The following is a 288,358-nucleotide window of genomic DNA, read 5'->3' on the forward strand; positions in this document are numbered from 1 at the left end:
GTTGCAGCACAGGATAACTGTCCCCTCCAAACAGACTTGATTTAGTTTACCATTATTATTTATCTGTATTACTTTACCATCTCAGAGTCCCAGCTGGACACAAAACCTACACTGCTCTCTCCATAAAAGCTTACACTTAAGGGAGCTTAGCTTGTAAACTAGGTCAGAATAAAGAAACTTTTAGATGGAGCTATGGAGGCTGCCCCTGAGTTTTCACCATCATTTTTTGGCCTCCTGTGAGCAAAATGCTGTGTTTTCCTGCATGTGAGTGCATATATGCTCCCACAGCAGGACAGGAAGTACCTGCATTTTGGTCAGACTAAGGGCATATCTGCTCATATTACAGGATGTGCTCTCCAGACAATGGGCTGTGCATGCAACTTTCATCACAGACAATTGCTCATAAATATGATGGAGAATGGTTGCACGTGGCCACACAATAGACTCAGGTCTGCTGAGGCCAGGCCCTGGGACTCCTGTCCTGTATACAGGATACAGTGTGTAGGTAACTCATGGAGAAAAAGGGTAATGTGAAACAACATTCAGGAGTATGATGGCTTCAGGTGACTATTTTGTCAAAGTTTTGGAAACTTTGTGGCAAAAGAGAATGTTAAGAAAGGATGTGATTTATGATTATTATTATTATTATTATTATTATCATTATTATTATTTTGTACTTTAGGCCTTTTTTAGTTTCTTGGAGAAAATGGATGTCTAAAGACTGACAAATCTCACACTTAAAACAGAAAAAAGTTAACGGACACTTGGTACAAGTTGTTTAAATATTTGGTAACAGGAAAGGAAATTTCAACTCATTATCTTTCAATCTGAGTTCTTGCAAAAACTCTTATACCTTTGAGGCTGTGTTATGTTGTAGGCCATTAAACAGTACTGTATTTTATGTTGATCAGTTCAGGTCATTCCTTAATTACTTTAATTCCTTTCAGCTAGTGCTTTTCCTTTATTTTTTTTCCACTACAAAAGTGTGTATACTTATTGGTCCAGTACATCACCAAGACAGATGTCCATGCAGCATGAACTTTATTTATAAAGGATGAATTAGACATAAATGTCACACTTCCTTAAAAAAAGTTTAAATTAACTAATCAACTGGTGAAAACTGAACAGTAATACTATTTACACAGGACAATGCTCACCTTCCTTCACAAAACTTAAAGTGAATTCTCACTCTGATACACAGACAATGAAATATAGAAGCACACTGATTGCTAGCAGTTTCCTTGTAGATAGCAATCCACATCTCTTACAGAATTCACAACTCACAGAACTTACATTTTCTCTGTAAATTAACCTAAATTAGCTCTTTGGCATAGTCATACCGATGCCTGCATTTCAAGGCCAGTACTGTAACAGATTCAGCCCAATGGCATTTCGTCAGTATAAAGTCAATGATCCCCATTGGTGTATCCAGCAAGAAAGGCCTGCCCAAATATGAGATTTCCTCTGACAATATCTATACTCATCCTTCCTACACCTTGACTGAGTGACGTTAACACTGATTCTACAAAGACAAAGAGGAAGCTTGCAACTTAGACAGCTTTTCCAAACACCGAGACAGACAGTGACCACTGATTTAACATGTAGAGCATACGAAATATCACAATGCCCGGTGCTGCTCTAGAACATGTTTTTAGATTTTCACCTGAATTTCTCAGCAATGTAATCTCCATTTCTCACTCCTTTGAAGCACCTTGGCAAGAAAATATCCCCAGAAAGTGTATTGGGAGTGTTTTAGAAGCATCTCATCTGCTTTCCTGAGTGCACTTGCCTCAGCTCAAAGTCTACAGCCAGTCTATAACTCAGTCACAAAACATCAATCTTCTAGAAATAAATCACTTGCAGGTCAGTCTCACCATCTGATCTCTTTAGTTATTCAAGTTAATATCAGTTTCAGGTTTAAATGTTCAGATCTCATTTTACCATCTACCTTGTTAACTCTCCTCTGTATGCTAGTAAAACCAGACATATAATTAGGCTTCTACTCCAACAGTCCTGCATGGTAAAAGTATCCAGTGTGGCAGTTGCTCCAAAAATTAAAGCTTCAACTGAGTTCCTACTATTAAAGAAATATTCTTTACAAATCATCATATAAAAAGCCTACCTGGATCAATCAGAAGCAGTATACGACAGAGCTGTACCAACTCCTGTTGCCCTATGCCAACTGTTTGATAAATAAATCTTGTAAACCAAAACCTGCGCCTAAATTTACATTTCCTGTTTCTGGAATGTGCAAGAAGTTTCCTAACCCTTTTCTTTATGAACTTGCATGTGGTCTTCTTTGTCACAGAAATGCACTCATTGACCTCTCTGCTGATATGAAATGCTTTCCATCATGTAAGCCTCTGTGTCTCTATCAGGAATTAGGGACGACGTCCATCAGAACATTAAACTAGAAAAGTCACTTCAATGTTTATAAATATGATCTGAAACTGTCTGATTAGGTATCTTTCTAATAAACAACAGAAAACAGTCCTGTTTCTGTTCAGAAGGCAGAGCCTCTCAAAAGCAATTTCACGAGATGGTGGCAATTAGTGTCTTGTGTCATTCAGGAAACGTGTCTGTTTTCAATTAAATGTGTCGCCCAGTCAGGAAGAAGAGGGGTCTGTCCTCTTTGGCATTGGCTGTCTGGAACTCGTCCCGCAGACGGAACTGCCACTCGTCCTCCAGCTCCAGCCGGACAACAGTCTGCCGCAGAGAATTGCGGTCCTGGCAAATCACACACAGGGTGGCACCTAAGCAGACAGTTCAACAGAAACTCACGTGAGTATCCCCTTTGTCCTCAGATCACCCGCCTCCCACCACCCTCTGCCACGGAGAACTCCACTCCTTTCACACCAGGAGTTACAAATGGGCTTGGGAGAAGACTAAGCCAACTAGAACTTGAGGATTTGTCAGGATCTTCTTGTGTAACTTGAGGTACCTCGTAACCATCTAGTAAACAGGACTAGCAGCACCTTCCATGATCCTTAAGGCAGGAAAGGTAAAACTGGCAGGTCTAAGGAGGTCATGATGGGCCCTGACAGCAGCCAGATAAAGCCCTACATCCATTCCTGTCGCAGCCCTTCTGATCATTACCTTTGCATGAAACCCTCCCTCAGCAAAACCCACAAGGCAATCACTGTGATGGCTGACTAAGCTCTTGTGTTTTGCTGCCCAGAAATAGTCTAAACAGGTCTTTAAAACTAATCACAAATTTTAGTGGCTCTTGGATTGGTGAACTCAAATGCTGGCAAGAAAGAATCAGGTCTGTGTGGCTACAGACACAAGCAAACCCAGAATGTCAAATCAAAAAAATCATACTTCAGTAACCAATGCCAACTGTCCTGTCTGGCATACTGATAACCACTTTAACTTGTATGCATGGGTTCCTGGCTTCTGAGAAAAGTCCTCCTTTAAGAGAATATAATTACCTCACCAGCATTCAGTAGTCTAAATGAGAGATGGTGAGGTAAGTGGTAATGCCCAGGAAAAAAAAAAAACAAAACCAAAAAAACCCGTGTGAATATAATAAAAAAGAAACAAGTCACATGGTGTTTAATTCTCATGTGACAGGTTAGAAAATCATGTAGACTGCCAGGGGAGATGGAGAAATCCCAAAGCAAACACACTCTGTGTGTGCTACATGATAAAAACCGACTGGTTTATGCAAAACAAGACTGACTGGTAGCCTCTGTTTTAGCTGCAGAAAGAATACAGCAGTTTATAACAACTCTGCCAGTTTCAAAAGGCACCAACCATGGTGCTCTTCTCCCAGTGACAGCTGTAGCTGAGCAAAACAAATCCCCAGAGCACCAAATGCCTAACTTGGCAGCAGAAGGATCCAAAAGAAGTTTGTAATGTGGCTGTCTGCAACACAAGTGGGAGTTAGTTGTCTCCACTGCTACACACCATCATAAGGTTTACAAGGAGAAACTCAGTATTAGGAATAAATTTTAAATAAGCCTGTTTCTATTTCTAAAAATAGAAAATAGATTTTGATAGGTTTGTCAATCACCCATTTTCTATCGAAATTTAGAAAAGCTCCAAGAACTCAGTAGGTAAAGGCTTTGTGCATAAATCTTCAGTAGTCAGTTTTCAAACAGAGTAAGGAGTTGTGAACATACTCTAGGCATGATGATATGGATCCAACACTCCTTCCCACTTAGAAATCTGCAGAACTTATAGCACTGCCATATACCAGTTTACTACAAGGGAGAGCCAGCATGATCAAGCATCAAAGTTGGGTGGGACATATAAAGGCAAATATGAATACATTCATATACACATATATGCACCTATATTAATATAATATATTTAAAACATAGATAAAATAGATTTTCCCCACATTCTCGGAGACCATGTCATCTAATTCTTTGCAATAAAATGATTGCAGCTCACCTTTAAGAAAATGAAACTTCTTCAAAAAGCTGGCTACAACAAAGGAGTCACAGAGGTACAGCAGGAGACCACTGAACGTCAAACCAGAGGAACTGATATTCAGAGAATGAGGCCGAGAACTCACATAGCAAACTGCAATCTGATTGGAAGAGGGTGGAAAAAAATTAACATCTTTTGAATTTCCATATGAAGCTTCCAGTATTTGCACCTGATTCAAATTCAGACTTGCTTTCCAACTCCAAATATTGTGAGATTTCAGTTCCTTCCAAAACACTGCACTACTTATTAACAACATACATAAAGCACAATTCATAACTATGTATTGTTACTACTCATTATTATTATTATTATTATGAGGCTTAGATGTGATAGAGTTTGAAAGCTGCAGTAACAATAGCTTCCCACAACCATAATGCTATGACTTGCCCAGCATATTTCATTTATATGTGAGTAAATACAGTAACTCTACAGCCAAACATGAAAAGAACCCTTAGGAATTCCGAATTTCATTTACATTACGACAGGATTACTCAAGTCAGTAGAGCTGTGCATATACATGCATTTATGAGGTTTCCTCTTGCCTGGTTTGTTTTTATGGCTAATCCTGAAATCCACTTGGAATGGGAATATTTACAACACTCTTTCAGGATTTATAAATTCCGATTTCCATAAAAGACTTTGTTTCAAAAGTGGCACTGTACTACTTAGCTGGGATACATACTCATCTGGCATGGATCAGCATGATTGAGTGGAGGAAAGCTGAACCACAGCAAATAAGACTCTGTACCAGTATGCCTATTCCATATTCCTTCAATCCTATTGTATCATAGTCCAGAATAGGCAGCAATTCCAGAATGAAATTGAAGTAATTTCAAGTGCTGAACGGGTTAGAGCTGAAAAGATGCAATGGATGAAGACAGTAACAGTACAATGCCCTCCCACAGAGCTTGTTTTTCCAAACATGGTGGAAACAAAAGCCTAAGAACTCAAAATGTTCTGAGAGCAGGATACATGGGAAGGTTACTACACACCTCTTTGGAAGACAAGTTCAGCAAACCCAGAAAGACTGAATTTCATTTAGTATTCCGTGAAGAGATAAGAACAGTCCCTCTCTCCTGAATCACACCACCCTAGTACTGTGGTGGTGTGTTTTTCTTTGTGCATATTTTTGTAAATCCCATTGAATGTTTGTTCCTGTTTTTCCCCTGATATGTATGGTTTTATCCAAAGTTTTCTCCTCCCTCTCCAAGTTGTCATTCACCCCCTAGACCCACCTGTTATCTTATCTACATAATGTCAATCCTCCCTAATCCCTACCCCTTGTTCTGGAGAATTCCCTGGCAGTCCTAAACCCCTCCCTGAATTCCCCTATTCCAGGAAGCTCTGTTGGTCCATGTGACCCTTTCCACGCCCTTTGTCTTCTCTATTGGTTGTCATATTTTGAGTCCCTCCTAAATCTCCTCCCCATTGTATCCCTGATTGGTTGAAGAATTGTGTCCGCCCCTGTTCCTCCCCTGTTTAAAAGACTGTGCAAGATGCGGGCTTTTTTGGTTTTTATGTCACTGCCCCCCTTGGGGATTAAACTGCTCTGGGAAGCACAGGAGAGCCCCCTCCCTGTTTTCGCCCCTGTCCCAGACGCTGAACCCCGGCTGCCGTGGGGAGCAGCCAGCCCTGCTCTGCTCTGCACCAGAGCCGCCACTCCTGGGGCGTGCTGGGGAGTGTGAGCCAGCTGGGTTTCCCTGGAGTTGTGTCGTGGTACCAAACTTCTGTTGACATGTTTGAGTTGAAGCACAACCTTGGCTTTAGATCCAGACTCATCAGAGAGAGCCAACAGCTCCTGAGACCTAATGTGAGCTTCTTCCATTCCGACTGGTTGTCTAGTATCTGATTCTCTGCCTCAGCTTATCAGCCTGAAGTGAACTAAAACTTCTGTATATTTGAAGTGCTTTCTAAGGGTTATCCTGTATTTGTAAAACCCTCTTGTGGAAGAAATTTTCTGTAGGAAGAGCTAAATTATAGCAGATTGAGAAAACACTTCACAGACTACATTAGTATTTAGGACAATTCTGGGATTTCTCTCCATGTACTTTAGTTGAAGCCTCTGACAATATGGGACTAAGAATTTGATTTTAACATTATAGGGATACTCCATTCTTCAATGGCTGTGTAACCATTATTAAGGAATACATCGACTAACCCATCCAAAACAGAGCCTACTCATTTCTACAGCTACTTGGAGATTTTGTTCAGTACCTGTGGTCCTAAGTTAAGGTAACAGTCCACAGATAGCACTGGATGGCTGTAGTTCTTCAGTGAGAGAGGGAAGAAGCGATGGCTGTGATACTGGAGATACTTCTCAAGGAGCAACTGAGCAGGTGCTGCCAAGAAGGTGTGCTTGCTGTCAGGAGCACAAATGTACTGAGCAGGGGAGATTGAAACTGGAGTGTCAGATACCTGTGAGGAAAAAATATTTCTCATATAGATCAATCTTAATCAAGTTGTACTTATGTAATTGTGGTTTGTATAAAATATATCTCTACCATAAAAATCTAAGTTTTAGATTTGTATAAAAATCTAATAAGAAGAAAAGTTGTTCAGTCAAAAATATCTGCTACCAAAACAGATTCAGTTTCATAAAATTTTATTTGTGTTTATAGTCTTTGAGGTTTCTTCTTTGAACTCAAAGTACTCCTACCTATGAAGTCGCATGAAGATGAGCAATTCTATAGCTGTAAATAAAATCCACATAGTGAATGGCTACTTGGATTGCAAAGAGATACTGTATATTTTTTTTTTTAAGTTTTAAAGGAAAGCTATTAAGGAAAGTTGTATTTATAACAAGAACATTGTGGATTTCAGAAATAAATAACTAAAAAAGCCTCATGTGGCAGACATACCCCATTACTGGCATTACTGACACACCCCATTAGATGATGCACCAAAAGATGTCAGTTCTCCTGGTTAAAAAAGACAAAAAAAGAAAACAGAATTTTCACAACAGTGCAACAGAGGTCTCAGTTCCCACCTTAGACTTTATGTGGAAGGATCGTTGTCCTCCTACTGCAATTTGCTTTTTCATGACATTGAAGTGGTTGAAGCGACAGATGAGAAGGCCAGCACTGTGGACACGCAAGTTGAAGTCAACATCATCACATGTAAATCTAGAAAGAAAGAAATCATAGCAGGAATGTTTGTCATCACACTCTGACAAATATAAGCACTCAGAGCCTTTGATCAGCACCACAGAAAGGACAGGTATCAAACATACTGACCCTCCAACAGTGCCTATCAGTCAGGGAAAGGGGCTTCAGCTTTCTAAGAATGAACTAGGCTAGAATCAGTTTCAGAAGACCAAAACAAGGGAGAAAAGCACTTCAGGAGGGAAAGGATCAAAAGTGTAAACTGGAAAGGCAGTAAATTGCTAATGAAAATACCCAGGAGTTAAAAAGTTTCCTTTGCATTTACTACAATAATGGAGTCATAAGAAATTGCTACATACATTACTAGCCCAAATACAGTCAAGGAAATTAATTCCTTTGACTTCCAAGGAAATGGTTATGTGATTTATCAAATGCACAGAAGTATCTGACTACTCATTTTTCCCTCAAAATATGAATATCTACTGATTTTTTAATGTTCTGCTACAGAACTAATGTAATTTTTTTTTTTTTTTTTTAGAAAATTATTTGAAGGCATGGAGTCTTTATACAAGAGAACTGCTGAGACTCAGGAAAAGATTAAGCAGAATGAGGCCAAACATCCCTGAGCTAAATTTGACCCATTTAAAAAATATAATGGAACAGAATAAAAAGTAAACTCCTAAAGCTGACTGAATCCAAATACTCAGATCTCTGGAAAATTCAGACTCAGTTCTTAATTTTGTATATATTTATTACAAAGGAAACAGGATGATGTGCAGAACCACAGAATTGACATCCAGGGCTTGAATTTAAGTGAACTGAGCAATCAGTGCAACAGTCAACATCAGTGAGAAACATGGCATTCAATTATAGGTTTTAAAAGTTTTGAATTTGATCTTAGCAATATCTACATGGTTACTTGATATCCCTGACTATCACTGTCTCTGTCTTTTAAAATGTACCTTCTCCTTGGCCAGGCTTGGAATGCTTCACACTCAGCAGTACCCACACAGCATTACCATGAGCCTCATGTGGTTCAAAGACAGAGGCAGGAAATGCGTGGTGTGATGTGGCATTCCTGACATTTTAACATTGTTGCTTGTACTCATATGATTTTGCTTTATTGTTATTGTCTCCATTTGCCTTTCATACACAATGCTTCATAAGGTAACACACTTGGGAAGCCTCGGAGCACAGTTCTCTACTAGGAGATGCACAGAGGCAAATTTGTTCTTTTAAGATGTCAGGCTGGTGACAATAAAGATCATCTGTTTATTCAGAGAGTAATGAAAGCAGAATGCTTCCCTGCAGTTATAAGTAAGCTTTGGCTTCAAAAGATACCTTCCTGAGTCAGCAGAGTTCTTCTGAAAAGCACAATGACTGATGTTCAGTTACCCAAGTGTAGCTGTGTAGAGCCATTTCAATTACCTGGGCTGTCCCACCCAGCTTACAGGAAAACTCACATTTCATGTCACACCTGCCAACCCCATATGGATGCCTTCTGTATTTTAAGGCACTGGAAGACCAGTTTTAGACAAGTGAATTCCACCTCTAGTGATATATATATACACTTCATTCTATTGTAATAAATGCATATCCCTCAGAAATGGGGGGAAAGCCACAGTTTATTTGTCACAGATCAGTGAAATTCTGTGAGATTATGAACCTAGTGAATACAGTTCTGTTAACTGTGGTAATGCTGTGTATGACAAAATTATAATCTGATATATCCTAAGTGGCACAATAAATGAAAAAGTGGGATTTCTGAGACAGCTGAATGTGAAGAACAACCACCAATGTGAACAAGACTTCTTTATTTTTTTTTCTGATTGTCCTGAGGAGCACACATGTGGTATGCTGCAGTGTTATGCTACTCAGGGTAAAAAGCCCAGATATGTATCAGAATGAGATTTGGCTATGCACCACTCATCCATACATCCCTTAAAGAATCCTTTGGAAGGGAGAGCAGTTAGGCAGACAAGAAAGGAAGTACAGTATTTACCAAAGGCCACCTGGAGTGCAGAGCACACTGCTGACTGTGTCTAGCCTGTCACTCAGTTATCACTGTTTTATTTGGAACTATATAAATTAATGCTTTTTTCAACTTCTGGCAGCTTGGGAATGATTTGAATCACCATTAACAAAACAAAATCTGTCTGAATGCCATTCAAAACCTCCCTGAAAAAACAAAAGCTTTTGTAATACTTCCTTTATAGTTCATTTCCTCTGCTGAAAGTGCTACTGATTAACTTACCTGTTCTGATTGTACTGTACATTCTGTGTCAGATCCACATTCAGCATAATGAAGTCATGCACATGGCAGCAGGAGAATGGTTCCTTAATCTCAGCACTGTTTGTCTTACTGGACCATTTCCTCATCCCAATTAAGGCATAATGAGTGACATTGGGAGTTGCTTCAATATGTTGCAGAATTTGCTTTAGGGAAACATTCCTTTCAGTCCATGTATAGTCACTACAATAATTATGAAAATGTGTTAATTTTAAAATATATAGAGAACATTCAGAATCTCTTCCAGCTAAGAGCAATTATTAACAGTTGGAAGTTGTTATGACTCTCAATTAGACAACTTCAGCATTGTCTTTCTTTACTGTATGTTTTTGTCTCTCACTCTAGTTAAAATTAAGTGGTGCTTATTTGGTGGGGACTGGTATGAAAAATCTGAAACTTAATCTAGATCTCTCAAAATATTCACTCAGATATGTAAAGTTACCTAGATAATATTCCAATGAATCTTGGAGGGTTGCTGACTTGTGCCATAACTTAAGCACAAACTGTTAAGATCCTTCTAAGCCCACCCCTAGAGTCCATAAATCTCAGTTTTCATTGAGTTTCGTTCTCTCTGAAAGTTTGCTATAAATTCTGCATAGCCTGTTCATGGCGTAGATAAAAATATCAAGCACAAACAATATTCTAAAGTAATGAAAACAAAAATACTAGTTCAGGGATTTGGGAAACTCATAAAGGAGACACACAGACTGGGACTGACAAAAGAACCAAAGGAAATCCGTTGCACGACTTGCACAGAACTGTCATTTAGCTTCCCTAGAAAGATCTGGTGAAAAATGGACATGTGAGTGTCCATGTCATCCTGTTTACAGAGTCTGAAATCTGCAGTCCAAGTAACTCTAGCTTGAACAGTGACTGCTGCAGGGCACATAAATCCTCAGGGAATAGGAATAAAAAACAGGCACTACACTACATGCTATGCAAAGACAAATGCCTAGGAAAGTACACTCCTTGGGAAAATATAATTCTCTGCTTTTACAGGGTAGAAGTTGTAGTGCAGCAAACATAATTTCAAAATTACATGCAGAAAAAGGTTAAAATAGATCAGCTGGAAAAGCATATATTACACTATACCTTTTCCTGTCTCCTGAACAGTCAACCTCTACTGCATTCCACATGACACAGGAGTCATCCAGAATGACAATGAAAGGCCAAATATCCTGGGGTTTTATCCCCAGCTCTTCCTGCCGATTCCGTTCAAGCTCCAGGTTATGATAAGACAACTCTTTTATCAGGAAGTGTGCAGCACCTGAAACCATGGGCATAAACCACCGGATTAAAAATAGGCAGAAACTGTTTGCTTTGAACTCAGAAGCCTTTTGAAGGGAATATTTCTGCAGACAAGGGTATAAATCACTCTGAAGATTTCACCACCCAGAGCCAACTTGCTTTGTCACTTGCCAATGAAACGACTTCAGGAATCACATTAGGAAGGATGAAAAATGAGGCCTGACTTCTGTGGTAAAGATTTGCTAGTATCTTAAGGATTTAGAGACTACTTCTTTTAACATGACAATATGTGTGTCTGTTAGCATATCTTAGTGCAAAGAGTTAGAGATGTTGACTGACCAGCTGAATGACACTGGAAATCGTCCCTGATGATCTATTTTGAAGGTTTGTCACTACTGCTGTACAAAAGTTGTTCCAGCAGCACAAGCAAAGGGTTGTTTCACAGATGTTATATCAGCAGAACCTACCTAAGGGATGAACCCAACCAGAGCATCACTGCCCATGCAAATAGTGCACAGCTTATTTCCACAAGGAAAGAGAGTCAGTAACTCCATCTGAGTTTTAACACCCTCAGCTTCTTTCAAAGACAATAGAAGACTTAAGGATTTCTAAGGTGTAATTCATTGAGCTTGTTTTAGGTGTCCTGGATTAAGAGAAATGCATCTTCAGCTGTGACACACTGTCTTCAGAGGGAATCCAGATCACCAAATCAGACATTCTAGCTGCCGGGTGTGTGTCTACATTTCAGTGTTGAATAACAAAACCTCAAGGACCCAAGTTGTGTGTCCACATTTTTTAGAACTTTTTATTGCACTTACCTACTCCTGCACTGTTGAAAATGCTTGGAAGAACAAGCATGATGTGGTTGGGCCAATACTTCTTATATATGGCCATTTCATACTCCTTGACAACTAAAACATGCAAATGACTGGCTCCATCCATTGCATGATATAAATTGAAAAGTCCATGTTCATGACGACCAGTGGTGGGAGTAAAAGTAGGGCTTTTTATATAATCTTCACTCTGTAGGTAAAAAGAAGTGTGAGCTTCTGTATTAATCCAGAGAGAAAAAGGAGACATAGATTCTTCAGGAAAATAAATCAGATCCACTAGCACTAGATAAACTGACACATATTAAACTTCCTTGATAGGAAAATAAACAACTTTATGAGAATTGGAAAAAAGAAACCTCTATTCTTTAGCTTATTTGACTGATGAGAGTGTGGTGGAATGGACAGGACTGCTAACCTTCACCTGCCAAGAGCAGAGGTGCCTTGAGGCCACATCTGGAAAAGGATTTAGGTCCATATGATATAGGACAGTAAGAAACTCTGTACTCCAAAACTACAGTACAGCTCTTCTGACTGCAGCAACAGAATAGAAAAAGAAGCAAAGGGAGAACAGTCCTTAAATGTCAAAGCCTCAAACCAGGTCAGTGGCAGAATCCACAAGGATCCAGTGCACAGTTCCAACCATGTAGCCAAGCACAAGTTTACTGGGTGAGGGAGGGCAGGAGATGTCATTCTTACATTGCTGTTGTGTTGCTGTCTAGGTTCTTCTGTTTAAAACTTGAACTGGAGGGTGATATTGATTTATTACTGTTTATTGGAAGCAGCTTATTTTCTCCAGGACAGAAGCACTATTGCTTTCTATACTTACTTACTTACTCCACAGATTGCTTCAATACTCGAAGCAGTGTGGCCTGAGCAAGGCACAGCTTCACCTTAGACATGAATGTCAGGAATCTCTGTAAAGGTCAACATCTCTGCACTGGTGTGGCCTCACCGTGAATATTGTGTGCAGTTTTGAGCACCACAATTTAACAAAGATATCAGACTGTCAGAGATAGTCCAAAGGAGGGCAGCAAAGATGGTGAAGGGCCTTGAGGGGAAGCTGTGTGAGGAGTGACTGAGGTCACTTGGTCTGTTCAGCCTGGAGGAGACTGAGGGGAGACTTCACTGCAGTCACAGCTTCTTGTGAGGGGAAGAGGAGGGGCAGGCACTGATCTCTGCTCTGTGGTGACAGTGACAGGACCCGAGGGAATGGCCTGAAGTTGTGTCAGGGGAGGTTTAGGTTGGATATTAGGAAAAGGTTCTTCACCCAGAGGGTGTTTGGGCACTGGAACAGCTCCCCAGGGCAGTCACAACACCAGCCTGACAAAGCTCAAGAAGTGTTTGGACAGTGCTCTAGGCATAGGGTGTGACTCCTGGGGATGGTGCTGTGCAGGGCCAGCAGTGGGGCTTGGTGATCCTTACGGTCTCTTCCAACTCAGCTTATACTGTGATTCTGTGGTGAGTTTGCAGAGCCTGTCAAATAGATGACTTCACAAAGCTTCTTCTACAAGCCTTACGTGATTCTTTATACAGTCTAGAAGTTGTGACTAAGATTCTTTGAAAATCTTATTTTTATATGCAAGTAAGTGAGCATTTATGCAGAATAAAACAGGATGTTCCACTACTTTTCTCTACAGAAAAAAATGCTTCCTCTTACTAATGGTATGATAAATGAAATCATATCTTTGAGTTTCTTTGCAGAAATTATTCTCAATTTAACATCTTAAACCCATAACCAAAGACCTTTTGTCACAGATAAGACTATTTATACCAAAGGATCAACCTTGACTATGAGCAAAAGAGCTTATTGGTGTCTTGACAATTTGTTTCATATATCCCTTTCTGGAAGAAAATACAAGCGTATCATAAGGACATCTTCATTGTCTCTTGACAGTAGGAATAGTACTACAGAGAATGCTAATTCAACAAATTTTGAAATTGGTGGTGTTTCTCTCCCATATATGGCCATAAATATAAATTTAAAAATCCATCTACCTTATCTGTGACTAGTGGTAGCCTCATACTTTCCAACTGTCTTCCTGGTTGGCTAAAGACAAAATGATGCTCCTTTGATTTTGGAATTATAAAATGCAGCTGTATCTCTTCTCCCAGCATAGAATAGGAAAAGGCAAATGCATGCAGAGTGGACTCATAAATCTAAGGATGGGAAAAATATGATAGTTCCAGTTAAAGTCAAACCACAGTGTCATTTATATATATATTTACAACATTGCCAAACAGATTACAGCCACTTACTGTATGGCATTAGATTTAACTTCATTATTCCTAAGTGCTATTCCCTGGGCTAGAGCTTACACTAAAAAAAAAGTATTAAAGAGATACCTCCTTTGAAACTGTTGTTTCAGCTTTGTCTTGCAGATGGTACCAATACTTACAGGCCCCTCCTGGCTTTTAGAAATACTGTCACATAAAAATGAGTATTTGCATTGCTGACACCTTCTTCTTCACATTATAATAGGCAAGAAATGAGAGGGTTACTCTGAGTAAAAGCAAGTTGTATACCACACATAGACTACTCTGTGCTGGACTGCTCCTGTATCAGAAGTAGCATCTGCTGCACTAACTCAGGTGCAAACTTTTCCACTTAGGCAAAACCTAGTGGGAAGCTTACTGAGAAAGTCATTTTAACTGGTAGCACACATGCAGATCACAGCACTGAATAAACCTGTGTCAGTGACACCAGGGTCAGTCCTCTGGTCTCCCCAAACTGTAGCGTGGTCACTTCAATAAATAACAAAATCTGTAAATCAGCTGCATGTGTACACACGTACAGCTTTTAAGCCAATTCAAATACAGTGAATGTACACAAACTGTGTGTTTGGGTTGTGTGTGCTTCAGAGTCTGATCTGCAGAGTAACACCTAAAGATCTTTACCTGGTACCTGGGATTGAAACCCATGTACTGATGGCACTGCTCACAGTGATGGTAGGTGTTATATGCTGCATACTTGGACAACCTCATCCGAGTTGTCTGACGGCATGTGTACGTATCTTCCTGTCTCCTGCTCATTGATCTGTCTATTAAGGAAAGAAACAAATTAAACATAACATATATTCAAGGCTAGAATGCATTCTCTTGTGACAGACTGTTTCTGTCACTGAAATCAGCTTCTAGGAAAAATGGTAATAAAAACCACATATAAAACACACTATGAATTCATTCCGAGCACAGCGTGTTTTATAAATTGCTATGTACAGCAAAGAGAACTACAAGGAATTATCTACAAATTCATGATTATAATAATTCAGATCTCACATAAAGCTGACGTAAGCAATGCCTGATCATTAAAATTTTCATTGTTGCTATTATTGGTAGAATGCTTACAAAAGCAATAAATAGTAAAAAAGAGCCTTATGACATTTGCCATTCTGTGACAGACATCACAGTAGAAACGAATCTGGCAATTTAGTGATGTTGCTCCTTGGTGTATATCCATATTTTTCAAAGGATCCCCTTTGTGAGAGACTGAGGGAAGATGAGGTGTATTTTCTGCTAAAAAGGACTTTATTATTTAATCTTCCACTCAGATTTTCAGCATCAGATCAGGTTCCTCAAAGCTGCTCCTTGTCATGATAAGTTTTAAAAATCACCAAGAGTGGAGTTTTCATGATCTCTCTGGGCAATCTGCTTCACGTTTTGACCACTTTTATTCTGCAGATATTTTTCATACAATCTAATTGTAACTTCCCATATTGCAACTTGTGTCTGTTGTCACTTGTCCTTATGCTGTGTGTCTATAATAGTTTGTGTCTATAAATTCCTATTAGGAAGTTGAAGATAGCACTCAGATGCACCTGCTAAACTTCCCAAGATGAAACAAACCCAATTCACTCCAATTTTCTTCGTATCTTGGTGGCTGCTCACTGGCCTCACTTCTCTATGTCAAAGTCTTTCTCATATTGGGAAGCCAAAAACTCGACAGAATACCAAGATGCGGCCTTAGAGCTGCCATCACAGAAGAATAATCACTTCCCTTGACCTGCTGCTAGATTATTAGTAAGCCATTAACCCAGGGGAGAACTGGTGATTCATGTTCAAATTATTGTCAACAGGACCATCAAGTCACCTTGATCACAGCTGCTGTCTATAGAGCTGGCCCCAAACTTGTACAGCTGGATAAAATTTATCTATCTCAAGTGCAAGGGGCACATTTGGTGCACTGTTCAACAGGGTCCTGTTCCTGAGGTTCCACTTCCCCAGCCTGCCAAGGTCTCTCTGAGCAGCAGCATTTCCTCCCTGCCAACCAGTCCCATGGGCTTGTGTATGTCCAGCTGGCTAATTCAGAGGACTGATTCACACATCAGTACTCCAGGAATCTAGATCTGGGCATGTTCAACTCATGCTTTCCAAACCTAACATAAAACCTAAAATTTAAACCTATAGATACTTTTCAGTACAAAACTAACTTCATGCACATAAATCACTGCATTGCTACAGAGCAGGACAATACTACTTTATAAAATCATTCAAATACACAAACTTATCGAGGAATTAGAGCTTTTTAAATGAAAGACTATCCATAGACTATTCCATAAGGAATCTATAAGGGTCATACTCCAATATTTCATCTGGAAAACTTGAAATATTTTCCAACTATTACTATATCAAAAGCAATTCTGATATTTTAACTCTGCTTAAAAGTTTAACAGGATTCTCAAATTAAAAGCAAATAAATACATATACATGTACCAATCAGTATTTTAAAAATTCTGACCTTCACTGTTTATAGTCTGAAGCTTTGAACAAATCAGACTTGCATCTTCATATTTTGGATCATGGATGGTGTAGTCAAAAGGCATCTTCCTAAATGTCTCCAAATCTGGCCACATACCTCCAGGCTGATGGTAGTATTGATCAGATTCTTCTTTTATGTCTATGGTATTATTGAAAAATAAGAATTCAGAATCTTTAAAGCTCTTTGTATTGCTATAGATGCTTTTGCTGTACATATTATTCCTGCTTCATTTTTTCTTTCATTAGTCTGATGACACAATATCATGCACCAAGAGGTAAAACTTTGCACAAATGTACCTTGCACCTCAACGCTACTCTACCTTTTAAAAATTATCTTCATATCCTATCTGAGCTACAGAAATACATCTGGAAACACAGAGGAGTAATACACTGAAAATAAAGTAAGTCTGGACTAAAATTAGATATTAGAGAGCAGAAACTTCCTTCCTTCGGGTAGTATTGTTTAATGAGAAAATGACATTGCTCCTCATGGTATAAATCTGCCAAAATGTAAATGATTCCTTTTGTATGCTTTACCACAAAAGTTCATTCGAATTCTACACTGAAAACCAATGGCTTGGTATCATTTAATATGCATAAATGCTGTTGATCCCTTTCCACAAAAAAATAGAGGTATGTTCTTTGCTTACAGAGAAGATGAATAAATTCTAAATGATGAATTCAATAATAAAATATTCTAAAGTATCAGTATATTTAAATAATGTAAAGTAATTGCAAAGCTGAATAGGATAGAATTGGCCTAGAATATACAGGCATATATAGACACAGAATATAGACAACTATATTTCAATTTAGCATAACAACTTTCTATTGTCTCCAGAATATTTCTGTATCAGGAACTTACTAATGTTGATTTCTTCCTCATCATAAACATCCACTTCTGTCAGTCTTATCAGCATTCGGGACAAAATACTGAGGAACTGCAGATAGGCACCTGTTTTCCCTATCTGTAAACATATAAACCAGAAAAAAAAAAAAAGTAAACTTTTGCTTTTCACCATGTTAATTTTCCACTTATCTGGAAACTGTAGCTGTGGTGAAACTGAATATTAATACTCAGCACTTCGATATCCTTGTTATTTGTATATTCCTTGGCATAAATGAAAAATTTAACGTTCAACAGTTTTATTCTCTCTATGCAGGAGCCTATTTGGAAAACACATTTTTTATCAGAGGTCTAATTATGGGCCCACACACAAGATTTTTCTCTCCTAATGTTATAGGTTCTACACAGGCAATGAACATTTAAAAATCCATACCAGCTTGTAAAATGTACAAACTCCCCTCAAATTACAAGAAAACTAAAGAATTATCCCAACCCTTTCATTTCCATGTGATTTACAGATACACAGCCTGTACAGACTGTCTTGAAGAGTAAATGTGGCAGGGCATCCCTGGGAGAGCTTGTGCTGGTCACTTCCACTCCTGAAGGACACAGTCTGTGCAACAGTGTCCCTGTTCCACCTCTCCTGCTGAAAATATATTATTTCCCTTCCAATCTTTTAAAATTACCTTTTAAAAGTCCATTTTTAAATTATCTTAAGAAAATGACTTTCTCCTTTCCTTTTTACCTCAACACACTATAAATTTTCCCTTCACTGCATCAAGAGTATTGCTGGAAGATATAAGCCACAGCCAGTGATTTTTTCAGTGGGTTGTTCTGTCTTTCACATGGAGTTTGCTGATGATAACATCAAGTAAATAAAGCCATGTCTAAGAAGGCAGCTTTAAACCCCATGATTGTGTGTGGGGGCTGTACAGGGAAGGTTAGCACGTAGATCAGTTACAAAACATTGGACAACAACAGTCTGATTTCACAAAGTGGCATCACATTTTGGATTAGGTCTACATTACTACTGAATTAAAAACCCAGCTTAACTTCCATTACTGCTAGGACACATCAGAAGCATAGGGTGTTGGAATTCCTGACAGAATATTAAAGTTACTATTTTCCATCCATGACAAGAAAAATTTTCATTTTCTCTCAACACTTGAGGAAGGGAGGCTTTAAATCCAAAGCAAGGGATCAGACATTTTGGTCAAAGCTCATTATCTGTTGTTTTTCATATCAGACTGCAGTTTGAAGAGTTGCTTGCAAAGGGGGGATAAGGGTCTCATTACCCCTGTTGAGAATCAAATGTCAGCACACAATTCTCTGTCCTGGAATAACACAGCAAAAAAAGTGACTTTGAACAGGGGAAATTACAGCATGGACTATAGTCAGCCCAAGGACCAGATGTTTCTAACTCCAGGTTTTGCTTTTTATGTAAAATCCATTGAAACTAATGAGAACTTTTCCTTTGACCCTGGAACAAGGTTCTAAACCTGGCTGCAATGGCTACTGATTGAGGAGCTAAAACAAAACCATCTTATTTTCCCACATCTGAGGCAAACAAAGAAAATACTTTCATCAGTTTGCCTCACATCTAAGATTACCTTTTTATTCTCCTATGAACATACTCTTTTAAAGTGCCTCTGATTATCTTTTCATTAAACTCAGGGTAGCATGACAGATTAACAGTTTCTTAATTTCAAAAAAGAGATCATTTATCAAAAGTACACCTGTCTCTTTGATATTAGATATCTAGATAAAAATTAATTCTTAATCTGTTTGAAGTATATACTTAGAATTGTCAACAGAACAACTCGCTGAAAACCTTACTTTTTCTTTTTGATATGCATTTAAATTTTATTCTATTGAACTCATGTATTTTTTTTCCTTGGGGGTCCAGTCTTTGCCAATGGCTTTTCACAAAGTGTGTGGGAGTGACGAAGCTACAACTACATGGTGCTGAGATGAAAAGCATCAGTCACCAGGCTCAAGTGCACACAAAGCTGTAGGATCATGAGTAAAAACGCAGGAAACCACAGGATGACAAGTGCTACACCACTAAACTGCAATGGATGCACTTGGGCTATTGCAGGCATCAGACCTTACCCAATCTCATTATCTGTCACATTAAGTTTCCAATTCAGTACTGTGAGTTTCATGAACTGCTAGATATGAGCAATGCTGTATGTAAAAGCTGTTGGGAACTTTCAGGAATATTTCCATGTTATCAGAATATTTCCCTGCCAGGTCAGAGACTGGGCTGAGCACATGCAGCATTCATATTTGGACTCCATTCACTAGCACATTTGCCTGCATTTGCTGCTAAAGAAATGAACTGGTGAAAGAGAGAACACCTTTCTCAGGTCATTTTGAGAAGAAGGTTTTCAAAAAGAAAATGAGAAATTAATGACTTCTAATTTACAATCAGTATTTACTCCAGAAGGGAAGAATCTTGAACACGTGAACTTGTAGCATACCCAGATAGCTAAATGCACCTTTAAAGTTAATTGTACTGTTTTCTATGTGTACCATCCCTAGGAAAATGGAACAGCACAGAGTCTTTCTCTGTTTGAAAATACTGAATAGCTATCAAAAAACACAACTTCCATATTGTGAAAAATGCATATTGTGTGACTCTACGCAGATATTTACTATATGTAAAATGCTAGGTAGAAAAGTTATACTGTATTAACATTTGAATAATATAGTGAATGTAATTTTGTAATTAACATTAAGCTCTAGTAATTAAAACTGAAGTTATGTGTGTGGGATATTCTTTTTAACTCAAGAAAGAGAGCAAATGATCAAGAACTCTTTGCACAGAGATAATGGTTGCAGAGACTTTAAATTCTCTAGTGAAGAAGAATTTGTGGCCTTCTTATCAACAAAAAGGAAAACTTTCAAGGACCCACAGACTTACTGGCATCTAAAGACTTCTGTGACATGAACCAGCTGAAATTAACTGTTTTAAATAAAAAATGCATAGTCATGAGGATGATCCTCAAAAGAGAAGGATTTTTCCCTAGTTTTTTGCCTTCTCCTGACTAGCCTTTGTCTGGGACGGGGAGGGCTGCAGCCTGGGCTGCTTCTCTTTGTTTATTGTCTCATAAATTGTCCTACTCTAAATTGTTTAACTTTTATTATTGTATTTGTATTACTATTTTTTTATAACCAATTTTTTTATTTTTATTAAATTTCTAAAAATCCCAAAAGCGAGTGATTGGCATTTATTACACATATCTCTCCAAAGAGCCCCTGCCCCCTTTTTCCAAGAGTTTGTGCACTGTAAGTAGCTGCAGAGAGATCCCACAAGCAGGATATGCACACCTTTGAAGCACAAAGCCCTGCATCTGCCCATCCTCTGTCTCCTAGCTGCAACAAATGGGAGATCTGAAAAGCAATTTTTAAGTGGATACCTGATTGGTCTGCAGCTTTAGGGACAACAAACACAATGCTGTACTGATCCTAAGTAGTGACTCTGGGCTAAGCATGATACTATTGACAACAACTAGTAAGGAAGTACTCTGAGCAAGGTGTTTTTACCCATATCCTCTCTTTGCTCTAAATACCAAAGTTGCAAACAGATTAAAAGACTGAAGGAACCTAGAACTGGGCTGCCTTTTCACAGTTTCTGAAATAAAATGTATGTGAGAGGGCCCACTATGACAAACAACTCTACTTCCCAGAAAAAAGGTTCTTCAAACATGTGGCAGTGCTCAGTGCTTTGTAAGATAAGGCACCTGGGGGGTCAATATTCCCAAATAATGGAAGTACTACTCTTAATTTGTTCTGTCTACCTGACTTTAGAAGACAGAAGTCTGAAGAATCAGGCTTGGAAGAAGAAAATCCCATAGTTCTCCTGCCCAAGATGACTAAGAAGTGAAAATCTCAAATCCTGTGAAAACTGATGATAACTAAGGAATTTGGGGCCGATCAGATTTATGGGTTTTATTTCTATTTCCATCCTTTCCATCCCCATAGTGCCAGGGATGATTTGACCCATAAAATACTAAGAATATTCTTACTATGCAGCTCTTCATTCATAAAGAGTGTAGCTGTAGCAAGAGGAAGGAATATGAGTTCAAATTCTTTCCTGAAGAAAATTTGATGTATGCATGAGGGTCTAGTTTTTGTATCAAAGACATGTATTACCAAAGAGGAAGGGAAAGCTCTCTAAAGATTTTGACCACTGAACTCTGCTTGCCATAGATATCAAGGATAGGGTACAAACTAAGAATCTGAGAGAAAGCATTCCAGTCAGATAAACTGCATGTATGCCTCCATGCATTCATGGAATGACATCCAAAAGTGATGTTGTAGAAGGTGTAACAGTAATGAGCTTCCTTTTTAAGTTGTTCCAGATGCTGGACACCAGGGCCACAAGAAGTACTTTATTATTCTTACATGTGCCTGATTTCAGGCCTCTTATTTGGAGAAATATGGCAAATATTATGGAATTATTTCATAAGGCTTTTCTGTTCTAATTTCCAGGTAAGACAGTTCTTCACATACCATAACAGTGGTTTTCAAACTGTGGCCTGTGAATCAATGATGATTTGCAGAAAACATGCTGATGATCCACAGACAGTTGGTCAAATGTTGATGGCTCTTCTCCATGTTTCCACATGCTACATTCCTCTAAAACACAGCTAATAATAGATATAGTAAATATTTCCCTAATATTTTTCTTACATAAGCTGAATGCTATATACACCCATTGTAATGAGATTTTAGTAAAAGTAGAGTAATAATACAGGCAGCAGTTTTCTTCTTCAGGAATTGCCTTAAGACATGATTGCTTCATTCCCTGGACGTGGTGCCACAGGACTGAGCTGCGCTCACCAGCAGCTTCAGGAAAACGCTAGAAATCCAGTTAAAGAACCAAACATACAAAACCTTGATTTGCAGTTTGGGGAACTTGAAGATGAATGTTCTGAAGAAAAAATATTTGAGGGAATTTAAATTCCATATAGGCATTTGCACGGGTGCACCAGGGAACCAACATCGAGCCGGAGATGTGACACGTATTGCTCATGGTGATGCATATTAAATTATACTCACTAACCAATGGCTTCCCTTTGATCATGTGAGCCAATTTATAGATAAATTATCCCATACTTATCCAGATTTTGCTGCATTTCCTAAAGCCTATTGTAGAACAAGGCATTATTGCCTTCTAACATACATAACTGTCTTTGTAAAAATGCAACAAGTCTTACAGCAAAATATTTTGACCCGTACATAAGGTAAAAAATCTCCATGAGAGAAGGTTGAGCATATTTTGTTACTAATTTCCCTGAGAGTGAGATATGTAATTTTGATTCTTTAATGGCCTAGTTTTCTTGCTCTGTTGATATAGTATTTTTCATTTTAACCAGAAAATTGCTTCGTGATTTAAATATTAGTAAAGGAATTGCTGCCTGATAAAGAAAACAAGTAATTACTCATTTTTGGGAAGATACCACTCTGGCAGTCTAATACTTTGACTGAGATGTTACCAACATTCAGGTATGAGCTGTCTAATAATTGTTTTCATTTCTGCCTATATCTCTTGATGCGGTAAGTATTAAGTCCCTGTGAAATGTTAATATTATCAAAAATAATGAATAAAACCTACTTCAGGAAGGAAAATTATTTCTTGTCAAAAGAGAAGGGTAATTCTAATTTCTGCATATTTATTGCTAGTCTTCCCTTCAAGAAACACTGTATTGTTATACCTTATATTAATCCACATACTTTTAAAGCTGTTTGTTTAGTTTACAGGAGTTTTTAGGACCTTGGGAGGTTAAAATAGTAAAGGTAGAAAAGTTGCTGGGTTGTTCCATGAACAGAGAAATAAATTAAGAGATTTCCAGGGAATAATAAAGGGAAAATTCAATACATATACATGTACCTATACATACACATACACGTATACATATACATACACAACCCTACATCTACATTTTTTATACTTGGGAAGAAAATATGATACACCTAATTTGACATGCATGAATTTGTTCCGTGTGAAATAGGTATGTACTTCAGAAAAAACTGTGGAATATAAAATGAATTAACATATAAAAAGCATCCTTTAGGAACTAATCCAACTGTAGGACCCAATGCAACACTAGAAAATAACCTGCATTGTGAAGACAGCTGAAGAAGAGATGGAGTTTCAACTAAAAGGATTGTTACCAAGGCTGAAATTCACTTCTGTACAGAGGGTCAACAGGAGTCCTATCCCATACTTGGGAAAAAACCAGAGATTTGATAGTGAAAAGTGGTCTGACAAATAAACAAGCTGCCTATTTGATCATAGTTAGTTAAATTGCAAATATCAAGTGTGTGAAGCATCAAAACCTTCTCACCATGTGTATCATGCTCTCAGAAGCCTCTGAATGACTCTTCTGAGAACCACAATTTACATTTGGCACCCAAAAGCAATTGAATACCTAAGAAATAATTTCTTATTGGCTAGTCTGAATGTTTAGGATGGCTTTCAGAATTATATCTTTATGGAGTTTGATGTGAATGTAATATAAAATTCTAACAGAAGTTGGAGCCTGTCATTTTGTTACAGCCTGTCACTGGGGGAGGGGTGGGTTGGGATGAAAATGAACATCTCTCTCCAGATTGTGTTCATTTCTATGCTGCAGCTGAGTATGAAATTCAGTTTCTTGATCAGGTAACACAATATTTGGCAAATACAAACTATCTAAATCAAAGGAATGGACAGGGAAAGACTGATCATCAGAGTATTTTCTGGAATTCTTTATGAATCAGAGTAACATCTCTGGGAACTCCCAGTATGAGAAGCTCATTTATGCTCTTTCTACTCTTCTCTACCATATACTTAGGTTTACAATGGAAAGCAATAATTTAACAAATAGCAATATACCATTGCTTTTTTGCCTTGAATGGGCATGGAAGAGTGGATCATGTGGCAAGCTAATTCAGCAACCATCTGGATTAATTCTCTGGGTTGATATAACAGTAACTGGAAACATCATTCTCTTGGTTTGCATTTATCCTGTTTGACTTCTGAGGTTCACAGGAAAGGCACAGTGCCTCTTCTTGTTGCTTCATACTTCAGTAAAACATGAGGCACAATACTACTTTAGCCTGTAACGTGCACTTAACTGGGAGATACCTTGCTCAGAGGTAAGTGCTAAACATTCCTACAGAATTTACATGAGGATTAACTTCTTAGAACTAGACCCATCTCCATATATATTTTCAAAGTATTGTAAAAACTCCTGGGTCAGCTACCCAGGAGTTTAAATATGCTCTGCTACTTTGAACTGGCCTTCTTGCATGTATTATTTACAACAGTTTCTACTTCTGCCTGCTGTGCAAAGGAAACAAAATAAATTAATTACAAACTCACAGCTGCTTTCACATTGATCATAAGAAAGTGACTTTGTTAAGATCTTTGATCATTATTTAAAATGTAAATGCATATTCAACTTTAACAAACTGAAATTACACATGAAATCTATCTCTTGAGCAAACCATCTTAAAAACATTTTAATGGAGAGAGACTGACAGTGTGAATGTTGCTGCAGCTCTCTGTATTGGAACCCAGGCTAACAGTAAAAAGATATTTTTTATTAGAAGGGATTAGGAAATAAAATATAAGTAATTTACCCTCCATAAAAAACCCCCACTCCTTCAAGTATGAATAATAATAACTAAATATTTTTTCTGAGATTACAATGAAATTAAACGAAAGAAATCGATGATAATACCTTGTTCTTTTTACACACCTGTGGTGGCCCACTCAGCAGCAGCCTCCTTGGGTGAAAGGTGTCCATTCTGCCCTCATTTCTGTTGTTGTAGTCCATATGGATTGGCTTAGGAACCGTCCACTGGCGGTAGTACAGAGACTGCTCCGTGCACGTCATCATCTTACTCATGAGAGGACGAAAAGAACTTGCCCACATAACAGAATGGTAAGGCAAGAGGGAAGAGGATTTGGGAAGCCCACTGCTGTCTGTAGAAGTAATAATGTCATAAACAAGTTTGGGCAGGAAAACTATGGGAGGCTGTTTTGATGCTTTGGTCATGGAGCATTGAGACGTCTGTAGGATGAAGGAGTTATGAGTAGGTGCAGAAGAGGAAGAAGAGGAGGAGAAAGGTGATGAGGATGATGAGGTGATGGAGACTTGGGCACTTTTAATGTTTTGTTTCATATCTGGCTGTTCAGTTACTGGTGGCAAGTGTTTGCTGATTGTTGTTTGTGCCCCCTTGTCTACTTTCTGCTTCTGCCTCTCACAGTTGTTTGTAGTTTCCTCAGTGCTGTTGCTTAGGGCTTGGGGAGGAGATGATTCAGTGCAGAATGCTGTAACTAAAAGAAAATTTGTATTTCAACACAGTGCAGCAATCTCTGCTAGTCAATGCCACAGTTAAACAAAACACAACAAATAATCCTCTCAATACATTGTCCAGCAAACACTGCAATCTTGCTCCTCTTCTTGCTTTGACCTTCCTCTTACAGGAAGTTACAATGGGACTAGTTTGGAGTATTCATTTCCATGCAGAAAGTGGCTTTAAAGTCCTGAAATGCATGGGAAAGATGTCGGCGACTGTCCTGTCCTCTATTTCCCTCATATATTCCTTGCTTAAGGTGCTCACCGGATAATTTAATCACTGAAGACAAATACAAAATTACTGAAACCATTGTTTAAATGAACTGAAGAAAATTAGTATTTCCAGGCTACTACCCCACCACACTACAGAAATGTCTACTCATAGTGACTTCTAAAAACAGTCCTCTGTGTCAGCTCTGCTCTGACACCCCTGTCTGTGTCACTGCAGCACTTAGGCTGATCAAATAAAACCTGGCAGCCCTCAAGGCCCTGGTGCTATACAATGCATTGGTGCATTCATGCAGCTTTGGGTCAGCTCAGGGAACATACTGAACTCCTTAATGTTGGCTGGGAATATGTGATGTAGATGCACCCCACAGATAATTGCAGATTTTCTGAAAGCTGTATATTTTTTACCTTATATATTTTAACTATTAAGATTTCTTGAAAGATTTCTTAACATGTGTTAAATGGTTTAACACATCTTTAATGTTTAGTGAAAGAGGACACACAAATATTTCACAGTATTCAAAGCAGACAGAGAACTGCTTGGGGAATCAGTCTGCACAAGGTATTACAAATATCTGCCTGAGGCTGAACGTAGATTAAACCAGATTTCCTCTCATGGTGAAAACAACCATGCCAGTTCTCAAAAAAACCCCACATTTTGAACAAAAGTCAGTAGTTTCTCCTATTTCAAGAAACAGTAAGCTGTCCTCTGTCTATTAATCTAAAGTAGTCAGTAAAAGCCATTAGGAAAATGATACTTTAATCACTCAAACAAATACAAAAGTGTCACCAGCACTGTGAATGGCTGCAAGTAACACCACTGTGACATCCCTTAAAATACCAGTGTCCAGGGGCACAGAAGGGAAAAAAAGGAAAAATATTTCTTTAACCACAGATGAACTGAAGGCACAGAGCCATGGGCAGGCAACATGGAAGCACCCAGTTTGGACAGCCCATGACATGATAATTTTTCAAGCAAGAAAAGATCCTATTTCCTCAGAATTCTAATTCCTGTATTTTTTAGGGATCATCTTAAGTGATGCCATTAAAATAGGCCTTATCAAAACCTTAGTGATTAATGCCTTTTTTTATTTATCTAATAAGCTAAGGTCTCTTTTATGTCCTAAACTTCAATTAACAGAGATGATCTTCTGGTCTTACTGGAAGCTTTTGAAGAGAGAGATGAAGATGCAGAGTCATGGGAACGCGATCGTTCTCTTTTCAGAGGACTTCTCTTTTCTGAAGCAGAACCTGTTTCATGAATGATAGTAAGGGAAGACAAACTCAAAATGTAATTTAGGTAAGCCTGTAAGTCACAGCTATATTGTCAAAGTAAGGAAAAGTACACAAGGGTTTGTGTGGGGTTTGTCCTCATGCTGACACCATTTCCAGTGTGGAGGGTATCTGTTCCCACCACGGAATATTGGATCAGCCTACAGTCTGATTAACCTATGCTGAGCTGCAAAGCTTCACAAATATCAGTGCTGCAACCAGGAGCTGGTAATATCTAGGCCTGTCTCAACCATGATTTCTCTTCCAACCCCTGTGTTACATTCCCCACTAGTCCAGTGTCAGGGAAAGCAGCAGACAACAAGCTCTATTTTGTCAGTATGTTATGAAATTACCTCCTACCCCACAGCTTTATGGCCAGATTACATCTCAGCTTTTGGTGATGAAAATTCTCAGTTGGATGGCCATCTTCACTTGAGAGTCCTAGCTCAGGCTTCTAAGTTAAAATGCTTGTTTCTGTACAGTTTTAACGTGATAAACTGAGACATAAGCACTGCCATCAGAAAACATAGACTGCAAGCCTATCTAACATGTTCTGAATTGGACTCTGGATGATCATACCATACTTCATGGGCTAGGAGAGCAGCCTTAGACAACACAGAGACCATTTGACTCAGATCACATATGATCTAAGCATACTTCAACTAAATGGACAGAATTACTCATCACAAGAAGTACTCATCACATCTGAAGCAGGCATCTATTGAATACAGTTTGAGTATGACCTCAGGTATTTCATTCCTCTATGAAGAGTACATATTGGATTAAAGAAAGTATTTTTGTTTCGCTTCTTCTGCTATTTCAGCAGTGAGTTTTTCAGTAAGAAGTTCCTAGGTGAACAGTAATTGGCTTTCTTCCTCCTTATAGTAAGGAAAGGAAATGAAGGCAACTTGTTTGAGATTTAAATACTTTACAGGGATAAAAATCCTTTGTTTTCCACAGGCACAATAGACAGTAAAGTGTAAAGAACTAATAAATAACTGATAATGCCCATGAATTATAACTCAAAAAACAAAAACAAAAACGAAACAAAAAAACAAAACAAAACAAAAAAAAACCAACCAAAAGTAATTGTTCTTGAGGTAATTATTGTTGCTTTTTTACACATTTGTACATTCTCAATAGGTTTCTTAAGAAATTATGACTTCTCCAACTCTACACTGTAATTTTGAATTCATGGGCATTTTCAAGTAGAACTCAGAAGTTTCTATGTTGAGATATATTTTCTATCCATACTATTTAATGCCTGACAAACTAGGGACTACTCAGCTGTTTCCTAGGAAGGAATCTTTATCACTGACATCATTGTAAGCATAGGTTCAATAGCATCAGTCAGGAATAGTTTAGTTGGAGCTGCCACTGCCCTGAGGGTAGGGATTCGGTGACTGCTGCTGCTTCTCAGACAGCAAATCTCACCCTTCCCTGCTGGGGAGGGTCCTCTGAACAGTGAGTGTCACCTGGTGTTCCTACTCCAGTTCCACTTTGTGTCTGTCAGAACATACAGGGCAAAGGAGGAACGCAGGAAGGAGCCAGAAAACAGAGAGAGATAACAGATACAGCAGTAGGACTGCAAGAAATTAAAATGCAGCAGAAGGGTGAGAAAACAGAGGTTCAATGAAATGAAACAAAACTAAGGAGCAGAGCTCACTCAGTAACGCTAAAGTGAGAAACCCTCACCCATACATTTCTGGTTTTGCTAATAATTTTCGATCATTTTACAGCTTCTTTTATTACCAGTAATAAACAATACCTTCTGTCGCTATTTCTTCATCTTCATTGTCAGTACTACTCAGTTTCTCTGGGTCACTTTCTAACACATCGTTCACAACTGCTTTCTCTGTGTGAATTTCTGAGCTGACAAAGTATGCTGCCAAACCAAGTTCTTGCTCCAGGGTTGTCCGTACCAAAGAAGATGAATTTATTAAACGTAGGTCACAGTATCTCAGTGATCTGGAGAGACACAGGAGGAGCTAGTATGAAAACACTGTAATCTACTGCCTTTTCTCTTTGGGAAACACAAAGGGGAATTTTTTCACGATTTGCTTCAACAAGGGATGAGACAGAACAGAGTATTCTGTGCTTAGTAAGTTTACCACTGTGGTGCATACACTTTTCTTTCTCTTAGCCCAGCTACACAACTTAATTTACTGCACTGAACATTAGCACCAGCAGAAGAAAAAAAATTATTTGGATTCTAAACCTAACACACCCAGAACAGGATTCAGTTGAACATACAAAAGCATTTAGTGCCCCAGGACATCCTGTCTGGCTTCCAGCTGCCTCCAGAAGGCACTGATCTCTTCACACATCCTGGAGCACACATACCAGCATCATGCAGATTTCTCAGCTACCCTCAGAAACCTAAGCAGCTATACTTCTTTTTTTTAACATACCCATTCTCTCCTCTAAACTGGGATAACGTTCATAATATTTTTGGAGCTATTTACATCTTGCTATAAACAGAAGTTTATTACCAGTAATATGGAGTTTGTATTTATGATATAAAAACTGCCCCAAAAATGGCAAAGAAACACCTTGAAACTGAAATCTGTTTTCCTCCCACACAAGTAATCACACAGTTAATCTTCAGCTATTTGATAAGCAATGGATAAAACACTGCCACTGAGAAAAGAGTGGATCTTCTTACCGTGGCAAAGATTCCCCTTGTGGATCCATCCCACTAAATATCAATATGCAAGGCAAACCTTCCAATTCCAAATAGGTCTGTGGCCTCCAATCAACATCCTCAATTTTCTGCCAGATCTGTACAAGGTAGAGAAACCCTGTTGGACATATCTATATGTTGGACTTATCTATAACTATATAATAGTGTATATATATAGAGAGAGATATTTATATCAAACAAAAAGACTGATAAACATACTTTGCCGTCCATTATAATAATCCACTTGTACAGTGGAAGAGAAGCCACACAGCAGAGCCCAATTCAACACAGATCCCACAGTTTCTAGAGCATTGCAGGCAGCAATCTGCCTGCTGTTATTCTGAGGGCTTTGGGACAGGATGTTCCAGCCCGAAAAGCCTCCCAGCTTCCACGCTGCATAGACAGCACAGAGAGCAGGGCATATGGCAAATATGGCACAATGGAGAGTAAAGCTGAGCAGGAGTTTTGGGGGAGGAAGGGAATACAGAGGCTTCTTGAGGCAGATAATATATGGATGTCTGAGTCCAAGGAAGAAAATAAGCTAGAAGTGAGACATTTTCACCTTAGAGGAACACGAGAAAGTTGGAAGTGTTCAACACACAGAACTGTCCCTATTTACAACCCTCTGGAGTCTCCCACTCTCCCATAAAGCTATCTGTTTTCCTGGTAGCTTTATGAGAAATCTGACAAGTCCATATATTGTTTGCCTGTTCAGCATCAGGCTATATTGCTTCAGTCATCAGTCAGTCCTTTAAGCTGTGAGACTGATCTACAGATCAGGAGTGTCTGTGGTAAGATCAACAATACAACAATTTGCCTCTGACACCTGTAAATGTTCTCTTTATACATGTCAGAGAACATAATCAGCATGTGATTCAGAACTAATACTGATTTTTCAGAGTGAGTGATGCCCAATTAATAGCAGAATGAGATCAGCATTAGGATCTGGATCTCAAATGACTTTATCTAACATATATTGGATTGAACAGGGTAAACAGTATACCATATTTATGTATTACAACATTCTAGAATGGAAATACATTTTTTCTTTGGCAATCAGAAGATAGTAATTTTATGAAGAGCAAAGGAGGCTTTTTTAAAACAGATGATCCATGATTCTGGACTTAAAGGACAAAAATTAATCCATAAACCAAAACATGATTCAGAAAGCTTAAAATCCCGACCTGTGAACAACAGGGTGCTCTAGGATCCATAACTACAATCACTGATCAGTCAAATGGTTCTTCTTGCCCCCTGCTGGTGACAAGAATAATTTAACTATCAACTAGTCGCTGATTAAAATCATCTTTTTCACTGTGATTTTTTGTGAGAAAATTCAGCTAAAGCTGAACATCTTATTTAGCTTTTTAATGTATTTCTCTTCAGAATACTTTAGAAAAGTATTTCAACTGTTTCTGAGGGTTGCTACTGGAAGTCGAGTGCTAACCATATTAGTTAATACTTCACTGAGCATTTTACCACAGGCAGGACAGGAAAGGTGTCACAGACAGTATGTGTAAAAGGTAAAAGTCTTACTCCTTATGGCAGTTTTTGTTTTTACTTTAAGACTCCACACTTCAGCTCATGACTACAGCTGTCACCAGTAAAGTCTCCCCACGTGCCATCTAATGAAGCTTCCCAGGACATGCCATTCTGCAGTTTACCTTTAGTTGTTCCACGAAGTGCTTCCCGATGGTGATTCCGGAATTAGGATTTCCCAAGATGATTTCAAAGTTATCTTCAAGAGCTAGTCTTTCCCTTACATTATACAGACGTTCATATGCCACTGCAGCCAGCGGGATGCATGGAATTCTCAACACCACCATGAGGCCATGGCCACTAGGACATTGTCTTGAAGAGTTTATTAGATTTTGGGTGATTTCCAGAGTTTCAACTGAGGTGTAATTCTTCATCTGAGAAAGACCACACACTGCCATCATAGCTGCAGAGTAGTGTTGGATGAGGACAAAAGTCCTTATCACTGCACTGTGCAATCTGGGGAACCTGAAATAAATGGTGAATTAAAGAGTATTGAAGGATTAAGTGAAAAAGCTATTTTTCACAAAATACAGTAAATTCTGGATTTTCTCCTGTAAAGAATCCTTCGTATCTACTGGACAACAGGATCTCACTCATCAGTTGCAGTTGTACAGTATTTGCAAGGCATCATTTCACAATCAGAACTGATGTTGTCTCTTCATTTCTCGCCATAAAGATTTACTAAGCAAGTAGTCCAGTAAGTTCATCACTTTAGTTTATCCATACCTTACTGCTGTTACAAAATTTATCACAGAATATTATGTGAGGCAGTCAGTAATATAATCAATCAAAATTACATTCTCTTATCAATAAGAATCGTATTCTTCATTGCATGCCATTCTTAAGGGGCAGAGAGAGATTGGGTGTTTCTCTTGTTTCCTTACTGAAGCCTTAAACCAACTTACTCTTGTGTTCAAGAGGACTGAATATGTAGGCAGCAACCAGTGAGCACTCCAACTTCCCAAGGCAGCTACATCCTGTCTCAATCCCCAGATTATGGAAAGGCAATTCATGGATATCCAATAGCTTCCCATGTTCTGATTTTCACAGAAATTAAACCCAGGAGCACAGCAAAAAAGTGCTTGCTATGGCTTGCTCAGAAAAGTCACTGTGGCTTGCTCTGAAGTTTTTATTTCTGATTTATGTGTACCTACCACAAAGATGTATCTAACTTTTCTTTGTGTTCCAAGTGCAGTATACACAAAATCAAAATCAGCCAGGGTAAGCAAGTGATAATATAGGACAAAAGTAATAACACATTTAAAATTACATCATGATACAATGTTAGATTATTATAATATAGAGGTACAGCTCACAACAACAACACACTGTAAATTGGGCTAAGCAGTGTACATGCTCATAGTAAGAGACAGCCCCCACTGATGACACTGCAGAGCCAGTATATACTAAATACATAGGAGAAAATAAGAACAGGTGAAATGCCTTGCCTATGTAAATGATGTATAAGACAGCGAGAAGTAAAAAAAATATATATATAAAAAAGGGCTTCCGGCTAATAACTCGAGACCCTAAAAAGGACTTCCTAAGTTACTCATGTTAAACAAAAGAGGGCCCCATACCTCTTTCCCAAAGCCATGACCATCGCTTCAAAAGAGCTGTCATACCGAAGCAGTGGAATACTGTGTCCAGAGAGGGTGGACTCAATGAATTCTGACAGTCCAAAGTATTTCTTGTTTTCATGGTATAAATCTACACCCTAAAGCAAACGAAGCCAATAAAATATAAGAGTAAAGTCTATCAATAATTAACTTACGAGTGATTAACCATTGGTATCTTGATATACTTACAATCATATTCTCTAATAAACTTACATCTACCCACACATATTAAAACAAGAAGAGAAAGAAACAGAATTAGTTGTTTTGAGAGAATGAAAATTTGACCCAATTTTTCCCCATTTCTTTCTCTCTCCCCACATATACACAGACAAACCAGCTATATGGAATAAATATGCACACACATGAAGAAAATCCATGTATGTACATATTAGTTCTGAAGTAATGCACTGGAGACAGAACTGAAGATGATTTCCATGTATGTAGCTCAAAAATTTTTAGCAGAGCTACTAAAGGTTATGGAAAATGTAAAAGGAATAAAGGAAAAGAAAGCTAGAAAAGATAAGAAAACGAAAAATGAACTTGCCACAGACTGAGCAAGATGTCATTCAAACTTCACTCGTGTTTACAAAAATCATGGGGACTTCATGGTTTTAACAAGCATGTTAATGGAAAGTAACTTATGAGAAGCTCAGAAAAGCACCTGAGAGCATCCATCTTACATTGCTGTATGAAGAAGGCCAGTGGATCTCATTGTAAGGGCTGATGTGAGTGTGCTGTGTCTGCAGCGCATAGGGGAAGGAAGTCACATGGAGGGTCACAATATTTGGTGCCTCTTTCACCTCCCTGCAGTTCAGCAGTCTATCAACAAGTCCTGTCGACAGCTCTGTTTGAGGATAAAGACTATGCACAGCACTGCAAAAAAAGAAACCCAAAACTATCCAAAGTGATCAGCAAAATGGAATATTTGTGTCAGTGGAATAGCTTAAACCTGGGTGTGAAATCAAAGTTAAAGGAATTTAGGACTTCTTTTACCCTGAAATTGTCACACAGAAGGATGGGGAAAGAAAATGCACATTATTTCACCACAAGTAAAAATTTCTATGAGTCTGATAAGCTCTCTAGCTAGCAAATTACCAACCCCTTGCAGCTATCAGAATATGAGATACAAAGGAGGAAATGAAGCTGATGTGGCAGTTACCAATAGATACACAGTCCTGTAGTAACTTTGATCAGATTGTTAGTGCTGTCCCTAACAAAAGATAATTCTAACCTACAAAAATCAAGATAGAAAAGTACAGATGGTAAGTCAGTATGATAGAAAAAGAGAGAAAAAGCAAAGAATAATTATTCTTAGAGCAAATCACAGTATCACAGAATACTGACAGTCAAATCCTTGCTCCTGTGCAAAATTTCAGTCCAAATTCATGCTGTTTAATTTTCGGCATGTACCTGTCTATGTCTCTTTATTAGATATAAAACAGACTTAAGCAGCAACATAGGTACTTCCCCACCACTCAAGGATGTTATATGAATAAATGCTCTCAGGCTGGGACAGCTGTAAAAGTCCATGTAAGTTCCTGAGTCAGGGGAGCTGAACAGGAAACCCTCAGATGCAGTTTCATTGAAAGTTATCATTGTTAACCAGTGTAAAAGACAAGACCTCACTTCATTCACAAGCAAGATTCCACTCTTCCTGGTTTCAGAAACACTACCATGATCCCAAAGCTGGCATATGTTGGTGTTTCTGGAATTCAGAATGTTTTCCAACCTCCCCAAGGGCCTCAGAACCAGACAGCAAAAGCAGCCCCACTTCTCAGCAGGCAGGTTGTTGAGACTCTATGGAAGCAGAGCTCTGTGAGGGAAGCAATGAGTTATGCAAGTGAGCTGGTGGGGAACTTGGTAAACACTGGACAGGAACTTCTCTCTTTCCATCAGAACTCTACCTGGCATCACTACGAATCTAGAGAAGCTTTCAATCCTTACAGATCAGTGATTTTGGATAGAAAAGAACTGGAAAACTTCCAATCAGTTAAAAAGATAGGCAGTAGTGTTGGCTCACTAGTTGTCTAACCACTGGGTCAGGGTTTTGCAAATTTTACAGCCCAGAGGACAATAACAGAGGATGAGGAGCTCTCATCCCATGTACTTTCATAGGAAGCTTTCCCCTGAACAGAGGACAAACAGCCAAAAAATCAATAGCTGTGAATGAAAGTAGGTAAGAATGGGGACCAAAAAAGCTGAAATGTTCCACTGAGGCACAATATAATAAGCAGGGTAAGAATAAGTCATGAAGGACCTTAGAACACGTTTATTCGATGCATGGGGAGACAGAGTTAGCAGAAAGATGCAAACAAAGATGAAGGAAGGGATAAATCTGAAAACTAATCTTGAGAAATAATGCAGATAATAATAATTTCTCTAAAAGCAACTTACAGTTTTCTTACCTCATTAGATCCCAGTGTGCGTGGTCATGGATTAGGACAAACAGTGTGTGTGGATTCTGCATAGAGTTTTGTAAAAAGACTTTGAATTTCATTTGGGCTTCTGCATCCAGTTTCATAACATACTGTTCCACTCTCTGCTTTGTAAGATGTTCCTTTTCTAATCCAAGTTCTAATAATATACCTAAAAGAATAGAATAAATGTCAGTATTTCTGGATATGAATACATCTAAGAATGTTTTGTAAATCTAAAATTAAGCTTACTAATGAGCACCTGAGTGCCAGAGATGAAACAAAGTCTGTTGATAAGTCACTTCAGAGGGTGGAACACAAATCAAGAAATCAATTTTCTCGAAGGAACCCAAATCAAGATTCTGAGTGCTGGAATCAGCAATTGAGCAAATATGAGACAGCAATTTCTGAGCCACTGCCAGCTGGAATGGGCGAATTTGATGTCGTTCAATCTCATAACCTGGAAAAAGGCAAAATTCTGATTAGATATATGACCAAAGTCTAATCTAATGCAAAATGTTAAGAGTCTGGCAAAGAACGACTGATCTACTCTTTAAAGTATCTTGCTTATTTACAGGAGTTAATTTATGAATATCCATGTAGAATATGTAAAGAAATATTTCTGTATTTGGACTTTTGGGTCCTGTGTCTGAGACCTGAAAGTGATTTTGAATAGCATTTTGCTACCACAGAATGATGACTTAGAGCTTCAAACACTGTAATACTCAGTGGAACGAAGTGAACATCCCTCAGTGTAAATCTGAATATTCCAAGATATGAGTTGCTGATTGCCTCAGGACCTTTGCCACAGGAGCATCTAACTGTGCACCCAGAACCTGGTGTCCAGTGCCCTACTCTGTTACCTCTTTAGAACGTCCTCCTTACTTGTACACACAGCTGTTCCAGCTCCATTCACTGCTGTTGGTTTGTTCACTGAAGCAGACAGTGATGAAGAGATGTGTCCTTGGTTTTCTTGATAAAATTTCTCCAGCAAAAGATCAATGTCACCCTCTGTCAAATTGAAGGGATAGTGGAATAGACATCCATGTTAATAAGAGCTGCATTTCATATTGATTTTTGGCTTGTAGATCTTAAAAACTTTATATGTATTTGCTAGCTATCCCACCCTTGGCTTGCTGGCTATTTTATACAGGAACCCTGTTTTTACAGAGTATCACTAGAAAAATGAGAACCAAGTCAGAGAATGACAAACCATCTCTGCAGATCAGCTAGGACATACATGGAATGTGGTAGAAAACTAGCCTCAAGGCCCTGATGCAAACCACCAACAACAAAGACATGAAACTGGATTAGTTTATGTTCAGATCAGGGATCCATAGTGTTCACTAACAAGGATTACAAGAAAGTTGAGAAAAATCTGATAAACATTTCCTAAAACTCTAACATTTCTGAGAGACAGAAAGAAAAATAATTTCTAATACAGCCAAAGGAAATACATGAGTTTTGTAACTATACACAATGCTGAAGCAAGCACGCTATATTTTACTGAGGTATTGCATATATGCAAACATACCCCTTTCTATAGAGCAGGGGCCCTACTTACAGATGAAAGCTATGCAGACAGAACAGTATGCCTGACCCAGGCATTAGTATTTTCTCAGCACTTTAAAAGATGTTTGAACGTGTCTGCAGTGAGCTCAGAAAGGCAGAGCCTGTCCTGTGAAGAGCAGTCCAGTGAATATAGATGGCAACTATTTTTAGGATGCTCATTTACTTGTTCTGGTCAAACAATAGCAACAGCAGAGAACTCTATGACTCTCCGTGACTCTCTATGGTTTTCTTTGATTTTGAGAACCATACTTTGAAGATACAAAGATAAACAATACATAACTACAAGAAGATTTAAGGAAAATTAGATTCCCTTAAGCAGCCACTCAAAATATGACACATTCAGAAGGGTTCTTGTGATCTGTTTACCAACATGGCAAAGAAGACTGTGACATCCCATTAACACTGACAAGTATGCTGCATTTGCCCTAGTTGTGAGACATGGTTTACCTTCCCACATGGCTTGATCTGTCCCCAGATAATCCTGCCTGTCATAATTCTAAGTATACCCACTTAAAAATGATCCAGTGACCCTGTCTCTGTGCAATTTTCCTCTCTGTCCCAGGCATCACAATCAAGTTCAAAGTATTCTAAGTTGAAGGGGCAAATCCTACCTTTCATAAAATAGCTCTGATCTATCTGGTCCAAATGCTCACGGCAAAAGAATTTATACATTCATATGCATATGGACTTAAATAATATAAGGATGGATTTGCACAGATAATAATATGCTCAGTTATTTGCTGGCCTATTTTTATGAAACCAATGGATTTTAGAAACTGACAGTTTTAGGAGGAATTTCGATTAAACTGTACTTCCACAACTATGTCCTGCATTTCCCATGTATTTCTAACAGTGTCTTGCTTCTGGTAAGGAAATGAGAAAAGGTATTTTCTTAGATTAAAAGTTTCAGGGATCTGGAAACATGCCTCTTTACAACTTGTCAGGTACCTGGGCAGAGTGTGCTAAAGAAGGACCCCAGAGTTTCCACCTTCCCTGTGACCAGCTGATAGTTGACTTCTTTTTGGTAGTCTAAAGGACTGAGCATGCTCTCAGACAGAACTCTTGCTTGATACTTTCCTAAAAGACAAAAAAAAAAAAAAGGAATTTTGAAAACACCTCAAACTAAAGTTAAAAATGTTCTAAGTCATAATAAAAATACTCTAGAACGAAAAGAGTATCACACATACAAAAATGGCAGAGAAGAGTCTTTTATGTCTCCAACATATATATTTGCCAGACACATGTAAAATAGATTGATGTTTTACAATTCTTTGTATTTCCTTCCCAGTTTGGAAAGTATTTGATACAGGGTATAAAAAGACCATGTAATATTGAAAGGAATTACCCATTATCTTACAATCAAAATGAATCTTTGAATGGCCTTTCAAATTTATTTAATCATGAGGTTGTTGAAGAGAATGATATTGAGAGATCATCTTTTAGAAGCTAAGGAAAGGTTCTCTGCAGTAATATCCCAGCTGCACAGAGCAGGAGAGCTTTATGCACTGTGTGTGCTGTAACTCACAATTTTTTGTTTGTAGCCTTGACTGAGATGCTTTGGTGAGAAAATGAGCAACACCACTGGAGGTGGTTTGCTAGGGAAAGACTCAACTGTGCAGTGTCAGCTTGGGTTCATCAAAGACCATTACTGATTGGTCAAAGCTCTGCTTTGTGAGGCAAATTCTGGAACTCCAACCCAACCCCTCACAGCACTGAATTACTCTGGTTTGCAAGGAGATATCCTTGGGATATTACCTGTTATCACAATGCAGGAATCAATGGCTCGGTTTCTACTGGCACAGATGATCACCACGTAGTTTGTCTTTACTAATTTTCCTTCAATGAGGAGCTTGAACATTTCCGACAGCCCTTCTGCCAGGGAGTAGCTGCACTCAATGATGTGGACACTGTCGTTACAGGAGCTGGCTGCCAGCCCTGCCAGCCAGGGCAGCTGGGCTGAGGTCACCGGGGTGATGTGGCTGGGCACCTGGGGGAAGGCCTGGGGCACGGCCTGCTGGTACTGCCGGATCTCAGACAGGTGCGACTCCCGCCACGACCGCATCAGGATTTGCTCCAAGTCCTCAATCAAAGGCACCTGGTCTGCAGCTAAAAAAAAAGAAGAGGGAAATATTATGAAACAAATAAACAAAACTGTTGAGTTAAAAACATTTTTTTAAACCATGCTTCAGATTTCTGCATGCATTACTATGTTGCCTTTACTAGATGTGAAGCGGTCTTTTCAGTTTGAAATGCTTTTGCGGTACTCAGATAAAGCTGCCCTAATTTGAACCTGAGTACCATAGAAATATTTAAGAGGTTGAATGCTGCCTGTCTCAGCATAATAGTACTGCTAAACCACTGCAAGAACAGTGAATTACAGCTCTTTTCCTTTAAATTTCATTGCTGAGGTCCCAGATGATAGCAGAAACTAAACTTTGTATGTTTATAATTCAATCTGTGGGCTTCAAGACATAGTTACTTCATTTTGTTCCATAACCGTGAATTAAATAGTTTAATATCACATTATCAAAGATTCATATTTAGTACTGTCCTAATATTCCCCTTCTCGTTTGTCTGCCTGTAGTATATTCAATGTAGACTATCTGGATGTAGAACAATCTTACCTAGTTGAACAAGGTAGTAGACAGTCAGTAACAGCTGCATTTCCTCAGAAATAGGCTGTATTGTGGATGCACCATACTGTTCATATGCTCTAGATAAAGACTGTGAATTTCTGTAACAGGTGTACAACAAAGGACTCACTATCACATCATTAATGTTCCCACAAAGATACGGGAAGTTTCCATGACCTACAAAATAAAGTATGTACACAGCACATTAATTTCATAGTTTTCCATATGTGCACAAAACAGTTCTATTGGTCAGCCTCTTAAAATGGACCATCTGAGCATTGTTTAGGGGTGGGATATATCTTTACATCTCTTGCAAAAAAAAAGCAGCCTTGTTGTGGGGTTGGGGGGCTTACCTTTAAAAATAACTGGTCTTGCTTTACAGATTTTCAGCAAGTTGTCAGGAACTGAGACTGGTTCTCCTGAGCCCACCATTGGAGAGGAGGCTGGTCCCACCAAAGCAGAATGTGGTAAACATGACAGGCTTCCTCCATCTAAGATTTTAGACATATTATTACTGGAGTTAGGTCTGGTAATGATTTCCTCAAAGAGAAGTTATCCAGCATCAGCTCATACCCACATTTGCTACCAGTATTAATCACTTTTTATGGCTCTCTCAAACAGCTCATGACCTGTTACTACAACCCACACTATTATGCTGTCTTTGAGGACTAATGATGTCACTGCAACACTGGACATCCCCCATGCATCTAAAGATTTTGAAATGTTTATAAACAAACAGTTCCAGGTATGAATGCATAAATAGAGAGACTTATGTGATATTGTGTAGTTGTGATTACATATGTGGTTATGATTAGTTGAGTTCTGTGTAACATATTTAGTTTCACTCATTCTAAGCAGTTTTTATTGCTACAAGAAGAAAGAAAAAAATAAGATTCAATGTTGCTCAGGCATAACTTCTTTATGGTAATTTTTATGTAAAAATAGTACATTAAAAGAAAACATTTTGGGGAAACTGGCTTTATTTCACTGCATGTCACTCTGGTCTGTATCTACACTATAAAATCAAGTGCCAAGAATATTATGAAAAATAATTGAAACAATGGACAGTACTGTTATTATGGACTTGAGTTATGATACTAATTTTAATATTCCAAAGGTGTTTTGGTGTCTAAAAATGTGTCTAAAAGGCATCTGTAGGAATTTGTTAATGACTCAGTGACTGGAACCTAAGGTGAGTTCAGCTCAGGGCCTCAAAAACAAATCAATGGAAATAAAGCATCTAGGTGAGCACAGAGAAATCTCTCCTAAGAATCTGCATGTGTCTTTAAAATAATTCCTCTTTCTCCCCATTATTTTCTGAATACTGGAACAAAATCATTACTTTGGGTATAGCTTACCATTTTTTATTCTGTTTGGAGCCTGTGGGTTGGGCTGCAAGTTCCAAGTTTCAGTGGACGATGGAGATTCTGGTGACCAACCTTTATGGCGCTTTTTTGGAGGCCCTGTATTTGTTAATGTGCCTGAATGTTTCAGAGAAATGTTAGAATAAAATGTATACAAGTTTGTGCATGGTAATTCAATATGCTTTGATAGATTCAATGTATTCAATGAGTATGGTAGTAGAAAAGCTCAAGCTTATGAATATAATAATTTTGTGTGGTTTATTTTACTTTGTTGTGTCCTGTTTAAATTTTTTGGAAATTTTTGGTGCCAAGAACTCTTAATTATCCAGATTTTCCTTATCTTATGTCAATGCTTTCTGTCTACTAAGAAAAATACAGTATACAGTAAGAGACATACTATGAATCCTTAAAAGTATTAATATTTTGAAGTCAAGACTGTGGGCATTTTGGTCCTTTTATTTCTGAACACATGACGCAGTGTTACATGTAACTTATTGAAAAATAATATTCTCAAGAGTTCAGAGTAATAGTAATAAACCTCTGAGTTCTTTTTAACAATTTCCCCATTTACAGGATTTTTGCCACTTCTTGCTGATTCCATCTTTGGATTTATGTTATTCCAAATTAACTCCTATCAAACTGCTTCTACACCCTCCTGCCGATGTACAGCTTCAATTTGTTTTTCAATAAAAACAACTTTATCACAGTTTCTCTAGGAGATCCTGATGAGTAATTTATTTCCTTTCGTCATTTTCATGAGTCTCCTTGTGCACCCCTGCAAACTGCTAAAAAGATGAGCTTCCACTAACATCAAGAATTTCTAACTATTGTGAGTCAGTGGTCCTCCGGGAATTGCTCAGAAGTTGCAAGATTGAGCTGTTTCTGTTGGTGGCCATGACTGCACAGAGGTTGTAACACAGCTTCACCCTGCCAAGGCTGCGTCTCCTGGCAGAATAGTTACTCCCACATCAAATGTGAGGCAACATAAGAATTTCATATAAAAAAATGGGTTTAATTTTGAAAATTTTATTAAAGATAAACTCGAGGTCTTCAGATCTAGAAGATGATTGTCCTCTTGCAGATCCTCACACAGAGGTTTCCAATGACTTTGTCCTTACACTTCTACCACGCGAGGGCAGCCTTTGGCCATTTGTGCTGCTCATCCTTTCTCTTGGTTCCCTGGCATAGCGGTGGGACAAAGTCACTCGACACTTAGAACAACAAAGGATTTTTTATTTGACAGTGCTGTGCTCTTTCCTGCAGATATGTTGATATGTGAACTTAATCCTTTGGAAGTGAATTAGCAATAATGTGCTGCTGCATGGAAAAAAGAGATTAAGAGCCTGAATGGGCAGAGAAGAAGAATTTGTCTGTGATGCCAGCAGGGGAACTTGGGAAGACTTATCCTAAAATAAAGCTACAGTTTGTTTCTAGCCTTAGTGAAAACTAATTTTCTTTCTTAAACAAGCCAGTGACAAAAAGCAATTACCAAAAAACACGATAATAATACTTGAGTGAGGACAGTTTCTTAATTCAGAGCCAGTTGCCAAAGTCTAGCTCTCCATCTCAAGGTGAACTGCAACAGCTCAACAGGAACTGCAATAGGAGTCATCCTATGAGTGATAACTTATAAATATTTCTTAATTCCCTTCACAAAATCTGTTGGTAAAATCTATGCAAACTGACACATTCTTTAAGAACCTGGATTCAGAATCTGGTCTGTGTCTCTATTAAATGAATGAACTATAAATATGAGGAAAAAATCCAGTTAATATGATGAACTGTAAACAAAACTGTGGCTGAAAACATACAAAGATTTTTTTTCCAGGAAATTAATCCAGAAAAGAGTATTGTGGTCAGAAAGGACTCGGAAGGGAATGGTAATTTCTAGTCATTCAGGAAATTAGAGTCATGATAGAATTTGTTCAATGCTTGTGAACGTAACACATAGAGTTTAGGGTTATTAAACAACAAATCCATACAAATACCTAATACTGAAGGTCTTGTCAGAGCAGACAGGTTATTTTTTGTCAACTGCTGTTTAGGTGATTCCTTGCCATTATAAACTGCTGAGCTGAACGCAGCTGTTGAAGGGATGTGATCTATGGCTGCAGCTGACAAGAAAAAAAAAAAAACAAAGTATTTACATTAAACATTTCTAGGTCAAGATCCTCAGTTAATAAAACAAACCAATCATTTCACCATCTACTTTAATAGAGCCATCGGGACCTGCTCAAGAGTGAATACAATGCTGAATGAAACAATTCACTTCTGACCTCCTACTCCCAATTAAATGCCTGGGCAAAATCTGATTCTTCAATTAAGTGCATATGTCAGAAGCTGTAGCTTCTTTGCATGACCCTGGCTCTTACATAAAGGCTACCAAGAACCAAGCAAAAGACAGATGTTTAAAATTTACTAAGCCTCCATCCCAATCTTTCTCTAAGATTTTTTTTAACTATGCTGCATTTTAAAAAGTAGGTATTCTCAAGCCTAATATGCTTGTAATTAATGCAGCTTTTTTGTAACATCTGAGGGGAAAAAAAAGGCAATCTGTTATCATAAAGAGATTGATGATTTGTTCTAGAAGGGCACCAGTATTCCTGATCACGACTATTTAGCAGGCTTCCATCTCACACAGAGAATAGAATATACCCACCACAGATGTGCTTCAGCTCCCCTGTGTAAAAACCCAGGAAAAACCTCTAATAGTCACAAGACACTAAAGAGCTGTGTTCATTATGAAGAAGCTCAGAGAGAGCACTCTAGCCTCTATCATCTATCACCTTTCATTTATGTCAAGTTAATGGAAAAGCAAAGGTCTCTGAAAGAATTTTTAATACAAAGTTACACATATGGACCACTAGTTTGTTCTTTCATATAAAAGTCACTTTTCTCAGCAGAAGAAAAAATTCACATCTTTTAAGCCAATGCCCATATAATGTCTGTTTTGAAAAGGATTCTATTCTGGTCATAGCATAAAATAGACTGGATCAGAAAAAAACCCTAAATTACTCTGGATCCTGTAACAGTTGTCATCTGTGACCAGAAAAGTGACTGCTGGAAAAACACTTCAGAAATAAGGGCTTCTTAAAACATTTTGGTTTGGTTCAACTGTGAGCAAGCTGGAGAATACCTATTTACTATCTGCTAGCCTTTTATACATAAACCCGACATGAGAAAATGGACAGCAAGAAGCCTTCAAAGTATAATTGCCTTCTTTGTTTGTAATAGATCTCTAATTCTATTCAACTGGTTTTATTAGGCAATGTGCTTGTTTATTTGCCTTTGCATTCACACAAGTACACCCAAATACACAAGCACACAAGAGTTAAGTGGAAGTGGAACCCCAGAGTGTTTTCCTTCTAGGGGGTACCTGTTTGCTGAGTCCCAGCTGGAGCACTGGGATTTGCGGGTGGGAGAGGCTCGCTGGAGGTGCTTCCTGAGAGGCCTGAACTTTCTGGCAATTGGAACAAGGTGCTCGAGCAGGTACTGGTTGAAGACTGCCGGCCTCTGAACTCTTAACAACAAAAAAAGAACCCTCTTTACCTTTCTGATAATTTCACACACGAATTGCTTAGAGGCTACAGCACATGGAATGAAGGAACCAATGTCTTCAGACATGCCAGGCTCATACTGTGTCAGACAATGGCTTTTACAGCTGCTCCAGCAGTCACCTGGCTTTAAAGAGTCTTTCAAATGATCTCTCTTAGCTTTACACAGACACCAGTCCCCATGATAGCTGAGCTTGGATGATGAAAACCAGAGCTTGAGGAAGACAGCTTCATTATCTTACCTGCCCCTTTCCAGCAGATTACAGATCCTTTGGTCAGAGCTCCCTGTGCATTCCTGACCAGATAATACTTTAAGTGTTTCTGTTTCTTGGGCTGAGTAGTCAGTTTAAGATTAATGTGATTTGAGAATTCTGTAAAGTAGCAGAAACCCTTCTTGCCACAGCCAACACAATTGCCAGAGAAGCCTGATAAAATAAACAATACACATAATCCAATGAGATAGGTGGGTCACTATTAATAACATTCAAACATGACTCTTTCCAGAGAAAGGCTGTATTTATGTTTTGGGTTTTTGGTTGGTTTCTTTCACAGAGTGAATTTTTTAGTAATGTTTTCCTCAAAAAAAGTATTTGCACTTTGTATAGAAAGTGTATTGCAATTTGAATAACAGACTGCAAAAACACAGCCCCACATTTAAAAAACAAATAAAATGGGCCATATCTTTCATTTTCTCCCATAGAAAAAGGTCACAATTCCTATTTATTACCTACCTGTGAAAAGTTTCTGACTGAAGAGCACTGAGTTAATTGCTTAACCCCAGCCCTGTTCAGCACCACAGCACGTACAGGCTTCGCTTCTCTTTCAGTTTTCATTGACATATCAATCAATTTCACTGAATTTTACTTCACTCAATTCAATGAAACATGCAATTAAGTCTCAAGAAATTAAGTGTATTTAACCCACTATATTTAAATAGATTTAAACATATTCAAATACCAAGTTCCTACTACAGGTGCTATTTTAGAGAGGAGAAAATACTAAAGCATTCCTGGGCTATTAAACTAAAATAGCTTTGTCAAATTATGGCTGGACTGTGTCAGCACTTCACAGCAGTTGAAACTATTTATGATTACAGGAACAAAGTGTCTGCAACTTTTATAGACACAACAGAGACACAGTCCTTCCCCGTAAAGCTTTTTGTGCTCAGGCTTGATGGGGCATTTGCAGTGATACTGCCATTTCCTCTCACTCTGAGACACACAGCTTGAGCCTCAACAAGGGGCTCATGGTGCTGATATCATTAGCATCGTAAATAAGGGCACTGCTCACATAGCTGCCTTAACAGTCTTCTTTTTTTTGTCCATTTAACAAAGTATTTCTTAGGACATTTTCATCTTCCATAAGATTACTGCAGCTATCTGAAAATACTTTTATTAATTATTATTATTATCATCATCATCATCCTCCTCCTATATGGAGAAATTAAAAGATAATCTTGCCCATGGAAATTTTCTCTCTGTTCCCTACACATGGCCTGAAGTGTATCTTTTCTTTCATTTTAATCCTATGTAATGCACATTTTTATGTGTAATGACAGGAATTGAAAAGGATCTATTCAGTGAATTCAAACATGGTAAAAATAAAAGAAATATATTACACATAAGGCCTACCTATTGTCTAGGAAAAAATGGAATAAAGGATCAATAATATGGTAAATGAAATTAAAAGCCATTTATGAAATTTATTATTTCAATCACGTATCTCAAACAAATTAAATTTATAAACTAATGGTCAATACTTTTTTCTTTCTGTAAAGTACAAGCACTAAAACATAATGTTCTGTAAACACCTGTTGCTTGGTTTTCAACCTGAGTACTTTCATTAGTTTTCAAAAGGTTCAGAAGAATTTATTAAAAACTAAAGTTGATGTGGAGATTGGTGTGGTATCCATGGGAACAAGTGGCTAACAGCCATTGAAAGCTGCCTATTATCTCTGATCCTAGTCAGTGGGATGGTAAAAGTCATTGTGACTCATAAAATCAGGACAAGTCATGACTCTGCAGAATCCTCTGTGTTATATCAGTCAGCACAAAAGCATCTGTCTAACATCACAGAGCCTTGAGTAGCTGCAATAAAAGCTACAACAAAAGGAAACAAAATTAGAACGGATGTGGCAAAAGCTGTAGTGTTTGCATGCATTTTATGCCGATTAAGAAATCATCAAAAATGCTTTCGCTAGTAAATGAAAACTTCCCATGTATTTGGCAGCACACAGAGCATCACAGCAGCAGCACTGCAATTTTTGCTTGGTTGCCACTTACTTACAAGACCACACATGTTTTCAAATTTACTCGGTTTTTTTCCAAAAGTACACTTTTCAGGTTTTATCATTTTGCTGGGATTGTCTTAACAAACCCAAATGCTGAAGTATTTGTTCAATCCACGTTGGATAGTAGACACAAAATCTTGTCATTTGGACTTCAGATTTGCAGATCAGTTTTGTAAATTACATCTGTCCAAAACAGATTTAGTAATAACTTCTTCCTTTTGCCCTAAAAAAAACCCTTTTGCCCTAATCACCTATTCTTAACTCTGCAGCATCTACTGGAAAATTAGTTTACATCCTATATAGCATACAGGTGAGACCTAATAAGGATGAAACAGATCTAAATTTGCCACTTGTTTTGAAAAGCCCTTGGAGGACATTTTATAAATTTATTTTTTAATTTTTCTTTAAGTCAAATGATCATCTTTCACCTCAAGTTTCTCCAGCCCCTCTGAGTGAGACTGAGTCCTTTCCTGCAAGCTCCTGCCAACACCCTTTTCCATCCCATTCCCTGTGTGACACTCTTCAGTGACAGCCACTGCTTCATTAATGCAGCTCAGCCCTGACACCACAGATACAACACAGCATGCTCTTACAGTTCCAATGCAATAAAATGCTGTTCAGTCATTTCTCATTGCAGGGCTCTGCCACCCCTGCTCAGAGCATTTTATGTGGCAGATTGAGTAACACTGAGAACCCAAACATTTCATCATCCTCTGAATGCCCTGTTCATACCATCGCCCAAGGCAGCAGCTGATAGAGGGGACAGCTTGTTTCATAAACAAGCTGCATTAAATATTCTTCCATACATTATAGAGAGGACAAAGGTCAGGGGAGTTGGGGCAGCCATAAGGTGACTCAATATATCTATGTCATGGGATTGATTTCACAAGAGAATTAGAAATCAATGCCTGGAGTTTAGGGGCTAAAAGCCTTTCACCTTTCGGTCATTGGTTCATACTGAGCTCAGTTCAGTTGTGACTAAAGGCTGCTCCCCTCTGAAGTTTGTTTAATCAGAAGGTATTTGATTGTATCTGTGATTTATCATATGCATTTGCTTGAATTTGCTCACATCACAATGATCAGTTGTCCATAATTTAAAAAGCTCTTCCACAGCAGGGACCTTGTGCTCTGAAGAAAGACCTTGGACCAAAGGTTATGAAACCTGACCTACCTTCTTACTGAGAAAATGAACCATTTTCATGAACCATAAATGAAAGGGATCTACAGTGAGCTTCAGAAGGGAAGGACAGCCACTCAATATTGCATAATCAAATCTTTCATAAAGTGCAGAAAATTTTCTTCTTGTTTCTCTTTTAAATGAGTAATAGGCTTTTAATTAACATGAAAATATTTTGGTGGAAAGTTTGCAGGTTGCTTTAACAAAGAATGATTATATTTTCAACCTTTCACCACAAGTATTTTTTCTTTTCAGTTCTACTCACAGAAAAAGGCACACAAACACTGACAATGCTCCGTGGTTTTTCCACCTACACAGTACTACTCCGTTTGAGGACTGAAATCCCATGTTTAAAAAATGAATAAAATCAATATGGTCAAGCAGGAGAGCTCCATTGTATGGAACCTCAGTACTGTTACAAAAGCTCAACAGATCATTGCATATTTATAAGAAGCAGTCACAGTACTTTATGCCACAATGTTTTCATCTTACATACAGCTTACAATGCAAGCAAACTAATCTTTTCCTCTGCCATTCTGACCTCAGGGACCCACTGGAAAAAAAGGGATTTCTTGTTGCCTGCTAGGAAAATAGGCAGCTGTTTGGTCTTTTGGAAAATGATGGGTGAATAGCTGCTTTGTTTATCATGAGAGACTCCCCTGAAGAGCGAGAACCAGAAAAAAAAAACAAAACAAGAAGAGAAAAAAACCCTTTTGGAGTGATATATGCTTGCTGCTTTAATTAGGAAACAATAAATATCTCACTATCACAGATCACTTCCTCCATCTAAGCATTCCTTTAGACTGCATAAAAATCCAAGAAACAGCTTCCTAAAGGTAAAAACCCAAAACTGTTTTGCAAAGCAGTTAAACCAGTGATCTAACACGATTAATAGAATCATATGAGGAACATGCCTACAGACAGAAAACATTTTCATCGTCAAAAATACAGTCTTTTACAGAAACTGTTGAGGTTTTCTTCCTATGGAATAACACATCAATTGTAAAAATTAAAAAACAAACAACCTCCAACAGAAATGACTTTCAAATCACAAGCACATCTGCCTTGATGGTGGAATAACTTAGTAGCATTATCAGTAAAATGGCACATGCCACAGAGAAATATCAACAGCCCCAAATGAGAACAAGATCATAAGACAAAATCTGGCCCTGAAACTACTGATATATTTCCTGCTTTCTTCTGGTCTTTTTGTACAATCCACAGGCAGCTTCACAAACATATGCAGCAGACCATAAGAATCAGGAAACTATTGGGTGACTCATTGGTGCCTTCTCTCTTTAAATAAACTCTTTTGAAAACAGTACTGAGTAATAGTTGCCTTACAAAAATACAGTATATTAAGAGGAAAAAGCATAAAATAAGGCAAAAAAACCCCAAAACAACAACAACAACAACAAAAAACCCTAGTGAGGTTGAAGGGTTACAAATCCTTTTTCTGCATTACCAACAAGCCTTACTAAAAGTGTGGGATATACTCTCATGACAGTTAATTTCAATTCAAAATGAATCCAATTCAATTTCCCTCTAAGCTTACAACGACTTGAAGGGACCACTTTCCATGCTGTTTCAAAAGGCCAACATATTTGACGGAGTACTGCCTAAAGTCAGAATACCAAAAATAAAGCTTCCGTGCTGTCTGGAAAAGCAAGACACTAAACAGTTTCCTTTCTTTATATGACGTGTTTTCAATTTAAATCTACTGCCAGACAGAGATCACTGTGCTACATTAATAGATTATTTAGAGCAATGATGGTTCTGGTTTTTATCCCACTGAGTGTCCGAAACCATGAGGCTACTCATGTCTGATTCTAATTTTACTTCTCGTGACTTGACTTGCACTGACATATGAAAACCTGAATCAAACAATCATTTCTATCCACAGTATGCTCTATTGTACAAATAGTATACATCCTTATGTCAGTATGATATTGTTTTTTTGGATCTTAAAGTATGCAAGTTCTTTTATATTTGAGCTTGTTGTAGAATACATAAAAGTCATATTACAGAGTTACTAGAATTCTCTGCAAAACAAAGTGATTCACTGGGGTTTAAGTGTATAACAGCAGTCTAAAATAAGCATTTAAATGGTTTCAGGAAACTAAAATGTATTAAATAAGCAAACTGAGGATGAAAGTAGCATAAAACCCTCCCAATTACGTTCCTGTTGCCTTTTTCTGTTCTTGTTTAGCACGCAATTAACAAATACACTACTTCCTCTCTGCTAACAGCCTAAGGAGCTTAAGCTGTTAATAGTGCTAGCACTGAATGACTTGAGTGGTACAACATTCCTGTCTTTATCTTTAAAATGACAACACGTGGGTGATTTACAGCCCTCCTAATTCTTTTACAATCACTGGTCAAATGCACTGTGACCAATCCAATTCTACAAGATCACATAGGAAAAGAAATTACTGTACATAGAATCACATTATGCACCTTCACACTCCACTGTCAACCCAAATGCCTTGAAGAGCTGCTCAAACTGAGATAACAATTGAGTTCACGTCATATCCCTCAGTGTTTGTGAAAGAAATCTCTTCAAATTCTTGGAAAATGTGTTGCTTTTGTTATTCAAAGCTCAGACTGGTGCACAAATACATGATGCATCATTTTTTTGGTTAATTATGAAAACAATATATATGAACCCAAGAGTGTCTGGTTACAAAATGAGTTCCCTCTCCAGTTATGCACCACCTTTCCCAATATAAAAAATATTGCATTCTAATAATATTAATTTCATTAATTCACATAATTGCAGATCTTCCTTATTTGGCTTGATTTGGATGAAGTTAATGACAATCAGAAAGACTGTAATAAAAACAGATAGAAGGACCTATTTTTATGTCAGAAGTTAAACTTTTAATTAGATTAAACACAATAAATTGAAGCATCCTCCTAAGAGTATTTTTCAAACCCACAATATTAACTGATCACACATATAGAAAAAATTTCAACTTCTAATCACTCACATTTATTTATATTGTGATGATTGTAAAAAGTCATAGGTTAGGATCCAGAACCCAGGCTATTGTTCAAACACAGTGGAGGATGTTATCCCTATCTCCATTGAAATCAATTTGAAATGGTTATTATTTTTTGTCATCTAAACTATCATTAAACTGTTTACATGTATATAAGAGCCTGAAATTTCCACTTGACCAGCCTCCACTCTGTACACATCTGTATTTGGAAAGCTAAAACAGACACAGGCAGCAGTTCAACCAGTCCAGTCACCAGATGTGGAGTTCCAGCAGGTAGGATATGCACCACTCAAATAATGACTTTAGCCATGGGCTAATGGACAGAAGATGATGAAACACCTCTAATGAAGTGGCTCACTCTGTATCTTTCCAAAGCAAACAGCCAGCTCTGACTTGATAGCTTCTTGTGCATGACCTGTGAGCATTACTGGAGATGTGGAATAGAAATAAGATCTGCTGAACTCAAAAAACAATTAGCTATTAAGTGAAGCACAGAAGAATCCAGTTACTGCAGTCAGACACTTACCCAACAGGGCATTGCGCCCGTTGTCATCTGGCAGGAATCTTTTATCCACAGCACACACTAACAGGTGATCAGGTAAATTTGGTGACTTTGCACCAACAAGTAAAAATCCAGATGGCACCTCAATATGTTCATTAGAAATTGAAACCAGTCTCAAATCTTTACCGGCCTGGCAGAAACCTAGAAAAAATCAATTCCACTTATTTTAAGTTGACAAGATGTTTTTGTTCCCAGCTCACAATTGTCTTCATTAAAGGACTTCTTATATTTTTAATGAAAAACAAAGTCTTACACTAAGATCAAGGGCATACTAATGATAATTTTCTTCCCTGCATTTTGGTCAGCCATAAACAAACAAAAATTTGAAACCATACAATGAAGTTTCTCTTGGTGGTAGATTGTAACCTTCATATTTATGAGACTCATCACTATCATCATAACTTAATTCAGACATTCAAAAAGGGAGAAAACACTTCTCAAAATCTGGTGAATTTCACCAGCTTTTCCTGTGTTTTCAAGTATTTTTTTATGGCTTCATAGAATAAGACACACTTTAAATAGAGTGATGATAAGGCAATAAGAATTATCACACTCATTTTAGCAAATTCCATGCCTTCAGACTCCACATTTTAAAGCCTATGTTGCCTCAAAGAAGAGAAGTTCTGTCCTTTTGCCAGGCATTCCAACACAAATGCTTATCTGACACCGAACAAAGGCCCTGTCAAACAGAAGAGCAACTGAGTGCAATCCAGCTTTATCTGGCAGGTAATGAACACTGACATTTTTTGGATTTCTATATTGTAGAGATTATCTCATTCTGACAAATTATAGCGGAAACAGCCCAAATTCAACCCTTTTCAGTAGGGCAAATGCTTCTGACAGCACAGTTTGTATTCCTACCATCAGTAGTGCAACATCCTTCTGGGGGAGGCTTCATCTGGTAAGAAACAGGAGGACTATTTGATTCTGAGCCTTCTTCTTCCTCCTCTTCTTCTTCTTCTTCCTCATTATCTGCTCTGCTGCCTGCTGTAAATTACCATAGCATAAATTACTTGGACAACAGAAAATGCTGGCAACAAACCAGTGAGTGAACATGGTGACCCAGTTACAGAAAGTATTAGAGCAAACTGGATTCTCTACTCTTGACAATGACTTTACTGTTGCCAACTCTTGCTAGTTGTTGTTTCTTAAAGCTCCAACTTCCAGTCATGCTTATGATAGAATGCCTTTAACCAAGAAAATAAAGATGTTAGTTTCTGTGCAAAAGAACTTCAAAACCATGACTCAACTGCACCTGAGAAAGTAAAACACTTTAAAGGACAAATAAAAAGAACCCTTACTAATTTTTAAAACCTTACTCTTTTAAGATGAGTGCACAATTTTTAGGGGATGAGCTTCTAATGTTTGGACTCTTGCTGATCAAAACAGTGTAACTGTATCCTTTGTTTATAATATTAACAGCCAATAAAACCCACAGTCATTGGCTTTTTGACACTTTAGAATGTCCTGGCTACAGTCCAAGTACAGAGTTCATTAATTAGGTATTGACCATGTCCTTGGTTTTGTACAGGACACTGAAAAAACAGTTCCTGCTTGAAACTAGTTTCACCACAGGTGATGCCACGACAAGAACACCTAATTCTCAGCCCGTCTGTCTCCTACCAGAACTCAGAGCTCCAAGTAATGCACTGACACTCCCTGTACAGTGTCAAGGAAACCAGATGTTCAGGAAGATGATCCACACCAGCCTGTGCTTGGACCGTGCTAGTCCAGGAGGCACTATGGAGGCAGTACTGAATGCTGAAGAGGAACACATGATGTAAGCAGCAATTTTTAGAACGTGTTAGGTGTGTTTAGAGGTGTGTTTATTGCTGTGTGTTTCACCCCTTCAACTAGCAGTTGCCTCTTTCCTTCTCTCCACCCAAAGGACAATGGTTTTTTCATGCATGATGCAACAGCTCCAGAAAAACACACTGACCAATGGCTCCATCCCCTTATGGCTCAGATACACTCATGGCAAATGGGACAAATGGGGCAAACAGAGGAGAGCAAGGAACTGGTGAATGGGGAAAACACTTCTACAGACAGCACTGGGGAACATTTCACATACAGGAGAGACAGTGCGCAAGTATTAAATGAACCCAATGGGGTTTATGTCTTAGGCTTGTAGGCATCTAGGTGTCTGTAGGGAGACCTGCAGCAATCACAACAAGAGCTATCACTGGCAAAACTGGGTGGTGAAGGGCTGCAGGTACTTGAGGACCAGCAGGAAGCTGAATAGGTGCTTGTACATGGACAAGTAAAAGAGCACTTAGGCACTGACATTACTCTGTTGATCCAGATTTTAGTCTTGAAACAGAAAAACAGTGAAGTGCAATCATCCTCCAAAGCCCACGGTCTACTGGACATACTCTCTGTGCTTCAATTGCCTTCGGATCAGGTACTCAGAATCCCACAGGATATCATCTCAAGGATTTATCTTTTCTTTCCTATAACCCTCCTTAGAATATCCTTCTATTTTATTGACAACTTATTGTACAATTAGCTAGACAACTACTGTAGGATAAATGAGAACTAGGGAGGAGAAAGTAAATCTAGAGACGGAAGATTTATCCGTCAAGGTCGTTAAGATTTACAGCCCAATGTATAAGAGGATTTGAAGGATATGCCTACTTTTGAACTCTGAACGTTAAGATCCAGTCCTGGTGCACACAACTAAGAACAGAACACTAAACACCAGTGTTTTAAGGGCATAGTCCAAAGACAAAAATGCTGCAATTGAATGAAGGGAGGAGTGAAACTCTTCATCGGTGCTGTTTGAGAAAAGGGTAAGTTATGTGTTATGACATAACTTTGACTAACATCCAGATGCAATGCAAAAGGGATGAGTCTGTCTCTCCTTCCCCTTGCTCCTAGACAAGAAATTCCTTCCTTCCTTCCTTCCTTCCTTCCTTCCTTCCTTCCTTCCTTCCTTCCTTCCTTCCTTCCTTCCTTCCTTCCTTCCTTCCTTCCTTCCTTCCTTCCTTCCTTCCTTCCTTCCTTCCTTCCTTCCTTCCTTCCTTCCTTCCTTCCTTCCTTCCTTCCTTCCTTCCTTCCTTCCTTCCTTCCTTCCTTCCTTCCCTTCCCTTCCCTTCCTTTCCTTCCTTCCTTTCCCTCCCTCCTCTTTGTGCCAGCTCTAACACTTAATGGAGCCTTTGCTGAGCCATCTCAGCTTGCTAGCCAGCAAAAAATCTAATTAAGGGAAAAAAAAAATTACCAATTTCCTTTTTTCTTTTTGCTGGGTTTATGTATTATTTCAGCACAGCGGAAGATCCAAAAGATGGCAAAATTCATGAAAAGGGAGATAACTGGAATGTATGTAGAGATGAAGTGAACAGAACAGGATGTGTTTTATTTCCCCTTTGGACAGAGGTAAACTGTGAGGTTTTTCAACCATAATAGGTGATTTAAGAAAGAAATGGAAAATGGAAGTGGAGACTAAGAAATAAGAGAGCTACAGCATTTTCAGTTCAAAAGTGGAAAGAGTAAAAGAGAAAGTACTCAAGCATGACCTGCTGCCACCTATAAAGGGTTTCATTAGCATTGCACAAGCCCCCAAGGATGTCTCTGACTCAGGTGCCTCCTGGCCCTCAAGGCACAGGGATTCATGCAGCTAGAAGTGGAAGATTCAATTTCTGACAAGGCTGCAGTACATAAGAGCAGCTTGAAGACCTCTTCCACCTGAGGAACAACCTAGGAGGCATTCTATTGTAGGTGCTTTCAGAGCTCCCCTTGTCTGGAACTTTCATTAAAGGAATGCTCTCTGCCAGGCTGTTATGAGACTTTTAATTACACTTCAATTCTGTTTCCATTAACTACAATGAACACTGAATCTGGCCCTCAAGGTTTGCAAAGTTCTTTGAAAGTTTTGAAAGAAAGAAAGAAATTACAGAACTGTGAAATCGCACTTTTATTCCTGAACAATGCATCTGCTCCTGTAGCATCTTTCCCAACTGATATCCTAATCAATTTTGTGACATCACAGCTGCTGTGGAATTTTATTAAATCCTTATGGAAGGGTTTGATAGAAGGATCACTGTGCAGGGAATATGCAGCATATATATTTAAACAATTAACATATATTCATTATTTACACTATATTAGCAAAAAAAAAAAAAAAAGAAAAAAGAGGAAATTACTAATGATGTGTGAGCAGATTTTTTTCAAGAAATATTCACAGCTGTCACTATGAGGCAATAGCAAAGACTAACTTGTGCAAAATACTTTCATCTGTTACTACACCTTGGCCTGATTTTGTGTATGTGTTGTGCTTTACTGTGGACCTTTATGCATTTCTCACTGAAACTGCAGCAAAGAAAAGTGGGAAAGGAGGTGTGGACAAAAGACATGAAACTCCACCCTCTTGACAGAAATTATTAAATAATCAAATTATTAAACACAACCTTACAGAAGCATGCCAATGTTATGCACACACCAGCAGACTCACTGGAAACCTTGAGACCAGTACAAATAACAAACACCAAACAGCATCATGAGTTTGCTTATCAGATCCATACAGTTTATTTAAACTATATTACTGAGAAAGCAGGCTTCTGTAAACACACACACAAATTCAGTCAGGATCCTATGTGTTAAATACCAACTTGTGGAGGGTTTGTGAAAGTACACATCATAAATTTTTACCTCTGCAACCACAGAATAATTACCAATATTATGCCTGAAATAATTACAAACCATCTCAAAAGCTAAAAAATATTTCTGCTGTATTTATGCACAGTGAAAATCAGTCTTATCATATATGTTTTATAAATCTATTATGGGTTTTCTACCATTTACTGTGTGACTTTCAGCAGTATATAATAAATTATAGGATAACAGATTTATGTCACAAATCTCCAAAGACTTCTGCACAAATACAACAGTTCATAGGACTTCAGTTTTTGTGTATAGATGAATCTGAGAAGTGGTTTAATTCTGTCAAAATAAAAGACAGTGCAGTTTATATTTTCAATCCAATTCTAATACATATATATTTACAGGTCATAAAAAATCCAAACAAAACCTTCTGTTTATCCATATTATGATTTAAAATGTGCACGCTGAGCTGTGGCTGAGCAAATAGCAGAACTGCCTTTGACAGAAATAGAAATTCCTTTTTGTCCTACCTTCCAGTGATGATAGTTGCTGTTCAGCTTCCAAATACAATTGAGAAAAGATTGGTCTGGGAACTAAGTTGTTTGAGCGGAGAGAGGCCTCAATAGAATTATGCAACACTTCTTCAAACCGTGTTGTCTTGAGCTGACCAGCGTAAGAATTTCCCATCTTCTCAAAAAAAAAAAAAAAAAAAAAAGACAAGAGCAAAAAATAAAAAATATATTAAACATATTACAGTTTAAGCACTCAGAACTCAATCACTGCATGCTGATACCAGGCTCCACATTTCTCATGAAAGAGAAATGCCTCATTGTCCACAAAGAAAGGCAAAGAACATTGACTGCAGCAGTCCCTGAGCAGATCCTGCTGGTAAATTACAGGAAGTTATCTAAAAGTAACAGCTTTCTGCAATTCAGCCGAATTGTGTATAAGGCAGCAAGCTTTGGCACCTTCTTGAAAAAGTGACTAGAAATCTGCCTCAAGTAATTCCTTGATTTATACAGCAATTGAGGAGATGCATTTTCAATAGGCATCAATCTATTGTTAAACAGTCTTTCTGTTTTAAGCAATTTGAACAGAATAAATGATCTGGGCAATAGCACAGTTTTGTGCACTAATCTTTGCAGGGTCCATTATGGCTGGACACTGGCTAAAGCAGTTGAACATATCTTTTAGAGGTGCTGTCTCATAAATAATGTAGCATTGATGTAACCCAGAGAAGGTGAAATATAACTTTTACTTTTCACCCTAAACAGTATTTTTCTGGTAAAACTAGCATTTTTTTGTTGTTGTTAGAATGAAACAGTATCCATTCGCATGGACTGATGTTGCATTCATTTATTTATTAGCACTTTACTTTTAGTGAAACCGTGTAATTTATTCATTCTGTCATTGAGCAGACAGTCTACTCCAGCTGAATATTCCCTGGACTTAACTGACGCCTGCTTTCCACAGGGAACACAATGAACTGGTGTAACCAAAAGCCATGTCAGCTTTCTTCCCCTATTACAAAGTCACTCTTGCCCTGGGCCCCATGTCCTTTCCCTGCTCAAGTAACTGTGAATAGAAAGCATGAAATGCTTCCTGTTTGTGGCAGTAATTCCTGAACACTGAACAGCCCCTCCTCAGCACTGGCTGTGGCTTGGGAAATCAGCCTGTTGGGAAGCATCCTGCAGGAATCAGTCAAGCAAGAAACCACATACTGCTTGTCATGGAAAATGGGGATTGAAGGGAACAACATACAAACTTGTTGTTTGGATATCTTTTTATGACTTTGTAAAGCATATTTTATATATATAATAATATTTCAGTGTATTTGTTTGCATCATGTTAATACTGTACAGAGAGTATAGCTAGTACTACCTGACGTAACATTGTTATAATAGATATACACAATATTAATAGGATCATAAAAAGAACTATAAAACAATGGATTCAGTATTGAAGAAAATGGTTTAGATTAAAAGAAGGCACTACCAACAAAATACTCATGAATATAAACAAAATCAAACAGAGAAGTTGCACTGAATAGTACTGGTATACCCAGTTGGTAAAGGGTAAATGTGAAGCTGCAGAGCCTATTAGACCCTATGTTCACTGCTAAAATGGAAATCAGGCTACACCTTCTCTTCCATCACAGAAAGCAGATTACAGTTCCCATCCCACACTGATAGGAACCCTCTTTTGAGTACTGCTTCCCCCTACACCAAAGGCAGCTGCACACAATGAGGAAAGCCTGACATCAGTGTCCTTAACAAGGAAACCCCAGGTCAGCTCTGAAATTAATTATATTCAATGCTGAATGCTTGCTCAGGATTTATAGAGCCTATGAGTGGTAGAAGAGAAACCCTGTATTTAATCCTGAGGATGGCAGAAACCAGCATCTTATCAATGTGATGTTACAGATAAGAAATCAGTCAAGATTATATTATTTGTGAAACAGGTGGGTTCTGGAATCCTTTGCAACACAAGCATGTTTATTTGTCTACTAGGCAGGTAATTTAATTTTGTGAATGGGTTGGTAAAAAGAAACAAAAATATACTTTCTGGATCTGTAAGCTGTCATGTGCTTGTGTGATCTTACAATCAGTGTAAACACAATCACAAACCCAGGAACCTATTTTGGAAGATATGATAAATACTTTTTAGCTATTTTTCATCATAAAACACATACCACTGGAACCAGAAAATTGTCACTTTGGAGCTTTTTTTGCCAGCGCCAGTCTTTGCTGTTCAGAGTCCCACTGACTCTCAATTGCAGGAGAAATTACTTCTCCAAAGCAAGCAAGGGAGAAACCATTTCCCACTAACTGCATGACAGTTGTGATCCCCTCTTTTCTTTAGAGCTGCCCAGACTCTGGTATCTGAATTGCCAATTGCTAAGTCCTTGGCACAGGAAGCAAAAACTAAGTCCTGTGTCCCTGCTTCAATGAACTCAGCCCTGATTTGTGTTTCTCCTGGGTACAGCTGGGTACCACAGACTAAACTTTCAAATGCTTGTGAAAGTCCAAGCCATGCATGTACACAGTGACAGGATCTACTAAAAAAACACTGACACAGAAGGATGGCCCTCGACCCCATCTACTGATAAATCAAAGGGCACCTCCCTATCACATGGTGAGTTTCCATGGAGAGCATGCAGAGGAAAATACTTGCCAACACAAGGAGGGGAAAAAAGGCAAAGAGTTGGACCTGGAAGGGCCACCTAAGAGCATGATAAAAAGACAAAAAACACTCTGAGCAGAAAAAGAAGCTGCAGAAAAAAATTGCAGATACAAATGAACCAGGTCAGGCCAATGCCTTAGAAACCCACAGATAATGCCGGCAAAGAGAGATGCCAAGTCCAGGCATCTGAAAATGTGAGTAAAAGTTTGTTAGTCACTGAAAGGAGCATCTCAAATTCCAAATAAGGAACTGTCAGCATTTCAGTGGTAAACAGGGATTATGTGATTAAGAAAAACAGGGACCTTCTTAAGGGTGCATGTCTGTCACATATAGAGTCAACTTCAAGTTCAACTGCAGCTGAACTCAGGGTTTAAGAAAACCTGCTGTGAGCCTGCCCTCCAGAGCTGTGATTTAAGTAAGGAGCTCCCTCAGCCATGAGGGCAATCCCTACAGAGAGCCATGACAATGACTGGTGACAATAAGGATGATAGCCAGCAGCAGGAGGACATGCAGCACCCACATCAGGCAGGGAGAACAAAGACAGCAACACCCCACTCACCTGCTGCAGTGAGGAGCACCAGGGGTTTGTGGAGACTGAAGATCTAGCACAGCAGTTGTGGACAAAATTAATCTTACACCTAGGACAGACTGGGTATCCTAAGGAATGCTATGGACTTTAGAGCATGGGAAGTAATCCAGGGCTTTTAACAACTCCCATTGGAATAGACTGAGAAATAAAGCCTGCCTGCAGCAGAAATTGAGGAAACTAAAGAGTATATGCAGGCTGTGTTATGTTGACTTAAAAAAAATAATCAAGGTAATTAAGTGGGAAATGAGGAAGACCTGGTTGGTTACTAAGAAATTCAGCCTTAGATAAAACATACAAGTTATTATAGGTGGGAATGTTTATATTAAGGTGCAAGTTTTTTGCATTACACAATACAATCAACACTGCTACTTTACTACATTAATCCTTTCATTATTGCTGTATAGCAGTGAATATGTTTTCCAAGTTTGAGCAGCCAGCTTTCATTGAAACAGTTTAAGAGAGCAATTGCTAAGAGGAGAATACCAAGATGTTCTCATGCTCTCCAAAAGAAACTTGCTATCACTGTGACAAAAGTCATTTTTTTGCTTGCATAGAAAGAAAGGGTTTGTTTGCATGGACAATGGATTTAGGTATCTAAAAGTCTATCTATTAAAGTTTTTCTGTGAGGAGGGAGAAAGCATTATTTACTGCAGGTTAACAATTTGTTAACAGAATAGTACCAGAAAAAGGTGTGTGATTCTTTTGCCCTTTGAACATGTTATATTCATCCAGTAATACTCAAAATCCATCAATATTTGTAAAGCTCAGTAAAGACTCTAGTAATTCTTTAAAAACTGTATTAAAACCATCAGTCTAAGAAGAAAGAAATCTTAGGGTAGGAACTTGAATGTAAATGTAACTGTAAGAAGAAAAATAAATTTGGAGACAGCACAAAACTGATTCTCTTCATTGGCAGTGATATGTCCTCCAAGATCTTCCTCCTAGATTCAGTTCAGCCATGAAACATCACAATTTACTCTTTTATTTCCATTAAGCTATCTGTAATTACAGTGTTTTCTCTAGCTTTGGATTTGGAAGAATAAATTATTTTAAATCTCCTATATTAATGTGTGTCACATGTAGAAGTGATGCTGTGTGATTTCTATTTCCCACAGGTTACATAAAATCCATTTCCACAGGCTGCATAAAATTCTTGATTCAGGAGAACTAAAACACACTCTGATATTCAGCCCCCACGAGACCCAGTATAGTATTATAGGTTATGTCTTTACTGCTAGCCTCAAAATAAGATTAGTCCATCCAAAATGCCCTTTGAGAACACTCCCTGTCCATTGTGACTCCTGGAGTGTGTCTGGGAACCACTGAAGAGAGGGAGTACAAGCACCAGAGCTATGCCAAGACATTACAACAGAAAATTGATTTTTGGCACACAGAAATCTGTCCTTCAATTGTTTCATTTAGTAATACAGCTGTAGCCCATATGGGCAAAGACAAATTGAAAATTATTCTTCCAGAAATCAACCTAGTTGTTGATGAATCACAAAATTATCACTTGTAGAAGTAATTTACAAAGCTTTTTTTTTGTCAGTACAAAATCACCTAAAAGCATTGTAAAGAGGTGGATTATTGCCAATTTCTGAGAAAAATACTAGCTGCTGGAAGTCAAATCTATTTTCTCACTATTCTGTGAGACTGAGTTGGCAGTAAGAGAGAGAGGGGAAAAAAGGACTGATGTTTATGATATAATATTGGAGCGTGGGAAACCTCATCTCATTTGAGATTACTTCCAGACCAACATTTTGCCAAAATAATTTTCACGAAAATCTCCAAGAAGAGTTTGATTTTCTGCTGTTAGTCTTACCCAGAAAGAGAAATTTTCAAGCTTCAAAAGATGCTGAGAAATGAAATTACAATCCTCTGCTGAGCCCAACTCTACCAAAATCAACAAGAATAAAATCAGTAGTCACTTATGGATCTGTTGATTGAAATCCACTTCTTCAGGGAAGTAACTCATTCCTTGGCAGTAAAGCTGTCAGACAAATGAGAAGTTTCTAATCATTCTGTGTTTAATAATGACTAAAGTTTGGCAGTTCAGTAGACCCCATTTGGTCCATTACATTTTATATGCAACATAAAAACCCAACATAAAAACCTTTAAATAAAACCGCAGTTACCTTTGCCAGAAATTCTAGCTCATTCTCTGTTACCAGACCTTAGAACTTCTATATGTCTTGTGGACTTACATGAGAAATGTTATCTAAAGAGCAGTCCAGATTAAACTTAATGGTTTCCAAAAAATTTGGATAGTAGCTCATGATGAAACACAGAGACTCTGATTAAGGTTGATGACAGGTCACAGAGAATTTAATCCCACCACCTTTACACAGCCAGAAACAATTCTGCTGCTGTTTCCATAAAAAGAATATACTGTAACAAGACTACTCAGATCTCGCTACCACTTCTTTTTACCTTCTGTTTGCTTTTAATTTTTATCTTCCTTTGATTTTGAAAATCAGGCTGACAGGTATTCTCTCCTGCATCAACAGTGAGAGGATTTCCTCCCTCATGTTTCCAGGCAACAGGATGGTGGAACAGGAGCGCAGACTGAAAGGTGTCAAGGGTTTTTTGTTGGTTTTTTCTTTTTTTTTTTTTTTTTTTTTGGCAACTCTAGATTCCAAGCCAAATTCCTTATATTAATCACTGAAACCAGTTCCCTCATTCACTGCAGAAGTAAATAACTGGGAAATGACTTTATTCTCAGGAGATTGCTGCAGAGATTAATACAGACACTTTTGCAATGAAATTCAATACAGAAAAATTCCCCCACCTACTGAAAAATCAAGTCCATTTCCTAATTGACCACTATAAAAAAGGATGGAAACAAACTTGGACAAATCAATGTTAAACCATCACAATAAAAAACATTATTAAAAAGCTATTGCTTTCTTTTTCTTCAGGCAGGAAATAAATCAAAATTTTTAATGGATCATTCTTATTATGGATTTATTTTACATCCATTTTGGCCATAGTAAAGACAATTCAATCTAGAAAAAGGTGTTTTCTTATTTTTTGCTGAAATTTTTCAACCACAAAACCAATAAGCATTAATTCTGAATGTTCATTTTTTCAGTTAAAATACTACAATTCATGCAAGGAACAGCAGCAAAAATAGCAAATGAATATTTTCTATAGAGAAAACAAAATTAATTTCCTGATATGTGTGAAAAAAACCCAAATTCTCATACAAATTCAACTTTACATTGAACCAAAAACAAAAAAAGCCAGATGAAATCCAGAGCAATCTAAGTTGTCATAAACTCATTAAAATATGCAGCTATGCTGAGGGATGTGGATTAAGGCATGTTGGCAATTTAGTGACAAGGAATCTAAGCTGTGACAGCCTACACTGTACTCCTGGGGGAAACCAGAAAACTCCAATTGCAATCAGATTCCTTTAATTAATTAAGGATGAAAGACTGTTTTGGTTTTAAGACACAGTTTGGGCTTCCTTTATGGCTACAGAAAATGTAAGCTTCCTTCACCCAAGCAACTTTTATGCCTGCTCTCAAACCAGAGCTGATGTTTTCTGAGACATTTAAAGTACTGTTTTGTGCTAAAATGACACCATATTTTAATTTATTTTAAATAGAATTTAAAAATGCCAAAGTTCAAACTGCTCATAAGAGAAAATCCTTTGTTAAGAGCCATATATTGGATTACAATTCAAGATTTAAAAAATCATAATCATAAGCACTATTAGGACTGATGCCTGATAGAAATCTGTATTTGCAAAACAAATTCAGAAGAAATTTTTACTTGGACTTTTAAAAAGTGACTTAGCATCTATTATTAATCTATTTTAATTTTCACTGGAAATCTATTTCAGACACAATGATGACACTGGTTTTCATTTATTTGCTTCTTGTTTTAGCATGAACCATCATTTTAAAGACTTGCAATTCTTTTATATCCTGACAACTGGGCCAAGGAGCCTCTTTATAAAAATAAATGTGAGCTGGGTGATAGTCCAGTGTTGCAGTAATAGTGCAGACTGAGACTAATATATGATAGGGCAATAAATACATTTAGCCAATAGCATCTCATCCTGTAAATTCTTTCACATCCCTCTCTGCAAGAAACAATGTATTCTGATGCAGATTTCCTTGATTTTCCTACAGGATCTCATAAAATTTGCAGGTGTTACTGGAGAGAAGATCCCTTACTAGCAGCTTCCAGCATAGTGCAGCTAAATTACTTTTAAAATGCTTTACTATTTCTCCAGCACAGAACCCTGATCCTGAGGCTGGTCAGGCAGCACTGCCTTGGCTCCCATTTGGCTTTTGTGTGTTGCTTTGATCAGCTCCTGGCTTTGGATGAAAGCAATTCTGTCAGAGGCCACCTTCAAACTCTCATAAAAAAAAAAAATAATTACATACATAAACCCAATTGAGCTTGTTAAGCAGCAGGAAGAAGCCAAATAGAGGGAGGAGAAAGGGAGGGAAAGAGGTGCCACAAACCAGGGCTAGGAAGCAATGATCAAAGTGGTGACTGGAAAATTAGTAAAACATATCCCCAAGTTGTACATGTCTGGGGCATTCCTGGAAGTGCAAAGGCTCTCTCACTATTACCTCAGGAGACACAACTCTCTTTCCAAGAACTGTCTCAGGCATCTCCTCCGTACCTTTCACAACACCCATTTGAGATCTCAGAGTAGATTGGCAAATCAGGAGAGAGATGATCGTGAAATGCATGTTTTCTAAAGAAAATTCTAAGAAACCAGAACTTGGGGCATACTACTCTTTCTTCTCATTACTGGTGCTATAGAGTGTTTCCAAGAATCTTTTCCAACTCCAAAAGGGGTATACAAAGAGCAATGCTGTACTGATTGTACAGGTTAGCTCTTTGAGGCGTTCTCAAACCCAGACTTTTGTTTTTCCTTACACCAAGCCTCCAGACTCATCACTACCCCTACACCTCCAGGCTCAACCCTGGAAGCAGTGCAGCAGAGGTCCATGGGGCAGCCACACACACACACTGACCAGAATGGAAAGCTTAAGCACACTTTGGAGCTTTCTTTTCTTCACACTTTTCACACTTTTTCTTTCTTTCCTTGGAGCTGTCTGCCAGGGCAGCAGAGGCAGAGCCAGTGCCTGTGGCAGATCTCCAAGGATACACACAGAGTGCACAGGTTCAGAGGCTTCACCTCATTCACAGCACACGGCCTCGCTGCTTGAAAGACAGCTTCACAGATTCTACTAGCAGAGCACACTCCACTGTAGCTGGGTCATATTTTCCATTTAATGAACAAAGAGTAGACACAAATACAATGGGAGCTGTCTAAAATGCCTCAACATCTGTGGATAGCATAAACATGTGTAGATGAGTGTATCATGTTACTAAATAGATCTGAACCTCAGGGTTTCCTCAATCTGGAGATCCACAAGTATTATATGTTAAAATACATTAAATAAGAAACATTCACAAACAAAAACATGCAATCCAAAGCATTATTCAAATATCTTTAGCTAAAAGTATCAGTAGAATCCTCAAATTTAATTACGAAACTGAACTTAGCAGTTTTAGATCTGAGTTGTCTACTTTGAGAGCTTAAAAATTCAAGTTGTCTGAACTTTTAGTTTTTTTAAGTTTTCCTTAAGAGGAAATCCCTCGAACCAAGGACAGCAAACAAGAGATAGAAAATGCAGACAAATTAATATATTTAAAAGACTAATATTAGCTGTAAAGTGTCTCACAAATATTATATTTGAAGAGTAACCAATATAAGATGGTGTATGTTATATTAGCATTTTTGTTAAACAGTAACAGTATTTTTCAGCATGGAAATGTGCAACAAAAAGATATACTGTACCTTACTGAAAGCATGCACTCCTCAGTGGCTTCCAGTAAATGATCCAGAAGTTTCAGATCCTGATTGCAGTGCTGAACACTTTACACCTGTGGTAACTGCCAGTGATTGTCTTTGTGGAGTTTCCTTTTTTGTTTCATTTAAAAGAGCCTGCTGCTTGGCAAATTGGTGAGCACACTTAAGGCTCCTGAGTCAGCACTGCGCAACTGAACAACTCAGTCGGGTCACCATGACACGAACACTCTCCTGTCACAGCAGAGCACAAGAAGGTTTCAAAGCTATCTATTCTGCAATTGTGGCAAAAACTAAGAAATGAGACCACAATATACCCTGGCAAGCTGTTCTCTAATTTGTGTGCTGGCTATACTAAATGATAAATGGTCTGACTTTATGTCTTATTAATACAAAAGTGCTGTGCTGGGTCATGGTGCTCCCAGCCAGGCACACACGAATCCATCAATCTGAAATATTATCATCAACATTTTGCTGGAGGCTTTTGGAAGGACTGAAATGGTTTGGGGTTTTTTTTTAAGAAATAAAGATGTGCTTTTGTACTTTAAAGATATCAAAATCACTAAAGAAAGCATAAAGTGTGTACTGCAGGTATTTTGTTTTGTTAACAGAAGGAAGATTAACAGGAGAATGAAATCAGGTATGTAGCAATATTATCTTTGTGTTGGTACTATGCCCATACCTCCTGTACAAAAGGATAGGAAATCAAAACAGTATTTGAGAGAACACGTACAATGTAACACTGGAAATACCAAGAATCAGCTGTTGCATCACATTTAAACAAACACTGGATGTTGTCAAGATACAGCTACAGTACATGTACAGAGGATGTTTCTGGAAAGAATGTATTTATCAAATATTTCTTTAGCTAACAAATAACTTCGGAAATAAAAGCAGTAATTCTGATAATTGAATTTTCTTTCTCTCGTATCTCCAAGTCATGCAACATTCAGTTACATGCTTGATTTTAAACTCAGTTAAATATTACTGAAATGAGTAAAATCAAGCACTTGTCTAGGCTCCCAGTGGAATTAAGTTTCTGTATAGCCTTATATATGGCATTATAAACTTCATATGCAGAGTATCTTTGGTACAGCTCATGAAACTTCACTTTCACTCTTCCCTCTCAGGACATGGTTTCATGCCTGGCTCAAGGTACTCTAAACTCAGGTTACTGCTGAAAAACATCTCTCACTGTTGATTGTATATTCCCCCTCCGTTGTTCAGTGGCACTGATGGCAGCTGATATAACTGAAGACTAGTAATTCTTGTAGGGTCATGTTTTGCTAGATCAGAGTGTTCATCTAGCTATGCACAAAGTATATGGACATTAATATATGCAAAATAAAAGTACCAGTACATGGCTAGGGAGGGTTGTGAGAACAGTATCTTTTTCTATAAAAATGCTTTAAATAAGACTTTTAAATTTTAAAGATACACCCTCTGATTCTTCTGTAACATAAGAGGGAAAAACCTGAATTCTAAAGCCTATTGAAGAATTGTTGGGAACTTTGGTGATTTAGTGCTTTCACTGAAAACACTTTTCATATTAATTGAAAGTTTTCACTGTTTATTTGGTAATTTTTTAAAATGTATGCTCTCTATATATACTCACCATGCTTTAATTTTTGGTTGGCCCTGAACTGGTCAGGTCGTTGCACAAGATGATCCCTATGGGGTCTCTTTCAACTGACAGGCTCTACTCTAGTGTAGTCAATTTTATTCTTAGATTTTAGATTAAAGCACTCCATTTAAGAATGTGAAAAAGAAACTGTCCAGAAGTTAGTAAATAATGATTTAGGAGAGTGACTGGTATCTTTTTGTATTACTATGGAAGTGAACTAGAAGCTTTATAAATGTTCTATATTTAACACCAAATACAGGATACCTCAGCCATGCATTTTCAAGTAGGATACAAAATCATTTGGCTAAGAAATGCAGGAATGACTGACTGGTTTCCTATCAGCACTGTACAACTGTGTATCTTCAACATATTGACTTGACCAAACTGGCACCTGAAATATTATACTGACAGCCAAAGTTTAGAGAACTCCAAAAGGAAAACAAACATTGCAAGAAATAGATATGCATGTGCGTGAGAGGTGATTGTTGAAAGAGTCACTTTTAATAATTTACCAGGCCAACAAAAACAAAAGCCAGGAAATCCACCTTTTAAAGAAGTATAACTTGTCTAATGCCAGTCAAACCTATTTGCCCCAACAGTGTAGTGCATTAATGAGCAAAATTTCTCTAGGATGCACTCCCAGGATGTTTTCTGGAATGAAATCAGGATGTTGCAGTGTCTGTCTGTGACTTTGCTTTGTTGCTGGAAACACCGCATCCATGCTAAAAAATATTAGCATAGAGTAGATGCTAAAGAAGAACATGTTAACCTGATATTCAGGAATGGAATGCAGAAAGGAAAAGAAGCCTGATTGCTTTGGATATAAGCATGGAACAGAAGTTCCAGAGGAGGAGAAAGGGCAAGAGAGCACAAAGGGCCCTATTGTGTTTGATTAGTAGCCAGAGCAGGAATTCCAGGAATGGGCAATGAGCATGGAGTTTATGTATAAGAGATCTTGTATACAGAAGCAGTGAGAGTCAGTCATTATGCAGCTGCTGATACAACATCGACCAGAAAAGAGGGGCTCTGACTACTGAAACAAGCTGCTGAATCTGTGTGAAATGAGTCAGTAATGTAAGTGAAGAATTGACAGAGCAGGGGAAAGCTGATCATGTAATTATCCCAACAAAAGGTATGTAAAATACTCACCTTGTACCTTAGGCATTAAAGAAGAGAATCTTATTTTACAGGACTCTACAAGGTATGTTTTTCACAGATTAGAATAGATGGAATAGAAGTGAAACATGGCATGTAACTTGAGGTTATAAGCTCAGGGTTACCAGATTTTCAAAAGTCTAAAGCACAGGTTAAAATACGAGAACAAAAATCATAAATTGCATCAGAAACAACTTACCAGGACATGCATTTATAAGGCAGAATGAGCAAAGAGTTGGTTCTATGTGCAATCAGAAAGGAAAATTAAGATCTGTTTGTAAAGTTGGGCTTTTCTTCCCCAAGAAGATAAGAGAAGGTTATTTATGATCAAATGACTGATTTATTCAACTGGGTCCTGCCAATCAGAATGACCCTTAATTGTGAGACAACTATTTTTCTTCTCAAAATGCCTTTTAAATGGCTGTAGGCATACCTGCCTTTTGTGTTTATACAGAAATAATACTGGAGTGTATATCAAATCTTACATAAAATATCACCTATAGAAGCGAAAAACACATACTACACTTATGGTACTTATGTGGAGCCCAAATTGTCTCCTCCATGAGAAACATGCTCAGTCTTGTTCTCTGAACATGTACAAAAGGAGAAATACAGACTGCAATTCAGCTGCCTAGCCACAGGCATTGTCTAACTTTGAGGTGCTCTGGGTAATTCTGTCTGGATTCTGACTGCTGCTCCAAAGAAGCACTGTTCTGAAGCAAGTCCCCTTTCATATGTGCCAGTCCTTTATGGACACCTCAGGTAAACCAATGAACTGGGTAAACCATGAAACCAGACATCTGTATTTAGGCAACTGAATTAGATTCCAGGTATCTACTGTTTCACTAGGCAGAAATTTCCACTACAATCAATAAAACCAAGGGATATGAGAGAGATCTGAGAGATGATTCAGCTGACCAGCTGCCAATGTTTATTTAGCTCAACATGAGCTGACTCCCTCCCCTAGCTCCACTGACCACAAGGCTTCACTGACAACAAGTCACTGCAGCTGTAGCTGCACAAAGATCTCTGTATTTTGGAGTCTTCAGGCTCAATTCAGTTGCTTACACAAAGATATTTAGTGCTCTTTGATATATTCCAGGTTATCTGAGGCAGCAACACAGGTACCACAAACATCTGAAGGAGACCATGCCAGGCAGAATACGGGAAGGCATCACAAATTGCAAAGGAAGCACATGAAAAAGACCCAGAATCACATTCTCCATCTCAAAACTAAATCCTGCTCTCAAAGTCAAGAACTGGCATGTCTAGGGGTACATCTACATTGTTGAGTGCTCGTCTTCCAGTTTGCTTCCAGCTCCCCATCACCTAATCACACTGTGTACACATTGGTTTACATCCAGGCACTGTGCACGCAGCTTTAGTTCTACAAGTAGTTAAATAAGGCCCTCCTTTCTCCAGAGACTGAAAAATTAAAATAAACAGGGTCATGCTGACCTCAAGGGAAGCAACAGACTTAATTACTGCAACAGACAACGATGAATCATACCTCAGCAAACCTCACACTCCTTTTCAACAGAATGCATTATTAATCAGACACATTTACAACTGGTACAACCTACACCAGAAAAATCCTTCCTTTCTTCAGGGCACAACAGGAATATTTCAGAATGCCACATCTGTTTCTTCATCACTCTTAGCAGTCACAAGCTGTTGCTGCTTACATGTCTTATCCACATTAAATTTTTATTCACAGACTGCACAAAAGCATCCACCATATATTCCGTCGTGCTGTATCTGTGTAAAAATCTTAAATGCACTTTCACAGACTGTTTTTTTCAAAACTTGAAAGCTACAGCCTGACCGATACTTCTGTAGCTATTAAAGACTCCAACTGTTCAAAACACTTCCTCTTAAGAGTGTTCCTCCATCTGTAGTAATTGTCGTACGGGCAAAGAAGCCTCTGAACCTCCAGGATGGGTAACATCCCTTTGAGTGCTTAGAAAGACAGCTCTTAAGAACCCTCAACTTTCTGCAGTCTCTTTGTGAAAGACCTCACATGCCAAGCCATGTGATGGAGAATGCTGTACGGTACACTGGGTCAGCAGACAAGACGTGGTACCGTCTTCTACCTGGGGAGCAGGCGCATTACATTCTGCTGTGAACGTGAACTGAAACCAATTGAACAAATCCTGTGCTCAGTGTGTGGGATTGATGCGCCTGTGCTAACCCACTGCTGATCTCCAGCTACTGAGACAGCAAGGATGCTATTCCACTGCAAACTACTGAAGACACTCATACCGTCCCCACCCATTGCCATGTTTTGTACCTATTTCCCCATTTGCCATTTAGGTATATTTCCAAGCCCCACATATTCTTTGGAAGGAATCATGTCTGTGTGTAGCCATGGACAGTGTTTTTCATATTCAGGGCATCAAGAGAGGAACACGTATGTCTGTTTGCAAGCCAAACAAATGTAACACAGTACAATTACACACACAGCTGCTGTACTACAGCACATCTTTCTATTCAAACATCTTACTTTAATTACTATGACTCATTAGAGTTTTAATCTCTTTAGTTCACCTCGGATTTACATATATATTTTTCTTAAGAATTCTATCATCTGGTCACTTATAATATTAAAGAGCTTAGTGTTGTATATTGGATGCATTAATTGAGAATGCTCACAACAGTATAGTTTTCAGTCTCACCTAAAAACTGTACCACATTACTTTTGAGAGCCACCACAACCTCCAATTTCTCTTCTTTCAGATCACGGACTATGTATCACAATTCCTGGATACTTCAGTGATTACTTAATATCATCCTCAGAGAACGACAGGTATGCAAAGGTATCTTCTTCCTCCACTTTACTGACTTACATTCAGATTTACAGTCTGAAGCAAAATTAGTATACCTTCTATGAGTATCTGAATCTTAATTACAAATTAAATCCATGTAAAGTAACATTATCCAAATACTTTTAAGAGTCTGAGTCCAAAAGTTTCACTAAATGTGAAACTGTGGAAAAGCTCAGATCTGAATGCAGCTCATTAAATATTTACTATTTAGTTTAAATGTTGAAAGACATATGGAATTTAGAGAAATCAATCATTCTATATCTGCAATTCTACTTGGAAAGTCTAACTATATGGCCACATAAAAACAATCATCAAAGGAAGTTCTCCGATAAAAAATAGATATTTTTCCTTTTTTGGGTGGTGCTAGAAATTCCCTGTCATTTTTGAATAACTATAAGCTGTAGATGAGGCAAAATAAAGCATAAAGTTTTCATGTCTCCTGTTGTCTTTCTCTACTGCTCCTTAATTGAGCTGCAATAAGAGTAGAGATTAAAATCAACAGGACCCAGCCATGTGCCCTTGCAGCCCAGAGAGCCAAACTTGTCCTGGGCTGCATCAAAGGCAGCGTGGGCAGAGGTGAGGGAGGGGATTCTGCCCCTCTGCTCTGCCCTGCTGAGACCCCACCTGCAGGGCTGCATCAGCTCTGGGGTCCCAGCACAGGAAGGAGATTGCTGGAGTTCGCCCAGAGGAGGCCACAAAGATGCTCAGAGGGATGGAGCACCTCTGCCATGGAGACAGGCTGGGAGAGCTCAAGCTGTTCAGCCCAGGAGAGGAGAAGGCTCTGGGGAAACCTTAGAACACCTTCCAGTGCCTAAAGAGGCATTACAAGAAAGCTGGAAGGGGGACTTGAACATAGGGATTTTTTTAACATTAAAAAAAAAAAAAAATCAAAACAGGTCTAGTACTTGTAAATAGAATAAATAATATTAAAGACTGGGAATTCAGCTGCCTCTGTTTTCCCGTTACATAAAAACAACAGGCAGTTATTTGGAGGAGCTACAGACACTATTTTGCAAACTTCGGACCTTTTTTCTCATTTTGTTCTTGAGAATCAATTAATCTTTAAGTTTTATTATGCCTAATGCAAAAACAGCAAAGCCATTTAAACAAGTTTAGTATATCAATTCACCCCAAGCAAAAATACAAAGGGATGAATTTTTCATTGTTTTCTCATATATTAACATAAATGGACTTTTCAACTGAATACACTAGTTACCTACTGTGAACATATTACAATATGAAAATACCTTCATTAGGCTACCACCATATAAAATTTAATGCAGTTTTGAAGGCCTCAAAACTTTGCTTTAAGCAGAATACTGAGTGTCAAATTGCAAAGGCAAAGGTCCTACAATATCTACTTTAGTTTAGTATTCTGAACAACCCCAATGTGGTGCTGCAATAGCATAGTATTCATTATAAAATTACATTATTAAGTATAATGTTTGCTCTTTTATTCTCAGTATTTATCAAAAAGCCATTCTGGATGCAAGTCTTCCAGAATGATAATAAATTCTTCAACAAAATTGGGACTCAGTTTGACAGATGTGTGATTTCTGACACCATGCTGAAAGCAATGTTAAAATCTTTACCATTTTTGACACTTCATACTACAGAAAAGAAGCTGGAGGGGAAACACTGTTATTATGACATTTTTGCCTTGTTTGACATTTTGTCTTGTTCTTTTTTGAAATCATGACTGCATGATCTGCAACACATACACAAGAAGCATTAGTAGGAAAGGCAATCCAGAGCAATAGATCTGTTTTAAAAAGCAGTACAAATTGCATATAGTATTATTTTGGTTGGTTGACAAGAGTCCCACATTTTTCAAAAACGCTGGGCATTGCTCTCACATTTAAGTATGACCCATTGTACATTGTCCCTGCAGCAGAGAACAGTCTCTCATGATTGAGAGAGACTTAAAGAACAGAGCTACTGTGACTGGATGAAAGAATGGAACAGCACAGCACTAAACAGACAGCAGGAACAGAACAAAATGGTATGTCTGAAACACCACAGCTGGACAGACTGCACCAGCTGACATGTCAGGAACAAGCTTTTATGTAACAGCAAATTTCTTGCCTTTAATGAGTGGCTCTTATACAACTGCTAGCATCTATTTCTCCCTGTTATTATGCATGCAGTATATTTTTCACACACATATCATTTGTCTAATAGCAGTAATCATTTCATATAAAAGACAGACTTTATTCCAGACATTTGATAAAGGCACTTTCAGAAAAAATATTGCAATTTATGGTATAATTTGAAAGCATGAAAATGCTGCATTCAGAAATGTTAGCACAAGATCAGCAGGAAACAAATTTAAACTTCTAATAAAAACTTTGAAAGTTTCAATTGTCTTTGAGTCTGAGTAGTTCACCCACCTGAAGAATAAAGAAAAATATCCTATCAAAGTTACCCCAACACTACTTCAATGACAGCATATGTGATGAACTATAAATGAAGAGTTCTCAAGAACTTACCCTATGGATGGAAACCTGTGAGAAATTACTGAGGAATAATCATAACTGCTGCTTGTCTACAAGCTGTCTTAGACTCACCTCTTTCTAAAGAAAAGCATGAGTCAAACCCGTGGGAGGGCCCAGGTCACTTTCAGACAGAAATATTACCCTTCTTCATTGTCTCCTGTGCCAAAAAATCTGAAGAAAAGGTAGGAATAACTGGTTCACAGAAAATAACCCTAGCTCGTCTAGAATTCTGTTATCTAAGTCACTCTTCCTAACACTCTGACTGATTACTTCTTTCAGTGCTTGACATAATGGACCTGGAAATTGTACATTATTATCTTGGCCTCATCATCTCCTGCCTTCAACTACCAGTCTATCTACTACATGAATAGCATCTTCCCATTAAGGTAATATCCTTTACCAAAGCAGAGCTTTACAGAACTTTCTCTGATTGAATAGATTTTTACTTTATAAGCAGTTTTGAAGCTTTGCTTCCTTCAACTAAATTCTATGTATCACTTTGGCTTGTTCTTTTTCACACAACACTGTTCCAATATGCTATTAAGAAGCTCTTTTTAAGCAATAGCTCCATCCTAGGTATGGATAAAAATAAATCAGGTGGGTAGGAATTACCTGTGCATACATAGCTATTAATACCTGCACACACACACACAGAGTCTTTTGGGTTCTCAGACTGAGGTTCAGCTATCCATGCATAATACAACACTTGCTTTTACTGTGGTTTCCTTCATCAATTGACATTCATCACTCTACTTGCATGACCTCACAAGAAATTGGCATAAAAGACAAAATACATCCCTTATGCAGAAATACAGCTTTTAGTTATTGCTATTAGTCACTTCTCTGTGTGTGACATTCAACAGCCCTTAGGGACAGACTCCAGAGAAATGAGTTTATCAGAGGGCACATACAGATGAAGCCCTGCCATTAGCACTACTCAACAAGGCAAGCACTCCCACTCAGGTGAGGTTGCAGCTTCTCAGGAACCCCATCCATTTATCAGTCACATACAAACAGGGAATGTTGCTCCTTTGCCAGGTCTACATTTCTGCATAAAACCAGGCCAGTGGTTGTTCTGTGGCACAGTCATGCCTGCTCCCTTGAATGCATGTAGTGTCCTGTGGCCTTGTGGGCATATTGAGTGTGGTTGGTTTGAGTCAGAATTTTGATCAGTGCCAGGGCTGTGTTGCAGGTCACCACAGTGGTGCTTTCACAGCATGAACTGAATGGCTGTGAAAATGCTTTGGTGAGGAAAAGCTGCTGGGACAATATGTGAGGTCCATGTGCTCTGAGAAGAGTCCCTGGTGCATGCCCTTCTCAGCCCAGGCACTGCCTGGAAGATTATTGACTGCCATAGGCCAAAACTGTACCAGGAACCACTCTTGAGTGGAAGTTCCAGCTCAGGCTCACCACAAACTGCCTTACTTAGCTTTTCAGACTTTGCCTGCATGTCCATGTGCACTCTGCTCACAGTTTTCCCTTCTTTGTCCTACTTTCTCTGACTTCTTTTTTACACACTGTCTTTTTAAAACTTTTTACTCTCAATACCCTTCCCAAAAATGAAATACATACTTCACTTCCACCTACCTCTCCATTCCAAGAATTGAAATATTTAACAATGAAATAACTAATACTGGCACTTGGGCACCACTAGGCTTTAAAATTATCATTGTTAAAAAGATTAAGAGGTTTCATTTTGAGACTGTTGCAAACCTGTAGACAATATAAAGGTATTGCAGCTGGACATACACCCATGTAAAAAGAGACATTGTTTTCTTTACCTTTAGACTTCATAGATTAAGTAAATACAGGAGCAAGTTGAATATCTGATTCATTCTAATAGTATAGCTTCTACATCAGCTCCTGATTTTCTGTGGGTAGATTGTCCAAACTATGATTTAAGTCTTGTGTTTGCTCCCTGCCTTTGGTCACACACAACACTACTGAGGGTGATGCTACTCACGCCACTCAGCAGCAGATTTCTTTAGGCTATTCCCATTCTCCTCACAAACAGCTTCACATTTTTTATGTGTATCCTTATTGGTTTACATATTTTAAATTGTTTTTACTTCCTCTCACTTCTCTGTCCCATCATTGTGCAGTAGCAGTTAGCACTGACTGTACTCTTCATTTTCTGAGACAAGTCAGAATAGACATGAGATTCAGCACACATTACAGAGAGTAAGTAATAACCAGCCTTAATTTAAAATACGGAAATTAAAGACAGGAACCTCATCTTGTAGGGGTTATATCATTTGTTGCAGGGTTATCCAAACTTAGGCTGCAACTTCTCCAAACACAAAACATGTGTTATCCAGCAGCATTTGCTTTTCATTTTTTTTGTGTGTTACACATATTCTCGCGCACTCTCCCATGGTTTGTAACAGGTTTCCCATATAATTTTTGTGGCATGTATAAATTTGTGGCAGAATTAAAAGATATCAGTAATCAATATAATTCTCGATATCCATGATGAAAATTCTTCTGAAAGATTGTTAGATCAAAAACTTGCTAAACACCATAGGAAACCACTTCTTCAGAAATTATTGTAAAATTAAAGTTTAACTATTTAATCTAATTGTACCATATCAGAAACAAACAAAAAGCCAGAAGAGAAGCAGTTATGACAGCAAGCCATTTCTTCATTTCAGTTCTGTTGCACGATCATTCCAATGGCTATCCTGCTTCTTTCATGAGGAAAAACATAAAATTTTTTGAATCATGAAAATTCAATCATGGAATTATAGAATGTTTTGCATTAGAAGCAATCTTTAAAGTCGTCTAGTCCAACCTCCCTGCCATGAGCAGGGACATCTCCAACTTGACCAAGTCACTTACAGTACCATCCAACCTGACCTTGAATGTTTCCACCATCTCTCTGGGCAATTTATACCAGTGTTTCACCACTTCCATAAAAAAATACCTTTAATCTTAATCTAACCTCTTTTTTTAAACCAATACTCCTTGTCCTATCACAACAGACCCTACTGAAGTTTCATACATTGAACATTCCATCCATCAAATCCCTACCTCTCCAATTAATAAAGAAGGATGTTCTTCACTCATTGAAAATATTCTCTTGGGAAAAGTTAGGGACAGAGAAGTTTGCAAAATCAGGATGCAACTATGACCAGAAAAAAACACAGGTGTTGTAAGAAAAAGGTTAAAATGCTATAGGAGATGCAATACTTTGTTTTCCATGGTTTTTTTTTCATAAGTAACTATATGATCTATTATAAGATATACTAACTATGGAATACATAGTATCTTTTTTCATGTTCCATACTCTACAAGTGAAAAGCATTTGGACTCTCAGAGTAGCAAGGAAAATGAATACAACCATGTAGCCTCTCTGCAGTCACTCAAGCACACAACCAAATCTGTAGCTCTTCATCTTCTTTACTAAATGAGAGTATAGGAAGGCAGTAATGATGAGTCATCTTAGCAACCCCAAATGCCAGTTTTCAAGTGCAATATTCATCCAAATAAATAACAATTATCCCAGCACATCTGTTACTTGTTACAAACTTTAGTGTAGCAACAGTGATATTATTATCCATACTCTCCCAGTTAACTCACAGGTTTATATCAAAGTTTTCTCTTCAGTCCTAAATTCCAGTAGAATGAAGTATGGCAGAGAAACACATGCTCCTTAAACCCTTTTATTTCAGACTTTCAAAAACACATGGCACTTTTAGCTATATTTAAAGATGTCACATAACCTGAAAAATGCTGAAAAATCCCGGCTCTGATTTCCTCTATTTAAGTGTGCTGTTGATTCGACCTCAGGTTTCTATTTAATACTTACATTACCATTTGGTTTAAGTATATTCATATTGAATTCATGTAGTTTTCTTATGACAATAATGTAATTATATGTATGTATGTGGTCTAGTTTTATTAAAGATTTCAAGTACATTCTAATTAATAATATACTCTTAGCAAAATGTGCACAGCAGTGAATCCTAAAAACTGAGTTTATCAAACATTGCTAGAGACTGATCCATAGCCAGAAATTGTTCAGAGCCCTCAGTCCCGTGAAGAATGTTTTTTACTTTGTGTCTACTTAGTTCAAGAATGGCCAGCAGCATTGCATAATGACACAGGCACTACCCTTGGCTCTGAATCAGCTAAAAAACCCCAGAGTTTGGTTCACAGGAATCACCAGCACAAGCCCATTTTTAGGCTGCCTTCCTCTCTGTTAGTCCCTATGTTATGTTTAATAAGCTCTTACATGCTTCAGGACCAGATTATTACCCCAGCTGTTCACCACTAAAATTTGCAATATCGCTTTGCAAAACTGAAGGTTTAAAGAGCTCTGACCTCTAAAAAGAAATCCAAAATCACAAAAAGCAAACATTTTTTTTCTCATAACATTTTAATGCATTTAGCACAAACAGCTCACAATAGCTGTTTCTTCACCAGTATACTAAAAGGGTGGATTTGAAATATGTTATCCTGAAAATGATGGCATATCTCTTTCAGGCATCAAAGTCAATATTTCAAGCATGAATTAATTGCATGAAATATCAGCTCCTTTTTCTTTTTAAAAATACTTCAATACATATAACACATTAATAAAACCAACCGAAAAAAAAACCACCCCACAAACCAAATTTCTTTGCAAGTGTTAAAGGAAGATAGGGGGTTTGTTTTGTTTCATTTTCTCAGACCAGTTCTCCACAATATTTCCAAGGCACAGAAGGAATTCTTTGAAACTAAGGTCTCATTACATACACATTATGAAAAAAAACATTAAAATTGATTTTTGAATGTGCAGTGTCTAATTCACAGGCTTGACTAATCTGCATTTTTAGAAACTAACAGATTGTTTTACTGCTTAGTGCAAACATTATTGATCAGCTTTCTTGCTGAATTAATAGCACTATGATAGGACAACTCGCTTTCTCAGCTTTCCCAATGTTTTCCTGAAAAGAGGCCCATTACATGGCAGGGGGGCAAAGGACAGGCCTTGATAACACTGTTTAGACATTTCTTTGATGTCCACAGGCATCATCCTCGACAACTGACCACCAGAGACAAAAGAGTACTCTCAGGCTGCTGAAAATCCCAGCCATTCTTCTCACCACCTTTTGATATCCCAAGGCTTCTATTCCCTGACCTCTGCACTCTGACATCCTTATTTGAAGGATGGTCAGAAAAAATTGTTTCCAAATTTAGCCAATAAAACTAAGGATTTATTTTGCTTTCCATAATTGCTTTGTGTCCTAATGTACCTGTGGGAACACCAAGATTTTACAAAAGAGAGTAGAAGGAAAAGTGTCAACAAGAAAAAACCCCTTTGATTTTCTGATTTTGAAACTATTCTCAAACATGTGCCTTCTAAAAGCCAGCCACTCTGTCTAAAGTGCCTTGACACTGTCATCACTGATGCCTTGATTGTGTATGTGTACCCACAGTATTTCCACCTAGTCAGTGTCATACGGATTTCTATTTCTAACATGCAGATATCCCTTGCTGACATAACCTCACTCAATAAACATACACATTTTAAATGCTGTGTGTGCTGTATGTTAAGGACTGAGATCAATTTCTATACATTCATATTTTAGAAAGAAACATGATTTCAACTTTTTTTCAAACTGTTTCACTTTCTACACATCTGTGATTGATAATTAGATCAGTTTCCCCGTTTTCCAGAATATTTAGAGAATAATTTTCCACAAAACTACCAGAGATTACCATGGGTGCTTTTAGACAGTTTAATTTTTCACCTTTCTAAGGGACTGAAATTGCACAAAATGGTCAAACACAAATAATACGCATCCAGCCAAAACACTGGAAGTCAGGCAAACACCTAGAGAAACACCCTTCTCACTTTTATTATTATGGGAGGTCCTCCTGAAAACCCACTCCAAATATATAAGTGAAATCACATATTTTCAAGTAAAAATTCTTTAACAAGACCAACCTACTAATGATCCATTCGTATGCACAAATTTGGAGTTTAGCCAAACTAGTGTCTACATTCAGTCTCTTGTGCTTTGACAACAATTTTTGTAACACACCACTAAAGTATTATCCTGCCATGAAGTTCTTTAACTTGAAATGAGAACTAAGTCTGGTCCAAAATGTGATGGATTTCACAGTATACAAGCTTCTAAATTATCTTTAGTTTAAGAAACCATGCCCAAATGGTAAATTGTTTTGCATTGATTTTTTTTAAATTGGCATCAATACCCTTTTTGTCTACACTAATAATATTCCTCCTAATTTAAAAGCCAGTGATGTACCAGTGTTAATGCAACAGATATAGGATAACAGGTGAATGTCAACATTTTAAAAATCAAGCTATTCATCATTTATAATGCAAACACTGGGATTTATAATGCTTATTTTAAAGCCAGCTCTAAATCACCTAATATTATCTACTCAGCTCAGCCAATGTTTATTTATTTTAATGTCTGCCAGAAAAGAGTGAAACTGAATTCACAGAAGGAATGGTATGGAATTCAAACAGCCAAGAATCTTGACATCTTTAAAAACTCTCTTCTCCTCTATATTAGTTTCCGACCATAAAAAAATAAGGCAGACACCAGAAAAAAAATAGCAAAGAGGGAAAAAAGGAGATGTTTTTAAAAAGGTTTTAGAATTCATAAATTTCCTAGACAAAATTGTGATGATAGTCACATAAGGACGGTTCAAATTGATCTTTCTGATTTGGGTGGGTTTTGAATTAAACCAGACTTCAAGGATTTCTGTTCAGTGATAGAGCCTGATGATTTATGTTCAGTGTTTAATCTCATTATTTTTAAAACAAATTGCATGTGTTTAAACAGAACAGGAGGCATGATTCTGAATCAGTACAGAGCCCTCAGAGCAGCTCCAGCAAGAATATAAAACAGATAAAGTTAAAACAGGCGGAAAAAACCTAATTAACCCCAAGTCTATAAATATTTTCATTTAACTGAATCCTGACCATGGATAACTCAAACTCCCTGTGGACAGGCAACTATATACAAACCTAAAGTTGCAACTACGTAGCAAGAGGAAAATACTGAAAAATCAGTGACATAAATTAAATGCACACAAGGCCATCAGCAAATCTTCCAGCTCTGGCATTGCCCACTGAAAGATTACCATCTATTTTACAGAGGCTTGTTATTGCTCTGAAATGTTGGAAATTATTGCCCTGCCAGTTTTACACACATTGTTTTCCTTGTGAGCAATCTCTGAGCCTCTTCAGTAAAAAAGTTAACTCTGTTATAGTACCAGATCTTCACCAGCCCTGTTCAAGCAACTCAGTCCGTCCAAGCAGAAGGGATTAGGAGCCATCCACAGGAGCAGCTGAGCTGGCACTGTCACCTCGCTGCCAGAAGGGCAGGAAGGAGTTCTTAGGGGCAGGAACCACCTCACCAGCACAGTGCAGTCAGAAGATGATGTGTGAATACAGCCTTAGTAAAACACACTAGCTCTGCATGTGCATGCATTTATACACAGCCCTGAGTGTTGGCAAATTCTGTGGCTGCAGCTACGCTTAATTCTGATGCAGGTAGAAGACACAAGGAACAAATTATTCCTTTGCAGTCCCGCTTGTTTGTCAAATTATTCTTTCTCCATTGTAACACCATCTTTAGGAGTTTCCAGACTCTCACCATATAACGTAAAAAAAAATCCCAACTGTGAAAGAAATTTCTAATTGGATATAGCAAAAATTGCACCTTAAAAGGAAAAGTTTATTTCATCCCAGACCCACAAAAGCACACAATGAGGAAAAAATAAACAAACAACCAAACAACCCCCACACACAAAAGAAAAAAAAAAAAGAAAAAAAAAAGAAAAAAAGAAAAAAAAAAAGGGGAAAAAAAAAACCAACACCAAAAAAACCACACCTCAGAAAGCCTTCCCTGTATATTTAAGATCTCATTTGCAAAGTTTAAAGGGGTTTAAAGGGATCATTCCAACTGAGTAAGATTTAGCTTGAATTTAAGATTTAGCTTGAATTCAAGATAGCCTTTTTTCTTTAGGAAGTGAACACAGTGCCAAAGAAACTAAATCACATGCAAAAGCAATGCCACCTAGCAGTGAAAATACAGTGAAGCAGTACAGCTAATTCAAGATGGGACCAGCACCATCCATAAAGCTTTGTTTTCTTGCTGCCATCCTATATACCATTCCTTCCCACCCAGACTGACCTGTCAGCATAACCTTACACCTCTGTGTACACTGCTACAAGCATCTGGCCCAGGAAGAGATACCAAGCCTCTGTGTCCAGGGCTGGAGCATTGCCTGCGTTCACACTGCAGGACCATGCTCACATCACCTGATGCTGGGCCAATTGTCTCTGGGCCTTAGCTGGGCTTCCATGGCCCTGACACAACTATTTGTGTGTGGTCTTTCCTCCAGCCAGTTTAATTTTCTTATTATACAGGCTGTATTGAAGCTTTTATCATGCAGTTTTTTGGCATGGAACTAAAAGCATGTGATACATGAACAGGGATGTTGCATCACATTACACACAGGGTAAGAGACCTACTTCAATGGTATTAGAAAATCACGTGGGATTAGGAGAATCATAAGTAATTGTGTCATCCACTTTGCCGAGTGGGAGCAGTCTTTGAAATAAATTAGCTCCAGAACAATGCTTAAGTTTTACCTCAGAGGGAAATCATTGAGTTTCTGTTGAAGAGAACCCAAGAGAGAACACTATTCACAGAGTGAACATCATCAGTGGGCTGAAACCTGGGAATGAACTCAAGCCAAGTCACCTGCCCCCCTTGCTGCACCCTTTTTCACCACAATTAATACGGCCAAGTGGATCCCTCAGCTGCCTTTGCCTTTCCCTTGTGCATATGAAATGCTGGCTGCATAACAGAAAGAAAAATAAAAAATAGAATAAAATAAAATAAAATAAAATAAAATAAAATAAAATAAAATAAAATAAAATAAGCATCAGAATGTATTGGGAAACTTCACTGGATAAAAGAAAAGAAGATATACATGCAGGGAAAGCCATACTAAAATCTATAGAAGACTATCCACAATCACTGCCTGAGATGTACAGATGTAGGTACTTTAACTGCAAAATGTAACCTCACCTTTTGAGATTGTAGGGATCCTTAAGAGCACAGTAATAACTAAATGCTAGAAATGCATAGGTATAGTGAAGCATTTGCCTTTTTGGAGTATTAAAGTCATTATCTAGATCTTTATTAGGGACATCTATTTTATAACATATGCACTGAGAAATTCAGAAGACATGCATTATACCTGGAGAATACTACAATTTTCTAAGCTCTCTACTAATCAGCCAAACTGCAAATAAAAACATGTATGTACTCTCATATGTCCAGTACCTGGAATCATTAGCTTCCCCACATGGGAAGGCAGCCCATTGGATGGACTGAGCCTCCATACAAAAACATCCGTATGTTTAGTGATGTTATGGCTTCGTGAGCGATGGATGGGAGCACAGCATTAATTAGACGAAGCAATCTTCTAGATCATACAAAACATATGTGAATTAAGCTATAGAAATATATGGCAGGAGCATATCAGAAAAAAGGAATAATCAGTGGTGGAGCAAAGCCAGATCCATCAAGGACGAGAGGGTCCATTAAGCAAAGAAATTCGTTAACACAGCTATCTGAGCTAGTATGAGTAAGACCAGTTTTAGCACCAGCAAACCCAATATCTGCTTAATAATCCCAAGGAAAAAAGAGTATTTCCCTTTTATCCTGTCACCACAATAAATGTGCTAAGCACAACTCCCCAAAAAACAGCAATGTTACCTGATTTTCTAGTTGTTCCTCCTGTTATTTCTCTGAACAGGAGCTTTTTCTCCTTCTCTATTAAACCTCCACATGTTACAGTTGAACTGGAAGATGTAGGATTGTCAGTGTACAGATTGCTTGTAGAGCAGTACATTAAATTAACAGCTTGCCAAATCTCCCATTTCCACCTTCCCAGCCCGCTAAAAGAAAACAAGATTATGATTAGGTTTGATGGAAGAGGAAGTAAATGGCAGAGGAATTAAAGATATGTTGAGCATGAAGTTGGAAATGCAGTTTGCAAAATAGAAGTGGTTTAGTGCAAAGTAACTGAGGGTCTCCTCCTTTCTTAAGGCCTCAAAGACAAAAGCTTTTAGCTACGAGTAGCTATGATGGAGCAGCTGAAGAAGCATATGTGCACTTAGGCCAGGGTAATTTAGATTAAACACGTTTTAACTTATGTCTGTCTAGGCTGTAAACTGTTGTTTATGCACAAATTGTAGAAGAAACGGTGTATAGATCAAGTTGAGGCCACAAACATATTGGTACTACTGTTCATCAGTGGGCTATTGCAGGCAAATAGATACTCTAAAAATTGAAGTTGTTATAGTTCTGTTCATTTCATGCCTTTCTTAATTTTCTTGCTGCATTAGGCATAGAGGAAAAGGCAGGTTGTCTTTAAGCTACAATACTGCAAAATTCACAGCTGGCACTTCAAAGCTGCTCAAGACAGTTACCTAACTTCTATTTCACACAGAACAAAAGTCACTGTCATTCTGAAGACAAACTTCTCATGAAGATTCTTGTAAGATGACATCTTTTTCAAAGATGACAAGGTGAGGGCTCAAAGAGTTATAGCACAAGGGGTGTCATCAGGCTGGCAGCCAGTCACCCGTAGGGCTCAACACGGCTCAATTTTAGGGCCAGTGTTATTTAATATTTTTATAAATTATCTGGGCCCAGGAGTAAGTTTGCTGAAAAACACAGGAGAAGCTGTGGAGTCAGTTCAGGATCAAGAGGCCTATATAGAGAGACACTTGCAGAGATTAGACAGCAACACCATCACCCACCCAAGGAAACTTAACAAAAGCAAGTGCTGGATTATCCATCTAGGATGGGGCAATCCTGGTTGAACATACAAACTGGACTGGAGAGCAGCCACATGGAAAGAGGGTTTGGATTAATGGAAATATACCCAATCTGAGTGTGGTATGGCAGCCCAAAGGGCCAGTGACGTCCTATGAGGCACAGCATCACCAACACAGTAAGGCTGTTGACGGCAGTGATTGTCCCTCTGTGCACTGCATTCGTGCAGCCCCACCTCTAACGCTGTGTGCAGTTTTGGGTGCCTCAACTTTGGAAGGACATCAATCTCTCAGAGTCTGTCTAGAGGAGGGTGACAAGATGGTATCAAAGGCAAGCAAGAGTTTTGAGGAGTGGCTGAGTTTGCTTGGTTTGCTCAGCCTGCAGAAGATTGAGGGGCACCTCATGGTAGAACACAACCTCCTCGGGGTGGAGAGCAGAGGTGGAGGTGCCAATCTCCTCTCTGCTGAGCAGTGAGAGGTCAAGAGGGAATGGAATGAAGCTGAGCCAGGGGAAGATGGCATCATGTTGAACATTAGGAAAAAGTTTCTCACTGAGAGGATGGTTGGACGCTGGAACAGGGTCACAGCACCAAGCTTGACTGAGCTCAGTGAGTGTCTGGATGATGCTCTTAGTCATATGGTTTAGTTTTAGGTTGCCCTGCAAGGAGCAGGGAGTTGGACCTGATGATCTGGGTGCCTTCCACACTGAGATATCCTATGATTCTAGGTTTTTACTACATATCTTCTTTCATGTGATGTTAATAAACTTCCTACAAATATTTTTTCATTTTTATCTACTGGATAATTATATAACTATGCCATCAACATAATTATAGATTACTTTTAGTACATGAACTACTGCTGTACTGTTTAACTAGAAAAAAGGTATTTTCTTCATATGACACTCAATCAGTATTTATATCTTACAGCATTTTTCCTACAGTGTACAGTGTCTAAATGGCAATGTTCTTTTACTGTTTCTTCAGAGACACACCACTGGCAATGTTACTTCTTAGACTTCCTTTACTCCTCACATAAGTATTTAAGCATGAAAGGCAGCACATGGATAAGGGCAACTGAAGGCAAACCAAAACCAAACCAATAATCTTTGGAATCCTTAAGTGTAATTATAAAGGTGCACCTACAAATATCTATAAAATGAGCATTAGTGATACATTTGAATTTCCTTAGTAAATTACAGTATTTGTTGCCACAGTCTGCCTAAAAAAAGTTTTAAAGATTTAGTCAAATTTCCTAACTGACTGAATCATTAGCCATAGTCTGCATGGGAAAAAATATTCTGAAGAAATATGCAGCAGTTGTTCAGGAAGCAATACTTTCCCTGTGCACATGTGGAATACACAAATGTAGGCATGTTTTTGTGAAAGTGGGCATGTTTTCATGTAGATTTTGGTTGGTTGTAGTTCCACTAGCCTTTTATGCCCCTCATGTAGCTTTTATTCACATGAAATAAATCCCTGGCTGTGCCTGATCTCAGCTGAGAGTAAGTAAATGCTTTATTTTGCATGAAGGTGGAAAAAGGGAGTGAGAGATCACTTATCATTCACCTTGCAGGCTTTGTATTCATTAGAAAAACCACAATCAATAAGAACCAAAGGCAATTTTCCCCTAAAGATAACTATGCCCAGCATTACTAGAGGATCTGGGAGTCTCACAGGCTTTGATTTATCACTAAGAATCACCTTTGAAAGTTTACAACTTCCTAATCCAAATTTTGTTTTACTTAACTCTGGTGTAAAATGCCCTTCTTTTATTTTATTATACAAAACTATACTGTTTTTCTCATGGTTACTTTTATAGTGTGCAAGTTCCATAAGCTTCAAATGCAGAAAAATTGCAAATATCTGACTTTGCTGTATAAAATGTGAAAAGTGGCAATATCTTCTGGGTTTTTGGGACAGGTATTGTTTTATTAAAAGAGAAACTATAAAAGCCAGTAATTTCTTATAAAGACTACATTCTTTTGGTTTAACAAGGAATTACAGAATTCAAACCACTGTTTTTAACTTGCTATTTCACATTAGAAAACTCATTCCTTAACTTTGTGTATATTATGCATAGTTTTATTGAATAACACGAAATCTCATCTGAGAGATTCGGAGCTATTGTATCCAAAGGCAGACTACCCTGACAAGGTGTTTAAATACAGACACAGATAGACAATAGACCTGAGGCAAAATTGAGAAGAAAAACCCTATATTCCTAATACCAAGGAATACAGACACTTTTAACAGAAAATAAAAACATTGTGCCTAAGAGATATTCACAACACAAAGATGATCACAGCCTGTGTGACATTCCACCCCTAAATCATTCCTTTCTGGGCTTGTGCTTATTACATCTTCTGCCAGGAGCTAATCTCACGTGACAGGCATGACCCAAAGTCATTTGAAGTCTATGGAATGTCTCTTCCTGACTTCAGGGAGCTTTGCATCCAGCCCTTCCAAACTTCAAGAACAATACAATTCATGGAAAGTTGTTTTAAGAGAACAATAGCTAACTATTGTCTAAGTAGAAAAGAATGCTAGCTTCAAAGGAAATCTACCTGCAATGGTAGATTTGTGTTAGGCTTCTTTTATTACTGTTTCTTTATGCATCTAACACAGCTAAAACGTTCCAAAGTGAGAACATGCCATTTCTTTAACAGAAGTCACAGAAAATCAAAACTGTAGTCAAAACCAAAATGAAAATAAAAGTAAAAATAAAAATATAATTTTGTACATAGTACATTTAGGTTTTCTAAGGAAATAAAAGATCACTTTTAAGGCCTCAATTCAATATTTTCTTAAACAGCTGTACAATAAGGACACAACAGAACAAGAGGTTTCAAAAATGTATCAGTTGTTCCTGAAGTCAGCAAAAGTCAGAACAAAAAAAAACCCTGACAAAAACAACAACAACAAGAAAAACCACACACACCAAATCCAAACTAGTTGTATAAACAAGGGGGTGGCCTGACAGGAAAGCAAGTTATTTTGGTTTTTCTTTTGTAACAAAACCCCTGATTGTCTACTAATTTTCAAAGCTAGAGGTGACAACTACCGCACTAGACACGGTGAATAATGTCAAACTATTATTCATATTCTGAAAATAATAACTGAAATAAACCCAGAAACAGCAATTAAGATCATCGTAAGAACTGGTGGAAGAGAAGTCCCATTGCTGTGATATGGATTTTCTCTCATTTATAAGAAAAATGAGGCAATGTATACCAGTATAGACCCTGATGTTGATCTGATGTGCACTTGTAGCAGTAAATTTACACTGACAAAAAAGTAAATCAAATCTAGCTCTACCACCTCCAAGTTCCCAATGCACCAGAATGCTGGTTCAGATTTCTTCCCTCATACATCAAATCAACTCACTACAGCTATTTTAGTTACCTAATGTTGAGATGAAAACACAGAAACATCCAATTAAGCACAAATATTCCAGAATGTCCAGCTTTGGAGAATAAGTCTATGTTTCATAGCAAAAGAAAAAAAGAAGAAAATTAGGTCCTAAAGACTCTCATTTGTAAGACATACAAAACAGTATTAATTTTCTCTGTAGGTGGTTCTACATGTTTAACAACAAACACTGACACTATAACTTTTATTAATTAATAATTTCAGAAGGGTCTGTGAAGTATTAGATCAAATCCAATGTAGCCCATAGCTCAAAAAGTAAAGTAAATGAGACAAAGCACAAACAAAAAGCAAACACCAATTCCTGCAATGTAGAGATGCTATTGTTTCTGTCTCCTTCATTTAGGCTCCCAGTACCCACAACTAAAAATAAACATTTCACTTTATAAATACATCTAACCAAATGGCTGATTTTTTAATCTGAGTGGATAAAAACACAAAACTAGAAATTTCATTTCAGGCCAGAATAAAATGGTCGGGGTTTTTTTCCTAAATGAAATGAAACAGTATTTCTCAGGTCAAACACCACACTTTGTTTTGGTATCACAAACATTTGCTTAAAATAATTATCAGACAGCCCATTTTGTTTGACTTTAAAAACCACATTATTTGGGGAATGTTATCCTTTTTTTCTTGGTGTTGCTATTAACTGCATTTTTGATCTGAAACACATTGATCCCAAAATGCAAAGTTAAACTTCCAATTAAAAAAAAAAAAAAAAAAAAAAAAAAAAAAAAAAAAAAAAAAAAAGTCAAAACAATATGCAAACTTTAACTCTGGGGTTTTTTTGGTTTTGTTTTGTTTTCTTCATCATGCACAAAGTAATGAATTTTTTTCATAGTTTCGTTAACTCCAGAACTGTATTTTGGGTAAATAAAGGATTTCTGTCCTTTGTTAAGTTGCATTTATCCATGTATCAGCTATCTGCTACCCCATTCCGTCCCGTTCCCATGCAGGCAGCGGGGACACAGCAGCCCAGCACTGCTGTCCCGATCCCCCGGACCTGCTCTGCTCCCTTCTCACTCCGCTCCTGTTGCTGCTGCCACCAACACTGCCCTAACCTCCGGGAGCCACTTACCCCCCTGCCGCCTCGGAGCATTCCCAGGTGCTGAGAATCTTTTCTCTCTATTGTTGCTGCTGCTTCTCCCTATTTTGGCAGAAGCTACAGCTTTGCAAGTTGCACGGCTCTTACCTCTGAGACCCTCTTTGTTGCTGTGTCTGTGAGCACGCTGGCAGCAGGGAGTGATGGATATTAGGGAAGCATGAGCCTCCGCTCGCTGTTTAGCAGCGTGGTCTGCAAAGAAAGATAGAGATGCTGCTCTCTCCTCCTCCTCCCCCCTCGCTGTCCCAGCTTCCTCCCTCCTCCTCCTCGCTCCCTCCTGCCCATCCAGGAGCCGCGGCTCTCTCTGTGCTCCACACAATGCGCTACCTCTCAGCACCAGCTACCTCAGGTCAAGAATACAGCCCCTCCCTCGCCCTCCCCCGCCTCCCCTCCCCACCCCCGCTGCCCACGGAATATGGTATCTTCCCAAGCCTCAGGCGGCCCCGGCATCGAAAGCGCGCACGGTTTCAGCAGCCTCGGGGAAAAAAGAGTCACAAAACAGAAAATACACAGCGAACACCGAGATTATAACGGGAAAGTGCCAGTCTTTTAGAAAATTTGGAAAGTTTAGGGGTTTATCTGCATGTTAAAAAAAAAATCAAGTCACAGTAGCCAAAGCCTGCCATTTGGAGATTAGTTTAAGAGATCTATACAGATAAAGAAAAGTACCCTGGATAGCTAGTTATCTCCCAAATCCAGCTTACCTATTGTTTATGCTCTTTGTTTCTCAAGCTTTATTCTAAATAGCTTTTTTGTAAAGAAGCTTCCAAACTTTTCCCCTGCAGAGCCAGACTTAAATACCAGCAGACTCTGATGATGCAATGCAGAATAAAAGGGAAAAAAGTTACCAGTAACATTTTTTTAAGATTATGAGCTATAAAATAAGCCCTTTAAGATGACAGAAACACCAGCATAAAGCCTCTGACTTTTCAGCTTGAATGACAAATGTGTTCAAGGGGTCTTTTTTCACTTTGAGCAGTTATGGTGATTAGAAGCACTTTCAGACCAGTACATGGCTCCCAAAAGTCACATATAATTACAGCTAACCAGCATGTTTCTCTTAAGGACCTAATTTTAGACACATGATAAAACAGTCCTTATAAAGTGTTTATGCTTGTTACAGAGAGTGTGGAGAGAGGTAAGTGATGACTTCTAAAAGATCTGAAGATCTAAAAGTCTGAAGACTTTTGAAAGATCTTGACTGCTCAAGGTTACACACCTTATTTAGGTGGACAGGGTCTCCCTCTGGAGGCCTCAGGACGCTTCTGGATCTCACGAGTAATGTATGGTCACCAAACCATAAGATGTACTAAGTCAGAGGTTTTGTTTAAAGAACAGGTAACCCTCAAAAATAAAAAAGATTAAAACAGGGACAGAGAATCAGATTTCTATCTATTTTGGTGCTAAAATATCTCTATAAAAGCACCTAGATGCTTTTTTAGAACACTGCAGAGATGTCACATTTGTCAGTACAATTTCTGAAGGCCAGAATTTCTTTCTGATGATCAGCAAAGGAAGCTTTAGAATGGACAGATCAGTTGAAAGTAACATATCACCAGGACCAGAGGTTTCTTACTCAAAATACAAAGCTGCTGAACTACCAGCTATAAGAGTAAGATCTACATATATACCTTAAACCAACTTCAGAAGAAGAAGAGTGGTATGTAAGAGTGCATCACCAATGGCTCGCTGATGGATGAACACGGCTTTAATGAAGCGTGATACCTTGTACAGCACAGAACACTGAGGTGACAGAAAACTATTCAGGATACACAAATATAGAGAGTGAATACTTGCAGGCATATGTCATAGCACTGATTATTGAAAAGGCAGGTTCAGTTAAGTAGTAATAAATGAAAAACAACAGATGTGCAAGAAAATACCTTCCTTGTGGCACTCAGATCCTGACAGTATGGGTACTCCACAGAGATTTGGAGATCAGTGGACAAACAAAAGCAGCTGCCCAGAAGAGTCACCTATCCAAGAGCAGAAGAAGAATGGTCAGGGAACTAAAGCTGGGTCCAGCTCTGTTCAGTCTCTCCAGTGCAGGAGCATACCCAGGGACAGTGGACACGGCAGTGGCATGAAGTGCAGTCCTTTCCCTTGCAGCAGACAACCCTCTCTCTTTGAACCAACGTTTTTGCCACTGCTTCAGCCAACAGCAGCAGCCACAGAACTAGGCAATCCCACAATACTTTCTCCTTACTATCTGCTTTTGTCCAAATTCAGGGAAGTAACTTGGCACACAGAGAATGGAGGGATGCTGCTCCCACAGCCACACTTCACAATACCACCCTTTGATGCTTTTTCCCCTGCTCTGGATGCAGCTGCCATTTACATGCACAATGGTGGACTCCTACCCACTTAGTAAAGAGGGCTTTGAGCATCATAGACAGCTTTCTCAAAACAGCTCAATGCTCACCAGTTGTCGAAAAGGCACACACAATGTTTTAGGAAAAGAATAAAGAAGAAAATATCAGTTTGACGTTGCATTTACACTTCAGACTTCTTGTACCCTGACTGGAAATCTGACCATGGGATCACAGGTAGCCTCTTTGAATGGATCACTGGCTACCAATCTCACAGTCAGACAAGTCAGCTATGCAGTGAGGTTACTCAGGGCTTTATCCAGTTGTGTCTTGGAAACTTCCAAGGATGAAGACTACACAACATTTCTAGACAATCTGATCCACACCTTTATTGTTCTCATGTTGGAGAAAGAATTTCCTTTTGCCCTTTTTTTCCCCTTTCAGGTTACAGTTTTATTCCTTTCAAATGTTGTTGTGAGCCGCCTTGTGGGGGCACAATGACTCCCACCGTGTCGCAGTCAGCCACCGGTGATCAGCGCAGATAGAGACAGGACGGGTTCTTGTTCCAAAATCCGAGTATACGTTTATTACCAGAATAAAGTGTAATGTAACCCAAATACAGCCCAGGGCCAAGAACAAGAACAAGGGCAGAGTAGCAGTTTTACATGGTGGATGAAGGGCAGAGTGTAGGGTTGGGATCCAATAGCGAGAGGAGCAAGGACAAAGGGGTGGGCTGAAGGAAGGTAACTAATACGGATAACTGAGGTGAGGACATTGCAGTATAACCTTAACCAATGATAACTAAAGAGAGGGAGAACATTCTAGGTTGATACCTTATTCGTAACTTTGGGGTGGAGTGCTTTTTCTTGGGTTTACAGGGCTAGGTCCCACATCTCCGCCTCTTGGGGCGGGGGCAATCCACAAAATGTCACATTTGAAAAAGCTATGGCAGAACAGAAAAGCAGCATACAAGAGTGACTAGAGATTTGAAATAACTTCCACACAAAACAGATGACATAGGTTAGGAGTCTTCAAATTGGAAAATTGGCAACAAAGCTGATAACTATCAATTGAGATATTTAGTTAAGAATAATATGGAAAATGTGCACTGAAAAGAAATTCTTCCAGTTGCCCATAACACAGGAATTACAGAACACCAAATGACACCATTAGAGAACATATTTGAAATAAAATCACTTCATTTTTTCTAACAAGTTAAAATTATAGAACTCACTGCTGTAGAATGTTAAAACTGATCATTTTTGCTTTCTTGTAATTATATAAATTGTCATTTACAATTAATCATTGCTATTATTTATTAGAATTTGCCTTGTGATCAGAACCAACTCAAGGTGAGGAAAAGAAGGCTGAGAGGAAAACAAAGGACGAGAGAAAACAGCCTCAAGTGGCACCAGAGAAGGTTTAGATTGGATATTAGGGGAAAAGTCTTTACCAAAAGGGTTGTCAGGCTTTGGAACAGGCTGCCCAGGAAGTGGTTAAGTTGCCATTCCTGGAGGTGTTCAGAAGGTGTGCCAATGTGGCACAATGGGACATGGTTTAGTGGTGGACTTGGCAGTGCTGGGTTAATGGTTGGACTGGATGATCTTAGAGATCTTTTCCAAACTAAATGAATCCCTGATTCTAAAGTTCCTCAGTATTGTAGGCAAAAATGCATTTTGCCATTCCTCAATGGTAAAACAATGAGTAATGGTAAAACAATGGTATTACCATTCAGTGGTAGTAACTACCTTCCATTTTGCTTGTGGTGGAAATGTGAGAGGAAGGGAAGAATAAGAGAGGCAGAAAAGTCTGCTTTGCTTTAATCTTCTGGGGCTGGAGGTGATCTCATCTTGCTGGAGGCTTGGGACCTGTTCACAAGGGGTGTTACTCCCTGATGGTAAGACATAGAAACACTGGAGCTGGACTAGCAGAGCATGGAGGAATGCAGATGCCTCGAAAATGGAAACAAGTACCTGAGTTTTTCCAGTGGTTTCTGTTTTTCCAGAATCTGCCCACAGCTTTCCTCCCAGTGGCAGGTAACCCACTTTACCACAATCTCTATCTCCTACAACTTTCCTCAGTACAAACAGGTGCCCCAACATTTCTCATCCATTTCAAATTCTCACGGCTATTAGAGAGTGAGAAACTGGAGCAAAGGATGGAAGTGGCCAATGTACTTGTGTGTTAACCTTGAATGATGTTTATGCATCCTGACAATCCCACTATAATGAAAGTGCTAAATCATAAATCTCAGTGCACACAGAACAGCAAGCTACTCTAATTTCAAGTAAGTACCATATAACACATTTTCACATTATAAGATAAAATTAAATATCTTTTTTTAATAACAAAACACAAAACAAAACACGCAAACAAACAAACAGAAAACTCCACACTAACTTCAAGGATACCTTTAAACTCAGGATATAAAACCAACCACCCTATGAGGACATACTTCAAGTTTTCCACACATTTTAAGCTGTCAAACACATCAGGGAATTTTGCACCTCCTCTGGCACAGAAAAGATGCAAACAGAAAATATAATAATGACCTTTTGCAACAGGAATCTTCTTCTCTTGGTAAGTTCAACATGGATGAACATTTCATCATGGATGAAAACTTCCAGCAGACTCTGTAGAGACCTTTGCCTAGAAACCCTCAGGCTTTGTCAGACAATGGCAGATGGCTTATTGCCAAATTTCCAAACCTTCCTAGGAATACAATACCCACTGAACCTTTTCAGTAAGACACCAGTGTTCATATACAGCAAACACTTGCTATTTACACAATCCTAATGTCACCTTAAGGGTCCTTTTTCCATCTATATAATTTCTTTTCTGAAATACAGGTAGAAGAAGCAGGAGCTTCAGTTGATATCATGAACTAAATCCTATATCTCCAATATGATACCACATCCATGACTTTTAAGTGTCATTCAAGAGATAAGAAAAACGAATGCTGGTTAGCACTTTGCTGTTCCAAGTTGATTAACCGACTCAATCTTCCTCATACCCAATCAACGAAGTGAAGAAATAGGAGATCTGCCTTCTAAGATTAAAGGATGACTACTTGCCATGTATACAGGAAGAATTTATTTTCAGGCAGATTAAGCTGAGCACATCAAGAAAGATTCTATTATTGCTAGAAACAATTTAATTCATTATACTTTACAGCATAAAACTGACAGCTCTATGCCTAATGGTTATGCAGTTGTGAGGACCTTAGGGAGGCCTGAAAGCTCCTACAGACTGACATACTAATATACAAAAATATGGGTAACTCTATAGTCCCATGTAGTTCAAATAGACATTTATAGCTATTGCTGTCTTTCATGATTTTGTACTTTTGCAGGAGTGTATTTCCTCTAACTCATCTTTTCAGCAATACATGTGCACCTAATATAAGATCCAGTTACAAGATTATTGTCAGGAAAGATTGCATTTGCTACAGAATTGTAGTTTTAGAGAAGGCAGCCTTAGCTTCAACTGCAGAATGCTTCAACCACTATGTGAATAACAAAAAAGAAATCATACAAGGATATCAGGGTACCTTTTAATGGGTATATTTCCAATTTCAGGATCACATATATAGGCTAATAATTATTAATAGTATATTAGTGCAGCAAAAGAAAAAAGAATGGGAAAATAATGTGATCAAAACAAATTTTGACTATTATAATGGCAATATAAAAAACACCAAAAATATCCCATACTGCATGAAATACAAACCTTTCATCATTTCAGTGCTGCATGAAGTTCACCAGTAAAAACTTTTACAAAGCAGTCAAAATTTCAGCTGCTCCAAATTAAAGGAAAACCTACATGCCTAAGTAGTGCAGGGTAAAACATTAAATTACACAAGTAATTTATGAAGCATTTTTGAGGAACTTATGTTTTGACTTTTACACACAGTCATTTAAAACTGTTATCCCCTATTCTGACAGGTTTTGATGGTAAAAGATCAGATTTAGGAAATGAATTATTGCCCCCTGGTGGCACATAAAGAATCAATGTAATGACAAAGAAACTGATTTCAGATAAATAAGCAAATGTTTTATTTTAAGAATCATGCTTTGTACAATTAAAGGAGGTGTTAAAAGAATGCACAGTCATTTTAATATTATTAAGACAACAGTAAATGGGGTATAATTTACATTTTCCTCCACAGGATGGTTCTAATAAAGAATGTGTGATGTTTAATTATCAGCTTTGTAAAATGTAAATAATAACATAAAACTCTTTATCAGCAGAACGCCATAGCAAAAACTCCTGATAGTCAAGTGAGTTACTTCAAAATCTAATTTTCATTTAAAAGAATAATAATTGGTTTTAATTTTCATATTAATATAGAAAACTCTTCCTGAATCTGAATGTGTGGGGCACTTCTTTGCTCCATGAGACACGTCAGCAGGCAAGGACAGAGAAGCACGGGAACAGTAGGATTTGATCTTATGACTGGCTAAACAATAGCACAGTTAAATGCTGATGCAATGTTTTCCACATGGGTTAATACAGGAATTCATGTATCCTAATATTCAAATTATGAGTTGTTAGTCTCCTCCTAATATCTGACCAGCCTACAGCCACCAATTCCTGTTCAGTGACTTTAATACTGCTTGGCACATTCCTTACATCACCTTAAACTAAAATAGCCCTAAACATCTACACCAAACCATATTGCTGTTCTAGGGGGAAAAACCTTCTTTATCACAGTGGGTTTATACAATCTGTAATTGCAATGATAAAATACATCTTCCAGAATACAAAAAGGAGGGAGAAATAGTCATTCCTCGTGGAACTATGTACATCACCACAGAGGAGATAGCAATTAGGTTATGTTGCACACACAAAAATGATCGTTTTTACATTTTAGTGTAATTATGTGTCCCTTCCATGACAGGAAGACCTGCACCTGCAGCAGTCTAACCTCACCTTGCAATACTGTCAACCAGCATTTGCATAATGTCTTTAAATGCACAACTCCAAATCTCCTGTAACACAGACGTCTTGCCTTTGAGGAGCTGTAATATATTTTTCCCTCTTTTATTCTTGTTGATTCATTAGACCACGAGAACAACTCACCTTAGTTTTACACTTGTCTACAAGGTGAATTATTACCATGCAAGTAAACTTGATTGAAAATTGCTTAGTATGAAGAAAACTGCATCCTCTGTCAAGGCATCTGATGTATCATTGGTGATACCATAGGCTACTCCAAAGGAATGGCTAACTGGAAGGGCTATGAAACACATAGTAAATGAAAATTAATTCAGTATTTTTTAAAGAGAAGAGTGTTAGTTGACATGCTTTGTCTGACCACATTCGAATATGAACAAAGTTCTTCATGGCTTTGAATTCCTCATACCAGACTGACAGTTTTACACATCTGATAAAATCAGGAAAGTGACTGGATGTTTCACCTGAAGTGTGGGTGGGAGAAGCAAAATAGTTCATAATTCCTTAAGCAAAAGAACTCCGTGACAGACTTACCTGCTGTAGAAGAGACTTAATTGCCATAAAGAGCAATCCAGCAACAGATGGGCTAACAAGGAGCTGCATTTTAAAGAAATGTTTTTGTCTGACAAACAGAAGATATCTATGCAATTGGAAATTTTGAGACTACTGCTGAGGCTGGCAAATGAGTATCTGTAGAACGTTATCAGAAGCATGGAAGAAAGGGCAGGAGCAATGGAGCTGGGACTTGGGAAAGGATGATGTTGCAAAGTAAATGGACAGGATTACTTTGGACATGCTACATTTGATGGTTCCTGTCTGGCCCGAGGAGTATACCTTGCTCTTCACTCACAAACCTCTTGTAATTAACTTATTCCTGACGTGGGCATTCTATCCCCTGTGAGTGACACACACAGCTCTGAGTGCCTTGTACTAGCAAGTAATGACAAACCCAGGTAATTTGGCAAGGAATCAATACTAATTACTCTCACACCTACTTGCATGGCAATGCTCAGACAGAATGCTCTCTCCTTGCTCATGCTGTCACCTGAAGGAAAGATAAATCTCCCTCCTCGCAGTAACCAGTGAGGACTCTCTTCTTCGTGAGGGGAAGCCGTGTGAGGAGAGCCTGAGGAGACTGAGGGGAGACCTCACTGTTCAGCCTGGAGGAGACTGCAGCTACAACTTCTTTGTGAGGGGCACAGGTTGAGCAGACGCTTCTCTTTGGGGACCGGGAACATGACCGGAGGAAACAGCCTGAAGTTGTGTGAGGGCAGGTTTAGGCTGGGTACTAGAACATGGTTCTTCACCCAGAGGATGGTTGGGCACTGAACAGGCTCCCGAAGGAAGTGATCACACCAGCAGCCTAACCTCAAGAAGCATTTGGCTGACATTCTTGGGCACATGATGTGACTCTTGAGGCGTCCTGTGCAGAGCCAGGAGCTGGACTCGACGATCCATGTGGGTCCCTTCCAATTTAGCGTATTCTGTGATTCCTCCCCGTAACCCACGCTGGCCGCTGCAGTGCTCAGTGCGCTCCCGCTGTCGCAAAGGCGAGGACGAGGACTGCGACGGGAGCAGACGGCCTCCTCCCCCGGTGTGACAGGCTCCTGGGGGCAGAGGAGAGCGGCTCCTTCGGCGCATTCCCGCCGGCGGGCGGCGGGGCGGGGCCCGGCGCGGGGCGGGAGAAGCCGGGAGAAGCCCGGGCGGGCGGGAAGGCGCCGCGGGGGCCGATGGGTAACCGCGGGAGAAGCAGCGGCGCCGCGCGCGCCCCGGCGGCGGAGGGGAGGGCGCGTGCGCGGGCCCCGCTCGTTCCCGCCCCGGCCGCCGCCTCAGCGGCGCGCGGGAACGGCGGCCATGATGGGCAGCGGCGAGGGCGGGAGCGGCCCCGCGGCGCCCCGCGCCCGGCGGCGGCTCGGAGCCTCGGCGTGAGGGCGTCCGTGCGCCCCCGCTCCTCCGGCGCCGCGCCTCGGAGCGGGCCGGGGCAAGGAGGGGGGCCGGGCGGATATGGCCGGGCCCGACAGGTGGGAGCGCCTGAGGCCGCTGCAGCCGGACACGCTGCGTGTGAGTGAGGTACATGGCGGGCGGCGCGGGGCGGCGCTGCCGGTGGCTGCGGAGAGGGCGGGACGGCGCTGCAGCTGCGCCTGCCGCGGGGCTGGTGAGGAGGCGCCGAAAGCCCGTCCTACGGCTCTGGGCGGGAACGGTGCGGCGGGCCGGGCAGCGTGGTACCCGAAAGGAGCCTTGGGGTGCTTCCCTCCCTCGTGGCGTTGGGGCAGCATTCCTGGGAAAGGTGATAGGGTGCAAAGGGATGGTTTTTCTTGCCTGTGTTACTTATAGCCTCTCAATCGCGCTAAATATGTTGTAGGTAAGTATGAGAAAAGGGGACTATAATGTGTTTTCTTCTCTTAACATCTGTGAACATCTTACCTGCAGCTGTTACCATGATCTTTAGCAATGCTATGACGTAGTTAGCAAAAAAGCTTGTTTTGTAAAACTTTTTAATAAAAGGTTACATTTTTTAGTTAACCCTGATGATGCATGCTTTTAATTTTGTGAAACTTCTTTAAATATATATTTTTTTAATTAATCTTGTCAGTTGGGCAAAAGGTTATTTGGTAGTATTTTCTTAAAACCGTGAAAGAGTTCATGTAAGTTTTTAGGTGGGTAATTGAAGTGATGATTGTAAGAAGCAAATGGTGTTTGGCACAGCTTTTTTATGTAGATATTTAGATGAGTTTTCCATCGATGATACTTTCCTGAATTAGCTTCTTATAAACATGGAGGTCGAAGATGTGGTGGTCATTAACAGCCCTGCCTGTGAGAGCCATGGAATAGTGGTGTGAATCCCATCTAGGGCGGGTTGCAGGCAGCAGATGAGTGGGATCCTTAGACAAGAGGCCATGAAGTGCCCAACCCTTGGGATGACAAAGGGCAGGAAGGTGGTGGCACTGACAAGGTGAGTGGACACTGAGGGACACAGCAGAAGCCATGAACTGCCAACCCTTTGGAGAACGAAAGGGCACAGAGATGGTGGCACTGCCAAGGTGTGAAGAGAGACACATGGGGAGGCACATGGGGAGAGCAGAGGACTCCGGGGGAAAAGCAAGATTTCCCTGGGTAGATTACGAGGATATAAAACTTTGGGGTTTCTTTGTTGTGCATCCCTCTTTGGAGATACCACCTTGGGCTGTTTCTGTATTGCTGCACTGTGAATAAATTGCTTTATGGAGAGATACCTGAGATTCTGCAGTGGGAAACCTGGGGTTGTACCAGTGAGGAAACATGGCCTGATGGTATGAGTGTGGTGTGTAGTAGTCAGGTGGGCCTTCCAGTAGCTCACTGAGGCTGTCCATTGTGAAGGGACTTTGGTCCCAGCAGTGACAGCCTCTGTCACGGGGAGTGTGACTGCCAGAGAGGTTCATGAATGATCAGACTGGGAAGTTCTCTTGACAGTGGGATATTCAAGACCCTGAGCCTACTATTGAGGAAGGCTAGTAGCAAAATACAGAGCCCAGATTCCAGCTTACTCAGCTTTCAAGACTCCAGCTTATTCTGCCAAGGGGTAGTTGAGAGTTTTAGGAAGGCAGCTTTGGAAGCTGGAGTAGCTGAAGAGATGGAGATCAGTAAGGAGACCCTTTCATCATGACCCTCATGGCAAAAGGAACATATAGAGGACAGACTAAAGAACAAGGATAAGAAGTGCCTGGACATGCAGATATGATGCTTGCAAAGTTGTAGTGTTGAAACTAGCAAGGAGTGTCAAAGGTCACAATATTAAAGACATTTCCCTCTGTGACCATTGGAGAGCCACTCCCGTCAGTCACTCTCACACCAGCTGAGCTGGGACCGAGGCCCCTTTCAGCTGCACCCCACACAGAGTCAGACAAGGTCCCCTTGCCAGATGGACCCCAAGTTCCCATGGCAGAGTCTCAGACATTTGGATCCTTAAAATAGCTTAGTCTTGGTACAGCAGCTGAAGCAGGGACCCCAAACAAAGGAAACCTTGGGCTTGTGTACCCTCTATTGGGTTTTTATGGTCAGGTTTTGGTAGCAGCTGGGGGGCTGCAGCGTGGCTTCTGTGACAAGCTGCCAGAAGTTTCCCCCATGTCCTGTAGGGCTAATGCCAGGCAGCTCCAGGGTAGATAGATGTGTCACTAATTTAATCAGAGGTAGTAGTAGGACCTCTGTGATAACATTTAATAGGGAAACAAAAGTTATTATACAGTTGTAATTGCAGCCAGAGAAGAGTGGAGTGAGAATATGTGAGAGGAAGAACTCTGCAGACACCAAGGTGAGTGGAGAAAGAGGAGGAGGAGGAGGAGGAGGTGCTCCTGGTGCCAGAGCAGAGACTCCCTGCAGTCTGTCGAGCAGTCTGTGGTGCAGAACATGGTGGAGCAGCTGCAGCCCATGGAGGACTGTGGGGACGCAGAGATCCACCTACAGCCCATGGAGCAGACCCAGGCTGGAGCAGGTGGATGCCTGAGAGGAGGCTGTGAGCTTGTGGGAAGCCCTTGCTGAAGCAGGCTCCTAGCAGGGACCTGTGGACCCTTGGAGAGTGGAGCCCATGCTGGAGCAGGTTTTCTGGTAGGACCTGTGACCCTTGACCCACGCTGGAGCAGGCTGTGCCTGAAGTTCTGCACCCTGAGGAAGAGTGGTGCACGTTGAAGCAGTTGGTGAACTATTGCTGTAGGATGGACTCGTACTGGAGAAGTTCCTGGGCGGCTGTCTTCTGTGGGAGGGAACCCCACACTGATGTAGAGGAAGAACTCTCCTCCCTGAACAGCAGCAAGAATATTTGATGAACTGATGTAATCCCCATTCCCATCTCCCTGCACTGCTGGTTTGGAGGATGTAGAGCTTGGGAAGGCTGGAGGGGTGCAGGGAAGGTGTTTTCTTAAGATGTATTTTATTTCTCATTATTCTTCTCTGATTTTATTGGTAATAAATTTAATTAATATTCCCAAGTTGAGTCTGTTTTGCCCATGACAATATTCAGGGAGTGATCTCTTCTGGTCCTTAGCTCAGCTCACAAACTTCTTGTTACATCTCTCCCCTGACCACTTGTGGAGGGGAGTGATAGAGCAGCTTTGGTGGGTGCCTGGCAGGGCCTGTCCTGTTGATAGATGGATGTTGATGTGAGGATGTGAGGTTGATGTGGGCTGGAGGAGGGGGTCATCTAACACCTCATAAACCCAGGAAGTTGAAAATCAAGTGTTAAAGCTGTGCCTTTACCCTGCAGTGCTACAGACTGGAGGACCACCCTGCTGGAAGGACCTTGGGGTCCTCATGGACAGTGGGCTAAATGTGCACCTGCACTGCCCTGACATTGAGGCATAGGAGGCTGTCTTAGCAGAACAGTAAATTGAGGGCAGTGATTCTTTTTCCTTACTTGGCATGTATTAGATTGCTCTTGGAATGCTGTTGCTGATTTAGGCCCACTAGTACAAGAAGGCTGTTAATAAACTCTTGAGAGAACTTGTTAAGCCACAGCAGCCCTTCAGTAAAATCATAGCATATTCTGAGTTGGAAAGTACCCATGAGGATCATCAAGTCCAACTTCTGTCCCAGCACAGGACAATGTCAGGAGTCACACCATGTTCCAGAGAGCATTGTCCAAGAGCTTCTTGAACTCTGTCAGGCTGGTGCTGTGACCACTGCCTTGGGGAGCCTGTTCCAGTGCCCAGCCACCCTCTAGGAGAAGCATTTTCCGAATATCTAACCCAAACTTCCCCTGACAAGTTTCATTCCACACATGCAAGCAAGTTAAGAACTTTAAAAGGTGGCCAGATATTTCACAGTTTTACAGGATGAGTGACTGAAAGGAAATGGCCATGAATTGCAATAAAAGAAGCAAGAGAGGTTGCAGCTTGCCTGACCGAGTTCAGTGCTGTTTCCTATTTTTGAAAACAGAGTTGTGCTGGGATTAAGGGCTGAAAATTCTGGCAGGAAGTGAAGAGCATGTATTCCTTCTATCTAGTGACACTTCTTCACAGTAATAGCTGTTAAATTGTCAGAACTGTGATGGCTGTAACATCTTAAGTAATTTGAGTATTTCTTATGAAGAAGCTCCCCCTGTAGATGTATTTTTTTGACATACTATTTTTGATAGTTTTATGACAGTTGTTTTTTTCCCTTTTTATTTCCTCAGGCACCAATGATGAACCTGGATGTGTACAAGGACACACAGCTTGTGAGAAGTAAGTTGCTATGTGTCATGTGTGAAAATTAATCTTGCAATATGTCATGTTTTTCTGCAATGTAACTACATGCTGTAGACAAATGTATAATTCTATTTAATATCAGCAGAGTGGGAAAAATGCTGAACGCTAACAGAAATAACAGATGTGAAGCAGTACATTCTTTGTAGTTTTTCCTCTTCAGATCTATTGCAAGCATACCTTCCCATTGCTATACAGAAAACAATGCACAGGAAAAGTGAGTCAGAGAAAACTGCAACAACATACTGGCAAATGTTGGGTTTCAACTGGTGTTAATAAATGTGGAAATGAACTTGAGTGAAATTCTGAGTGTTGGGGCTTTTTATGTTTATTTTCTTACCAGGTTAGTTGTTTCACACATTTCACAGTGACACTGTCCAGAACTGAGTTGTTGAACCTGTCGCTTTGTGCTGAGGAGTGCACAAGCTGCAGCCATGGAATGGGTGTGATAGGTTATGAGTAAAAGTGGATGTCTCATTCATCTTGGGAAGAATACTGATGGCTGAAGTAGAATTTTGTCCAGGGTACTTGGTTTACACACACACCTTTTCTTGAAGCATTAGACTGGAATATTGCTCAAGGACACAGATTGATCACATGAAATACCTGCTTTGCTTTATGGGAGAAAAAACAAGTAACAGCAGAATTTGACAATCTTTTATTGACTGGCATCAAATGAGTGTGTGCATAGCATGACTATTCTGTGCCTCAAAAGTAGGTGCTTTTTTGTGCTTTTTGCTTACATAAATAACATTCACCAGTTATTGATCAGTGACTTCTGCTGTTTCTGCAGATATGTTGGTGATGGATACACGTAGCACAGGGGAGCTGTAGATCTTTTTTGCATTAGTAAATCAAACCCTGGAATGACCAGTTCTCTTGCCCTGAGACCAAATAGTGCAAACAGAGTTTGTCTACATAGTAAGTTCTTCAGTTGCAGGACAGATTGGTCATGTCCAGCTTGAAGCAGTCCTGAAGCCAAGCTGACTCCTGAACAGTGTCTAATGGTTACATGGGAGATCTGGACCAAAAAGGTGTGAAAAAATATTCTAGCGGTGTCATGGAGCAGATAGAACTGTTGTTTTTTAAGGAATACTTCATGCTTACATAGCAGCTTACCCTGAATATTTTACCAAAACTTTACAGGAGCTATGAATGGCAAAAGGCCTCGATTTGATGCATCCTTGGTGCTTTTGACACGAAGATTTATGGCTCTTCTCAAAAAAGCTCCAGACGGTGTCCTTGATTTAAATGAAGTAGCAACAACACTTGGAGTACGAAAACGAAGAGTGTATGACATCACCAATGTGTTGGATGGAATCCACTTGATCCAAAAAAGATCTAAGAATCTTATCCAGTGGATGTGAGTTGGCTTTGAAACTTCTAGTTTCTGTAACATTAAATCCCAACAGTGTTGAGTAATGTTTATAACTTTTTGAGTATCTTTAAGCATATTAAATTACTTCTCATGGATAATATTTTACTTTCAGTTTCCTTATGCTGTGTGAATTACCTAGTGTGTTAACAAGTATCAAGTGCAGAAGTACATGGAAGCATATTTCAGCAGAATAAAGGAGTTCCTTACTGTTTTCTGTTAGTATACTTGATGTTTAATAAACAGGCGTTTATTTATACAAACGTGCTGGACAACTTTCGTATTCTTCTAGAGGTAACAATCTTGACCAAGTTGTTGGAAAAGCACCACAACAGCAAAACCTTAGAGATGAACTTTCTGACTTATCAGCCATGGAAGAAGCTCTGGATGAATTGATCAAGAATTGTGCTCATCAGATATTTGAACTAATAGATGACAAAGAAAATGCAAAATATCCTTTCAGCTCTTGCATTATTTTAACACGTGGTTTTGGTTGGACATACTCGCATATCTGTGAGTAAGAAGGGTAGACTGATACCACAGGTATGCAGTACTGCTTGATAATGTGTTTTATAATAGCAAACTTCTTGATTGTTTCGTATTTGAGAATGCCAGTCGTGTGCCTTGCTTTGCAGTATCATGGACAGGCTAGCCTGTCCTCAGGGGAGTGCTGTTCGTGTGACCTTTCCGCTGCAGAAGAGTGAAGTGGGGCAGTAGTGTCAGTACCCTGACACCACCCTGTTAGTGCCCTGTCACAGGGTACTGACACTGTTCTCTCCGTTTGAGTGGTCTCAGGGGCAGGTCTTGACCTAGCAGTGAGCTCAGGCTGCTTAGCAGGGTGACAAAGAGGACTCAGAATGGAGTCCCAATGTCCTGTCACCAAGGAGATAAAATGGTATGTTGGTTGTGTCCTAATACTCTTCTCTCTTGAAAGAGATTGCCATGCAGTTCTGACTTTCAGAAGGGTTTTAACAATAGAAAAGAGACTTATTTTAATACATGGCATAAAGATTGAATTTTGGCTTTCGGTTACAGTAAAATATTATTTAGCTCCCTTGTTTGGCAGGATGTTAAGGTGTGTGCACAAATGTGCTTATTTTCTTTACACCTGACTGGTTAAGAAAATAGTTTTATAGTGTCTCAGGAAATTATTTTCATTCTATTAAAAATAGAATGTAGTTTCTTAAGAACAGTATTCCCCCTGCTTTGTAGACCTATGACATCTATGAAAACTGTTTGGGTTTTTATATACCATTGAGTATATTTTTAAAAGGTTTTTTTTCCTTCCTGGAAATACAGAAAAGTATTTTTCTACCATTAGCTGATAGTTCATTTTCCAAAGCTAATATTAACCTCTGCTGAATTATTGACCAACTTTCTGAAGTTGGTATTCTGCCTCAACATACCTTGACATGGCACTCTTTGCTTCTGCCCATTAGCAGATTACTGTACAGATTCCTTGACCAATGTATACACTAGCTTATGTGACATACCAAGATATCCGAAGCATTCAGGCATTTCAGGAACAGATTGTGATCGCAATCAAAGCTCCAGAGGAAACCAAATTGGAAATACCAGTTCCTAAAGACGTAAGTTTTATACATTTCTCCTAAAGGAACAAAAGTTCTCACATTTGATTTTCTGCAGCAGCAGTCAGTGATTGACTTCCAGTTTCTTTGTCATGCAGATAGTGGTAGTTGATTGTTCTTGTGTTCCACTAAACAGCGCTGCAGGGATAATAGAAACTAAATTCTTACAAACTTACTTGCTGTATTTTCCTTTTTGCCTAAATTATTAACCCATAAATGTATCTGAGCTTTAGTTACCTGGTTTTGCGAGGTACAGTATGGTTAGAAAAAGAAACCATTTTGTCCCTCTGGTTGATCATATCTAGAGAGATTTTTCATGGAGTGGGGCTGTGCCTCACCCCACGAGGCTGCGTCCTCATCTCACAGAGGAGACAGACCTTTGCCCCCTGCACCCAGCCTGTGCTGGGAACCCACTGTTGGGAGATTTGCCCTCTAAGAGGGCAAGTCCTGGAAGGCAGCCTAAGATAACAAACAGAACTTGCATTTGATTTTCTTTTTTTTTGCATGAGCATTTTTGATAATCTTCCCAACTGCATAGTCATCGAAGTTGCCTTGTTGTGGGGACAGAAAGGTGGGGATATCTTAGGAAAAGGAGATGAACCAAAAGATCACCGGTAATATCCCTGGTTAAAGGAGCTGTCTCTCATCCAGTGGAGATGAAAAAGATACAATTCCAAATGCCTCCTGAAGCAATAAAAAGGCAGAATTTTAAAAGTGCATTAGAACAGAATATTTCCTCCATTGTGCATTAAGATTTATTTGCTCTGTGTCTTGCAGTCTGATGTCTGCTGAAGGAAAGCAGTAGAAGCAATAGGGATTAGTTGCTTTACCATGTAATTAAAGCTATCTACTCAAGTTTGTTGTCTGATTTATGGGACTGTTTTGTCAAGTTTTTACATAACATAGAGTAAGTCTTGATCATATATCTGAAGATCAGTAGAAAGACCAAACAAATACTTAAGTGCACATTCATCAAAAATGAAAGCTTGTTAGCTTAATTCTGCATAATAAATGTATGTAATCATCATGATTTATGTGGAAGTAGTAACACAATTTTAAATATTTACATCATTTCTGTATTTGTTCTGTTCTTAATCTATTGTCTTTAAAATATGTGCAAAAATAGATAAAGAATATGTAGGATTTGTTCTTTGGATTATATGCAAGTTGCTGTTTTACAGGATCACATAGAAGTACATGTGAAGAGCACAAAAGGACCCATTAATGTGTATCTGTGTGAGGTGGAAAAAGAGAAGCCAGGAGCCAAAACTTGTGAAGATATGGATACTGTCACTAGTGAAAATGAAACTGAGATATCATTTTATCCTGATGAAGGTAACGTCCTCCTTTTACATTTTTACCCACACGCAGGTTTTTTAAGGTTGTTGTATCATTCTGATGAAGTTGTAAGCTGTACTGTTGAACAAGGCTGATTTTCACAGTTTGTGGGCCAGGATGTGTGGGAGTATGGGAAGTGCCTGGCAGAGGAGTCTGTGCTGTTGTGTTACCTCACAGCAGCAGGAGCTCAGAGTCGGGCACGTGCTCGCAGAGCAAGGCGCTCTTGTTCCCTGGCCTTTGCCTTCCTTCGCTCTTTGCTGGTTTCCTGTTGGAGCTGCTCTCCACGGATGGAGCAGCCTCTGCCAGCTCTCAGCTGCTGCACTGCAGAGTCCTGCTCAGCTGAGATTGCTGCCATGAGAGTTATGATGCTGTTTTAAAGGCTACTCTACTGCTGCTCATTCCTGCCCTGAGGGAGGGCAGAGAGAAGAGGGGACGTACTATTTTAATCTCCTAAAACAAGATTGGATTAAATAGAGACTCTGAAGAACCCTAGTGCTGCAGGATGTTGTGGCCTCAAAACAAATGTGGCAGGAATTGCAGTGGCTCAGAACACAAAGAGAGAAATTATTTTTAGAAGTGCTGCTTTGTAGGTGAAGGGAAGAGTTGACTTTTTCATCCTAGGCATTTTTTTACTTCATTTTGCTTGTGAAATAACTCAGAATTGTATTTTCTACAATTAATTGTATTCCTTTTTACTTTCCTTTTAAAGTAAGATCTCCGATGGAAGAGAAAAAACCATTTGAGATGCCAGATTAATTACAACACAAAAATCTAATACAGGATGTAAATATCGATGTGATAGGGCTTTTCCAAAGCTGCTTGGATCTGCAAACTTGGTAACCAGAAATGTTCCAAAGTGTTGTTAGACACCAGCAGTGGATTGGTTCAGTGCTTTCACAGGATTGCGTGTCTTCCCAGGTCAAAAGACAACAGTTTCTGGAGTTGCCATTTGGCAGTTTTGTTTTCTTAATCGCATGTGACCTACAGAACTTAGGGGAAACAGTATTTTTACCTTATCATTTCAATGGACAGAAAACATAGATAATCAATTACTTCCAAAAAGGAAGGTTGGAGAACTGTGTCTGGAACGGTCCACAATCTGTGTGAGAATGTACAAAATGAAGAAATGCACTTTCCAGTTCTGAGGCTGCACTACAAAGCAGGATTGTCAAACGCAAGTATAACAAAGAACTGGTGTATTGGAAGCCTTTGCTATAAAGGACAAGGTGAAATATCCTGAGAGTTATGCCTTATGGGATGTAGGTGCTGTTTGCATCCAGCTCTACTTGAACTATGGTATCAACACTGAAGTGAAACAGTTGGGCTTTGTGTACATACTTGTATCATTTCTAGGTAGTTACTGATGTACATTTATTGAGATGGTTTGCATTTCTGCCTTTGTACAGCAAAGCAATAAAATAAGCTTACAAAAATATGAAATAGTCTAATGAAACATGTGGGGTTACCTTTGCTGCAATTCACTGAGTAACCACAAATATTTTAAATCGTGAAGTTTTAAAATCTGTTTTACATGGTGATGTCAGATATAACACTTAGATCTGGATTTTGTGATGCACAGTACTGTAGCAATTTTCAGAAGAATGATCGATAACTACTTCAGTTGGTCCCTTTCAGTTTCTGGAGTTTATGCAGAGCAGAGCTTTAGCCAAATATCATGACATCTTTATGGCTCAACTTGCAAAAATACCTTAAATACTTTAGGACTATGTCTGTAATACAAAGCTATGGAATTTGGATTCTGGATTTTTTAATCTGGATTCTGGGAGTGAACAGTCACTGAACAAATGCTGTCCCTTGGGCTCACCTCATCCCAGTATCAAACTGTACACCAGAGGTTTCTGTAGGGGTGTGGTGGGTTGGCAGGTTTGGTTTTAAATGGGAAGTGCAAGTCCTTGTTTTCCTGATCTCATAGTATTGACAACTATAAATCTTCTCACAAGTGAGAGCATCAAAGCTAATTAACCCTTGAGTGTTCTACACAATTCTACAGACAGAAGCATTCTTCTATTTTAGACAGAAGCAGTTAAATTAAATGCCCTGTGTTCTACAATACAAATAAGGTGGCACAGGTGACACTGATGAGTGTAAATACACCTAAATAGAGATTGAGAGTTAATTCAGTTTTCCACAAGGTTCCCTAATTCTGCAAAATATTAGTACGCAATGTGAATTGTGGAAAAAATGCCAAGTGCAAACTTGTCTCAGAAAGCAATCTTGAATTTTTATGTATGTCCTACCAACTCCTGGCTGCAAATACAGAACTTCAGTATAGGATACTATTTTTCTGCCTATGAAATTCAAACTACAAGCTGAGCTGTGATAAATAAAAGCAAAGTGAGAGCACAATTAATACATAGAACATGGTACAAATGAGGAAGGTGCCCCTCCCGTGACGCTGGGGGTGAGGGTTAAAAGTAAGAAAGCTTTTTGTTTTTTGCAGAGGAAGGATGTTCTGTTCCTTCAGTGACTGGTATCTTCTCAGATATCAATCTCTCTATTTGATGTTTTACATGGCTGGTCTGTTTTGGTGGGTGGGGAGGTCTTTGCCAAAGAGAAGCATTGATTCTCCCTACACTAGTTCAACAGCACAGGACAATGTTTGCCATAAAACCTGTAAAAATTTCCAACACTAATTCTGAATGCTTCATGTTGGGGTGGGTTTTTGTTCCATGATCATAAAATCCTAGAATGGTTAGGCTTGGAATGGACCTTAAAGATCACATAGTTCCAAACCCCCTGCTTTGGGCAGGGATTCCTTCCCCTGCATCACAGAATTATTTAAGTTGGGAAGACCTCCCAGACCATCAACTCCAGCCTTTGACCAAACACCACTGCACCAGCTAGACCACAGCACTGGGTGTCAGATGCAATCATTCCCTGAACTCCTCCAGGGATGGTGACTGCCACCTCCCTGGGCAGCCTGCTCCAGTGCTTCACAGTTCTTTCAGTGAAGAAATTCTTCCTTGTCCAGCCTGAATCTCCCCTGGTGCAGCTCGAGGCCGTTTCCTCTCATCCTGGTTGCTTAAAGCCCTATCCAACCTGGCCTTCCAGAGAGGATAAGGCATCCACAGCTTTTCCTGGCATCCTGTTCCCGTGCCTCTCCAGCCTCATAATAAAGAATTTCTTCCTGATATTTAATCTAAACCTATGCTCTAACTCAGCCATTACCTACCTTATCTATAGAGTAAGGAAGTATATTTTTACAAAATAGCCATCTTAAAAAAGTGTAGAAGTCTGTCTTCAACAGTGGAACAATTCATTTAAATGAAACATCAAGATTTTTCATTTTCAACAAATCTGTAGTGATTGTTTTTCCTCACTCATTTGTACAGGTTTTCTAGCAGTATAATTACTTTTTTAGCAACACAATTGTCACAGTGAAATGGAAGAAGCTGTAATATAACAATTACACTATTATTATTTTATTAAATGCGTCTGTTGTTTTAATAGTGCACCTTCAGTGGAATGAATGGACTTGACAATGAAACCACTGCTTTTACTATTTGGTTATGTACGGTATTACCCATTGGTGATGCTGGAAAACAATGCACTGTATAAGCTCAGTGCACTAACTAGCTGAAAAGATACAACTTGGACTTGAAAAACTCCTGAGCGATGCTGAACTTACACACAAGTTACAAGCTCACTTGTAAATGTGACAGGACCTTACTCTGGATTTGTATAATAATGCTTGATATTTTTCTGAGAGATTATTATTTTTGTTGAGTCCGTATCTGTTCGTGTTCAGTACATTTGTATGTGTAAGAAGCTCTCTTGGCTATTTGAGGGCTCTAATAAATTAAAAATTTCTAATACTCTTTTTGTCTTCCCTTCAATAAGAATTGCTTAAGCATCTGAATACATTAATCAGCAGCAGCAATAGCCAGGATCCATAATTAGGAAATGCCTGGTTATGCTGATTCTTACTGGGAAAAGCGCTGCAGGTTGCCAGTTCAGCCCTTATTTGGTGTGGGAAGTCACAGTTTTCAGATGTGAACTACAGTTTTAAATAATGATTTTTAAAGAAGAGAGAAGATTCCTGCAAATTATTGTCTGTTGGAAAGCATTTGAGAGCCAGCAATTTTCTTTATTTTGAATGATGTTTTTGGTGTGTGTGAAGAGCCTCATTTATCAGCATAACACTGATTTCAAAAGTCACTTTAGCTTGTCAGTGGCAGAGTTCACCTGCTGGCCAGGCCCTGAGGTGCTCCCCGTGTGCTGGGGCTGGCTGCAAGCTCTGAACCCTTGTGTTCAGTGGTGCTGGTGCATGGGCTGGCCCTGCACCCTGCTGGGACCACAGGAACTGCTGCAGGGTTTATCCCAAACACAAATCTGCTGGTTTGGGTTCCACTTCTGATCCGCCTCGGTAACTTGTGAGAAGTGCATTGAGGCTAAACTCATATGAACTACACTTGGTTGTGTAGGTTATATAAATCTAGAGGAGGCTTCTCACTGTTTGTAGATGTTTACTGAAGGATACTTGTTGGTCAAAAAGCACTATCTGTGTTTCAGAGGAAATTTAGTGATGTTTGCAGAGGAAGGGCAGCCTGGTTCTGTCCATGAATGGCATCCCTGGTTCCTTCCTTCCCTGCCACCCCCTGGAGGTGACAGTGAGGGCCTGGAGCTGGCCTCTCCAGACACCCACCATGTGAATATGGGCTCACAGAAGCGTCTCACCGTGTGGTCCATGAATGAGGTGGCGTTTGCAATTGCCTTTGGATTAAGGGATGGGGTTACAGAAGATGATCCTAGAAGCTGTAACAGCAAATTCAAAGGTCCAAGCTCAGTACATCGCAACTCTTTTTTTATTGACTTCTATTAGGCCACTGTGGGAGTATGTGTCCCCCATCCTGGCCACACTGATCTCAAAAATGCTCATTAGGCCTTAGCCTTGACAAACAGCAGCTGGCTGAGCTCCTCTTGAGCTTGTCAAAACCACTCTCTTCTCCCAGAAACCTTTGCTGTCTACCAAGCCCCTGTGTTTTAATGAACAGCCTTGGAAGCTTATTTATGTTGCCTGAATAATAACCTAAGTGGAATAATATTTTTGTTATCAAACTTTCAAAGAAAGTTACTGACCTGAATTGCGGCCAGGATGGAAAATGACTGTGACTAAAGCCAACTCTGTTGTGGCCCTATAAGCACCAGTCCTAAGTGAAACCCTTTGAGCTCTCCTGGAGCGCAGTGGATAACATTTGTGTGCACAAACTGTGATCTTGACATTAAAAGTGTTAAATTCCAAATGTGAAAATAAAAGTTCAAAGTGCAGTAAAAACATTTCAGAATTCATTTGGATAACAAAGTCTTAAAGGGGATTCTACTAAATATTGCAAGTGGTAAAATTTTGGTGTGGCATCTGGAATGAGGGGAGGCATTAATGCCATTTTGAAAAGAACAAAAGTTCATTATCTCTCATGTTATTGGTAAGATTCACCCTTGCAAATGATGAGATTGTCTTCTGCCAGTCGCATTGCTAAGTTGTGCTCTGCCTCTGCTCTTGCTCTGGAGTATCCAGGAAATAAATTGGATGTAGAATGAATGAACCAACAAATGAATGAATTCACTCCTATTTTCCTGGGATGAGAATCATGAACCTTCAGACCATTTCTTCCTGACCGTACTGCAGCTACTTGAGTTTTGTGAGCAACAGCAGACACTCTGCTGCTAGCTGGGCATTCAAGGATCAAATCAAGCTTCCCAGAAGTTAGTTGTGATCTTTTCACAATCCCTAAAACACCTACAAAACCAGGACAATATCCACTCAGTGCCTCCATCCTCTACACTAAAGAAAGCTGCACAGAATTCAGTCAGGAGCTGAGAACTGTGATTTACTTGATAATGCAACTCCCCACAGATCATTAAAGAACCTTTTTTACCAAGCAATGTTCTCACCATCAATGCCAGTAATACTTTGTGTAATAAATAATTTCTCACAAAAAAATCTCCCTGGTTTGTAAACAGCTTCAACCTTCACTGCCCAGCATCATGTGCAAGCCTTCAGGCTGACAAGAAGCTATTGAAAGATATTATTTCTGTATTTATTCAGCTGAAGAGAAAACAAATACATTTGAAATCATGCAGTATTATCCTATGCTGGGAGAATATTAATGAGGAAAATATAGAGATATACGATTAATTCTTCCTGTGATTAGAGGTTAAAATAAAGCAAAGTGAAAGCAAAATACTGTGAAAACATTAGCATTGCCTTTCTTTTGAGATAAAAAAGACTTAATTGCAGATTCATCTTAAAGAACTGAACAAAGGGATAAAAACAAATTGCTAAAATTGACACATTGACTGTCAGTCTCCATGCAGAGATCAGTAGTTTTGAGTTGTGTGGAAAGTATCAAAAACATTGACAACCCTGAGCCACTGAGCAGCACAAGAGGCAAATGTGGATTAATGTGTATTTATTGATTAATTATGTGTTTCCCCAGTCTGAAATACTCTAGACTGTATTAAAAGTTTACTGCAGGTTAAGCACAGAAATCTTACTTCTTTCCAAAAGGATTTAAATTTGTGACATTAGGTGATGATTAGACTCTTTAAAACAAGTATCTCCCAATCAAGACATACTTTATTCCCAGTCTGTAAAATACCCTTCCTTTATACATGGAGAAAGCATAAACTGCTTGTAAAGAAGGGGTTGGAAGGTTGTCCAGATATTGTCTGTATTCTGTGTATGTGTCTCTGAGGATCAGTTGCCTGGAAATGAAAACAAGACAACAGCAATTGTTTACATAGATGTCGCCTAAAAACCTCTCAGGCATTTATGCTCTCTCTGCTGACTTTATGCCAATTGTCCATCTCTCAAATTGACACATGGAGCTATTTTTAGGGTGTAAGGAGGGAAGTCTGCAAAACAGCCTTTATGATTTGGAGGGAAAATGATACAGAGCTAAAGGGAAAAAATCTCCCTAATGCAACTTAAAAACTTTTTTACCACCTTTGAAATCAAAACCTGATCAGGATGGTGGTGTATGTTCATTTGATTGCTTCCAATCAGTTTAACAAAATCAGTGTTCAACTAGAAATATTCATTCAGCCATGTGCTTTATCGACAGCAAATGGTGGCTTTGAAATGGACCTGAGTTCAGCTTGAAGTATAATTTACTTAATTGTAGTATATTTTTACTTAATTGAAGTATAATTTACTTAATTGTTGCACTTTGATATTTTTGTATAGGTAATTCTTACTTAAAAGTAATAATGGATTCATAATGGTAATAGTGGTAGTACAGGTGAATTACTGAGATACAGAGCTACCATTATCAGAAGGATGAGAGCTGTAGGTTCTGTTTCCATACAGAGAAAATCCCAGTGTGGGCTGTCCTTTAAAGACAGTTTTACTTACTTATAAATCCATATTCCTTTCAACACTACATCCTGCTGCTGTCAGGCCGCTTGCTGCCTCTGGAACAAATCATTCCTCTGCTGTGCCATTTGCAAAAAGGGGGGCCTGTCTTGATCTCCCTTGCAGACTCTGCTCAGTTCTGCTCTGCAGTGACTCCTGAGTGTGCAGCTTCCCCAGGATGCCTGTCCAGCACCAGGAAGGGCAATCCCAGACTTGCTGTGCTCCATGAAGTAATCACAGTGGGTGCCCTGGGACAGCATCCTTTCTGAAGACAGTGCTGGAGACCTCTCCACTGTCTTTAAAGGTGCTATCCCAGGGCTCACATTTTTACTGCACGTCCTTTAACAAATTAAAAAGCAAAATAAATGCAATGTTCCAAACACATAAACATAATTAGCATCTTATTGACATTATCAGTTGAGAAGCCTAAGTGTACAGATGTACAAAGAAGTGTTCCTTATGTTTATTTTACATATACTTTGGGGTTTGTTTTTTTTGCCCTTTGGTATTCTATTGGTCTTGTATTAAAGAGAGAAGAAGATCTGAAACATTTAATTAATCTTCAAGTATAATTTGCCTTTTTTTCAATGATGACAAAATTGTTCTCTCTCTAGGTTAAATAAACTGACATTTTAAAAAACTTACAGACAGGATTAACCCTTCCTTCATATCACCTCCCAGTACCTGTGTTTTACAGTGGCCAGTGAAATGGGTTCAGCCTTCCAGTATCAAGGCTTGTGAGGAGCAAACACTCTAGACGTCCTGAACTGGTGCAGAGTTTCCAGGGAAACTTTGGTGAAATAGAAAAAGGGCGAAATTCTCTTCCATTTCTTCTTATCTGTGTGTGTCAGACAGCTCCTCAGCCCCACAGGGGACGCAGCTCCACAGAGGAGCACATCTGCCCCTGGTGAGCGCAGGGATGCCAGAACTGCTACCGGCGTCCTAGAGGCTGTGGGGCCACTAGAGGGATGTCTGCAACCATCCTTCCACAGCTCCTGGAGCACCGAACCACCAGCTCACATTCCTGACCAGCTGCAAATCACACACGGCACCCAACAGTCTTGAGAAATGCTGCAACAATGCATCAGAGCTGCTTGCCGTGGAGAGTATTTGGACACTACCAGTTGGAAAGATGAGGTGCAATGCTGGAATGCTACAAGGTCCAGGAGAGCTGACCAGAAATGATACAGTCATGGATTCATAGAATGGTTTAGGTTACAAAGGACCTTGATGATAATCAGGTTCCAATCCCCCTTGTTCTGAATGAATAATTTTAACACTATTTAAAACTACATCTAGTTATATCCTTTTATTCCTTCATTTCTTTCCAATAATTTAGCTTATATATAGTGGAATGGCATAATCTATTTAAACTATCAACAAGTTAGCACTAGGCTCACTGCAAAAAGTGGGGTTTTTTTATTAATTTAAATTAGTTGACTAGAAAGTCATGAAAATGCAATAGAGTTCCCTCTCCTACAGGGATCAACTGTTGAAACTGATAGGATGAAAGGGGCTGAAAAACAAAGGAAAATATGAGGAAGAAGTAAGCATTAGGTGTAAGTGCTATAAAACAGCTTGTGCACTCCACAACAGCATAAGTAAGGAGCCCTAATTTACTACCCTGGCTGGGTAGATGGGTCAGACTATTAGATTTAATTACAATTACTAATTTAGAAAAAGTTTTAATTTATGTGGAAAAGAAGCATAATGGATTTTAAAAGAGGTAATAGTTAGAGTTGGATTATTTATACATTTCTTTTAATAGGAAACCCGAAAAATGTGGTTTCAGTCATGTCAAAACTATTTGCTTCAAATTTGCTGAATAGTTTTGGCTGGAAAAAAACAAAGGGGATAAACTGTGTTGAAGGAAAGTCCCCAGTTACCCAACAGCTCAATGATCAGAGAATTTACTTGGATAGCAGAGACCCATTAACAGAGGCTCTGTTGAGGTGGACTATGCTCAGTCCTTCCTGTGACCACTTTGATTTTGTCCCAGTTGTGAGGGATGGGGACACACCTCCCAAAGGAGCAGGCTGGTTCCCAGAGTAGGAAATTGTGATTCTCATGCTCCCCCTCGCTGACCCAACAAACTTGATGCCTTTGTGCAGGTCAGCAGCTTCAATGTGAGGAAGAATTTCCCCTTTATCCTGCTTCATGGATACCGAGTCCATGGACAGCTTTCTAAGAAGTAGAATTCTGCTTCAAGTTCCCTTGGACAAAAGTAGGATTTCCTCATCCTAAGTATATCCTATATCCTATGACATTCTTTCAAGCACCCAAAACAAATATTCTACATCGGATTAAAACTTAACATTTAATGGTTCACACAAAGGAATAACCTTCAGGTTGTTTTCTTTCAGCAAGGAAAAGCAGCCAGTTTGGTTATATCCAAACTTTGCTGATTTTTATTACATTCACTGCAGTTCTTGAACAAAAATGCAACTTCCACCAAGTCTTTAACTGATCATGAAATAGTGTGATAATCTTCATCCAGACTACCCTATGCTTCTTACAAACCCTTATGTCTGCAGCCGCACAAGAGCTGAAAATGACATTGAGGGCTCCCAACTCCAAAAAAAACCCCTGAGTTATTCAAGCCACCTCACGTAAACCAGGCTGCTTTGTTCTTTATCTCTGCCAAATTCCCATTTTCAGTTCCTCTTCTCCAATCAGATGAATGGAACTATTTATGTCCCAGTGTTTTCACTTGATCTTGCCCTATCCTATCTCACTTGAGTATCTTTGTTAAATTTTACAATACCATTTATACTTTTTAATTCCACATTCTTATAAGCTAGTAAGCCTGAAGTACTTCTCCTCAGCTATTTCCAAGTGGTAAGTTCCCACATCACATCAGAATTTCTTACTAGTGCCCAAGGGCACTCCCTCTATAGATTATACCATTTAATAATGTCCTGTTTCTATCACTCCCATCATTGAGCTGATCCAGATCTTCCAAGCAATCCCAAAAGCCTCAACTCTCTATTATGTTGTCTTCTGCAAACAGCCAGCATCAGCAGCACAGTCCTGGCTTTCATGCTGGTAAACAAAAAGGTTTCAATTTCAAAAAGTTAAACATGAGGGACCAGGACTGGTCCTTGTAGTTCCTACCAATCCAAATCTTCAAGGATTCAACTAATACCTACCTCCCTATTTCACCCCATAAGGCATTGTTATCCTACATAAAGTGAGTCCTTTTTAGTTTGGGAATAGTATAATACCCTTCAGAATGTTTTATTCTCCTACAAAGGATGTACATGAAAACATCCCTTAATAATTCCCACTAACTTCAGCTTTCTCACATCAAAATCTTCCAAGATTTCTTCCAATGTGGTTTCAATTACCTCTTCTAATACCTAATTTTTCTTATCCATGTGTTTCATTTTATTATTGTCCCCCATCACCAAAGACTGGGGCAAAACTAAGATCATCTCTATGCCACCCTCTTCACACAGTCATCCCATTTACTATTTGACAGTCAAGTCTAGAAATAACAGTAGTTAAACATACTGTCCATGTTGGACAAAGGACAGATAAAAAAGTTGTATTTTTCCAAGCAGTAACAGATCTTTCTTTCTTTCACTCTTTCTCTCCCTTTCCTTCCTTCCTTCCTTCCTTCCTTCCTTCCTTCCTTCCTTCCTTCCTTCCTTCCTTCCTTCCCTTCCCTTCCCTTCCCTTCCCTTCCCTTCCCTTCCCTTCCCTTCCCTTCCCTTCCCTTCCCTTCCCTTCCCTTCCCTTCCCTTCCCTTCCCTTCCCTTCCCTTCCCTTCCCTTCCCTTCCCTTCCCTTCCCTTCCCTTCCCTTCCCTTCCCTTCCCTTCCCTTCCCTTCCCTTCCCTTCCCTTCCCTTCCCTTCCCTTCCCTTCCCTTCCCTTCCCTTCCCTTCTTTCCCTTCCCTTCCTTCCCTTCCTTCCCTTTGTTCCCTCCTCCTTGACTCTGAAGCTGATTAAATACAAAATGATCGAAGACTCTAAACCCTTACAGCAAGGCCATGTCTTCACTCATGCACTCACAGATCTTACTCATATCCGACAGCCCCTGCGAGTTCCCTGAGAGCAGGCACAGCAGCTGAAGTTGTTTACACCCCAGTATCAGCTGGACTGGCTTGGTTTCCCCACAATTAACAGTAGCTAAGTCTTGATGAAAAGCAGATCACAGGAATGACAGTGCTAATGCAGACACACATAATGTGGGCATTCAGAGACGCACACAGGACCTCTGCACTAATCGTCTTTTTTTAGCTTGTTCTAATCCAAGTCATCTTCTACTGGCATTTCCCCCTAATTGCAGGGAGCATTCAGTGCCTGGGGTTCTACTGTCATTTTCCAAGCCAATTCCTGCATACATATGGCAAAAGGCCGGATCAAAAGAAGGATTGATTAGGTGCCTACAGTGGTTCTTACACCAAAATCCAAAATAATAATTCAAAAAATACTCAAAAGCTGTCTAACTGGGAAGGTCACTAAGTCTGCTACCTACCTCTCTGCCTCCATCCTGCTGAGTGTTCCCATCGAAAGGCTACCGAGCCTTTTCTTCCCAGCATCCTGTTTCTTATTAATGCAATTTTCTGTAAAACCACACACCAGCCTGTAAGATAGTGTCTGGGAACTTTATTTGGAGGTGTATTGTGCAACATGAATTGCCATAGGATGGAAAAGGAGAACACGTACATGTTCTAAAGAATTCTGCATCAGATCAGGATGAACATGCAGGTTCAGATTATATCTCATCTAGGAAAACATGGGGCTTTGGCCACATTTCTCTTAATTTCCATTCAGTATCCAGCTGGGCCCCCTTCCTAACATGTCTGATTCTCCTCAGGTTTTCTGTAAAGAGCCTATTTCCCCAGTTCTGGATTTTGTGTTCCATTTTGAGAAGCTAATGTTGTAATGTTAAATACAGAATAAACCATCAGAAATGCTTTTGTTCTTACAGGTATGTGTTCACTGGAAGAGATTGTTACAGGCATGCAAGTGACAGGTCCAAATCAATCTCTAGTCCCCTTGTCGTATTAAAAGGAGGCAGAGACAGCTTTTTGAAGCTCTGGCCAGCAGTTCCAAAGGACCAGCAGCGTTGTACTCCTGCATATTTCCAATATTTCAACCTTTACGATGTGTCATGTAAGGAAGTGCTGGAGATAATGCTCACAGCAGAAAGAAGAAGCCCTCCACTGCTCCAAGGTACTGTGAGGTATAAACAGCATAACAGCAAGGATTTCATAAATCACAGCAGTCTCTCAGACTGCTGTGACTTACACCTATGGGCCACAGAGCCCTAAGCTTCACCTAATGCACAAAGCAGCCAAGGAAAACTCGAGGTCACTTTGTCCTTACTCTCCAAGCTACACTTGCTCCTGAGAATTACAGCAGAGAATCTGGCACATTGCCATCAGGCAAGCATTTCAATTAACCTAGATCCACAGCTTCACTTCTGTCTTCCCAATGCATCCAAGAAACCATGAAACTACCCTATTAACAAAAGCAATGTTATATAGCTGGGGAGAATTATGTAAGCAATTAAGAGCCAGGCAGAGACCAAGTCCTGCAGTATCAGACACACCCAGGTATTATGCAGCCACTTTTGATTCACACCTCCTTTCCTTGACTCTCTGGTATTTGTGCTTAAGACACTGACTTTAACACAGCAACACACAGTACCAGCTAATAGTTCTGTATCTATCAGCTATATATGCTGTCAGAAAAAATGGGAAGCATACCTGGCATACCTTCAGAGACAAAAGGAACATCCCTTCCCAAGGAGAACAGTAGATATAAGCCTTTACCTACAAAGTTTACCAGATGAAGACATTTTCTTTAACATTTGCTTGATTACTTTGGTTTGCATTTAATTATACAAATGGCTGGGTGGTTTTGCAATTTTATAGCTGCCCTGTGCTAGTAATTGATGTGGTAGTGTCAGTCTTACTGAGGCTGGTTTGGAAATGCATTTTGGGTTTGAAAAGCTGCTTGTATCTAAAGCCTCTAGTTACAGTGCAAAAGATGAATTAAAAGAAAGAAGGTTAAACACTGTTGGGTTGTTTTTTTGTGGACTTTACATAACTGTACTATTTGTCCCAAGACAACACTGGAATCAGTATATCAACCATGAAGATTGTGACTTTGCAAGTCCTTCAAAAACAACTCCTATATACACAAGGTACACAACTGTACCTTTCTTCCTGTTTTCATTAACCTAAAATGAAGAAGTTTATTTTTAACCCAGAAACAATAATTTATTAACCCTTAGGCTGATTGAACACTAGCATGTGAGAAAGTAAAATTAAACAAACAAACAAAACCCACAATAAACTTATATTCCTTTTCATCCCTATTTCGTATTTATGAATCTAAAAGTAAAGAAACCCCTGTTCTAATGACATAAATCTACATTATTTTCTGGAGGTAGAATGATGATCTTTATCTATGCCCTCCAAAGTCTCAAGACCTCATTATCTAAAAAATGACTTCTTGTCCTATTTCCATCACAACAACACTGATCCACGTCAGTGCAGTGTCCTGGGTGAGTGATGAGAGTTATGCACCTTTGCCTGTAGCAGCCTGACATGGTTTAATTTTGGCAGCTTTCAAAGACTGTATTTGCTTTGCCTATTGACAGGTGTTTTGTCCTTCTTACTCTGTTGTCACAATTTGGTTCTCATTTGGGACAGAGTTGATTCATGTCACTGGACAGAGATGGTCGATATCACTGGTAACTCACTCAGCTCTTCTATCTGTTCTCCCATATGCAAAACACAAAAATGCTCTAGATCCATGAGATGCTAAACCCAAATTTTAGAGACCCTAGCTAATAGGAGAACCAACTCCCCTGTCAGTAGTGCTCTTATGTTCTTCAAATATTTGCAGAGTGGGTGTCTGAAAAGAGGATTTGCAAAAGCCTTACTTAACCAGCAGCAAGTAAAAATCACAGTCCCTTCTCTTAAAACAGATGCACCCATGGGTAGTTTGTCTCCTTTGGCTTCTTTTGCAATAGTAGTGAAAGCATGCCTGAGTTCCAAAGCCAAATCCCTCTTCTCCCTGAACAGGCTTGAGCCCTATGGAATACCCTAAGGAACAACCTGAAACTGATGGCTTTTAACCAGTAAGCCCCATTTACCAACTTCTTACAAATCTGTTGCAATAAATGTTGCCCAGTTCTGAAAATGGTCAACAGCAAATTTCCTACTGCCTTGGGAAACCTAAAGACTTACCAGCAACATTTCAGGGAGCAAACAGAAAGATGAAGGATCCAACTGTGGACTCATAGGCTTAAAGCTACAGCAGGCATGCTGGAAGGCTTGGACTCTGCCTTACAAAACATGATAAATAACATTTGACAATTCACTGCAGGGGACTTCAAAACTAGCATACACAGAGTGAGTAGGAACAGTTCTTCCTTAGATGGGCATTGTAGGAATAGGTGATACCCTGAGAGATTTACACCACTGAAGGCAGAAAAGGTAGAACTGTAAAAAGACCACAGAAGGTGGTGTTATTTTTCTTCTAGGGCATGTTAAAAGCGTTTCTAGCAAACACTGAGAGAAGGATCTCACTTTGTGAGTACTATTTTTGTCACTTAGTCACTTATAACCAGCAATAAATCTTCTGCTGCTGATTTTTGTTGAGGATTTGTGTCGTACAAAGGAATTCTAAAATTCAGGAATTCAAAGCTGACTACCGTTGTCAATTTGTCCCTGTAACAGAGTAAAACTTGTTTAGTCAGTAAACAGATGTGTCCTGAAGGGTGGAAGAATAGATCTATTGGGCAAGAATTTCAAGAAGGTACTGTTTCTACACACTTGCCTTTGAAGTCACAATCACACTTTTTTCTACATAAAAAGGGCTGTTATGTTTATTTAAGATTTTCTTTGTTACCTTTGTTTAGATAGCACCCTGAGCAATGTCATTAAACCACATAAGCTAAAGATCAGTTTTTACAAAGCTTATAGATAAGAAAAACTGAAAAAAAGAGAAGCACCTTGCCTACAGCCAAGAGGAAACTAAGAGCTTAGATCATCACATCACCTGGTGCCCAACTCTGAGCTCCTTGAAATCACCCCCAAAATTGCTGTTCACAGTAACAGAACTTAGCACAAGGTCTTTATTGATCACTAGAGACATACTCCTCACATTTGGTCTGTTGTCTAAATGTATTTTAAATCCTTTAAAAAAGCCAAAACATTTTTGATTTGCCACTTATAAAAATGAGCCAATGAAAAGGCTGTGAAGAAATCATGTTTGTTTTAGTTAATTTAGAGTTTTGAACTGTTGTTTTGCAAGGCTGTGTAACATCATGATCCAGCTAGTACCCACATATAATCCTAGGAGAAACTCAACTCATTGTTGAGTTGTTGAACATTGTTACTTCTTTTCTCTCCTAGCAAAATAAACTGCTCAAGGAGACTATATGATTTTTTTTTTTTGGTGGTGCTTCAGTTAAGCAGATCCTAATTTGTTTTGAAGACGAAGTAGTCTTAAGATATAAGTAACCAGTGCCTCTCCCAAAGAGATTTCATCAATTCCTTCAGAAAACTCATAAATGTGAGCAATAACGCTCAATTTAACTTTTCAAAATGTTCATGTGTGTGCGTGTTTCTGTCAGGCTTGAGGATTTTGACTCATTGGAGCGTAAAAGCAGAATCCAGTTTTGGGTTTGGGTGGATATCCAGAGCAGACCCTCCCTCAAGGTGGGAGTTGTTCAGCACCAGGGCCCTGACTCAGAATATCACTGAGAGTGATCTTGTTCAAAGCCATGCAAGTGACTCACATATTTACTTCTCTGACTCTCTCTCCTCTTCCTTTAAAGTTAAAATATTGGGCTACTTTTCTGACATCAGCTCACTGCCATCCAGCTATCAGCTGAAAGTCAACACAGTAAAATGTTAACCTTTCCTCCCTGAGGTCCCTCCACCTCAGCGAATGACACTTCCCCAGTCTCTGTTGTTCTGCCCTGTAACCCCTGCCCAGCAGCCACATCTCAGGTCTGCTGGAACCTGAGTTTGGCCACAACCTCACACGCTATTCCATGGAGCAGCCAACCATCCAATTCCCCACCTCCATCCCTGCAGCCACAGCTCAGGCATCAGTGACACTGCTGTAGCCTCTCTTGCCTGGTCTGATGAACAGCATCGTGTCCCTCGAAGTGCCCACGGAGCGTGGCTGTGCCCATCTCCAGCAGGGCTCATCGTCCTCAGGGGGCACGAGGGTGGCCTGCACTCCCCCAGCACAGCCCTCACTGCCCAGTTCTCCATCCTCCCTCTCACATGTAGGATATACACACAGGAGAGGGATGGATGGAGTACCTCTCCTATGAGAGAATTTCGATTGTCCAGCCTGGAAAAGAGAAGGCTTTGGAGTGACCTTATTGTGGCCTTTCAGTACCTGAAGAGAATTTATAGAAAAGATAGGGCAAAACTATTAACAAGTGCACATAGCAACAAAACAAGGGGGAATGGTTTCAAATTCAAGGAGTGTAGGCTTAGATTAGATATGGGGAGGGGAAAATCTTTACCATGAGGATGGTGAGGCACTGGGATACGTTGCCCAGAGAAATTGTGGATGCCCCATCCCCGATGTGGTATGGCCAGGCTGGATGGAGCTCTGAGCGATCTGGCCAAGTGAAAGGTGCCACCACTGCCTATGGCAGGGGGCTTGGAAATAGGTGATATTTAAGGTCCTTTCCGACCGAAACCATTCCATGAATCTCTAATTCATGCCGTGAGCACTGCCGCTCTATCTGAAACGCTGCTCGCCCACCTTCTCGAATATTTTTCGCTTTTTTTCCTGTGTGCTTGACGCCGTGGGGGCAGGGTGAGGTCTCATGTGCCAAAGCGCAGAGAGCCCTGTCTCGGAGCGGCTGCCCCGCCGAGGCCCGGCCCGGCCCGGCCGAGCTCAGGGCTGCGCCGGGCGCTGAGCGGGCGCCGAACAATGCGCGGCGGGCAGCGGGGCCTTGTGGGTAGGGGAGGCGGCCTGCGCGGGCCGGAGCGGGAGGCCGGCCCGGGCCGGGGGTGGGCGGAACGCGGAGAGAGCGGCGGGGAAAGCGAGGCCGGCGGGGATCGCGGCTCCCGCCCCTGCAGCCGGGGAGCGCTGCGGAAAAAGCCGCACTCCGAGCCCAACCCCGCGGCAGCCGCTCCCCCTTCGCTCCCCGCCTCCCCCCGCCCTCGGAGCGATGTCCCGGCGGAGCGGGCAGTGAGGCGGCGGCCGCCGAGGGACGCTCTGAGCGGGGAGAGGCGGGGGCACGGCGGGAAGCGCTCCGTCCCTCCCTTCCAGCTCTCTCCCCTCCCTCTCCCCGCGCCCGGGCGGAGCAGCGGCCGTTTTCCCTCGCCCTTCATGCCCGGGCAGCGGCCACCGGCGGCGCTGCCCTCCGCTCCCGCCTCGCCGCCCCCGCCCTTCCCGGGCTCGCCGCCGCGCTAGGCCCGCCGGGCGGCCCCGCGCAGTGCCCTCCGCGGGCCCGGCTCTAGGCGGGCCGGAGGATGAGCCAGCAGCCGGCGGGGAAGATGTCGGCGGCTCCCCCGGCGGCCGAGGCGCTGGAGCCGGCGGCGGGGATGCTCGAGGGCCGCCAGAGGAAGCTGGAGTCCATGATCCGCGACCCGCGCTCCCCGGTCAACGTGGAGAGCCTGCTGGTGAGCGGCGGCCGCGCCCGGGGGGAACGCTCGGCGGGGGAACAAAGGGAGCGCTGCCCTCGCCTCAGGCGGGCGGGAGGGAACGGGAAGGAAGGAAAGGGCTCCCGCGTCCTGAAAGTGCTTTCCTGGGGGAGGACGAAGGCTCGTCTCCACGCCTCCGGCCGGGCCACCGGCAGCGGGGAGGTGGCGGGAGCGGCCCTCGCCCCCAGGACTGTGTTGAGCGAGGGGACGGGCACGGCGCTGCGAGAGGAGAGCGAGCGCTCCCCGATTAGCTAGATCTTATTTGGGGGAAAGTGAGAAACGCCCCTGGCGAGATCTGATCCAGGGAGAGGAAAGCGCCTTGTTTTTCCTCCTAGCATCGTTCACACCGTTGGCTTTCGCGCCTCGTAATCACGGCGTGTCCGTGCCCGAAGTACCTGCCTTTGTGTGCACTGCCGGGCACCCACCGCTCACCCCCCGGGGAACGTCCCCTGGTGAAGCTGAGGTTGCTGTGTGATGTGGAAATAATTCAGGAAAAGGGGACACGCCTAAGGGAGAAATGTAACTGAGGGGTCCAGTAGGGTCACATTTATTTTTCGTTGGGGCAAATTGATTCGTCTGTGTCGTGTTTCAAGTGGCATTTTTCCGTGTGAGTGTATTAAATACAATTTACTTTAGTGAGAAATCTATGCCCCCAGGAAGAAGTGTGAAGGGGGTTAGATTTCCCCATTTAACCATCTGAACTCTAGAAAGACAGCCAAGAGACAGATCATTATCATTATTGCTATCACTGTTGTTATCATTATTAGTATTATAATTATTAGTATTTTAACTAAACTTTAGGGTCTTCAAATCTTATATTTCCAGTCTGCCCCAATATTTCCAATGCGTCCCAGTTATGAGGAGCAGAAAAAGGGGGAATAAATCCCAGTGCTTCCAAGAGTTGCCCGAGGCACTTACACTGTGTCTTTTTTTGTGCTTTCAAATGACTCAGTTCTGTTTGGCCAAAAATACAGGAACTGACTGAACAGAATGTATGCCTGTGCTGTGTGGAGAATATAGGAATTTCCTATAACATCTGAAAAATGTTCTTCCCGAGGCTGTGGTGCTGTGTTACTCCTCAGATGTTCAGGGGCATAATGACAGCCATAGTCAATGGAGGGGAGTGGGAAGCAGGGCTACATATCTGACTGGATTCAGATAAGTTTTTGCCTAGGCCAAAGCAAAGAGAGCTGCCTCTGGGCTTCGCTCCCAGCATTTTCACTTTGGTATTTTGCTAGGAAAACTTTGACCTGTGGCCAAAAAAGAACAGTTAAAAATAGTACAGTCGTTCTGAAAAATGCATCAGGTTAATACTTAACCCCAGTAGACTTTTTCACACTCTGCTTTTATACTCAGCAGCATGATTCTTTTATTCTCTCACCTCCCATGCCTTGGACATAGTTTGAATACACTAAAATATGTTTATTTTTCTGAAGAGAAATCCTAGCTACAAAATTTAGACTGGGCTGCTTAGAGCTTGATTTTTTTGTATATTTGTTTTATATGCTAGCAGTGTAGACTGCTTCATGTTGTACATTGAGAAAGCAAACCATGAGAGAGTGTTAGCTGGATTGTAAATGCATTTTTTTATAGTAAAGGTCATCACTGTTCTCTGCACTCTGTCTTTAAGTATTGTTTAAAAACTAGCAGTAAGTAAAATATAATTGTAATCAGTCAAATTTCCTAGCTTGTGCACTCTACATATCTGTTTATGAAGTAATGAACTATTTATTATTCTTATTTAGGAAATTTGCAACAGATTTCCTGTAAAAGTGCTTTCTTTTGGTCTCTGGTATTGCTTTGTGTAGTTTGACATTTATTTTGCATTCATTGGTGTGCTGCTAAATAGTCTGAGTATAAAAACATCATATTCATATTGAAAAATTTACTTGCTTACTGAACAGCTCACTTTCAGTGTAAATTACCAAAAGTGGAAATGTGTTTTCAGTTAAAAGCAGAAATACAGCAACACGAACTGAGAGTCAGGGAAAGCATCTTAAAAAGACTAGCTGGGATGCCACTATTTCATCCTCCAAAAATAACAGAACCAAAACTAAAAATGTGGAATGGAATTCAAAATGGAATTCATTTCCTTACAGTGTAAAAAGTCACAAACAGCTGCTATTCTGTATTTTGTGTGCATGCTTTATTTTTGGGAAGCCGTAAAAAGCAAAAAAGTAGCTGTTAATCTATAACACATGGTGTAAATTTGAAAGATGTGAGAAGCTGAGGTAATAAGCTGTCTTTCTCTAGATAGCAATTCCACTGTCATCAAGAGATATTTTATTCAGTGGCTCTAAATGAAGAGACTTTCCTTGCATACCTTCCTGACCACAGGATGGCTGACCACATCCATCTGTTTCTTCAGCAGGAGAATCGATGAAGCCAAATACGTAGATTGATTATGTTCCTCCCATCCCCCTTCAGGGCTTAAGAGAGACTTAGATTTTCTGATGGGATTTTTGCTATCTTGTGTGCCTTAACAGTTGTTATTAATGCCTGTCTTGGGCATAATTATTTGTGTTTGCATATCTTCAAAAAAGACCTGTGCATTCTCAATTCAGAGGCATTAAGAGATGGAGAACTCCGCATTTAGTTTGTTCTCACAGGCGGTTATGAAGGCAAAATAGAACATCCCAGAAAATAACCAACAACTGAAATGTGTGGCATGGTTATTTACCACCTTTTTTCTGCTAAATAAAAAGAAATAATGGAGGACTGTCAACTCATTAGGATAGATCAGATGCACAGCCAGAACTTGGTGGGATTCTTCTGGTTTTGGTCTGATAAAGAGATGAAAAAGGAATGCTAGAACTGTGTACTCAGTGCCATGATAGGTGTCATCAAAGACATCCACAAAGGGAAGTGGTTATTGCAACCTCCTTGAGGCGTTGGCTGAGTGCTCCTTCTCTCATTGTATCTTTTTGAAAGCCTGTTGTTAGGTTACCTATACTAAGATAAATACTTTTGATATTGTCACGGCTTTCTGTGGTACTGTGTTACTCTTTTGGGGCATGTAACAGTGCATTAGTGGTTATGAAAACCTCTTTTCTGTATGTTTAGATCATGCAGATTACTTTATAAAGCTCCCATATTTTTTATTATTTGCTTTTCTGCCAGTTGTGTCATTCACTAATTTAATGAAGTGACATTTTTATGTGTACTTCATGTACACATGGATGATAGCACTTAATGGCATTTGACCTTTGATGATCCATAAGAAACCCTTCTATAAATACATTCCTACCAAATAGTTCCGAGTTGACAGCTAAATTTAAGGAGAGCTTAACTGTGCTCAAATACATTTAGGCATTTATGATTTTGCATATAAGCTCTATCTACAGTATGAACTGAGTTATTTTTGATAGCATTTATTACACATGTAAGGGTGCGTTGGCAAGTGTTATCTGCTCTAAAACAAGAGCAGATAGGTCACTGTAGGCTGTGTAAAACTAATCCAGACCTCTGTTTCCTTGCCATGTGTAATTGTATCACTTCAGCATATGCTGAACTCAACTTTTGAGCTGTGTGGTGGTGATGAGCAGCTCTGGTAAATGTTACCATCCTCTTCCTGCCGTGCTTCACCTGGGCTGGAGCTGCTCGAGTGCAGTTGTCCAGAGAAAGGCGCTGGTGTTTGCCCTTGGACTCACTCGTTCAGTGCAAGCCTCAGGGTTTTAGCATTAAGCTTGAAGTTTGACATTTCACTGGAGGTGTAGAATGTTGAGTATATTATGCCTGTTCTGCTATGATTGTGTCAGCTTTGGGAAGAAGGAGCTCTTAAAACTGTTAATTAAGCAGCGCAGCAGTGAAATTGTGAGCACAACGCTGGGCTATGCTGGAATGCAAGCATGGTGGACTGAGAAATGGAGAGATGATTAGCAGGAGAGTGCTCAAGTGTCTCAGAATACACATGCCCTAGAACCCGAAAAACCCAAACCCACAAACCAAAACTGAACTAATTTGCCATTTCTTTCTTTTTATTTATTTTTTTTTTTTAATAAAGCTGGCAGGTAAACTGCGTATTTACACTAGTTTGAACATGAATAGAAGTTCATCTACATGGATTGTTGCCATCAGGACCCTGGAATTTTACTCTTAATGAAAAATGGATTGGAGTTACAGCTGTGACTCTCATGCTTTCAATAGATGCATGTGTCCATAAAGATCTCATCAACTGAATAGATGCCAACCTTGTACCAAGAGTGTTAATTGAGCAGATCACTACACTGGGCTCTGTTAATTCAGGGTCTCCAGGTCATCATGGCTCATACAAACTATCATCCCTTTGCAGGACTTCAGCCTTAGGAACTTTCTAAGTATTTCATATTTAATAGGAAAGGTTTTTCACTTTCTGTATGTATTCCCACACATAATTTTGAATCAGCAAGAAAAATCTGTTGTGTTAATTTGAGCCAGCAAGTACAGGGAAGAGATGCAAATGTAGCAGTTAGCAGGATCTGATCTAAAATTCATTGCCCACTAGGTAATTGGAAGGCCAGATGATTCTCTGTTCTTGAAGAAATAACCATTTCTTGTTTGTTATATTTCCTGTGCTGTTATTTCTCTCTTAGTTTCCAACTCTTTCTATAAATATTCTATTTTTGATCTGTAATTTTAGAGCATCTACTGCTGAGTTAAAAATTATGATCCTTAAGGAAACGGAATTGTCTTTTGTTCATTGTTCCCTTCTGATGGATTTATATATAGCAGTATAGTTAGCTGAAAAAAGATAGTTCCATTTTTCTGACAGTTTTATGTGTTTTTATATTCTGTCTTATTCTACACTGGGATTAAAGTGTTTCACTTCTGGTTTGAGAAAGCAAAAGGAACTTTTTGCTCAGCTTCAGGTCTTTTTACTGCCACCTGAGATGCATGCAGATTCTGTGTGTGTGTATTCACAACAGGCATGTTCACTCCCAGTATTTCATCCCTGTTGATCAGATTGCAGAGTGTGTCAGTATCCTCTCATTGTTCAACCTGTGTAACAGTTGAAGAGAAACATAAATACTCCTATACTCCTACATCAAATTAACAGAGTTTTCTTCTGCTTTTATGTGCAGGAATAAAAATTCAGGAACTGTTCACTTTTCCAAGTATCAGTAGTCTCAGTTTCAATTGGAATGTGTGCAAATGCTCATTAGAACCTGTTTTTTAAAGTACCTTTTTAGTTCTAACTAATGGCAGAGCAGTGCCAAAGCATTTAGCTCTTTGTCTAGTCATGCAATCCATAACAAAAGCTGCCTAATTTAAAAAGAAAGAAAAGTGCTACCTCAGTAGCCAGTCTCCACAGCAATCAGTTGATGATTTCTTGGCAGTGTTTGATCTACAAAATATGACTGGAATTGTGTCATTGTCACAGAGGAGCTGACTTTGGATTTCAAAGATGAAAGTCGTTGAAATTTGGTAGTAGAGTTTTACATAATGAAATATATTAAAAATTAAATATGTGTATTTTTGTAACTCATAAGCATGGGGGGTTTTGGGGGGAAGAATGCTATATTGTGTCCAAGGTTACTTCTAAACTGTTACAGTGAAAAGCAGCGAATGTTTCTGGTAACAAATGAATTTAAAATACTTTTTTCTTGGTACATCCCGTTGGTTAAGAACAAGAATACAATGTTTATATTGGCAGACTAGGCCAGTAATAAACTTATTTTAATGAGCTGTTCACAATGTAAACACAAGGTTGACCGTAGCTCAGTTCCCCGGCCGTACCTACCGTGAGTGAAGCTCCTGCAGCAGCGCAGAGTCCGAGAGCCCCGCGCTGCCCGCAGAGCGCCGTGCCCGGCCATCACCTGCATCTGTCAGCGGCAACATTATGGTCACCGCCTGCTAGCAGAGCTTTAAGGCTGCATGCTTAAATCAGTGATTTATGTGCAGAGGGGTTGGAATATTTGGAAGATTGTGATTTTGTGAATTTTGCCCAGATTTCACTGTGTTGGATAGTCTCAGGCTGTAACAGGCGCTGTATGGACTTAGCTTTTTCTCAGTGTTTGTCTGCTACTGTTACAGCTATTGAGAGAGGGGCCTTTGTTTGTCTGTGAAGTATTATGGAGTTTTGTTGTTGGATGGACACAGATTTCTTCGTTGTCATGTGAAACATGCCTCCTGCTCAGTCTTAGCTGTATTTGTTGTAGGGTGCGGAAGGTGATAGACATGAGAAGAAAAACAATCTGCATGCCACATACAGTGGGTTTCTGATTATGCTTGTCTTCCATTAATTTTATTTCATGTAAAATACCTAAGTCGAATCTTTTGCAAAAAGTAACAATTGCTTACTTTGTGTTTTCTGTGTGCTCAGATGGAGACTAATGGGTTATGATGTTAGTGTTCAGCATTGTTACTTTAATTCCATAGTCTTTTTTTTTTTTTTTTTTTTTTTTTTTTTTTTTTTTTTTTTTTTTTTTAGGATAGTGTTCGGATGGTACAGACAATAAAAAACAATGGTATGCAGGAAAGTCTGAACCCTAATCTACTGCTATCATTTTATGGCTTCTGACAAATCTTTCTTCATTTCCAACTATGTGAAATGGAGATGATGAAGCTTTTTTTTTAGGATGTACTGGAGAATCATTTAATATTTAGAATAGACTTATGTGATTAAAAAATATGATCACAATGCCCAAGCATTTAATTCCAAACCTTGACGATCCAGGTAATCAAGTGATTACTCTATTACCTTTTGACTGTTCTAAATCATGGGTACTGATTTTGTTAGTCTGTATTTAAAGCAGAGAATTACAGGATCCTACATAAAGCAAGATAAAGTTTGGATGACTCATCCAAACACAAGAATTCTCTTGTACTTTTCTTCAGGAGGAAATGAAGAGGAGGTCACATAAAGGCATGAAAGTAAGCTTCAACAACTATGAAAGAAGAAAAGTTAAGCTTTAGCAAATATTCTTATTTTTTTAATCTCAAAACAAATAATGTTGACTGTTACTGTCACCAAATAAATAAATAACTAGAAGAAAAAATGCTTAAGTTCCACACTTTCTTCCAAATGCTATTTAAAGTTTAACTAAAATCTTGATTACTATTTAAAGGCTGTAACACATCATTGTTCTTTGTTCATGTCCCTGCTGTTACAGGTAGCCGTCCAAAGTCTATAGCTTAATTGTTGATTAAATATCAAACATAATTCTCTCAACAGCATAGATTTACCCTAGTATGGAATATATAGAGAGAAGGATCTTCAGGTGTTCTTTGGGAATTCCTTTTTATTGAATGAGCTCTGAATTTGGAAATCTGCTTGTATTTGTTGCTACTATACAACATGATTCACCCTCTTTATTTTTCTTTTGTTTGAAATAAAGAGTGCTGCATTGCTAAATTCAGTACACAGTACTGTGTATGTGCATACTTTCAAAGAGATTATGCTCTGGAAACAATAATAGCACAGGTTTTGGTTGAGAGGTATACAAACATTTGGCTTGCCTGTGCTATGAAAATGTTCTATTTCATGCAGAAAATAGTTTTAAACTGGTTTTCCTTGTGGTTTCTGAAACTGGTTTGTTCTAGTCTCTGTTTTCAGTTTAGTGTTGATTATGTTAAGTGCAAGGGAGACAAGCCTTGTCATTTGTTGCGTGTTTAGGACACAGATTTTTATTTGTAAATGACTTTTAGCACCATCTGCTATATAAGGAGGGCGATATTATGATAGGCCTGTAGAATGTCCATCTAAACTCACTGGAAACAAGCTGCAGTAAATAGATAAAAGATCTTATGGGGTTACTTAATATTGGTTGCACCCCGTCTTGCACAGTTTTATACCTATGCTTGACTTCTGAATTGGGGTATTTTTGTGGAATTTTAAACTTTTGTGATAAAATAAACATGAAGTCTTTTTATTTAGGAAGAGAATTATTCCTTCTAATAGTTTAGGAAAATGGAGAAGGGCAGGAAGCAATATCATGTTGGAAGCTGTTGGTTTAGTGAGTAATGAAAACCTTTCCAATGCTGGGGGTATGCATGCACAATCTGTTTTCTTTAGGGAACATCTCGGGACCTCCTCCTCCAACAGTAAAATTAGCCCACTTAGGCATTAAGCCATAGTTTTTATTTCTTGGCCTGTTCAATTTAATGACCTCTTTAGGGTGTATAAACCTGGATTATAAAATACCTCCCCCCCCTTTTATTTTATGATCTTTTATATGAAAAATGACTGAGAACAACTGCTTGAATTACTCATCTGGCAAGGAGGTACTGACAGTTTATTATTGTATTGCAGCTGCTGCTATTAATTTAAACATTATTCTGTTTTAATTTTTTTTGTCTGTGAGCACAAAATAATAATTCTGTTAAACTTAAGACTTGTATCCATGCTGGTATTGCAAGCACTTGAACTGAACTATAGATCTGATAGGGAAAGCTGAAAATAGCTGCACTAAAAAAAATCCCATTACTAAATTGTTAGGTTTTGTGAAACCATTTTTTAAATCACTTTCAAGTTCATTTTTCAGTATTAGTTTAATTATATGCAATGCACTTCTTTTTTATTGTATTTTTAAGTTATTTTCTTTATTCCCCACTTGTCATCTTCTCAGAACTGAAGGATTTGTCTTGACTCTGCAAATGTGGCTTTATTGCCAGTGAGGGTGGGAAGCAGCAGGACTCTGTTGTCAGAATTCTGCTGGTAAAACCTAAATGTAACAGCAAATGAGGCAGCCTGAACATTGTTTTGTATGCATGCAGTCTTCGGTGTCAGGAATATTTTAAGCTTTTATTAGAAGATAAATAATAAATACACTAGGATAAGCTACATCTCCTGAAAAAATAATATGTTGGCAATTCCTTTTAATGAGACATCTAGCTACTTCTCTGTTTTAGAAATGATTTGTGCTAGGATTATGAAGAAAAACTCTAAATATGGACACTATGATGAAGAACGGTTCATGTGCGTAGAAGCCTGAAACAGTAGCACCATGAGATGTGAATCATTTCATCTATTTTAATGGTTGGCTGCCTCTGAAGAAAGGCAATTTAAGTGTCAAAATAAACTATTTCAGTGCTCCCATTTTTTTAGAAGAAATACCAGGATTTGTTCCCACATGTGCCTTGCAGTGTTTCTCAAGTGCCAGAAGCCCCAAATGTCCCCTCTCTACCTGTGAAAACATCTTTGGCAAATTTTGACAGATGCAAATTGGAAAATGAAACTTTAAAATTTTTGTAAGATATGATGATGTTCATTACTTAAAAAGCTCCTGCCTTTATTTTATATGACTCTACTGCAGGACTTCATTGAATCAGAAAATCAGAGACAGCATTGAGCTCAACTGCAGAGCTTATGTTTTCTACATAGAATGGACTGTTTTGCTTATGCCATATTACTGAAAGAATGTTTGGTACAGGTTGGGTGAAAGTACATATGGTGATATGGTATTCATGTTTTGAAATCACACAGTCTAAATTTATGAGGGAAGGTGTGCAGTGTGTCTTACAGACAGATGGGAATTAACAAAACTGCAGTATACTTGCAGTACAAATTCTTTTTTGTTGAATCAAAACCAAGTGAATGTACACTAAAGTTATTTCTATTTATCACTGTTTTACATCAAATGGATGCTGAATGTCACAGGGGAGAGGAATGTTTTGCCTTTTTGGAGTATGCAGGAAGCATGACTGAAAAAAAGTCTTAGACACAATCTATTCCAAGGTAGAACTTTTTACTTCTATTTTGATTTCAAGCTTATTTTCTAGAGTTTATCAGAAGAGGCTGCCATGTAATTGGACTCCTTTCTTGGCACACGGGAAGGTTTGTTCTTGGGTTTATACACAGACTAAATTTCTTAATTGTGGAATTTGTATTGGTTTGACTGCCATCATGCCTTGATTTTTTTTTCTCTTGTGTGGAATCTTAGCACTGTTAGATCAGTTGTCCTCTAAAATGGAAGTGGGGGAGGAACAAATGTGCTTGAAACTGTAATATATAGGGTCACTGATGCTGAAAGTACACATGGTTTGTGAGAGAAGCATGACATTTTTATCTTCTTTATGTTTGATTGCATGTAAAACAGTGATGAAAACATCGTTACTGTAATAAAATGTGGCTGTCATCTGTAAGTTTGTATCTGATAACAGTACCTCAGGCTGTGTCAGGGTTCTCCCCTGTAGCTGGTGTGGGGTTGCCTTGTCCCTGGTGGGAAGGTCCTGGCCCAAGGTTGTCCAAAAACATCGCTGTGGTTACAGCGAGGGGCAGGAGGCCTCACACAGAAGTTCAGGTGCTGCTGTTGTTTCACAAAAGGATTCACAGAGTACCCTCTCAACTCAGAATATTCTGTGTATCCATCCTTCTGTGAATCTGTGATTTAAGTCAAAACCAGCAGAATAATCAGCAATTTAGGCTTAAAATGAACCTTGCCAGGGCTCAGAGTGAATGATGGCCACATGTGTAGTAGCAAGTGAAACAAGAGCAGCACCAGTTATCTCATGTTATTTCTCATCAGTTATCTCTGTGTTATTTCTGAAAATGCTGGTCTTTGAGTAAATGAACGTATCCCTATTCAGTAATCCATTTTTTCTATGTCTGCACTCCTTTTGACAGTGAGATGTATGTAGATAGTTGGATGCACATTTTCCATGTAGGGTGATAAGGAATGACAAGAAACTCAAATTATTCAGGGACCCAGTTTTGTCTAGAATGGCCTGAAACACCAGGGCCATGCTCTTACCTACTCAATGTGCAATAAAGCTGTTAATCTGTTTTTTGTTGATGCAAGGACTTTGTATCCCCAAATTTAAATTTTACTTTAGTAGTGATCTCTGCTTGCTGTTGGGTAGTGCCATGCTGTTGTGGCTGTCCTGTTTCTGGTAGGTCATGGTTGTGTGCTTTCCACCTGTGTATATTCATATAGGATGTGTGTAGAAATCCTTTACAGGAGACTCATGTATATTTTTTTTCTTCTCCACAATCTTAGCCAAGTGCATACACTTCTTCTGACCTTAATGGTCTTGATGCACAAGTTTTTTCTTCAAATGTAAAAAATGTGATTCCTTGAGGAAGCAGCTGATGCAGATGGCTCTTGTGGGGACTAATCTGCTCAGGTCTTAGGTCAATATTTTCTTGCCTTTCTATACAAGAATCACTTGTTGCCAAAGCTGAAGGAAAATTTAGGAAACATCAAGTTATTGTCTGTGGGAAAACTGTTCTCCACTTATAACACCATGAGGAATTTGAAATCTACTTTCTATTTTGCTTTGCTTTCTCAAGTAATTTAGGATATTCACTTAGCCCTGAATTTCTTGCCACATTTTTATTTAACAGTTGTGGGGTTTTTTCATTCTTTGTATTCCAAAGACATATTTGCTCAAAAAAAGGAAAATGATTCTAGTGGAATAAACACAGGCTAAATAAACTGAAAAATAGTAATCTGTTTTAAAATCCTCCTTTTGCTACCATAATCTCAGCTGATATTTTTAATATCAGTTTGTAAACAAATTCTGATGGAGTTACAATTTAACTGTCTCAATGAAGGCAGTCCTGTGTATCTTCTGTTAGATGACAAAGTGAAAAGGCAGGATTTCATTGCCTGCATTTAGGAAGATAATACCATTACCTTGCAGAGCTGTTATCAGTTGGAAAGAATCATTTATATCTGGTTCACATTTTGCAGTGCCCAGGAGTCTTTGCTTGTACTAACTTTACCTGGAAAAGGCTGTGAAGTAGTCCTACCATTCTGAAGATACAACGTGCTTCATTGCCAGACTGAGAGACCAAACTTCCTGAGGATGTGGGTTCCTTTGTGAAGATCTCTATCAGCCGTAGACTAAGATGCTGAATGTCCATGGGGGTTGAGGGAAGCCTAAAAATGCTGTAGGATGCTGGTTCTGAATTACTTCTAAGAAGCAGAAAGAAGTGAGATTTTGCAGGCACAAACTTAGTAAATAGGGGAGTACTGTTCTTGGGTCAGTGAACTCTGGTCTGTAATGTGGATGTAAATGCAGCATATTGTATTGTATTAAGACAAGCTTAAATATTCTCAGGTAGTCTATAATGCTCTGAAGGAAGATACAACAGAGAGCGTTTTATTTTGGAAAAGGTGGGCACAGCAGAGGACAGATATGTTCTCAGATATATGTGCAATAATTATTATTAATAGCAGCAACTTACGTTTTCTGCCATATGGACTAGGACATTTAGAAGAGGAATAGACATGGTCTATTCTTCTAGTGGTGTTGATAATTGGAATGAGGTTTTCTGGATTATTCTTTAATAGTCTAGATTTTGATTTTTTAAAGGTATGTATATATTTTTGTATTTTTTAAGAGCTTCCATCATTAAGGATAGTACCAATCAAATTTTATGTATTTAATAAAAATACATCTTTCTTGGAAGAATTTGTAAATGAACAATAAAACTGTACAGTGTTAGACAAAGATACCAAACAGCTTTTAATATTAGAATAAGAAATGTTCAGAAATCTGAAGAACAGAGAAATTTTTCAGTATGAAAAACTAAGCCTCAGTGATCTCGGAAACTTTTAAATCCCTGTCTTCCTCCTTTAGTAGTTACATGAATCCATTTAAAAACAAATGGTTAACACAAATAGTTTCACTATCAGTTAAAGCTGTAGCTCCACCTGCTTCCCTGAGGCACCACCTTGGTGCTGACACAATATCTGTGTTGTGAATTGCCTTGAGTACCTAACCTGGATTAAAACTAGCCTGAATCATTTTCTCACCTAATCCTGGCAGATTTGCAGAATGATCACCAACCATTTAAGTTTAACAAGGACAAGTGCTGGATTCTGTACCTGGGATGGGGCACCCCCAGTTGTGTGTATAGACGGGAATGAAACGCTGGAGAGCAGTGCCACAGAAAGGGACTGGGGGTCCTGGCTGATGGAAGCTGGACATGAGCCAGCAGTGCCCTGGCAGCCAGGAGGGCCAGCTCTGTCCTGGGGACATCAGGCACAGCATGGCCAGCCTAGCAAGGGAGGGGATTGTCCCCTCTGCTCTGGGCTGGGGCAGCCTCACCTCGAGTGCTGGGGGCAGTTCTGGGTGTCACAGTGTAAGAAGCACATGAAACTATTGAATGTGTCCAAAGGAGGGTAACAATGATGGTGAAGGGCCCTGAGGGGAAGCGTGGGAGGAGTGACTGAGGTCACTTGGTCTGTTCAGCCTGGAGAAGAGGAGACTGAGGGGAGACCTCACTGCAGTTACAACTTCCTTGTGAGGGGAAGAGGAAAGACAGACACTGATCTTTTCTCTCTCAAGGCCAGTGAAAGGACTAGAGGAAACAGTATGAAGCTGAGTCAGGGGAGGTTTAGGTTGGGTATCAGGAAGATGTTTTTCATCCAGAGGGTGGTTGGGTACTGGAATGGGCTCCCCAGGGAAGTGGTCACAGCACTGGCCTGGCAGAGCTCAAGGAGCATTTGAATAATCCTCTCAGGCGTATGGGGAGTTTTCTGGGGAGTCCTGTGCAGGGCCTAAAGTTGGACTCAGTGATTTTTGTGGGTTCCTTCCAACTCAGCATATTCTATGAGTCTGTGAACTATCACAATAACATAAAAAACTCCAAACAACCCACAATCCTGAACATTTCCAAAGCAAACTAAAAAATCCACAGCATATCTCCTTTATTCAAAGAGCTTGGTTCCAAGTGGATGGTGGGTTTATTGATTAAAAATATGAAACCTACTTTTTCTGAATGCAGGCCATCATCTTCATGTCTTACCACAGTGCTGATATTGAAACTTTGAAGAGAGCATGGGGCCAAGAAAGTAATTTTGTGTACTGCTCTGCAAATACTGTAGCTTCTTTCAGGTTGTAGAGAACTTCAGTTCAGCTAGAATATGCTAATATAAACTTAGGAGAAAAGAGAATGAGAATAAAAGAATGAAATAAATTCTGCTATCACAATCGGGTAATATCACTGTCTTACTAGTCTGTGTACAGAGAAAATCATAGAAACTGGAAAGGGTTTCTTTTCCAAAAAAACTAGTGAAAAGTCAATTCCAATTAATACTTGCCTGTGTTTGATTTAGGTAATTTAAATGGATTTTGTGTGCTTTAGTCTATTGCTTTAATCTGTTCTTTCAGGAAAAAGCAGGAATCTGTGAGTAAACATGCTTGTTTTAAAGATAAATACTGGCTCATATTTTCTTCTGGAAATAGTGGAATCCATCAACATAAGAATTGCCAAAATGACTAATTTCAGTTGTTAACTGCCAGTGATTAGCTAAAAGTTGTTCTTAGTGCCATGTTATTATTGCTCCATCTCCAAAATGTGGGTTCTGTTATACTGGCACAAAGCAGACTGATACCACTGCAGCCTGCTTTGATACCTGACTGAATTAAATTGTATAAATAGTAATTTGACCTTACACTTATGCAGTTTTCTGATGTTATACTCTTACATCAGAGCAACGTCATCAACTACATCAGTAGTGTTAGCATTGAGACAAGGTTGTTTAAAGAAAAAAGGTATTTCAACCAGTGTCTCAACATCCTCACTGTAAAGAATTTCTCCTTTTGTCCTTTATAAATCTACGATCTTTGAATTTTAAAATGTTACCCTTTGTCTTGTCACTACAGACGCTGCTAAAAGGTCTCAGTCTTTCCAATTAGCCCCCTTTAAGTATTAAAAGGTCGCAGTAAGGTCTCCCTGAAGCCTCTTCTCCAGGCTGAACAAAACTGATTCTCTCAGTCTTTCCTCATGGGGGGAAGTGCTCCATCCCTCTGATCATCTTGGTGCCCTCCCTCTGGACTGCTCCACCAGCTCCCTGTCCTTCCTGTGCTGGGACCCCAGAGCTGATGCAGCCCTGCAGGTGGGCTCTGACCAGGGCAGAGCAGAGGGGCAGAATCCCCTCCCTCACCTCTGCCCACGCTGCCTTTGATGCAGCCCAGGACACGTTTGGCTCTCTGGGCTGCAAGGGCACATGGCTGGTCATGTCCAGCCTGTCACCCTCCCTGCATCCCCAAGTCCTTCTGCTCTCAATTCCTTCATCCCGCAGCCTGTCTGGATTGCCCCAGCCCATGTCCCTGACTTGGCACTTGGCCTTGTTGAATTTCATGAGGTTCATATGAAGAAGCAGGCCAATAGTTTACTGCAGTAACTGGAATTGGTATTCTTGATTATTTTGCCTGAAAATGTTAAAAAACTGTGTCAAATACAATTTATGGAGAGAATAGCCCCTTGCGGTGTCACCTCAGTCAGTTTTACATTTAATTTGTTTCCCATTTGTAGCCTGACATTGAGCAATTCATAGCTCTGTTCTGGTAACAAAACAGATTGAGGGTTGTAAAAATTTTTTTTTTCACCATTAGAGTGCAGGAACCATGGCAGGATGAATTTCTGTAGTTACTGGATCTCCTGGTCAGATAAGGGAAAGGCAGCTTTCTTTCAGAGAAGTGGGGGTCCCAGGGAATAGCATTGGCCAATTATTTTCATACAGTTTGCTTTTTTGGACAACACTAATGTCAAAAATCTGTATTGTTATACTTGTTCAGATGTTGCCAGAATGTGAATATATCATCCCTTCAAAACAAAACAAAAACAGACCAAAAACAAACAACAACAACAACAAAACACAACGAATTTCTGTCATAGTGGGAAGCATCTTTGGCTGTTTGAATTCTTTCCCCCTAGATAAACAGATTAGATAGCCAGACATGGATTTTTAAAGTTATTACTTAACAAATCATGAAAGTGAAATGGATCCTAGAGAGATGGATTCCTGGAAGTCTTTTGAAGGATACTTTGGGGTAGGGGGAGTGTTTTTCAGAAATATTATTAGAGTGCAGTTTTGCAAGCCCTTACATGCATGTTTAGCTTAAAACATTTCAGTAAATACAATTAAGTGGGTAGGACTACTTACAGGGCCAGAATTAGACATAAGGTTGTTTCAGTCCACAGGGCTGCGGATTGGGTGGTTGTTGCCAGGACTGTGTAATTTTTCCTTGTCATCTCTTTGATATGTAAGATACTTGTTGTACCCACTTCATTCTAATCTGTCTTCTCATCTTAGAGCAACATGGAGCCATTTCAGCTGAGGCTAACAAACGAAGTCTATTTCCTAATAAAAATATGCTCTGTTTAAGTGGATTCCTGACATCTAAGAGCTAATGTTTGAATGTGTGTTCTGTTAGCATGTAGTGCTGTGAGCTTAGTCATTACTGCTTTGAAGCCAAACAGTTTGCTTTATGTGAAGTTTAGTAATGCATTCAGTAATACATTCGATTCATTTCTGTGGAATTCTGTCCCTTCTTTCTCAGGTATTTCATTGTGTTGTTGGATTGAGTATTGTATACTTTATGGAGGAATAATTGGAGGAAGAGGAAAGGGCAGATGTCCTGGCTCAGATGTCCCAGCTCCAGATGATTTTATTTTTGTCAGACTCCAGATGTTTTTTTCTGTTACTAGAATATCCAGGTGAAACTTAGAGCATAACTGGAATATTTGCAACTGTGCCACTGTGATGAAAATCACAGAATTAAAATTACTGATTTATCACATCTTTAAATATGATCAGGTTGATAGAACCTTTTTATTATTTTTCTAAAAGAGAGTGTCTGAAAAACATTGAATGCTTTCCATGGTGCTGTCACCATTTCTTTGAGATCATTGGTTGGAGTCTATGATGTTTTTTATTGCATATATGTGTGTGTGTGTGTGTCTGTAATTGGAAGACAGTGTTTCTTTACTGAGTTTTGGACAGGGATTTGTTTCATGTGCCTTACTCGAGTAGTTAAAGAATGTGTTACACTTCATTTCTGCTATGATTATCTAAGTGTTTATTTTCTGAGTTTTCAATCATTTTGACAAACATGAATATGTGACACTGGAAATAATAAGTATTTTTCAATATTTTTAGTGAGGAAATATATATACTACCTGTCTTTTGTTTCCTTCTTCTACACTTTTCTAGTGTTTCAGTAAGTTTAATCAGATGATATTGGCTGACAGATGTTTTCTCATGTTTATCTCATTTTGCCAAGCGTTTAGTGACATTTACTTTGATTTTGTATGCACCTTGCTCATCTTGGTACAAGCTGCACTACCTTTACTAGGCTAGTCTTTGAAAAGCAGTTTCGACCCAAACTGTCAAAAAACAACCAGCTATCATATTTTTCTCCTCTTTTTCTCCAAATGCACACACACAGATCATCTAAAAAACCCAAATATATATCCAAAGTTTGAGATTAATTGTATCTCCTAAGCACTACTTTTGGTAGTGATTGTAGTAACTGCTAACCTATTTACTGTTTGTAAGAGAAACTTTCTGCCACAAACTTCCAATGTCATTGAAAGAACACACTTCACTGTCATGAAATTTATTTAAAAAATGAGTTCGATGTAAGTGAAGAAATCTGTCTCAGACCTGCGGCACCGGCCACCCTCAGCGCTGCAAGCTCTCTTTGTGTTTACAGTTTGGGGAATTGCATTCGCTTTTCCTTAAGTTGTTATGCCATTTTCCTCAGCTGTGATATTTGAATACTTGTAGGAAAAATGTAGCATCTGACTAGGAAAGAGGCAGCTTATGCTGGAAAAGATGGTGAGCTGTTCTGTGGTCCTTCATTCTGTGGAATTTCATTGCCTAATTCTGGAGCAGTCTCTCAAAATCTAAGGCTTCCAAACAGCGATGAGAAAACTCATCTCTGTTTTACAGATCTTCTTTGCTCAAGAGGAATGTAATTATACACCACAGTCTTCAGGTGACAGATTTCACTGGTGTGGTGACACTGTAAGGGCCAGTTGATGTGTGTTCCTCAAGGAATGCTGAGATGGATTTGCAAAGTCTAAATCTACTACAGGAGCCAAAGGCGAATGTTTTGAGACTGCTGGTCTGGCAGTGGAGTAACACTGCAGTGTTTGGTACAGCAGGACGAGGCTCCAGAAATCTTCATGTCCATAAAATTGTATGGCAGCACTCCAGCAAGATCTAAGATAGTTGAATAAGTAAGGCTTATCTGCAATATGGGATAGAAAGTTGAGGAGGAAAAACATTCAGATTTTTGCAGGGTGCGTTGTTTTTTTTTAAGGGTAGGGAGGGAAGAGATTTTCAAGTTGACAGTGCGGATACATGAAACTCAGGATAAACATTCTTTCAAACTACTTGATATAAATCCAAACAACACTTTTATGAGCGAGGTCATGACCATTGTCTTAAATAGAATGAGAAAGGAAAATTACTTGAAGAGGTGAAGTGATGTTACTGTTTCTCTGTAGAGGACAGTAGTTTGCGATTAATCTTTTCCCAAAATATGTCCTTACTGATACAGCTCTGTGTGTTTACAGCTGAAGGGGACCCTTGTGCAGTATGTCAATGTGATTTTCGTAAAAATGGTCTTCCACCTTTTCACAGTCTCTAAATCTGTGGCTCTATTTCCTAAGTAAAAGAAAGTACTATTTGCATGTGTGAAGAGTTTTTTATATAGTTACATAAATATTCACTGTTTTGACACGATGACTTTCTTTTTATGTTTGGCAGGAAGTGAAAAATGAACTTACTGTATTACTCTGAAATATATAGGGAGTGTTTTGTTCTTCAGACATTTATCTGTCCATTTGGATGTGAACCATAACTTAGTGAAACAGAAAACATCTTCTGTGGATAAACTAATTGCTATTGATAGTATGCTTAGCATATTTTTCTTACATAATTATGGAAGTATTTTCTATTCTTTAGACTGATTAGTATGCCGAGAAACAGTTCTAAAGATTCAATACAGCTTTTTTTCAAATTATGTTTTATTGGTAGAATAAAAAAGCAAGCTTTTTTTTTTTACAGCTTTTTGTTGTTTAGCTTGTGGTTTTTCCCCTCTCTGTTTTTCAGGTTTGAATGAAATGCCATTTTCTCAGGAGTAATTCCCCATGCATGGGATTGATCTGCCTTGGTTGCTATGTTCTTTTTGCTGCCTTTTTACTGATTATTTTACCTCTCTGACCCTGCAGTGAGCAGGCTTAAGGAGCTAAATGGCCAAAAATGAAAACAGCAGAAGACCCGTCCAGTTTAGCTCCCTAAACTGGCTTGCTCAGGGTGAGAAAGATGTAACTGCTGAGGCAAAGGAGGGGTGGAGATTTTTGTTTAGGGGATAGGTAGACTGGTTTAGACTGTCCTGGAACTTCATCCTCAGACCTTGAATAGATCACTTTTGTATGCAAACATAGGCTGCCTGACTGGTTAATCTGCAGCTCTGAAAATTACTGTGGGTTGCTGTAATTTATTTACTCATTGTTAGGTGCCTGTAACACAGCTTTGGAAGCAAATGTTAGTGTTAACCTGCTTTCGAAGTTTGTTTTGAGAGGAGTTGGGTGGCGTAAGTTCTTGAGACATCATCCTGACTGCTGTGGTTATCACCAATAGCAAAGGCTTGAGCTCCCAATTTCTCTGTGGTTTTTATTCAACTGCTTCTTAATAGAGTCAACAATGCAATGACTGTCTTTTGCAGTCTGGGGCAAATGAAAAGAAACAAGCTTTAAAAGGTTCTTTCACACTTGTCCTTGATACAGCATGTGTATTTAAATGCTATATAATGGTAATTATTTTATGTAAAAATTACCAGTACTGGTCACTCTTAATGAAAAGTACAAGCTGTTCAGTAATTCCATCTCAAATCCCTTCCCATAGAGCTATTTTTGATGGCTTTTCTTCAGTGAATTGAAACAGCAATTACCAACATGTCTTACAGTTTCAACATTTCAACACTTGTTATTTGTGGAAGTCCTTCAGGCTTTGTTAGCAAAAGATGTAGCAAATAACTACTTCATCATGTATTCCAATGGTCATTCACTACAACTAGGCTTTCTCTCATTTCACCTTTAAGACAATTCTGTTTAAATGTTTTTGACTCTAATATGTTTAGGCATGAGTTTCAGACTTATTAACTTTATTTTTTTAAGTGTAATTAGAAAATACTTTTATACATTCTGTATAGTTAGTGTTTGCAATACCTGTGACAATTTGGTTTGTGTAAGCTAGATATTTTGAGATGTTGAGACGTGGAAGTAGGTGATGTAGGAGGCATAGAGTGCACAGAGTTTATAAATCTAGTAGGTGCATTATTGTTCCTGTCATGGAAGGAATGTGTTAATGTTCTCATTTACATAACCTTTTAAATGAAGGGCTTAGTTGTCTGAAAGTTATCTTGTTAAATAGATGATATGACATCACAGAGCTCAAACTAAAAGATTGGACAGATTTATGTGTTAAACTATAAGCTGCATTCCAAGAAATTACATAAAATAAATACTATGAATGTAAAGTTCCAACTTTGTACGGCCACCCAGGTGCTCTGTTGATGAAACTCCAGTGGTTTATGCAGTGCTGTGTGTTCCTCCTTGGGGCATGGGGCCAGGCTAGACCCTCTTCTGCTCCCCAGTCAAGTTTTTGAAGTCCTATTAAATAATATTTCTATCAAACATTTGATAATTTACTGACAGCATTTTTCAGTTGTCTACTTCTGTCAAATTCCACTATGCAGTCATGCTCACTCAAAAACTCTCTTTGCAGCATGTGGAAGTTAAATGTTTATAACAGAGTTATAACCTAAATTGTGCAGTAAATGTAATACTTTCACAGAAAATGCTGACATAGTATTGTTTCATACACAGATCTACAGAACTTCTTTCTAAATGGTTATTGATAGTAGTTATTTGGAATTTCTCTGCTTTGGTGAAGTTGGTGGAGTGCCATTGTTTAGCCATGAGGTAGAACTGGAGTATTGTTTTTTGCCATTGAGTAGACTGAAAACCAACAAACCTTCAGAGAGCAATGTAAAGAAGGCACTAAGGTCAGAGAAAAACTCCTGGTGTCCTCCCAAGGCCTGTCAGTGCATCTAGAGGAAAAATGATCAGCTGAACGGTTGTAATCTAAAGAGAAGGATTCTGAAAAGTATTATTTAAAAGCTTGACTTCACTGGAAAAGAAGTCTACAATATTGAAAAGTTTGTGATGTTTTCAATCTGAAAGCTTGAAAAAGTTTTTTACTGTGTGAGCTGATGAGAAGAACAGCAAGCATTGTTGCAGATCTCTTCACATGTAATGAAGAAAAAGATATTAATTGTATCAAAAATGACATGGCAACCTGGACTGTGTAGATAAGATGAGTTTAAAGAGCTGAAGATGTACTGGCTAAGTGAGACATTGCAACTCTGAAGAAGAGCTACAACTGAGGTCAAACATCTCGTATTGAGGACAGTTAATGACAAATCATGAAAATAATGTAAGATCAGTTTTGAGAAAATGAAATTTTTTTCTGAGAATCCAGCTGATATGGAGCTATAGCAAGGAAAGAAAACCAAAGAAGAAAAGGTCAGGAGATAAGAGGAACACAGGGGCATGACTTTGTTAAAAATCTACTTCTGACATTGTAATACTGGCTCAGTTAAAGCACCACTTTTTAAAAAGCCTTAAAATTAAAATAAGACAGTTCTGCTGACTTCAGTAGAAACAAAATGGATCTTGGCTGAAGTGCTCTATCACAGCACAAAGAAGTAAGAAGCTTTTAGCTTTCCTCCTTAATTCTGTAGCATATAGAGTTGGTGCAGCTTGGTTTGCAAGTGGAAGTTGTGAAGCCCTTACCTCATTTTCCTGCCTGCTGTGCAGAATGGCTTACGTCTGCATTTATGGGGACAGTACTTCATGTTCCTCTGAGCTGCCCAAAAAATCACAGCATAAATTTCCACTGGTCTCGGGTCTTCTGTCATGCTTTAAAATGTGCATTCAGTCCATTTCTGTACAGGGAAGGACCTAGATCTTTTAGTGAAACGTGACCTGTCAGCGGGAAGGTTGTGCAGCTGGAAGGCAGCTGTGTCATTGGGCTTTTGGAGGGGTTGGTGGAGGTCTCTGAATGCATCCTCCTTTTTGACTTGGTGAGAAAATTTAAAAGGAGAGAGTTGGTTTACTAAGATCATGACCGGTTGGAAGAATGTGCATAATTACAGCATGCCATAGTTATGCAGTCAGTCAGAAAGAGAGTTTTCATAGAGCATCATGATTTACTTTGTCACAGCTACACTGAGTGTTGCTGTAGTGTTTTCTATTGTAAATGTCATTGTTTGGATAAATTACAAGTCGTAATGTTGTTAAAAATTCATGCTTTTCACAGATACATTCACATGGTAGTTCACGCAAATGGTTCTGTGTTATGTACCACCTTAAATTTGAGGCTGATCAGGAAATTAAATAACTTCCCATCTAATCATGTACTCACTAGAGGATAGTATTTGAGCAGCTGTTCCTAGGGTGGGCAGGTGCCCTATTCTGCTTTCATTCAGCTACTTCCTGTGGTGAGTGGAAGATCTTTAAAATGAAGTAAAGTATGATGATAATTTCTTAAACATTTTAGAAGATGAAAATGTCATATTGTAAATTTTGCACATACAGTCTTTATTGAGATAACTGAGGGGGTTGAAATCAATATATAGCAAAGCATGGTCGCAAATTTATAGGTGGATTCGAAACTTGGGAACTTTTGGAAATGTCAGCTCAGAATGATTTCTACGTACTTATTGCTAATTTTCCCATAGTAGATTTTTTCCTAGTACTTTTTTAAATACAGAAAATCTAAAATTGTGCTTGTAAGAGGTTTCATATTTAAAATATTTCTGCTTGACAAAGGGAGTGAGTTAATATTTTAATTAGCATTCTTGTTAATTGAATATCACAACTGTAAATGTAAAATTGATCTGCAAAACAGTACATCCTAGCAAATAACCCTGATTTCTGGTAAACTACATTTTGGTAAAGAAGGGTAATGTTTGTACAGCTAGAATGGAATTCCATGTCTGAGATAAGGATAAGGCTGTTGCTCTGAGGGCAGCATTGGCTTTCATATGGAGCTGAAGAACAGTCTCCTAGTTTTGAAAATATCTGTGCTGCTGTCTTGAGGATGTGGATTTTTTCTTCCCTTTTATAATTTTGAGTCAAAGAGAAGTTGCCATACTGTAGCAGGGAAGAGCCAGCAAATACTGGTAGGGAAGCAGCTCTGAAGGCGAGTTGGCATGGGGGGGCAATTCTGGTTCTTATTTGTGAATGTGTAAAGGGACTTAAAGCCCCTGCTCCTGACCACAGCTGTAGGTGTGGAGGACAGGAGCAGAGTGGCTGTGTCCTGCCCTGCCACCATTGCTGCTCTGCTCTCTGCAATGCACCAAGGGCTGCACGCCCAGGCTGTGCGGGCAGGGTGCCTGGTAAAGGGATGATAAGGCAGCGTTTGTGTTAAACTGATCCTCTTTCCCAACAAAGCATGTTAGTTTCTTAGCTGAGTGTTGTGTTTGCAGAATGGATGAGAGCTGTGAGATTGGTATAGAGTGAAAATTCCTAAGCAGGAGGAGAAGGGAACTGCATCACAAATCTGGTGTCTGCATTTCCAGTTGCAATGGGCAGTGCGAGTGAGTGTTGTTGAGATCCTCCACCTTTTGGTTTGCAGGGAGTTACTCCTGAGTAAGGCTGAGCTGGACTCTGGGCATGGTCTGCACTGCTAGTATTGCTCAGAAACATCCATAGCCCTGAAATACAGCTCCATAGTATTCATGAGGCTCAGCCACTGCTTTGGGTATCTGCACAGGGAAGACTTCATTGGCTTGATTTGGAATATCTTTCTCTGGGAACTCACGGCACTTGTGATTCTGAAATCAGGGCTGTCCTCTTGGCAGAAGACTGTACTCTTTGAGTTGAGGTTTTTTCTTTCACCTGTACCCATTTTTGTTGTTGTTTGACCTGTACCCTATTCAGCCTGTGCTGTCTGCCTGAAAGGCTTCCCATTTGTCTGTGCTGGACATTGGAGGTTCTGGCATCCCCCACTCTTGCTTTGTAAGCCTACTGGATTGCTTTTCATGGAATCATTAAGACTGGAAAAGACCCTTAAGATCATCAAATCCAACCACTACCCTAACATTAAAAAAATAATAACAATAAACTTCCATTTTCAGATTACTTCCCCCCACATTATTTGCATGGATGCAATGTGGGGAATTCTGGAAACAATTTACAAATAATAAATCATATTCTGTGTTGATGTACATGTACTAGTGAATGACCTGAAAGTCATCTATTCTGCTGGCTCAACAAGAGACTTCAAGGCACATGGTTCTTTCACTTGTTGATATTGGGAAGGACTCAGATATGAGGTTGTCAAATGTGATTTAATTTTGATGCTTTATGGACGTTTTTTTTACATATGCATGTAGGAGTACCTGCAAGAAAACCCAATATGGTCCTTTTACTAAAGAAATTTATGAACAAATAATGTAAAAGTCTAGAAGTAGTTCTAGAATTTTGACACTAGTTCTAGAATTCTAACACTAGTTTGTGTTAGTAGGATTTTAGAATTTTACAGGAAAGATAATTTTTGAAATAATTTGCTTCAATTTCTCCAACATTATCAATCAATGACGTCGTTAGGGAGTTAAATTTCCATTTAATTAATTTGCTTTCTCTTTAAAATAATTTAATACCTAATTTATCATATATTTTAATTGTAATGGGAATTAAAGTCAGTGCAGAAACATTGGTTTATAATTGGAATTAAACCATTCAGATTGAAAAAGCCCTTCTTTCTTTTGCCAAGTCTAAGTGATAATATTTAAAATTGCTTTCAAAATGTATTTGGAATGATCTTTGACATTTTCCTCTGTAATCCTTTTCTATCGTTTCATCTTCTTAACTATTGACTGCCTTTCTTGTCTGCATTATGTCTGCTAAAACTCTGGCCTGTTTTTTCTGGTCATTTTAATACTAACTTGGGTTTTCAGTATCATGATTTACTGTAGAAACCTGTCTGTGGATTTCCATTCTTCCAAATCCTTTGCATGAGCAAATGTGATCTTGTTTTCATGCCAAACTTTCATCAATATTTGGTGATTAATAGTAGGCCTTAAATATGTTCTAATTCAACGACCACAGTATCTCCTAGCCCATGTAACACTTCTTGCCTATCCTTTGTAGAAGAAGTTTTATGTTGCTGCTATTAGACAAATACAGTCATATGTACTTTTCAAAGAGGTTTCCATGACAAGTTTGTTATTCAGATGTGTTGAAGAAACAGTGGGACAAACAGAATAGCAGGGATTAGCTGCACGTTAATGAATTTTCACAAATAGCTGTTGTGGTAGTAACTGTAATTCAGTGACATGGGTCATTTGAACACCTAGTGAAGTTAGGTATATGCTTTCGAAGAACTGAAATTATATTTTCAGATCAATGAGTCAGCATAAAGGATTACTGCTTCTAGGAGTTCTATTTTGGTATGTAACTAAAGTATTTCCACTGAGACTGATGGCATTCTGAGTGAAGAGATGGGTTAAATATAGAGTTGCATAGTGTGTAGTATAGGGTGATATCAAAATTTAGAAATAAGTATTAGAAGTTAAGCTGCATGGTGGGTCACTGCACCTCTAAGTGATGAAAATGAAAATGGGATCTTCTTATCTCTCAGCTGTGTACCTCCAGCTTCTTGATTTGTGTACAGGAAGTTAGGAACCAGGAACTCTCTTGAATAGTGAAAGACAATAAAGGTTGATATCGACTTCAAAATGTGGTGGGTTTGGATGAGATTTTTTTCTTGAGAGCTTGGAGATTCGTATGTCCGTCTGAAAATCACATTATTAATGGATAAAAGGACAAGTGTGCATCCATAGAACAAAACCTTTGATTTTACTTCTACATAATGAACATACATTTTACTTTACATAATGAACAGAAGAGTGAGTTTACAATAGCTCAGGAATAACCTCTTTACTGTGAAAAAGGAATATTTGCTCAAATTTCAGCATTTTACAATAGTGCTTGTGTTAGTAGAGATAAGTCTTTTTTAATTGTATTTGAAAACAATAATTTCCTAGGCTGGTGAAATTGTGCAAATAACACTGAATTCATAATTCAGATACTGAGAATTGAGATGTCTGGGAAAAAAGACACTAGAGTTTTCTTAAAGATAAATCTTATATTTAAAGTATGGCTAAAGATAAACCTTATATTTAAAGTATAGCTATAACTTGAAATTATTTTCACTCTTAGCAGTAAAAGTCTTAGGAACTTCATTATGATTTTAACTCTATTCTAAGAGGACTAGAGTTTCCTTTGCCAATTTGATGTGATTCCTTTTCACTAATGCAAACAAAAAGATTTTGTATACATAAGCACACCCAATTGTTTGATTTGCACCTACAGCTGGAACATTAGGGAGGAATGTTCTGGGAGCTCGTTATGCAAATGCCAGACCAAGTGTCCCACTTTATTTCAGAGTTACCATCCGGAGTATTACCACAACAAATGGTCTTTTTTAACGAGAATGAGGTTTAACCAGCTGTAAAATTGATAATCAGTCATGGTATTTCAGAAACTGCAGTGTGAGTGGCTTTTGCATTGTCTGTGCAGTAATAAAAGTCAAGTTCCTAGAACATTGAATGTACCTGAAAGTAGTTTTTAAGCTACCCAAGAGACATTTTAGATACTGAATTCTGTTGTTGGTTTGTTTGTTTGTTTTTTTTTCACTGAGCAAGAAGTGAAATTGCATCCAGGAAAGAGTGCACAAAGGGGGATTGCACAGCCACCCATTGCATGCTGGATTATCATGTTCGAAGGGGAAGTGAAATAAGGTTGGGCAGTCAACCTTTGTTCTATTTTATCCTCGAAGTTTTTGATATTTTTTTTCCTTCTAATATGTCTGTAAGTGTAGGCAGTTGTACTGCCACTCCCAAATGTAAAAGTTGGCTTAAAATAGATGCAGCATGACTTTACAACATTACTAAATGGTAAATAGGTTTTTTGTTATATTTCAAAGATTAGAAAAATTATTTTATTGCACAGGGCTGATACTGTTTCTGCATGCTCATAGCCTGCTTTGTAGCAGTAGCAGTTGATTTGGCTGTTGCTAGAGCTGGCATTTGAATCCAGCCTGTGTTTTCTCACATTTCACAGAATTATTTAGATTGGAAAAGACTTCCAAGATCGTCAGAGTCCAGCCTTTGACCAGTCACCACTTCATCAACAAATTACTCTTCCAGCCCCAAATTTCAAGGCTCCTCTTGCAGGTTGGGAGGACGAGGCAACATACAATGTTCTGCTGGCTTCAGGATGGTTTATCTTATTCTCTGTTGTTGAAGCTCTTCTCTTTTTCCGTATATACTGCTGAGTTTGGCATGATGTTCTCTTTTGTCCAGAGCATGTAATACTCAGGCTGAAAGAAACTTGTCTTACTTCCATGTAATTATTTACATGGAGTTAAATAATTAAAGCAGCTTGTGTGAACATGAATAGACAGTTTCCCAAAGTAATAACATGAAAGTGGATCACTAGATGGAATTAGGAGTTTTTCTAGCCTAACTGTGCTGTTCCCAGCACTAGTCAATGGCTCAGAAGTGACTGGGACAGAGTGCAGAAAGACTCTACCTGTTCAATTCCACTCTCCCAGCTTGGGGAAATGGGGCAACTCAGGGAATCTCTGAGGCAGATGTGGTGGTTTTCTGTCTTACAGCCCTTGACAGCTTTATCTCCCTTGAATCAAATAGCCTTCAGCCAGTGTAAACTCCTTGGCAGCAGAAACATCCCATGGCAGTAAGTTCTATGATGTCAATAAACTCTTCCCTTCTGTTTTGAGTGTCTTGCATGCTGGCTTCATTTGCCTTCCATCTTCCTATTAATGGGGATCCAGCTAGCCAGGAAGTCTGAGTCACCACATACGTAGGAGACCAGGTTCCAGCTGAATGCCTGTGATACTGTCTGATGTTGTCTCTGCTGATTTCAATTTGTGCTTATCCATCAGGCATCTCTTATCTTAGATTTGACTGCAATACAAAACAAAACAGTCATGATCTTCCACAGACAGGCTCCGGATCATAATCAATGACACTGTGATAATACAATTCGTGATGAAATATTGTTTCACTAAATATCCTGTCAGCTCTTCTAACAGCAGTGTCTAGCCAAATAATTTTTGGTATTTCTGGAGATGTACATGGCAGCCTGTCAGTAAGTGAGCTCTGGTTGAAACTATTTCCAGAATTGAATACAAATACCCATCATAGGATAATTCAGGATGCAAGGGACCTGTGGAGGTCTTCTGGTACAAACTGCTGATGTACTTATTATCAGCTTTAATTAGATGATGTCTGAGAATGTTGTTTGGAAAATACCTAAACATGGAGATGCCATATCCTCTCTGGCCAACCTGTTCCAACATTTGACAATGGTGGAGAAAATGTTTCCATATTGCCAGTTTTAGTTTTGTATATGGCAGAATTCCATGTGTCTGTTCCCTCTTGTCATACTCCTCTGCCACAGAACCTGTGACCAGCTTTTTGTTCACCAGGACCCTCGGACTCTTTTCCTTAAAACCCTTGTCTAGCCAGCAAGTGCTATCCTCTCCCGGTGTGTGGTGGTATCCATCCCACACATGGGAGTCTGTGTGTGTCACTGACCTGCATGAGGCCCCTCTCAGCCCATTGCCCCCAGCCTTTCTGGGTCCCTCTGAACAGCAGCTCTGCCCTCCAGTGTATCAGCCACTGCCCCGGCTGTGTTATCCACGGGGTTGCTGAAGGGACACTGTGTCCTGGCTTTTGGGCTGTTAGTAAAAACAAACAGTATTGGTCCCAGTATGGCCCATTATTAGTCCCTGGGGAAGGCCAGTGGTCACCAGGTGCCAAGCTGGACTTGATTCTGCTGATCACGATGATACTGTGAGCCTGATGGTCCAGCCAGGTTTCCTCCCAAGTGATTGTTTGTGTACCCAAGTGGCCCATACAATTACTGCAGGAATCTGTGTTGAACACCTTGCTGAAGTCTAGATGAACGACACTGCTCACTCCTTGGGCACCAAAGCAGTCATCTTGTTAAAGAAGAGAAGTTCATTATGTACAATTTACTTCTGATCAATTTATTCACTTATCTTATTCTCCATTTAATTGATAATGGTGTTCAGGGGCCTGAACTTAATTGAAATTTTGGCCTGGTTTTTTGCAGGTCCTTCTTGTTGAACACGGGCAGAAAACTTGTCCTTTTCCACTTAACAGGAGACTCCCCCAGTTGTTGTGACCTCTCAGAGGAGGTAGAGAGCAGCCTGGTAAAGGTTTTAACTGGCTCTTTCATGCCCCTCAGATGGATCCCAGGAGGATGCCTGAGGGAACAACAGCAAAAAAGGCATGAAGTGCCCATCTTCTGTCCCCAGGTCTCCTGCTCTACCAAGACTGTGTGCCCCCATTGACTTTCTTTAGTTGCTGATTTATTCGTGGAAGCTTTTGTTCTTGTCCTTCACACACTTTCAGTGTAAGAGACTGCATGTATATGTGTGTATTCTGGTTTTCAAGGGACAGAAATAATAAATGCTTCCCAGTTTAAGAGAAACAGGTTTAATCACAGACATTATGTGTCATGCTCCAAGTCATGCTCTTTTATGCATGGCACAGGATTTTTTACACTATCTGAAGTGACATAATATAGTTATTTTATTATGGTCATACATGACATTTGAATATCTCACAGACACTGATAAGGTGATGTTTTTCTTGACTGAGGCAAAACTGAGGTGCTGTGTACAAACACGTGTCTATTGCTTATATTTGTCTCTTCAAGCTGCAATAGTTTGGATTTTTTTCATGAGTGTCTTAATATTATGTAATGTTTATTTTTAAACACAGTTCCTTCTGCTATAACTTGCAATTGGCATTAAAAGCTTCTGCAAACTGATTCATAAGGCAGAGGATATAACAACACCCACTGAGTGGAATTTATGGTTAGATAAACAGATCAGAAATCAAGAGCTGTTATTTTCCTGAGTTTGTGGTCAACTGTGATAGAAATTTAAAATTTTGTGATGAATTCACATACTAGCAGCTTCTAAAGCAAGGTTCTGCAGTTCCTTCATGTCTTTTAAGCTTTACATAAAGTGCCTAAAGAAATAAAAGTTCTTCCATGACTTTTTATGACAATAATTTATTGATGAAGTAGTTGAAAAACTCCTTCAGAAGAAAATTTTCTCTTCTGTGACCTTTTGTATCACCTCCTCTTCAATGAAAGAAACCCAAAGATCTTAATAAAGGCTACTCACAGCTTTGAGGAGCAGCTGTGGTAATGGTCCTAACTAATCCTGTGGGAGAAATAGCTAATTAATATAGATTTGTGCCCAGAACAAACTTCTCACTCAGAAACTTGGAAAATAAGTAGTTATAGCAGCAGATTGCAATAGGCATTCACTTCACCAGATTTGCAGAAGTAGGTCTTTCAAAAGCTGCAGATTGCAGGTTCCTGTCAGCACTTCTTTTCTACTGCTTTACTTCATACTTTTTTACAGTAAAGAAATTCCTTATTCAAGGACTGTCTTTAACTTTGCAAGAACAAAAGTTCTTGATACAAAACCTGATTTTAATGTTGCTGACCTGCCATATGCCCAGGTCAAAAGTAATTGTAACATCACAGAATAACTCAGCTTTGAAGACCTCTGGAGGTCATCTAGGTTCAACCCCTGCTCAGAGTGGCTGCTTAATGTCTGTCCTGAGTGGGAATCCAGTGTCTTTTATACAGAACAGCCAGTTATATGGTGGGACAGGGTGTATTTTTCTCCCTGTTTTGTGGGGGGGGAGTTTTCAAAAGGTTTTAGTTGGACTTGTCAGGAGAGACAAACTCTGTTACAGTCCTAGAGGTTAAGGCTATTGACCTCTTAAATATTCTTTTGTTATTGAAGTTGATGAGGAAAACTTCAGTTTTTGATGATACCTCATCATCATGGATTTTACAAATGATGGAACTATTACTTTAGTCAGTTCCTAGAAGAACACATGTAGAGTTCCAGCAGAGAACATCCAGAAAAATTCCTGTTCTGCTTTAAAATCTAGAATGTTCCATTAGGAATCTCAACACTGGAATTGAAATTGAAGTGTAATTTCTGTTATTTTATATATTTAAACATTTTAAATATTTTATGTATTTTAACATATTTACATGTACATTTTTCCATACTGCATCCAAATTCTGTACTCCAAAGTTACATGTGATTACCTCAGTTTTATTCTTCACTTTAACTGGAAATCTGGGCTTGTGGAATTATGGTGGAGTACAGCACTTACATTTCAAGAAATATGTGGTGCAGCTGATTAGAATATGCTGCTGACATCAAATTTGAAGTTAGGCAGGAGATAACATGATGGGCAGGTCATTATTTAGTTAGTTAAAAGTGTTTTAAAGAGGGATTTTAAACAGTTACTGGTATTTTTAGTACAGGGACATTTTATAATAATTTGTTCTGAATCAGTGACTGCAAAAAAACCAAAGTCCTTTTATAACTTCTGATTAATAATGCTTTTAAGGGAGGTGTTAGGTTTTTTCTTGGTTTTTTTTTTTTTTTTTTTTTTTCCCAAGCCATGTTGTTTGCAGCTCCAGTTACTGTAATAGAAGTCGTTACAATTTTTGTTATTTACCTTAATAAGCGTCCTTTTTAGTTATTTATAAATAACTAAATATTATTATTATTATTATTATTATTATTATTATTATTATTATTATTATTATTATTATTATTATTATTATTATTATTATTATATTGGGTACTTGCATCTTATTTATCTGTGACTGTTAAACAGATCAGTAAGAATACATAATATAATACCACCATCAGCATTATATGAAGGAATATATAGGAAATACATTTATCCAAAAACAAGTTCATGGTGGAGTTGAAGGGTGAGTGATTCTGGTGGTATAACGTGTGATGGAGAGTTGCTGACAGTAGCTTCACAGACTGAACTGTCTGAGGTTACAAAAAGACAAACAGAATAGTTTTCATGATGGAGAAGGGGGACTCTTAGTTAATATGGAACAAGGATGACCTTGTGGTCAAAACATGGTTTTAAGAATGGGCTTTACATCTGTCTCCATCCTTGAGCACAGATGAGCCTCCTGACCTTTTATCTGTGTTCCTGATGTTACCTCTTAGTCCAGCAGCTGTAGCCTTTGGAAGCCCTTTTTGGGAAAAGAACAATGAATAAAAGGCTGCGTGTTGCATTTGGATTTTCTTGAAACAGCAGGTAATTCCATTTTTTCAGGATGTCAGAGAAACAATTCCAGGTATGGTTTACTTTTTGTGCATTTGTAGCTAGTCTTTTTACAGTTCTAGTACTTGGACTGTTTTGCTTGATTGCTTGGCAAACTCCATCTGAGCTGGTGCATAAATGACCGAGGGAAAGTGACAGTCAAAATTACTGTTCTTGCTCTCTTGTTAAGGAGCAAAGATTGCTAATAAAGGCCTTGGAAGTTTACAATGAATAGGAGATTATCTCTAGTGTCATTTTAACAGGTTTGTAGTTCTGGGCTTTGGAGCACATTAATGTATGAAAGCAGTGTGAATTCTAAAATCAAAAGTAGCTAAAGAATCTGGATATGTGCAGTGACTTCAGATGAGAGCAGATTATACTGAAGTACTGAATTTTCCATGGCTACAATGATAATCAGCAACACATGCAAGACTAGTTTTATTTTATTAAAACAACAGAGAAAACAGCAACAACCAGTTTGGAGGAAAAATGTGCATTTTTGTAATGATTAAGTTTTTTGGGTTTTCTAAGTGAATAATGTTAAGCTGTATCTTCAGAACTTCTGGTTTACTCCTGCTTTCAGTCCTTTTTCTTTGGCTTGATTTATTGCCTTTGTATATTTCTTACAGTAATTTGTGGAGAGATTTTAGGTAGGCTTGGAAAGAATTATAGAGATCACCGCTAAAGGATCCACAGCTGGACCTACTGAAATAAATTATAGAGATCACCGCTAAAGGATCCACAGCTGGACCTACTGAAATAAATTATAGAGATCACCGCTAAAGGATCCACAGCTGGACCTACTGAAATAAATATTTCTCTAGCTTGTGAATCCTTTGTGAAGGTGATTTCTCAACTCCCTTGAGGAGCTGCATTATGTCAGTCTATCACTATTGCTATTTAGAACTTCTTTTCCTAATCTGCAACCTAACTTTTGTGCCTAATTCAGCTAATTTTTCATGCTGTTTTTGGGGAATGTGAAGAGTTGTCTTTCATCAGCATTGCTCATAACAGCCTTTTATGTTCTGAGAGAACTTGTCCTGTCTCCTTAGACTAATCTTTTTAAAGACTAAAGTCTCTGGTCCTGACAGCCTATTTTAGCACAAATTGCTTATCATTTCCCTGCTCTTGTCAACTTCCCTTCAGTTCTTTTACAGCGTGTTGTTTGCAGTTCTCTGTATGGGGATTCACAGAACTGGACACAACATTCTAGCTTAGGCTGTACCAATATCAGTGAATGATTTCTGATCTTTATTTACAAAAGAATCTTAGTTCTCTGTGATGTCTTATCCAATACACCTCTTGTTTATGCATCTTAGACTGGACTTCTAGTCTGCACCCCACATCAGTTTCTATGGTCTTCCTGCTTGTTCATTATTTCAGTTTTTATATTCTGTGCATTGAAGTTCTTTCAAAAGCATATGTTAGTGGAGATTTTTTCCCCCTTTTTGTACTTTGGCTTTTTCTGACTGTATTTTTTTCAGGGTTTTTTTCCTTCTTTTTGAGGTAATTTTGAATGCAGTAAAAAGCCTGTGCCCAAAACGCCAAGCTTGGTATCATTTATTTATTTATTTTATTTTTAGTTCTTAAAAGATCTGTTTCTAATTCTGTTGCTTTATTGTGACAGTGAGAATATTCTGTAGAACTGAAACAGAACAAACCCAAGGGAATTTCTTTTTGACACACTTTTCCAAGTCCTGGTGATTACCAAACTCCTAATAATTATCTTTTGGACCTTTTCTCCATGATTTCCTGTATTTTTTACTTTGCTAATATGAATGGTGAGTCTTGCCTTTTATTCCTATGTTAGATGCTTTGCTTTATTAATTACTCCCTATAATCTGCCAGAAATCTCTTATATGGCACTGTTTTATCTTTGAAAGGAACACAAAAGAACTTAAACCCCAGAACTCACATGTTAATCTTTCAGGTGTTTACAAGATGATTAATGTCTTGTTCTAACTCCCCATTGCCAAATATTCTGATCTATAGTTTGGAAAACCCTATGCCTTTTAGTGGGATTTTCATTCTTGATTTGCCCTTTTCAGTCATGCTGACCTCTTGTGTTCTCCTGAGTTTTCAGTGTAAATTGATTAAGACAGTCTCCTTAAATACTGTGAATGAATTTCCGTGGATCTTGCTGTCTTCAGCACATTACTTTATGTGTATAATGATTTTCTTTAGAATTTGTTTTCATTCTTATTCCAGAAAGCATGGAAAACTTAAACCTTCTGTGCATTCTTTGTTTTTTGTAACTCCTAATTTTTTTTTTGATTGTTCTTAAAATAAAGTATTTTCTGTTATTTTCCCATCTCTTGTAAACTGCAACTCATTATACCCCTTTTGCCTTCCAGATCATCATTATTTGCATGCTTTTACTGTTTCATAGTGGTCTTCCTTGTAATGTCCATCACAATTTTGTGATTATACTTTTCTAAGTATTTAGGAGGAAGCTGCTTTGGGGCTGTTACCATCCTCTCGTTATCATTACACTTTCACACTGTGCCTTTCCAATAGCAGGGGAAAATGCTGAAAACCATTAAAATATGCACATAAGATGCGGCACATAAGATGCAGCACATGAGAGGATGTCTTGAGTATTGCTTGTATGATGAAGAAAAATTTGCCTGTATTCAATAGCAGACAACATTAAAACCATTTCAGTATTTGTTTACCTTCATGTACAGAAATCAGACTGTAAGCCTGTTGTTAAGTATTTACATACTCATTTGTGGATAGTAGCTGCTTTTAGGTTTCTAAACTGTACATATTTAATACTGTCAAAAAAGATCTGTTAATTAATGTAAAACTGTTAAAGAACTAGAATAACAAGACCTCCCAGCAGTAAATGTTGGCTGCACTATCATGGCCCAGATAAATCCTTCATATTCTGATTACTAGTGCTGAAATAAGAGAAAAGTGAATTGCAACACATCCTAGAGATCAGTGAGCAGGACAGGCTTGGGAAAAGGCTGTATTTGCCTTGCATATGACCTTTCAGTTGTTTTTCTTATTGTCTGCTGCTACTGAGCTGTTCACCTTGCATACAAATGTAGCTTCTGTGTTATGGAAAGAAGAAATTGCTCAGGAAAGACCAGAATTATTTAAGGGTTCCACTGGCATATGAAAGAACATAGTGGAGGTTTAGTCCTGGGGAAGAGTCATTACATGCTCACTTCTGTGTTAGTAGATTTGGGAAGTTCTGCCTTTCAAAGCATTTAGGCCCAATTAGAAAAATGTAATGTGACGTTACAAGACATTTCTCTCCTTACTTTTTACTGCAGCATATTATACTAAATCTTACTTGACGATCAAGAGGAGGAAAGGAATATTGTTTTGGTTTTTCTACAAATAATGGTTTAATGAAATTTTCATAGGATCTCACGGGTGTAGGTTGGAAGGGAACCTTGAAAGATAATCTATTCCAGTCCCTTGTCTGTGGGCAAGGACATCTTTCAATAGATCAGGCTTTTTATGTTTTCCAGTGATTGTAGGATTATGAATTGTTTTCTGAAGTAGCTGATAACCTTTTCTGTTCAATCATCCACTGTTTGGTCTGGTGGGGCTTTTTGTTTGGTTGGTTTTTTTCACATCATGAAAATGAGAAATAAATCAGAATAGCTAAAGCTGCTTTTGACAGCCAGTGGAGTTTACACACACATATCAATGTTAGACAGGTTCAGACAGTTACTTTAACATCAGAAACTCTCATCAGTACAGAATGGTTTAATTTGGTGAGGGCTTCTGTAGGATTGCCTGGAATTAATATTTAAGCGTATTATTGAGAAGCTACTAGTATTTTGCCCTGTTACTGACCCTTCTGTCAGAGAAGAATATAAACTTTTCTTGCCTGTTTTTCCTTTGGTTCATTCAGATTGGTAAGCAGTGCAAACTGCTGGGAAAGCCAAGCTCCATGTTGTCCACAAAGGGTGACAGAGTGTCATGTCAGAGTGACTGTGAGCTCTGCTCCTCTGGCCTCCTACCCTCCGTAGTAGGAGGCTGTTGCAAAATCTATCAAGTTTGGTCTTTCCTCTTGGAAACCATTTCAGCATGTGTGCCATCAGCAAAAGGCTTTTGATGGGGGCCTGTCTTTGCCAGGGATGCGTTTGCTTGGAAGCTGCTATTTTTGGCCTGTTAGCTCTGAGTCTTTTGCTATAGCAGAAAGCGGAAGGGAACAGTGAATTCCCTCTAATAGCGTATTTCCTGCTTGAAGTGACTTATCTGGGAGGCATAGACAGAAGAGACGTCATTTCCTGGATTACTTCTCTTCAATCCCAACTGTCTGTTTTACTGCATAATTTTTTGATCCACCTTCTTAATTGTAGCGATTTTTTCTAATAAGTGGTATAAATTAGGTCTTTCAATGAAAATGTAAAGCTCTAAGGAAACAACTTTTGGCAAAATGCTAATGTGCAAGACAGGTTTTTCATAAATTACATGTTGATGTGAACTTGAAATCTCTTACATTAAGATTTTGTTTAAAAGCTTAAAATCTTGTCTTTGAAAGAGTGTGATAATAAGATTTGTTCACAGGGCTAAAACAAATTTGACAACTTTCTGTTCCTTGTGATGATGATACTGATCACCTCTCTTTGACACCAGCTGTATCTGGCTGTGTTCTGGAGTTAGGACACTTCCAAAGAGCTAAAATAGTCAGTTTTGCTGTTCTCAGATTTCTTTTCATTAATAACTACTTGTGAAAATTTTTACCTGAAAAGGAGGCAAAAAGAGCTAATTAAAAACTAGCTGCAAATGTGGTTCTCAGTTTATATAGACCACTAAAATACCATGGAATCAGAATGACAAGGGGAAAAAGTGACATCTGAAATTGTAATATACAGTTCAGCTTAAATTGGAACTTATGATTGATTTGGACCTTGTAATCCAACTTGACTAAAATTTTTGTTGGTTATAATTACTCTTTCCCCTGATGTTTTGCATGAGATAGAAGTTGAGTACACTGTATATGGATTTCTTGATCAACCTCTAAAATTTCTTCACATCAAAAGCATTAAGACATCAGGTGACCTCATCTTTCTTCCCCTTCAGAATAGGAGGAACAAAATGCCTTGCTGATTTTTGTAAGCACAGACTGCTTTTGCATCTTCCTTAAAATGTCTACCCAGTTGTTAGTGATCATGAGAGTATTTTCCCAGTAGCAGTAAAAGAAGAATGTTGGAGCTTGTTGTAGACTGCCATCTAATTGGAATTGATACTTCACTGAGCTAGGTGAAATCCGAAAAGGTGGCTCAGCTGTTCCCATCAGGGCATTCAGCATGGTCCTTCTCTACATGTCACAGGGTGAGGTTCCCTATTTCTGCAGACACACTGTGCTGCTGAATAAGATACCCTTTTTTGAAGGTGGTGTTTGCCAAATCAAGAGCAGTATAGATTCTATCAAGCTATTTTGCTGGAAGTCATCTCAAATTAGTACTTTCTGTTGGATTTGTCCAGATTATTGGGCATTACCTGGGCAATTCATGTAGTGACTAATCCATAATCATATAACAGCTTTGTTACTTTGGTTTTATTGTATCTTCTGTAGAAGTGTCATATAAATTAGGACTAGGTAGTAAGTCTTCTCTTGCTCTGAAAGATGAGTATGATGTCCTGGTACATCACTCCTTTCTCCTTAATGTGTTTTGTGGCAACTGTTATGGTCAAGGCTGAAATAATTCCTATATTTACTGTTATTAAAGCAACTACTGTGCCTTCTTGACCGACTTTGTTTGCTTATTTACACTGTCTTATGCTTCTTTCTAGCAGGAAGTTTTAAAACTTGATGTGTAAGACTATCAGTTAAGGTTACATAGAGTCAAGAGTAAAATTGCACCTTTTTTCTGCAGTGGAAATATTATAGATGTTACAAAGTGTTTGAGGTTGGCAAGGACCTCTTGATATTGTCTAGTCCAACACCCTGGTCACTGCAGGGTCAACCAAAGTAGGTTGCCCAGGACCATGTCCTGTCAGATTTTGAATTTCTCCTCTGGTGGAGACTCCACAGCCTCTGTGGGTAATTTGCTCCAGTTCTTGACCACTCTCACAGGAAAAAAGTGTGGTGTTCAAATAGTGTGGTTTACCTTATTTCCATTGTTTCTTGTCCTGTCAATGAGCAGTGCCTTTTCTTCAGTCCTTCCCATGAAGTACTTACAGACACTGATAAGCTCCCCTGCCCTGAGTCTTCTCCTCTCAGGCTGCAGAGTCACAGCTCTTTTAGCCTCTTCTCCTTGGAGAAATGTGTTGGTGCCTTAATCTTACTAGCCCTTTGCTGGACTCACTCCAGTAGATCCCTGCCTTTGATGGTTTGGGAGACCAGGAGTGAGCACTGCACTCCAGGTGGGACCCCATCAGTGCAGAGTAGAGAGGAACCTGTTCTTCACCAGGACCCTCAGGTGCTTCTTTGCGAAGCTGCTCTCCTGCTTGTCAGGCCACAGCCTACACCTGGAACCTGGGGTTTTTCTTCTCCAGCAGCAGGACTTGGCTTTTCCCCTTGCTGACCTTTGTAAAAACCTTCTCTGTCCAGAGAAGTGCTAGGGCAGGGGTGCACTGCTGATGACTGGCTCTGACTGGACTTTGTGCCACTGATGAATCTTCTGGGCCGAGTCTTTCAACCAGCTGTTAGTCATTTGTCTAACCCATACTCCATTAGCAGGTCTGTGACACTTTCCAAGACATGTTCATTTGTCAGGAGATAAATAAGTAAATAAATAAACAAGTAGATTCTCTTCATTTTGAAAATGGTCTTAACCATTAATGTGTTTTGTGGTGTAAACTGATATTGCCCCAGATGAGGTGGTCTTGTTTTTGTGTGAGCTTATTTAGGACAAAGTGGCATTCAAAATGTATTTAATACTCTTAGGCTTTGCCTTTGAATCTCTCCATATATGTTATTAAAATGAATATAATGATTTTAGTAATATTTACCATAAATTATACCTTCCTAGATATATTAATAAAAATTATAAAATCAGCAGGTTGTTAGCTATAGCCTCAGTTATTAAGAAGACTGGAAAGCTATCTAGTTCTGTTGGCTGCCTATTAATAAACATGATGTGGTCTCTGACTTAAATCTCTATAATGCCCTGTCAAGGCTCAAAAACCTGAAAAAGCAGTCTCAGGATTTTGTTCTTAGGGCAATGAAGAAAGCTGCCAGTTCAGGCTGAACACTGGAGCTGCTGACAATGATTGGTGTCTCAGACTCCTCTTAGTATCTGAAAATAACTTTTAGTTTTATTTGTCCCTGTGTAACTGGAAAGGTGTCTGTGTTTGAAGAGTAATTTTCTAAAAGTTTTTCCAGGTTGCAAAAAGGTGGATTTGACTAGTCTTGTAACAGGCATTTAAAATACTATTTTTAGTTTCGTTTTGGTGATCTCATCCCTTGCCATTTTAAGAGTCTCAGTTGTTTTCTGCTGAGGCATTGATAATGGGTAGCAGAACGGCATGTAGAGTTCTGGCTCCTCTCCTGTTGAGTCACTTAGAAAAGGTATTCTAGTCTTGTGAGCCTGAATTACATGGTGAATTGTCTTCTTAAATTTAGGTAACCTCTTGCTTCCAAGAAAAATGCGTGGTTGGTTTTTGAATGTCCAAAATGAGAAGGTGGAGAGCTTTGATCGAAGCTATAATATGGATATACAAAGCATAAAGTCTTTGCAGGAAAAATGTAACAGAAGTAAGAAAAATGGATTGACTGAACTCAGTGTCTTAAATCAGTGCTTAATGAGTAAGATTACTTACTGATTAAGATTAAAACTACTACTCCAGTTTAAGTCCCAGTGCTACCAATCAGTGGTAATATAGCTGCACTGTTTATAGAACTTGGAGCCAGTCAGTGTGTGTTGGCTCCTCTGCTGGTTTATAAACATACTTGAGAGCTTGTTTGATTTGCCTACTAGGAATGTAATGCATGCTTGAATAATATATAATCAGTCTCAGTACAGCAATTTTAGGAAAGTTGTTAATTAAGATTTTAGAACTCACATAACTTTTTTTTTTTTCCAGGATGGCTTGAATTCTTTGGTCCTTGATCTGGATTATCCAGCGCTGAGGAAGAACAAGAACATTGATAATTTTTTAAATAGATGTAAGTTGCAAGTGGCCCTTAAACAATGACATTGTTGTGATCTCAATCATGAGAAGCTGAGTGGTCAGAAATGCATTGCCCATGGTTATTCTACTAATTTTTATAACTCCGAGTTTCAGAAAGCTTTGGAAGACCATTTATTACTGAGAGAAATTTTATTTTAGGGAGTTTGTTATATTGTGAAAATATGTTGGAAAATACCAGATTTTTATTTTCCTAAATACAGTTGGAAAAATCCTTTTATGTTATTTTCTTACCTTACATATGCATGGCTATATAACTTGCTAAGTATATCCTAGTTATTATTCTTCAGGAATTCATTACACTGAATGTCAATATTGTTTATATAGTCATATTTAATAGAGAAGCCTTCCATGTATCTTCTGTGTACCTTAAATTGTTGTACCTTAAAATCTATTGGGTAATTTTTGAATCTTTGCATAAATGTTTGTGATTCTCCCCAAATTAATTGTAGACAGGATCTTGGAATTCATTAAGCATATGATTTTACATCAGAGTAGCTGTGTTTTGTGGTTTTGAAGTGTTTTCTATTCATGTATATATGTACAATCTTTTTTCTTGTAAAAATAGCAGATTATTTGTTTTAAAATGTAATTTGCAGTGAGTAAGCCTTCTTGGAATAACTGTGCTTTGTAGTGAGCTTATTTTGAGATATACATTTTAAAAAAAACCCAAACTTTTCTATTGGATAGGTTGAGGTTGGGTTACTGCAGATGCAGTCTTATCAGCAACTCCTTTTAAATTCCTTACTGGTAAGAGCTGTATGTGTCTGCCCTCTGTTGCCCTGGGACTCCTTGGAATATCCACTCACACTCCTCACTTAAATAGTGGCTGGTGTAGTAATTTGTGGTGAGTTCTTTGGAATTCAGTGCTTCTCCATGAGGTTTAGCAGAGCCCCGTAGATGGACACACAGCTTTTACAGTTGCCAGTGTAGTCTCATTCGGAGAAATCACTTAAATGCAGTAAATAAGAAAGAGCAGATTAGGACATAGAGGCATACCTTGGGATTGTTTTCAGTTTGAGTTCAAAGGAATTCAAGCAGATATTTATGAAAGAAAGGCTCTGTAACAGCATTTTAAGTATCTTCGTTATTTGCAACTGAGTATTATTTGTGTAAAGTGAGGGGAAAGCTCTGTGAAAATTACATAAATAACATTTATCACCAACTTCTATGAGATGGTCATATTTGCTTTTACATTACTAGTTTTGCAGTAGAACAAAATTAGAAGCCTCACTCTGATCAGAAGACCAGTGTCATTTGACTAATAGAAATAGTAACTATGGGAAAACAATTTAACCTCAGGAACAGACTGGGGTTTTGTTTGTTATTTGATTGGTTGGTTTTTGTTTGTTTCCTTGTTTGTTTTTTGCCCCTGAACATTCTGGTTGTCTGTCTCCCTTTTTTTGAAGGCTGTTGCTCCTTCTCCTCCTCTAGGTTCTCTCTCATTGTTATAGTAAATATTTTTAAATATCTTATGTGACCTAGAGGCTACCAGTAATGTCAGAAACACGAAAATACACTTTTGTTCACAATTCTATTACTGCCTTTTTGTTGTTAAATCAGTTGACAGTATACAGTTGAAATAGCCAGATACTAGTTAAAAAAAATTTGAGATGTGTTACAAAAAAAAAATCACAGTAGTTCATAAAGAGTTTTCAAGGGTGCAGTTCATCCTTACCTGCTGAACATAAAAAAAGCATGCAACACCTGACTAATTTGGCCAACGTATCGTGTGACAGTGCAGCTTTCTTATAACTTCTCCCCTGTTTCTGTACTGACTGGGAGAGCATCAAAACAGTGCTGCATATCTTCTGTGATTTACACTTTGGTAAAAAAATAAATTGTGAAATGAGTACTATGTAAACATTCAAGGCTGGTAATATTTTGATGTTGCAAAAGAAAGAATCCATCCTGTCACAGTGATTCATTTCAAAGTCTTTTCCAACACAGGTGGTTCTATGGTTTGTTATATACCACACAGGGCAACTGAGCAGAATTAATGCAGAGAGTCAGGTGGTTCATTTTTTCTTTTTATTAAAACTAGTCAAGCAAAGGAAAAGCAAAGACCAGTTTCTGATATTCATTTCACCTCACTGATACTTGTGCTAGCACAAAATGAGCCATTCAAGTACTGGATAAAACAGGACAGCAACTGGGTTCTCATTGACATTGCCATTTTATGCACTTTAAAATTGCTAAACTCATATCTCAGGTCTTCTTGGAAACTGTTCTGAGGGTAGCAAGTTTCACTGGAAAGAGTGTGGCACGTAATTGCTGAAGCCTCTTGCCACCTTGGGAGTGGAAGAAAAGTTGTGAACTGTATTGAGAATTTCTGGAACTGTAAGTTGTTGCTTTCTTAGGGTAAGGAACAGTGAGTTCTTGTCTCTTGTGATTTTTCTCAGCATCTGAAGAACTGCTGCAAATGCCCAGCTGAGAACTGCTGTCAAAAGGTTCTGACAAACTCAGCTGAGCAGTCTGTGCTGGGGCTGGAGCCTGCATCCCTCCCTGAGGCTTCCTGAGGCAAGCAGGGAGAGGTGGCAGGGCCTCCTGTGAGTGACACTGGGCTGCACAGGGAGGCAGCTAAAGCAGAGGCACTGCCATTGTTTTCATCCTTATTACACAGGTCTGCAGAAATTGTAGAGAACACTAAATAATAATTGCACTTTCAGTCACTTTAATCACTTAATTCTTCCACAATAATACTTTGAGAAATGAATTATTTCTTTTCCCACCACATTCCCAGGGGTTTGCATATACCCTATTTCCAACCTACGTCAAGTCATTATTATTCAGGTTAATGTTTTATTAATAGCTTATTTTAATTTAAAAATCAAGTAGCTTGCACTTCATCTGAGACATTAATTTATGTTCACCTCAACTCATAGCTGCAAGCTGAAACTGAAATGTTTCAAATATTTCACAAAGGCAATTTACTAATTGTCTATACCATAGGAGTTTGGTGTATTCTGTTTCTGTGACCACTTTGCAGAAGCAGCCTCTTCAGTTGTTTAGTATGAAAGAAATTCTTTAATTGCCTGCTTTGCCATACTATTTTGATATCTTACCACTTTCTCTAAGGTATTGAACCAAAGTGGAGCCTGTGTTTGTTCTAAGAGGCACATTAAATATCTCACATAATACAACCATTCCTTTTCAGTCTTTTCTTTCCTTTTCTGTTACTTTATTCAACTGTTGGGGTTCTGATTTAAATTACTGTGTTTTTTAGAGTATTCATGGAACAGAAAAGCATATTGCAATATTTAATTCCCAAAACAATGAGAGGAATCTCATAGTCCTCTGAGAGCAAAAACTAATTTGCTTATTTTAGAAAAGAAAGCTGAGTTTTTCAGCATTGGCTTGGTATAACAAATCTTTCTTGGTCTTTTCCTCTTCTATCATCCAGGCAAAGACAATAGGTTGAGTAAATTCTTCCAAGTCAATTTTTCTGCTGTGCAAGATTTGCCAAGTGTTGAATCATATCTTAGTGGCTTGTGCCTTTTTTGGTGGTCTTCCATTCAGATCCAACTTATTCTTAAATAGTTAATAACAGGTTTAAGCAATAGTTGAAAACATTTAATCATTTATAATCTTGTTAACATGAATAGAAGGGCATGAAAAATGGATTTTGAGTAAGTTCAAGCAGCAGCACAGAGAGTGGTGCCATCGACAGGCCCGGTACAACCTGAATGGATCAGTGATCTTCTGTACATTATTCAGCATCACTCATGAGTTAGAAACTTGTGTTGTTAAAATGATTTGCTGATTTTATGTAGGTTGACAGACTTGTGAAGTGTAGTGACAGTGGATGTATTTACAGTAGAACAGACTTCTGTAGAGATGTGGCACCTGTACACCAGTTTTTCTAGGCTCCCTGAATAAACTCCCTAGAAAGTTCCTTTGGCCATTTTCCTCTTCAAGCAGACACTGCTTACTTGGAAGATGTATCTGTCAAGATTAACTTCTTGCAAAATTAACAGTTCTGGTCCCTTCCTTTGGATTTTGTTATGTCATTTGAAGTTGCTGAGTGCTGCCCAGCCACGTGGTTACCAACAGGAACATGTTATCCCCTGTGGTGTGATCCCCTGCCCCTTTCCAGGGCTGCAGCTCTGTGTGCTCTGGGCTCCCTGTCAGCGTCACTCATAAAATGTCAGATGCCAGCAAGAATCTTCAAAATTTAGTGCACTGTAGAACTTCCACTGAGTTAAGGAGCTAATTGCTCCTCTGGTTCTCTTGGCTTCTCTAAGGCAGCTCCCTGCCAGGTCTTTGCAGTTGCCAGGTTGGGCTCCAGTTCCATTCTTAATGATATTGTTCTGGTAGCAGTAAGGATGGGAGAGGTATCAAATAACCAACTTTCCCAAGCAGAGCGTGGAAGCCACAGTGTGTAAGACAGAATGTCTTAGATGTATAAACAAGTTATATGTCAGTGTCATTAACCACATTCCCTTTTGGGTACTTGGTAGATAGATACAAAGCAATTCAGCCTGCTATCAGGCTTATTTTTATTACATTAGGGATGTGTTCTCTATAAGCCAAAGGTTCTGCTGCTTTCTGTTTCCCTGTGTTCTGCTTTTTTCCATCTGTGCAAGAGAACATACTTCGTATATTCCCCTTTCATTTCTCTGAGGGAGGAAGCATTACCCTGTCTGGAGCTGTGCCTTCTAGTTCCTTCTGATTCTGCAAGGTCTCCAGCAGCTGCTTCTTCTTCACACACCTTTGCTCAGACACTGTGGATGCACCCCTAATTACTTCAGTCTTTCTGTTGTGCTTTCTGTTTGGTTTTGTTCAGCTGTGGGATTGCAGCACTTCCTGGCTGTATTTCAGTTTAACTTCTGGCTGGACTTCTGCCTAGACCAGCAACTTTTGACTTAATGTACTCCATAGCAGCACTCATTGACTGACTGTGTCTGATCTGTGGGGTAAAATTGCACTCCTTTGCAATTTTATTTGTCATATATACACTTCCCAGAACTGCTTGATACACATTCTTTTTTAAAAAGAAAATAGCCTGCATATGAAGTTTTCTTTTTACCCTAAAAGGTAAAAAACCCTAAAAGTTTGGAGTTTTCCTTCCTCCCTATTCCCCTTAACTCTCCTAGACAGGTATTTTTTCCATTTTCACAAGAATTTGCAACTTTCAGCCACGTTCTTGCTGCCAGCTATCAGTGACTGATTCAAACACTCTGCCCTTTCAGAAAGGGAATCTTCATTTGTTTAAAAGTTATAGTGCCGTTTTCAAAGAGTAAATCAAAAGCTGTCTCTAAAGACTCTTTGTATATAGCATTCCTGTTCCTGTGTTAAAGAAGAAAACTTAGTCATAGGTGATGGTATTCTCATGTTTTAGGACTTGCACTCAAATGTCACAATATTTCTATAAGATTCTGTTGCATCCTGCATCTGGGGGTCCATCTAATGCCTTCCTTTAAACATAACATTTTTTTCTGCTGGGCTTTGTGGTGTTGCAAATTTATGAGACATGTGCATACAGATACCAAAATTTTCGAACTCATCTGTGTGAAATCTGAAAATTCAGACCACTATAAGAAGGCTGCTGTTGGAAAGGTCACCTGCACCTTGAATTAGATCATGTTATGCGATACATGAACTAAATCTTACAATGCAGTATGTTGGAATTGTGATGTGGCTTCAGGGTTAATCTAAGCTTGCCTTCTTGCACCCCAGTTTTTTGTTTCAGGTTAGTTCCATGCATTGATTATCTGTTCCATATTGGTCAGATTTTATGCCAAAATAGACATTCCATCTATGTAACTGATAACTTCACAACACTTGCATCCCTATGTGGTATTATTATTAACTGAGATTATTAAATTTTAGTTAAAGGAATTAGGAGGAGTGACCTCATTGCTCTCTAAAGAGGGGGAAAGTGGAGAGGAGGGAGCAACTGAGCTCTTCTTCCTGGGATGCAGGGACAGGATATATGGGAATGGTCCAAAGCTGCACCAAGGGAGGTTCAGACAAGACATCATGAAGCATTTCTTTATTGTGAGGGTGGTCGACACTGGAACAGGCTTCCTTGAGGGACAATCAATGTCCGGGGCTTGTCAGTGTTTAGGAGGCGTTTAACAACATTTAACAGTTGGTCAGCCCTGAGATAGTCAGACAATGGCAGTGATGGTCACTGTGGGTCCCTTGGAAGTGAAAGGGCTATAGTCTGTTCTATTCTATGCTATCTTTTAGCAAAGCAAGTAGGATTTCTCCATTCTCAGCATTTCACAGGGATGATAAAACCAGTAACTCACTTGGTTTCACATGTCTTTGGGTTTTTCATTGCATGTTTGCATTATTTAATGCTTGAAGAGTACTACTGGAGCTGTAGTAATTTTGTTTATAGTTTCTACCTTCTACAGCAGTACTCCTTTGAGTTTCTTCTCAGAAACTGCCTAAAACTACACACTACTTTTTCAATGTGTTCAGATCCCTGACCATTTCACATATTTGGAAACATTGAAACATGTCAGAAACATTAAAAAAAACACCTCATGTCATTCCCATGTCTCATGACATGTAACATTGTATTCAAACATATAACTGCACATTCTCTGGGACCTGAAGTTTGCTGATACTCTTTCTCTACTGCTGCTTCCTGTGAATTTGTATTTATCCTCCTTGTCTAGTGCCAGGGCATGTGATCTGCAGTTAACTTCCAAAGGTAGCATTCCCTTAACAATCTGCAAAATTAATTCATATTATTAACAAAAATAATGAACTTGGTGTGAGTGAAGCACTGTTGCTTTCCTATGCTTTTGGTCTAGGATTTCATGATTCAATATAGAAACAACATCACAATTCTCTTAACTCCTCTTCCTGTTGACACACTGAATTACTTTGATCTTATTAGTACACTGAATATAGCAGATTTGTTTACTTTTGGAGATTTTAATTGCCTCTGTCCTTACAACTTTACTAGCAGACCTCATTGTAACATTAATCTCTCTCCTTCCCTGTCACATCCAATCTTTTCCTCAGAAGAAACTTACAGTTGCACTTTTGTGTTCCACAGGTTAGGAAGGATCTCTGGAGGCCACCTGGTCCAACTCTGTGCTCAAAGTCAAACAAGTTTTGGTGTTATATCAGATTGTTCAGGTTCTTGTGCAGTTGAATTTTGAGAATTTCCAAAGATGGAGTTTTTTCAACTCCACTTGACAGTGTGCACCTTTGCCCAATTCTTACTATTCTTTTCTTACAAAATAGTATTTCTGGTATTTCATCTTGTCTGGTGACTCTTGTCCTTTCACTCTGTACCCCTTAGAGGTAAAACCTCATTTCAGCTTCTGTTGAAGCCAACCATTTATCCATCCCTGACCTGAACAATTCCAGTTCTCTCAGCTTCTCTTGAGCATCATGTGAGCATCTTGGTTGTCTTCCATGAAGCTGGGGAATGTTTGGTATTTTTTGTGCACCGAGGACCCCGAAGTTAGTCGTAGTATTCCATATATGGCTTCACAAATGACAGATGGGGAGGAAATGTACTTCCCTCAACCTACTGGCTGTGCATTTACCAACACATACTTGCACATAGTCACTGCCAAGGCTGGGTGCTCATTCCTCTCTGCTTGGCTTGTCCACCAGGGCTGTCAGGTCCTCTATTCTCATGGTGATTTCTAGATGGTGAGTGCATCCTATTCTTTTGTGTGGTGCTGTTCCATCCCAGCTACTGCACTTTGCGCTTGCTGTTGTTGAACTGTGAGCTTCCTGTCAGCTCATTACTCATCCTGTCTGGGTTACTCATAGAAGCCACCCTGCCCTGCAGGATATCAGCTCTGAACTTAAAAACATTGTCTGTGACTCCAGCAACTTTTCCACTTACCTGGTAATTCATCTGTGCAATCCATGTCAGCCTGGCTTGGTTACAAAGATACTTTGAGATGCTGTGTTGGAAGTCATGCTGCAGTCAAGGAAATTTACTGCTTTCCCTTTGTCCACCAAGACAGATATCTCATCATTGAAGGAAAACAGGTTAGTCAAACACAGTTTGTCCTTTTTAGATCCATTCTGGCTGTTCTTATCCTTCCATGTGCATCATGTAGTAGATTCCTGAAGGATTTTACTCCGTGATCATCTTGGGCAGTGTGGTCAGGCTGCTGTTCCACCCTGTAGCGTCCTTGTTGCCCTTTTAAAACATGGACGTGACATTTGCGCTGTAGCAGTCATCACCTTCCCAAGTTGCCATGAGCTTTCAAAGCTGATAGAGAACAGCCTGGTAATGGTCTTGACTGGTTTTTTCAGCACACTTGCACACTTGGATGTATCCTGTATTGTCTCAAGACTTGGTATATGCCAGGTTTGCTTTACTGGTCTTTAAGTCTTAATTTTCTCTATGGTGATACTGTGCTGCCCCACGCTCTGCTGTTGGCTTCAAAGAGTTGGGACACCTCTGAGCAGGGCTTGAGAGTGAAGTGAAGCAAAAAAGGCATCAACAGCCTTGATCTTTTCCATGTCCCTGGTACTAGATCACCTCCCTCACTGAGAGCAGTGGGACAATATTTGCCTCATTATTTCTTTATGGCAAATGTATTTATAGAGTCTCTTGTTTACCTTCATAATCCTGCCTAGTTTCACTTCCAGCTGAGCTTGGCTTTCCCAGTTCCATCTTTTCTTGTTTGGGAGATTCCTGCTGGAATAACCCAGCTCAGCTTCCATGTTCCAAACCTTTTCCCCTTTTGTGCTTGAGCTGAGGCAGAGATTGCCCATTTAGGCAGACTGGCTCCTTGCCATTCCTGCTCGATTTCTAGCTAACTAGAACAGATTGTTCTTGTGCTATGAACATGTCATCTTTGAAGATCAGCCCACTCCTCTGCCCTTCACAGCAGCTTTTCATGGGATCCTGCCAGTGAGTTTTCCAAATGAGCCATGGTCTGTTCTCCTGAAGTCCAAGGTCTGCTATTTTCCTTCTTCAGGTCTGCTCGAGTCCTGAATTCCACCATCTCACAGTTTCTTCTGCCAAGTCTGCCACAGACTTTGTCTTCCTGAGCCAGTTCATTCTTGTTCGTGAGTAATAAATCAGAGTGCCTCCCTGATTTGGCTTATTGCTTGTTTGGAAGAAAAGAAGTGTTCCTGATGGTCAGGCATCTCCTGGATTGCTTATAGCCTGCCAAGCTGCTCTTCATGAATATGTAGGAATGGTTAAGCTATTTACTAGATCTTCTTATCATTAACTCCCTTAGACCATGTCATCTTTAATGTCATACTGGATTAACTGTATTTCTGATCCTTTTCTCTCCTGTATTCAGATCTGAGATCCTCTTTAATGCCTTTCTAGGGATAAAATTCCATGGTATTTGACCCTAAACAGGGATCTCACAATATAAACCTCTACCCCTCTCTGAATATAAGTATCCACAGCTTTTCATACAATTTCATGCTCTTCCCTGGTAGAGTTCTTGCTCCAGCCACCTGTTTGCTTTGTTTCGTTCTTCCTCTAAGTGTGTGTAGGGGCTTGTCATGTCTCAGATTACCTCTAGTATTATGGATTCTATTCACTGATTCCATTATCTTTTGTCTCGTAATAAGAATACATTTTAAAAATGCATTTAGCCAGGAATGCATTCATAACATGCTTTATTTACAAAAGTAGAGTCTAGGACCTTGTGTGATTTTAGAACTTGTCAGAGATCAGAATTCTACTGTTTCCCCTTTTACAGATTCCACGACTGCCAGTAAGACACATACTGACAGGCAGTGCTTATCTGCAGAACGCTGATCAGAGCGTTGTAGGCATCATTTTAAGAAGTTAGAACTACACACGTGGTGAACACCAAAAAAGCACTTTGAGATGGCCATTTGCATGGAATGGATGAGTGCATGTCTCAGGTCTTTGTGTGATGTGCAGTTGTACATGAAGGTTCCTGAGTGTCATTCCTTGCCATGGGAATGCTGTTGAACCCTCCGGGTGTGTGGGAGCAGGTTGCACCTGCAGTGCTCTTTGTGTACCACGTACTCCACCCCAGCATTGTCAGTGGAGGGTCAGTGGATCCTGGGAGTGCAGCGGGTAGCAAGGCATGATCGAAAATTCCAGATAGGCATCTCTGGCTCTCTTCATTACCAGAGTCTTCCCAGAAGCTTGTGAGTGATTATTAGAGGTGTGAAATAAGAGTGAGCAAAAGATGAAAGATATTTCAGTTGTTACAGCTAAAGGCAGAGGGTTAATAGTTTCCAAAGAATAATGAAAGGGGATATGAATAGTGACTACAGATTTCAAGAATTACCAAGAAGGCTCTAAACTATTTGAATAGTTTATATTCTAGTTTATATTATAGTTTAGCTCTATTCTATTTGAATAAAAATAGCTTATTTTTACTCGAAACAAATAGCTAAAATTCTGTATTCTGTTAATACATGCATTATCACAACTTCTGTTTGACTTGTTTTAGATGAGAAGATTGTGGAAAAAATCCGAGCTTTACAAATGAAAGCTGAAGACTATGATGTTGTTAAGGTGATTGGAAGAGGGGCTTTTGGAGAAGTGCAGCTGGTAAGAATATAAAGATGTAATGTTTAGACAGATTAACAGCTTTAGCCAAAACCTTCCGCAGTCTTTATGTTTTATATTTAAAAATTCATTCTTAAAAAGAACAAGTGTAATTTTCTTTGTATTGAGAGATTGTTTCTGTGCATAGTAAACAGTAAATCTGAGTTTAAAATATGATGGATAGGAAGGGAAGAACTCAGGAATGTTTTCTATCCTTTGATCAAAATCAAAAAGGCATTTCATGGCAATTCTAAATCTTTTTGGCCACAAGTATCATGGTATAATAGCATCTAAAACCTTCTGCAAAAGAGCAGGCGAACACTGCAACAAAAGATTGTTGTTTTGTTCTTATAATTGTGATGCTTGTATGATGCATTGTATTTTAAGTGACATGACTCACTGGATTGTTAAAAGATTCTTTTTTTAACGTTGTCCCCTCGTCATTGTATGCAATATAATATCTACAGTATGAATGGGATTACTTTTAAAATTTCTATTGCAGAGAAATTCTGTTATAAAAAAGGTAATCAAACTACAAAAAGTAACTTGGTGTATCACGCGTAGTCTGATTTTTGTTTAATTTTGATTTTTCTAGGACTTCCAAGTCCTACTGTGTGATAACTGGCACAAAAATGTGAACATATGTATAAGATGGATTGATATGTCAGTTTTGAAATAAGCATTGGATGTAAGTGCCAGATAGAATCTAGAATGCAAACATTAGAGACAAGTTATCATGAGCTAACAGATAACTGCACCAGCTGATCCATGGTGATTTTCTGTGTGGGTATTTTTAGAGGAAGACAGTTATGAAGCAAGTCAATGGAAGGGGGAGCAACTCATTTGCTGCAATTGAAGCTTGTTATCTTGTTACCATGAGGTAACAATAATCACCTTTTTGCTTCTACTTGTTGACCTGGAACTGGCATTTTACTGCTCTGTGGTAATTTTGCACTAGGAAGCTGGGAAAATCATAGTCTTGTAATGTAAAACCATTTTGGAAAATATAAAGATGTGTTGGAGTTTTGTTGAGGAATGTGTTAAGATCTAAGCTGTGAAGGTAGGTACAGAGGTGTATAATGACAATAAATTTATGATCCATTTATAAATGTCTTTGTATTTTCCATATTAGTGTGGCTGAAATTTATTAGAACTGGAAAAAACCCCTCTGACTAGCCTAATATTTGCATGACTCATGGGTAATTTTCAAATTTGGATGTGATTAGTATGGCAGATAGCAACATCTAATCAGCAGTTTTTATTAATCTGTGTCATTTTTTAAGACAACTTCATTCAAGTCCAGTAACATGAGAATGTAGCACCCTCTTCCCTATTTCTCGCAAGGTAATTTACACTTGGTTTTTGTCCAGACGAGTGAATGAAGTATGGAGTGGAGTATTTAATTTTCTAGCAAGGCTTTAAAGAATTGTTATGTATATTTATATGATTTTATATCCTTGTAGGCAAGAAATTAAAAACAAAACATTAAGCAGAATCTTACTCTGTGAAGGGGCTGTTGCAGGGTGTTTGTAAGAAAACAGTCTACTCCATGTCTTTTCAATGACAGTCACATCAAATGGTTTATTTTTAAGTCTTATATTAGACATTTGTATCTTTACATTAATCCACATGGAGGAGTGAATAGAGATGCTCCTGATGCACTGGCATGTGAAGTTAGTGAAAAATCAAGTTGTAGGGAGCAGAGTTTCTTGTCTGTTTGTTGAGGGGGCAGGAGATGAAAAAGAGCAAGTCCCAATAAGAGAAGTCATGTGCCATTTTTAGAGGTCACACTCATATATTTCCTGGAAGAACCCAAGAGAATTATATTTTTGATGTGCTTCAAGAATGAAAATACATTGTTTTCGGATGTGTGTTTCTTAAGAACAGAAGGGGATTTTTTTAAACTATTTTCTTTTTAACATTTCATTTCAAATAGAAAGTCCTGATTTGTTCTGTGAATTCTTTTTCTTAATTTGCCATGTCATACACAATTTAAATTTTTAAGAAGAGGTGATTTTTTGTAGCGTACATACTGCAGTTGGGCACTTTGAGGGATCTGAAGACAAACTTTATTTTTCATTTGTCTGACCATTAAAATGTAATGGCAAAATGCCTAGTAACCTGGGCATACAGTGATGGGGTTTGGGTTGCATTGTTGTCATGTTTGGTTTTTTTAATCTTTAATAAGCCCTTCAAAAAAGCAAGAATCCTTGGTATTGGAAAGAAACTTCTGTGTTTATATAGAGCTCTTCTGTATTTCATGTCAGTTTAAAAGAACATTTTTTCTGGAGAGTAAAAATACAAGTAGAAATCATAATGTTATGCAGTCTTAAATACAACTGCAGATCTGAACTAATATTAGCTGGTGATGTGGACATATGTACCTCAATTTTTTGCCTCACAAGGTATGGTACAAGTTTAAACTCTTGAGCTAAGCTCTATCTATTTCTACTCCATTCAAAATGTTAATACCACTGTTGCAGATGATGGATTTGCGGTAATGAAAATATTTTGCAACACTTTCTGTGATCAAAATAGAAATTTGCTTCAGTGGGGATTAAACACAGAAAGAACCATAAATAAAACATGATTAAATACATAAGTTAAATTAATGAATGTTGTGTTATCAGTATGTGTTATTGTGCATAAGAATTGTACCCCAAATATTTATTATATGTTTCTAATGATTATATTAATATGCTCATTTTTTGGCTTTTCTAATGCTTGCAGCATAAAATAGTCAGCTATGATCTCTTTTTGTTTCCCTTAGTCTTCTGCTTCAGTATAGCAGTATAGTATTTTCATGCTAAAGATGTGAAGCAATCAGTTTTCCAGATTCTGTCAAGAAAGTCAAATACATTCTCTGTGTTGTGGCTTACAGCTAGATTTTTTTTTTTAAAAGGCTTGATTTTTCCTCTTCCTCTCTGCTCCAAAAAATTTTAAAAAATAGTCCAGTTAAAGAGAGATCAGATGACTCTGGTCTCAGCATCTGACTGTGGTGGAGAAACAATTTCCTTATAAATCCAGAAGTATTAAACTCTACAGTTGTGCTTTGGCCTCTGGTTTTGCTGGGTCTGTAGTGATGGGGAAAGCTAAGAAAATGATTGCAGGCTGCCAGATCACTTCTTCTCTTACGCAGTGCCGTGAATAAAAGTGACTGGTGTCTAGGGCAGACAGAAAAATTGAATTATGGTGCTTAATATGTTACTTCTGGTTTTATGCAGAAACGGTTATTTATGAAAGCACATCCTGAGTTCCTCTTGTTTGTTTTCACTTGTGGAAAATCATCTTGATGTGAAATTTATCCTTAGTGCCTTTTCCCCGGTCTAACCATGAGGGACTGTAATGTTGCAGTGACACAGCAGACTAACCTGCTCATGTACTGGAAGAGAAAACTAAAGCAAAGTTAACACTTCCTTGTGTTTGGGTGCTACAGCATGGTCTGGGTGACAGTCTTCACTGTCTGATTTCTTAACGTTGCAAACCAGTGGTTGTCATGGCCTGCATAAACAGATGGTATATTTTCATTAAGTGCTTTGTTATTAGGTTTAATTCCCCATCCAGTGCTGATGTACAGTTCTGAAGTAAAGCAGATAAAGCAGTCATGTTTTATTACCTGAAAAATTGTCAGGATGTGAACTTTGATGCCCTATCTGTAGTCATTTCTTATGTCTTTATTAAGTATTTTAGGATACCTGTAATTACTTCAAGCCTTAGAGTTCATTTCAAAACTCCACTCTAGGATCGTAATTTTTTTTCAAAATCATAAAAGAGACAGTATCATTACCAATTCTGTGTACTAAATATGATAACTTCAGATGGATGTGTTACTTTCTTTGCCTACAGATTGTCTTCCCATGTGAATGCTGGGGAAATTATGGATGCATTTTGTTTATTGAAAGTATTAGATTGTTGAAGCAAAGTAGAGTGAAATTCTTTTTTCTTAATGCATTTTTATGAGTTAAACAAGGTCATGTTACTCAGTGCTAATGGCATGAAGGGATTTTCCTACCTATTTTGAGAGTTACTCTGGTGAGCTACAGTTTAAATTTGGCAGTTCATTTTAACAGTTGGAAGAAATTGAAACATCATGACAGTTTAATACATGAATAATCTGCTGTATGAGCCAATATCAGTATGTACAAATATAGCTCTGAGTAAAGAGCTCCAAAGGCTGTCTCCAGGGGCCATGGTGCTGATGGAAGGAGGAATGTCAGCGGTGGGTCTGCTCACCTGCAAGGTGTGCCAAGACACACTCAGCCTCTGGGTGTGCCAGTATACTTGTTATTGCTTTGGCTTTGTACAGAGAAAGAGTCTATCTTGAAATTTTCTCAAGAAATCATTTAGCCAATAACCCACTGGCACTATTTAGAGAGGTGTACAGAGTGATTTTGGGCCCCCCACCTCTCTTTACTTTGCCTCTCCATTCAGGCTGTGCTGACTTTGAAGAATTTTTTTCTCCAAGTCATGGGACACAGTTGTTTTTCTACATGCAGGCAGCTATTCTGACGGCACCTAGGGAAGAGTACACAGCAGCTTTAGGAATTGTAAACTACTAAATACATTGCAGGAGTTCAATGTGAAGTTTCACAGAAAATGCATCTTCAATTAAACAATATTTTTTGAGGCTTCTGGTCTTTATGTTTCTTCTGGTTTTGGGCAGGATTACAAAAGCTCTACTTAGGGGAGTATAGTTTGTGGTGTACCACCAAGTCTTTGTAAATAATCCCATGTGGGATTAGTAAATGGGAAGAAGTTCATTTTTAAAATACTGTTTTAACACACCTTCAGTTGCTGACTAATTACTATCCTAAAATATGCTTATAGAGTTGTTAATGCACATAAATACCATGTTTCTATTCTGGTGTTAGGTTGGGGGTTTTTTGATCTGGTTGTTTATTAGTGTTAAACTATGCAAGATACTAATAATAAAACCTTTGCAGCTGTATTTTGAATGCAAAAAGCCCCAATTTCAAGAACAGCAACTCCTCAAATAATCCTCTTTCTTTCCATGTTCTTGCTTTTTGCAAGAGCACTCTTTCCACCTGATGCTTCTATTCCTTCAGCAATATTAATTTTCACAGCTCCTCAGGAGCAGGAGACTGATGCTCTCAGATCTGTAGGTGCCTCTCTGAAGCTTTGCTCTGCAGATGTCATGGACCTGCATCTCCAGGTGTTCAGAAAAGCCCATTAAACATTCTTTGAAGTAACACACTTAAACTCAGATATTGAGCAAAACTAAGAAGTTAGGAGATGTGCTTTATTTACTAGATATGAGTGGTTTTAAATGCACCAGAAAATCATAACTTCAGTTTGTGGTGCATTTCACAATTTTCATGAATCAATTTCACAAACTAGTCCACTGAATTTTTTATTTTAACTGGAAAAAAATATGCAGAACTTAAGGTCCTGATGACTCAGACTTCTTACAGCTGAATACTTCTCATCTTGATTTCTGTAAGAAACACTCAAGAATGTAAAAAACCTGTTCCTTTAATAGTTTTTTCATAAAATAGGATGTCTCATGATTAATTAGCTGAGTAATGACTGCAGTGTGCAATTTAAGGATTTGGTTTCTTGTCTGAATTCAGACGAGGTTTTCAAAAATGTTTTCATATTTTGTAATAAAAGCTTTAATTCCAGTTTTCCAACAAGATTTATTGTACTAATTTTGCACCATTTCAAATTAATTTAAGAACTGTTTAGGAAAATAAATAGGAGCAATCATGTTTTGGTGTAAAATAAAAATTGGTAGAGGCTGAAGCAGACTGCTTGCCCAGTTTCTAACATGAATGAATTCAATGGCTAGACAGTGTTAAGAATAAGAAAATAAAAGCAGAGTTAGGCTTTATTTCTTGTTATGGTGGGGTTTTTTGAGCAGCTGTTAAACTTTTCCTTTTAGGTTTGGAAGTTCTCAAATCCTTACTGTGTAGAAAATTGGGTGTATGAAGACCTGGAGGCATCACATCCTAGAAAGGAATTTGCACATAGCAGAAACATCCTGTGCTCGTACTCAGATTTTTAACAAGGCATTTGAAAAAGGTTGATTCTCTTCTTTCTCAACCAACAGGTTCGCCATAAAATGACACAGAAGGTTTATGCAATGAAGCTACTTAGTAAATTTGAAATGATCAAGAGATCAGATTCAGCCTTTTTCTGGGAAGAAAGAGATATCATGGCCTTTGCCAACAGCCCGTGGGTGGTTCAGGTAAGGAAGAGGCGTAAAAGTAAAATAATAACAACAGCATGATGCTGATGCCATAAATACTTCCCAGTCTTGAGCTGGTTTTGAATTTACATTTAAACTCAAATCAAGGTTTAGGTTAAGATTTTTACTTTTGAAAAATTACATTTTTATAGCAATTTCACTAAGTTTTGTATTTTTGGCTGTAAAAAAAGTAGATTAATTTGCATTTTAGTCACTACAAAATGCATCATAAAACAGAATTAAATAGATTTTTGAAATGCCTACATAATTATTTGGAATAAAAGGAAGTTATCTTTCCAACTGTGAAAAATTCTGTATAGGAATGTAGAAACAAAAGTGATTGGTATTTCGAGTCTTTCCTCATGCTACAGTCAGTTGATCACAGGCAGTTGGTATTAAGAGTGCTTTAAATAGTCGCTCCTTTCAGCTGCAGTTTGATAGATGGATGAGTGTGCAGTCCTGGTCTCCTGCAAGACAAGGGGCTGTAGCAGTGCTTTCCTTGAAATCATCTTCTCAGAGTGGTCGGTTCTGAGCATCAGCATTCAGCATATCCAAGTAGTGGAGAGTTGACTTTGTCATCTGGCCTTGACCACCGTCACTTGCAGCTGTCTTGTGACATATGTCATCAAAATGCTGTCATGTGAACGATGCCTTTGGGAACAATCAGTACTGATTAGTGCATTTGGTGTAATTGGTAAATTGCATCAGTTAACAAAAGGAGTACTGCAAGCATGTGCTTGGAGAAATTGTTAGTCCTTAATTTTTTAAAATAAATAATTTAAATACTCTCATATATATATATTGCCATGCTTCTGTATATTTAATAAGACTGTTTAATGCTGTAATTCTGTATATTTAATAAGACTGGCTTTAAGCTTTCCATATATTTTCCTAACACTTTACCTTTTATACAAAGGTGTTCTGCTCTTTGAGCATGTTCTATGCTCTTGCCTATATTCAGCAGAAATACTTATATAGATGATTTTTTAATGTAGTTCTTTGTTCTAGTGACAGTAATTTTCAGGAACTATTTTTCACATGCAGTTGAAAGTAATGAGAAATTCATGACTTGGATTTTCAAAGGAAACTGTCACAAGCAGGATATAAGTGTGTGTATGCATTTGTAAATAGCAAATGAACTAAAGTGTAGTTGCAATTGTGCTTTCTATGATTAAGTGTATTAGTGTGATATATTTAGGTGATGTGGTCCAGTGGGGTAGGACATTGAGTTGGTTTGAAGAAAACGTAGGTCCTGTTCTGATCTAGAAACTGGGACAGATCACACTGCTTCTCTCTGTCTAGTTTTTAATGTGAAAAACAAATGAAACAAGAACCCTACATAGTTTTAAATTTTTTTAATTAAATCCCTTGAGGACAATAACAGAAGTGCTGTAAAAAGACATAGTGCTGTTATTTATTATTACATTAATATCTCTATGTATGACAAAATAGATTATTTTGAATCTTCATTTGGATTTTAATGACCCAATGCATTATTGTACTATATATTGCATATATTATCCATTTGTGCAAACAAATACAGTGCAACTTATATGTATTAAAATGTATATTTCTAATCTAGGTCTTCTGTCACTAGTTATACAAGTAATTTTAATCTAAAGGTTGAATCTCCATAATGACATACTTGCCTTTCATGGTTCCTCATCCTCAGTCTCCCTGATTCTGTCCTTTCCACACATCCTATTTTTCAATTGCCATTTAGGTTTATGTGTGTAATTTAAAGATGTGAATGATTTTAGTTTTTAAGGTAAGGCAGTATTCCCTTTGAAAAAAGGTGAGACTTTCAGAGACTTTTTCACAACAGTCATTGAACATTTGATAGTAATGCTTTCTGCTGGGCTGGGCTATTTTCAGATCTGATTATCACCGAGTGGAATCTCTAAAACTTCAGCAGTCTAGGTCCAAAATACATTTTAAAGAGACTGAACTTACTTTCACTATCATGGCAGTGGAAACATACACACTGCAAGTTACACCACACCAGTATTTTATTGTTAAGGACAGTTTTTTTGTACTGTGTTATAGATGTATTCAGGAACATTTTGGTTTTATTTTTTATTTCAATATGTGTTGATTTAGGCAAAGTCAGCAGTGACTTTGCAAACATGTACAGAGATAAAGAATTTATAATATGGAAAATTTGGAAACAGTCTAAGATGCTGCTCACTGTTCATCTGTTTTCAAATCAGAACATGATGCTTCCTTTTGCAGATTTGATACTTTGCATTTTGAGTCAGTGATACTTCTTAATGCAAAGAAAAATGGAGATGGACAGATAGATGGATGCATGCCTGTAGTATTAAAATAATCAGGAAATATTTTTTACTTTCTCAAAAATTATACTGAGGGAGTTCAGTAAATTTCAAGGTACTCTCATAATTAATAGAAAAATGTATATTGATAGAATTGATATTAATAGAAATGTAACAATTAATAATAATTAATATTAATGATACTAATAGAACAATGTCTATTTTAATGTATATTTTAATTTATAATGTATATTTTAATTTATATTAATGCAGATTAAAAATAATCTTGAAAATCTATTTTCAGGTTTAATGAAACTTCAAGGTAAAAGGCTTTCTTCTTTTCCCTAGCTGTCTGAAAATTAACTGCCTTTTTTCCTTTCCATTTTTTAATGTTGCAGCTATTTTGTGCCTTTCAAGATGACAAATATTTGTACATGGTGATGGAATACATGCCAGGTGGAGATCTTGTAAACCTTATGAGCAATTACGATGTGCCTGAGAAATGGGCCAAGTTCTACACAGCTGAAGTTGTTCTTGCTCTTGATGCAATTCACTCCATGGGCTTGATACACAGAGATGTGAAGCCTGACAATATGCTTCTAGATAAGCATGGGCATCTGAAGCTGGCAGATTTTGGCACTTGCATGAAAATGGATGAAGTAAGTATGCAACTGAATAATTTACCATCTATTAAATTGTAATTCTAAATTACATTCATATCTAAGGTTATTTTCTTATGAAGTATAATACCCAAAGGAATATTCATCAAATGATCCACTTGGTTAGAAAGATGTTTCTTGTTTCCTAGTTTTAAATATAAGAGTACTTTAAATAGTGTAACCTTTTCTGTTATAAACTGTTCTCTCACACGGAAGAAGGATGTAAACTTACTCTTTGCTATTTTTGATAGCATGTGCGTTTGGTACATTTCTTTTGCCAAATGTTTGAAAAGCTTGCAAGATAACTCTTAGTTTCAACATTAATAACCTCAGACCAGTTCATAAGCTGACATTTTTTTTGTAAATGAAATTATTTTATAGGCAAGACACATTCTGTGTGTTTTTTTCCTCTATCTAATTGTTCTCATAGCATCCTCTAGTGGTCATTCAAATGAGGTCACAGTACAGCAGCAGTGGTATGTGATATATTGATCAAAATCTTTTAGTTATTTGTCAGGATGCCAAGATGTCAATTTACATGACTTAATTGTCCATTAGCCATGTACAGCCAAATACAGTTTTCTACTGAGTTTTTATAAGAATATTTTTAACAGGATACTTTACATTATTAAAAGGCTTGAAAATAAAACTACCTTTTGTAGTTTGCACACTCAGAATCTTTCCTGACAGACAGTGTTCCGCTGTAATTTACAGAATATACTCTTCCTATGAAAAAGTGTAACTATTCTTCCTATGAAAAACTTTAACAGATTATAACATTTACAAAAAAAAAACCCCTGTATATGAATGTGCAGTATCCATAAGTATTGTGTCTGTTTAGGGTGGGTTTTTTCACATGATAATATATTAACTTAATGATTTTCCAACTGCAGCTCTTTATTGAAGTTCACTCTGTTCAGTTTTGTTGATGTTTTAGTTGCTCCATAATACTTACCTCCATTTTGTTGATTTACTTCCCTGTATTTTAGGGGACAGCATTTACTTTAATTAAAAAAATCAAATATAGTCTTAGTCTCTTAATTAAAAATAGACTCTTTGTTATTTTTAAGGACTGAATTTTAATTAACAAAATCGAATTTAATTAACAAAAAAGCATCAAAAAGGCTCACAATATAAATCTACCAAAAATACGGTGATCCTCTGTGCTGTTTTAGGAATCTCAGAAATGGTGGACCTACATTTGTTACTTTTTTCTTTTTTGCTGGTATTTTTAAAAGAATACTAAAATGTGGATGATGGTAATGTAAATGTGAGAAATGCATCATGTTTCTTGTAAAAAATTACAGAGCTCCACTTTAGGCTGAGGATCATCAATGGACCAGTGATCTCCTAGAGAAGTTAATTTTTTTAAAGATTACATTTTAAGTTTTTTGTGTTTCTCAGACTCTGTGGAATGGCAAAAATTTTTTCTACAGGAAGCTTTAGAAGTTGAGAGGTTCTGGATTGTCTCCAAATCTCATGCTACTTCTTACAAAACATGAACACATCCCAGCTGTGTAAATATAATATTGGTGTTGGCAGACTGATTTGTAGAAAATATATGCTTACTCAATACTTACTTAGTTTTTGGGTTTGGATCTCTTTTAGCAGTCTTGAGCATTAGCATCTTCCTTATGCTGTTGAGAGCCCAGGAAAATTTTGCTGCAATGAGCTGAGAGATTTTTCTGGCCTTTGCTGTTCAGTGTTTGCTTAAGTCACCCAGGCCAGGCCATTTTTTGTTTTTGTGGGTTTCTTTAATTAGTCATATTTTTAAAAATCTGCCACAAAGTGAGTATTTCTGTTATTGAAAAAAGAATGGAGTTAGACTCAAAAATGTAGTAGGAATCGTGGTTCCATTTTTTGGTATTTAGGTGTGATAAGGGCAGGGTTCACCAGTCTCTGTCTAATCCCAGGTGTTGTGTAAGGAACTAAAAAGCAGTGGGCTTTGGTAGCTACTGCAGGGCTGTGAGCTCCCAGTATTGCCATGCACACCACTGTCCTGTGCTGAGCTTTCAGCAGAGCACACATCCAGAGAGCATCTGTTGAAAAAGATGTGACCAAAAGAAGGGATGTTTGCCCTTGGGTTTATTGCCTCAGGCCAGGCCATTCAGCTGTTCCTCTTTTTGAAACTCAGCTTCTTTCCCACTGAAGCTTGTCCAGTGAAGAGGGCTCTGCTGGATCCTTCCTGCCTCACTGCATTGTCTGCCTGCTGTGTGCAGTCCTCGTGGTTCCACACAAACACCCTCCAGCTCTTGTTTACTGGAAGAAACTCCCTCAGGGAGTGAAAGCCTGATTGTCAGCCTTGGTTCAAGACAGCAAGTCCTTCAGGTTTGATGGAGATCCTCCTGAAGATGAAACCTGAATTGCTTTGTCTTCAGCAATATAATAATGCTGAATGATGCTGGGAAACACTACAGGGAACCTCACCTCCAAGCTGTCAGGAGTTGCAAGAATATTTCTAGACAGTAAATTTTTTGAAATTGTGCACTGTACATCTCTCACATAGCTGCAGGAGATGAGTTCCAAGGTCCACTTTGCACTTTTGAGGTGATGAGAAAAGTTTCAGGTTAAACACTGGCCTGAGACTCCCCACAGGAAGCTTTACATGGTAACTGTTATAGTAAATGTGCTACTCAAGCATAAATAGAGGCTTAGTGTCTGAAACCCAGGAGTAACATATTGTCTAAAGGAAGCAGCACCATTTAAGTCTCTTCAGAATGTAGGGACTGGGAAGGTGCTCTGTACTGGACAGAGAGCATGTCTCTGTTTACTCAGCTTTTATGCCAAGGTCACAGTCTGAATGCGGTAGTAAAGGTACCCAGTACTTAAAAATACACACAGAACAACACCCAAGTTCTTGGAAAGAAGTGTATAAATGAGCACTACAAATATCTGTGAATTTTTATATTCAGGTAATAATGAGCCAACCTCCTCAGGGACATGGTAGAATCCCCATTTTGTGATGCAGTCCCACAGAGTGCTAGATAATCTTATTATCAGCTCATTTTCCTGTGACTGGTTCAGTCAGATGATCTTTCAAGTCCCTTCCAAGCCAGGCTGTTCTGTGATCTGCAAATGCATTTCTAGGCTAGTTCCTGAGACAGAAGATAGAGAGTTTTATGGGGAATAAATACAACCAGCTCCATATGCTTAAGAGAGCTATGGTCCATTAAACCTGGTGTAAGCATGCAAGGGCTTCATTTATTGTAGATTTTATTTATTTATTTATTTATTTATTTATTTTTACTGTTCAATTCTTTGGCACCTTGTCTGAAAACTTAAAGTGTTACTGCATGGAATTCTTTAGCATCTGTAACATTGATGAAAAGACTTTCCTTGTCGCTGCATACCAGCTATCAGACTTGTGTAGGTCTGGGTTTTGGCACAGCCTTTGCTTTGTTTGTTTAGGACTTCAGGAAATATCAACATGTGTAATATATTAGAAAGTATTCTTGCTTTGGTGTATTAATTATAGAGGGAGAGGAAATAGGGTGTTATTAAGTGCTTAGGTGTCAAGGTGGAGAGGCTGTGACTAAAGCTGCAGACTTCAGAGAACTCTTTCAGAACTATTTTGGTGACTTTGTTTTTAAAGAATGTCCTTACCCAGGCAGGGATTCAGGTGGCTTCAACCACACTTGACTGAGCAAAAATTCAGACTTTCCCTTGTTGTAATTTTGGGTTTGGATAAGGAAGAGATAGACACACACCAGTGTTGGAGCCCCATTAAGTTGTCACAGTCCTACTGGATGAGCAGAACCACATAACCCTAGAGCAATTCCTCCTGTCCTCAAAGCAAAGAGAGGCTTAGGTTTCAGAGAAGACATGCAGGTTAGTGCACAGAGTGCTGTGACATGCAGGATATTCAAAAAGGTTCCTTGCCATGTGCTAGATCCATTTTCAAATGCTCTCAACTTTAGATTCCTGGAGTCTTTGAGCTTCAGTTTATTTTGCTGTGTTAAAATGTGTTTGCCTGCATTTTTCTTTGTCCAAGGAATGCAATAGGTCTTCTGGAAAGAGCTAACTTCATTTTCTTATCCCAGTATGAATAAGTTATGTGCTATCTCATCCAGTATAAAATGCAAAAGTTTACCTGCTCTTCATTCTGGTTAAAATTTCTTTAGGTTTCAATTTTAACGTGGAGTCATAAAAGGTATTTTCCAGGAGGACTCCGTAGGTCTCTACAGTATTTAGCTATCCCTTCAGTTTTTACCTACTGATTCATAACTTTCTGGATTCTGTTTTAGTACAGAAATAAAAGCTTTTCATAGTTCATATTGTGTATGAGAAAGAATATTGTAATGCAGTGTCTAAATTTTGTGCATCAGTACAATTCCCAAAATGAAATGTATCTCTTATTTTCTTTAAATATGTATTTTGAACTTTGTTGTTGCTGCTAATAATCTGTATTAATATTCAGAATTAACACATATTGCCAGTCATGCTGGTGGCAAAATGCATGAAGAACCTTTGTAAAACAATTTAGCTAAAACTTCAGATTGGAAAATAAAAGATGAGTATACTTTTGGTACTTCTGTAACTTCATTCAGGATTTTATTTCATTCATCCATCTGGTCTCTCAGGAGTGAATTCAGTGAATTTCATTAAAGAAAACAAGACTTATAACTCTGAATCAGAATGGTGACAGAGCTGATTGATGCTTCTGCGTCACTTAGTCCCTACATTTTTAGTTTCTCAGTGTGAAGCAGAGGATGAGGAATCATTTCATTGATAGGACTGTGGTAATATGTTAATTTTTTTTAATAAAGAAACCTTTGCTATTCTTTAAAAATAGCTTCTCCTTTTAGTCTTCTTCCTGTCTTTAAACAAAAACAAGGTATATCCATAAAAATTTACCTATAAGTTGATTTATTGGCTGAATTAGACAAGATGGTCTTGTATCTGCTTTGTAGGGCCTAGAACTCATAACTTGTCAAAATTATTCTAAAGTTTATCCCTGAATTCAATGAAAAAAGGAGCATTCTGATATGATGTGTACTTCATATTTAAACCAGTGGTAAAAATAATGAAATTGGTGAATTTCGAGAAGATGATGTCAAGAGAAATCAGAGTAGGAAGGGATAAGCACATTACCAAGAAATGTCCTTTCAATCCATATTTCTTCTTGAATTACAAATAGTCTGTAAAACACACTCCTCAACCCAAGTGTTTTCGGCTGTATTTTTTATGGTTTTCTGTGCTGCTAAGAGAGGCATTGGTGAAAGAGGGGCTCAGAAGCCGTGGGACTGAGCTGTTTGTGTTGTTCCTGTTGCACAGACAGGGATGGTGCGCTGCGACACGGCCGTGGGGACTCCCGACTACATCTCGCCCGAAGTGCTGAAGTCGCAGGGGGGCGATGGTTACTATGGACGGGAGTGCGACTGGTGGTCAGTAGGGGTTTTCCTGTTCGAGATGTTAGTTGGTAAGTAATGATTTCTTCTGCTAAGGAGATTATCACTGAGCCTTCCCTGTGCCTTTAGCTGCACTTTGCTGTGTGAGGGCTGCTCGTACCTCACTAACAGCGTCTGCCTTTTGGCTGGTGCTGTGGCTTCATTGCTGTTCTCTCTGCTCTCTGTCACTCTTGAGCTGCGACAGCTGTTTGCGTGCTTGCTCAGTGATTAGTTCCCTGACTTGGTTCAGCTTAAAACTAATTCTTAGAATAGTTTTAACTGGGGTCAGCTACCTCACCACATTTGTGCCACCTCAGGCAGGGTTGAGTTTGCAGGGATTCAAGAGATGAGACAAGAACATCAAAGGCAGGACCATCCTTTTTTTTTTTTTCCTCCTTTTCCACAGGACATCAATGTCTTCTGTTCAGGTCAAAGGGTGGAAGTACAGTTCGATTCTTTCTTTTGTGCTTGAGTCAGGATTTTCTTGTAAAATACAGTGGACTGCTATGGCAACGAACATAGAATATAATCTGTTAAGGAGATGAGTCATCTGCATCTTAAAATATAGTGAGGATCAGTGTGATAGTCTGGTAGCAAAATACTGATTATGGAAGGATGGAATTGAGCATACAATTATTATAAGTCCAAATCAGCATTTTCTGGGAATATTGCAGATTTGATGTTTCTGGTATCCTGAGCCAGGAAAGACACTTAAACATATGACGTGATTATTATTTCCAACGCTTTCAGAATTACAACATTTTGACTTTAAGAATGTGTGGTTTATAGTTAAGTCTCTCATGAACAATTTTAGCAATAAATAAAATTATTCAGTTCTTAAAATATTGGGGATAGCTGTCCAGAATATTTTCTCAGTGTTTCAGAGCCTTTTTTTTCTTCCTCTTGTATCTAGGAGGAAAATATTACTTAATTTCCCCATATCCCACATATTGGTGGAAGGTATCTATTTTTGTCTGTGTTTATATATCAGATTCTGGCTATGGTCTTCTAAAACTTTGCACTTCAAAGAAAGCACTGTTCTGAAAGAAAGAAACTGTTCTGTTATTCTGGCTTTGATAAAGCTGCAGAATGAATGAAAATGGTAATTTTATTATGAAAATGAAAATTTTATTGTGTGCTTAACTAAACCATAAAATGTTGGTGACAGGGTGAATCCTAATGTTAGTTCAGTGACTTAAGATAGTTTTGAGGTGTGGCCAAAATCAAAGCTGTTTCCAAGATGGAAGGAGATTTAGAAGAGGAAGATTGGGAAAGAGGGAGGCAGCAGCAAATATCAGTGATTCCCACCTGCAATGCACTGGTGCAGCAACCCGATAAATTTACTAAAAGTCTAGATGTTCAAGCTGGTGTGCACTAATTTCTTATTTTGCTATAAAATGACAGAAAGACGAAAGTTAGGATTGTTCTTTTGAAGGAGGAATGGTTGTTGTCCATTGGTCTGTTTGTACATTTTGTCATGTTTGTGGCTATTGAAATGCTCAGTTCCTTGTTGGAGGGCTGCAGCCCGCGATGCCGGATGGTTCCTGCCTGCACACAGCACCAGAACTGAGGAGAGAGCCAAGCTCACGGGACTGATTGTTCACCTTCTCTATTAAATCTGGGGATTAGTTGGGAGAAAGGATTCTTGTCAAAGTTGCAGCTTCTTGATTACAGACTCAAACCATTTGTATGTTGAGAATGTTGCCAGTTAATTTGGTTGTCAGGTGCCTTTATCACAGCCTATTCTTTTCACTTGCCCCAGTTTTACCTTTCTTAAGTCTAGTTCCATTGCAAATATCTTTAACTACAGCCTAGGCTGGAAAACTCTGGGTGAGAAAAGTCTTTTATTTTAAAAGCCACATGCCATGTTAATATGGGCACTCAAGCTGATGTAATTTATCAGTCAGCAAGATTTATTAATATGTGTTTAACAGTGTGGTAACACACTGGGAAGGCTTCTGCTCACAGCTGACATGCCTTAGGGAGGAGAGACCTGTGTGCCTCTGAAATGGTCTTCAGAGAGCTTTGGTGGATTCCTTCCAGCAAATGTGCATTAGCAAGTCTTTAATGAGTTTTGGTCCAGTTTACCCTTGGGATATTTAAAGATTTATTCATCTGGGTGTCAGCCATTATGTAAATTAGAAAATATATTGAGAGTCTTAAGGCACGACAAAAGATGTAATTCACCAGACAAAATTTTGGTAGTGATAGGATGGAAAATGGTGTAGTTTGTAACACAGACATTTTAGGGAAGGAATATTTTTAGTAGTATACATTATTTGTACACTGCCTGTCCAATTGTTTTCTTTTTCTTAACACTATACTCTTCTAGACAAACTGCTTGTAGAGTTTTCATCATCTCTTTTGTCTTATTCAACTCACATCACTTAAACATGATGTAAAATCACAGCAAATTTACTGCTTTCTTTTCAGGTGATACTCCTTTTTATGCAGACTCACTAGTAGGAACATACAGTAAAATTATGGATCATAAGAACTCATTGCATTTCCCAGATGATGTGGAAATCTCTAAGCATGCAAAGAACCTTATTTGTGCCTTTTTAACCGATAGGTAAGTGCACATATTGTTCTGGCACTGTCTTTTATTTTGGATGGTATTGACCATATTTATTTTGGACAGTACATTGCAAAAATTAATTTTTTCTCCTACTTCTCATGATCTCTGTTCAGATCTTTTCTGCCAGACCTCCTTGTTTCTAGTTTTCCTTTTGAGGTGTTTTTTCCAGGTATTGTATTTTATTTCTATGAGCAGTTCTGACAGCTCTTGTTAAGAACACAGTTTGTGCTGGACAAAGCCTTCCAGTTGCAGTAACAAACCTTTAAGGCTGAAAGTAATTTGTAACCTCCAAGGCAGAGACAAAATTGTTTTGCTTAATGTCTATGTGGGTGTTTCTTAAAAAAAGTAGACGCAAATAGTTTTCTGAAAGTAAGCATGTATTTACCGAATTTGTTTAAGGTTTCTTAGAGTGTTTGTTTTTTTTTTCATTTGCTTTGTTGCATTAATTGGTAAATATAGCTAACAAGCCTGCAAGGTTATTGTTTTGGCTACAAAAATAAAATAGTAGAATTTTCTCTTAATGGAACTAAGCCACTTATTGAAATTAAGCTGTGTAAGCTTGTTCTTGACCTGAAGACTTTTATTTTGTTTAGTTTCAGAAAGCAGAGATAATCTCCAATTTCACTGATTTAAAAGAATTACAGTATAGGTTGACAGTTAACTCTGGATCTATGTTGCCTTCTTATGCTTTCCTGTGATCACCTGCTCTTGGCTGGAGCAGGGCATTGGGCTGCTATAGGAGGAGGAATTAGGAAAACAAAATGCCTTATAATGAGTTTTGCATTCAGAGAGAGATTGTTTGCTCTACTGAGCAAGCCTGCAGTTGGTCAGGAAGGATGTGCTTTATTTAACAGCATTTTTCACCCTTAGTGAAGGGTAGAGAGAAAATATGATTAGAATCTAATAGTGTAAGTGTAGTAAGGTGGACTTCCACTACGTGTGTCCCTCTTCCTGTTTATATTTAACACAGGCCTGGAGCAATTTATTTGAAACAGATGCTGCGTGATTGCTGCTGAAGCACTTAAAGGAGGACTAAACATCGACCCAGGGATTTATTGCTTCTTTTCCATGCATTGTTTCTATGTCCTGTTCTTGTCCGTAGTTTCAAGAGAGACTCCTCTGTTCAAACCGAAAGTTTCTTGTTGTACTTAAGATTTGCTTTGCGGCAAATATCAGCAAGAGACGTGTCAGGGTTAGTTGTGAGGCAGAGGATGGAATTCTTAGGATATTTATTTTAGTCCAGCTTTGAATAACTGTTCTGTGCAGCAAGTTAGACCGACCTTCGTTTGCTTGCGTCTTATGGTCTGTCATGTGGTTTGGCAGACACCAAAGTTCTGCAGTTTTATTTCCCCCAAGGGTGTTGAGTTTTTGTTTGTTTTTTTAGTTTTTACTTAGTTTTTGCCTCAGTGCTCTCTTTCTTGCTTTACTCCCCACGTGGCAGACTCCAGATTCTGGACATTTTAGCAGTCACGGGGAGAGTGCATGCTAAGAATCAGTAAATTTTATATAACAAACTACAGATTAGTGGCTGGTGGTTTTTAAATTTTGGTTTTGTTTGACCATTAGTGCGGTTAACACAATCTTTACTGAAAGTTTCATTGCTGCTCACGAACAAGTCAGAATTTAAATTTGAAAAAAAACAGAACAGCTATTTTTCCTAATGTGACTCAGGATTAATTGCTGTTTAGGGATGTGCGACTTGGGAGAAATGGGGTAGAAGAAATAAAGCATCACCCTTTCTTCAGAAGTGATCAGTGGAACTGGGACAACATTCGAGAGAGTAAGTAAATCAGGTTAAAAGTTCTATTTTATTCAGTATTTGCAATTGTAGAAATGAAAATAATTTTCAGTTGTATAAATTAAGTACTTTCTATCTATCAAGAATCTTGCTCAAACACTCAAATTTATCACTTGTATTATAAAACCTCATATGAGGAAAGGTTAATAAAGACACGTTTTTTCCTACTGAAATTATCTCACCTTTATCATGTTTTTAATTTAGACATTTCCATTTTAAACAATGGAATTGGTTGTTTTAGAATTTTAAAAGAATGCATGTTAGGTTCTGTTTCTCTGGTGTTTTTATTCTTTGGAGGTGGGTTTTTTTTTCTTTAATTTTTGTTTTAATCTTCTGCTAGTTAAGACAGTAGTTTGACAGTGGTCTTGTTTTACTGCTTTTTATGTAAGGTATTGAGAACCTGATAGCTTTAGGTAAAAAAGCAAAGTATGTCAGTTGTCATAAGCTTGTCATAACTTCTAAAGTTATTTACTAAAAATTTTTAAGATGATGATTTTATTTAAAGTTCTATTCTCAAGTGTGATTACCTGAGCAAATATGTCTTGCATACTAGATGGTCTATGCATTAGGCAACAAGCACAAAAATAGATTGCTCTAGAAAAAACTGTTCACAGTAATATTTCCAGATCTGCTGTCTGGTTAATACATATTTAACTCCAAGTTATTTAAGGACAACTTATAATACAGTCTTTTAACACTAGAGAGATACCAGTATATCACAAGTGACTGAATCTTTGAGTGAAATGCATCTTTTTTCCCCTTTTTATAGCTGCTGCTCCTGTTGTTCCTGAGCTTAGCAGTGACATAGATAGCAGTAATTTTGATGACATTGAGGACGACAAGGGAGACGTGGAAACCTTTCCAATCCCCAAAGCCTTCGTGGGAAACCAGCTGCCTTTCATAGGATTTACCTACTATAGAGACAATTTGTATGTGATACTTTAATATGCGTTTTTTAAAACATACCTGTACATTATTGTTACATTCTTTCTTTTCTTTCCACTCTAAATACATAATTTATTACTAGCATTATATTAAGTGATGTCCAGTATGTGAAGATACAAAATGCAAAGTTTGAGTAAATAATTTGTTACTTTTTCAATTATCTCGATAACTCTGATTAAACAGTGTACTTTTATATGCACAAAATTATACAATATCTTAAAAAATCAATTAGGATTAAAACTCTGATAGATTTCTATTTTTTTCTAAAATGCCTTTTTATTATTTTAGAAGAAACCTTAACTTTAAAGCATAATAACTTTCTAGAATTCATTTTGAGTAATCAAGAAATAATTGAATTAATTAAAAAAATTACAAGCTGCTGTAGTTTTGGAAACATTCTGTTGAGGAAAGATTCAAATCAGAAAGATGAACTAACATCAAAATAAAACAAGAGAAGCATAGGACAAATTGAGACTTGAGAGAATTGATTAAAATGGCAGGGTTGCCAGAGTTGTTGAAAACTTGAGTAAGAACTGGAGGGATTTGTTTTTGTTTTTGACAGGTTGCTAAGTGACTCCTCTCAGTCTTGCAGAGAGAACGAATCTGTGCAATCTAGTAAAAATGAGGTTAGTGCCTTTTTTCTGTAGTATTAATGGGATGATTAACTAATTTTGTCAAGTCTGTTAAGAAAAGACAAAGTCTAAGATAATTATTTAAGCAGTTTTGTTGGGGGCTTTTTGTCTTTTAATGATTCTCAATAAAAATGATATTTTCTGTTTACAGGACAGCAAAGAGGTAAGTATAGTATCTGAATTATGAAAGGAATAAAAAAATTCCTACATAATTTTATGTGGATGTGAAGTATCTTAAATGTTTATTCACCAAATTGTTAGCAGTAAACCAGTTGTATTTTGAAACAGTTGTACTCAAGTGTTAAGGTGCTATAGTATAAAGATAAATGAATACAGATTTTTCTCAAATTCTCTTTGCATCCAGAATTTGTTTGAAAAGCCAATATGTGAGGCTCTGTTTCTTACAGCCAGCAGTACTCCTGTGAAGGTTCCACACTTGTATTAATGATTCATGACTGATTTATTCAGAGTCTGAAAAACTAAATTGTCACCTGCAGGGATAAAGGAATGTTTAAATCATACTCCAGTTGGAGCATATGGAGCATGTTTATCCAGCTTTTGAAGATTGACAAATGAGTTTAAATTTGCATGACAGGAAAAGCGAGGGTATTTTCATATACTTATTTCATTATGTTAATTAAACATTTGTATTATTCAAGTGTATTGTTAACGTTTCTTAAAACTTACAGTTCCTTTTCAATGTTTAAAAAATACATAAAGGAAATGCATTATGTATTGATCAGATAAATTTAAATGCAAATGTTTATTAGACTCCACTTCCTTCCTGTCATTGATGAATAGATGAATAGTTTCAGACTTCACCTTTTAAATAGAAATAGTACTGCTGTTTAAAATACATATGGTCACATTCATAATGTTTGCTTTATGTTGTTTTAGTAAATGCAGATGGTCAAATTTTGCATTTCACTTCTGACAACTTACTTTATTTTTATTTTCTCAAGCAACAAATCTCCGGTTTTGATGTCCTTTTCAGTGTCCCTGTTGTGGAAATCTCCTAATTGTAACAATTATTAAGTGTTTTGGAAAACCTCATTTTTACATTTCATGTTTGGGGAGTAGAGGAAAAGGAGGAAGGGAGGAAAATAAATGCATTTGAAAGCCTGAAGTCATGAGATTAATCCAAAATTTATTATTTATAATTTATTTAATGAATATTTGGGTACTGGACTCATAATTATTTTTAAAAAATATTTTAGTGAGCAAAGCAAAGCATTTCCAAAGTGTTCATTAGCTTCCTTAGTGTAAGACTAAGAAATTCTTCTTTATGTGAGGTCACTGAACATGTTTAGCCATATTATCTGAATATTGTCCAATTTGGTCATGTATACCCCTTTTTTATTTTTTCATTTCATTTAGAAAATGCTATGCAAAAACATCTTCTCCAGTGGAAAGTCTCTGGCTACAGAGCACAGCAAAGGGCCGGTAACAAAGTTTTTTGCCCATATAAATTTAATGACTCACAATCTGGGGCACATAATTCTGTGATGGTTCAATTCAATTCAGCATGCAGCAAATTCTGTTGCTATAAATCCATATATTTAAAATTATCAGAATTTATACTTTGTAAAGATGTAACCTTCTAGAGATGGTTTTAAAATCATATACTGGAAGACTGAATTAATTTTCCTCACTTTCCCTTATTTTTTTATTTAATTGAATTGCATTTGTTTCCTGTGAAAGCATTTTTATATGTGGGCCATGCTTTTTTGACATTTTACACAGTTTCAGAAAAAACTAAGCAAGCTAGAAGAACAGCTCAGTAATGAATTACAAGCCAAAGATGAACTAGAACAGAAATACAGGTGAGAATGTTTCAACATGTTTGGTATGTTTATAAAGATGTTTGGTTAGACCTTTTGTTTTTGAATGCTTAAAAGCATTTTTAATCCACTTTGGGGATTCCCAACCCTGCAAGCAGACCTCACTGTAATTGCTGGCCTAATTCTTGCTACTCCTGTGACTACTGGGGTCGTTTTTAGGGGGTTTGTTGAGGGGTTTTTTTTGCTTTAACTCCCTATAAGAATCTCATTGTTTAGTGATTTCACCAGTCCTTGAGGTTTCATGTCATTGCTTCAAATAGAATGTCTTGCATAAAACAAATGAGACAAAAGCACCTTACATAAAATTAGTGAAACACATCCAAGCATTCTATTTTCTGTATTATCAGCAGGGTTTAAAATTATCTTTCAAATTTGTTCAGGTCTACAAGTGTTCGTTTAGAGAAGATAGCAAAAGAGCTGGATGAAGAGGTAAGGCCATAGATTTCTTACTGGAATTGAACTGTAACATTTGTGCATGGATTTTTTTCCTTTGATAACAGAAAATTGCTTTTAAATAGCTGTGTATTTTATAGCAACTAACACCAGTTGATTTCTTGGTATTCACAAGTATGAAATTGTTGTCACTACTAAAATATTTTCATTATGATTTCTGTACTGTAACTGCACATTTCTTTCCAGAAGTAGTTTCTTACTGTATTTTTAGTTGGCAGACAGCATGACATAAATATCCCATACAGATTTTAAAAACTGAAGGTGTGAGAGTAGTGTTTCCAGACGAGGAAGGCAATGCTTTGCATTGTTTGGTGGTAGTAAAAAGACCCTAATTCTTGCTCAGCTTTGCACCTTACTGCTTCTACAAATTTGGATGTGGCTGTATACAACTTAAAGTATGGCTCATGCAGGTGCATGTCAAGACCTTACCTTTACATATTTTATTTCTCTGCTCCCAGAGTGACTGCTTAGGCAGGTCTACCAGGTTTGTCAAACCCAGATGATCAAACAGTATTTAAATTGCAGAGCTCCTGGCCATAGACATCCTGGGCTGGATTTGACCACGTGTTCTGATAGGTTGTATTTGCAGCAGGCAGATAGACTGGCTTCCTCCATTACAGCCTAAACTGAGTGCATGAGCTGTGTTTTTATCGTGTAAGAATACCACTCCTGTGTGTGTAATTAGAGGTGTATTTTGTTAACTATATCCAGATAACTTCAAGGAAGAATGTAGAGTCTGCAGTCAGGCAGTTAGAGAGAGAGAAGGCTCTTCTTCAGCATAAGAATACAGAATACCAGAGGAAAGCAGAACATGAAGCAGATAAGAAACGCAATTTGGAAAATGAGGGTATGTTGAACCATGCTTGAAGGTTCCATTTTGATGTGGGTTTTTAATGCTTAAAATAAATGAATTATAGTTCAAAATGAAGCATTTTCGTGACAGTAATTAACAATGTTGAATTGTTTTTGTTGCAGTTAACAGTTTGAAAGACCAACTTGAAGATTTAAAAAAGAGGAATCAGAACTCTCAAATATCCAATGAAAAAATCAGTCAACTACAAAGACAGGTATGCCAACTTTATATATGTATATTTTAAAATAATCACTGCTTGGAGTACAGATTTTTGTAACAGTGGAGGAATTTGAAATGTGTAATTTGGTTTTAAAAGCTGTTCTTTCCTGTTAAATTTTGGTGTTCAAAAGTAATCTTAAAATATACTCCTTACTTCCTTAATCTATAAAAACTAGTATTCTGTAGTAGAAATAGTGGGGTTTATATTTAATTGTTTCTGAAGTATGTTTTTATCAATCTTAGTTGGATGAAGCCAATTCTTTGCTGCGGTCAGAGTCTGATACTGCAGCCAGGTTAAGGAAGAACCAGACAGAAAGCACAAAGCAAATCCAGCAGCTGGAAATTAATAATAGAGAACTACAAGATAAGAACTGCCTGCTGGAGAATGCAAAACTCAAACTGGAGAAGGAGTATCTCAACCTTCAGTCAGCTCTAGAATCAGAAAGGAGAGATCGAAGTCATGGATCAGAGATTATCAGTGATTTACAAGGTATTTCTGCAAATCTTCTGAAGTTAAGATTGCTTCTTGTTTCTGGTTTGGGTGGTGTTATTTGAGTTTCAGACTGTGACTAGGTAAGTGTTCTGTTTTATAAAATGTTACATAATTGTGAACAGCATTTAAGAAAAAATGTGTGGTAACATCTATAAAATATTATTGGTAGCTTTTGGAATCACTCCAAAGGAGACAATAGTCAGAATTGTAAGCTGTTGCATTTCAAAAATGTTATCTCTAAATAGATGAAATACAGTCTTGTTTGCACACATTGACCAGCCTCATTGCTATTTTGGTAATTTTTAGGTCGAATATCTAGCCTTGAAGAAGAAGTGAAAAATGGAAAGAGTGCATTAGCCAAACTGGAAATGGAGAAAAGACAATTGCAGGAAAAGCTCACAGATTTAGAAAAGGTGACAGCACTGCTAAATGAACATTACAGTTACATTTTTACAGAATTTTTGAATTTGTACTTTTTATTACTTGAGATAGTGCAACCAAACCTATACAGAAAATAAACCTTGTTTTCAGTTTTGGGGTTTTTTTTCGATTTGAGAAGTGGGGAAAAAAAGACATTTCCCATACGATCATGATACATTTTACTTCTAAAGTACTTAAGTACCTAATGACACATTGTGGTATGTACCTTAACAGTACAGTAGCTACATTTCATTTCCTGTGTGGAGTTCTGTTAAACTCTCATTATTGCCAAAAATAAAAGAGCCTCTGCTAATGGGATTTTTTTAAACAAACTTGTTATTGAAACAAAAGGCTTGAAAAATTTCTTAAATAAACTTAATCCTTGAGCTGCTCTTACTACAGAATGTTGGTTGTTAAGGCAGTAATTCTGTAACTGTTTGCAACTGGGAATGTTGTTGTACATTTTTAGAGCACTTTGGCATTCACAAAAAAACACTTATGGAAATGAGTTCTCAGTGAGTTCCTTAGCATGAGCCCTCTCTTCTACTCCAAGCATCCTTCCAAGGAGCATGTTATTGTTGCTCAAAATTCTGCCACTAACCTTATACATTTAATGTTTTATTTCAATGTCATTTTTTCTTTAACAGGAAAAGAGCAACATGGAAATAGATATGACATATAAATTCAAAGTCATGCAGCAGAACCTTGAACAAGAAGAAGCTGAGCATAAAGCCACAAAAGCACGCTTAGCAGACAAAAATAAGATCTATGAGTCTATAGAGGAAGCAAAATCTGAAGCCATGAAAGGTATGTATTTGGCATCCCAGTTGGATTTAGATGTGAATTATACAAAGCTGATAATGTAATCTTTCACTGTGCATATTCTGGTGCATCTCATGACAACTGAAATATCTTGAAGAGAGGGATAATTACCAAAAAACTCCAGAAGATGGCTCTTACTTTTGAGTTAAATGGCTTATGTTTATTGCAGCTACTTAAAAAGTTACCTACAGATTCTGTCCTTCTAATTGCAGAGCATTCACAAAAATTTTGAGCATGCAGATCTTCAAAAGAAACAGAAATGATTCAGTAATAACAGCTGAGTCACTTGGCATATCAGGTTCCCAAAGAGCTTCAGCTCTTTGATTTTATGTTATCAGAGTCAGAGTACAGTAGATTGAAATGTTTTATTTTTAAAATTCCACCTGTTTTGTTCATCTCAGAGGTGTTGCAGATAAACTGGAAGTTATCTAGAAGCTCAAAAGTAGGAAATAGCTCTGTCAGAAATGCTTGAAAAAGCATTCCTTGGGTGTGTATCTACTGTGAAAATTTTAATTAATCACTTTTAAGTAGTTTTTCTCTTCAGTTTTAAAAGGGGAAACATGTGGCTTATTGTTAGTACAGGACAGACATCCTCTTCCCTTTGGCCTCCAAAATCTGCTGTTTCACACATCACTGATGTCTTATATCATTTACTTCACAGAAATGGAAAAGAAACTTTTGGAAGAAAGAGCTTTAAAGCAGAAAGTAGAAAATCGGCTGTTGGAAGCTGAGAAGCAGCGCTCCATGTTGGACTGTGATCTCAAACAATCACAGCAGAAAATAAATGAGCTCCTTCGCCAGAAGGATATACTAAGTGAAGATGTAAGGAACACTGACAAAGGGAGCCTTGAGTCAAACCTTGTTTTCAATGTCCTAGTATTTTTCCTGTTATAGCTGTATTTAGGAATATTTGTGAATGAAAATGGCAACAAAGTTTTCCTTCACTGCCTTTGTAACTTTAAAAAGTCTACTTCATTGAATGTGGTGTCATTTTTCTGAAATATTTCAGCATTATTCATGTTAAAAGGTTTGTCCTCTCTAGTGGTAAATGCTGTGAGATTGACATGGAAAAAATAGGCAACTTAATGTGTGCTAATGCTTTTATTCAGGAAGCAGCTTTGATTTACCAGAAGATGTAAAGGAAGTCAGTTAGAGACTGTTTAAATATTGTTTTCCTGTGTAGATCTGTAAAATTCACAGGTTTTTGCTTCTTTTTCAGGTAAAAAACTTGACATTAAAAATAGAGCAAGAAACGCAAAAGCGCTGTCTCACTCAAAATGACCTCAAGATGCAAACACAGCAGGTCAACACCTTGAAAATGTCGGAGAAGCAGTTGAAACAGGAGAATAACCACCTTCAGGAAATCAAATTAAGTCTGGAAAAACAAAATAATGAACTGCGCAAGTATGCAAGTTGTTCTATATGTTTTAATCATGTTACTAATTTGAAATATTTTTGGAACAAAAATTGGGAGCAAAATTAGTATTAAAAAATCGCTGCAAAGAATGTGCTATTCTACTGTGCAAAACTTAATTGTTCTTTAAAGTAACTTACAGTCACTCTAATTGAGACTTGCCCTAGTGATTCAGCAATGTATAGGTTTGTATTAAAAGATTTAGTATGCTGAAAAATCTTAGAAAACACAACTTAAATATGAGTCTAAAAATTTCAGAGAAACAGTCATTTAACTGAAGGTCTAGATACTTTTTTAATGATATAGGACTTTAGTGAAGAGGAAGGTTTCTGGAATTATCAGTCTAGGAGAGCTTACCAGAGTTGGAAAGGAATACTGCTATAGAGCTACAAAGCATAACCATCAGAAATATCTAGCACTACAGATCTTTGAACACATCTGTTGGCCTTCAATAGGAGTGTCAGTAGTTCTTCAAGTAGTTCTTCTACAAGTAGTATTGCACCTGATAGTAAGGAAAACAACAATCATTTTTTTACCTGAAGAACATTCCTGTGAATGAAAAGACCAGCTTACTACATGTATCAAATTAATCTCAATCCCAGCTCCTTTACAACTTTGGGTGTTTTGTCTCCCTGTGCTTTGCCTTTCTGTCAGCAAGATGCAGTTAGTCATGTAGAAGGTGCCCATAATGTGGAACACTGGCACAAGTTTTTTCTGCTACATTTCTGTTATTATGGAACTTACTGTTGCTTAAATAACAGATAAATTCAAGAAAATATGCATATCAAGGAATACAGATATTCACAGACTGTGCTCTACCAAATGAGAGACCCAAAACAATTGGTCCAATCAGTGACATTTACATAGAAATAAGGTTTTGTTGGTGGTTGTTTACTTTATCAGCAGCTCTTACTGGTTAAGTTTTGTGACACTGTTGTAGTTCGTGTGTTAGCAGTATTAAACTGACTTGTTATTAGTGCAGTATTCACAGCTGTACAAGTGAAAAAGAGAGCTGGTGCTCAGAGGAAGCTTCAGGTTTAATAGCTGATGATACTTGTTCAAGAAATTGCTGGAGATCTCGAGTGTGAATTCTGTCTTTTCTGTTTGCTGCTCTGGAATATCTTCATATTTCTAAAGCATATTCTTCCTTTCTAGGGAACGTCAAGATGCAGATGGACAAATGAAAGAGCTTCAAGACCAGCTCGAAGCTGAACAATACTTCTCAGTATGTTTTATGCTGCTTTATTTTTTATATTAATCTGTTTACTGAGTATGTTAGCTTTTCTTCTTCCCCCTCAGCCATCAGATGTTTCACATCTCTAACCCAAAGCTACTTGATTTTCTTGTGCCTGTCTGCAGTGTTGTCTGCTGCTTGGATCTTGATCACTGAGCTGCACAAAAGAGCTCATGTTGAGAAATATCCCAGCTTTGTAGGGGAGTTCAGGGGGAGGAGTCAAGCAGCTCATTTCTCCACTGTGTAAATAATTTTCTGCATGTTTCAAGCCTTTTGCATTCAGCATCTCTTGCATGCTGTATGCTAGAGAAGAGTTGTATTCTCACATGATGTGACAAAACATGTGCATCTACAGCTCAGAAGGAAATTTTGCATTACAACCAAACTTGGTAGTGATCTGTTGGGAGTTCTTCATTAATTGTAGTAAGATACACCAGAATAAATAGGTAGTATACTTAAAAATCATCAGTGGCATGTGGAGGTTAATTTTCATTAACAGTGCACAGCTAGTGGCACTGCAGGAGATGCCAAAAGGCTTGTTTCAATATTAATGGGAAATTAAGATTTCCTTGAGGATTTAGGTCATGGAGGAGGAGGCCTACCTAAAGTTTTATAGAAGAAAATGTTACACACATTAAAGGAAAGAAAGGGAGAATTGAGGTCAGTTGACTTCTGTAGATGGGCCAGAGAGAGACAATCTGTCTTGGAATCCCTGCAGTAAGTACACTAAGTCATCTGTCATATGAATGGACAGAGCAATATAATGTTTCTTTCATTTTCTTCAGAGTTCTAGATTTATATGGACTCCATGAAATGTTAAATTTCAAATTATTTTCTAATTGGTTTTTCCCTTATTCCTGTATTTCTTTTTGTTTTTTAACTGTCATGTTAGTTTCATGGATATGTATGATTAGAATCTAAATTCCATATGCATAATTATATCAGACAAAGATTTAAAATAGTAGAAAAAAAGAAATTAATTATTTTCTCTGTTTCTGATACTTCTGATTTTGTACAAAATAGGGATTTTTACATTTAGAGTATCTTTAATAGTATGTATACAAACATAGAAAATGTATATCCTACATCTAACCATTCACAAATATACAAGCTAAAAAAGGAACAACAACAAAGTAAAATAACCAAAGCATATTTGTGAATGATGATGACATTTAGATAAGTTTAGAGATGGCATTGCACAATTGTACTCCAATTAGTGTGATTAAGGAATTGCATACCATATCAACTTGTAGAAATTTTGTGGACCTTCAAGAGTATAAAAATCATATAATTTTCTTTCCAATTTAAATTCTAGACTCTCTATAAGACACAAGTTCGAGAACTTAAAGAAGAATGTGAGGAAAAGACCAAACTTTGTAAAGAAATGCAGCAAAAGATACAAGAGTTACAGGATGAGAGGTAGGTTTTGCTAGTTGGACTACTAATACATAAAAGATAAGGATGGCTTTTTGTTGTTTTCTTTCTTCCCCTCCCTAACCCCTCCCTAACTTAGCCCTAACCTAAAAGTTAACCTTTGACTTTAAAATTAGTTAAAATTTAACTAATATATCAGTATTTTAATTTGCAATATGAATAATTTGCAGAGATTCCTTGGCTGCTCAGCTGGAGATCACTTTGACAAAAGCAGATTCAGAACAACTTGCCCGTTCCATTGCTGAAGAACAGTACTCTGATTTGGAAAAAGAGAAGATTATGAAAGAGTTGGAGATTAAAGAGATGATGGCAAGGCATAAACAGGAACTTGCTGAGAAGGATGCCACCATAGCCTCGGTGAGTGACATGATCTTTAAGTCTGGTAGAGGTAGTACATGAGCTTTATTTGCAGTTTGAGTTATCCATTGCTCTTTGGCAGATTTAGAGATATACAAGTATATCTAACGTTTTAAAAGTATTTATTTCTTGTGATTGAAATCCAAGAATCTCTTTCCGCGTTTCTTCCACGCATTTCTCTGACCATTCTTTCTTCTGTGCCCCCACCCCTCTTACAGCAAGTCCTCTTACCCTTATCCTAGTCTCACTCTACAGCATTTCCTTCTGTCCTGTAATGCTTTTTCGTTTGCCAAATGAGTTTTGTTACATGGTCACATGTCCTTTTTTTTTCTCAGCTGGAGGAAGCAAATAGGACACTAACTAGTGATGTGGCTAACCTTGCTAATGAGAAAGAAGAACTAAACAATAAACTGAAGGAAGCACAAGAACGTACGTAATCTCTGAACCAAATGGGATTTAAATTGAAACTATGTTTGTTCTTTAATAGTACTATATTCATTTGTAATGAGTTTCATAGATTTTGTTTTCATTACCTTGCTACAGAAATTACAAAGCTAAAAGAAGAAGAAGCAAATGTAGGAAATATTAAAGCTCAATTTGAGAAACAGTTGTTGAATGAAAGAACGTTAAAAACCCAGGTAAGCAAATGCATTCAAATGCATATAGACACAGTGTTCATAAATCAAATAATTTTTATTAGAATACTTTCTGTTATAAACTACAAATATGTACTAGTTAGGCTTTATTTGTTTTTGCTCTGAAAGAAAATAAATGGTTTTTTTCTTCCTTCTTCTAAGTAGACTTTCAGTGTAGTGAAACTGGATCCTTATGATTCATAATAGAGGAACTTCTAATCCAGATGTATTCCACCAGCAAAAGCCTTCATTTCCATCAAATGATTTGATATTACTGGTTTCAGTCTTGATTTATATTCCTCTACAAGTTCTAGAAAGAAGTACATTTCTGATTTTAATCTAGACTGTTTTTTAGAACAAGTGGCATTTTTTAATACTGTATTTGGGTCTAGCTAGTGAAAATGGAAGGGATTATATAAATGAGTGAAAGTGCTCACATAGCTAATGCTTGCTTCAAGTAAAAATGGTGTCGTCACCTTCTTTTATATTTTGTGTAATAAGCTGAATTACAGCAAGCTTGTAGTACTGGATTGCAGAGATCTTAGTTTATAGTTAGAAGTGCCTGTTATAGATGGAGAGAAGACTTTATTTCTTCCCAGCATAACTCTGTGTATTTATTGGTGTGGTTTTTGTCACTTTTTCTTTCCTGTGGGAAGGCTGTGAATAAGTTGGCTGAAATCATGAATCGGAAGGGTCCAGTCAAACGTGGAGCTGACACCGACGTACGGCGGAAGGAGAAGGAAAATAGGAAGCTGCATATGGAACTGAAGTCTGAACGAGAAAAGTTAACCCAGATGATGATCAAATATCAGAAGGAAATAAATGAAATGCAGGCAGTAAGATCCTTTTGTAAATATAAGCATTGCAGTATTTTCTGTAAAATCATACTATTGATACAGACTTTATAGTAGTGTGTGCAGTCTCTATCTCTGAATTTTCCCAGCCAAAAGAAATACACAGAATGTATGTTGAGATTGGCTACAAATTCTGCATAATTTTCTCTGAGTAACCAAATATTGTAATAATAGGAGATCTTGCAATTTACCTCTGCAGCAAATAGCAGAAGAGAGTCAGATCCGGATTGAACTGCAGATGACTCTGGACAGCAAAGACAGTGACATTGAGCAGCTTCGTTCCCAGCTGCAGTCACTGCACATTGGGCTGGACAACAGTAGCATAGGCAGTGGACCTGGAGAGGCTGAGGCAGATGATGGATTCCCTGGTATGTTAATTTTATTAATATTTCTGCAGTGTTTTTCCATAGAAACTGGAGTATTAAATTGAGGGTCTGATGATTCTGTGATTTTCATCTTTATCTATTTCTACCATCTTATTGTTCTGTTGATAGTGATCACTTGTTCACCTGCTAACTAAATGTTTGTTGTAATACTTCACCTTACATTTATTTCAAGATTTTTTTTAAATTTTATTGTGCTCTGTTAGAACTAAATACTGTTTTCACTTTATTTTGGTGGTTATTTTGCAATTACTGTGTGTATGTGATGAAATGTAAAACTAATACTCTCTTAGAGTATTTTGACTTCTTTTCTACTTTTCCTCCTTTATGCTTTATGTTTAGTCCATATCACTCAATCCCACACTATGGAATCCATGTCCTTTACCTATCAGCACTCTTCTACCTCTGTCAGTATTGCCACTAAGCCCTCCAGTTCTCGCATGCTTCTTGATTCCGAGTCTGACTCAGAGGAAGAACCTTTGTCTTGTTCCCACAGCCCTTCAGAAGTTGATAGCACAGGTGACATACCTGAGAACCGTTTGGTTTTGTTCTTATTGTGTCATTTTCTGTTTCAGAACTAACACTATTAATACATAATTAAAGAGGCATAAACCAAATCTGGCAGATAACATGCTGCAGCAGCAGTAAACACTGCCATCAAAGACATGAGAACGTTTGCATGAACAAATAACTGGCCCGTTTTCCCTAAATGTTTGCAAATGCTTGCTGACAGTTGTAAACCCACCATTTTTATTAAGACATTGAATAAATGAGCCTTATGGCTTCTTTTCAAGATAGCCTCTACACAGTATCTGCAGCTCTCTGTATGACCCTAAGGTACTGGATATTAAAAGTCAAATCTTTGTGTTTCAGTGAAGTGTGAAAACATCTAACTCCTCACATCTAAACATACATGATTTTCTTGTAGAAATTCATTGTCCTCAGTATTACATTGTTTTGCCTTAAAAGTATATAATGAATGATAAGGCCCTATTTTACTAATTCTGTATTCATTTTATATGACTACACATATACCCACTAAACAAAGCTTAAGTGTTAATGTTAGAGATGGGTTTTCTATTGCATTCAAATTTCTGTATTTCACATGAGGTTCCTTTAAAGTGTGAATACCTTTCCACTGAAGGTAGAACCTCTTTTGGTATTTTGACATTACTTCGTAAAACTAGAGTGAAGAATAATGCATTTCCTCTATTTTCCTCATTCTTTGGTTTTTGCTTTGAAGCTTCTAATGAAAGAAAACCTACATACATATTTTTTACTTAGTAATTGCTGTTGTGGTATGTGCATGGATTTGCTTTGTTCTAAAGTAAAAATCGTAGCGAAGCTGGGATTTTTTGCTGACATAATTACAAAAGATTTGAGGTAGGATAGTGTCTTCTGTTGTTTCTCCCCTTCTAGTGTTTATAAGCATGTATTGTGAGACGTTTGGAATATTCTGCCCTTTTTCTTATCTGTTGGTATTGAATGGACACCAGAAGTGGAAAAAGTATAATCAGAAGCTCTCATTTTGTCCAATTTAATCTGTATTGCAGGTGACAGAGAAAAATAGGAAAATCATATTTTAGGAAATAGGAGAAACATGCATATTTTTTTGCCCTACATGTGTTTCCTGGATATGGCATAGACTATTTTTTTGCATGAACATTATGCTTTCTACACTTTCTATGAGATGTAGTTGAAAGGAGCAATATAAGGTGGCAGGTATGAGGCAAAACATGTTACAGAACTGTTTCATATAGTTGATATGTGTATTAAAATAGGTCACCAACAGCATTGCTGGTAGGGCAATAAACATTGAAGACAGTGTGTATCTGTGTATCTTGCTTTAAGTCTCTAAACACAAAAAGAATTCTTTGTATATCTAGTAATTATTTGTTACACTGTGTTAAAAAGTGGGCAGGAACCTGCAAATGCCCTCTGATGAGAAGGAAAATAATTTTTGTAATTTTGGAGTATGTTTCTGCTTGTTCCATGGTTTTGTGTTTTGTGCTTAACATTTCACTATTTTTGACTTGGAGGTTCCTCAGTAGCAGTAGAGGTCATCTGCTAGGGTATGAAGCTCATTAGAAAAGTATTATTGCAATTAAGTAGTTCCCCTTAATAAAACATAGGGGGAAGAAAGAGTCATGTTAAATGCAGCTACAAAAATGGGGTCAAAGGGTGTGTGATCCTATGTATGACCAAGCACTGGGAAAGTGTGATCCTGTTGAGCTTCTGGTGACTACTGAAATGTGTGTGTCAAACAGCTGAGCTCTCAATACTCTTGATAAATCAAATCTGACAAATGTGCCAGTGTAATATAAAATACTGCAAGTGAGTGAAAGGGCAGCTGAATTCAGGCAAGGCCTGAGGGTTTGCCAAAAATTACTTATTTTGGATTAGAAAGCCTAGAACATACAGGCAGAATCAGAGAAAAGAAAAATTTACAGACCAAAAAGTATGAATTAGAATACTAAACTGACATTTTCCCCAGCATATAGGGTATACAGGTTATTTGTGGCAGTAATTTGCCTTTTTTTTTTGGTCTTGGATTGGATGTTGTGTGGTCTGTACTAATATCTTTAGGTGCTATTCTAAAAGGTAAAGGTCAATAGACATAAGGCTTTTAAGAGCTGAAAAAATTACTAAAGGGAATGTGTGTGCTATAATTGCAAGTTTGTTCTTCCCCTTCCTCCTCGTGTTTACTACTTCTTTGTGATTGCATTGCTGGTTATTGGCTGTGTTCAGGGGTACATTATTTAATGTATTCCTGAACATTTACCATGGCAGACTTCACAAGACACTGTGAAATAGTTCATCTTCTCATGTTTGCTCTCTTGCTTTATTATTGATATTCAATAACTTTTAAAATGCACATCAGTCTGAAAAATAATGTTTTGTCTGTTCTTTAATACATATCTCTTTTTCAGAATCAAGATTGGAAGGCTGGCTATCAATGCCTGTTAGAAATAACACTAAAAAATTTGGATGGGTTAAAAAGGTAAGAAAACCAGATTTATGATTTTATTTCATGCATAGGTTCAACTTTAAACTTACTGTAGGTTTTCAACACTTCGTTTTTCTTTGATATGTGTTCTCTCATTACTTAAATCTATAAAGTATGTTAGCTGGCATAGCTACATCTGAGAGGGGCAACTAAGGCAATTGCAATAGTTTAAGACACTTCTTTGTGTAGCCAGAGGTGAGAATAGTCATTCATGATCTTCAAATATTTATACATGCCATAAGGATTCCCAGCAGTATTACATAGCTGGAATTAGGCAGAGTCTGGAAACAGGCTCTTCTTGCTCTTGACAATTTCTTTATTTAGGGTATGAGACTAAAACCTACTCCTCCTGCCTTGTGCAGCCTTCGTTTACTGCTTCTCAGTAACCTCTTTGATGAGTCTTTGTCCAAAATGTAGCACACACATTTTCATACAAATTTCCTTACTGCTGTCATACTAGGCACAATTCTGGAAGTAGGACATCTTCTAGGTAATTAGCTTTTTAGTGAACACTGATAGGTATTTTGGTAACAGTGATCTTTTTAAGTATGATCCCTATTACTTGGGACCTGCACACATGAAATAGGCAGAGGATGACAGTTACTCTCTCTACTAATCCAAGTGAAAATTAAATCAAAAAAATAGAAAGGAAAAGCTTATATCCTACTTTCTTCCTGACTTTCATTTTTGTTTCTTCATAGATATTAAATATGTTTAAAAATCAGTTAAATTGATCATATAACTTGATTTATCAGGTAATCAGAATTTTGTTTGTTATGCAATGAATTTCTTGGCACGGACTTAGTATACAGTACTACCATTGTCTACTTAGGTACCATATAATCAAATTGTAGAAAAATATTGCTACAACATATGTGATAGATAAATGTTGTAACATATTTGACATCTGTGATGAGGTAGATTAAAACTTGTTTTATCCTTTTATCTCCTAACAGTATGTAATTGTGAGCAGCAAGAAGATCCTGTTCTATGACAGTGAACAAGATAAAGAACAGTCTAATCCCCATATGGTATTGGATATAGAGTAAGTATTACCACGTGTGATTCATTCTTCTGATTTGCAGGTGAACTCTGTTGGAAAGACCTGTGACCAAAGGGCCTTTTGAGGCCCAGTCTGCGAGCACATCACATGGGACATGGCTTGTGAGGCACACAGGAATGGGGTGGGGGTTCTTCCATCGTTGAGGGCAGGGCATGGCACAGTTCGCAGGTGTGGCAGGGCAAGCAGGCAGGGTTGCATGTTTTCTTGCCAGTAAGGTTTGCTGTGTGTTGTTTGCAGTGTTTCTGTTGGTTGGTTGGTTTGGGGGTTTCTGTTAGTAATGGTTTTTATGCAATCCAAAACTGTAGTTAGTACAGGTGCGTGTAACCAAATGGAACTCTCCAAAAAGGATGTGTCTGTACAGACCTGTTCCTATGCAGAGTGTTTGAGCTTATCAGTGGTTTCAAGGCGCACTGTGGGGAAACCTGCCTGGGTGTGAACAGGTGAACGACCTCCTTTTGCTGGTGGCTGAGCTTAGGGAGGAAGTTGAAAGACTAAGGAGTGTCAGGGAAAGTGAAAGGGAAATAGATTGGCAGAGTTCAGCCCTTCCATTCTTGAGGGAAGCCCTCCAAGAGTCAGAGGACTCCTGTGCCTCCCACTTTCAGGCAGTAGAAGGACACCTGGTGATGAAGGGGAGTGGAAATGGGTCCCTGCTTGGGAAGGTAATAATAAAAATTCCTCCCGAACCCCATCCCCTAGCCAGGTGTCACTTCAGAATAGGTATGAGCCCCTGGATCTAGAGAGTCAGCCAGATGATTAGGAAGAAAATTATCTGCCCAATGGGCCTCCCAATTATGCTTCATCTGTAAGACAGATCACTACCTTTAACGTCAAAAACAAAAGAAGGGTAGTGGTAGTGGGTGACTCCTTTCTGAGGGGAACAGAGGATCCCATATGCCAACCAGACCCATCCCACAGAGGTCTGCTGCCTCCCTGGGGCCTGGGTACAGGATATCACTAAGAGACTTCCTGGGCTGATTCAGCCCTCTGATTAGTACTCCAGTGATGATACTCCAGTGATGAGCTGGCAGTGATGAGATTGGAAAGAGGAGTGTCAGGACAATTGAAAGGGACTTTAGGCCACTCAGTCAAGTGGTAGATAGGACAGGGGTACAGGTCGTCTTTTCCTCAGTCCCTTTGGTGGCTGAGAAAAATGGTGAAAGGAATAGGAGAGCTCAACAAGTGGCTCAAGGATTGGTGTCATCGACAGAATTTTGTGTTCTTTGATCATTGGGGCAACTTTTTCAGCACCTGGCCTGCTGGAACCAGATGGGCTGCATCTCTGTGTTAAGGCCAGAAGGTTTTTAGCACATGAGCTGGCAGAACTCATTGAGTTCTAAATTAGGTTTGAAGGGGGAAGGAGTGCAGCTGGGCTGCCTGGAAGCAGGCCCAAGGGTGGTATGCCTGAGCTAGGGGGAAATCCGTAGCCCAGCTGAGGTGCAGGCAGCATGGGTAACAAACAAGAGCTGGAGGCCATGGTACAACAGCAAAGCCATGATATAGTCACCATCACAGAAACATGGTGGGATGACTCATGCAGCTGGAGGACTGCACTGGATGGCTACAAGCTCTTCAGGAGAGACAAGAAAAGGAGAAGAGGTGGAGGGGTGGCCTTTACATTAGGGAGGCTTTTGATGCCATAAGTACTGAAACTAATGATGATCAAGTTGAATGCCCATGGGTAAAAATTAAGGGGAAGGCCGTAACAAGACTGGCATCCCTCTGGGAGTGTTATTGTCCACCCAACCAGGAAGAAGAGGTGGACAACTTATTCTATAAGCAGCTGGAGATTGTTTCAGGATCAGCCCTTGTTTTTGTAGGTGACTTCAACCTGCCAGAAATCTGCTGGGAACTTCATACAGCAGAAAAAAGGCAGTCCAGGAAATTTGTAGAGTGTATGGAGGACAACTTTTTGTCACATCTGGTGGGTGAGCCCACCAGGGGAGGGACTATGTCAGATCTGTTGTTTGCAAATAGAGATGGGCTGCTAGGAGGTGTGGTGGTTGGAGGCCACTTGAGACACAGTGATCATGAAATTATAGAGTTCTCTATATTTGGTAAAATCAGGAGGAACATCAATAAGACTTTTACATAGGTCAGGCTGACTGGTCTGTAATTACTAGGATCCTCCTTCCCACCCTTTTTGTGAATGGGTGTCAGCTAGACCTTCCCACACACTTGGGAGCAAAGCATGTAAAGAAAACTGTAGCAGAGCAGATATCATTTTCAGTGTTCATGTATTTTCTCTTACAATGTGGCCTTACAGGTGCGTTATGTAATTAATTTATTTTCTTTACAAGTGCAGAACGTGGCTGTTCAGAGCATGGGGACAGGATTGTGTTAGAAAGGTGCCAGCAGCCATTTAAGTCATATGATGATGGTTTCCCAGTGCTTCCGCCAGTATAGCTGGATGCTTGTGACTTCATTTTATTTACAGTTTTTGGGAGTTCATGTGCAGGTTTGAAAGACAAGGCTTTACCGAGTGATTAGAAATCTGTACAAATTTGACAAATCTTTAATGGCTGTAAGTCTTAATGTGTGTGTTGTATCCTAACTTAATCTGTCACATTTATCATTGTGGTAACATTAATTTTTGTCCTTATTGAAACAATTTCTTGTAGCAAACTCTTCCATGTCCGACCAGTCACTCAGACTGATGTGTACAGGGCAGATTCCAAGGAAATTCCTAGGATATTCCAGGTACTCATTAATAAATTAATGTTTCTAGTGTAACAGACATGGCATTTCAGATATTGTCAAAAATATTATCTAATGAAATATTTACTAAAAAATCATTGAAAAACTGTTCCTAGTGTACTTCTTCAATCTTTGTACTTAATAATGACTCTGAATTTATATTTGTCATCCAGGAATACTGAAATTATTTTGCTTTCATTCTAGATCCTATATGCTAATGAAGGAGAGAGCAAAAAGGAACAGGAATTTCCTGTGGAGCCCATGGGAGAGAAGTCAAATTACATTTGTCACAAAGGACATGAGTTTATACCTACTCTTTACCACTTCCCAACCAATTGTGAAGCTTGTATGAAGCCACTGTGGCACATGTTTAAACCTCCTCCTGCTCTGGAATGTCGCCGCTGCCATATCAAATGCCACAAAGATCACATGGATAAAAAAGAAGAGATTATAGCGCCTTGCAAAGGTAAATAGCAAGTATTTGAATATGCAGATAGTCCTGGAGTCACAAGGTATTCTAATAGATCAGAGGATTCTAGTAATGGTCTGACACCAACCAAACATAAAGGTTGGTTTGTCTTTAGCACGTGGCCCTCAGCCCCTTTCTGAGGGTGTCTCCATGAGGGTCGCTCTGCCTTGAGTTCATGGCATGTGGCTGTGGTGTGCACATACCTGTTGTGTTGTCATCCTCATGCAGCAGAGTGTGGTGGTTGTAAAGTGCTCACATTGTGTGTTGTGCTCTGCTGTGGGAAACAACAGTGCTGTGGAAGGGGTTACATTTGGCGAAGGTTGCTCCTTGTGACTCAATGTTATATAATTTCTTAGTCTCAGTCACACCTCCTTGTGTTACCCCTGGTTCCTTCCACATGAATGTGTATCTTCCACAGTACCAAGCTGTTACTCTCTAAATATGAGGAGGTGGCACTGTCAGCAGCCAGCAAACCTACAGGTTCATTTTGCTTTTGACCTCTCTGCTGATTTCTCTGTGTCGAGTATGAGAATATGCTAATCTGACAGCTAATTTTTGATGCGGGGCCATGTTTAGAATAATAACAGTATTCATTTTTATTTTTTAAATCTTATTACAGTGTACTATGATATTTCTACGGCAAAGAATCTACTACTGTTAGCTAATTCTACAGAAGAACAGCAAAAATGGGTGAGCCGACTGGTGAAGAAAATACCCAAGAAGCCTCCAGCACCAGACCCCTTTGCTCGATCTTCTCCCAGAACTTCCATGAAGGTACAGCCAAACCAGTCCATCAGACGACCAAGTCGACAGCTTCCTCCAAACAAACCAAGGTGACACAAGAGCTGCTGTCTAATTTATTTTCTAAATGCTTTACTACAATTGGTTTCAATTCCTTATTCAGGGTAGAAGGACTCATGCTAATGTCTCACGATTCCTAAAAGAATAGTCTTAGCAGATTCTTCTGGTTTGATAAACATCGTCCATACAAAAATCATTGATTTACTACTAGAACACTTCTAAGGAGCAGAATCCTATGTGCTGTGCTGTGGAAGCTGACAGCATTCTGCAGGTAGCATTTATATAATTGCACAATGCAGAATTTCTGGGGTTTTTCCAGTTTGCTTTTTTCATCACCTGCACTAGTAGCTTATATTTGCTTCTGTCAATTCCCAGTGCTGGCAGGCTGTGAAAAGATTGGAATATTGCAGTATTCCAGTTTAGCAAAGGCTTAACATTTTTCCCCAGAGAGGTAATTGGGCAGTGCCTAGATAGGATTACTGTCCTTTTTTCTGACCAGACTGACACCAGTATCTCAGCTGGGTGGGTGAGTGGCCAGAGTTACAGTGGGGAATGCAGGGAAAACACACTCTTGCTGTGATACCACAAAACATCCTTATGCTATGGAGAGTTAGATCTTAAACAGATACTGGTGTTTTAATGGGTGGAAATGCATAGTGGAAGGACTTTCTAATTTCACTTCCCTCCCAACCTTCACACAGTCTATTTTTGGTGATTTAATTTACATATTTGAAAGAGAATCAGACCTCATAATTTGGATTTTAAATTAATAGATTTATTATAATCATGAAGGAAAAAAGCTTTAAAATCACTTTTAGGAACCAATTACTGAAGAGTTTCTTTGTGCAAAAATAACCAAAATACCAGTGATAGGACTGAAAGCATGAGTCAAGAAAACATTCATGACAATTTGGGGGACAAGTAGATTACTTTTCTTCGGCATACTGTTTAGTCTAACTTAGTGGTGTTACTCTGTTTCTTGCTGTTAATATATAAAGGTATATTATATTTCTGATTTTTTTTCAATAGGTATTCTACAAACAATTCTTCTCCTTCCAGTACCCTTTTTTCAATCTTGAACTTTTGTACAAAATGCTTTCATAGCACAGTGTTCACTGTTCTATACTGGTGGGAAAAGGAGGAGGATGAGTATTTTTGTGTGTAAAGCATGTAATTCTTCAGTTTAAGTTTCCAAGTTAGCCACCTTTAATTAGAAACCACATACTCATAAATAACTGTAATTGCTATGGCAAGTTTATATATCTCACTGTTGCTTCTGTGAGGCTTTTGTGCAAGAGCTTACCATATGAAATAATTGTTTCCTTTATGAACTTCATTAAAAATGAAGAGCAGTTGCCAGTTCAGTCTAGGGACTGAGCAGTGGGCCCTGGCAGCCAGGTCGGCTCTGGGGCTGCACCAAGAGGAGCACAGCAGGATGACTGAGGGAAGAGGTTACACCCCTCTGTTCACTCCAGAGTCTGCAGCACAGCACTGCCTCAGCCTCTGAGCCCCCAAATTCCAGGCAGACATCGACACACTGGGAAGGACCAAGCAGAGGCCACCAGGGTGGTCAGAGCATACCCCTGAGGGAGCTGGGCTTGTTGGGATGATGGACATGGACAGGGGCTCCCACAGCAGCCTGCCCCAAGGGAGGAAGGGCAGCCAAGAGCCAGGCTCACCAGTGCTGCTTGTTGGCAGCGTGAGGAACAAGGGGCTCCCTTGGAGCAGGAGCCACTCCAGCTGGTAGAGGGAAAAGCCAGTGCAGAGAGGGAGGCCAGTGAGGCTGGACAGGCTCCAGCCCTGGAGGCTCTCAACGTCCGACAGGACGAGGCCTCGAGCATCCTGGGCTGGCTTTGCATCTGACCCTGCTCTGAGCAGGTGGTTGGGCTAGAAACCTCCTGAGGTCCCTTGCCTGGTCCTAAAAATGCTGTCCCCACTAGGAATTTCACACAATGATGGTTTCTTCAAGGTTTTCATGGCTGTTTTTCTTCATGAGTATTCAAGAAAGGGCAAACCAGTCTTTGATACAGACCATATAATTTCTGCTTAGCCATTTGTTTGGATTGTGCCAAATGGATAATTCCAAATTTTAAAAATGCCAACTTTAATGTATTTTATTTCCTAATAAATTAAGTGTAATAGCCATATTCAAACAAATGAATATTGAGCCTCTTCATATTTTTCACATTTAAAGGTTGAAATAGTTAAAGCCTGAAAATCCAAATTCCCCTGAAACACATTTTGTTTAAAACATGTGATTAACTGAATTAAACTACATAACATGTTTATGTTGATGCTCTCTTAGGGTAAGAGATGCATGCCTGCATCCTATGTTTGGCATACAACCCTAATTAGGATCCTTCCAGCTCACTGGAGAGATGACTAGGCTGGGTTTCCTTTGTAGCTATAGCAGTTGAAAAGTTAGTACTTAGGATATTACAACAGAAAGAGATGAGTGCTTCTAGACAATGATTCACCCCATCCCAAAATAAATGCCTCAGATAAGTAAAATGACTCATTTGCTGACAGGGTTTGCCTTGCTTGCCTTCTTTGTTCTGCAGTGACCATACAAGGAGCACAGTGAGGGAGACCTAGACAACAAGTTGATATATCCTCTTTTTTTGGCACTGCTTAACTTTAAATAATGAGCTACAGAATAGCTGTATAGTGCAATCACCCTGTATTTGGGATGCAGTAAAATCCTGCTATATTCATTTGTACATTTACATGAAGCTATCTTATTCAGTGTTCTTTTCAGCACTCAGAATCACTTGATTTTATTGGAAAAAATGTTAGGTTTGCATTATTGTCTGGAAGGGCATAGCAGGAGAGCATAAACCCACCTCAGTCAGCAAGAACAGCAACAAAACAGAAAGCAGATAATTTTATAAAAGGTACATGTTCTTTGCTACTGAAATTCTAGGGGAAAAATCAATATGGTAAGTGTTCTATATTGAATGGAATGATTTTTGAGATCAATTTGCAATGGATGCAATATTCTTAACTTAGATGAACACTAACTGAATCTTCATTTTCAGGCAAAGGAACAAACTGAGCTACCTTAAACAGTGTTTCAGTTAAAAAGATTTAGTGATAGCAAAAGGAATTTTCAAGTCTTTTATAAAAGTGTGACACTCATTAAACATCAAACCCTCCTGTTGCAGATTATTTGATCTGGCATTTAAGGACTGGGATTGGTCCTTTGATGATGTTGATGATATTGATGGTGATGATGATGATGACGATGTTTTTGATTTCTGAAGAAGTATAAGGGGTAAATCTAAATAGAGAGGAATGGATTTGTTTGCCTTTGAATACAGCATGCTATATTGGATTTGTTTCTCAAAGCAGAGAAAATACAAGATCTCATTTTAATATTTTAAACAGTAAAATGAGATTGTGTTCATCATATTGAACTTTTAGAGAAGTTGTTTTGATTAAAACAAACTTGTTGCCTTTGTCAGTGTTTTTATTTTTCTAATTTTAGATTTTTTTTTTCAAAATTCATGTCTGCCTGCCTGAAAAAAAAAACCAACCCAAGACTGTTGTTTTCAGGGTCATTGCTCCTCTCTGATGCTAATACTGCTAACCTCAGCAGGGAATATTTGAAGGATAGAAGGGAGATGGTAGCAGTTGGATGTTTAGCTGAAATAGACTTGGTATTTACAAACACTTTTCATTTTTGAGCTTTGAATGTAAACTGGTCTATGGCTAGCAGACATGAAATCACTGGAGTTCTGCATTTTGCTTTTCTAGCTCTTTTCTGAAGTGAATTTGATTTGGCTTTCCTTTGCAGTGCTGTGCTTTCTGGGTACCTAACCACGCTTTTGAAAACTGTGTAAACAAGCAGGTTTGCAGTTTCTGTGATGTGTTTTCCTTGACTGCTTTAGAAAAACCTGGTCATTGCAGTGATCTGATTTGTCCCATGGCTTAATTCTGGATGTCCTGCAAATAGCTTTACCTATCTTATAGATCTCAGTATCTGATCATTTCACATGTTGATGCAATCTTGTATTTACACAGAAAAAAACCCTAAATGTTAAATGCCTAAGAATTGTTTTAAACAGTATGTGAGATGTGCCTCAGTGCTCAGGGAACTGAGGAACCAGCTCCTGCAGAACTTAACTGGCTTAGTGTTCACAGTAATGAGCATTACGTTAATTAAATATACTGCATCTTCTTGTATTAAAAGCTTACTGATCACTAATCCTTCAGAAGTAACTATTACTCTGTGTGTATTGTACTTTACCCTCATGTATTGCAAGGGGGTTTAATTGATTTGGGATTACAATGTGTAAGGATGTGCTATACTGGAGTAATGTTGCTGTTGGATGCAGAGGAAAGGTGCTTCTCACAAGTACGGTGAGGAACCCATCTTAAATGAAGACTTTGAAGAAGTATATTTTTTGTCAGATTTACATTTCTGTTGCATTTACTGACCAAACTTTCTGCTTCTTTTTCAGCTAACTGCTTTCCATGAATGCAGACACAGTCAAGGTGAAAATTTACTCCCCATTACAGCAAGACTGAAACATATCCCAAAATATATTAAAAATATATTTTTTCCTGAGAGATTGTGCTATATATATCAGAGGTTTACATTTTTGCTGCAATATAAATTACTAATCTCTGAGGGTTGTCCTGTATTCTCCCGAGTGACTGATCAGTTGAGGAATGGTTGGTAAATAGTCAAAGGATATGTTAGGTAACCTTTTAAACTCTGTTCCACAAGAGCTTTCTTGGCAAGACACATACACTACATTTCATAAAAGGAATGGAGAGGAATGAGTATTGAAATGGAAGGAACTGACTTTTCAGCTTTCATAAAGATGCCACCAGCACGTCTGCAAGCAGAACCGGAGGAAGATCCACCATAGTGATATAGACTGCATCTGTAAGAAGTGACCATTATACTGTGTATATATATTGTACTGTAATACTGCAAGAGGGTTTTAAAAATCTTTCCACTTTATTTTTTTATGCTTATTAATCAGATACCGTTACTTATTGCAGTTGCAACTATGCACTTGTATAAAGCCATAATGTTGAAGTTTATATCATTCATACACATCTATCAGAAGCTGCATGTCAGTGTTCAGCAGCTAGTATAGGTTTGAAGTATATACTAGTTTCAGCTATGTCATCATGGGCAGTCCACTTTTACCTGTCTAATTGCCTTAATTTAAATTTTTTTCAAGTTTTTTTTTTGCGCATTCTTTCTATTTAAGGAAAAAGAAAGTTTACCAGTTCTTAGGATGCAGTTTTGCTTTGTGGCAGAAAAAATAGTGCACTATTTTTACACCTAGTAAGTATATCAGTGTCAACCTATTTTGAATGTATAGCAACTGGTTTTAAGGGTGCAGAAGGGTTGGTTACAATGTCTGAGAGCATGGGCTTTACCAGACCATTTGCTTGTACATGTAACTGCTCATCCAGCCCTTTTTACAAACCTCAATACTAGTTATTGACTTATATTAACCCTCATTAAGTGCTTTGAAACTTCATTTTGCCTTGTTTTTGCATACTCTCCTAGATGTGGGATTTTTTTTTCTTTTTTCATTTCTGGAAAATAAAAGAATCTGTGACTATTTTTACATTTCACAACGCAGTATCTGAGGACTGTCACAAACTTTAAGAAAAATAAAACATACTGTAGATGTATTTTAAAGTTTTAATCTGGTTCTCTAGCACATAGCTGTAGGCATAGATAAATATTTCAGTAGTGTGTTTTGAGAACTGATAGCTGAGAAGAAAGAGCCTCAGAGGCACTTAATCTGACTTTTTTTTAACTTGGAGTTGTACAAAAAATATAATTTATGTGGGCTCATTCATGATGTGTTCATAATTATCCCAGAAAGTGCATGTTTTATACAACTACAGTATGTGATGTTAAACATATTGACAGTAAAAAATGTAGTCTCCTATTTGGTCTCTTTATATATATATAAATATATATATATATTTAGAATATATATATATATAAAATATTGTGTGGGAGTGCAGTAATTTAAAATATGATCTAACACTTCAATGAAGGAGGACATTTCACTTTAAAATTTTGTTTGTTTGTTTTTGTTTTTTAAAGAGTGTTGAAATGTTTGGAAGGATAGGACCATGTTTTATTTAACACTATCATGAAAGGTGGACGTGGAAACACTGAAATACTGAAAATTAATAAATATATTTACATTTTGTAACCTCTGCTACAGTTCAGCTTAACAAAGCAAGAATGTATACAGCCTTCTATTTATGCACTCACAAAGCAAAATGTTGTTTGTGAGTTCTTAAATTCAAAACTAAAACTTTCATATCATTTTTATTAGGTATTATAACCCAGAGCACAGCTACAGTGGTTTTTCCCTGCTTGTTTTGATTTACAGAAGTACGATATATTTTTAGATGATGCAGATTTGCATAGAGTACAGCATTAAAAATGTATACAGTAAAACTGTTTCCATTCACTGAATGCATAAATATTTTATATATATATATAAAAAAATGTTACATTGTGGGAAGTTCTATCCTTTTCTGGATTGGAGAATATTATATATATATATATATTTTTAAATAAACTATTTGAGTAAGGTAAAATAGTTCCTGAACTTGAGAAGCTGGTAATTAATTGAAATATTTAAATATAAAGCTAACTACTGCAGCAGATATGGGAAAGGCAAGAGCTGCTCCAAGGCAGCCCAGCAGAGCCTGTGTGCGCAGGAAGCGCAGACTCCAGGGGAGCTGTTTGGCAGCTCCTCCCTGCTGGGGCTGTGTCCTTTGCACTTTCTCTCCCTGGCTTGCCCTCACTCGCTGTGAATCCCCAGGGCCCTGCTAAGCCTGACGTTTTAGGGAATGTACTATAGTATAGTATTTGCTAGCCCCAGTGTTCAGTTCTGTGCTTGTACAGATGGTCAGTAGCTGCACATCCGGCAGGCTGTGCTCAGATGGTGTCGTGGAGCAGCGTGGGCTGAGCAGCAGTGCTGGGAGTCCTGTGCTCTCAGCTCTGCCTCAGAGCAGAGCTGACTCGGCACAGGGTCCTCAGGGCCAGGGGTCTGAGGTGCACGAACCTCACTTTGTACCCAGGACACAAAAGGCAGAGCTGCTCTTCTGTTCTTCTCCCTTATCCTGCTGTGAAATGCAAACACCTCTTTAATGCTAGTTCCTGGAGATTGTTCCCTTCTTGTCTAGTGATGACCTTTTAATATTTTTGAGAGAAGAGCATATTCATGAACTAAGGAGTATTTGTCTTGAAAGTCACTGATTTAACACTTTTTGTTATAGGCTTGTCCTAAGCAAACAGGACAATTTTATGGTCTGAATGACTTACCTATAGAAAATTCTCTCCTTGCCTCACAAGAGTAAACAAGTGGCATAGCCAAGCTACAGATTAATCTGGAAAAACAAGGGGTCAAACTCAGAGCTAGAAGGTCAAGGCACTTGTAGGGAAGTTGCTCCTTAGTTCCCAATCCAAGAGCTCACCAGCACAGAAGGACAGGCAGACCCCATCAGAATTACCTTCTCAGGTGTCAGAAAGACTTTTCTGCAATGAGATTTCCACTTCTGTCCTGGCTGGTTGTGTGCTGCAATTTCCTATGTCTTGTAGGCCCTGCCAAAGTGCAGCCTCTCCCAGCACTGCCAGCAATCCAGCACCACATCTGCTTTTAACTAGAGGAAAACTATGGTCATTCTTGTGCTTCTGAGCATGGCTGATGCTGTAACCAGAAACAGGACATAGAATCACAGTACGATGCAGGACTTGGAAACATGCAAGAGGCTCAAGGATCTTAGCAGTGACAGGGGCCAAATTTAAAACATCACTGAAATTTCACTGCAAGTGTCTAAATCTCTTACTGCCTCTTGAAAACACTGAACCTCCTGAATTTGGACAGGCATTCAGTGGCTCTCTGAAGCCACCAAGGCCAGGAAAGCTTCCACTGAAATTATGTGCTTTTCCTCTTCAGTTTCTTTTTCGTTTCTAATGTCAAGCTATCATTAGGAATTTGAGCATTTCTGTTTGTAATCTTAAAATGTATTGGTTTCCCATATAGCTTTGAGAGAATCAGCCTTGGAAGAAGATTATCTATTTTGGTCCCAAGTGCCTTTACCCATCCTATGCTTCTGAGGCTGTATTTGGGATGCTGCTGTGTAAAGGGGGAACTTATATCAAACAAACTTCTTACCTGCACTGCTTTAACAAGCCCTTCATCACCTCCTTATTCTATTTTTGAGGCAGAAGAACAAACAGTACAAGGTCCAGTTCAGTGGAGTATTTCATTCTCCTTCACATTCCTGAATAGTTTGCCTTGGCATTCATGTTAAAATAATGATTAATTTATTTTTTCATGTAATCATAGCATATATCAAGTTGGAAGGGATCTGTATGGATCATCGAGTCCAACTCTGTGCTTTTCACAGAACTACCTAATACTAAACCATGTGACATAGAAAGCATGATCCAGACACTCCTTGACCTCTGACAGGCTTGATGCCTTTTTTCAGTGCATTACAGTTTTTTACAAATTATCATCTCTGCACACAGAACACTTTAAATTGAAAACATTATTTCTTGTCTTTTAAGATGATCTTCTGAATCATTTAAGGTTCTATCAGAATCCCAAGGATCATAGTCTTTGCCTGCTGCTTTGAAGTATCCCTCATGAGGGTAGGAAGGAGCCTTCTTTTGAGTCTCTGTAAAGGATGTTGATTGGGTGGTTCTGAAACTACAATTTGTGTTCCATGTTGGAGTTACCTAAAAAGTGGACAGGTCTATATATTCAGACATTCTCATCTGAGAAATTAGACAAGTCTACTGAAATGTGTGTGGCAGAGAAGAAGAATACTCAAAACACATCCAGCTTAGTTTTCCCCAGAAGCTACTGCACTGAATGGAAAGGCTGTAACTGTAGAAACATAGCTCCAAGAGGTGAGGATGTAGAGAAAATAATGTATTGGCACAGGGATGCTAATTACCAGGTCTTATTAATGAAAATTGAGGGTTGGAATCTTTGCCACTTTGTAGGCAGGAAACAGTGTTTTATAAAGGTAAGAAAGCCACACTACTACCTGATATTGCAAGGGTGAAGCCTTGGATTTGACTGGAGCTGCTTTTGCTCCAATAATCTTGTAGAAGCTGCAAGATTAAAGTGATCTTTCAAAATGAAAGGCATAGTGAAAATTCATGAAATTTCAGTTATAAATGTATGTAGTCCTGATACCTTAAAGAACTGGAAAGACACATCACCCTGAAAAGCAAGGGCAGAGAGTCCAGTAATGTCATGTCCCTGCAGCCCTTACTTATTGGAGGAGCTGCACAGAAATGCTTTCACAGTTGAGACAATTGCATGGGATACTTCAGTCCTACCACACCATTTTAAGGTCTAGGCCTTCAGTGTTTGTTCAGAGATGTGTGCCTGCTTCTATGCGTAGTCTTACATTGTCCCTGTGTGTCCCATGTCATGTAGTTCCTGTCATTTGTCATTACTGTTTGGGGTGTTTTTTGCCCAGGACGCTCTTGCACCACTTGGTAAGCACGGCTATCAAGCAAGAAGGACACCAGGCTTGTGAAGTCATGGCCAGTCCCCTTTTCCTTTGGATCCAACTGCTTAGACCTTGGGCACTGAATTGCCTTTGATACATGCTACTTTTTATTAACAAGTGAAACTGGTAGAATCTCTTTTTGGAGTTACCTGAGATATTAAATCCCTTAATCTTTTTAAGACTGAAGGAGCTGGGTACCTCACTGTCTGTTCCCTGTTTCATATTGGCCTTGCACTGTCTCTCGCCTCAACAGTTCCATTTTCCAGGAGACTCTTGGAGCAGGTCCTGCAGCTGGGTGCAGGTCTGGCTGCAGCTTCAGGACTTGAATCTGCTTGGTGGAGTCCATGGTCTCGTGTCTGCATGATGTTTTCCAGCTTATTAGAACCCCTGTGTCCTGGGGGCCACTGAGATCCAGCAGGATCTGTGTAGCCTTTGGTCCAATCGGGAGCCATGGGAGAGGCTCCCCTGCCTGCTCTGTTCTGATCCACAGCAATGGGAGTTGCATTACTGTAAGGTGGACATTTGTGCAAACTTAACCAGCAAGGCTGAGAGAGGAAAATACCTTTGAGCTCAGAGTCCATGAGGACTGTAAGTTATGCTGACAGTGCATTTCATGGAAACAAAAATTAAAATCTCACAAGACAAGTCAGACTTTTGAAAGTTAGACCAATCTGTATCCAGAATCTGAATATAATCAGCTGTTCAAAGGTGAAAGAATTTCTCTCCAGTAATTACTTAAAATATGCTTTTCAGAAGTTTAATCCATGCTTTGTTAAGAGTCATGATTTACATGACAGAGGCAACACTGAGGCATAGGATCCATGTTCTTCCATTTATGGTTTCCATACAGTGTGAGACTTGGTACTGCTGGCCAAAGCCTTCACATTCCAAAGCAGAAATCTTGTACATTCCAGAGCAGGCGTATGCACAGATAACTTGCTATTATAATAAGGTGGTAGGTAGAATTGATTTTCAGCATGGAGCCATGTCACTAATCAGTTTGAATCAGAATTATCGTTAGCCAACTTGTCACATTTTAGGCTGGTGCAGGTTCTGTCCTTTACATCATCTTCCAGAGTACTTGACAGATAAAACAAGGCATCTGCCATCTTAAAGCTTCCTCCCTGTGAGTCAGTGATACCACATAATGCACAGAAGTACCTGTTTAGGCTTCTGACAATTTAAAACAGTTCTAAGATGAAATGAGGAAACAGAACAGGGTATGAACAAAATTGTGACAATTATTTAAACTGTCCTTCAGGTGTCTTAAATTATATTTCATCAAATCTATGATGTAAAAAGTCTCTTATTTTACCTGTGGCCCAAAGATTGGATTTTTTTTCCAAGATAGAGATGGTTGCCCCAAACTGCTGCCAATGTAGAATGGAATAGCTGACACCTTTAAATGGAAAAGGTCTGTATGTCTGTCTTGCCATTAGGCAGGTCCATCAGGACTCAGGTCTGTGAGGCTGGCAAGGTCTTGCAATTGGATCCATCACAAGCGATCACATCTCAGATTCTTACAGTGATGTTCACTGTGTCTCCCAGGCACTTGTTTGACCTCAACAGCTGTCATCACAGAGAAATCGGAAGTGTCCTGGAGAACTCTGGCTCAAAGCCAAGCAAATTAAATTCAGTACAAACCAAGAACTTTATAACATCCTATTTTAAGGGTTTTTTTCAGCTTACTCACCTTCAAAAAGTGAGACATCCTTAGACCATTACTTGTGATGAAGGTGAAATTTCATGTTCTGCTTCATACATTAATATGAATTTCAAGTATGGAAGAATATTGAAGAGAGTGGAAAAACCAGCCTGAAGAGAATGTAGAGGGAAGTCATTATTGTTTAACATCAGGGAAAATACATGGCTGGGCAACTACCTCATTTCAGTTATCTCCAAATCTGTGGAGCTGTTAATTTATAATAGTTCCTTGTATAGACTCAGCTGTTATTTCCTTTCTTTATTTTCCCCCTATTACATATGTCACTTAATGGATGATGATTGCTTGGTGCAGGAAGAGTAATTTTACCTCATTTAAAGCAGTGAGTGAAGGTGTTCTGTAAGACTGGGGCCATTTGGCTAATTCTGAATTACTTTCTCCGGAGTCCAACTGCACTAAAATCCAGCTGTAGATGTGCAGCGGTCAGGGCGTGTCGCTGCCTCCCCAGTGCCCTCCCTTCTCTCCTGTCGCAGCAGATCGGATGGGCAGAGCCCGGACCAGGAGCAGCCACGCGCAGTGCAAGGCAGGCAGAGCCCCGGGGGTCAGGCAGGGACAGGGACAGGGACAGGGACAGGGACAGGGACAGGGACAGGGACAGGGACAGGGACAGGGACAGGGACAGGGACAGGCACTCCTGAGCACTCCCAGCAATGGCAGCCCTTGCTGGATTGGAGCAGCACAAGGAAAGACATCCGTGTCCACTTTGCACAGAATGCCCAGAGTTAGGGAGGCCCACAGCGTGGGGAGAGGATGGTTTTGTAATTGTGTTCAGTGTTCTGTTCACTGAGACAGTCCAGAAAAATAAATTACACACTTCTTCCACTGTCCACATCCTCACTGTCCTGCAGCCTGCTGTCTCTGGACTCCCATCCTCATTCTTTCAATAGTAAATCTCATGGTGTCTGTTTTCTCTCTCATGCAGCTGAATTGAGCTGCTAGCTTACCTGCTGCCAAACCCAGTCACAGTTCATCATATCCACTGCTGGAGGTACTCGGGGTTATTCAGTGGACTGTACTGGGATTCAGATCTTGTCTTTTCACAGACTCAAATGTTTTTGAAAGCCCTGACAAGACCCAAACTTTTTCAGCCAGGGCAGGCCAGGCTGCGTTACCTTGTGAGCATGTTGTGAACTGGTACAATTCGACACTGAGTGTAATTCCACACTCGTCCAGCATCTGTGAATGGAGCTGGATTACTTCCAGCCTGTGGATAAGAGCTGCTTACTTGCTTACACCTTCTGCCATATATCTTAGATGCTTTCCCTGCTTGCTTTTGCCCTGCTGCTGCATTGCACAGCAAACAACTTCCTTGTGTCCGCCCTGATACTGGTGAATGACAAGTTTAACAAGATTTATCCTGCCTATGTATTTGTCTAAAGCTGATGCCCTTAATCCAGCCACTGAGAAGATTATTCTTTACCTACTGGAAAACACAGGGTCTGCGCTTTCATGGGGCTTGCCTGGAACTTGAATGTGCCTCTCTGTATGAAAGTGAAAGAGGCTACTCTCTGAGAGGGGAAAAATTGTGTAAAACTATTTACTGCTACTTTCTGATTTGTTCCATATCTCTTGCAGCTTGAATGAGAACTCATGGTCCAGCTTTCCAAGTCCACAAGATTACTTTACCTTAAGTTCATTACTTACCCACCTTTGTTTTCCTCAGTCTTTTTTTCCCACAGGTTTCCAAGGAGATTTATTCAAAATGTGTTAAGTAACCTATTAAGAACTGTTCTTAAATGCATTTTCAGTATTTTTTTGATAAAAAACCAACTTGAGGTGCTGATTCTCAAACTGAAAATGGAGCAGCTTCATTTTGCTACAGCATCACTCAGGAGTATGAAAGATGTCAATAACATACAAATCTTTCTCAAGAAAAGGCTTTAATTAAAAAGCAAGTGTGTTTTTTTCATTTTAAGATGCTGGAGCTCTTTAGCATTTGGCAGATCAATATTCAGCCTGATGCTTCAAGTGTTAAGGTGAAAGCTGCCCATTTATGACCTGTAATGAATATTTCATTTTCTCTCCATATATGGAAACAATAAAAACTCAAATGCAATGAAAATTAACTGTAAGAATGACACTATCAATCTTGAAGAATAGCATTTATTAATATCACTTAGAAAATGTATCACATGCCACCTGCGACCATTTAGACTACTTCAGATACTTTACACAGCTTTAGTAAAATCAGAATGTTTACAATAATCTTTCAACCAACATAGAAAGATTTATACATTTTATTGGAGCAGTAAAAACCCCTCATCTTACTTGCTCTCAATAATGTGGGATACATGAGTCACTGCCCACAGACACATCTCTTCCCAGCCCTTCCCACTAGAGTACAAAGCAGCTGTTTTCTGATGGTGAAGACCTGCTCCCGTTACTGTGTGCTCAGTGGCAGAAACCTCTGCTTTTGCAGACCCCTTTGCTCCACAGCAGTCACACAATTTAAAATGTTGTGAAGAAAACCTGCCTCAAATGTAGTCAATGCAGTCTTCCCATAGTTTTCAAGGGTGTTGGGATCAAGGGTGCCTTGGTTTTTACATGCCAATCAACAGAATACTGTAAGAACTCTTTTGAAATGTTGTATCTTTTAATTTTGGGGAATGTAATGAGAAATGAAGGCAAGCTATATAATTAATGTAACTTTTGGTTGTGAAGGCAGTACTTCCAAAACCAAAATCCTCTGTTAATAGTTGTCAAGAATATCCTTTCCCCGTTTATTCTAAGTACTACAAATTGATAAGAATTTCTAAAGTAAAAGTTTAAGTGAAGTCTATGTTCTTCAACACACTTAGCACTGACAGGCCAAAACCCCATGAACCACAGCAGTATCACCAAAACCTGACACCCATGGGAGATGAGTCTGCTGAGATGCATCAAGGTTCATGTCACTGTCAGTACGGATGGTGTTTGGGAATTCTGGGCATCGTTCCAGGAACTTGTGCTTGAACAGCATTTTTAACTGTTGGTCACAGTTTCATTAATTCCCATACATTCTAGTCCCTGCTGTTACCTAAACAGTATGTTCAGTGAATGAGAGCTCAGGTTGAAAAAGAATTCATAGTTGAGTTTTTGCTCTTATCTGATAAAAACAGAGGAAAGTGACTATGGGTATCCTGTATCAGCTGTATAAACTGTACTATTTAAGTGTTGCATGTAAGTGCTACAATCCCAACTGGATTTGTGATTTAGTAAAAGACATTTAGACCCTTATTCTGGACTGGGCCTTGACTCAGATTTTCTTCATCCTAAAATACAGACAGTTAATGTTGAACTGAGTTGCTTGCAAAAAGAAGACAAACGTCTGTTGTGGTTTTTCAGTCTTGCAGCAGAAGGATGAGTCAGTATGTTGGTGCAAAAGTGATCATGTATAATTGAAGAAAACTGCTTATATGTAACCAGAAAGTACTGAAGTGATACCAGAATATATATACATCTAATTATGAAATACCTTGTAGTAAAAAAATAATCCAGAGAAAATGTGGTATCAGTGAAACTTGTCTGAAATGACCAATAAAAATATGCTGCTTAAATTAAGTATCTTATCAGAATTATTTTTAAGAGAAAGTAAGCATGAATGTACTATACTGTAAGTCTCTAAGTACTGTAAATACTGTAAGTATGCTAAAGGGTAAATATTAAGTAAGAGAACTTCCTCAATCTTTGAGGAATTCTTAAATTCTTTAGGCTTAATTATATTTTTTTCATGGTATGATATGTGTGCTGATGAGTGTCTTCTAGTCAGTCTTTTTAGTCTTCCTGTAGTACAGGACTGTGGCTGTGACCCAAATATTGAGAATGAGCATGATTATGAAACGGGTGAGAACTAAAAGGAAAAAAAAATATTGTAAGCATAAATCAAAAAAAACAACTGCTGTTACAACACTCGTTTGTAAACTTTTGCTGGTGTACAGACAGGCTGGTTCACATTCTGAAGCTGTTTTCAGCCAATTAATTTCAATTACCATGTTCAGGAACCCACACATTCTGAGCATGAATCCAAGAGAAAACAGCATTTAGCACCTGATCACTTTCAAAGACAGCTCAAAATTATACACTACAGTACCTTTAATTCTCTTGTAACCAGGAGAATAGTACAAGCAGGAGAAGCCTCATATAAATTTATATGTACACCAAAAGCATTAAATTCAGCATCTCAGCTCACATTATAACTGCACATGTTATTTATAACAAAGGTACTACTCTCTACTGTCATTTCTTTAAGTTTAGACTTCAAGAAGACAGAAACACTTGCATCTGTCAGATTTTAGTGACAGAAAAATCTGACAACTGACAAAAAAAGCAGTTTTTCAGTACCTAGGTTAACTCAGCTTTAAAAACCATAACAGTGTAAGTACCTCTATCTGTGAGAAGGTATTTAAATATAGGTAAGTCTGATGTCCATTTGGTAGGTGGAATATTCACAGCAACAAAACTTTGTTTCAGAACTGTGTGATATCTGACTGTTTCATAGGTGTGGATGGGTTCAGTGTTGCAACTTAACTGGAACCATTTTCCATAAGAGCAGCACAGCATCAGTGTTTGCTGCTGGCCCTTCCATGTTCCAAAGTGGGTGGTGCTGTATTTTAAACAGCAGCTTTACCCAGCACCAGATTTGCTTTCCTGATGTTTCCTCCCTCCCCCAGTGAACCTCTCCCCCACTGTTCAGTGTAAATGTGTAGCGGTGGGAGATGTGGACTCAGTACCTGGCCCTGACTAAATCCTTGCCTGAGCATTTTGCCAAACATTTGGTGACCCAGTTAAGTGCACAGCCCCACAACCCCCTTACTTTGGCCAAGAAAAAGCAGCAAGCATGGGGTGGAAATTTGGGCCAGAAATGGAACTTCTTTTTCCATTGAAAGACCCACGTGAAATGCTTGCAAAGCTACAGCTTTATTGGGCTGCAGAGGCTGCTTAAAAATTACAAAATCCATTCAAATGATGTTTCTGATGAAATAGTTTTGAACAAGAACAAGGAACCACCAGAGGAAGTACAAAGGAATTGTTACCGTTCTTGCATCCAGCTAGCCTTGATTTTGAACAACTTACTGAAAAATCTGTGACACTCCCTAGCTCTTGCAGTTTTCTCAGGATGGTAAGAAGCTGTTAAATAAATTTTCTTTATAATTTGCTGCAAATTAGATATTCTAAGTTGTTTTGAGTTTCTTACCAGCCTACCATTTCATTTTTAGCTTGCCATAAACTTTCTGAATGTTGGACCTAAAACTGTTCACATACTAAGCTGAACTTTAGTTTTGTAGAAGAATTTTTTAATTCACAAAGCTGTCGATAAGAAAGTGATATACTTATTACTTGAAAATCTCATTGAACTACTACAAGGTTTTTAAAGTTGTATTTTCCTAGGTTTATTTATTTATTAAAATAGTAAATATTTTTAATACTTTATTCTGCTGTTTTCAGAATTAATTTTGAAGTGCTTTTGCCTTTTGAAAAAAAAAAGCCTTTTGGACCACCTGTACCACATGACAAGCATAAGCAGTCTTCTGCCTTTTTTTTTTTTTCTTGATGTCTTTGCCTGATTTTTAATCCTGTGTAATTCCTGCCCTCACCAAGCTAACCTATCACATTTGTGGTTTGTTCTTGTGAGACCTTGTAGGTGTTTTACAAAACAGCTAAAAACAGCTGTGGCAGCTGTTCCCTTGGAAAGGCAGAGAACTCCACACTTCACTCACCTGCAGGATCATTCGTAGTCATTACAGTTGTAATAATTCTTGCTGTAAGTTGAATGAATTCTGATTAATGGAATACATAGGACAAATTTATACTTATAAAAATTATGAAGTATCTATTTTTCAACAGAAGATAATCTTGCATGTTAATATATACTGTACACATTCCCACTTTGAGTGCATCCACTCTTCACCATTTTAGCTTCAGAGATCAAGCTCTCAAAGCTGACTGACAATGTATTAAGGGTCTTTTTTCATGAGAAAATCACAGATATAATTAGAATTTTTGTATCTATCATGGTAGATTGGATGTGGTCAGTTTACTGCTTTTCTTTCTGTTCAGCCCCTCCTTTGGTAGCTGACAGTGAGCTACACCCACAGTTGGGTTAGCATGACTTAACCATTGGGAATGTTCATGTGTGTGCCTTCAGGCTTTGCAAATACAGGGAATTCAGCTTCCATTCCCACAAGGAACCTACATATTAATTATTTCACATTTGCAGAAGAGTAAAACCATTTACAAAGTTTACTGTCATTGTTCACAAACACACAACTTCTAATTACTGACTTTTTCATGTACAAATAGATCCAGCATCACTGGATGATGGGTTTTACAGTGAGAATATTTTAAACAAGTTTTGTGAAGGTGAGAAAGGCACTTCTGACAAACAGCTGTAGAACTGTTCATGCACACCACTGGGGAATTGCCACAGGAACTCCACAAATGACTGTTCATAAATTCTGTCAAGAAATGTAATTACAAGTAGCCATAGAGGTAAAGGTATTTAGCATTAAGTGTGTATTTATTTCAGACAGCTTTTCAAAATGAGCATTGTCTGATTGTATACCTGAAATTTTAGCACCTTTTCATGCTGGATCACTAGTAACTTTATTAAATCATAGAACATGGAAAAATTTTCCTCATAAATACAGGTTTCAGTTATTTCAATTCAGGTTCCCTTGCCCATATTCACACTTTAAGTCACTGGTTTTTATCACTGGTGTCAAAGACAAAACTTGTTTTCAAGAGACTCTGTGGTATCTGAGTCCCAGGCGTCAGCACTGAGACAAACTAAGGCAAGATCTTTACCTACTATGATTAAAGACCTCTGAAAAGAGGCATTAGGAGAACTCAGTACTTCACACCAGGTTGTCTGGAGCTTACCTGCACAGGTGTACACAGCCATGCCCCAGGTCAGGGCGCTCGCTTGTCCAGAATCTTTGGTGTGCCAGAGATGCTGCAGCTGAACCAGCTTACTGGCTGCACTGACAAACGTGCACAGATTCTGAAAAGCAGGTGAAAAAGAGAGAGAACCTCTGCCTTTGCCATGGTATTATCTGAATAGGAGTAGCTTTTTCATTTAGAATAAAAAAAAAAATTGTCACTTTTCCCGAATTTGGCAACACAAGCGCTTCAGCTTCTCAGGAAGGAACAGTGAAGCCAAAACTGGAAGTTGCCAGAAATCCGGGACTCATTTCTGAGGTACTGTCCTGCAAGAGGCTCAAAGAGCACATTTGCTACCGTTGTTGGCAAATGCTTGACAGAGGAAAATACAATAAAAAGCAAAAACCAAAAAAAAGCTTCTCAACCTGCTCCATAAAACTGTTTATAAAAGTCAGCTAAAATGAGACTGACATAGTCTAAACAGCAAGGTTGATTGAGACCATCTGTTACCATTATGTCTGGCAAACCTAACTACAAAGGAATGAAAAAACTGACAAGAATGTGTGGAAAATTAGTCCAATTGGAGGGAAAAAATAGTAACAGGAATGCATTAGCCACTCAGTCCCCTTTCACAGGGCATTTGGCAAAGGCAGCAGGTAGAGAGGGCTCCACACAGGCCTTTGTGCCATGCCTGGATTTCTGCTGCAAGGATCAGCGTAGGGCTTGAAAACTTTTCTCCCCATTTGTATCACCTTTTGCATTAGCAGATGCAGTTCATCTCAATTACATTCTTACTTTCTCTCTCCTGCTAAGAAAAGACTGGCTTTAACCTTTGTAGGCATTATCAGATGATATTTTTCTTGCAAAATTGTATGACTAAGGGGGAAAAAAAAGAAATAAGTCGCAATCCCTGTTTCAAACATGTTGATGCTCTATTCTCTTCCTCGTGTGCTAAAGGTTTGGGATTATGACATTAGGACTAAAGTGGCAGTAGAATTTCAGCATTTTAAGTATTATTTGGTAATTTTAATTAAGGCACCACCAAGAAACAGCTTACGTCAGAACATGTCTTTTTTTCCCCCCATAGAGTCTCTATTTTCAGTGCTGTTTTCCAGCTACTCACAGAAGAAAGAACCTGTATCTGAAAACTGGTTGGTTATTCTGAAAGCTAACCCAAATGATGAATTCTTCCAAGGACATATATATAGGAGAGAGTCCACTAATAAAGACTTCCAGAAAAAGAAGTAATTTCATATGAAGATCTAATTTCAGATAATCATGTAGCACTTACCATGGCCATGTCTATTATGCACTTCTGCAGTGTTAGCATGTACCAGCTCCCGCAATATCTTAGATTACATTAAGTTTCATAGCACTGAGAATTATAGGATACAAAGTTCCCAAAACTGCCTGAGGAATAGGATTTTTTTTAAAACATCTGGAAATAATCTTATTGAAACTTGTTAACAGACTATACAATCCAGATAAAACATATTAAGGACTGTTTGGAACACTAAGTGTTCCTATTTTTCACACTGTCTTTGGTCAGATAGTGTCTGGAGTTTCTCAAAACCTGCTCCAAAGCACAAAATTTGAGATTTAAACCCAAGCCCTATTAAGAAGAAAAAAAAAAAAAAAAGAAAAAAAAAAAAAGGAAGAAAAACAAAACAAAACACCACACTGCTGTCTTCATTGTAATTTATTATTATATATTCCTACCCATACAACCTGCATGAGTAGGAATAAATTAAAAAACAAATCTGTTGTTTCTACTCTGAATCCCTGTAGAAAAGAAATAAATTAAGAATTTTGTTTACTCTATCAGTTGGGAGCCTTTTAAAGCAGAGCAAACATATAAAGCTTACTTCCTGTAGAGGTTTTACTGTGATCCCAGAAATCAGAATGTGAATGTGGAATACGTGTTGAGGGGTGCTTGAGAATGATTTACAATTGTAGCACACAAGAAATGATGACATAGCTGCTGTGCAAAGAGCAAACAAGCCACATAAACCAAACCTCCTGGATTTCAAAGGATACATGGCTGCATAGAAGAAAGCTCGTTTTACTTTTCCATTGAAATGCATAATACAGAAAATGAGAATGACATCTGCAATAAACAAAAGATGATTGGTCACAAAAAGGACTGAAGGGGCCCAAACACAGTTCTAGACAGTTCCACTGGGCATAAGGACTGAGGAAACTCCTTTCTTACAGCTTTTGTCTCTCAAATGTGATCGATGACCAAAACCCTGCAAGCTCTAAACCTAAGCTTTTCTTAGAGTCTGGAGTGTTTAGCATGTTTGGTATGCCTCCTCCCATGTGGAGACACTGGACAAAAGGATGAGTTTACACTGTGACTCTGTATAATAATTAGGTCTTTCTCCTCTACCTGATCATCCCTTTCAATGACACTTAAAAGAATTCAGTTTTATATGAGATGTTAATTCCCTCTTCCCCCCAGCTCCAGCATCACTGCAGTGGAGCACTGTACCTACATCCAGAGACTTGGAGTGCTGAATGAGTCCCATTTCATTTCCAAAACACGGCTTACAAAAATTACCTTGTGCAATGATGATGGGATACTCCAGGTATGTCTCCAGGGGGTAACCATAATAGATCTGGTACCTCAGAAACACAAGGTAGCTGAACAGAGAGACACAAAACAACGTGACTGCACAGACGGACACAAAAATGCATTCACAACTTCTATACTGCTTTGGTGGTGCCAAAAGGCTCCAGGTAAGTGTAGCCCTTGCTGTCAAACTGATCAAACAAACACAGGCACACAGAGCAAGCCTGATCATTCTGTAATCTATTTCTGTTACCCTTGCTGCCCACACTTCTCGACGAGGTCTTCACGTCACAGCCTGTAAGGCATATTTTTATTAATTATAACTGGTGAGAAAAAATGGCTTCCAAACGTAGGAGATTTCTTCTCTCTGCAAAAGCCTTGGTACCTTTAGGATAACTATGATTTCTTTATTTATGTCTGTAGTTCAATTCACACATTAAGCAAGTTTTATAGGGGCAGAAAATGTCTTCCAAGCTGTCTAGACTATACTGTTATATACCTCCCAGTGTAGCTCTACTGGTCAGACTAAGAGTCTGTTTCTCAGTGTACAAATAATGGAAATTTTCTTTCTTGCCATTTCACAATACAGTACCCAAAAGGAACTGAACTTTTATAATGTTTTCTGTAGTTCCAACTCTTCTGCAAATCCATGGGTTTAGACAGAAAATTCAAAGCTGTACAGAAAACAGAAAGGCCTCAGGGCAGTTTTACGTAAGAAAAAAATGGTTTCTGGTGTAGAAAAATGGCAGAAGGAACAGCCTGCCTTGTAAGAAACTGGCTTTTACAGAATTCAGAATTTAAATATCTGAACTTCCTAGAAGTGCTATTTGATATACAGTCAAATCACACTCCTAGCCATCAGCACCATGTTTCTGTGTCTTTCTCCTCTGCCTCTATGTTGATTTCACAGAACTAACCTAGCTTGTACTGGTAGTCACACAGCTCCCTGCAACTGGATTCAAAGTCTTTAAAGGTAGAAGGATGAATAGCCTACTAAATATACAAATAGTCACAATAAATGTTTCAAAGACGACCAGAACCTGTAGTTGTGTGGGTACCGTGGTTCTCACACAGGTGCTGAGGAGACATTTCCAGCTTCCCCATGCTCATCTCAACCATTACTTACAAAGCCTTTTTAATGCACACCAACACGCACGAATGATTAAAGTGCTGTCCCGGCTCTTTGGTTGAGGCTGTGGGGTCAGTAATCTCTGCTGGAACTCCGATTTGCTTCATTTACTCTGAGGTGTGTTAAGGGCAAACAGCAGCAACACGCGTTCAGTGCTGTAGAGGCGGTGGCGAGCGGCCGCGGCCGGGAGGATTCTGCACAGCTCCACTGAGAGGTGTCTAAACCTGAGCCTGGTGTCTAAACCCTGCCTGGAGACAAGGCACAGGCCCTTCACAAACACCACGCGGTTTTTGTGAGGGGTTTTTCCTGAATGAAACCCCCTCTCCTAGCGGGGCGCGGGGAGCTGCGGCCACCCCCTGGCTGTCCTGCCCACCTGCACCCCTGGGCTCGGACAACGCGGGGCTCCTCAAGGCATCGCCTCTCTCCTCTACCCACGCCTGAACGTGCACACACCGAGTGTATTTATTCGTCGTTTCATACAATCCTCTTTAAGCAAGATTTAATAAGCCAAGCCCATGTAAGCTCATTACAGGCTCACAAGTCTTTGGAGTTTGACACGGCTTGTAATTTTCTTAAGGAATTATTTGTCTTACTGTTTCGGGTGAGGGAAGTCTGTCTGACGAGTGCAGCTACCTGCACCACAGGGCACAGGGGCCATTGAATAACCTAAACATAGGCTTGCACCCTCTGCAGCGGCTCTACGCAGAGACATGGTGGACCGGGATGGCCTGGGGCGAGTTAAAAAAAGCCGAGTTTCCCTTTAAGTGACAACACGGAATCACTAAAACAGGAAGTTCCGTCCCGAAAGGCTCTGTGGGCTCGGCTGGCGGGGCTGGTCCCGAGCTCCGAACCGGGCGATGTGACACCGGGGGTGCGCGGTGTGCTCGCCCCCAGGCCGCCCCTCAGCTCACCCTCACGCCTGACCTGAGCCGCCGAGGAAGGAATTCATCGCACCCCCGCCCAGGGGACCCGCGGCTGCGGCCGCTGCTCCCGCCGCTGTCCCAGTGTGCCCCCGCCGCCTTACCCGGCCAGCTCCAGGAGGAGGCTGCTCAAGCTGAGTCCCCACGCCGAGCCGGCCCTCAGCACCGCCACCAGCTGCGGCAGCTTGATCACGGCACACACGGCCCAGGTTGTCAGGTGCACCAGGTCCAGCAGCCCCGGCGCCATCCCGCAGCGGCGGCCCCGCACGGGGAGCCCGGAGCGGCGGGCGGGGTGTGTGCTGCGACGGGGCCGGCGGCGCGGCCCTCACGGAGCCCTCGCGGCGCCCGCACTGCCCGGGGCACGAGGTGGGGAGAGCCGGGCCCGCCGGAGCATCCGCGGCCCCGTCGGGAGAGGCAGTGCCGCGGTCACCCCCGGCCCGTGGTGCCGAACACCGCGGTGACCGGGGGGACACCCGCGCCGGCCCCGCGCCGCTGGTTGAGGCCTCCCTACCTCTGAGACCCTCGGTGAGAGGGCCGAGAACCGCGCCGCTCCAGGTTCAGAGTGTCGGTCCTGGAAAGGCTCTGTTACCATAAACATCCCCAGAGCAGGTATGATGTGATGCTGTGCCGGCCATGGGCCGTGTTCACCTCGGCGCAGTGCAGGTCAGCTCCGCTTTGGAGCTCGGTTTTGTCCCCCTCAGTGGAGTCCCGGCTGCTCCAGCGCCCGTGGCTTTCAGGTCACTCTGGATCCCTGTGGAAATGATTCCTGCAGCAGCGCTTTATTTTTACTAGAAAAACGTGCAGCAAAGTTTAAGGTTGCTAAATGCTGGACTTGTCAGATGATACCGAAATTGGCTGGAATAAACTTTCTAACGCAATTTCAAGCATTAGAAAGCAGAAATACTTTACCTGTGCAGGACACAGTGGATCTTTATTTATTGTGTCTGAGTGAGACTTTACAACAGGGTTTTTGTTCATTATAACTATACATATTCATTAAAATGTGTTTCTTACTTAATATATAAATTAAATTTTCTTAGAATTAATTTGCATGCATTCACCGCTTAGTTTTTATGTTTATGATTCTGGAGGTTTCTGTTGATTGTATTCACTGAATGCTTTGGTATTAAAGATGACTTTTCCTTGAAGTTTTTCTCTGTATATGAGCTGTTGTTTCTTACTATATAAAAATTGCTCAAAACCCACTGCAGGCCTTCTTATCTGTTTCTCCACTGATTCCAGCTGTGTTTATCATCCTGTGTGCATAGCTTGACGTTCATTTATCTTTTTTTGGCAGTTAGTCTTTCAGCAACTTCAGGGGAGCTGAAAATTTTTATTCTTCAAGTTATTCATCACAGGTTATTGGAGATGCAGTAGCTTCTCCAGAATATGCACCTACCCACCATACACAGTTATATACAAAAATAGTAAAGCTGTTGTACTTCTCAGCTTGTCGGAACTAAATAAAGGTTATCCAAGGAATACACATTTGTACTGATTACACATGGACAGAATCTTGGCTCTTTTGTACCTGCATATGGCCAGGACTGCTCAGCCTGTCAAATCCACACCATTTACATGGAACATAATTGCTTTAACACAAAGGGCTATTCACAGGCATGGTGTTTCTTCTTTTTAATTTTAATGAAAGTTGTATTTCACTGTGATCAATAGTTCTTAAAACAGCTTAAAACAGGTACATTACATTAATTCCACATACCCTTGGTGGTATTTTAGAACTGTATTACTAATTCTTAATTTGTAAATCATGTTGCTCTTTCGTAACTCAGTCATAAAAGGAAGTGGGTATGTAGAAGTACATAAAATCTGAAAACTCAGAAATAAATAGCCCCCAGTACAAAATTCTTATGTAGAAACTGTGTTTCTGTTAATACAATATAAATAATCAAGCTTACCAAAGACAATAAGCTAAAAGAAGAAAAGAAAATTTGGGTTTACCTTAAATAATAACTGTTCCAAGATTTTCTTGATAAACTGAATTGTTGACTTTGTGGGAGCATTATGTACTTGAAAAAAGTGGAGAAATCGTCATACAAGATGAAGTTATTTAAAGTCAGGTCTGAGGTGTAGATGTGTCTGTCATTTTAGATAACCTTATTCTGAACATAACAGAGAAATACCTAAGGTGGAAGTTGCATATCTACACTAGTGAGTGGTTGCTGATCCAGAAAACCTATAAAATTGTCGGGAATGTCTACTGCCTTGTACCTTTCTAGAGTAATCAAGAAGCTGAACTAACTTCAAACTATTAAGCAGTTCCATGAGCCCATTTTATTCAGCTTTTGTATTTTATTCAGTTTTTGTATTTAAGGAGACATTAAGTATTTAGCTGTAGTCAGCATTTTACCTCTTTAAAAATACATCCTGCTTTGCATTGAAAGCAGTCAGATAAAGAGGATGGTTTACCATCCATCCCCTGCCCTGTCTGTGTAATGGTCCCGCTCTGCATCTGTTCACTGCCCACATGAGCAGCAGCTTAGGGAAGGAACAGATGTCAGTGCTGGGCAGCCCCGTCCAAGGTCATGAAAAACATTAATCTGTGAGCAGCATGAGAAATTCCTCCTAGTCTCTTTAAATTATTTAGTTCTGCATCAAGTTTCAGTTTTGGTAAGTTGCAGCAGAATGCAGGTCGCCTTCAAATTACAGTTCAGGGAATGAATTATTAACATCTGAGTCTCCAGTGCAGATTGCCAGTTCTGCAGCAGATGGGCAGTGGCTTAACACTGCTGCACCTCAAATGGGAATGCACATATTGATTCCTATGGAAAACAACACAGAGAAGGAAAATAATCTTCCTGCAGTAACCAAAGACAAAAAGCCAAAAGAGTTTTTCCCCATAATGATGCTGGCTTATCATAGTTGAAGTTTTGAACAGAATAATGCCTTAAATTTTGTGGATTTGCAAGGAATGCAGAGAGTGCACTCTTGCTGGTTATTTCCACGGCCTGCCATGCTAACAGGGAATAGTGCATTTTATAGATAATTGATGTTTTAAGCTCTGGGTTACAGTAAAGCAGATTCCATCATTGAGGAACCTGTGCAGATGGGAACAATCCCTGAGAGATATGGGAAGGACAGCTGGGCGTGGACAGAGTTGCTGGGGACAACAGGTTGCAGGAGGCTTGGTTGTTTGCCCAGGGAAGGGAGTGTGAATACAGTGTGTCTGTCAGCCCATAGAGCTTGGGAAGGAAATCAGAGGAATTAGATATACCAGCACAGTTAGAGGGCTGTGACCTCTTAGGGATCATGGGGCAGCACATAACGAGTGGGAGGATTTCAGCTTTTTTGGAAAAGCAGACAGGAAAATGAGTGGAAGTTGTGTTCTACAAAATACAGTTTCTATTTGCCTGGAGCCTTCCCCACTTGTTGGAATAAGCAGTGGGCTAGCTGAGAGCTGAGGGTTCAAAATTGGTGGGGACACTGGCATGGGGAACATTGTGCAGGCACCTCTGTAAATTTATCAGGAAGAGGAAGTAGATGAAGCCTTAAATAACAAGGAGCTCACAATTGTAGGCACAGGCTGCTTTGGAATACAAAATTACTCTGCTATCTGGAGGAGCACCAAGTGGGGTAAAAGCAGTCCAACCAATTTTTGTGGCTCATCAAGAACATTCTTTTCTGACCCAGATGCTGGATTTGTTACTCAAAAACAAATAAGGAAGGAAGAAAAAATAGGCAATGTACAGGTAAAGGGCAGCCTTGGCATCAGTGACTCCAGGACCTTGGAATTAAGACCCCAAGAAAAGTAAGGAAGATAAACAGTAGAATAAAGATGCTGGGCTTCGGAAGAACAGAATTTGTCTTGTTTGGGAAATTGGTTTGTCAGGACGTCTCAGGAGCATGCAGTGGGGCAGTGGAGATCAGGGGGATGCATTGAAACTCAAAGAGAACATGCTCACAGAACAAGAACTGTCTCGTCTGGTGAGCTGGAACTCGAGCAGGGACCGGAACAGCTTGGCTGATCCAGCAGTGCTTCTCTGAACTCAAACACCAGAAAGGGAGGTTTGGGAAGATGGAAACAGGTATGAGCTACCCGGGAACGAGGGAATGGAGTTGAACACTGGACCAGTGGCCCAGAGAGGCTCTGGCATCTCCACCTGTGGAGATTTTCAAAACAGCAGGATGAGGTCCTGAGCAACCTGGTGTAACATCAGTGTTTGCCTTGCTTTGAGCAGGGGCATGGCCTAAAGGCCTCCAGAGGTCCCTTCTGGCCACATGATTGAAATCACCCTTCTGTGATTTCCTCTGCTTTAGTCCTTATGCAAGCTACGTATTTGAGGCTCCATTCTGCCACCAGAGACATCAAGATAAAGACAAGACTTTAAACAAAATTGAAAAAGGATGGCTATGATTTTAGGTACTCTTCACATTTGGTTGTCTTTGCTGAACACTGTAGTGCCCAGGTACTGTGAGTTTTACTGTTGAGTAGTAGACTGATGCAGAGTTGTCACAAAAGCTCACCTTGAGGAGGAGGTTATCTCTCTGCTGAGGCTCCTTGATGGCACAATGGCACTGCTTCAACTCTGATTTGAAGATGCTTCTCTTACTAAAGAAGTCCAATGGATCCTGCGTGCTTCGTGTTTGAGGTTATGTTGTGCAAATGTGCATGACACGATTGTAAAAGAAACAGTGGAGGTTGCGTGTAGTTTGTTGGTTCTGTCTGCGGTGTGTTGTATATATTTGTGGCAACTGAAAACATGACCTTATTTATATAAGGTTTACTTGATGCTGGGCTGAACAGAAGCATAACAAATTGAATGAAAGTACTATAAGCAAAAAAACCCAAACCCTCTTGACTCAGTGTTTGGTCTGTGGAATGTTTTTATGAGTTAACAGGAGGCCTTAAGGCCATTCTGGGTAATGACATTTATCTAAAATAATATTGCTATCAAAAAAGTAGTACTGAAAGAGCCTAGAATGCCAAAATTATTTTAAAGCCTAACCCAAAAGCCCAACAAAGCTAGGACGTAGGAGGAGCAGAAGAGAAGGAAAATATACTAACTAGTGTCCTGTTTAGAAAATCTACATTGAGCTTGTAGCCTGGAGAACAGGTTGAGCTGCAGCTTTTGGATCTGGAGCTGGTGTTGTTCTAGGTCCACACTTAATCTCAATTACTCAAAGAGGAATCTCCAGCAAGAGTTGAGAGTGTGAGTACATAAGGGAAGCAGCCCTTGCTAAGGTCCTGGTGAATGATGCCTCCTGCACACTTGCTAAATGTCTTAAGATTCTCCCAGAGTGTTCAAATGGATCTGCCAGCACTGAGGAGAGGCTGCAGTTACAATCATGCTTATTCCAGCAAAGAAAATCATCTCACCAGGTCTGAAACACTGCCAGGTGCAGGTTTCACTCTGGCCTTTATAGGGTTTTTTATGTATCTCTATGGTAACACAGTGCTAGCAATGTGTCAGCATTCCATTGAGTTTTGTGGCAGACACTAGATGTAAACACTGTGTTTTTAGTCTATTTGGCTTTAAAGGGCCATAACAGTGTAAGTGCTAAATAAGCACTGTGAAAGCTGCAGGTGATTCTGGGCTACATCTTTGGTTTGTTTCTCGTTCTCAGAAACACCTGCAGTTGACATAAGAGTTACTGCATGAATAAATTTTTAAATTCACAAATCATATAAAATCTGTCCAGTGATGATATTTGGTTATTAGTAGCTGGGCAAAGTGAACCCACAGTTTCAAGTGATCAGGTCATAGAGTGAACCCAGATGTCATAATTTTTATATTTATTGTCCAGTATATTTTCACATTACTTCTTAATGTAATTTATTAATCATTATATGCCAACTGAGACTTTCCACTGGGTTAAGAGACAGTTTATAGAAATTTGCAGTGTTTTTGTTCCATCAGCCTGGGATAAAGACCTTGTGCTGACGTGAGGCTGTAACCCTAGACACATGGAAATTCAATTTTTAAGTGCTGGCAGTTTTGTAGATACATAGGTTCACCCAGCTTCTCAGAGAGGCTTTGGAAAGGTCACAAGCTGAGGTCAGTCTGTGGGATGTAAGCCCTGTGAGAGAAGGCGGCTGTGGGCAGGCCTGTGCCAGCACCTCTTCAGCCTTCAGCAGAATTCCTGAGTTACTTGGAGACCCATCTGTGTTTCAAGGAGTTCATTGACGCAAACATGAAGTTTTCTGAAGAAGGAAAACATACCTGACATGGATTCAGAGTAGAAAATAGAGTTTTCAAGAGAGGCATTCTGATTTAGGAAAATTTTAGTGGTTTGTATCTGTGCAGGGTGTAGGAAATGCAACTTGAGGCCCTGACAGATTACTTTTGGTTTCTAAAACCAACAAACAAAAAAAACCACCCCACTTTAGAAAACTGTTTTCTGTCTTAAGAAGAACTTTAGTTCAGAAATTTATTTCTCTATAGAAGCTGAGCAATGTGAATATGTATGTGCATAATACATACAAACACAGATGCCCTGACTGGCAGTGTTGCCCATCTAATGTTCATACATAATCATTCTCGCCCTTCCCAGGTCTAGGAATCTTACTGTTTATGCAGTAATTGTCACAGCATGATGAGACTTCCTTTGTAGGAAAACCTGTTTAGTTATTTTATTTACTTTAGAGTAATCTAAAGGTCAAGAAACAGTTTTAAATACAGCTTCTAAGAAACAACTGGATTTACAGTCATAAACAAATTTATTTAATAAAACTTTATATATATATGTATCCATATACATATATATATACAAAGAGTATTCTAAAAGCACAAGAAATGCAGATTTATAATGAGAACACAAAATCCAGATGCACAGGAAACACCTGTTCACATTATTAATATTATAACTATACTCAAAAATATAGAAGAGAAAGCAGTATAACTAAGGGAAGAACTAAAACAATGTAACTACCCACTTGTGCTCCTTAACTGAAAGAAATAAAGAAAATTAATACTCTCAACATGGATAATCCCTTGTTTGAGATCTGGCAACAAAAGGGAAAAAAGCTTATAAAACTGAGGCCCAAATGATACACCATAAGAATGCTTTAAAAGTAACTTACCACACAGATATTAAACTGTCGTCAATGGATTTTCCACTCATTATTTACAGATTTCACTACTATTTTAATCTCATCCAATCTTTCTAAGACACTCTGCTTATGTAAAGAAGGATTAGTTGGCAAAGTTAATTATTGTAAAAGAAAAATGACTGCTAAACTTGGGATGAAATTGGAGTCTAGAGATTGTCTGCTGCCTTATACTTGCAGGTGCTGAGGCAGTTTTGATTAGGACCTTGGATATTCCCAAAAGGTCTTTTCTGGAAGTTGCTGAACATGGTGGAGACACCCAAACTAACTTTGCAAGTATAATGCTGGAGAGCTAATTGCGGTGGCATAAAATGATTTATGTGTAATTATTAGGGAAGGTGTAATAATTTAACAAAAGAAGATGTCCTGTTCTATACAAGGTTCCCATATCACACAGATTATCTGATCTATTCCACATAGGAAACTTTGGTTCTCAAGACCTTCCCCCGTAATCATTGAAATGTCAAAATGCTTAAGAGTTGCTATTGATTTCAGCAGGAAATAGGAATGAATTGGAGTTCTGTGGTGAACGGAGGTGGTCCCATCCAGTTGTTGTGCACTAGTATTTTAGAGTAATTTCAATTAGCTTGAACTCAGCCTCACAAAGTCAAGATATTAGCTTAACTGCACATCAAAAGAGGCAGCACAGTTGTGGGCTGGTGTGATCTCACAAGGCACAGAGCTGCATTTTCCATGGTTGGACTCTTTGACAGTTAAACCAAAGACTATTGCATGCTTTGGCTCCTTTTCAGGTATTCCTACAGACTCTGCAGCTGTGATCTGCTGGCCTGAAGTGACCCGTGCAAGGCAGTGTACAGCAGAGGGAGTGCAGGGCTTTTCCTGTGCTGTACACACGTCCCCACTGCACGTCCCCACTTCAGGAACTGCCTGGCACCTCAGTGGCTGCTTTATTTCATTAAAGACACAGGACTGCACATTTTTACTAAAGACTTCCTCAGTTTTTTTGAAGGAGATTGGTTGTTGCCATTCACAGACGTGACATAATATGTTCTTTGAGAAGTGTCCTTACACGGCTGTCAGAAGGGCACTAAACAAGCCTCTCAGATGTGTGTGATTAAAGGAGATACATCTAGACTTCGTGAAAAGTATCCCGTATGAGTAGTTAGAAGAACTAGAAATATATTTCAATCAAAAAAAGAAAAGTGAATAATCTGTATTTTAGAGGTAAAATCTATTTAAATCTGGTATAATTTAAATAGGATTTTTTAAAAAATTCCTTGTGAATGTGTTTGAAAAATCATTTTTGCAAAATATGTTCTGATCCCAACAGCTCTGATTAGTCAGACAATTGGTGAAAAGCTTTTCAGACAGTAACTCAATTTATACAATAAAAGACAAGCTCATTAAGTGCATCCCTCTTGAGAGATGCATGTGTTTAACCTTCAAAGGTGAAAATTCCTCAGGGAATCCATTCCAGTGCTGTATTATCCTTACTACTAGCTTCCCAAAAAATTAATGTGATTCTCCCATGCTAAAACTCAAGCTTGTTATTTTTACTGTTGCCTGACACTTCCTCAAAGTGCAAATTATTCCTTTTCTCATTCCAGAGATGCACACATATCTAAAGACTCCTATCCTCTTCCAAGACTGCTTTTTTCCCCATCAGGTTAAACTTTTAACCGTCTTTTTAACCTTTCCTTATATGACATGTCTTCCCATACTCCAGTTGCCATCACTGCTTCCCTAGACTCTGATTAGTAGCCCACATCTTGGGGTAAGACGTGGAAGGTCTTGTCCAAAACTACAAGTGCTTCAGTGGAAACAATGCCAGTTCCAAATGAAGGAGGAGGATTAAATTGTGCACTGCTTAGACCATCCTCTTACTCTCCAGTTTGCAGGAACTCTCTGGGGAGAGTCTCTGGATTCACACACAGTAAACAGAGTCAAGGATCTGGAATTATTTAATGTAATTAAAAAGGCACTAAGCACTGTCTTAGTGTCCTTTCTCCTGGCTTACTTGATGTCGAGTGAGTGCCATCTGGAGGTTAGGAAACACGGAGCTCTGTGTGCTTTCATGCTGAAAAACAAAATCCCCAAGCTTCACAAATGAAATGTTCTTACATGAGTAGGAGCTTGAGCCAGACAGATACTGGGCATCCCCCACTCAGTGTAAAGTTTGTGACCCAGAGTAAGGCATGCAAGTGCAATGTCTGTTGCTGTTAAGCAATCACCAGTAAATGTGTAACCTCTAAGTGGCCTGTATGGTTTTCAGAAAAAGCTCAGGATACCACAAGGGCAAGGAAAGTCTTAATCTGCGCTTTCCTCTCCTGTTTTCAGGTGTGTGAAGACAAATGAGTTCCTGGTGCAGTTTTCTGCTCACAGGAGAGAGCAGAAAGCATTTCAGCTGAACAAGAAGTTTTGAAAAGAAAGTTCCTATTTGGTGTGTCAAAACTCAGTTCTCCATCATCCTTCATATCTGCACAGAGTGGAATCAGCCTTCCTCACCTGGGCTGGTTGCATGATGTGGTCTTCCTTCTTTAGGTAACTTAGTTGTCATCTTGAAAGCCCTGATCCTCCAGTTCTCACTGTGTTGAGGAAGCCAGGAGACCCACTTGGAGTCGTAACTTTGGGGAGTGGGACCTGGCTCTTCTTGATACAGTGCCTCTTTTTTTGCTTGAGACCACTTGGATCACTGATCACACTGGTCACAGTGGTCACCTTTTTGGGCTGAGCTGCCTTCTGCCACTGAAGTCTAATCATAAAAACAAATAGCTTTAATTGCAGAGTGTGAGTGCACCCATCTCCATCTCAGTCTGGTGAGAGACTGCAGCCTGTTGTGTCAAGGCTGTGCCAATGGCTTCTGTGTTGAGCTCCACTTAGTCCTGAGCATAATCCTGCAGAAGTTACGGACAACTTAAAGGACAGATACTGTAAACTCTCCATGCTCCTCTCCTTGCAGATTTTTCCCTACAGAATAACAGGCCATAAAATTTCAACCTATGTAATGAGGATGCTGTAGCTGAACAGGGTTTTTGGTATTGTGTTGAACTAGCTTGAGGTTGGTTTCCCTGGGCAACCACAGATTTTAGGGACTATGAACCTGTTAGATTCAAGGTTGACAATCCTGAGGGTGTAAGACAGGTTGCTGAGCCAACACGCCTTCAGAGCAAAATGTGAAAGCCTGCTTCCTTGTCAATGAGTTTCCATCAGCTAAACCAGAAGGAAAAAAAAAGTGTAAGAGAAAGGAATTTAAGAGCAGCAAATCCCCAGAAACAAAAATGAAAACAAGTGTGAAAAATATTTGATCTCCCTCCCTCAGCAGGGAGTGGTGAAGAGCATGTCTCACATGCATAAGTATTATTCTTTAGAACAAGTTTAAACATGCAGATGACAGAACCTATGAATCCTTGTCTAGCAACATGAAATGCAACAAGCTGCTGCATTTTTGTCATGCTGGCTTATGGAACTGAAAGTGCATTGTTTATGTCATGACTCATCTGAGCAGATCTCTATAAATTGTTTGTTTTCAGGAGATAAAATTCAGGAATAAATGGTCTTTTGTCTGTAACCTTCAGGTGTTAGTGGCATCCTTACTGTAGATTTGCATGGGAGATCTGTAGTGCTGTCTGTATGTATCACAGTCACCCAAAACACAAAGAGGATCATTTATTATGGCATTGTTGGACAAGATCTTTATTTACCCTTGAAAGAAGTTGCTCTGTTGCTGTTATATTGTTACTGAAGCACTAAGAAAGCTGGAGCTCACCCTCAAGTTTCCTCTTTTGTGCACCACTGCTGGCTGAAGAATTCATATTTACCAGAGCTCTGCCAAGCTCAGTATTCATCCGGATTACAGTAGTTTGGTTAGTTGAATTGGGAACTTTGCTTGAGAACACAGACAATAGCACTTCTACTTTCGAAATGTACTTTAAAATATCATACTGAATGTACATGAAAATGTTGTAGAAATAAAGCAAAACAATTGGTGTTTTTTCCCTGTTGTCTTACGATAACAGAGGGAGATGAATAATTTTAAAATGTGTTGCATAAAATGTTATCTGGGACGGAAGTTACCCTGCTCTAGAATGGTTGTTACGTGGGAGGTTTTTTCTTTAATTTTTAGTAAGTGGCTTGGGTTTCAGCAGGATGATTATCTTACAAATTTGCTGCTAGGAAGTTGGTTCTTCCAGCACCTGTCTTTTTGCCAAGACTGAACACACATAGGTAGCAGAAAGTAGAGGAAAACACTTCAGCTCTTTTATTTTTCTAAAGATTATAGTCATAAAGAATTTGCCAATAATGCCTAAGTAGGCTTCAATTTGAAATATTAGCCTGGCTCAAATTAACAAAAACTAAAAAGAGCATGAGTACAGTTAAATGTCTGTTCAAACTCACCATTTGGTCATGGTCTTTTAGGAAACTCCTGTTCTGGCACCTTGGAATAGAAGTAAAAAATACAATGTCGAGTTTTTTATCTTTAAATAAATTGGTTAATGTTGATAATAATTGCATGCCTATTCAACTGCTCAGTTTGACACAGCCCAGCTCTTTTACCTGCAGATTCCTTGTACTAAAACATGTCTTTTCAGTGATGGAGCCCAGGGTTTTCTTTATTCCCATACTATATGAGCAGTGGGTGTTATTTTTGCTAAGGGAAGAATACCATGTCCACAATGTATTCCTTGTGCAAGTGGAAATAAAAATTACTCATGTCCTGAGTTACTCTAGAAAACCTTTATCCAATGGCTTGAAGAGGACACAGATGTTATTTTTCAAATGAACTGTACTCTGCTGGCAGAAGTCCTGGTAGGAGCTCCCAGAGCCATACTGCTGCAGGCAAACATCCGTGGGAATACTCTGTACAAATAGGCAGCTGTTCTAGGAGCACATGGAGTCAGAAGACCTGAGTTTGGCTTTTCAGCTCTGTTCTATACCTGGTGTGGGACTGCAGAGCAAGTCCTTTGATTTCCTGTCCTTTGCTTTCCTCGGCCTGAAATGGAGAAAACATCAGTTCACCCTCTATTGGAAGAGTGCTGTGAGTCAAGAGAGGAGACAGTTCTGTACAGGTGTATCTGCAGCAGGGCTCAAGGGACACCTGGGCTGACTCTGTGCTGCTTACCTGGGCTGCATCTAAGCTCTAACTAGTGCTGAAGCTGTGCATCCTTCTGAGCTGAGCTTGTCTTTACAGCACAGCCAGGTACCATGTGGAGCTGGGAGCAATGGATTTCTGTGCTGCACCACCCTGTCCAGTGCAGATGTGCCCCAGGTGCAAATAAAATCAAATTTGTGATTGTTTTGTTTATCACTATATGTCTTGGTATACCAGCACAGCACTGAGGTGCTAGAACTTTTTATCTTGATATGCAGCCATTATTTGAGCATTATTTGGGTGCTACTGGATGGTGCTAATTGGTGAGAACTGTCATGGACTCAGGCATTGCCCCACATCTGCTTCAAGTCAGACCATTTAACACATACCAGCCTTTCTCCATCATTGTTTTTGGGACAGGAATATGGAATGGAAGGACAGTACCATGCAGGCTGTAGGGTATGTAGTTTGATGAATCCATCTTTAGGCATCTCGTTCTTCACAAGCCTGCCATACCCTTTTGCAAGAGTTTCTGTCTTCATAGCTAAAACTAGAAAGCAGAACACATATCAGCTGTATGATGTGTTACATTATGTTTGAAAGTGAGTTTGTACCTGTGTTCATGACTGTCAACCCCAGGGGCAGGCACAGAGTCCTCCCTGCTGCCTTAGCTGGAGAATGAGTACGGAACAGGCTGAGCCTGTTGAGCAAGAGCCGGAGTCTCCCAGCACTGCTAGGAGAGAGTAACACTGCCCTGGCTTTGCATGCGTCAGAGTCCTGGCTTCAGCCTGTCCCTCAAGTAAACAGAGCCAGACGAGACTGCAAATGCATCTCTGGGGAAATCAGCTCTGGTATCTCCTCTGGAAGGCTGAAGGGGGTGAAGAATTCGGATGATTTAGTTTCCCATTTTAAAAAATCCTGAGAGTAATACTCTTTTTCTTCCCTTTCCTTTAACTTGGGCAGTGCGCAGTTGGAAATGGATCTGATTTTAATTTTACTGAGAATATTCTTCTAATAGACATACTGATGATGTGTACTGAAGTATAAACATGAACATTTACTCAAGATATGTGGCAGAGACAGGATGTTAATTTCGGGTTCCTTTGGGTCACTGGTGCATGCACAGCCAAAGCTTAGGTCGTACGTGTGCAGCAGTCTGCTGAAACACCATAACAGTGGGGCAAGTTCAGTAGATTTACAGACTGGGAATACAAAATTGTATTTTGGCAGAACACCCTGTTCAGCTTCCATTTCCAAGAGCATGAGAAGAGGTGATAATATCAGTGTGTCTGCAATAAATTATAAAGCTTGGCACTTTTATGTTTTCATTGTGGAAATCTCTAAAATCTAAAAGATACTTAGCATGCAGTCCTTTGCATCTCTTTTCAGCTTAAGCCCAGCATGGTGGAAGATAGTGGCACAGATTTTGCCCAGTGAAGGAGAGCAGGGATAATGTAACCCTAGAAAGGAAGGTATTAGAATCTGATCCAAAGTCCCTTCAGCAGCAAATTTTGTTTGATAGTGTTGGCTTCGGATCAAGCCGTAATGCTGTCAGGAAGTATCAGGACCATTGTCAAGACAAGCTGAAGAGGCATGAACTGGACAAGTGATTTACCAGATTCTCCCTCCTCTCTGCTCAGACTCTCCAGATCTTCTCCCGTTGGACCTGGTCTGCCTGCTCATCTGCCCAGGCCCAAGCAGCCATTTGTGCAGCAGTTGTCAGTTCTGCTGTGTGCTGCCAGGACACAGAAGGACCTGGGAACAGTTGCCTCAGAGGTGTGGTTGCTGTTTGCTGAGACCTAACCAAGGTATTTCTCCTGATTCCAGAACCCCTTTCCAACTTGTCCATTTTGAGACTTACCATATACCCAATTTTTTAGCTATATTGTGACTTCTCAGAAAGTGAAACCTATTCTTGTTTGCACTTTCAAAGTTCCTTCTCTCCTAACATTTTCTTTCAGCTGCAGCTTTGGAGTGCTTTCAGAAAAGAACATGCACAGCAGCACTGACAGACAGTGCTCAGCACTGGTTTACTTCCCTCTTATTTGACACCCCTTTCCTACTGCTTTATGTTGCATCACTGCCTGAGCGCTGTTGGGGTTTTCATGGTAACAGCAATTTCATGAGAAATGACTGTAATTGGAAGCAGTGGGATCTCCAGATGTAACCAGCAAACTCTTAGCTTACAAGGTGATTACAGTGACTGCAGCTGAGATCAGCCTCTATTCAAAATCCTCTGAACAATAAATTCTGGTTTAATAGCAAAGGGTACTGCGGAGATTGCTGCTGAGTGTCAGGAGGACTTTTGTTGTGGTTGTGTAGCAGAAGCAAAAGCTCCTGAAAGCTGCTTGTTTCCCAGTGTGTTTACTGTCTCTATTAGAAACGTCTGACTTGTGAATATATACTAGAAGAGGAGCAGAGATCCAGTGTGACAGCAGCTGGGGCCTTGAACTCTGTTTGGGCCAGAGATGTTTGGTTAAAATTAAGTGTTTCAAGGAATCTGTTCTGAAAGTTTCTTATTTTCAAATTTAAAAATGAGCGATCAGAGGTCATCAAAAGTATTTTCTAAGCACTTGGAGAGTTCTGTAGAAGGTATTAAGCAACTATGAGAAGTTTTTAAGTAACTTTGAACGGTCATTAGTATAAAAAGTGAGAATTTTCAAAACAGCATCCAAAATATCAATGTTTGTCTTTGCAGTCAGCCTGTTGGGATTCTGGGTGATGAACTCACTTCCTCAAGTATTTGTGACCTTGCAAGAAAAGAGAGTATTTCAAGTATAAATTTCCCCTGAAATTCTTGACTGACTTGTTTTTGAGTAGTGTGGATTAGTTCCAGACGAATTCTATCCTCATTTCTGTTAAATGCTAATGAACTTCAAATCTACTTCTTCAGGGGGATTTTGGCAAACTTATTTGCTTTCAGTCTTGGGAAACACATACTGAATTTGGTAGATGATTTCTTTAACAATAGTTACAACTATACAATAATCCAAACACTTCATGTAGACAAGTCGATCAAGAAATACAATTGTACAATAATTTTGGAAAATTATTCTGAATTTGAAGACTGTGATAACTTAAGAAAAGGTAAATTCCACCTCAAACCCACATTTGCTTTGGTTTTGAAATAAATTTTAGTAGACTTTTTGTTTGTTTGCTGTTTTTTCTGAGATAATTGAAACATAAATAGTGTTTTTCGTCTCTTTCAGACAAAAAGCAAAAGAAGTCATGTACTCACACAGCATTGTCATGAAGTGAAGAAATTCAGTGTTTTCCAGCCTGTACTAATAGTTGTCTCTGTTCTTCTTGTGGAATCTGCATATCCTTTAGCATTTGGTCCAGGGGCCTCTCCAAGCTGGAGTGTGTGCAGCAGATTGGAGAACAGTGTTTTAGCAGCATCTGATTTCTTTAAAAGGAATCTGAGGCACATTTGAAAGAACCAATGCATTAATCAGAGTGCATGGAATTTTAGCTCCTGATCTGTTCAGAAAAGGATGCTGATGGAACGCTTGTTCCTCTTAATTCTTGTGTATGAAGTTCCTGTATCAGATCAGAATTTTAATTCTGATCATTCTTTCAAGTTAATTTCTGCAAATTAAATAGGAATAAGCTAAAACTGATTGTTGTACTGAGGACAGCCTCCAAATGACTACTTGCAGCCACCAAATAAACTGGACAGAAAGATTACAAACATGTATTTTAAGTCCATGCCATTGAGTGATCTCAGACTTTGCACAGAGCTGTTTCCCATCATTTTTCCTATCTGCCCGTTTAGCATTTTATTTGCTCATTTGAATTGGTACAATGTATTTACTGTGTACACCTTTTCATCCTGTAAGTTGATGTTTATTGTGGTTTGTGCCATGTGCATCAATGTAATCTGATAAGAACATATCTTTTTTCTGGTTGGGGATATGAAACATGAAAAATAGTTATGAGTGTCACTGTGGAAGATGACCTTTGCTTAGAAGTTTGTTTCATGATTAATTAATTTGGCAAGCAACTGTCAGTGTCTGTCATTTTGAGGAAGAACTGGACTGAAGTTAGTCTTTTGGTTTTACAAGACAAGTGATAATATGCACTATAAATTCATCTGGCAGAAATATGGCAGTTATTTCCTTTGAGGAAAAGATGCCTAGAGAGGCTTTTTATAAAGGGAAAATTTCAGGTGTTTAAACAAAACCTTTTTATTTGACCACAAGAGGGTATTGCAGTATCAGTTATGCAAGACTTTAGCTAACGTTTGCCTTTATGTGTTTTGACTTATTTTTAAAATACATATTTCTCAAAACTGATCATTTATATTATGTCCTAGCTAAGAAAATCAGGTTTTGTATGCCAGTATTTGATGTCCTTGTCCAAGAGCAATTTCTGAGTTGTTTTTTCCTAAAATTTATTGTGTAAGGTTCTTAAAGCTTAAGAGGTTCCCTTCACTGGACAACAGAGACTTAGACAGTTACTCTGAAACACTAAAAAACTTCATGGAAATAGCTTTCAAGGATAGATCAGTCACAAAAGAGAAATAAGAACAGGAGATGAATTTGTCTGGAAGTGCCCATTGGTCCAGGATAGGAGCTGGCACAGTCAGTGAGACTCTGATCGGATTTTTCCATTTGGTTTCATTTGAAGGAATAAGTTCTGAAATCTCTTTTAGCTCATTTGTGTTTCCCAATTTTCTCATTTACACCCAGTTCTTCTACGGTACACATCCAATGTTGGTACACAATTTTTTTATAACTCAGTATTGTGTTGCAATACTTCCCTACAAAAATTTTTCATTCTGAACTTTAAGGGCTGTGTTGCCAAATGTTTGTGCCGTGTTTTGTACAGTTCAGACCGTGGGAGAGGGACCTAGGAGGATTTCTGGATTCACCCACTCCTAGATCTACTGCTGAATTTAGGAGAAGGTGCATGGGATACCTGTGTGTCTTTCAACAAGCTCATCTTGTAAAGAAGTAGAAGAACAGCCATATCACATTTTCTGTGAGGATCAAGTTTCTGAGGGTTCTGATAGTGGCTGATGGACAACAAAGCAATTTTCATAGAAGAAAGTTTGTGAGATATTGCAGAGATTTAAGTAGCACACACATTTAAAACCTGGGCACAGTGCATATGTTGTATGCAAATAAGAGGCAGGAAGGAAAGCTGGAGGAGAGAGCAGCCCTCAGGAGTCCAGCTTCTCGGAGCAGGTCACATTCTGGAAGATCTCTGTCACTTCATGACAAGTGAAGAGATCCCCGTGGAAATCTTTCAGCAGAGGCAGTGTTTCCTGTCTGCCTCAAACAGTGGCATTTGACTTGTCATCATCATCTTCCTCGAATGAATGAAGATCAGTCAAGTCAGCCAGGGTTGCAGGCTGGAAGGCAGGCCGTGGTGATGGCTGGCAGAGAAGCTTTGAGTGGTCCTCAGAGGACACTGAGCACTCAGCAGAGAAGTGACATTTGGAAGGGCATTAGCACAGTGCTTTTTCATCAGCCTTGGGCATTAAGCATGGAGGGCTGTGGAAAGCCTGGAGTTGGCAGGTCCTGCTGGTGAGCCATATCTTGGTCTGGCAGTAGCAGAGCACCTTGGGTCTCTATATGCAGGCAAAATGAAAACAAATCCAGCCAGCTACCACTTTGTAGTCGAACTCCTTTCAAGCAATTTATGTAGCTGATTGATTGAAGGCATAATGCATTAAGTTTTGCTGTGGGTTTCTTACAAAATATACTTATTTCATGTCTTAATGGAGTTCTGCTGAGAGACCGTGGCAAGTGGAGTGTCTGTTGCGTCGGCAGCGTACAAATACCACGGGGGGAATGTCTGCTTCCAGTGACACAGAGTCTGACACTTTAAAATAAAACTAAAGCAGACTGCAAGAAATCTGCTGTGATTTTTTTTTTTATCGTTGTATAAAGGTTGCAAAATATGTTAACTAGTGATGTGCAGTTTTCCCTATTTGAAGCAAAAATTATTTATTTGGGCTGGTCTGTGACTAGGGATTTGAAGGTACCTGATTTTGGGAGAAAGAACTGTAAATATATGTAGTGTTCCTCACTGGCTGTGGAATCTTTTCAGTTGCTATTTCACATAATTTCACTCTTAGAGGCCAGATCCTGTCAAGAAGTGCAATATTGTATGGACAACCAAAGTTATCTTCGTTAGTCGGAATTGAGTTCAAGTCACATCCTCACCACAGCAGGGAGCTCTGGTAACTGCACAGTGGAACTTGGCTTTACTCTGCTCATCCTCACTATGGCTCGCACGATTTGTTAGCAGGTCTAGGAGAATTGCAGGGGATAACGTGGTTGAGTACTTCTGCAGAGGTACTGTTTTGTGCTGCCTGAGCACTCACGGCAGTGGTTTGGCCTCTGAGTCTGGCCTGATTCCTGCATTCCTGGGGTCAGCGGCTGCTCAGAGTCAGCTTACAGGGCGGGGACATTGCTTCACAAATACTACAGCGGCTCGGCTTTCCCTCTCTGCTACCTCCAGCACTGGAGTACTTACAGAAGGATTTTGTCCTGTGAATTACAACGTTCCAGCTGTGTATTACTACATATTTCAATGTTCAAGATGCTCGTCCATCTTTGGGGTTTTTTGCATTATTCTCTGGTTTTTACCTGTCTCCTCTGGCAGTAAAGGGTATAACTTGTTGATCTGCATTTTGGTACACTGAATGTTTCATTTACCATCTGCTCACCATATTCATAAAAGACTTTAACTTTCTGTTTTAATGTGAGAAACCAAAAATTCTCTGCTGTAAGTTATGTTAAGTTTTCTATGCAGAATACCTAAGAATTATTTTAAATTGTGTGTCACTATTAAATAAAAGGGGGCACCTGGCTTTTAAAATGTTCCTCAGCTTTGTTAGTTTTGTTGGCTGAGAATTGAGCTACTTCCTCCTAGTTTTTTTCAAGGTAACTGTCAGAGTCTTAAATTAGGAAGCCTCATCTGAACATGTCAATCACAAGCTTTGTCTATTTTTCAGCAAAGCTTTTAGCATCTTCATTGCAGCTATTAGTGTGGGTTTCCTTTTTAACTGTAGCAGCTAATGTTAAATCACACTTCAGGCTGATGTTTGTCCATCTCTAACTGTTGGAGATTGGAAAGAATCTCTCCCTGAAGGCAGGATGTTCCCATAACTAGATGTAAGGCGGGATTGGTGTATAACCTTTTCTTTGATACACTAGAATCTGGTGGCAGATTTCCAGAGATGATGAGAATTCAGGTCTGAAGGGACCTCAGGAAGTCTGTAGCCCAACCTGTTCCTCAGAGCATGAGCCATGAAATCAGACCAGGGCTGGTCAGGGCTTTATGATGTTGATCTTGAAAGCCCTCAAAGACAGAGACTGCAGAACCATTTTGGGTAATGTGTCTCACCTCAGGGTGATGAAGGTGTGATGGCTTATATACAGTCAGAACCTCTCCACTTTCAGCTTGTGGCCATTTTTTTCATTCCTCCACTGAGCCATGCTCCAAGCAGACTGACTGTGTCCTTCCAGTAATCTGATTGCAGTTACTGGGACTCTGCTCTTCGGTCACCCCACAGCCTTCCCACAGAATTTGATTGCCAGATGCGTTGTCTGTGTTACACAGATGTGTCAGACCTTTACCTGACCTGCTCTGTTCTCTGTCCCTGCCTGATTTGACCATTTACACTGCTCGTGCCTAGCAGGGTAGATGATCCATGAGATCTAGAAAGGAAAATAACAGAGTGTACTGGGAGTGCACAGTCCATTTTGGCATTCTTTTTAGATCACCTGCGCTGTTCTGTAGTCAGTTCAGCTTATTCCTTCTGTGGTTGTACTGAGCTTGACTGTTTTGCTGTAGAGTTGGAAACTTTTGTTCCCTGAAGAAATGGACATCCAGAACAATGTGAAATCTTCCTGGATGTGTTTGGAGCTTTTTATTTTTAGCTCAGTTGTGCAGCCATTCACATGTGAATACTCAAAGAGGCAAAACTGAGAGGAAAACAGCTGCATCCCCGGACCTTTAGGCCAGACAAACAGACTTAGAAAAAGATTCAAACTGGATTTTCACTGTACCCAGTGCTTCAATAATGATCTTGTTATGGTGTGATGAAGAGAATGGGAGTCTGCCTCTTAGAATGGGCTGTATTCCAGTTTTCAAGACAGGTCCCAGTTTCTAGGAAACCTTTTTCTTAGGTCACTATTTGAGTTTAGAATCGTCCCAAAACAGTATACAGAAATACAACTAAAAGTGCAGTTGCAGAATTAGGATAAAATCCTGCTTTCTTGCATTTGGTCATTTAATGAGAAAAAGGGGAAGACCTTTCCTACTTTTTGTGTCAACTACCCACATAATCTACACATGTACAGTATAGCTCTCTTTAAAAATCCAGCTCTGATCACAGTGCTGATATAAGTGCACTACCAGCCTTTTCTATATAGATATCATGAAAAACTTCAGCCAACCTGAGATTATGGAAAATTGTTGCCCTGTTTGACATGAAGCATTTCATCTTGAAATATAGTGAGATCAGTGAATCTTTAATGAGAAACAGGGTTTCCAAATGCTTCCAGGTTCTGGAGGCCCAGGACAGAAAACAGAGTAAAGTCTGACAGCATGAAGAGCCCCGTGTCAGTTGAGGTCCCCTACAGCTTCCAGCATTCCGGGCACTTAATGGCAGGCATCTCAAAGTTCTGAGATATTGTGCTACCTGAGTCCTTGGTTTCTGGGCAGACTACTCAAGGCTTCCATATGTTTTTAAAAGAATGGGGAAAATAGCAACCAAAATAGGGATATTCAGATGGGGTTTTTAATTCTTTATCTACTTCAGCACTCCAAGTCCTTGGTAGATTAAACCATGAGAAAAAAAATTTTGAAAATCTTTGTTCTTGTTTGCTGACCATGCTAAAGATCCTTTAAATGTATTCAAAACTGTTTAAGACTGACTAACCTCTGCAAAATTATTTGGGACAGTGAGATAATCACACATAGAAGCATCTTTTGCCATTTCAAAAGTCCTAGGATGGCAGAGAAGTCCCTGATGGGCCACCAGATCCATAGCAAAGCTGCAAGAGACCTGCATCTTTCCACAAAAGCAGGAGGGACAGGCAACAACATCTGGCTGTCACATTGCACTGGATGACCACGAGTGTGTCAATACTTCACATCTTGACATCCAGCCAAGGGAGTTACTCAACCAAATCTCCCGGTCATCTCCACTTGCTGCATTATGGACTGTGCCATGGGGAGGTCTGGAACATGCAGCCTGTGGGGACTCTCAGCCTGCTGCTGGGGAAGATGAGGTGCACCTGCTCTCCAGCTGCTCATGGCTGTCAGCACTGAGGGCCATGGAAGGGCAGGCAGCCCCTGACCTGCAGGGTGGGTTAAACATCTCCGTGGCTCCTGAACCACAGCTGGTTTCACTCCAAAGATCCACACTACCTGCTACTGCACACGTGTTCCCTACACCTCCTTTACCTGTAGGGTGGCAGAGATATCCTTAAAGGGGTCCTACAGCAGCTGTTGAACATGAGATTTACTGTGAGGGAGAGGTATAACTACACTTGTGCTTGGAAAAGAGTGCCAGGGCCCACTCTCTGGATGGGAATCACAAACATTCCCCACGTTAGTGAAGAAGTTTGTACTCAGTGATTGCATTATATTGCATGGTCTGTTCTGTTACTTCATTCCTGCTTAAAAAGGGACTTAGGAGCAAAGGAAGAGGTTGGGTGAGGGACTTTATTAAAAAAATATATTAACCTTCCAGTCTTTCTGTTTGATATGGTTAATATTCTTAATTCTAGCCATTTTTTCCATCATAAAATTTTGTTATATGCTTGGACCTGACAACTGGATGATTGAGGATGTGTTTGGACTGCCATTTTGCAAGTCTGAAATGATAAAATGATGAATGATTAAAACAATGATGAAAACAACTTAAGCCATTAGCATAAAATAAAAAGCCCAAACCTTCTTATACTTGCAGGAGAACAATTTACAGAAGCTACAAGTCCTGCTGATGAATAGGAATAGCCATTTTGGAAATAGCCTGCACTGGCTCTGTAGTTGATATTTACCATCCTCTTGCAAAAGGCTAATATAAGGATTTTGAATAAAGCATTTCTATGCTGTACCCATTTGCTCTTTGCCGGTTTCCATTTCTTCAGGGATTCATTCATAATATGAATATTCTCCCAGGCTTCATACCTTAGCTTGCACAAACCTAACATTTTGCAGGAGGACTAGAAAACAGCAACAGTCAAAGCAGATTTTTCAAACTGCTCCTTTTTTAAAAAACTTTATCCCCAAATACAGATTAAAGGACAACTTTTAATCAAAAAAAGTTTATCTTACTTTTCTATATGTCTTTGTGGTGAGTGTTCAGACACATCAGCGCCTTGGTCTGTGGTGGCTGCTTTACTTTGTACATTCTGATTTATGAATTCTGCTGTTGGGATTGTTGTTAGCTGGGAGAAGAAAATAGACTTTGAGAAAGAGATCACACCATAGCAACCTTCATCTTCTGTTTACAGTTCAAATAAACGTCTGTGCTGTGGAAATCTATGTCCTGAAGAATTTTCTAAACTAGAACATTAATTGGTTTAATAACAAAAGGATTAATACAGATAAAGTGAAGACAAATCTACATTCAGTATTTAAATGGTGAATAATTTTATATTTTAAAAGCTGCCACTGACCATGAGATCATCTCAGTTGGTCAGAGCATGGTGCTAATACTACCAAGTTTGTTAGGTCAGTCCCAATATGGGCCATTCACTTAAGAGTTGAACCTAAGCTGAACCTAAGGTGAACTTAAGAGTTGAAGAGGGAGGGTTTTGCTCCCCTCTGAACATCCTGGCTGGAAGGAGATCTCTGACCTTCAAAGGGTATGCCAGGAAAGGACATTTTTTCCTTCCTGCAACTGATGCTAAGACACTGTTACTGGCAGTACTTTGGATTTGTTCTTTTCTTAATAAGCAAATTGGCAAGACTTTATTCCAAAGTGTAAGCTTCCTTATTCCTTAGAGATTTCAGCCATAGGTTTTTGTCCTCCAGCTGCCTTGCCTTTATAGCTGGCCAGTGGTGCAAAAGCGTGGCAGAAGTGTCAGTGTGGGATGGAGCCACCATTTGGGAAGATGTCCTATCTGGTGAGGCCCTCCTGGGTTTTGGCACAGGGAGTGGCTGGAGAAGCCAATTAGGAGGCAGAGTAGGGTCCTAACCCTATGGTTTTAGTATGAGGGTATTTCCCCCCTAATAAAAATTATCATAAAAACCTAGAGGACATCAGTGGAACATTAGTCTTGAAATCCAGGGGTAGGTGATCCCCACAGAGCCCCCAGCACGGTGCTTGCTCAGAGCCCACCTGCAACACACACAGCTGCAGGTTTGTGCCTCTTCTCTGCCAGCTCCCTTCCATCACGTGAAGATTAGCTGGGTGAGGGGAAAGCCAAGCTTTTTATATAGTGCTTGCTGCTATAGAAACCACGAGCTCTGTGACAGCATGCTCAGCTGTGTGGGCACAGCCGGCAGCAGCTCCCGACCAGGGGATGCTGTAACTGCACTCGCAGTTTTCAGCATTCTCAACCAAAACCCAGCTGCCTTCTGAACTGTTGTGTGTCTGTCACTGCTACGTGCAGGTCTTTAACAAGGGAAATAAGATGCTGAGTGCCTGAAGTTGCTCACACTGTAAAAGAAACTCACAGCTCCTGCTGTAAAGGTTTATCTGCTGTTTCAAGTCTGTCGCAACGTGTGGATGACATCAAGCCTCTAGTGATTGGAATTATGGCTGTAACTTTCCCCAGAAAGTCACTTTCAGCCATCTCTGTGTCTCTCCAAATGTAAAGAGCCAGCATTAAAAGAGGTGATATATGAAAAATACTTTGTCTGCTATGCTTTTCATGACAGTGTTAAGATAAAAAAGTCTATAAAATGACTGACAGGTATTTCTGAAGTCAGAGGAGGATGGAGCTGTCAGCTGTGTGGGGAGAAAAGTAATCTGGCATTGATCCTTGGTCAACAGGACAATGCTGCTTATTCTGGTAAGTCTGGGTTTAGGAAAAAAAAACAGAACAAGAAGAGAGAAAACAAATGTAGAACATCTCAAAGACATCTGAAGTGCACTCTGCTACAAGTAAAAAGGAAATTATATTCACAAAATATTTTAAAGCAGTAGATATGATTGCTCCTGTCTGGGTTACAAGAGCTCTGGAGGAAGAAAAAGGAGCCTGCTGTTTCAAAACCTAAGTTCTGGATGTTATGGCTGAGGCAGTATCTCAAAACCGTTTACCTGAGAGACAGATTAAAACCAAAAAGTACCCTGATTAGTACAAAAAAAAGCCAACTTGGAAGATACAGTATGAAATAAAAAACTTAGAAGCTGAACTTGTTTTGGCTTCCAAAACATTCTTCTCAGAGGAACTTGTGTCCCACTGACAAAGTACTGACTGGGGCATAGGTGAGGCAGGGGCTGTGGATGGAGACTGGGGAGCTGCTGTGGAGGGAAGGATGACAGCTTTGAATGCTGACCTCTACTTCTGCAAGTTGGAAGATAATTTTGCAAGCTTTTGTCCTGTTTTATCAAGCTCCTCTCCTTTCAAATGCTAGCACAGGCTATACTATATGCACAGCAGCCTCCCCTTTGAGGAAGAAATGTCACAGCAAAATGTTGGTGCATCTCCAGGTCCCATTGAGTACCTTCTGCAAGCTCAGGGTGCCCTTGAATTTCGAGAAAGTAGAACTCAGAACACAGACAGCAGAAACATGGGGCTAACCAACTGCATACACCAGCTATTGGAAAGTGCACTCTGAAAGAAGGGTGATGGCTCACCACCTCTGCTTTGAAATCAGTAGCTAATCAGGTTCCATGCTCCGGAAGTACTGGAGTTGATCCCATAGTGGGATAAGGATTCTGACAAACTGCAAAACCAGATCTTTCCAGAAATACTGCTTGATTTACACACCCACTTCTTAGTTTTGAATAATCTAGGATTATTGCTGCCAGACAAACTAAATTGGTGCTGTCATAAGCTCTCAAAGCCAAGCAATAGCAAAACCAATTCAAGAGGTTTTGTTTTCATCTTTGATTCTTTAGGGCCTTGCAAGCTGTGAAAATGATGAAATACCTAAAACAATGTGAGAGGAAAGACTGTTTGGGATTATACTAAGTAATCTTTCTGGTGGGAAGCACGCAATTATGTACTGTCAGCACATGGAGTGTGATGGGACTATAATTTTACCTATGTTATTTCCCTGGGTTGCCAAAGAAACCATAATAAGAAAAGTCAAAGTGCTCCTGTTCTTATTGATCTTCTTAACAAATTCTCAAAAGCAGCATTGACTGTTATAATTATTTTCTCTTCTCTAACCAGTATCTGATGTCACACATACCACTGTCAAAATCAGCTGCTTTGCCAGTGCTGAAATCTAGCACAAAACTCTGTAAAAAAGGCTACACTGAAAGAAATGGAATGAGCACATGAATGCTTCCTTTGCTGTTTCTTTAAAAGCTTTATTGATGTTGTCAGAAATGAGAAAATAAAAAGGCTACCAATTCCAAGAAGATTAATCCTTGTCAATTTTAAGGTGAGTGAGATGACGATGAAGGTGTCCTTGATGGCTGGCAGCATCCATGGTGTGTTCAAGGAAGAGCGGGAGCTCTTTGGAAACATTTCTTTCCAGCCATGACAGGTTTGCTTGGCAGCCTTGGGAAATAACAGTGGTGTATCTTGGATGGACTGTGGGAGACACAGGACAGAGAGGGCAGTGTCAGGGACCTGCTGGAAGATAAACAGCTCTGGGGCAGTCTTAGCAATAGGGAAGAGGGAAGCCAGAAGGACTTTCCATTCCCAGTCCCTGAGGAATCAGTAGCTAAGCAGGTGGTTGAAGGCTTCCTCCTCACCCTTGTCCTCATTCTCCTCCTCATTTTTCTCCTCATCCTCATCCTCCTCCTATTCCTCCCTGGCAGAGTCCCACAGGGAGTGGGGACTTTGGGGCTCTGTGGAGGAGGGAGGTAATGAGGGCACACCAAGGGAATGAGGGAAAGCTGACCAACTGGTACATCCTGCAATTAAAATTTTAGTATGACTTTTTTTCCCTTTTCCTTTTCTGTCCTTTGAAAAGGGGTGCTCTGGTCCTGAAGTATCTTCATGATTCATGCAATTATAATTCTTTAATCCAAAAATCTGTGTTTACAGATAAAGAGAGAGTGATGGCTAAAACGAACCTATAAACTGGAGCATCTGCAAATACATCCCATGCTGTTTCTGCAGCTTCTTGTAGCAGCTGCCTGTTAGCCCTACAGCTGAAAAGTTCTGCTGAGTAGTAGAAAAGAGACTTATTTTTACTGTATAAATAAAAGCCCATGAAGGACAGATATTTTATTCTTCAGAGGAAACTAAGCTAAAAAATTTGGGCTTTGGTTGTGGGACTAGAGAGGTTTTTTGCTCATTTGGAGAATGAAAAGCAAGGGTGTTCCTTTCCTCAGAGTTTTGTGTTCACTTGCAAAGTCTCTGTCCCCTGTTGCCCTCATATGATGAGCAGTGACATATGGATGTTGTGGGAGGCTGGGACTGGGAAGGCAGTTCTCTCAGGTCAGGAAAGTGCATGACATTGACAAGTGTAATGCACCTATTATGATCTGTGACTCTGGTTGGGAGGATAAAAACAGTGGTTCGGATTTATTTAGGGTGGTGAGTGCAAAGCAAGCCTTAGGAGAGGGTCTTGGAAGCTCTTGGTGAAAGCTGAGAGGTGAACATGCAAGCAGAAATGTTAAAGTTGGGCTTATGTCCATGTAGTTGTCTACCTCTTCCTAAAATTAATGGAAAGCACAGTTTTTCCCTCATTTTTGAAAGAATTTTCTCAAGTAGGTTTAATAGTATGTGAAGAAGAAATGACAACTCCTTGCCTAATTGGCAGCCTGCAGCTCTTATGAGCCTTTCTTAATAACATTTCAATTATTCTCCTTCATACTTAGGGTGAGTGCAAGATATAACTTCAGTAAAATTATTACAGCACTATTTTTAATCTCCCTGTGCAGAGTAACACACAGAGTTGGGGTGTCAAGTAGCTCTGGTGCTTGGAAATTACATCTGACAGTCCCAGGAAAGTGTGAAAGAGAGCTGCCCTCTCAAAGCAGGTGAATTATCATCCCAGTAACTGCTGTGTCTGAGAGACCTTTAGGTTCCTTTGTCTGAATGGAGATTTGATGAAACTGAAACCATTGTACGTAGGCACTTGGGAGAACAAAAAACATTTTTCTTAACTGTATCATATAGTTAATAGAAGAAATGAGGTGACCCCATTGGCCAACCTTCCCTCTGTAAATCCTTTCCATCAGAGCTTCAAAATCATCTGGAGAAATCTTCCAACACTGAAGGAAAGTCCCTAAAGTTAATCAAGTGGTTTTTGCATTGCCACAGTGGTTTCTAATCCTGAGAGCCACTTAAGGAGTGGAAGTGGTTTTCAAATTATTTCTGCCTGCACTCCTCCCATGCTGGTTTAAGTCTCTTCCCATGCATCCATACCCACCACTGAGTGGGCAGGGCAGGATGGAATTACACAATTACTGCAAGCGGAGCTCTGTATCCCATAACACATCAAAGAAATCATCAACTGTGGTCAGTGGCTGCTGAAATATGGCAGGATCTATCATTAGAGGCAGTTGTTACAGAATACAGACAATCCTCTGCATATACTATTTTCCCATTTTAGTCTATCTGCTAAGTAAAGTGTCTCTCTGTTGAACCAAGGCATCTTCCCAATCAACAGCCCCATCCATTACAGCTTGCTGTGCAGTTTGCCTGTATATGGTAAAAGGATCTTGATTGTGTGACTTGTGACAGCTTGTGACAGCAAGCAATGGGGCCAGCCTTTTATCATTGTATTTCTGTGGGCTTTTATTTTGGTGTTTGATTAGTAGCTTAGCTATGAATTTTCATAAACCTGATAATTTGCATGAAAATTTCATTCAAGCAACCAACACCATTTTGTACGATTTTTTTTCTTTCTTTGTTTCCTAGCAGATAGTGGTTCCATTTGGTGTTTAGGTTAGTGGTGAAATTTAAGTTCTCTACAATTTCAATATAGTAAATATCTCTACATTAAGAATTTTAAGAAAATTTCATTTACTCAGTATGTATAATGGAACACATACATGTTCTATGCTATGAGTACATCATGACATGAGCATTGTACATGAATGCTCCCATATTACACACAAAGTGCTGGAACAAGCCAAGTTTTGACCAAAATCCAATGAGATCCGAGGACCAAGGCAGCCTTTATTCTCGTTTCCCTTTGGGTGTATGAGAAGCCCCAAGTTTTGTGCCTGTGCCTGTTTGTGTTGTAGTTCTGGACTCCCCCTGAGAAGCTGCTTACTGAACACAGGGGTACTTTGCCTGCAGGCCACAGCAGCTAGTTTAGGTGCAGGAAGAAGAAAGCCACGCAGAAGAAAATCAGCCCAGTTGTGTTCCTGGGCTGCAAAGTTCTACCAAAGGGGCAGCATCGGGTCCCCCAGATAAAAAGTTCCTCTGAGAGATGCTGTTCCTGGTATGCAGGATAGCTCTTTGGCTATTCCTGTTCTCTGAGGTGATGTGTTATGATGAACTACCAAACTTGTAGCTCAGGACTGCATCTCTGTACCCCTGGAAGACACCTGTATACCCATTGTTTAAAAACTTTAAGAGTCTATTATTCAGGGCATATATAATTAAATGCAAGTAATAGCAGTAATATGAGTAATGGTAAGCATCTTCCTTTCTTGGCACTGAGCCAGGTAAGTGAGACTTCTTTATTTTTGTAATATTGGGATTGATTCAAACCAGACCTCCTGTACTTAGAAAAAATGTCCTTGTTTATATAGTGGACTTCAAGCACTTGCCTTACTAAAATGTTATGCCCTGCTCTCATGAAGTCAGTAGTGAAGACCCCGTGGTCAGAAAAAAGCCCCAAATCCCTAACAAGGTACTGTAAAAGAAAATCATACTTCAGGTATAGGTGTTGCTTAATGGTACAGCCAAGCTTTGAAGATGCTACCCTGTTTTCAGGATGCAGTTGGAGAGCAACCCTGGACTCCTCATCTGAGCAGTTCCCTGCCAAAATCTCTGGAGCTTGGCTGGGTGGAGGCTGCTGCCTTGTGTTCTCCCAGGCCTGTTGAGTTGCTGCTGTCAGTAGGAAAGGTGTGAATAGCTCCTTTAGGACAGTTTTTTGACAAGATGCTGGATGTACAGTCTCACAGCAGTACTAAGAGGTTTGCTGCCAAACTCCCAGATCTCTTGCTGCTCACGGGCAGAGAGGCATTTTTTGATTCTGAGTTTTATGGCTTGAGTACATCCATTCTAGCTGCTGGTATAAAGCAGTTCCTGAACATGCACTGCCAAATTTGGAGTTACATTGAAATTGTAACAAAAGCTATTACTAGAAATATTACAGGGGGAAAAAAGAAGAAATTATCAAATGATATGGAGGAAAAAAGTATGTTTCCTATATTGATTTACAAGAGTTGCTGAGCTGTTTCTGTAGAAAGTTGAAAAGGATCAGTCTGAGGCTGAGGTCGGGGAAATGTTCAGGCATGGTGATTAAGGTTTATAATCACCGAACTTATAGTCACATAAATTTGTAATCACAGAAAACCTATTTTTTACAATGGGAAGGTCAAGACATCCTCACCCCAGGCAGCATCTGCAGCATCCCTACCATAAGTCACCAGTCTCTGCATAAAGAATTTGTGAAAACTGCTGTCAGCTTCGCCTTGCACAAAATCATGCAAGGGCTGATCACCTGCCGAGGCAAACATCCTTTTGTGATTATCCAGGCAGTTTGGGCTCACGGGGGAGGCCGTGCCCGGGTAGCAGCCGGCAGGGGGGAGCCGACGGCCGCGCACCGCTCCCCGCCCGGCCCGCCGGGGCGAGTGAATGAAGGAACGAGTGAATGAACGAGCGAATGAATGAGCGCCTCCCTCTGCACTCCCAGCTGCTCCCATGTTTAGTTTCCTTCTGTGTCGTAGAGGTGCTGGCAGTGGGCTTTCTAGTGAGTTAGGATATTTGAACGTGATGTGTTGATGACATAAATATACATCAATTCCCAAAACAGTGAACATTTTTTTTCCCCTGAACGTTTTGTACTAGATGACATGAAACTGTCTCAGAGCCTCTAAACGAGTCTTTAATACATCAGCAGGGTAATGAACCAACATTATAGACAAGATCTTGAGACAGAACTGCATATCTGATAATCACATCCCTGGTAATTTTGTTTTACTGTAATATTCCAGCTGTCTCTTTTCTTCACAAACTATAAAGGGATATAAGTTAATGGACTGGAAAACATCATTTAACAGTGTTTCTGTCCCTTGCTTATGCAATGACTTTTGCCTTCTCTTCAGTTGTTTGAGGGAGGTTCTCATTTGTTTTTGCTGGCAGATTCAGCCTGCACAGAGCCACAAATCACTCACTAGATTTGAAGGGTGACCCTGCTCTGCTCACAAATGCTGCTCCTTTTACCAGCAGGAGCAGAAGACAGGAAGCCAACAGCAGGAAAAGCTCCAGCAGTGTGGGTGGGATAGATGGAGAGAAGAGCACTGATTAAGGGTGAAGAGGGTGCAGGGTCAGTGGTTACTATGCAGCATCAAAGGAGAAAAAGGGAGGATGCACCTTTTGCAATGCACTAAAAGCACTTACTAAGGTGAGAGAGATAATGTAGGAGGAGGGGTGACACTTAGAAATATTGGTGAGAACAGATTTTGCAGTAGGGCTCTAACAAAAGTGGAGAATATGGATTAACAAGGTTAATAGCAGAAGGCTGGAAGGAGGCAGATCAAAAATCAAGAGGGAAGAGGATGGACAATATCTATGAAACAGGAGGAAGGTGAGCACCAACACATGTGGGTTCCTGGTGATGCCCCAATGCCTGCAGGCAGTGAGTGTTCTCAGCTCTCACTGTTCCTCAGTTTGGCTTCTATAAGATGATGGTGGCTTGGCTTTGTGGGCTCACAGGATTACTCAGGTTATTCATGGAAAGCGCCTCATGAGATCATCTAATCTTTGGCCTCATCTTCCCTTCTCCCTCTCTGCCTCATCTGATTAAATCTTTTCTGTGTTTTATGTGTAGTGCTTCCACAATGGTTTTGAGTAGGTCTGCTGTGTTACAAATAATAAAAACCCCTGTTACCCAGAGACCTCAGGTGGATGCTCAAGGTCTCAGCACCTATGCAAGGGAAGAAGAAAGACAAACACAAGCAAAGAGGGTGTACATTTCCTTTGACTTAAATGTGCTTAAATCCATGCTTGTGATGCCTAAATTCCCTGTGTAGTTGCAAACTTCTGAGTTGCCTGCTTGAGGCACTGTTCCTGGTCATTCTGTACAAACTTCATCACAGGTGTGATGCCACCAGTGAGAGGTGAAGTGCCATTCACATATCTTGTGGCATGGAAGAGCTTTGCATCACAGCCTCTGCTCAGATGCAGATAAATGTGGTTCCTGAATGTGGCACTTGCTTTCTGAGAGCAAGCACTCAACTTAAATTATCCACCAGCTTCAGGAGAGGTGTGTTCCCTTTGTGTTTTGTATTATATTCTCTTATTTTCACGCTACTCTTTACTTTCTGAGATTTGATAGGATATTCTTGTAAAACACAATTACTGCTTTAAAAACATGATATCCTGCCATAGTCAGCAGGCCAGGTGGGTTTTGAAGAAACCAGTTGTGCTTAGAAGGGGGAAAAACTACTTCCCAGGAGGAAGGAGGGAAGTGTTTCAGAAGGAATAGGGTGTGCTTCATCCTAAAATATCAGGGTCATCAACGTGGAGAGCAAAGTGGAGCAGAGCTTCTCTTCTCAGCTGGGCTGGAGCAGCAGGTGACTGCCCAGCCCTTCCCCTTTGCCTTGCCAGTCCCATGGGAGGTTGGCAGCACTTCTCTGTCCAGGAGGCACCATTTCAGACAGCTTTGCTGGAGGACCAAGGCAGTCAGTCCCTCTCAGGGTTGTCTTGGTGCCCATATCGCAGTTCCAGCACAGAACCGCCCCGAGGCCGGGAACCAAAGCACTGACCAACCTGTCCCTGTGTGCCTGGACTGCTGGACTGGGGTTCATGGTCCCTGTTGGAGAAGCTTTATTGCTGCAAAAAAGCTTTTCTAACTCTTCTTCTATTCTGAGGAATTATGCTCTGGAAAGGTAAAGTGTAGATACTGTATGGAGAAGAGGGACACTGATCTTTTGCTTTCTGACATTTATTACTTTATTAAATTCCCTTTTTCTCCTCAACGTGAGCTTTGTTTAAAGGTGCCTAGGAATGAGACAGATAAATGCATGAACATACATATATGGAAATTGTACCAGTGGTCATACTCATCATTCTTTCTGATAATTTTAATTCCCTTCTCCATCCACTGTGGATGATTTTTAACGAGAAAACATCATTTGCTCTAGGCAGGATAAAAGGCCTTTCTCTATGAGTTGGCTAAGTCTTTCAAGTGCCTTTGGTGGGCCACAATTAATGGAGTACAAAAGAATAATCATCTGGTTTTTAAAAGAAAATTAAATTATAGGCTGTCATGAGCCAAAGTGCTGTGATTTTCTCAATCTCACTCCACTTGATTAGAAAAAAAATCTTGCTGAAACAAAAAGCTTACACTTTAATGTTAGCTACCATGACTGCTTAAACCTGGATGCAACATGCACACATTTTTTTATATTAAAAATACATATTACCTTCCACCTCCTTTTCCTCTGCTTTCTGCAAAAGGAAAAGGGGATGAAGTAAACATCAATTCAAATTTTGAGGATTATTAAAATTTGGAACCATGGGTTCATCTACCCTGAGCATTTTTGGCTCAAATGGAGGAAATATTGGAAATATTGGGGCAGGAAAAAAAGACACCCAACAAAAATTCCCAAAACCAACCCAACAAACCGAAACTAATAAAACCCAACCAAACAAAAACCCAAACAAAATCTTAAGGACTTTCTGCCTGATATTTCATCTCTAACTGTGAACAAGCCCCTAGATGGTTTTTTAGAAATATAGCCCTCTTTGGGCTGCTCTTCACTACTCAGAGATTTTTCTAGGATACTTCATTATCTCCGGTAGGCAAATGGCTGGCAATGGCTGAGTGGTCTACTGCAAAACAAAAACCTTTCAAAAGTAGAAAGATGTTTGCATGAGCCTTTACTGAAAGGTTTGAGTATTCACAGTCCTTGCATGAGAGCCAGGCTCCAGCTGAGGTTGCAGAGGATGTCATTGCACAGCTATAATCTCAATTATAATTTATCATTGGGGTCACAGTAACATGAGTGACTGAGAATTTTTGTTCAGTGCAGATTCAAAGCCAAACAAACAAAATATTTAAAAAAATCTTCTGTCAGCATTCCCTAAGGTTCTAACTCCATTTTTAAAATTTCATCAATATATTTCTTACAGGCAGCAGAAATGGAGTTTGGCCTTTGCTGAGAAGAAATACTGGTACCTCTTGCCTTGCCCTTGACCCTTCTGTGTGATATGTTCATCAGTTTACAGAGGGATACTGAGATGTCTCTCTGCTTCTCCTTCCTAGCTAATCCAGTTCTGCATCAGTACCACTGTAAAACTGTCTCTCCAGAGCCAGACCTTCCTCATCCAGAAGGACTTTCTTTGTCATGCTCCACACGTCTTCATGTGTGGCACTTTTTGCATTGTAGCTTTAATAAACTCTCACAGGAGTCGCTTTGTCCTGTCACTTTGAACACGTCTCTGCTGCCAGCCATCTAACAATAATCTCCAATGGTATTCTGGCATCTGGAATGACTACTTCAGGAATATTTTAATTTCTCCCAATCCTATCACTCTGGGCCAGCTATACACAAATGAGTTACTTTTCCTAAAAGATCAATATGGAGTTAAAAGACAGCTGTATATTGATTCTGTGTCTTGACTTGGGGCTGGGAGTTCAAATATTAACAGACTTCTACTTTGTACGACTCTTTCCATTATGGAAATAAGAGGTGCCAATTTAAAGTAAGTGCAAATTAATGAGATGAAGAGCTCAGAATGTTTCTCCAGATAAAGGAAGCACTAAAAATTTATTAGGCATGTAGGTGCAGTTAAGGTTAACAAACCAATACAATTTTGATTGAGCTTGTTGTATCCTTATTATCCAGCCACATAGCATTGAGCAGACTAGTCCCATTTTTACTTGAGTCACAATTCCTCTTGCATATCTTTTAAGCAATCACATCCCCGAAAGCTATTGAGGATTATGCAAATGTAGTTTTGCTTGATTGGAAATCCAGAGGTGCCAGCACGTTGTTTCATTTGGGAGCTAACAGATGATCCAGAGATAAGATTAATACAAAAATCTTTGGCCACATAATTAATTTGGTAATGTTCAGCACTATTTTTTTTTTGCATCATGACAAGTCTAATTATTCACTTTGGACACAGGATGTCTTGTGAGTCCACCAAGCTTTTATGTGAGCTCCATTCCTCTTCAGCCCTTGCTTTATACCTCACTTAAGTTTCTAACTGTGATAGTCTCTCTAAATGGACTTGCAAGTAATTGACTAAGCAATAGGTGAATTAAGCTACTTTTTAGCTAAGTCCCTATATATCAAATCAGAATATATTTTTAGTAATATGTTCTACACCTTTGGAAGATTGTAGATGGACTAAGTTTCTAATGATTGGACATTCCCAACCTCATGCCACCATCTTACACAGGAATCTCCTGAAACAGTTTTCTCTTCCCATTTTGAATATTGCTATGTGGGAAACTCTTAGAACCTGCAGAAATAAAGGGAAGTTTTACTAAAAATATTTGTCTTCTAACCAAATAATTCCCAAGTTGAGGCACTGGAACAGGTTGCCCAGAGAAGTTGTGGATGTCCCATCCATCCCTGGGAGTGTTCAAAGTCAGGTTGGATGGGGCTCTGAGCAACCTGGTCTAGTGGAAGGTGTCCCTGCCTGTGGCAGGCTTCGAACTGGATCGAACTGGATGATCTTTAAGGTCAATTCCTACCCAAACCATTCTACAGTTCTATGAAATGCTCCCAGGAACAACAGCAGCAGTTGGAGGGAAGTCACAGATGTTATTTCCCTGGTTTGTTCTCATTCAACCTCGTACAGTTTGAGATCTTGCTCAACCACCTTAGTTGTTTGAGTTTCCAAGGAGAGCTATATCAAAATTCAGCCTTCAAATCCCCACTTTGTTACCAACTGTGTAATGAAAGGGAAAAAAACTAATGGCAGCAAATCCCATGACCCTACAGCTGGATGAGCAGACATCTTCCTTCCCAAAGTTTAGCCTGCTAGAATAACAAGAGTTTTATTGCCTGCAGCCTCTTCTCCAGGGAAGTCCTTGCTTGCAGTAATCCAGACAGCAAGCTGAGGAGGAGGATCAGGCTGATTGTGTTTGTCCTGTTATTTTTCTTCTGTTACCCTTCATATTGCATTGCCCAGGAAAGGGAATTGGGATATTATCAGTTCACAGCCTACCAGAAACATGCTGAAATAGGTTTGGCCACTCAGAAACATGAACAAAATATTCCTGATTCCTGTTATTTTTTGTATTTTCTGGCCCACAGAAGGCCAAATCTAAATGTGAAATATTAAATCATTGTGGAAACACTTTAGAAAAGGTTCAGTGTGCCCTTGCCAAGCAAATAACAATAATGAATGATCCTGTAAGCATCTGGGTCATTCAGGGTTGTTTCTAACACCTTTCTTTAGTGCTACAGAGGCATATATCTATATCAACATCCTTAGTGTCAGACAATCTAATCTGGCAAATAATCTAATATTTTTGTTCCCTAAATATCAAAACACTCTTCTGACCTTCCAGATGAATTCCAATATGACAAATTAACACATCTCAGTGTTTTTTCTTTTGCCAAGTTAACAAGTACTGAGGTTTGTTTTTGTGACACAGGCAAATCATTCCTCCTTCCACTGTGATAATTAATGGTGTCCTTCCCCAGTACAGGCTCACAGCAGTCCTATCACTTTCTATGACTGGTACAATTATGATCAGCATTACGGAGTACATTCCTGCTTTTCTGCTGGGACTGCTGAGGAAGAATGGATGCTATTAAAAACAGTAATTGATGTGTACAGTACTATTCATCGGCATCTGTTAAATGCGTGTTCTTACATATTGGATAGTTGGTGATACTTTAAGTTCTGCCTTGAACCTTTGGATGGAATGTCACTGTCTTTCTTAAAGCCTGAAGAGGCACATTAGCCAGAAACCGCAGAAAGTCATACTTTAGTCAAACTCTTTGATCAGTATTTTGGGATTTCACTGGTGTAGCTCCACTGGGTCGCGTGGAATCAGGCTTGCTTTGCAACATCCCTCATCATTTACTGGAATATGACTTATCATGTTTCAAAAGGTGTAGTCTGTTAAAATCTGCTGCTGTTATTTCAAGCCTACAATCTCAGATCCTGGAAACGTTCCTATGTGCACAGTATGGCCTGTACTGCCCTCCTGGTGTGGCCTGTCTGGAAGGAACAGCTCCAGGGGCTGCCTCCTGCTTTAGCAGCTTTGAAGTTACGATTTTGGAGGTATTATGCCCTCTTTCAGAGGGTCTCTAAGGCCTTCACTTTCTTCCTGAAAGCTCTGTAGTTTGCAACCATGGCAGAAGAAGTCAGTTTTGTCTCTGGGTGAAGTTACAGATATTAGGGAAGGGATTCCTTGTGCTACTAAACCACGTAAATTTACACTCTTCTGTGGAAGCATCTATTGGTGTACTAACTCTTCTAAGCTCCAAGCTCCCAATAAGCCCTCAGTAGAAGCTGGTAGCTGGAGACTGTAGCAAACTTTCCATTTCTTAGCTGCCCACAAGGGCTGGGGGAGCATCTCCCATTTCTCTTTGGATGTTTCCTGAGGCAGAATCTGACTGCAGGGCTGGAGCAGCCTGTGCACAGCTTCTTCCCTGGGCCCCAGGGCAAGGTGTGAGTCTGGGGTGGGAGAAGGGCTCTTCTCCAAATACAACTAATGCCAGAGGGGAAGGAGGCATCCCAGAGGTAGCAGAGAGCACAGAAGGAAAATGCTCAGCCAAGAGTTAGGGGAGACCAGTACAGACACTGCTGATGGGTGTGCAGGACTGGAAAAGGATTTAGGAGGATTTATCATTTCTATAGAGAAGAGTATTAGCAAAGGCTTACTTTCTGAAGCTATGATTAGAGGGAGACTCCTCTGCATTGGTTGATGGTCCCTTGGGTCTGGAATGGTTGCCAGGGTTTGAAAGAGCAAAGAGGAGATTACAGAGAGAGAGCCCCAGTGGAGACCTTGACAAATTGTTCCACATGTGGTCTGAGCTCCTGGAAAACTGAGGACATGGAACAAGCATTGACTGAGGAAATGACTGCAAAAGGAGGCACACTAACCCACCTCCAGCTTGTTGCAGTAAAAGCCATCATAGAAACAGAGCCACATTCCTGGGAGCTACACATCACTCAGTCCTGCACCTTCAGACACAACAAAGCTCTTCCTGTACCTTAGCCCCTGCCTCTGAGCTGTCTGAATAGCTGGAGCACTACAGCATTATATCTGCCTGCACCTAGCTAGAGGTTTGCAATTACTGTTTGAAAACTGTCCCTTATTTTTTGTTTCATTTTGTTTTGTTTTGTTTTTTGTTAGAGGAAATGATTTCATAGGGAAGAGGTTGCAGAGAGCTCACAATTTTTGACTGTTTTGACAGCCATTCCAAATATATTTTTGGTTAGGTTTATTTTGAGTAGCAGATATGATCTAAGATCTCATTCAAGTCAGAAAAAATGGCCCAGAAGAGGAACTGATAAAACACATCTGAAGGCATACACAGAAATTGCAGGGATGTGATGATCCTGAGAAGGCTCTTGAGATGTACCTGTTTCTGTAGGTGGTGGTAAGGAGGTCTGTTACTGTCCCACCCATATCACCGATTCCATATGGGTTATTTCCAGTCTTTCTACTGGAAAAACAACTTGATGTGTCACAACTGAGTGCTTTCAGTCCATAAAGAGAATATGGCATGATCCCCAAGGATAGCAGGCATGAGACCCAGACCCTCTATTAACCTCTGCTTCCAGCTCACCGCATGTCTGTGGCTGAATCCCTCATCCTGTTGTGCTTCTGTCTCTCTTTGTTTGTTTGTTTGGGGCTTTTTATTTTTCTGGGTTATTCATAAGCTCGTTAAGATTCACAGCCTTAGACTTGAGCCTTGCAAGCCTTGAGTGTGTACAGCACCCAGTGTACCCTGGTCCCATCCACCATCCTCAGGGTAATGGTGATGGCACAGTAATCCCAAGGGGATCTGGAGAGAGAGGAGCCACTGCTGCTTTCTGAAACTGAAATTGGGATGTTGGAGTCTCCTGCATCTCTGCTATTTTAAACTGAATGCTTTGCTGACTCTGCTGTGCTCAAAAATACATCAAGTAAATGGGAAAAGGAACTATTTTAAAACATCCCTAACTTGTCACACTTCTTCATCTCAAACTGGATCACCTTGAGGGTACCGAACACATGATATGTGTAGGTTAAAATCCTACTGAAATTGAGATTTCCTAGTCTGGGAGTAGAAGAGATGTTGAGTGACTTAGGTGCTTACTGACTGAATTCACATATCCACTTCTAACCCGAACAACTGCTCAGTAGCCACAAGGGGAAATACAATAATTTAAAAATACTAAAGCAATGCAAAGAACTAACTTAAAAAAATATAGCTAGATGATTCATAAATGGAAATAAATAAATACACAACATAAATTATGCATTTCAGTAATTTGTTCAGCTACAGTAATAATGGTTTTGTGGCTAGGGATAGCTACTCTTATAATCTGTTCAAAAGAAAAGAAGTTCTACCCTAACAAAAGCATCCCCAGAAAATTAATGTTTGTTTAGATCTGACATTACAAACCATTTCCAGAAACCTGGAAAAATTTTAAAAATCTATTCAATAACATATTTCTTTTAGGAACTAATAATGCAGTTTTATTTCCCTCAGAAGACATGTGGGACCTTTTTAAAAGCAACAACAACATTACACTCTGTTTTCCCACCCCCAAACAGGGAATCCTGGAGGCAGTCCATTAATAATGTAAAAATGTCTTGTGTGAAAGTCATAAGTCTTTCTGAATCTGTGAGATCAATCAGATGCTAGAGCTTTAGATAAAAGTATGAATTGCTAGATTCTGTATTGCCATGTTGCTGCCTCTGATTTTTTTACTAATTTTACTTACAATTGTGACTCGAAGTCTCTGACACCACCAACAGTTTTGCTTCCTATCATGCCCAGTTATCTCTGCCAGTGCTGTGCTGGGTGAGAAAGGTTTTAACATGAGCAAACCTAAGTTAGGCTCCAAAGATGAAAAGAAATGGAATAGTTTTAAACAAGAAGTCTCTGAAAATGCACCATCCTTGTGAATGTGGCTTGGTAGAGCCCCACTGTGTACAGTGGGTGCTTCACCAGCTGCCTGGGACCATTAATCCTCCAACCCCATGGTGTCTGACAGGAGAGTTACCCTTGCTCTCACATGATGGCCCACCTGGGCTGCACAGGAAAGGATTCAGCTTCAAAAACCAAGGTTAAACCTCGTGCAATCCTCTCACAGGGTTGTGCACACGTTGCTCTCCTGCATCCCACACTGGCTTACTAGACCATGGTCCTTTGCCACTGTAGCAGACAGAACAATATTAATAACACTTTTTTTTTTCTTTTGTTCTTTTTTTTTTTTTCTGTAGCAATATGTTTCATTTTGTTCAGGGAAAATTGGGATAAAAATATCATTTGTTAAAGAGAACACATAGGAGAAAATTTCAGAAACTGCTTCTGATCAATATTTTTTTCTGGGCCTTGTTTTGAAAAAAAAAATCTCAGAGGAAGTATTTGAAAATAATGAGAAAATATTTATTTCCTCCACCATTCTTTCTGTAGGAAATCCTCAGTAATTTCCCCCAGGTGTTGCCCACAGCAGGTGCTGTGCTGGAGCTGGGTCAGGACAGCTGCCCACGTTCCCTGCAGAGCTCCTGGTGTGTGGTGCCACTTGTGTCCATCAGCACGGCCGTGGCCTTGCAGGACACGGGGTGGGACCTGCTGTGGCACGGAGCAGCCACTGTCCATATGGGGAAGCTGCTTCTTCCCCAACACCTCGTCACCTTCAGCATCACCTGTCTCACCTGGGGGTCACAAATTCAGGTTGCTCCTCCCTTGTACCCACTGCTGTGTTCATAAGAAAACATTTCCCTTCCACTGTAATGGCATAGAGGGCTTTCATCACTGTGTCCAAACAGTGAATAAGCACATTAAGAGAATACACTGGCAATAACTGAGGCCTTAAAATTTTGCAGCAAGAATTAAATACCCCAGCTACCATTACACTGAGATCCCATTTCCTACATCTGCTTATTAGCTTATGTCTGAGACACTAATGGTGCCAGGACCAGCTCTCTGTGCCACCCTGGCACAGGCTAGCCCTGTGTCTGAGAGGAGGAGAGCCAGGCTTGGAGCAGGGGAGTGCAATAGCACAGCACAGCCTGGCCATGTCAGTCATGTTGTGCTCTCTTTGCTTCAAAATCGGCACTGCACTGAAACAGAAGCTGCACTGAAATCATCTGCCAAAAGAAACACCAGAAGATCCTTCTGTATCAGCCCATGAACACTTCATAGGAATTGCTTGGGGTGATGGACAGAACTGCAGCTGTGACCCTCCTACCAAGGTGACATTACTAATATTGTTCCATTTACTAAGGTGAATGTGGCTGGCTTTGGCAGAAGGAAAGTAGAGAAGAATCACTGGCAAAGGACACAACCACTGTGGCTAAAAATACTTGAGAGGGTAGCAGTGAAGGAGAGGTAGAGACTGCAGAAAATGTAGGTGAAAGGAACACAGCAACAGGGTTTGCAAAGGGGTTTGAGGAGTACAGGCTGCTGTTGATAAATGTAACAGATATTGAGGAAAACAGGAGATTTTTCATGTAAGTATCCTTCAGATCCAGAGGGTTTTTTTGGGTTTTTTTGAGTGGGGATCAGGCAGCAGTCTTTCCCTTTCAATTCCATCAGTGCCTCTTCCAGTCACACCAGTGATTCAGATCAACAGCAAATAGTGCCTGATGGATTAACCCTAAACATCGGTGTGACAGAGAGAGTTTTCTGTTAACCTTCAGGTGAGCAGCTGCTGGAAGAAACGAAGCTGCCTCTCAGCCATAAAAGTTGTTTCCATTTCCAAGCTAAACAAGGTGAGGACATGGGCAGTGCTGGCACGTTCTCCATCCTGAGGGGTTGCTGACCCATCCCTGGTACAGCTGCAGGGCAGGATTGCTGCCAGAGGGTGGCTGAGCAGGATCTGTCCCTCTAAGCAGTGTGGGTGCTGCAGATAGCAGAGTCAGGTGCCAGTCACCCTCCAAACTAGACAGTGTTCTGACTGGGGAATGAGTTATCCACCAATGTGCACAGAGGATATTTAGGAATAAAGCTTTAATTCACATTTGCATGTATCAGGACAGCAGCAGAAGTTTAACTCTTCTTTATAGAGTGATTCCCTGCTGCCTACAAAAGCCATGCTACAGAAAGTTAGTCAAACTAAAGCATCAAAAAGAGACTTGATTCCTTTGGTCATTTTGTATGACTTTCACCTGGGTTAAAAGAGTTATTAAAATATTTCCCCCCGCCTTAGTTTCTTATAATGAGTAAAAGTCCCCATAGAAATGCCATCCACTAAAGATGGCATCTCAGTCAAATATTGCCCTTGAGGAAAAAATCCCCAACAACTACAACTCACAAATTGAAAAAATTTGACAGTATTACCTAACACAGATTGTTAAGTCCTATTTTGCACAGTTTTTTTCTCCAAGAACTGATTTGTATTCTGTAAATGGTTATCTCTTTAAAGGAGGCTATTCACCCATCTTCCTCTGACCTGAAAAACATAGTAAAGTGGTTTTATTTTTCCCAGCAGCTCAATGTTCACAATTTTGATAATGCTTATGATATTATTTTACAGAAGGTTTTTAATATTCCCGGTACTTTGGTTAGAAAAGCTGCTTCTTCATACATAAAGTTGCAAGAACTTTATGTGTTTCTGGTGCTATGTCATCAGTGGAACCTGTAAGATTTTGTGTTATATTATTTTCCATTAAAAATGCAGTGCAATTCACTGTACTTAAAGGAACATTGATATCAAATGAAAACTGATTACTATAATCAAGTGTAATATCCATTTCATGAGGAGGAATTTTATGACCAGCAATTAATTATAAGCAGGAGATGAGAACACAGAAATAAACATAGTTGTTGCTGGGATACAATACTTGTGGCCCCTGTTCACCTAGACATGACATTTGAAATTTGTATCCAAACCTGATCTCTTGCACTTAAACTCGTAAAATAAACATTATATAGGGCACAAGAACTTGAAGTAAGGGATATTTTCCAATGGGAATTGAAGGTATACTTCTGTACCTGTGTGGTAGTTTTTATTTTCCAGACAATATTGATATCAACATAATTATCATCAACATAATTTCAACAGACTCACTGGGGAAGAAATGAGGATACTGTCCAAAATGGAGATGCTTGTAGTAATGCATTTTCACACCCAAGCAGGTGTTTCTATATAAAGAAAAGAGTTTTAGTTTACCTTTGAACTTAAAAGGAAAATGGACTAGAATCTTCTGTGATACTCTCCTGTGGTTGGTGTGCACAGGGGCAGTGGTTGGGTTTTGTAGGTGTCTCTCAATAGCTGCTTCTATTGGCAACAAGCCAAGTTATCCCTCCTAAATCATTAAGTATTTGGAGGGGTGCCCAGGGGAGTTCAGGTGCTTTTCAGGGTGTTGTAACAAGGTGTCAGGCTTCTCTGACACCTGTGCCTGGCTTTTGCTTCTGTTTCTGTATTGTTTGTTATTTTGATTTTATTAAACCTGTTGCTTTACAAAACATCCCTGAAGAGCCATCTCACAATTATTTTAAGCCATTCTGAGAAGGGCAGGACACCCTCAGAGACTTGATAAATCTTCACATAGCTTATTCCATTCTGGCCATGGTCAAGATTTTATCAGATACTGACCTACTGCTCGCTGGCACTCTGTGACTTGTATAAAGTTTCACAGAGGAAGCACAAACATATCAATGTCCATAGGTAATTCACAGAAATCAGCAATACACCAAGCCCCTTTTTAGGTCAGAATGCAAAGCTGACTTCTATTAGCACCTGAGGCAAGCACTGAAACCTGTTTCTGCACATGGAGAAGTGTTGATCCACTTCAGCTGGTCACCTGTCATTTGATTTGTGCTGATTCCTGATTGAGAACTCAGGCACTGTGCACTGTGCATTTCTCCATGATTCCCTGTGCCTGCCTTTGGAAAAGGCCCAGGGAGCAGAGCAGGATGCTCTGAAAGTGTCATGGGCTTATGCAGAGCTTGCTGAGCACGGACCTGTGTTTCCCTGCCTCTGGTGCCTCTCACCACAGGGCAGAGCCCACCCCAGCAGCAGAGCAGCCCTTCCCCACCTTTCAGCCTGCTGAAGCACTGGGCAGGCTGAGCTGCTGCTGGGATGGAGGACGCTGTGTTCGTCTGCAGCCGGTCTGCCAGTCTCCGTTTCTGTTGCCATGGATACAAGAACGAAGCAATAACTTTATTCAGCATTAGCTATTTTTATTGTAATTACACAACAGGAAATTATTTGACTATTTTTTGCCTTCATCTCACCCATAGTTTATTTATGTTGTGATGCTTCAAGTGCCTGTACTGAACCCCCAAGCACTGATTTGCTATTGGTGGGGGGATGCTCCCTGCCGTGGGTGTGGGTGCTGATGGTGCTGGGCTCAGAGGGCTCAGCTCAGCTGGGCAGGCAGCAGCAGCCCATGGGCAGGAGCCCTCCCAGCAGCACCACACAGCTGTGATCGAGCCTGGCACTGCAGGAACTCCCAGCCAGGAATTAAGGTTGATGCCTTTCTTGCCGTGGAAGGAAATGCAGTTGTGCAGCTGGTGGGACCACCAGCCTGTGGCCATCTGTTTCTGCAGCACAGGGTCACTGGCAGGTCTGTGTGAAGACAGGTTCAGGAGAGCAGAGTGGAGGGAAGAACCCGTGAGGCAGCTAGCATGAGGAAGTGTGACTCTGCCAGCATTGATGGACCGGGCAGTGAACACACTGAATGATAACCAGATGCTGATGAGATGCTCCAGGAGGGAAGCAGAGGAGCACACAGGCATCCCAAGGCTGAAGCTGTAATGAAGCCTCTTGACCTGTCCAGAGGAATCCAGTCATAGGGTGATCCATGTCATCCTGCATCAAATGTAAGAGGAAAGAGTGTTACCACATAAACCACAGCAGGTGTCATCTCTTGTGTCCTGCACTCCATATCTACATTGAAATTCATAAAGAGAAAAGTACCTTAAGAAGGAATTTATAAAGAAAGAGTGTGAAACCCTTATTGGACATGAAGTTTTGTCATTGCACCTGCTGCTACTACAAGTCAGAAGTGGGGAGTTTCTCACTTTCTACAACACTGATTCTTTTTGACCATCTTTTGGCCATTAGCTACACTGATCTAACAGAGAGGAGATGCTTTCCAGGATCAGGATTTGAGCCGGGATTTGGGAGCCATGAATTAAATTCCTCAGTTTGCCCTGGCCTCTGAGGGGCTGTGCCTCACTCAGTTTCTGCTCTCTGCACCAATCTACCTCCCTGCACCAGCCACACTTGGCTGCACAATGAGAACCTGTCTGGAGCCCCCAAAATTTTCTTTCCTTTCACCTCTGTATTGCATTTGGTCATGGTTCAGGGAGAAGACTGCATGCTCAGGAAGTCACGTGGATGCTTTCCCTGATCAATAACAAAAATTATTTTTAAAATTGCCCCAGGAGAGTGTAATAAAAAAACATTCACAGTGATGAAAACTTTGGAGAATTGAGTGTTTTATTTGGTGTTTTTACTAATGAAATTTCTGGTCTCAATGTAATTTTTGTAATTTTTCAACAGGTCATTCTTTTGAAGGAGAGTCCTGTTCTAGTACTAACTAATTTTTCCTAAGTTAGCAACTCCTATGAGTTGCTACCTCATAGGAAAAATTTTGAAGAATTGTAATTACTCACTAGTTTTATAGAGAAATAACACTAAAAATGTCAAAAGTGATGCATTAAAAATGTGGTTTAGATTGGTATGGGAAAGAACCAATGAAAGAAATAGGAAGGTAATTTAAGAAATAATAGAGGCAAACTGCTAAATTATCCCCTTTACTTACTGAGATGTGTGAACCACACGTGAGGTTGTGGGAAACTCAGAATAGGGTCTGTTGCCTCTGATGGTTTTTGTTGCCATGAACTAGATCAGTCCTAAATCTTAAATTTCATTATTTAATATTAGAAACTGACCCTGTATTTGGCCATGTGAATAAGTGTGACTTGCTTTTCTGGTTTGATGAAGACCAGTTAACTAAGGAGAACAGAGAGAGATCCAGCCATTTTGGTGATAAAATGTAGGCATCTTATGTTTGGCATTCAGCTTTCATTTGATAAGAACTTTTTCACAGGATGTGCTGTCTTTCTCTACTAAGGCACATGCCAGCATTCACTTTACTTCCATTAACATATCACTCTTACTCAAAGCTGGTGTTCAGTTCTCTCTGCATCCTGTCAGCCTGTCATTAATCTCTTCCCACTTAGTGTGCCACGTTTTTGCCTGGATCCTTTGAGACCCTAGCGGGACACGTCCTTGCTTTCCATCCTGCTGAAATCTGCAGGACCACGGTCCATTTACACCCCTCCACAAGATCAAACTCTGCCAGAGTCTTATCTTTAGGAAAAACCAGACTTTTCACGGTGATAGCAGTAGGCTTAAGAAGCCAAAACAAGTGGTTATGAGAAGCCAAGCTTGACATTGCCCTTAATCCAATTAAAGCTATGTCTGAAAAATTGTTCTCATTTTGGCCTGAGTCATTGAGCAGTCTTGTGCTAGGACAGTCAAGAAGTATATTGTGATTAGAATGTGACAGAAAGATCTCGGGTTTATAATCAGATAAGGCCTCAATTGATTAAGGTATAATTATCTCTGAGACCAGAATTCTTCATATTCAAGAGATCAGTCTTGTGATTTAAGTTTTATCACTTTGTAGCAGTGGATGTTAGTTAAGTGATATGAAGGTTTTAATTAGAGCCAGAAGATTTTACATTAAGATATTAAAGAAGCAAAAATGGGCTTTTGAATATATTTTATATTTTTAAGTGTTCTCTTTAATCACTCTATTTCTCTTCCCTCAGAATACCATTGTAGATTTTTCAAAATTGCATTTTCATTTTGGGAGCCAATTAAATTTTTTTCAAGGATACTGTTTTGATTTATATTTGCCAGTGTACAAAGCCACAGACCTACTGCTGACAACATTTTCAAAACTTGAAAGGACATTTTAATAACTGAACTCTAAATACCCAATGGCAAGAAAATTTGTGCAAATTTAATTTTACTTGACAAGTACCATAAGATTATAACTATGTGGAAATTAATGGTCACAGATTTAGTGTGTTTAGACAGAAAGCTAATCTGGAGGGAATGTTTGTGGAGCTCATTGGTGATAAAAAGTACATTGTGAACCACAATAGCATCTGTTTGGGGTTCCACATATGAATTTACCTCTTTAGAGTTTTGGATGTCAATTGAAGGACATTCCCATGGTCAAGTCTCTGTGACAGTGCAATTTGGCTGTGGAAGAGCCATTGCAAGGAAAACCTTTGGCTGTGTGTTAGGGTGCAGTCCCCCTGGTCTAGAGCAGTTGTGAGATGTGTATGATCCAAACAAATTGGATATGCCTGGTATTATTCCTTCTGACAGCATAAATTTTGGTCATATTTGCCCATATAAATGGGCAATGGTTACCATGGGCATTGGCCACCATCACTGCTTGCCAGCAGTTTTTGCTAAAAAAATGTAAAATCTTGTGCTGAGGACTGCAGATGGGAATGTAACGTGTGGGAGGAAGATACAGAAAATCAGAAAAGGACAGAGACAGATCTGGAAAATATGAGATAAGGAAGAGTTTGGAAGGACAAGAGGATGTCAGAACAGTGAGCAGCTGGGAAATACTGCATGAGGTAAGGCAAGGGAAGAAGAAAAAAAGAAACTGAAGGGACCCTTAGCAGGAACAGAGAAGACCAGAAAGTCTCATGGATGCAATCAGAAGCAGATGAGATTCCCTTTCCATGAAGGATAATGTGTACATGTGACTCACTGAAGGCAGATTTGCAGGTAAATGTGGCTCAGATCTGCAATCAAGTGAGTTAATCTTCCCCATATGAAATTCTGTCATCATCCAACCATCTCTGTGTCTCTAAAGCATTTGAATGGCATTCCTGAGGCTGTCTGCATTTATTTACCTGCACTGTATCAGGCCAGTGCCTAAAATCTCTGTACAGGCCCAGGCTCTCCCTGCAGTGACATCCTGTGGGGCTGTTGGATGGAGAGCCAGGCTGGGTGCCCGCAGCCTGATCAGTGATTTGTTCTGCAGCAGATGGGATTCACAAGGATCTGCTTTCAGCTCAGTTTGGATGTACAGGTCAGTGCCAGGCCTCAGACATCTCCCATGGCTGGCCAGGCCACATTCAGCATAGACAAGGATCCTTCCTTTCCCTTTGCAGACCAGGTGGAGACATGACATCACTAATTTCCTCTTCTGAATGTCAACCAGTTTTTGCAGTCTTCTGTTACAGAGCTTTCTTTGGGGAGTTTTCATACAAACCTCAAGGTTTTTATGAAAACTCAACCTCATACAAACCATGAAATTTAAAGCCAACTCACATCTCTCTACTGGGGCAATTAAAAAATATTTGGCCTAGGCTTCATCTGAAATCACTGTATTTAGAGGCACCTTCTGGTAGTGTTTATGTCTTTTGTTGTGGATAGCTAGAACATGTGAGGTGGACTTTGGGGACAACCTACATGTGCAGAGGTAACGTGCAGAGAAATGAGAAAGACAAACCTCAAACTGGCTGCCTAATGCAGATTAGATGTCCAACTATATGGTTACAATTTAGTAAGCTCAGTTTATAATAGGTATAAACATTTATTTATTCATTAGTTTCAGTTTGTGGTAGTAAGTATATATGGAAAAAGTGTGGTTTTGTTCCCTCTCCCAGCATCAGAAACAGAGAGTCTAACATTTTAATGGAAATTGCTGTTACATTGAAATTTGTGGAAAATTAGATTGGATCTTTTCCAGAATTATGGTCATTTCTTTATATAATACTTGGTATGAGTCCACTCTTGTTTTAAAGATTTGCTTTATATATGTGTCTATCTATCTATACATGCTATACATGTGTATATATATGTGCAAACCTCATACTCATGTATGTTGCCTCTTAGTTTGAATGAATGCTTGAATTTTGAAGTCTTATACTCCTGAAGCATTTTGCTTCCTTTTTCTGTGCAATGCTCTATGTATGAGGCTGAAATCCTTTCTTGTCTTGGTGAGATGAAGAGCTCTCATTTCATGCATCTTCATGCAGAACCAAAAATCATCCCTGCCTCAGAGCTGTGAGAAAGGAAAGAAGAACAAGGAAGCTGCACAGCTTCAAAGATGTGACCACACTGACTGGTAGGAGAGCTTAACTCAAAGCAGATGAGAGGGAAAAGCCCCTCAGGATCAAGAGAGTAACAGCTGTATTGAACAATCTGAATGCAGATTTAGAAAGTAATTTCATTGGAAAGGTACTTTTATGCTTTTGAGCTGCTATGTCCTACCAAGGACAAAAGTGCAAGCCTTGAAATGAACTTAGAAATCAATGATCAGTTTTGTTTTCTAGCCTCAGCTTCTTAGGCAAGACTCAAACCACTATAGGCTAATGCTATCTTTTTCTGGATTTCTTTCAGGCTCTTATGACTGCTACTGAATTTGGGATTTTCACTTTTTTCAGGTCAACAAATGTGTGGGACATCTACTGCTCACATCTCTTGGCATTTACATTTTATCTGTGGAAAAAGGGGTTGTCCAAGGATACAGCATCTCTCTTCCTCCTCTGGACAGTTCATTCAAAGATATAAGGAGAAGGGAAGCCAGACTAGATTTTTTTTTCTTTATAGGGAGTTCTGTTACACAGGCAGTGAAACTAAATGTCTTGGCATGCTAATGGGTCTTTTTCCCCCTCTATCTTCAGGTACCCCTATACTTGCTTGTTTTCTTATATGTCCAGATGCTCAAATAATCAGTGGCTTCTGTCCTCTCTGCTGAGGTTCATTAGCCACTGCTGGGCCAAAAACTGAGACTCAATGCCGTGGTTCTCTACAGTCAGAGCAGGCTGAGTCATTAAGAAATGACTGTGTACACAACGTGGTGGGAGGTAACTTTCTGATCCTGTCACAGCTAAAGAGTCCTTTACAGCACTTATCAGTGACTCATGCAGTATCTTTGATATCTGGAATGTTTGTGGCCATTTTGGTTACTGTTCTAAATATTATCAGTTGGGAGCACTTGCTTTCTTCATGTTTAGAATCTTAACTTAAAGGTCATATTTTTCTGGAAAAGAGCCTGGAGGACTGGAATCTCTTCTCAGTTTCTGAGAGAAGCTAATCCAAAAAGCCTCTCGTGGTCTCCTTTCATTGCATCAGGAGCAGACACCCTGCAATGAGTTCAATCTTTCCAGCCAAGCACAAAACCAGAAAGGGTGATGGATGCCTCTGGAAGCTCTTGCAGCACCCAAGCAGTCACTGGCTGATGCTTTCTGCTTCTGGAGTGCAATTAGTGCTTGTCCTCAGCAATGAATATGCAGATCCACCAAGTTTCATGCATCACACATGAGACTAAGTTATCTGTCCCTCCTTACTGACCCCCTCTGCCATTTCTCTGTCTCACTCTGAGTGATGTCTTACAGCCTTTCACTCTTTATTCCCATTTGCCTCGTGCACCCAATCAGCATCTGTGTGATCT

General features: G+C 39.2%; 5 protein-coding genes and 2 long non-coding RNA genes across 21 annotated transcripts; 3 read left to right on the plus strand and 4 right to left on the minus strand.

Moving 5' to 3' along the window:
• Positions 1–1,024: 1,024 nt before the first annotated feature.
• Positions 1,025–89,779, minus strand: GREB1 (growth regulating estrogen receptor binding 1). 8 transcript variants are annotated; one of them, XM_063424835.1, is made up of 34 exons: positions 89,520–89,775; positions 61,968–62,135; positions 56,904–57,060; positions 52,639–52,764; positions 51,742–51,918; positions 44,989–45,171; positions 44,569–44,712; positions 43,181–43,306; positions 41,187–41,309; positions 40,182–40,319; positions 39,820–40,005; positions 38,951–39,301; positions 38,144–38,272; positions 36,509–36,634; positions 35,886–36,083; positions 35,615–35,795; positions 33,890–34,082; positions 33,171–33,307; positions 31,716–32,055; positions 30,034–30,149; positions 29,137–29,336; positions 27,258–27,347; positions 25,248–25,846; positions 17,530–17,632; positions 16,645–16,803; positions 14,805–14,947; positions 13,905–14,066; positions 11,895–12,099; positions 10,921–11,095; positions 9,793–10,011; positions 7,424–7,559; positions 6,652–6,852; positions 4,399–4,537; positions 1,025–2,753 (listed from the first exon to the last, which is right to left on the minus strand). In XM_063424835.1, exons 3-34 carry the CDS (start codon positions 57,058–57,060, stop codon positions 2,590–2,592), a joined length of 5,826 nt encoding a protein of 1,941 aa, XP_063280905.1. In that variant the 5' UTR covers positions 61,968–62,135; positions 89,520–89,775; the 3' UTR covers positions 1,025–2,589. The 8 variants fall into 8 exon arrangements, 5 of the variants coding, with proteins under 5 accessions (XP_063280905.1, XP_063280896.1, XP_063280906.1 ...); XM_063424826.1 differs by lacking the exon at positions 61,968–62,135 and adding an exon at positions 65,976–66,218; XM_063424836.1 differs by lacking the exon at positions 61,968–62,135 and having other exon boundaries at positions 25,266–25,846.
• LOC134565340 (uncharacterized) lies at positions 68,589–79,570 on the plus strand. 2 transcript variants are annotated; one of them, XR_010083879.1, is made up of 5 exons: positions 68,589–68,740; positions 71,500–71,569; positions 73,480–73,590; positions 74,363–74,469; positions 79,094–79,570. It is a non-coding gene; the product is annotated as an uncharacterized LOC134565340 (long non-coding RNA). The 2 variants fall into 2 exon arrangements; XR_010083878.1 differs by lacking the exon at positions 73,480–73,590.
• An 8,627-nt stretch (positions 89,780–98,406) lies between the features above and the next one.
• Positions 98,407–108,651, plus strand: E2F6 (E2F transcription factor 6). Of its 5 annotated transcripts, none has more exons than XM_063424769.1 (7): positions 98,407–98,764; positions 102,840–102,888; positions 104,056–104,272; positions 104,577–104,735; positions 105,759–105,873; positions 107,055–107,208; positions 107,925–108,651. In XM_063424769.1, the coding sequence occupies exons 1-7, from the start codon at positions 98,699–98,701 to the stop codon at positions 107,984–107,986; spliced, it is 822 nt and encodes a 273-aa protein (XP_063280839.1). In that variant the 5' UTR covers positions 98,407–98,698; the 3' UTR covers positions 107,987–108,651. The 5 variants fall into 5 exon arrangements, with proteins under 5 accessions (XP_063280839.1, XP_063280847.1, XP_063280848.1 ...); XM_063424777.1 differs by having other exon boundaries at positions 98,407–98,755; XM_063424778.1 differs by having other exon boundaries at positions 98,408–98,764; positions 107,921–108,651.
• A 472-nt stretch (positions 108,652–109,123) lies between these two features.
• On the minus strand, positions 109,124–118,192 carry LOC134565292 (uncharacterized). Its single transcript, XR_010083860.1, has 2 exons — positions 114,587–118,192; positions 109,124–113,937 (listed from the first exon to the last, which is right to left on the minus strand). It is a non-coding gene; the product is annotated as an uncharacterized LOC134565292 (long non-coding RNA).
• A 6,429-nt stretch (positions 118,193–124,621) lies between these two features.
• On the plus strand, positions 124,622–220,273 carry ROCK2 (Rho associated coiled-coil containing protein kinase 2). 2 transcript variants are annotated; one of them, XM_063424764.1, is made up of 33 exons: positions 124,622–125,205; positions 165,187–165,268; positions 175,680–175,780; positions 181,848–181,985; positions 184,657–184,917; positions 190,192–190,336; positions 192,738–192,876; positions 194,571–194,662; positions 195,450–195,609; positions 196,188–196,251; positions 197,635–197,700; positions 198,001–198,080; positions 198,479–198,527; positions 199,263–199,398; positions 199,527–199,618; positions 199,867–200,113; positions 200,423–200,529; positions 201,184–201,343; positions 202,020–202,180; positions 202,578–202,762; positions 203,928–203,997; positions 205,322–205,425; positions 205,611–205,797; positions 206,133–206,226; positions 206,341–206,435; positions 207,089–207,268; positions 207,486–207,654; positions 210,600–210,670; positions 211,633–211,721; positions 214,358–214,436; positions 214,638–214,899; positions 215,522–215,735; positions 218,868–220,145. In XM_063424764.1, the coding sequence occupies exons 1-33, from the start codon at positions 125,056–125,058 to the stop codon at positions 218,962–218,964; spliced, it is 4,326 nt and encodes a 1,441-aa protein (XP_063280834.1). In that variant the 5' UTR covers positions 124,622–125,055; the 3' UTR covers positions 218,965–220,145. The 2 variants fall into 2 exon arrangements, with proteins under 2 accessions (XP_063280834.1, XP_063280832.1); XM_063424762.1 differs by lacking the exons at positions 197,635–197,700; positions 218,868–220,145 and adding an exon at positions 220,167–220,273 and having other exon boundaries at positions 124,674–125,205.
• An 8,771-nt stretch (positions 220,274–229,044) lies between these two features.
• SLC66A3 (solute carrier family 66 member 3) lies at positions 229,045–239,658 on the minus strand. 2 transcript variants are annotated; one of them, XM_063424799.1, is made up of 7 exons: positions 238,541–239,658; positions 236,376–236,458; positions 235,853–235,922; positions 235,107–235,164; positions 233,816–233,936; positions 232,654–232,695; positions 229,045–230,786 (listed from the first exon to the last, which is right to left on the minus strand). In XM_063424799.1, exons 1-7 carry the CDS (start codon positions 238,681–238,683, stop codon positions 230,698–230,700), a joined length of 606 nt encoding a protein of 201 aa, XP_063280869.1. In that variant the 5' UTR covers positions 238,684–239,658; the 3' UTR covers positions 229,045–230,697. The 2 variants fall into 2 exon arrangements, with proteins under 2 accessions (XP_063280869.1, XP_063280876.1); XM_063424806.1 differs by having other exon boundaries at positions 238,110–238,680.
• Positions 239,659–249,209: 9,551 nt separating this feature from the next.
• C2H2orf50 (chromosome 2 C2orf50 homolog) lies at positions 249,210–253,651 on the minus strand. The gene is given in 4 exon segments (XM_063421604.1): positions 249,210–249,404; positions 249,859–249,898; positions 252,168–252,197; positions 252,199–253,651. Coding segments are annotated over 4 exon segments (483 nt in total). The 5' UTR covers positions 252,417–253,651.
• Between the last annotated feature and the right edge of the window lie 34,707 nt (positions 253,652–288,358).

Source organism: Prinia subflava, chromosome 2 (assembly GCF_021018805.1).
Source record: "Prinia subflava isolate CZ2003 ecotype Zambia chromosome 2, Cam_Psub_1.2, whole genome shotgun sequence".
Classification (NCBI taxonomy): Eukaryota; Metazoa; Chordata; class Aves; order Passeriformes; family Cisticolidae; genus Prinia; species Prinia subflava.

Bases quoted from the DNA above. Each gene is read 5' to 3' on its own strand.
- GREB1 (XM_063424818.1), bottom strand. From the start codon at position 57,060: ATGGGAAATTCTTACGCTGGTCAGCTCAAGACAACACGGTTTGAAGAA. The intron at 33,308-33,889 runs GTAAGATGGATG...CGTTTGCTTTAG, and splicing joins GGCCTTCTTCATACAGCAAT to GGTGTAGATTTATACCATGA. The intron at 30,150-31,715 runs GTAAACTGCAGA...TACCTTGTACAG, and splicing joins ACTTCGTGGAACAACTAAAG to ATCTGGCAGAAAATTGAGGA.
- E2F6 (XM_063424769.1), top strand. From the start codon at position 98,699: ATGGCCGGGCCCGACAGGTGGGAGCGCCTGAGGCCGCTGCAGCCGGAC. The intron at 98,765-102,839 runs GTACATGGCGGG...TTATTTCCTCAG, and splicing joins ACACGCTGCGTGTGAGTGAG to GCACCAATGATGAACCTGGA. The intron at 107,209-107,924 runs GTAACGTCCTCC...TTTTAAAGTAAG, and splicing joins ATCATTTTATCCTGATGAAG to ATCTCCGATGGAAGAGAAAA.
- ROCK2 (XM_063424764.1), top strand. From the start codon at position 125,056: ATGAGCCAGCAGCCGGCGGGGAAGATGTCGGCGGCTCCCCCGGCGGCC. The intron at 197,701-198,000 runs GTAACAAAGTTT...CATTTTACACAG, and splicing joins CAGAGCACAGCAAAGGGCCG to TTTCAGAAAAAACTAAGCAA. The intron at 205,798-206,132 runs GTGAGTGACATG...TTTTTTTCTCAG, and splicing joins AGGATGCCACCATAGCCTCG to CTGGAGGAAGCAAATAGGAC.
- SLC66A3 (XM_063424799.1), bottom strand. From the start codon at position 238,683: ATGGCGCCGGGGCTGCTGGACCTGGTGCACCTGACAACCTGGGCCGTG. The intron at 235,923-236,375 runs GTAATTTTTGTA...TGTTTATTGCAG, and splicing joins TCCCATCATCATTGCACAAG to ATGTCATTCTCATTTTCTGT. The intron at 230,787-232,653 runs GTGAGTGAAGTG...TTTTCCTTTTAG, and splicing joins GACTACGAATGATCCTGCAG to TTCTCACCCGTTTCATAATC.